Genomic DNA, 288,358 nt, shown 5'->3' with positions numbered 1-288,358 from the left:
CTGTGATGAGAAGCTCTTTGGAGATTGTACAGCAGGATTCCCATGTGCATAGGATTAAGTACTCAGGAGATTGTACAGCTGGATCCCCATGTGTGTTGTGAAATGTGCTTGTGATATATGACAGCTGGATGCCCATGTGCATGGTGAAATGCATAGCCTGCGACACACAGGACAGTTTGTTGTTCTTTGGATCCCCTTGCATGATCGATGGAACATAAGGGAACAGGGCAGCACAGATAATTTATTCCCATTATCATACTCCATTATGCATATGTCACTGGAGTCTGGTGTTTCACCCTCTGTATACCGGTGACACGGCAGTCTGCCTATTTGATTTGTCTCCAGGTGGGCCGTTACATGCCGCCTATTTGCAGCTGGTTGCTGAGTGAGATGTTGACTTGGACTTCTGATGGAATTTGGTCTCGGTAACACAATATTGTCAGACCTCTGTACAGGATGTATAGGACTCCTGGATGGAATTCTCTCTTCTCTTTCACACTGTGTCCTCCAAGTCCTAGGTCTCCTTCCTTCTATATACGCTCTTCTGTCATCATCTGAGAGATTTGTCTGAAAAGATACATGTTATATTGTAGCTAGAGTAATTGGCCATAGACAAGATACACAAATCATTCTTGTCGATCAATCACATAAGTTGCAACAATAATATTTAGATTTGGTATTTATTAATAGTGTTAAGAGTGCATTCAATTAAGTGTGATGTGCAGCCGGAAGATACTACAATGTCTGGCTGCACACATTACCGTCTATTACAGTGGATATAGAGCTGAGCGAATGAGAACTATAGCTACTGTCCATATGCCACACAGCATGACATGCCTGAGATGGTTTTATGGCCCCAAGTGTTAGATTGGGTGAGAAGAAACACACAGAACCCGCTTTCAGGTAATAGGCACTGCTGTATCTGAGTACACACATCAGCACTGTAGTCATTGCCTGAGGAAACAGATCAATCTGCGAAACAAGGCCCTCATTCCGAGTTATTCGCTCGCTAGCTGCTTTTAGCAGCCGTGCAAACACTAAGCCGCCGCCCTCTGGGAGTGTATCTTAGCTTAGCAGAAGTGCGAACGAAAGGATCGCACAGCGGCTACAAAATAATTTTATGCAGTTTCAGAGTAGCTCCAGACCTACTCCTACCTTGCGATCAGACTATGTAGTTCCTGTTTTGACATCACGAACACGCCCTGCGTTTTCCCAGCCACTCCTGCGTTTTTATCTGACACGCCTGCGTTTTTACACACACTCCCCAAAAACGGTCAGTTACCACCCAGAAACACCCACTTCCTGTCAATCACTCTGCGGCCAGCAGTGCGACTGAAAAGCGTCGCTAGAGCTTGTATAAAACTGCATCGGCCTTTGTGAAAGTACGTCGCGCGTGCGCATTTGAGCCGCATATGCATGCACAGAAGTGCCGATTTTTAGCCTGATCGCTGCGCTGCGAACAACGGCAGCTAGCGATCAACTCGGAATGAGGGCCCATGTTTCAACCACAAAATTAGTAAAACTTTTTACATTTTATTTTACGCTTTATGTTTATTGCCTGTTCCCAATGCTTTTATATACGCATCTATATTAATTTTTATGATTGTATTTTAGCCATTACTTTGTTATTTTTCATATATATTTTTCCTATAAATTGTGAAGCAAATTGAATTTATTGTGTGTCCATTATAGGAGTTAATATACTTCCAGGACACTATGGTATTTTAGGTTACCCATATGGAATGGACATTCTCTTATTTATAAATAGCTCATTATTGAGTTAGGAGGATTGCCCAACAAGAACACTATAATATTATATGAGTGGTTTAAAAACATCCTCGTTAGCACTGAAGAAATAATCTATTACTACAGAAATTTGGTGGGTTTTTGGGAATGGTTGGATAGGAAATCACTACATTCACTATCCCAGCGGTCAGGATGCCAACGGTGGCATCCCAACAAAAATTCAGATGGATCCTGGTAACTATTTTAACCCTACCCCTAACCATCCCCTCCCACAGCCTAACCTTAAAACCACCCCCTACTACCGCAGCCTTACCCTAACCTCCCCGAAGCCTAACGCTTACCCTCCCACTAGTGCCCAAGCCTGAGCCCTGTGCTCACTATTGGGATTCTGACCGTTGGGATCCGTTGTTGGTATTCTGCCCACATTTTTCTCTTTGGCTGTAAACTAAGGTAAATGCTTCAAGTACATTAGACGCAGTCACTAACCTTGTGTTCATTAAAATGTAATATCCTTGTCTACCTTTTAAGAGTACTAATTGGCTTAGAGTAGAGCATTTTATGGTATTGTCAGTTCACAAAAGTAATTCATTAGTTTTACCTCCTGTATTACAGACCTGCAATGTGATCCGGCATTTCCTATCTATCTTCATCATTGATAATCTCTTGAGTCTCATTTAAGCTTCTGCTGGGAAACACAGGTACTGTAGCTGGTTATGCTTTAAACAAGTTTCAGTCTCTGAGTTGCTAAGAGCTACAGTACATGCTACAAACTGTGCCAATTAAATTCTCTAATAACATGATTTATACATGAAGAACCAGCAGTACTTTTCAGTAAAGTTATAGCTAAGTTAAAGTAAGTGATATAACAAAGGATAAAATAAAGCTGGGTAAACAATGTAGCGATGTCGGTCTGATTTGCAGTTTTTGCAACGACAAATTGCCTACATCGCTCATTCAGGGCTGGTTCTTGACCAAGCGGAGCCCAGGGCAAAAATATCCTTTGGCACCACCCCGCCCCAAAAACCAAAACAAACCCACAGCAACATATCTTAGTTGAGCAGCACAATGGCCCTCATTCCGAGTTGTTCGCTCGTTATTTTCCTTCGCATCGGTGCGATTTTCCGCTAACTGCGCACGCGCAATGTTCGCACTGCGGCTGCGTCAAGTAAATTTGCTAAGAAGTTTGGTATTTTACTCACGGCATTACGAGGTCTTTTCTTCGTTCTGGTGATCGGAGTGTGATTGACAGGAAGTGGGTGTTTCTGGGCGGAAACTGGCCGTTTTATGGGTGTGTGTGAAAAAACGCTACCGTTTCTGGGGAAAACGCGGGAGTGGCTGGAGAAACGGGGGAGTGTCTGGGCGAACGCTGGGTGTGTTTGTGACGTCAAACCAGGAACGAAACTGACTGAACTGATCGCAGTGGCTGAGTAAGTCTCGAGCTACTCAGAAACTGCTAAGAAATGTCTATTCGCAATTTTGCGAATCTTTCGTTCACAATTCTGCTAAGCTAAGATACACTACCAGAGGGCGGCGGCTTAGCGTGTGCACTGCTGCAAAAAGCGGCTAGCTAGCGAACAACTCGGAATGAGGGCCAATATGTGGTGCAAGTTAGGGTGCAGGTCATAATGAATATCTGACCTATTAGCTTTTTTTTTTTTTGTTAGCCACATTGCAAACTTTTTCTTGCATTTTGCATCTAAATTCAATAATGGATACTAAGTACTTGGCATTAGTATTTTAAATGACCCCTCTATAGCCCTACACTACATCTGTGTAATGGTTAGCATTACTGCCTTACAGCACTGAAGTCATGGGTTTGATTACCACCATGGCCCTAACTGTATGAAATTTGCATATTCTCCCTGGCCTGTCTGTCGTGGAGAGTGCCGCGGTCCGGTCCCTTGCTGCGATTGGAAGCTGTGTCCTGACAAGTTCCGGCTGTGGGAGACGCAGCAAGCCAGCAGCACGGTGTGTTGTCCTGACACTGATGCAGTGGAGGTGATCCTGTGTGCTGTGGAGCGATACTGTTTTATATCTTGTGGTAACCAGTCCAAAAGCGGGGAACATATCGGTACAAGTCACTCCTAATACCAGGATTTTATACAAACATGTTTTTATGTTAAACTGATCTGCACTATATTACATAGTAACATAGTAACTAAGGTTGAAAAAAGAGACAACTGTCCGAGTTCAACCTATTTGTGGTCTCCTATGCAGTCTTATTATAGGACTAGTTATTTTTATGTTAGGACTAGTTTTACAATGCGTGCCTGCGCACCATAACCCTGAATATCTTTATCCAATAGGAATTTATCTAACCCATTCTTAAAGGTGTTGACTGAGTCCGCTGTTACTACTCTCTCAGGCAGGGAATTCCAAACACATATTGTCCTTACTGTGAAAAAACCTTTTCGCCTCAATGGGCCTAATTCCAAGTTGATCACAGCAGGAATTTTGTTAGCAGTTGGGCAAAACCATGGCCCTCATTCCGAGTTGTTCGCTCGCTAGCAGATTTTAGCAGCATTGCACACGCTAGGCCGCCGCCCTCTGGGAGTGTATCTTAGCTTAGCAGAATAGCGAATGAAAGATTAGCAGAATTGCGAATAGAAAATTCTTAGCAGTTTTTGAGTAGCTCGAGACTTACTCCTACACTGCGATCAGCTCAGCCCGTTTCGTTCCTGGTTTGACGTCACAAACACGCCCTGCGTTCGGCCAGCCACTCCACCGTTTCTCCAGACACTCCTGCGTCTTATCCTGGCACGCCTGCGTTTTTCCGCACACTCCCAGAAAATGGCCAGTTTCCGCCCAGAAACACCCACTTCCTGTCAATCACACTCCGATCACTTCAACGATGGAAATTCTTTGGTCGGACGTGAGTAAATCTACTAAGTTTTGAGCTAAAATACTTAGCGCATGCGCACTGCATACCATGCGCATGCGACTTTTCGCCTTAATCGCTCCGTTGCGAAAATCGGCAACGAGCGAACAACTCGGAATGACCACCCATGTGCACTGCAGGGGAGGCAGATTTAACATGTGCAGAGAGAGTTAGATTTGGGTGTGGTGTGTTCAATCTGCAATCTAATTTGCAGTGTAAAAATAAAGCAGCCAGTATTTACCCTGCACAGAAACAAAATAACCCACCCAAATCTAACTCTTTCTGCACATGTTATATCTGCCTCCCCTGCAGTGCACATGGTTTTGCCCAACTGCTAACAAAATTCCTGCTGCGATCAACTTGGAATTAGGCCCAATGTGCGGCAACTCCTATCCTCTAACCTAAGCGAGTGACCACGTGTCCTCTGTGCTTATCTTATAGAAAACAGGTCCCTCCCGAGCTCTGTGTATGTGACCCCTTATATATTTGTAGATGTTGATCATGTCCCTTTTAGTCTCCTCTTTTCCAATGTAAACATGCCTAGCCTTGCAAGCCTTTCCTCATATTCCAGCGTCTCCATGCCCTTGATTAGTTTGGTCGGCCGCCTCTGAACCTTTTCTTGCTCCAGGATATCCTTTTTGTAATATGGGGGGTAATTCCAAGTTGATCGCAGCAGGATTTTTTTTTAGCAATTGGGCAAAACCATGTGCACTGCAATATAACATGTGCAGAAAGAGTTAGATTTGGGTGGGTTATTTTGTTTCTGTGCAGGGTAAATACTTGCTGCTTTATTTTTACACTGCAAATTAGATTGCAGATTGAACACACCCCACCCAAATCTAACTCTCTCTGCACATGTTATATCTGCCTCCCCTGCAGTGCACATGGTTTTGCCCAATTGCTAACAAAAATCCTGCTGCGATCAACTTGGAATTACCACCATGGTGCCCAAAATTGCACACAGTATTCAAGATGTGGCCTCACTAGTGATTTATATAATGTGAGTATAATACTCTCGTCCCTTGCATCAATTCCCCGTTTTCTGCATGCTAATATCTTATTAGCCTTCTTTGCTGCACTCCTACTTTGGGTACTGCTGCTTAATTTATTATCTATGTGAACCCCTAAGTCTTTTCCCAGTACAGAATCCCCTAATATTACCCCATTTAGTATGTAGGTGTAATTTTTGGTCTTGCCCCCACAGTGCATTACCTTACACTTGTCTGTGTTGATTCTCATTCTCCATTTTGCTGCCCATGCTTCCAGTTTAGTTAAGTCGTTCTGAAGAGACTCAGCATCCCCCTCCATATTTATAACCTTACACAATTTGGTATCGTCTGCGAAAATTGACACCATGCTCTCTAGACCTACTGTTAGGTCGTTGATGAAAATGTTGAACAAAAGTGGGCCAAGTACAGACCCTTGTGGCACACCACTTAGTACTTTAGTCCAATTTGAAAATGATCCATTGACCACAATGCGCTGCTCCCTGTTATCTAGCCAATTACTGACCCAAGTGCATATTGTGCTCCCTAGCCCTATTTCTTGTAGCTTATTGTTAGGCGCGGCGGTCTTCGGCCGTGCCCTGACTGAGCAGCGGTCACGGCCGCCGCGCCTCTCTCCTTCCCTGTCCCCCGCACGGCGCCTAGCAACGCCAGGACGCCGTGCGCACGATAGCCGCCGGGTCCCTGGCAACGCAGAACGCCGTGTGTGCAGGGCCGCCGGGTGCATAGCAACGGGGACGCCACAGGTGGACCGCGTTCCCCGTTGCTAAGAATAGTTAATTAGGTTGCTCGTGCAGCAGGGCAGCTGCACGGCAACTAGTAATTAGGGTCTGGGGGCTGGTCCTGCTGGCCCTCCTGTTATTGGCCAGCAGGGCCTTTTTATGTGAGCCAGCACACTGCAGCCCCGCCGGTGATAGCTTCTTGTATGCTGTTCCTGCCTTGCAGAACTCTGTTCCTGTCAGCCGTGTTTGGTGGATCTTGCTCCCTGCCCTTTGGTACTTTGGAGGTCCGAAGCCGGTCCTGGGAATCCTTCTAGTCCTTGCGAACCTGTTTGTCATCTGGGGTTCTCGCCCGGTTTCGTGAGTAGCGGCTTCTGCCGCGTGTTGCGGCCTATGCCGCTTAGTGTTTACTTTACTGTGAATTGGTGCATTTGCGGAGGTTTCCGCTTTCACTGTCCTCCCCGGAACTCGGCGGTGCCGTGTAGGGGAGTGGACAGTGGTTTCTTTGTAGTTCTTTTCCTTTGGCGGCGTGCCGCACATACGTTTAGTTTTTAGGTAGTTTATAGCCCCTAGCGTGGTTGTTTCAGTTAGAGGTCCCCTTGTTATTACCCTGTCTCAGTTCACGCCTTGTCTCTCTTTAAGACCTGAGGGGGCATCTGAGTTGGGCAGACCTAATCCGCCCTTCAAACGCGGCTGCCATGGGCCCAAGAAACCATAGTCGTTCAGGAGTGAATTGATAACACGGGTAAGACAACGGAGGTAGGGTGCTAGGGGCTATTTCCTTCCCATTTCCCAATCCCAGCATTCCGTCTTGGTGCTCAGGACTCACTACATAAGATCTCCCCTGTCCTGAGCATCAGGATCGTAACATTATCACCGGCCAACAAAAAAAAAAAAAGGGGGGTTTAATTTTTTCCGTTGTATTGGTGGGCCTAGAAATTCGGCCTCATGAATCCGGCAGGTTTAGGGCCAAACCCCAGTCAGCTTTTGGTTAACCAAATACAGGAATTAACTCAGATGGTTCAGGACCTTACTCTTCGGGTGAGATCGCAGGAAGATCTTTTGCGAGCATTCCCGAGTATGGTTCCAGAACCAAAGATGCATTTACCTGACCGTTTTTCGGGTAACCGAAAATATTTTTTTAATTTTAAGGAAGCTTGTAAGCTTTATTTTCGTTTAAGGCCCCGTTCCTCTGGTACTGAGTCTCAGCGGGTCGGGATTGTGATGTCTCTACTTCAGGGTGATCCACAGACCTGGGCGTTTGGGCTAAGAGCGGATGATGCTGCTTTGTTATCAGTAGACGCCTTTTTTAAATCCTTAGGCCTCTTATATGACGACCCAGATAGAGAAGCATCAGCTGAGAGTCACCTACGTGCCCTTAAGCAAGGCAAAAATCCAGCAGAGATGTATTGTACCGAATTTCGCCGTTGGTCGAACGACTGTGGCTGGAATGACCCGGCCCTGCGCAATCAGTTTCGCCTCGGTCTGTCGGAAGTGATTAAAGACAGTCTCCTTCAGTACCCCGCTCCTGAGACTCTAGACAAACTCAGGGAGCTCGCTATTAAAATTGATCGTCGTCTCCGAGAGCGGAGGGCTGAAAGACGAACAACTTTTAGGCCTAATCCATGTGTATATACTTTTCCTGAGGACGTCGAGGAGCCCATGCAAATGGGTCTCTCCCGGCTGTCCCCAGAGGAAAGAACCAGAAGGTTAAGTTCTGGTCTTTGTTTGTATTGTGGTGGTAAGGGACATATCGCACGTAACTGCCCGAACAAGCCGGGAAACGCTCTGACCAAGTGAATTGTGAGGGGGTTCACTTGGGTCTGCAGTTAATCTCCTCTAATAATTCTCTATTAGTTCCGGTAAAGATTTCCTTTGGTAGCCTCAGTTCGTTGGTGTCGGCCTTCGTCGACAGTGGAGCTGCAGGAAATTTTATGGATTTTGCTTGGGCTAAGGCTTTAGGCGTTCCACTGATACCCTTAGATAGACGTATCACCATTCACGGCTTGGATGAGGGTCCGCTTTCCAATGGGGTTATTACTCACCGCACACCTCCATTGCTGACAGTGGGGGCCCTACATTCAGAAGAAATAGAATTTTACCTTACACATTGTCCGGCAGTTCCAGTAGTTTTGGGTCACCCCTGGCTTGCCTTTCATAATCCCATCATAGATTGGCGGTCTGGGGAGATTTCCCAATGGGGTCCTTTTTGTGTTAAGGAGTGTATTTCCCATCCTGTCCGGGTTGCGGCAGTTACCCCAGAACTTACTCCTCTGGAATATCAGGATTTTGCTGATGTGTTCTCCAAGGGAAATGCGGACATTCTGCCTCCCCATCGGTCCTATGACTGCGCTATAGATTTAGTTCCCGGGGCCACTTTACCTAAAGGGAGATTATATGCCCTCTCCGGGCCAGAAACAACGGCTATGAATAATTATATCCAGGAAAGCCTGAAAAAAGGCTTCATTAGGCCTTCGAAATCTCCTTTGAGTGCAGGATTCTTTTTTGTTGAGAAAAAAGATGGGTTGCTCAGACCATGTATTGATTTTCGGGCTCTGAATAAAATTTCTGTTAAAAACACCTACCCTTTGCCTTTGATGTCAGTACTTTTTGATCAGTTACGCTCTGCCGTTATCTTCTCAAAAATCGATCTTAGAGGAGCTTACAATCTCATCCGAATAAGATCTGGGGATGAGTGGAAGACGGCTTTCAGCACACAGTCGGGTCATTATGAATACCTGGTGATGCCCTTTGGGCTGTCAAATGCTCCTGCGGTATTTCAAGACCTCATCAATGATGTTCTTCGTGACTTTCTTGGAAAGTTCGTTGTCGTTTATTTAGACGACATTTTGATTTATTCTGAGTCTATGGAACAACATATTACCCATGTGCGTCTGGTTCTTCAAAAACTACGGGAGAATCATTTATACGCAAAACTAGAGAAATGTGATTTTCACATCACGGAAGTGTCCTTCTTGGGGTATATTATTTCTCCCCAGGGATTTTTCATGGAACCGAAAAATCTCCAGGCCATCCTTAATTGGGCGCAACCCACAAATTTAAAAGCAATTCAGCGCTTTTTAGGGTTTGCAAACTATTATACGCGGTTCATTCATACCTTTTCTGATTTGGTCGCTCCTATAGTAGCATTGACTAAAAAAGGAGCGGACCCTTCCAATTGGTCGCCTGCAGCCGAGTCTGCCCTATCGGGCCTTAAAGCAGGCCTTTGTCATGGCTCCTGTTCTCAGGCACCCTAACCCGGAGCTCCCCTTTATAGTCGAGGTAGATGCCTCAGAGGTTGGATTGGGGGCTATCCTATCTCAGGAAGATCCGGAGTCTCAGGAATTACACACTTGTGCCTTCATGTCCAGGAAATTCTCCTCCGCAGAATCCAACTATGACGTTGGTAATCGAGAATTGCTGGCAGTTAAATGGGCTTTCGAGGAGTGGAGGCATTGGCTGGAGGGAGCTAGGCATACTATTACAGTGTTTACTGACCATAAGAACCTGCAATATATTGAGTCAGCTAAACGGCTTAATGCTCGGCAGGCACGTTGGGCATTGTTTTTTACTCGTTTCAGGTTAATTATCACTTTCAGGCCCGGTTCCAAAAATACTAAAGCTGATGCCCTGTCACGTTGTTTTCTTCCGGTTCACAATAACCATCCTGCTACTACCCCCATAGTTCCATCATCTGTCATCCGGGCAAGCCTCACACAGGATTTATTTACTCAGTTAGTCCAGCTTCAACAGCAGGCTCCTAAACCGAGTCCTGCTGATCGTCTCTTTGTCCCTGAATTTCTGAGAGGCACTGTTTTAGCTGAGTTTCATGACAACAAAGTCTCTGGTCATCCAGGTATCACTAAGACCTTGGAGTTAGTGTCTCGCTCGGTGTGGTGGCCTAGTCTTTCTAAAGATGTAAGGGAATTTGTCCATTCCTGTCAGGTTTGTGCACGGCATAAGGTTCTTCGTTCATTGCCGATCGGGCAACTCGTACCTTTAGCCGTTCCTCTCAGGCCATGGTCACATATATCCATGGATTTCGTGGTGGACTTCCTCTTTCAGCCGGATTTCGAGTCATTTGGGTGGTAGTAGATCGTTTTAGTAAGATGGCTCATTTCATTGCTCTTCCCCGATTACACTCTGCTCAAGGGTTGGCAGTCTTGTTTCTCCGTCATGTGTTCAGGCTCCATGGGTTGCCCAGGGATATTGTCTCTGATCGGGGTCCGCAATTCATTGCTCGTTTCTGGAAACGTTTTTGTGCCTCATTAAATAAGAAACTCTCTTTAACATCTGGGTACCATCCACAATCTAACGGACAAACCGAACGAGTTAACCAGTCATTAAAACAGTATTTATGGTTGTATTTGGCCAAACTCCAGAATGATTGGTCAGAATTTCTTCCGTTAGCCGAATTTGCTTATAATAACTCTTGTCATTCTTCCAACAAGGAGTCCCCATTCTTTTCAGTCTTTGGCTTTCATCCTAGAGCCAACTCTTTTTTCCCTCATTCTCCAGTCTCCTCGTTGACCTTAACCTCCCATCTCAGAACAATTTGGAGAAAGGTGCACCTTGCCTTGAGAAAAGCTGCCTTCCGAGAAAATAAATTTTCTGATAGGCTCCGACGTCCTTGCACTTTTAAGGTGGGAGATAAGGTATGGTTGTCAACTCGCAACATCAAGCTCCGACAACCTTCGGCTAGATTGGGACCCAAATTTATTGGACCATTCCTTATCATTAAGAAGGTCAACCCAGTTGCTTTTCGGCTACGCTTGCCGAGATCTCTAAAAATTGGCAATACTTTTCACTGTTCTCTTTTGAAACAGTATTTTTCTTCCAGGAGATTTCCTCAGAGGACTTCCCAGGGTAGATCTCCGGTGGATGTTCAGGGGCAACAAGAGTTCTTGGTGGAGAAGGTTTTAGATTCTAAGCTTTCTCAGGGTCGGTTCTATTTTTTGGTCCACTGGAAAGGTTATGGCCCTGAAGAAAGATCTTGGGTGTTGGATAAAGATTTACATGCTCCCAAGCTGAAGAGGATTTTCTTTCAGGAGTTTCCTCAGAAACCTGGCTCTAGGGGTTCTTTAACCCCTCCTCAAGGGGGGGGGGTACTGTTAGGCGCGGCGGTCTTCGGCCGTGCCCTGACTGAGCAGCGGTCACGGCCGCCGCGCCTCTCTCCTTCCCTATCCCCCGCACGGCGCCTAGCAACGCCAGGACGCCGTGCGCACGATAGCCGCCGGGTCCCTGGCAACGCAGGACACCGTGCGTGCAGGGTCGCCGGGTGCATAGCAATGGGGACGCCACAGGTGGACCGCATTCCCCGTTGCTAAGAATAGTTAATTAGGTTGCTCGTGCAGCAGGGCAGCTGCACGGCAACTAGTAATTAGGGTCTGGGGGCTGGTCCTGCTGGCCCTCCTGTTATTGGCCAGCAGGGCCTTTTTATGTGAGCCAGCACACTGCAGCCCCGCCGGTGATAGCTTCTTGTATGCTGTTCCTGCCTTGCAGAACTCTGTTCCTGTCAGCCGTGTTTGGTGGATCTTGCTCCCTGCCCTTTGGTACTTTGGAGGTCCGAAGCCGGTCCTGGGAATCCTTCTAGTCCTTGCGAACCTGTTTGTCATCTGGGATTCTCGCCCGGTTTCGTGAGTAGCGGCTTCTACCGCGTGTTGCGGCCTATGCCGCTTAGTGTTTACTTTACTGTGAATTGGTGCATTTGCTGAGGTTTCCGCTTTCACTGTCCTCCCCGGAACTCGGCGGTGCCGTGTAGGGGAGTGGACAGTGGTTTCTTTGTAGTTCTTTTCCTTTGGCGGCGTGCCGCACATACGTTTAGTTTTTAGGTAGTTTATAGCCCCTAGCGTGGTTGTTTCAGTTAGAGGTCCCCTTGTTATTACCCTGTCTCAGTTCACGCCTTGTCTCTCTTTAAGACCTGAGGGGGCATCTGAGTTGGGCAGACCTAATCCGCCCTTCAAACGCGGCTGCCATGGGCCCAAGAAACCATAGTCGTTCAGGCGTGAATTGATAACACGGGTAAGACAACGGAGGTAGGGTGCTAGGGGCTATTTCCTTCCCATTTCCCAATCCCAGCATTCCGTCTTGGTGCTTAGGACTCACTACATAAGATCTCCCCTGTCCTGAGCATCAGGATCGTAACACTTATAGATAAGACGCATGTGTGGTACAGTGTCAAAAGCTTTGGCAAAGTCTAAAAAGATTAGATACACCTCCTTACCCTGATCAAGGTTCGCACTTACTGTTTCATAAAAGCCAAGTAAGTTGGTTTGACATGATCTGTCCTTCACAAATCCATGTTGGTTCCTTTTAATGACCTTATTTGCTTCAAGGATCTTTTGAATACTGTCCCTTAGAATACCTTCCAATACTTTCCCCACTATAGATGTAAGACTAACTGGTCTATAATTACCTGGTTCAGTCTTGCTCTCCTTTTTGAATATCGGCACTACCTCCGCTATACGCCAGTCTTTGGGAACCATACCCGATTTAACCGAATCCATGAAGATCAAAAATAGAGGTCTTGCTAGTTCAGCGTGCAACTCCATAAGTACTCTAGGGTAAATTCCATCTGGACCAGGTGACTTATTAATCTTTAACTTTTTTAATTGGTCACAGACTACCTCCTCACATAAATAAGCATTTAGCAGTGGGACATTACCTTTGTTGAGATTTTGTGTTAGACCCAGCATTTGGTCCTCTCTGGTAAATACCGTTGAAAAAAACATGTTTAGTTTGTTTGCTATGTCATTATCATTTTTTATTAAGACTCCCCTCTTGTCCTTTAAAGGGCCTATACTCTCCTTCTTTAGTCTCTTGCTGTTGATGTACTTAAAAAACATTTTTTGGGATTTGCTTTGCTTTCCTTTGCTACTAGTTTTTCAGTTTCTACTTTAGCCGCTCTTATTCCTTTTTTGCATATTTTGTTACAGTCCTTATAGTGCTGGAATGACTACACATCCCCCTCAGATTTGTATTTTTTAAATGCTCAACTTTTTTTGTCCATTAATTCCTTTATATTTTTGTTAAACCACATTGGTTTGGGATTTTTATCCATTTTTTTGCTGCTGGTGGGAATAAATTTACGAGTATTATTAATTAGCAGTGATTTTAATACATCCCATTTCTCTGTAGTATTTTTTCCTTGAAACAGAATTTCCCATTCAATGTCCCTTAACGCTTCCTTCATCATGTTAAAGTTGGCTTTGCTAAAGTTTAGAGTCCTAGTTGAGCCAGTTTAGAGTCCTAGTTGAGCCCTCTTGTTCCACTTATTGTTTGCAAATTATTTATATAAAGGAGTCCTGACATTTTTATAAAGAGGAGCAGCAGCCAAGCAAATTTAAAGGAACTTAGTGCAATTATTATGGTTGTATACATGTACACAATATAGACTATATGGGGGGAGGGGTTTGGACTGCACACTCTAATTCTAAACATGAGAGGTGCTACCATGCTGAGACTTTGTCAGGAATGATACAAAAAAGGAGATTTATGGTAAGACTTACCATTGTTAAATCTCTTTCTGCGAGGTACACTGGATTCCACAGGGAATAACATCGTGGTGTAGGGTTGGATCTTGATCCGAGGCACCAACAGGCTAAAGCTTTGACTGTTCCTAGGATGCACTGCACCGCCTCCTCTATATCCCCGCCTCCAGGAACTGGAGCTCAGTTTTGTTAACCAGTCCAATGCAGTAGCAGGTAAAAGAGACGACAGTAGTTAGTAGCCACAGACAACCACATTCTTACGACAGGAGAAGGTACCAGCCGCTAATGCCATACAAACTCAAAGAAGCTAAGTGCGTCAGGGTGGGCGCCCTGTGGAATCCAGTATACCTCGCAGAAAGAGATTTAACAATGGTAAGTCTTACCATAAATCTCCTTTTCTGCAGCAGGATACACTGGTATTCCACAGGGAATAACATCGGGGATGTCCTAAAGCAGTTCCTCATGGGAGGGGATGCACTGTAGCGGGCACAAGAACCCGGCGTCCAAAGGCAACATCCTGGGAGGCGGAAGTATCAAAGGCATAGAACCTGATGAACTTGTTCACTGAGGACCACGTAGTCGCCTTGCAAAATTGTTCTAGGGACGCGCCACTGCGGGCCGCCCAAGAAGGTCCAACAGACCAAGTAGAATGGGCCTTGACAGTAGCAGGAGCTGGAAGTCCAGCCTGCACATAAGCTTGTGCAATCACCATTCTAATCCATCTGGCCAAGATCTGCTTATTCGCAGGCCAGCCACGTTTGTGAAAACCAAAAAGGACAAAGAGAGAATCAGATCTCCTAAGAGAGGCTGTTCTCTTCACATATATACGGAGAGCCGGTGCCACATCCAAAGACCATTCTTTGGAAGACAAACCAGGAGAGATAAAGGCCAGAACCACAATCTCTTGGTTAAGGTGGAAAGACGACACCACCTTAGGCAGATAACCAGGGCGAGTTCTAAGAACCGCACGGTCACAGTGAAAAATCAAGGCATCCAAATCGGAAACCCTTCTAGCAGAGGCAATAGCCAGCAAAAACAAGACCTTAAGTGTAAGCCACTTAAGTTCCACAGACTCAAGAAGTTCAAACGGAAAATCTTGTAGGGCATCCAGAACAACTGACAAATCCCAAGGAGTCACAGGAGGGACATAGGGAGGTTGAATCCGTAAAACACCCAGAGTGAAAGTATGAACGTCAGACAGAGATGCAATTTTTCTCTGAAACCATACCGACAAGGCTGAAATATGAACCTTGAGGGAGGCCAGACGAAGGCCTAAGTTCAGACCCTGTTGTAGAAAAAGCATAAGTTTGGCAGCAGTGAACTTGTATGCATCATAATTCTTAACTGCACACCAGGTGAAGTAAGAATTCCAGACCCTACAATAAATCCGAGCCGAAGCCGGTTTACGGGCTTTCAACATAGATTGAATGACCGCCTCAGAAAATCCTTTGGCTTTCAAAACTGAAGCTTCAAGAGCCACGCCGTCAAAGCCAGTCGGGCCAGATCCTGTTAGACACAAGGGCCCTGAACGAGGAGGTCTGGGCGTTGCTGAAGTAGAAGAGGATGCTCTATCGAGAGACCCTGCAGGTCTGAGAACCAATGCCATCTGGGCCACGCCGGAGCGAGTAGAAGTAGTACTACTCCTTGCTTGAACTTCATTATTACCCCGGTCAGGAGTGACACCGGAGGTAACACATACGGCAGCCGAAAGTTCCATGGAATTGCCAGCGCGTCCAGGAACGCTGCTTGAGGATCCCTTGTCCTTGATCTGAAGACCGGAACCTTGTGATTGTGTCGAGACGCCATCAGGTCTACATCTGGTAGGCCTCACTTGTCCACTAGGAGTTGAAAGACTTCCGGATGAAGAATCCACTCTCCGACGTGTACATCCTGATGACTGAGGAAGTCCGCTTCCCAGTTGAGGACCCCTGGAATAAACACTGCCGATATGGCTGGCAGATGGCTTTCCGCCCACAGAAGAATCTTTGACACTTCCATCATTGCCATGTGGCTTTGAGTACCGCCTTGTTGATTTATGTACGCCACCGTGGTGGCGTTGTCCGACTGTACTTGAACAAGCCTGTTCTGTACCAGAGGCAGTGCCAGTATCAGAGCATTGAACACTGCCCGCAGCTCCAGAATGTTTATCAGAAGGAGAGATTCCTCCTCGGTCCACAGACCCTGAAGAGAGTGTTGCTCCAACACCACGCCCCAACCCCTCAGACTGGCATCCGTCATTAGGAGGACCCAGTTGGAGATCCAGAAGGGACGACCCCTGCTCAGAGACAGACGAACTTCCGGAGTCAAGGTAAGCATGTGAGACCTGATCCGGTGAGGCAGGCCGTCCCACTTGGAAAGGATTAACTGCTGCAGAAGGCAAGAATTAAATTGAGCGTGCTCTACCATGTTGAAAGCTGACACCATGAGGCCTAGTACTTGCATCGCCGAGTGTATCGACACATGTGGGCGAGAGAGGAAGCATCTTATCCTGTCCTAAAGTTTCAGGACCTTCTCTGAAGACAAAAACAACCGTTGGTTGTGTGTGTCCAGTAACGCCCCCAGGTGCACCATGCTCTGAGAAGGGACCAGTGAGGATTTCTTCCAGTTGATGAGCCACCCGTGGGCTTGCAGGATTTGGACCATCAGTTTCAGATGACGAAGGAGAACCTCTGGGGAGTTCACCAGGATCAACAAGTCGTCCATATACGGCAGGATCCTGATACCCTGATGGTGGGGAAGGGCCGTCATGACCGCCATGACCTTGGTGAAGATTTGCGGAGCCGTGGTCAGTCCAAAAGGGAAGGCCTGGAATTGATAATGTAGGTTGCCAATAGCAAACCGCAGATATTGCTGATGCGACATGGCAATAGGTATATGTAGGTGAGCATCCTGTATGTCCAGGGATACCATATAGTCCTTGGGCTCCAAGGCCAGAACAATAGAGCGAAGAGTTTCCATACGGAATTTGGATACCTTCACAAATTTGTTCAAAGACTTGAGATTGAGAATGGGCCGGGAGGATCCATTCGGTTTCATGCAGCAGGCTTGTCTGGTTTGGTGCAGGCTGATGGGCAGCCCAGGAACGTTTAGGTTTGGGCTTAGAGGTTTTGGAAGTGCGACCGTTTCGGGCACGCCTGACCCTTTGCTTTACTTGGAGGTCGAAAGGAACGAAAGGTGGTACTCTTAGCCTTCGGTGCCGAAGGATTAGTACTCGGCAGAAATGCAGTTTTAGCAGACGCTAAGTCAGCAACAATCTTGTTCAAATCTTCCTTAATAAGGATGTTTCCCTTAAAAGGGATCACCTCCAAGGTCTTTTTAAAGTCCAGATCCACACACCAGGACCACAACCAGAATCCGGCGAGCCAGAATGGACATAGTAGACGCTTTGGCTGCCAGCACACCGGCATCAGAGGCCGCCTCCTGAATGTAATGAGAGGCTGTAGTAATATATGAAAGACACTGTCTGGCATTAACAGAAAAATTCGGAGGTAGCTCCGCTTCAACTTCTTGAACCCAGGCTTCAATAGCTTTTGCAACCCAAGAAGCCGCTATAGTAGGTCTATGCACATCACCCGCAAGAGTGTAAATAGACTTCAAGCAACCCTCCACACGCTTATCCATCGGTTCCTTCAGAGAGGTGACGGTAGTGACAGGCAGAGTAGAAGACACCACCAGACGTGCAACATGTGAGTCCACCGGTGGCAGTGTTTCCCAATTTTTACTTAACTCTGCAGCGAGAGGATAACGAGCTAGCATCTTTTTAGACAGGGAGAATTTCTTTCCTGGAGACTCCCAGGATTCCTGACGTATATCAATTAAATGGTCAGAATGTGGTAAAACTAATTTAGTAACCTTCTGACATTTGAACTTATCAGGTTTCTTAGACCTATCTTCAAGTTCAGGTTCATCATCAATCTGACCAAGAGGTCAGGAACATCCACCTCTCTTGTTGATTCCCCATCAGAAGCATCTGCATTAGTGTCTGATGGGTCAGTATAAACGCCATCTTCATCGGATGAAGTATCCGAAACATGTGTGGACTGTGAGGAAGAAATGGCCCGCTTAGATGACCCTTCGGTCCTAGGAGGGCGGGGGTCAGGCTTTTGTTTAACCAAAATCTGATTTAACTGCTGTAACTGAGTAGTGGTGGATTTACAACAGGGACAATATGTGATTGTACAGGCACAGGAGTTCCCACAGGGGGCGCAAGTCTCGTTACTAGCGTAGTCAGTAAATTAGAAAAAGCAGCCCAAGATGGGTCTTGGGTGTGCCACCGGTGCTGCAGGCTGACCGATGGGTACAGAACCCCCACTACCTGGACCTTCAGCTGCAATATTTTCCTCAGATAAATCCATGGCATCAGCACTGCATGACGCAGGATCAGCAATGAATCTCCCCAGTGCTGTAACTAGGCATTTTAGCGCTGTGTGCAAGAAACGGCATTGGCGCCCCCCCCATGCAAGATAGGGGAAGTGCACGGCGTAGGCGCGTGAAAATATATAGGGGCGTGGCTTCACGGGGAAGGGGCGTGGTCACAAAATAATGCCAATTCATACTACGGTGCACAGTAGTCTCCATTATTCAAATTACGCTGCACAGTAGCGCCACTACACCAGGTAGAGCCCCTTTTACACATTACAGCAGACAGTCCCCCTTTTTACACATTACAGCAGACAGCGTCTCCCTTTTTACACATTACGGCAGACAGCGTCCCCCTTTTTACACATTACGGCAGACAGCGTCCCCCTTTTTACACATTACGGCAGACAGAGTCCCCTTTTTACACATTACGGCAGACAGCGTCCCCCTTTTTACACATTATGGCAGACAGCGTCCCCCTTTTTACACATTACGGCAGACAGAGTCCCCTTTTTACACATTACGGCAGACAGCGTCCCCCTTTTTACACATTATGGCAGACAGCGTCCCCTTTTTACACATTACGGCAGACAGTGTCCCCTTTTGACACATTACGGCAGACAGCATCCCTTTTTTACACATTACGGTAGACAGCGTCCCTTTTTTTTTACACATTAGTATTAGTAGTATAATGACATTGCTTAATTCATATGTGCAATTCATATGTGCAACGCAGCATATGACCAGGATTAGGGGGGTCATTCCGAGTTGATCATAGCTGTGTTAAATTTAGCACAGCTACGGTCATCTTCCCTGACATGCGCGGGGGGGGGGACGCCTAGCACAGGGCTAGTCCGCCCCGCTTGTCATTGCCGCCCTACCCCCCGCAGAAGTGCAAAGGCATCGCACAGCGGCAATGACTTTGCACTTCAAGAGTAGGTCCCGACCAGCGCAGCTTTAGCGTGCTGGCCGGGAGCTACTCATCACTTCCCGGCCCGCAGCGGCTGCGTGTGACGTCACGCAGCCGCTGCGGGCCGTCCCCGTTCGGTCTGGCCACGCCTGCATTGGCCGTACCGCACCCATGAAACGGCTGCAAATGCCGCCATTCCGCCCCCTCCCCCCCCAGCGATCGCCTCTGCCTGATTGGCCATCTGGTATGCGCCGGCGCACTATGGCGCAAGCGCAGTAGGGACCCGTTTGCTCGGCTGCATAAAATAACAGCGAGCGAACGGGTCAGAATGACCCCCTAGGTGACTGGAGGACAGGGGTAACTGAAAGAGGGATTTTTTTGCAGGCACAGTCTCTAAATCGACTGCTGGGGTAGATACTAGAGGGGAAGGGGACAACAACTTTGGAACAAGGGGGGAAGCGACAACTAGGGAGCAAACGGGGAGGGCTAGGAAATAGTAGAGGGAGGGGGCGATTAGGGAACAGGAAAGGGGTAGACTAGGGAACAGAAGAGGAGGGAGGACTAGAGAACAGAAGCGGGGGACTAGGCACAAGAGAACTTTCCCAAAACTACATAAGACACTGCAGACTGTGCAAGTTGTGTGCGACCCTCCAGACCCCAACCCAGTGATCCTAATCCTCCCTTCTGCCCAAGACAGAGCAGTCTGCCCACAACTTCTGCAGCTGTGTTACCCTGAGCCACGGTGATCCCTGGCCTTACCACCAATGTGCTAAAGTGGAGAACGAGCACAGCGACTTCCCTGGCTTCCACCGCTACAGAGCGATGCTCCTGGTCCGTGCTTTCTCCCCTCCCCTTCCTATCCCCTTTTCTCTGGGGAGGCAGTGGCGGTGCCCTACATATGTGGCGCACTATGTAGTCAGCGTACGGGTGGGCCGGCTCTGCTCACACCACATCCTCTACCTTCCTGGAACCATCGGCTGCCGCACACCCCAAACTTACCCCTGTATTTCTGCCGACCATCTAATGCCACTCGCACTCCACCTGCTCCCCTCCTGGGCACATCTGAATCCCACGAGCAGAACACAACCTTCTCCTGAAGGGGAAATATTCTGGTGATATGATAGTCGCGTATGGTCCGGAGGGAGGAGGGGATGCTTGCTAGTGGCAGCCAATGATTGTGGAAGGTGGAAGGCAGCGCCTGCTTAAATTACTTTGCCGTAAATCCGCTACTGGTGTTGCTCTGTGTGTGTGCCAACGGATGCACCCACAGTGCAGATGCACTGTTTGCAACGCACCGCTAGCACACAACTAGTTACCGCCCTGGATCTCCTACCCTGTGACGCAGACATTATTGGAGAATGTAGCCCTAGGGCGTAACAGTACAACATAGCCAGACACAGTACCTGACAAAAACCCCCTGTGGAATATGACTGCAAATGCAGATCACAAACAGAGGATTTAAGTGGTATAAAGTGACTGAAATACACAGAAAAAAATACCAACCAGTATATCCTGTGAAACACTATATATATATATATATATATACATATATATAAGACGCTGATGCACTTAGCCCCCATCAGGGTACAGAATATAGGGATAGCAATATGTGTGAGATACATGGAATAGGAACCACACGGCAGCTATAGGCACACACAGTCACATGTACAATGCAGAAATTATTACAAACAACAATAAAATTGCACTGGACTAGCAATACTATGTAAAGCTATCTATGTATACAGATATAACAATGCACAGTAAATACTGGATGTATATCACAGAATACTTGTACTAAATATTCCTGTAGTTATGCACTTGTTCTTAACTAACACTGTCTAAACGACATGTAGAATACTTAAGTCTCCTGTAAATGCACAGCACTGATGAGGCAGGCATGTTTACAGAGCAGACAATGCCCAGCAGTCACAGAATCAGTGCAGCTCTGTGTAATGGCGCCCAAACGCTGACATGGAGTGAGGGAGAGATGCAGCTCCAGGGCAGGAACATCTGCTGTAGATGACGCCTGGGGCTGGGGGAGGGGCTACAGGTTAGAGCCTTATTCCCTCTGCTGGACTTCACCACCGGGTACTATGGAGCCTGTACTAAATGGATCTTAGTAAATCTGACCTGTGCTCCTTGCCCTGGTGGATATAGTGGATCTTTGCATGGCCACAGTGTCCACACCAGTGGCGCAGTCCATCTCCGGAGACCGTGACCGGATCGCAATTTCGGCGGGTCCCGCCTGGGGGACCATCTTGCCTCTGTCAAAGTCTAAAAATATTGCAGTACACACATCACGTACAAACAACACACAGATGGCCTCCGCGCGTGTACTTGTTCTGCTGTGCGTGCACATATTTGCAATTTGCGTATGGTCGCTCCCGCGGTCGTGCGCATCAGCGCGTGGTATGGGTATTTACGGTAGGGTTTGTGAACGCATGGAGAGCTATCAAAACACATTACATATTTAATCCAAATAGTGCACAATGTACACATAGTCTCCTTGCACCACATCAGAAAGTTATAGCTGTTTAAATGGTTGCAGAACAAAGGGATTCACCTTTACAGGATAAGAGGGGACAGACTAAGGTTATAAGGTGGTATTTGGTATCCAGCTGTAGGGTATTTCAAGGGTAACATTCCGGTGTTGGTCTGCGGAAGATCGCATAGTTATGTGCAGAAGCAGAATATAGATATAAACTGTATTTACTGTATATTATGTATGCGGCGGGAATCCAGAGGAGACCACCCACCAGAGCAGTTGAGAAAGACATCGCCTACCTTTTCAATTCAACCTATGACCTCTCCTGTACTGTAAAAGTGCATTCCTGTGTCCAATGGACAACGGGATAACAGTATCCATTGTATTGCTTTTGGAAGACTTGTATAAATAAAGCCTGCTGCAGCCCGGCCTGACACAAGACTCACAACGTTATCTATTTGATGACGGAGGACCGGACCGGGAAGCGCACGCGAATATACTCACGTATGTACATTGACCTGTAGCCATTATTCTGTTATATATTGTCTTGTATTGTAGTGTATAATTTGTATTGTAAACCCCCTTTCAGAAATAATCCACTGTGGTGTCGGAACCCAGCGGTAAAATCACAATTGGTGTCGTGTGCTCATTACCCTGCTAAGGTTTAAAGTATAATAGCATCACACTGCATTGCTGCATAAGGTTTAAAGTGTAATATCATTGCATTGCATTACTGTGAAGGTTTAAAGTGTATCTCTGGGTGTGTGCGCGCTGTGTGTACTTTGTACCCCCAGCGCGGCGTTTGTACGCTAAGTCCGTACAGTGATCCGCGACTCCGTACGCAAACAGTGTATAAAGTACGTAGCGTGTGTACTAGGTTTAGCGGCCGCAGCGGCTCCATGGTAAAGTGTATTCTAAGTGTGTATAAGGTATAGCTTTTATTCCTGTAAAGATAATCAGCATTATCAATTGGGGGCATCGTCCGATTTTCCACATTTTTACTGCTTAACAGGTCACAAGCAGACATAATCTATCAGCATAAGGGTGGACAGGGATACTACGTATCCTTTTCTTGGTCGGTGGATACACTGAAAACCCTACTTAATTGCTGATTAGATGGTGTCTTCTCTATATGGTTTGTAGGGATGCTGGTAAGACCTCGTAAGGTAAGCAGGAAAAAAGCTATTTAAAATCTGTGAATTTATTTTTGGCGCCAAATGCGTACACAACAAAAGCGTACACCCATACCCTGTGCATACTCTTCCACATTGTTGCCATAACACTCGGATTACTAGATTCATAATATAAATATTAAGGAAGGAAGTGTAAAACACAAACGCAGTCTGGCCTAGTTATAAAGGTTTATACAGAAAAGAAACTGTGTGGCGTGTTAAGTGAGCGATCATAGTTAATATTGCTCACATTTATAGAAATTGTGTGAGTTGTTTTATTGCGTCCGCACATTGGTACACGTGGTACGGAACGTGAGGACAGCGTACACAAAACGTGCACGTAGCGCAAGGCCGCACACGTGGCATTAAGGTACGCACGGTTGCGTAATTACGCAAGCTTGCGTAGCGTTGTGTGCGCATAATAAAACCACACGATAGTTCGTATAGTTTAAAGGTGGGATAGTAGCCACGCTACAATAACACAAGATTGCCCAGCTTCCAAAGTTTAGTATAAAACCCTTATTTACTGTATTGCCTCTGGGAGTAAAGCTGCTTGTCTGAATGATAATTTTCTGTACAGAAAAATAAAGTGTATCTGAGTGAGCGAGTGCAGGAGTGAGTGGATACTAAACCCAAGAACTAGGTGGACTAGGTGGACTGCTAGGTGGTCTAGGTGCACACACTGGGTTAGTAGAGACCCGGTGGCGTAGGGTTTGCAACCCTGCGTTATTTAAAAAAAAAAAAGTGGACTAGGTGGTCTTGGTGGACTGAGTGGTATCCCATACAACTCTAGGTGGTCTACTAGGTGGTCTACTAGGTGGTCTACAACAATCGTAGAGCATATAGATAACTAGTATCTATAGGCTGTGCTATTGCATCACATGTCCGTTTGTTCTGCATAGCGCAACGTGATATTATTGTGTCACATTTGCTGTGGAAGAGCATACGCAGACGTGATTGTATAGACAAAGGGGTTTTTCTTTGATAACTTCGGGAAATCTCCCTGGCGGGCTTCACTGGAAAGGGTGAAGGAAAGTTATCTAATTTCTCTGTTTTTCACCCTACAAACAATTCCAGTTGAAAGATACCGAAAAGGAAATTTTCACTGCCTCTCTCAGGAAAATATTCCAAACAGAACTTCTACCGAAAGAAATTACGGTGTAAGGTCTGATAGGAGCCCTGAATTAGGTACATTGCGATCCGCTATCAACAGTGTATCGTTGTATTGGCCAGCGTGGGTGCGAGCGAGTGGAAGGCGCTCAGGTATACTTCCACCGTCTACTTATATTGAGTATTTTGGTGTTTGTGGGAATTTTTTAAAAGGTCTTAGAAGAGACCCACAAATATGGGAGCCAGTTGCTCAAGTAAGAGACGTTTAGACAGGGTTCAGGCAGAATTGTGGCCAAAAGGCTCAGCAAGGTTTATCATGTGTGAAAAATATGGTTCACACACAGAAGGTTTATGCAATGAGTGGATATGTATGACCAACAATGATAGGGTACCATTCCCTAGAGTGGGCAGCTTTGAACCAGAGGTATTACAGAACTTAAGGTTAAGGATATGTCTGATAAAATCCAAGAAACAAAGGATTAAACATACAGACTGTTTAAATTTATGGCAACAGGAGGGGGATATGCAAAAGGAATTAGCTCGCGCAGCAGGTTCCAAACCTAGCGGGAAAACAATGGCGACGGCACCACCACCATATATTGTTGGGAAGAAAATGGCTACAGGCAATGATACATTGGTACAGAATAAGAGTGTAATTGCAAAATGTACTAACCCTAACCCTTGCCAGTTGTACCCTGTTTTAAATTTTCCCCAGGATTGCGAACAAGAAGATGAGCCCAGCACGATATCGGCACTCTCTCTAGCAGCCACCATACAAGACACTCAGGTGGGCACGGCCCAACCAACAAGAGCAGTAGTCAGGCCCCCTAGTGGAGGGATAAGTGAGGTCGTGTCCACAGGTAAGTACGGTACCGTACATTATGCAGAAACCATAGCACCCCACATTGTAGAATCAAACCAGAAGGATGTAATTGAATTAAATCCTGTCAGGGTGATTGCAGTCCCCGATGGGAAGACTGACGCACAGGGAGTCACTCCCATCAGGAACATTGCCATGCATTGTCCCTGGTCCCGGACAGAATTGAGGTTAATTATGTCAGAATTTCCCGATCCCAGAAAGGATCTAGTCGCATGCCAGAGGTTCATTAAAGAGTTAGGTAACACCACCGAACCCACAAACAAAGATTGGCGAACAGTGCTACGGGTATGTTTACCCTCCAATATTGACCCCGCGAAGTTCATAACTGATTGCAATTTAGACGAAGAAGTTCCTATCACTGATGAGTACACTCAGGAGAAGGTACGACAAATCAATCTGCAATTAGGAATATATTTCCCTACTGTTGTCAAATGGAATAAAATCTTTTCCATAAGACAAAAGGAAGGTGAACCAGCATCCGAATATTTCCATCGAGCACTGCAGGAAATGACTAGATACACTGGGATCGAGGACATTAGAGACAATGCACATCATAGGGAGGTAGCTGTTTCAGTATTAATGGACGGGTTGAAGGAGGCACTCAGAACAAGGGTACAGACCTCTCTACCAAACTGGAGAGGTATCTCAGTGGCTGCATTGAGAGAGTCCGCTGTCGAGCATGATAGGAACATCATTAAACACAGGAAGTCACAGGGGGAAAAACTGATGACGGTAAGTATACAGGCCCTTACGGCAAAACCCCATCAGCTGAAAACCTGGACCCCTGTTGTTTGGGACAGACCTAGAACATGCTACATTTGTAGGAAGGAAGGGCATTTTGCCAAAGACTGTAGGAGTAGTAGAGCGCATAGCCAAGATAGAACCCTAGACAGAGAATACGAACCACACTACTACTCACATAATTGGGATCAGGGACCACATAGGAGAAGTTACGAGCCACATGTAGAGGAAACAAGGAGGTACCCCCCAAGGAGAGATGGGCAGAACTCCGGAAATTCTCAGCTACCTCCCCCACATATCGTAGCTGCCAATGCGCTGCGGGAGGGTCTCACCACACAATAGGGGTTGTGCCACATCTGTAGTCTGCAGCCAGTGAAGTTGATTGCTAGCCTTTGTAGTGAACCTGAGGTCATGGTTGATGTAGCTGGTGTACCATTACCTTTTCTTGTAGACACAGGGGCAGCCAGGTCAGTGTTAAATTCAACTGTAGGTATGAAAACCACGGGTAAAACAATTTCGGCAATGGGAGTAACAGGAATAGTGCAACACTACACTTTGAGTAGACCTGCAGAGATTACGATAGGGCCCTTGCAAACCAAGCATTCCTTTTTGCTGGCTGCAGCGGCTCCGACTAACCTGCTTGGAAGAGATTTATTGTGTAAAATGCGGTGTGTCATATACTGTACTCCTGAGGGTGTCTTCTTGGATATACCTGAGAATCACTTTCAGGAAGTGCAAGATATATTAGACACCCCTCAAAGGCTAATGTCGCATTCTGCTGTTATAGACAAGTGTCCATCAAAGGTAGAGGAAATGATCTCACAAATACCGGGTTCCCTTTGGACCAAAGATGGACAAGACACTGGATTGATGGCGAATGTAGCTCCGGTAGTAGTGCAAGTAAAAGATGGTAGGATAGCTCCAAAAATCCCTCAGTATCCTCTGAACCCAGAGGGAGAATTAGGAGTGTACCCCGTCATAGAGCACTTGCTACAACAGGGCATACTAGTCAGGACGTTCAGCATTGCCAATAGTCCCATCTTCCCTGTGAAAAAGAGTGAGGGGAGGGGTTACAGGCTAGTGCAGGATCTAAGGGGGATAAACAAGATAGTTGAGAGCCAATTCCCCGTAGTGCCCAATCCAGCTGTCATCCTCATGCAAATTCCCCCTACTGCAAAATTTTTCACTGTCATTGACCTCTGTTCTGCCTTCTATTCTGTCCCTCTGCACCCTGACAGCCAATACCTCTTTGCATTTACATACAGGGGAGTACAGTACACCTGGACTCGTCTCCCCCAAGGTTTCATTTACAGCTCAAGTATTTTCTCCCAGGCTTTGCATGACTGTTTACAATCCTTTCAACCTGAGAGCGGGTCAGTATTAATACAGTATGTCGATGACTTATTGCTGTGTTCTGATTCACTCGAATCGTCCTTGAAAGACACGAAAAACAGCTTCTGTTTCACCTTTCTAATACGGGACACAAGGTTTCAAAGGATAAGTTGCAGCTGTGCCAGACCAGGGTAAAATATTTGGGACATTGCTTGACTCAAGGACTTAGACATCTCACCGCTGATAGAATACAGGCGATTCGCGACATGACCCTGCCACAAACCCAGCAACAGATCCGCACTTTCCTTGGAATGTGTGGGTACTGCCGAAACTGTATCCCAGGATTCTCCATTCTGGCTTTACCTTTGCAAGAAATGATCTCCTCGAACAAACCAGATCGGATCTCGCACACAGAGGAGTCCGAATTGGCCTTTGAGAGACTCAAACAGTGCCTATCACAGGCACCTGCATTAGGCTTCCCAGATTATGGGAAGCCTTTTGAATTATACGATACAGAAAGTGCAGGGTGCGCAGCAGGAGTTTTAACCCAGAGACATGATGATGCCAACAGGCCGGTAGCTTACTACAGTGCACAGTTAGTCACTGTAGCGCGGTCTCTCCCCACATGCTTGCGAAGTGTTGCAGCGATAGCTTTGCTAGTAAGTAAAAGTGAAGACGTAGTGTTCGGACACAACCTGACCATCCATACACCTCATGCAGTATCAGCCTTACTAAATTCTGCCCAAACCAGACATGTCTTATCGGCACGGTTTACAAAATGGGAATTAGCACTAATGGCCCCTGTAAACATCACCACAAAGAGATGCAGCGCACTAAATCCTGCAACTTATCTGCCAAGTGTGCCTGGACAGGCACAAAGGGTGGAGGATGAGAATGATGGTGAAGGAGGATTTAGTACAGATACTGATACGCATGATTGTATGGAATACCTGAATCAGACTTTCACTGCGAGACCTGACATCAGTGACAACCCACTGGAAAGCGTAGACTTTACTTTTTACACTGACGGTAGTTGCCACAGACAGACGGACTCGGGAGACTTTTGTACTGGATACGCAGTCGTAGATGACAGAGGTATCATAGAAGCTGAACCTCTGGGCTCACCGCACTCAGCACAAGTTGCTGAGCTGGTCGCCCTAACCAGAGCGTGTGAATTGGCCAAGGGTAAGTCAGCCAATATATATACATATTCTAGGTAAGCTTTTGGAGTAGTGCATGATTTCGGGGCCCTATGGCGCCTCAGAAATTTCATGACGGCAGCTGGCACACCTGTAGTGCATGCATCCCACATAAAAAGGCTTCTAACAGCGATACAAGAACCAGACAGAGTGGCTGTTATCAAGTGCAAAGCACACACTTACAACCAAGACCCAATCTCACTTGGTAACAGCCGGGCAGACGAAGCTGCTAAATCAGCAGCCAGCACCCCCATACAAGCAAACATCACATCACTGATGACATTCAACACAATCAACACACAAAAATTAATTGAAATGCAAAATTTGTGTTCTCTCCAGGAAAAGGTGGTCTGGAGGTTAAAGGGGTATGACCAGGAGTCCTCAGGACTCTGGACAGGTGGACACAGTAAGCCAGTGGCCCCCAGAGCATATCTTCCAAGCTTAGCTGAGGCGGCACACGGTCTGACTCATCTGGGTAAAGAGGGTATGTGTAAGCTGGTGAGAGCCTACTGGTGTGCGCCAGGATTCTCTTCTCATGTAGGTAAGAGAGCAATGACATGTCTTACTTGCTTGAGGAAGAATATTGGAAAGTCAATACCAACAGAACCATCCCATATCCCTCCGACAGACGGCCCTTTTCAGGTAATACAAATTGATTTCATACAGTTACCACCCTGTAGGAATTTAAAATATGTGTTAGTCTGTATTGATGTATTTTCCAATTGGGTAGAAGCGTTCCCTGCTGCCACAAATACTGCTACGTTCACTGCAAAGAAAATTGTGCAGGAATTTGTGTGTAGATATGGTATCCCTCGAATAATTGAGAGCGATAGGGGTACCCATTTTACAGGTGAAGTTTTTCAGGTTATGTGCAAACTGATGGGAATTAATAGCAAGCTGCATTCTCCGTACTGACCACAGGCGAGTGCGAAGGTGGAGAGAATGAACAGCACTATTAAGAACAAGCTGAGCAAAGTGATGGCTGAAACTGGATTGTTGTGGCCAGAAGCTTTGCCACTAGTATTGTACAGCATCAGAACCACTCCCAGGTCCCCCCTTAACCTATCACGCTTTGAGATTCTTTTTGGCCGACAACCTCATGTAATGATAGACCCCCAGGATGATTTGAAATGCAATAACGAAGTGACTGTAAAATATTTGGTTAGGATGAGCCAGCAGCTGAGGAATCAAAATAGAAATCTAAAGCTGGTGATTCCTGACCTACCGAACAGTAATTGTCATGACATTGAACCTGGGGATTATGTAATGATTCTAAATTTTCTACGCTCAGGTTGCCTCATTGACAGGTGGGAAGGACCGTACCAAGTCTTGCTAACCAGCACGACAGCATTAAAGGTTGCCGAAAGAGAGACTTGGGTCCACTCGTCCCACTGTAAGAAGGTCGCTGACCCGGAGAGAACCCGTGACAAAGAGCAGAGTGCAGAGTACATCGTATCACTGGAGTGTCTGTTCCGGGAAGGTTGAGAGGCAGTACTGTTGATACGGCACCTGAGCGCGGAGAACAACAAGACCAGAGGCGGTTGTCGCACCAGTTTTTTATTTCCTCCATCCTCCACTACCCTCCTTCTCTCCTTCTCTTTCTCCCCCTTCTTGTTTCCCTTCTCTTCCCTTAAAAAGATGGACCTACCCCAAGAGATTGCGTTCCGGGTTTTCCTGTTAATCCTGTTGTTGACTAGGACAGTCTGTTTCGGTGAGGGTCCCAGAGAGGTCGAGAAAGGATCTGGAATGGGTTCTGATGGTGAGGATGGATTTGTAGAATCTCAAGAGCAACACATCACTCGAGCAAAGGCGAGTATCAGAAAGCGATCTGGTAGTCAGGGAGCTCGGAAGCACTGTGAAGGGTTATTGTCTGATGAAAATTGCATTTGAAGGAATTGTGAGAACATAGTCGAGGATGGGTGCATCCAGAGATGTCAGTCCAGCCTTAATATCAACATGGTCCGTCATCTATTGAGTGATTACCACTCACTAGTGGGTAAGGTCTTAAACCAGACAGAATGCTGGGTGTGCTCACAAGTACCTCAAGGTCAGAGCAAGTCAGGATTAGTACCGTACCCTTTAGCAATAGATGAGGTACTCGAATTACGGGGTGGGAGACCGGTGGACAAGAAATTCAATATTTCTAGGCCCCCTAGTTTGAAGCTCCACCAGTATCATGTAGATAGATCCTTATTATGTTTCAATATTTCCAATTACCGAAAACCGGGAAATTGGGAAGTGACGTGGAATAACCAGACAATGGCCTTTTCGCACAGAGCTGATAGGATACCCATAGACTCTGAACTTGTACGCCAAATAGCCAACAGTGGAAGGTATTTTCGGTATAGGTATACTCGAGGAAGCAAGACCATGTGGGTTGGAGGAGTATCACCAGGGTACTATGCTCATATCATCCAGCCTGATACTTGTACTGAGCAGATGGGAGAACTAGGGATTGGGTTTTTCACTTGGAAAGTTTGTACAGGTTGAGTATCCCATATCCAAATATTCCGAAATACGGAATATTCCGAAATACGGAATCTTTTGAGTGAGAGTGAGATAGTGAAAACTTTGTTTTCTGATGGCTCAATGTACACAAACTTTGTTTAATACACAGTTATTAAAAATATTGTATTAAATGACCTTCAGGCTGTGTGTATAAGGTATATATGAAACATAACTGAATTTTGTGAATATACACACACTTTGTTTAACGCACAAAGTTCTAAAAAATATTGGCTAAAATGACCTTCAGGCTGTGTGTATTAGGTGTATATGAAACATAAAGGCATTCTGTGCTAAGACTTAGGTCCCATCACCATGATATATCATTATGGTATGCAATTATTCCAAAATACAGAAAAATCCGATATCCAAAATACTTCTGGTCCCAAGCATTTTGGATAAGGGAGACTCAACCTGTAATATGGTAATGTCCTATTCTGTCCCCTATGTTCTCCCTGATGATGCCTATTTCATATGTGGGAGGAAGGAGTATAAGTGGCTTGCCCCGAACTCAGAGGGATTGTGTTATGTTGGAAGAGTGTTGCCAGAGGTCATGACCATAACCCATGATAAGATGAAAGATGTTCACCGCAGTGCTCAGGCTCCTTATACTCATACTCACTATGAACACATCGTCAAGAGACACCTCATAGAGAGGACAGAGCACGTAGCCTCTGATTTGATCCACGAGTCCATCTGGATTCAATTCCTTCTCGCATTAGACATCACCTGTACTGCCAGAGGAATTATAAATTATAGGTATATCCATGCTCTAGCGAACTTGATAGATAATATCACTGAGATGTATGACGACACCTTCAGGTATACGGGAAGGGAGTTACAAGCTCACAAGATGGATCTGATCCAGCACAGGATGGTCCTTAATTATATCACAGCCGTGACGGGTGGGTACTGTGTCACTTTGGCAACTCAGTATGGTGTGAAGTGCTGTACGTATATTACAAACAGCACTGACGACCCCACAGAGATTATCGATCAAAAGATGGATGATATATTGCAGTTGAAGTGGGAGTTCCGGAGGAGATACAACCTTACCCTGACCGCTGTGGGTAATGAGCTGACCAGCTGGGTCTCATGGTTGAACCCACGAAATTGGTTCTCAGGATTAGGAGAGTGGGATCAAAATTTTATTATGAGTGTAGGGAAGTTTCTCCTTTGTATCCTGGGAGTCGTCATAATTATTGGCTTGATATTTAGGTGTGTTCGAATTCTGACGCGGCGCAAGCACGGCACAAATTTGATGAGTTTAAGGAGCGAGGGCATTGTTATAGCAGCAGATTTAATTTACGACCCATCCATAGAGACAGTGTTATGATAAGGATTGCAAATGAATTCCATGGCCTGTTTCTTTCACCCGTTTTTCCTTTGTCTCCCCCTCTGCCCAGATACACCCATCCGGAAAAGACATCAGCCCTACCCAAGAATGTTTATGTAAATGTTATGTGAATGTATTTTAGATATGTGTCTTATCTTCATCTCTACAACCTTCAGTTAATGACACACATAGTCGACAGGTGATATCCACATATACTAGCAATCACATATGTTCCCCCTCCATGTATCATCAACTAAATGTGCACCCCATTTGTTGGAACAAGAAGCCGAAGAGAGCTCGGTAGTGTTTGTCAGCCCACTTACAGACCCCTAATACGGGATAAGAAGGATTTTGTCACAACTGAGGGCCTGAGCTGACGGGAGGCAGCCTTAGTTGTAGGGGCTGAGATGTACCGGAACCTGGGAGGTTGTATCAGACCCCTGGACATGTAAGTAACATAAATAATAACTGCCCGAAGGCGTGACCACGACAACTTGGATAAAAGTCAATGATGTTTATTATGACATCTCCGCAACACAGCAGCAGTAAAAGAAAACGTAAAAGTCAGCAAATAATAAATACAGTTCCTGGGTACTACAGGATGGCAGGAGCCACAGGGCACTGGTAGTGTGAGATAGTTCTTATGATCTTCTAGATGGAAAGTCCTTACCAGGCCCGACTGTAGCAATGGAGATAACCCAGGATTGCGCCAGCTGGTGTTCCAGGAAAAGCTGGGTTGCTGAAGGTAAAACAGCTGCTGTGGATACTGGCTGGAACCAGACTGTTGTTAGCACGGAGTGGATACTGGCTGGAACCAGTTAAATAATAGATGAACTTGGGAGCGATGAAATATGAACTGAAATGTAGAATTTGAGAGCGGAGAAATAATAATACCGGTGGAGAGTGGTAAAGTGTAGAAAGGACACCGGCCCTTTAAGGGAAGCTGTACTCTGCTGGAAGCTGAGCTGGAAGCAGGTAATGTTGTAGCTGGAAACAGATGAATCCACAATGGATTGGAGAGTCAGGCTACACCGCAGGTGGAATGCTGGTGCGGGTCTCTATGGTGGAAGTCTTGAAACAGGAGCTGGAACCTGGAAGACAATCACAGGAGAGAGACAAACAGGAACTAGGTTTGACAACCAAAGCACTGATGCCTTCCTTGCTCAGGCACAGCGTATTTATACCTGCAGCAAGGAAGGGATTGGCTAGGCAATTATGCAGATTATCAATACTGAGAACAGATTGGTGGAAATGATCAGCTGACAGAATCCAAGATGGCTGCGCCCATGCAGACACTTGGAGGGAAGTTTGGTTTGTAATCCATGTGGTAATGAAAACAGTAATGGCGGCGCCGGCCACCGGAGACAGGAGGCGCCAGGCTGACAGATGCACATCCAACCATGCGGACACAGCGGAGGCCGCGGCTGACGTAATCGCCACTCAGACACTCTGCATGCAGAAGTTCAGGGACGGCGGCGGAGGCCGCGGGAGACGCCATGCCAGGTGTAATATGGCGTTTACTGTGACAGCGTCCCAGAGTGACAGGAGAGGATACAGGAATGTACACATCAGGATAACAGATGGGATCCGGTCCTGGAGCGCTGAGCCAGCCTTAGGAGGCATCTGATGGGTAAGAAATGGCGTCCAGATACCCGGATCGTGACAGCACCCCCCCCTTTAGGAGTGGCCCCAGGACACTTCTTTGGCTTTTGAGGAAACTTGGAATGGAATCTCCGGACCAAGGCAGGAGCATGGACATCAGAAGCATTGGTCCATGAACGTTCCTCAGGACCATAACCCTTCCAGTCAATAAGATATTGTAGTTGACCGTAACGGTGACGTGAGTCCAGGATCTTGGCCACTTCATACTCAACGCCTCGTTGAGTTTGGACTTTCGGAGTTGGAGGAAGTGAGGAATGAAACCGATTCAAGATCAGCGGTTTCAACAGGGAAACATGGAATGTCCTGGGTATTTTTAAGAAGGGAGGCAACTGGAGTCTGTAAGCAACAGGATTGATGACTTGTTCAATCTTGAAAGGACCGATATAACGAGGTGCAAACTTCATACTGGGAACTCTTAACCTCAAATTCTTCGTGGATAACCATACCCGATCACCCACCTTGAGAGCAGGAACTGCTCGACGCTTCTTATCCGCAAACTTCTTGTACCTGAACGATGCCTTGAGCAGAGCTGATCGTACGCTCTTCCAGATATTGGCAAACTGATGCAAGGTGATATCCACTGCGGGAACAGAAGTTGCTGGAAGCGGTTGGAACTCAGGGACTTTAGGGTGGAATCCAAAGTTAGTGAAGAATGGTGTTGAAGCAGATGAAGAATGATACTGGTTGTTATGACAGAACTCGGCCCAGGGAAGTAATTGAACCCAGTCATCTTGAGAGGAGGACACATAGATGCGGAGGAAGGCCTCCAAGTCCTGATTCACCCTCTCGGTTTGACCATTGGTCTGAGGATGGTAAGCCGTGGAAAACTTTAGCTTGACTTGGAGGACTTGACATAAACTTCGCCAGAATTTGGCTGTGAATTGAACTCCTCGATCTGAGATAATTTCTTCAGGAAGACCGTGGAGTCGGAAGATCTCTTGTATGAATACTTGAGCCAACTTGGAAGCTGACGGAAGACCGGTGAGAGGAATGAAGTGTGCCATCTTGGTGAACCGGTCAACTACCACCCAGATGGTATTGAACTTGTTGCACATGGGTAAGTCTGTAATGAAATCCATCGACAAGTGGGTCCATGGTCGACGGGGAACGGATAGTGGAACCAGTTGCCCCGCAGGCGACTGGCGGGATACTTTATGTTGGGCACACTTTGGGCAAGATGCAATAAACTCCAAGACGTCCTTTTTCAGAGTTGGCCACCAATAGGACCTAGAGATAAACTCCAGGGTTTTTTGGATACCTGTATGTCCGGCAAAACGGGAAGCATGGGCCCAATGCATGAGCTTCTTCCTTAGCATCGGCTTCACAAAACTTTTCCCTGATGGGGGCGTAGAGTCCATCCCTACCGTGGAGAATGCCAACGGATTTATAATAGGATGCTTGTCTGAAGACTCTGACTCATTTTCTTGCTCCCATGAGCGGGAAAGGGCATCGGCCTTGCGATTCTGAGAGCCCGGACAGAACTGGAGTTTAAAGTCGAACCTGGAAAAGAAAAGTGCCCATCTGGCCTGACGAGGGTTGAGACATTGTGCGCCCTTCAGGTATAAAAGGTTCTTGTGGTCTGTAAGTATGGTGATTGAATGAGAAGCTCCCTCCAACAGATACCTCCACTCTTCTAGAGCGAGCTTGATGGCTAGCAACTCCTGGTCGCCAATGGCATAGTTGCGCTCAGCTGGGGAGAACTTCCGGGAGAAGAAACTGCAAGGGTGTAAATGGCCATCTTTAGCCCTCTGAGATAACACCGCTCCTACTCCAACGGAGGAGGCATCCACCTCTAAGATGAAAGGAGAGTCGATGTCAGGCTGTTTCAGAACAGGCGCAGAGATGAACCTTTGTTTTAAAAGATGAAATGCTTGCATGGCTTCTTCAGACCACTTGGACGGGTTAGCACCCTTCTTAGTGAAAGCAGTAATAGGCGCCACAATGGTGGAAAAGTCTCGTATAAACTTTCGGTAATAGTTGGCGAACCCTAAGAACCTCTGGACCCCTTTGAGGGTTAAGGGTACCGGCCAATTTTGGATTGCTTGTAGTTTCTCGGGATCCATCTCTAGTCCGGAACCGGACACAATGTACCCTAGAAACGGAATGGACTTGACTTCAAAGACGCATTTTTCTAATTTGCAATAGAGATGATTGACACGGAGACGGGACAGAACCTCTTTAACCCAAAAACGATGTTCCTCTAAATCGTTGGCAAAAATGAGGATATCGTCTAGATAGACCACGACATGACGGTATAGAATGTCTCTGAAGATCTCATTGACAAAATGCTGGAAGACAGCTGGAGCATTGCTCAATCCGAAGGGCATGACGAGGTACTCATAATGTCCGTCACGGGTATTAAAGGCGGTCTTCCACTCGTCACCCTCACGGATCCGGATGAGATTGTATGCACCTCGCAAGTCCAGCTTGGTAAAGATGGTAGCTCCGCTAACTCTGTCAAAGAGCTCAGTAATCAGGGGTAAAGGATAACGGTTCTTGATGGTAATGTCGTTCAAACCTCTGTAGTCGATGCACGGCCGCAGACCACCATCTTTCTTTTTTACAAAAAAGAAGCCTGCGCCGGCTGGAGAAGAAGAAGGTCGAATGAACCCCTTTGCTAGGTTCTCTTTAATATATTCCTCCATAGAATGCGTCTCAGGCAGAGACAACGGATAAGTTCGGCCTCGAGGTGGAACCTTCCCTGGAACGAGATCAATCGGACAGTCCCATTCTCTATGAGGAGGAAGGATATCAGCAGAAGCTTTACTGAACACATCCGTGAAATCTTGATATGGAGGAGGTGGAACATCAGACGACCTGGGGGAGGAAGAACAGACAGGCAATACTTTAAACAAACATGTCTCAGCACAGGAGGAACCCCATGCCAGGATTTGCGTAGTCGTCCAATCAATTGTAGGATTGTGAAGACGGAGCCAAGGAAGGCCCAGGACCACAGGATGTGTGGCTCTTGGAATCACTAAAAAAGAAATAAGTTCGGAATGAAGAACTCCCACTCTCAGACGAACTGGCAGAGTCCTTAAAGAAATAACTGCATCAAAAATTTTGCTGCCATCCACGGCAGTTAAAGAAATGGACGAAGGAAGTCTCTCGGTGGGTAGGGACCACCGTTTAACATAGGCTTCGGTAATAAAGTTCCCAGCTGCTCCGGAATCAAGGAGGGCAATAACGTTCCGATAACGTTGAGCAATTTGGAGCGACACTGGGAGATTACAATCATGAGGAGATGGAGAGGAGATCATTACTCCTAGCCGGCCCTCTCCTGGGCGAGCTAGGGTTTGGAGTTTTCCCGGACATTCGGGACAGGCATTGATGGTGTGAGACGGAGCTGCACAGTAAAGACAAAGAGACTTGGAGAGACGTCTTCGGCGCTCAGCAGGAGTTAAACGGGAACGACCAAGTTGCATGGGCTCATCTTTAGATGGTGATAGTTGACGAGGAGGAGGAGCAGAAGATTTTGGAGCAGATGATCTTCCACGCTCAGTTGCTCTCTCTCTGAAACGTAAATCAACTTTCGTGCAGAGTGAGATTAGCTCATCTAACTTAGAAGGTAAGTCTCTGGTAGCTAACTCATCTTTAACACGCTCAGATAAGCCATGCCAGAATGCAGCATACAGGGCCTCGTCGTTCCATGCCAGTTCGGATGCCAGGATCTGGAACTGTATCAGATATTGTCCTACAGTACGTGACCCCTGGCGTAAACGGAGAATCTCGGATGAAGCTGAGGTTACCCGGCCTGGCTCGTCGAAGATGCGCCTGAATGTTGACACGAAGGCAGTGTAGGAAGATAGCAGGGTGTCGGACCTCTCCCATAACGGTGATGCCCAATCAAGGGCTGAGCCACTGAGAAGAGAAATAATGTAGGCAATTTTTGTACGGTCACTGGGAAAATTGCCAGGTTGTAGCTCAAACTGAATCTCACACTGGTTGAGAAATCCCCTGCAGAATCTTGGAGATCCGTCAAATTTTGCTGGCGTTGGAAGATGAAGACGTGGAGCAGAAATGGGTAAGGTGGGTGGGGTTATAGCTGGAGTCACTGTGGTTGACGCACCAGATGCGCCTGATCCACGGAGAGTTGTCTGAATCCCATCCAGCCGAGTAGAGAGATCCTGGAGACAGCGGATGATGTGGCCCTGTGCAGCCTCCTGATGTTCTAGTCGGGCTGCCAGTTCTTGCATCGGCCTGGCCGCTTGATCCTGGTCTCCGGCTGGATTCATTAGGTCAGTGCTTACTGTCACAACTGAGGGCCTGAGCTGACGGGAGGCAGCCTCAGTTGTAGGGGCTGAGATGTACCGGAACCTGGGAGGTTGTATCAGACCCCTGGACATGTAAGTAACATAAATAATAACTGCCCGAAGGCGTGACCACGACAACTTGGATAAAAGTCAATGATGTTTATTATGACATCTCCGCAACACAGCAGCAGTAAAAGAAAACGTAAAAGTCAGCAAATAATAAATACAGTTCCTGGGTACTACAGGATGGCAGGAGCCACAGGGCACTGGTAGTGTGAGATAGTTCTTATGATCTTCTAGATGGAAAGTCCTTACCAGGCCCGACTGTAGCAATGGAGATAACCCAGGATTGCGCCAGCTGGTGTTCCAGGAAAAGCTGGGTTGCTGAAGGTAAAACAGCTGCTGTGGATACTGGCTGGAACCAGACTGTTGTTAGCACGGAGTGGATACTGGCTGGAACCAGTTAAATAATAGATGAACTTGGGAGCGATGAAATATGAACTGAAATGTAGAATTTGAGAGCGGAGAAATAATAATACCGGTGGAGAGTGGTAAAGTGTAGAAAGGACACCGGCCCTTTAAGGGAAGCTGTACTCTGCTGGAAGCTGAGCTGGAAGCAGGTAATGTTGTAGCTGGAAACAGATGAATCCACAATGGATTGGAGAGTCAGGCTATACCGCAGGTGGAATGCTGGTGCGGGTCTCTATGGTGGAAGTCTTGAAACAGGAGCTGGAACCTGGAAGACAATCACAGGAGAGAGACAAACAGGAACTAGGTTTGACAACCAAAGCACTGACGCCTTCCTTGCTCAGGCACAGTGTATTTATACCTGCAGCAAGGAAGGGATTGGCTAGGCAATTATGCAGATTATCAATACTGAGAACAGATTGGTGGAAATGATCAGCTGACAGAATCCAAGATGGCTGCGCCCATGCAGACACTTGGAGGGAAGTTTGGTTTGTAATCCATGTGGTAATGAAAACAGTAATGGCGGCGCCGGCCACCGGAGACAGGAGGCGCCAGGCTGACAGATGCACATCCAACCATGCGGACACAGCGGAGGCCGCGGCTGACGTAATCGCCACTCAGACACTCTGCATGCAGAAGTTCAGGGACGGCGGCGGAGGCCGCGGGAGACGCCATGCCAGGTGTAATATGGCGTTTACTGTGACAGCGTCCCAGAGTGACAGGAGAGGATACAGGAATGTACACATCAGGATAACAGATGGGATCCGGTCCTGGAGCGCTGAGCCAGCCTTAGGAGGCATCTGATGGGTAAGAAATGGCGTCCAGATACCCGGATCGTGACAGATTTAATGTATACTTCGCAATACCTCAAAGCTTATCTAAAACATATACGGTACGATGATACATGCCCCTCAGACATGGATTCATACATACATGCTTTTTACTATCCCACTAGGTCATACATTTCCTACCTACCACTCTCCCTCCGACCATCCAATCGTCTGTAGATATTGTATTGATATTTTTCTGTTTAGTGATTAGATAGTGGCAGTTATTGGTGACTGCCAAAGGGTGGACTGTCAAAGTCGAAAAATATTGCAGTACACACATCACGTACAAACAACACACAGATGGCCTCCGCGCGTGTACTTGTTCTGCTGTGCGTGCACATATTCGCAATTTGCGTATGGTCGCTCCCGCGGTCGTGCGCATCAGCGCGTGGTATGGGTATTTACGGTAGGGTTTGTGAACGCATGGAGAGCTATCAAAACACATTACATATTTAATCCAAATAGTGCACAATGTACACATAGTCTCCTTGCACCACATCAGAAAGTTATAGCTGTTTAAATGGTTGCAGAACAAAGGGATTCACCTTTACAGGATAAGAGGGGACAGACTAAGGTTATAAGGTGGTATTTGGTATCCAGCTGTAGGGTATTTCAAGGGTAACATTCCGGTGTTGGTCTGCGGAAGATCGCATGTTCCTGCGGATAGTTATGTGCAGAAGCAGAATATAGATATAAACTTTATTTACTGTATATTATGTATGCAGCGGGAATCCAGAGGAGACCACTCACCAGAGCAGTTGAGAAAGACATCGCCTACCTTTTTAAATCAACCTATGACCTCTCCTGTACTGTAAAAGTGCATTCCTGTGTCCAATGGACAACGGGATTACAGTATCCATTGAATTGCTTTTAGAAGACTTGTATAAATAAAGCCTGCTGCAGCCCGGCCTGACACAAGACTTACAATGTTATCTATTTGATGACGGAGGACCGGACCGGGAAGCGCACGCGAATATACTCACGTATGTACATTGACCTGTAGCCATTATTCTGTTATATATTGTCTTGTATTGTAGTGTATAATTTGTATTGTAAACCCCCTTTCAGAAATAATCCACTGTGGTGTCGGAACCCAGCGGTAAAATCACAATTGGTGTCGTGTGCTCATTGCCCTGCTAAGGTTTAAAGTGTAATAGCATCACACTGCATTGCTGCATAAGGTTTAAAGTGTAATATCATTGCATTGCATTACTGTGAAGGTTTAAAGTGTATCTCTGGGTGTGTGCGCGCTGTGTGTACTTTGTACCCCCAGCGCGGCGTTTGTACGCTAAGTCCGTACAGTGATACGGGACTCCATACGCAAACAGTGTATAAAGTATGTAGCATGTGTACTAGGTTTAGCGGCCGCAGCGGCTCCATGGTAAAGTGTATTCTAAGTGTGTATAAGGTATAGCTTTTATTCCTCTAAAGATAATCAGCATTATCACCTCCTCCCTATCGTGTGGCCACTGGCCACGCGATCCAGGAGAGCAGCAGCGGTATGTGTGCCTAATGAGACCGGAGTGCCTCCGCTGTAAGTACCCGGCAACCAGGGTGTGGGAATATACAGCGCCGCTGGGGGAGGTGAGGGAGCCGCAGCACGATATGTCAACATGACATATAGCACAAAGTGCCTATGCTGCGGCCCTTGAATGTCAGAAAAGCTCTTTTCAGGGCTGCCTAGCGCAGCCCTCCCTGTTAGCTGCCTGCACTGCAGGCATCAACTTACAAACTGAGCTCCAGTGCCTGGAGGCGGGGATATAGAGGAGGTGGTGCAGTGCATCCTGGGAACAGTCAAAGCTTTAGCCTGTTGGTGCCTTGGATCAAGATCCAACCCTACACCCCGATGTTATTCCCTGTGGAATCCAGTGTACCTCGCAGAAAGAGATTTAACAATGGTAAGTCTTACCATAAATCTCCTTTTTTGTATCACTCCTGGCAAAGGTAGTCATTCCGAGTTGATCGCAGCCAGCAACTTTTTGCTGCTGGTGCGATCAACTAATCCACGCCCATGGGGGAGTGTATTTTAGCTTAGCAGGGCAACGCTTGTGCAGCCCTGCTTAGCTAAAAAAGTTTTGTGTAAAAGAAGACCAGCCCTGGCCATACTTACCCTGTGCGACGATTTCAGCGATGCAGGTCCCGGCTTTGACGTCAGACATCCGCCCTCTGTACTTCTGGACACGCCTGAGTTTTCCTTACCACTCCCCGAAAACGGGCTGCAACGGACAGGTGACGCCCCAGAATGCCTTCCTTCTGTCAATCTTCTTGTGGTCGCCGCTGCGACCGCTTTATTCGTTCCTAGCGTCGTTGCCTGTCGGCAACGTCGCGCATGTGCATTCCGGACCCATTAGCACCGCACCGAAGAACCGCTGCGTACGAACTAGAGATGAGCGCCGGAAATTTTTCGGGTTTTGTGTTTTGGTTTTGGGTTCGGTTCCGCGGCCGTGTTTTGGGTTCGACCGCGTTTTGGCAAAACCTCACCGAATTTTTTTTGTCGGATTCGGGTGTGTTTTGGATTCGGGTATTTTTTTCCAAAAAACCTAAAAACAGCTTAAATCATAGAATTTGGGGGTCATTTTGATCCCAAAGTATTATTAACCTCAAAAACCATAATTTCCACTCATTTTCAGTCTATTCTGAATACCTCACACCTCACAATATTATTTTTAGTCCTAAAATTTGCACCGAGGTCGCTGTGTGAGTAAGATAAGCGACCCTAGTGGCCGACACAAACACCGGGCCCATCTAGGAGTGGCACTGCAGTGTCACGCAGGATGGCCCTTCCAAAAAACCCTCCCCAAACAGCACATGACGCAAAGAAAAAAAGAGGCGCAATGAGGTAGCTGTGTGAGTAAGATTAGCGACCCTAGTGGCCGACACAAACACCGGGCCCATCTAGGAGTGGCACTGCAGTGTCACGCAGGATGTCCCTTCCAAAAAACCCTCCCCAAACAGCACATGACGCAAAGAAAAAAAGAGGCGCAATGAGGTAGCTGTGTGAGTAAGATAAGCGACCCTAGTGGCCGACACAAACACCGGGCCCATCTAGGAGTGTCACTGCAGTGTCACGCAGGATGTCCCTTCCAAAAAACCCTCCCCAAACAGCACATGACGCAAAGAAAAAAAGAGGCGCAATGAGGTAGCTGTGTGAGTAAGATAAGCGACCCTAGTGGCCGACACAAACACCGGGCCCATCTAGGAGTGGCACTGCAGTGTCACGCAGGATGTCCCTTCCAAAAAACCCTCCCCAAACAGCACATGACGCAAAGAAAAAGAAAAGAAAAAAGAGGTGCAAGATGGAATTGTCCTTGGGCCCTCCCACCCACCCTTATGTTGTATAAACAGGACATGCACACTTTAACCAACCCATCATTTCAGTGACAGGGTCTGCCACACGACTGTGACTGATATGACGGGTTGGTTTGGACCCCCACCAAAAAAGAAGCAATTAATCTCTCCTTGCACAAACTGGCTCTACAGAGGCAAGATGTCCACCTCATCATCATCCTCCGATATATCACCGTGTACATCCCCCTCCTCACAGATTATCAATTCGTCCCCACTGGAATCCACCATCTCAGCTCCCTGTGTACTTTGTGGAGGCAATTGCTGCTGGTCAATGTCTCCACGGAGGAATTGATTATAATTCATTTTAATGAACATCATCTTCTCCACATTTTCTGGATGTAACCTCGTACGCCGATTGCTGACAAGGTGAGCGGCAGCACTAAACACTCTTTCGGAGTACACACTTGTGGGAGGGCAACTTAGGTAGAATAAAGCCAGTTTGTGCAAGGGCCTCCAAATTGCCTCTTTTTCCTGCCAGTATAAGTACGGACTGTGTGACGTGCCTACTTGGATGCGGTCACTCATATAATCCTCCACCATTCTTTCAATGGGGAGAGAATCATATGCAGTGACAGTAGACGACATGTCCGTAATCGTAACCACGGTTAGGTGGTATATACAATTATGGACGGGCTGCCGAGTGCCGACACAGAGGTAGCCACAGCCGTGAACTACCGCACTGTACTGTGTCTGCTGCTAATATAGACTGGTTGATAAAGAGATAGTATACTCGTAACTAGTATGTATGTATAAAGAAAGAAAAAAAAACCACGGTTAGGTGGTATATACAATTATGGACGGGCTGCCGAGTGCCGACACAGAGGTAGCCACAGCCGTGAACTACCGCACTGTACTGTGTCTGCTGCTAATATATAGACTGGTTGATAAAGAGATAGTATACTCGTAACTAGTATGTATGTATAAAGAAAGAAAAAAAAACCACGGTTAGGTGGTATATACAATTATGGACGGGCTGCCGAGTGCCGACACAGAGGTAGCCACAGCCGTGAACTACCGCACTGTACTGTGTCTGCTGCTAATATATAGACTGGTTGATAAAGAGATAGTATACTCGTAACTAGTATGTATGTATAAAGAAAGAAAAAAAAACCACGGTTAGGTGGTATATACAATTATGGACGGGCTGCCGAGTGCCGACACAGAGGTAGCCACAGCCGTGAACTACCGCACTGTACTGTGTCTGCTGCTAATATAGACTGGTTGATAAAGAGATAGTATACTCGTAACTAGTATGTATGTATAAAGAAAGAAAAAAAAACACGGTTAGGTGGTATATACAATTATGGACGGGCTGCCGAGTGCCGACACAGAGGTAGCCACAGCCGTGAACTACCGCACTGTACTGTGTCTGCTGCTAATATAGACTGGTTGATAAAGAGATAGTATACTCGTAACTAGTATGACTATAAAGAAAGAAAAAAAAACCACGGTTAGGTGGTATATACAATTATGGACGGGCTGCCGAGTGCCGACACAGAGGTAGCCACAGCCGTGAACTACCGCACTGTACTGTGTCTGCTGCTAATATAGACTGGTTGATAAAGAGATAGTATACTACTAATATTATATATACTGGTGGTCAGGTCACTGGTCACTAGTCACACTGGCAGTGGCACTCCTGCAGCAAAAGTGTGCACTGTTTAATTTTAATATAATATTATGTACTCCTGGCTCCTGCTATAACCTATAACTGGCACTGCAGTGCTCCCCAGTCTCCCCCACAATTATAAGCTGTGTGAGCTGAGCACAGTCAGATATATATATACATTGATGCAGCACACTGGGCTGAGCAGTGCACACAGATATGGTATGTGACTGAGTCACTGTGTGTATCGTTTTTTTCAGGCAGAGAACGGATATATTAAATAAAACAAACAACTGCACTGTCTGGTGGTCACTGTGGTCGTCAGTCACTAAACTCTGCACTCTCTTCTACAGTATCACAGCCTCAGGTCAATCTCTCTCTCTCTCTCTCTCTCAACCCTAATCTAAATGGAGAGGACGCCAGCCACGTCCTCTCCCTATCAATCTCAATGCACGTGTGAAAATGGCGGCGACGCGCGGCTCCTTATATAGAATCCGAGTCTCGCGAGAATCCGACAGCGTCATGATGACGTTCGGGCGCGCTCGGGTTAACCGAGCAAGGCGGGAGGATCCGAGTCTGCTTGGACCCGTGAAAAAAACATGAAGTTCGTGCGGGTTCGGATTCAGAGAAACCGAACCCGCTCATCTCTAGTACGAACGGGTTGGAATGACGTTCAAAGTCTCAGCATGGTAGCACCTCTCATGCTTAGAATTAGAGTGTGCAGTCCCCCCCCCCCCCCATATAGTCTATATTGTGTACAACTTTACACCCCAATGTTACTCCCTGTGGAATCCAGTGTACCCAGCTGCAGAAATATATGTTTCACTATTATCAATCTCATGTATTCAAGTGTTTTTTTTAGCACCAAATACAACGAACAGAGGGGCAGATTTATTAACCTGGAGAAGGCATAAGGAAGTGATAAACTAGTGACATGTGCAAGGTGATAAACGCACCAGCCAATTAGATCCTAACTGTTAATGTACATATTGGAGCTGATTGGCTGGTGCCTTTATCACCTTGCACATATCACTGGTTTATCACTTCCTTATGCCTTCTCCAGGTTAATACATCTGCCCCAGAATGCGTAAACATTCCGAAGATAGTAGTAGTTACCCATTACATGTCAGGTTGTATACTGACTATATATAATCCAGTTTATTTCATGTTTTTAACTTTATTTATTATATGAGTGCTGTATTTTATATCTTTAGAAAGGTGGTTGGTGTTTGTTCTGAATATAATATGGTGTGTTTAATAGGACAAGAAGGGGGAACTATACATATATATTTAATACAAGGGAAATATATATATATATATATATATATATATATATTGGAGAGAAAAGTGTACAGGTGCGCTGGTGATGATTAGGTGAAGGTGTTCAGTTCACAGTAAATGAATTTCTGTGCTGTTGCAATGGTGTGCTTAACACCGCTGCAGATCTCCAAAGCCGCTCAGGACTCCTTGAGCAAGTGTAACTGGAAAGAAAAATCAGGAGAACGCGCCCATAGTGCAGATAAATTTATTTCAAACAACGGGTAACAATGGACATTTCATGAATAATGAGAGACCCGTACCCTATGAGACCCACTCTTTGGGCCAGTTTTAACACATGTCAGAATGAACCAGGCAACACACCAGACCTGCTGTCTTCAGAGACCGGACCAAGCACCGTGCCGGAGACGACCAACCCGCCAGGTCACTCGCAGGGATGCAGCCGAATTGTGTGAGCCGGGAGTAGGAGAACGCGCGTCTGGCAGGCCCCGCCTCTACGCGTTTTGTGGTTACTTTGTCAGGAGGTTTTTTCTTTCCATATATATATATATATATATATATATATACCAGTCATCGACGGCGGCACTTAATGCATAAAAAAATACAGTAGCCAGGGATGTAGCCAACGTCTCAATGTTGATGTCACATTTTCGTCAGGGCGCATCCTGAAATTAATAGGTCCGTTTAAAGCTGATGTATGGACAGGCCTGTCCAACCTGCGGCCCTCCAGCTGTTGAGAAACTACACATCCCAGCATGCCCTGACACAGCTTTAGCATTCTTTGACAGCAAAACTGTGTCAGGGCATGCTGGGATATGTAGTTTCACAACAGCTGGAGGGCCGTAGGTTGGACATGCCTGATTGAACTGTTTCCATGGTTATTCACTGTGTGTATCATTGGTTCATAGAATAACGCGATTGGCCCTCCGTGACGCCGCGTCTCCGATGACGTAATTACATTCAGCGATGCACAGCCAGAGCTCTGGCGCCATGGACAGACTGGTGGGGTATATAGACGTGTAAGTGTTTGTATTATGTATGCGCCCTGACGAAAATGTGACATCAACATTGAAACTTTGGCTACATCCCTGGCTATTGTATTTTGTTTATGCTTATAATGGAGTGCTGCCTTCAATATCGGACTAATATATATGTATATATATAATCTATATCACAAACTGATGTGTTTCTGGGGCTAATTCAGACCTGATCGTAACCCTGACATGCAGGGGGACACCAAGCACAGGGCTAGTCTGCCCCACATGCCTGGCCCTTCCCCCACCGCATGGGTGCGATGGCATCGCACAGCGGCAAAGCTATTGCACCCGGTGAGTAAGTCCCTACCTGCACAGCATTGCTGCGCTGGTAGGTGACTCTTCCGTCGCGTCCCGGGTCGCAGCGGCTGCGTGTGATGTCACACAGCCGTCGCGGCCCGCCCCGGCACAGTACAAGCACACCTGCATTGCCCAGACTGTGCCCCCAAAACGGCGACCACCTCCTCCCGCCCAGTGAACATCTCTACCTGTCAATCAGGCAGAGGCAATCGCTAGGCTGAGATGCCAATCGCATATCTGGCATGCACTTGCGTACTGCGGCACATGTGCATGCGCAGTACAGACCTGATCAACCGCTTTGCGAAAATGCACAGCAACGATCAGATCTGAGTTAGCCCCTCTGTGCGTGTCAGTATTTCTGACAGAGGTATATTTTACAAGTAAAGCCAATGTCCATTGGCCCTCATTCCGAGTTGTTCGCTCGCTAGACGCTTTTCGCAGCAGTGCACACGCTAATCCGCCGCCCTCTGGGAGTGAATCTTAGCTTAGCAGAATTGCGAACGAAAGATTCGCAAAATTGCGAATAGAAATTTCTTAGCAGTTTCTGAGTAGCTCGAGACTTACTCTTCCAGTGCGATCAGTTCAGTGCTTGTCGTTCCTGGTTTGACGTCACAAACACACCCAGCGTTCGCCCAGACACTCCTCCGTTTCTCCAGCCACTCCCGTGTTTTTCCCAGAAACGGCAGCGTTTTTTCACACACACCCATAACTCGTCCAGTTTCCGCCCAGAAACACCCACTTCCTGTCAATCACACTCCGATCACCAGAACGAAGAAAAAACCTTGTAATGCCGTGAGTAAAATAACTAACTGCATAGCAAATTTACTTGACGCAGCTGCAGTGCGAACATTGCGCATGCGCAGTTAGCGGAAAATCGCACCGATGCGAAGGAAAATAACGAGCGAACAACTCGGAATGAGGGCCATTGTCTGGTTATATGAGACCAAACAAGACAAGTGTATTGAGTTGGACATATGTTAACATAAGAATCCTTGCTCTCTAATCCTGGAACAATTGTTCATCTTGAGTCTTAAATCCATATGATTCATGTTAAACATTGTATATATGTTATTTCTAACACTCAAAATTGAGGCAACAGTGCCCCCTGTTTCTTAGCATTTATGTACATTTCCTAATTTGACCCTTGTACCCATGAAATTGCTTATTCAGGAGTTTTGCAGCCTATGGTGGTCATTCCGAGTTGATCGCTAGCTGTTTTCGGTCGCTGTACAGCGATGTGGCAAAAAAACGGCACTTATGCGCATGCGGCGCAATGCGCACGCGTGACTATTACAACGAATGATGTCGTTTCACACAAGGTCTAGCGAAGCTTTTCAGTCGCACTGCTGGCCGCAGTGTGATTGACATGAAGTGGGCGTTTCTGGGTGTCAACTGATCATTTTCAGGGAGTGTTCGAAAAAAACGCAGGCGTGCCAGGAAAAATGCAGGCGTGATAGGAAAAACGCAGGGCGTGTTTGCGACGTCAAAACAGGAACTGAATAGTCTGAAGTGATTGCAAGAGCTGAGTAGGTTTTGAGCTACTCAGAAATTGCACAAAAAAAACTTTGCCGCCACTCTGCGATCCTTTCGTTCGCACTTCTGCCAAGCTAAAATAAACTCCCAGTGGGAGGCGGCATAGCGTTTGCATGGCTGCTAAAAACTGCTAGCGAGCGATCAACTCGGAATGACCACCTATATAAGATAGAAATTGTCAATGTTAACTCAGCCCGAATCTGCCTTGATGAACATTGACTGCAGAAGATGCCAAGATGATCTGAATATAACTCAGCCTCTAGCCACAGAAGGTGGGGCTCCTGAGTTAGCAGATGTGATTGCTGATCTGCTAAACTGATCAATAAGCTTAGCTAAGTATACAATAAATTCATATTTATATATTCAAGTTATTTATTGAAGTACTTTTCTGGGAATCCACCCATCTGGGCCTCCTCGAAGTTAACCCACATGTAATATTTGGCGAGCTAGCCAGGAGACCCCATTTGGACCCCCAGAAAGTGCTATGTTTTGTGTAAGAAAACGAGTTTTATGGTAAGAACTTACCTTTGTTAAAACTCTTTCTGCGAGGTACACTGGGCTCCACAAGTCTGGACAATGGGGTGTAGAGTAGGATCTTGATCCGAGGCACCAACAGACTCAAAGCTTTGACTGTTCCCAGAATGCACAGCGCCGCCTCCTATATCACCCTGCCTCCCAGCACAGGAGCTCAGTTTTAGTTAACCAGCCCAATGCAGTAGCAGGAAAAGAGACAACAACAGTTAGTAGCCACATACACCACACTCTCACGACAAGAGAAGTGTCAGCGGCTAATGCCATATCAACCCAAAGAAGCTAAGTGCGTCAGGGTGGGCGCCTTGTGTACCTCGCAGAAAGAGTTTTAACACATAGATACGGAGAGCCCGTACCCCATCCAAAGGCCGCTCTTTGGGAGACAAATCAGGAGAGACAAAGGCTGGAACCACAATCTCCTGATTAAGGTGGAACGAAGAAACCACCTTAGGTAAATATCCGGGACGAGTCTTAAGAAATGCCCGGTCACGTTGAAAAAGCAGATATGGGGAACTACAAGACAATGCACCCAGATCCGACACTCTTCTAGCAGAGGCAATAGCCAGCAAGAACACCACCTTAAGGGAAAGCCACTTAAGGTCAGCTGAACCAAGAGGTTCGAATGGAGGCTCCTGCAACGCCTCCAAAACAACCGACAAGTCCCAAGGAGCCACAGGCGGGACATAGGGAGGTTGGATACGCAACTCACCCTGAGTAAAGGTATGCACATCAGGTAAGGTCGCAATGTTTCTCTGAAACCACACCGACAAGGCAGAAATATGAACCTTGAGGGAGGCCAGACGCAGGCCTAAATCTAGGCCCTGCTGCAGAAATGCCAAAAGTTTGGCTGTACTAAACTTGGAAGCGTCATAATTGTTAGATGCGCACCAAAGTATGAATGCCAGACCCTATGGTAAATCCGAGCAGAAGCCGGTTTCCGGGCCCGCAACATAGTTTTAATGACCTCTTCAGAAAAACCCTTAGCCCTCAAGACGGAAGCTTCAAGAGCCACGCCGTCAAAGATAGCCGGGCTAGGTCCTGGTAGACACAAGGGCCCTGAACGAGGAGGTCTGGGCGTGGTGGAGGTAGAAGTGGACGCTCTGACAACAGGCCTTGCAGGTCTGAGAACCAGTGCCGTCTGGGCCACGCCGGAGCTATGAGAAGCAGATTTCCTTTTTCTTGCTTGAACTTCCGAACTACCCTGGGCAGGAGTGACACCGGAGGGAACACGTACGGCAGCCGAAACCCCCACGGCACCGCCAGCGCATCCACAAATGCTGCTTGAGGATCCCTTGTCCTTGCTCCGAAGACCGGAACCTTGTGATTGTGTCGAGACGCCATCAGATCCACATCTGGAAGACCTCACCTTTCCACGAGGAGTTAAAACACTTCTGGATGGAGGCCCCACTTGCCGGCATGCACGTCCTGACGACTGAGAAAGTCCGCTTCCCAAGTCAGGACTCCCGGAATGAATATTGTCGATATTGCCGGTAGATGGCGTTCTGCCCACTGTAGAATCCGTGAGGCTTCCTTCATTGCCAAACGGCCTCGAGTGCCGCCTTGATGATTTACGTAAGCCACTGTGGTGGCGTTGCCCGACTGTACTTGAACAGGACGGTTCTGAATTAAATGCTGGGCCAGGTTCAACGCATTGGAAACCGTCCGCAACTCCAGAATGTTGATCGAGAGGAGAGATTCCTCCTTGGTCCACCGACCCTGTAAGGAGTGCTGCTCCATCACCGCGCCCCAACCTCTTAAACTGGCATCTGTCATCAACAGGACCCAGTTGGATATCCAGAAGGGACGGCCCCTGCACTATTGTTGGTCCTGAAGCCACCAGAGCAGCGACAGACGGACCTCCGGAGTCAATGAGATCATTTGAGACCTGATCCGGTGAGGCAGGCCATCCCACTTGACTAGAATCAACTTCTGGAGGGGGCGAAAATGGAATTGAGCATACTCCATTATGATGAATGCTGACACCATGAGGCCCAGCACCTGCATTGCCGAATGTATCGACACTTGCGGACGAGAAAGGAAGCAACGAATCCTGTCCTGAAGCTTCAGGACTTTCTCCTGATACAAGAACAACCTCTGGTTGTGAGTGTCCAACAGCGCTCCCAGGTGCACCATACTCTGAGTAGGGACCAGGGAGGATTTCTTCCAGTTGATGAGCCACCCTTGGGCTTGTAGAAACTGGACCGTCATATCCAGATGACACAAATCTTTTTCTCGTAGTCCGTAGAGGATGCTGGGACTCCGTAAGGACCATGGGGATAGACGGGCGCCGCAGGAGACATGGGCACTTTAAGAAAGACTTTGACTCTGGGTGTGCACTGGCTCCTCCCTCTATGTCCCTCCTCCAGACCTCAGTTAGAGAAACTGTGCCCAGAGGAGACGGACAGTACAAGGAAAGGATTTTTGTAATCCAAGGGCAAGATTCATACCAGCCACACCAATCACACCGTATAACTTGTGATATACTACCCAGTTAACAGTATGAAAAACAACATAGCATCAGTCCAAGACCGATGAAACTATAACATAACCCTTATGTAAGCAATAACTATATACAAGTCTTGCAGAAGTAGTCCGCACTTGGGACGGGCGCCCAGCATCCTCTACGGACTACGAGAAAAAGATTTACCGGTAGGTTTAAAATCTTATCTTCCCTAACGTCCTAGAGGATGCTGGGACTCCGTAAGGACCATGGGGATTATACCAAAGCTCCCAAACGGGCGGGAGAGTGCGGATGACTCTGCAGCACCGATTGAGCAAACAGGAGGTCCTCCTCAGCCAGGGTATCAAACTTATAGAACTTTGCAAAGGTGTTTGACCCCGACCAAGTAGCAGCTCGGCACAGCTGTAGTGCCGAGACCCCTCGGGCAGCCGCCCAAGAAGAGCCCACCTTCCTAGTGGAATGGGCCTTAACCGATTTTGGTAACGGCAATCCTGCCGTAGAATGCACCTGCTGAATCGTGTTACAGATCCAGCGAGCAATAGTCTGCTTTGAAGCAGGGCCGCCAACTTTGTTGGCTGCATACAGGACAAACAGTGCTTCTGTTTTTCTGATCCTAGCCGTTCTGGCCACGTAAATTTTCAAAGCCCTGACCACATCAAGGGACTCGGAATCCTCCAAGTCACGTGTAGCCACGGGCACGACAATAGGTTGGTTCATATAAGAGGATGAGACCACCTTAGGCAGGAATTGAGGACGGGTCCGCAATTCCGCTCTATCCATATGGAAAACCAGATAGGGGCTTTTATGTGATAAAGCCGCCAATTCCGAAACTCACCTAGCCGAAGCCAAGGCTAACAAGATGACCACCTTCCAGGTGAGTTATTTCCACTCCACTGTCTTAAGTGGTTCAAACCAATGTGACTTAAGGAAACTTAACACCACGTTAAGGTCCCAAGGCGCCACCGGAGGTACAAAAGGAGGCTGAATATGCGGTACTCCCTTCACAAAAGTCTGTACTTCAGGTAATGAGGCCAATTTTGGAAGAAAATGGATAAGGCCGAAATCTGAACTTTCAATGGAGCCTAATTTTAGGCCCAAATTCTCTCCAGTTTGTAGGAAGTGAAGAAAACGGCCCAGGTGGAATTCTTCCGTAGGAGCATTCCTAGCCTCACACCAAGAAACATATTTTCTCCATATTCGGTGATAATGTTTAGATGTCACGTCCTTCCTAGCCTTTATTCGCGTAGGAATGACCACATCCGGAATACCTTTTTCCGCTAGGATCCGGCATTCAACCGCCATGCCGTCAAACGCAGCCGCGGTAAGTCTTGGAACAGACAGGGACTTTGTTGTAACAAGTCCTGCCTTAGAGGAAGAGGTCACGGATCTTCTATGAGCATTTCTTGCAGATCCGGATACCAGGTCCTTCGTGGCCAATCTGGAACAATGAGAATTGTTCTCACTCCTCTTTTTCTTATTATCCTCAACACCTTGGGTATGAGAGGAAGAGGAGGAAACACATATACCGACTGGAACACCCACGGTGTCACTAGGGCGTCCACAGCTACCGCCTGAGGGTCTCTAGACCTGGCGCAATACCTTTGTAGCTTTTTGTTGAGACGGGATGCCATCATGTCTATTTGGGGTAGTCCCCACCGACTTGCAATCTGCGCGAAGACTTCATGACGAAGTCCCCACTCTCCCGGATGCAGATCGTGTCTGCTGAGGAAGTCTGCTTCCCAGTTGTCCACTCCCAGAATGAACACTGCTGACAGAGCGCTTACATGATTCTCCGCCCAGCGAAGAACTCTGGTGGCTTCCGCCATTGCCACTCTGCTCCTTGTGCCGCCTTGGCGGTTTACATGAGCTACTGCGGTGATGTTGTCTGACTGGATCAGAACTGGTCGATTGCGAAGTAAGATCTCTGCTTGACGTAGGGTGTTGTATATGGCCCTTAGTTCCAGGATGTTGATGTGAAGACAAGTCTCTTGACTTGACCAAAGTCCTTGGAAATTTCTTCCCTGTGTGACCGCTCCCCAACCTCAGAGGCTCGCGTCCGTGGTCACCAGGATCCAGTCCTGAATGCCGAACCTGCGGCCCTCTAGTAGGTGAGCACTGTTTAGCCACCACAGGAGAGATACTCTGGCCCTGGGGGACAGGGTGATCCGCTGATGCAATTGCAGATACGACCCGGACCATTTAGCCAATAGGTCCCATTGGAAGGCACTTGCATGGAATCTGCCGTATGGAATGGCTTCGTATGTTGCCACCATCTTTCCCAGAACTTGAGTGCAATGATGTACTGACACTTGTTTTGTTTTCAACAAGTTCATGACTAGAGTCATGAGTTCCTGCGCTTTTTCCTTCGGAAGAAAAACCCTTTTCTGGTCTGTGTCCAGAATCATGCCCAAAAGGGGCAGACGAGTTGTAGGATTCAGCTGCGACTTTGGAATATCGAGAATCCAGCCGTGTCGCTGTAACACATTCAGTGAAAGTGATACGCTGCTCAGCAACTTCACCCGTGATCTCGCTTTTATGAGGAGATCGTCCAAGTACGGGATAATTGTGACACCCTGCTTGCGCAGGAGCACCATCATTTCCGTCATTACCTTGGTGAAAATTCTCGGGGCCGTGGAAAGCCCAAACGGCAACGTCTGAAATTGGTAATGACAATCCTGTACCGCCAATCTCAGGTACGCCTGATGAGGAGGATATATGGGGACATGCAGGTATGCATCCTTTATGTCCAGAGATACCAAAAAATCTCCCCCTTCTAGGCTGGCGATGACCGCCCTGAGTGATTCCATCTTGAACTTGAACCGTTTTAAGTAACGGTTCAGGGATTTTAAATTTAAAATGGGTCTGACCGAACCGTCCGGTTTCGGAACCACAAACAGAGTGGAGTAGTACCCCTGCCCTCTTTGAAGCAGGGGAACCTCTACCACCACTTGTTGCATACACAATTTGTGAATCGCATGTAACACTATCTCCCTTTCCAGGGGTTGTTTCGGTAGGGCCGATTTGAAAAACCGGTGAGGAGGCACTTCTTCAAATTCCAGCTTGTAACCCTGGGAAACAATTTCTATTGCCCATGGATCCACCTGTGAGTGGACCCAGACGTGGCTGAACAGTCGAAGACGTGCCCCCACAGGAGCTGACTCCCTCAGGGGAGCCCCAGCGTCATGCGGTGGATTTAGCAGAGGCCGGGGAGGACTTCTGTTTCTGGGAACTAGCTGTGTTGTGCAGCTTTTTCCCTCTGCCCTTACCTCTGGCAAGAAAGGACGATCCACGTGCTCTCTTGCTTTTATTGGAACGAAAGGACTGCATTCGATAATGAGGCGCTTTCTTAGATTGTGAGGGAATATATGGCAAAAATGTTGATTTACCTGCCGTAGCCGTGGAGACGAGATCTGAGAGGCCCTCTCCGAACAATTCCTCACCCTTGTAAGGCAACAACTCCATATGCCTCTTTTAGTCGGCATCACCTGTCCATTGCATGTTCCACAGGACACGTCTAGCAGAAATCGACATAGCGTTGACGCTAGAACCCAGTAGACTAACGTCTCTTTGGGCATGTCTTATATATATATATATATATAAAAGACAACATCTTTTACATATAAATATATATATAAATATATATATATATATATATATACTAGGGACAATAACATGGTATCCTTATCTAGGGTTTCAATCTCCACTGATAAGGTATCTGCTACACTGCTACAGCGCTATAAACCCATGCCGACACAATCGCCGGTCTGAGTAGTGTACCAGAATGTGTGTAAATGGACTTCAAAGTACTTTTACTGCATGCTATCTGCAGGATCCCTGAGGATAGCTGTAAAGTCAGCGCTACCTTTTTTGGGTAAACGTGTCAATGCCTTGTACACCCTAGGGGAAGATTCCCATCGTATCCTGGCCCCATTAGGGAAAGGATACTCCCTGAGAATTCTTTTTGGGAAGCTGCAGCTTCTTGTCTGGAGATTCCCGCTCTTTTTCTTCATGAGAGGAGGGAAATTTACCTCAGCTTTCTTCCCCTTAAACATGTGTACCCTCGTGTCAGGGACAGATGAGTCATCAGTGATATGCAAAACATCTTTTATTACAATAATCATATATTGAATACTTTTCTGCCAGTTTTGGCTGTACTTTTCATTATCGTAGTCGACACTGGAGTCAGACTCCGTGTCGATATCAGTGTCTATTATTTTGGATAGTGAGCGTTGTGAGACCCTGAAGGTCTCTGTGACATAGGGACAGACATGGGTAGATTCCCTGTCTGTTCTCTAATCTTTTGTGTAATAAATTCATCTTAGCACTTAATTTCACATATCCAATCAGGCGTCGGCGTTGTCAACGGAGACACCACACACACACACATTTGCTCCATCTCCTCCTTAGGAGAGCCTTTTACCTCAGACATGTCGACACACACGTACCGACACACCACACACTCAGGGAATGCTCTTCTGAAGACAGTTCCCCCACAAGGCCCTTTGGAGAGACAGAGAGAGAGTATGCCAGCACACACCCCAGCGCAATATGACCCAGGAAAAACACAGCAATTTAATGTTTACCCCGTAGCGCTGTTATTATTATCTGCGCCGAATTATGTGCCCCCCCTCTTCTTTAAAACCCTCTCTTCTACCGTGGTATAAGCAGGGGAGAGTCCGGGGAGCTTCCTCTCAGCGGTGCTGTGGAGAAAAACATGGCGCTGGTGAGTGCTGAGGGAGAAGCCCACCCCCTCGGCGGCGGCTTCAGTCCCGCTAAAAGTGTAAAATTGGCGGGGGCTCATGCATATATACAATGTCCAGCTGTATATATGCTCTCTTTTGCCAAATAAAAGGTTTATATTGCTGCCCAGGGCGCCCCCCCCTGCGCCCTGCACCCTTACAGTGACTGCCGTTTGTGAGGTGTATGGGAGCAATGGCGCACAGCTGCAGTGCTGTGCGTTACCTCAGTGAAGATCAATGAAGTCTTCTGCCGCCTCTGAAGATCTTTTCCTCTCATACTCACCCGGCTTCTATCTTCCGGCTCTGTGAGGAGGACGGCGGCGCGGCTCCGGGACGAACTCCAGGGTGAGACCTGTGTTCTGACTCCCTCTGGAGCTAATGGTGTCCAGTAGCCTAAGAAACAGAGCCCTGAAACTTAGAGAAGTGGGTCTGTTTCTCTCTCCTCAGTTCCTCGATGCAGGGAGTCTGTTGCCAGCAGGCTCCCTGAAAATAAAAAAACCTAACAAAAATGCTTTCTTACAGGAAACTCTGGAGAGCTCCTGAAATGCACCCAGCTCCTCTGGGCACAGTATCCAACTGAGGTCTGGAGGAGGGGCATAGAGGGAGGAGCCAGTGCATACCCAGAGTCAAAGTCTTTCTTAAAGTGCCCATGTCTCCTGCGGAGCCCGTCTATCCCCATGGTCCTTACGGAGTCCCAGCATCCTCTAGGACGTTAGAGAAAAATACGTAATACAGTATATCTTTGTGAAAATCCTTTATTAGATAACACCTGATGCACCAAGCCCCCTCAGGTTATAGAATATAGGGATAGCAAGTTGAGTGAAAGACAAGAGATGGACAACACTCTGCTATCAAATGCACACACAGAAGGTCACAGTTTGTACAATGCAGAGGTTATTTTACTGACAATAATACTGCACTGAACTAGCTTACACAGCTATATAACAGTAGATATAACAGTACACAGTAAGAACTGGATGTATATCACACGGTAATTGTACTATAAAACCCTGACTAAATGCACTCTTTCTTAACTATCACTGACTAAAAACGCAGGTAGAATACTTAAGTGTCATGCAAAGGCCCAGCGCTGACAACCAGGCGGCTTTACATAGGAGGATTTGCCCAAGCAGTCCCAGAAACAGTGAACTGAGGAATAATGGCGCCGCAGACACTGACTGGGAGTGAGGAAAAGACAGATATGCAGCTCCATAGCGGGAACATTTGCGGGAAATGGCGCCCTGGGGCTGGGGGAGGGGCTTCAGGTCTAAGCCTTATCCCCCTTGCTGGCTAAACCACCGGGTACTGTGGGCGATATAAGAAGTGGTTTAGAGAGAAAACCCAACCTGCGCCCAAGCCCTGGTGATCTAGTGGGATCGCCTGTATCCACAATGTCCACCGCCACCGCCAGCGCGCGCGGCCCGCCTCCCACTGACCGCGCCGGATCGCGATAAAGACCGGGTCCCGCGAGCGGGACCCACTTACCACCTCCCGAAGCGCGGCCACTCGATCCTGGAGAGCCCCAGCCGTGTGTGCCCAACTTGTCTGTTCAACTAAAACAGTGCCCCACACATCTAACCAACTTTTTACCAGTGCTCCACACATCTAACCAACTTTTCATCAGACCAACCAACCTGCCAACTTCTGTCCAACTTGTGATGTCACCGAAGTAGGCGGACAATGCCTGCCTACATTACTTCAGTTTTTGTCATTCAAAACATGCAGAAGTGTCTTTATTTCAGTGAAACTGGGCTTTTCTTTCACCACCATACATTTATTACATTTACTTATTTTTATAGTGAACTATAGATACCAGCATGGTTGGGCTACTAAGGCAAATTGGAACTTGGAGAACCACAAGTACAAGCTTGCCCTGGTACATGTACTACAGTATATTTTTATTTTTGATCATTTTAATTTGTAAAAACATACCTTTTGAACTACTCCTGGGCAGCAGTACAAGAATTGAAGTAATCATTTGCTATCTGTAAATTTTTTTACAATTTTTTTTGTTGAACTACAATTGTCATAGCATGACCTGGTGTCACGGCAAGCTGCCAGTTGTGGTTCTGCAAGTTTCAGTTTGCATATACATACACAACTGCAATCCTATTTTCAATGCAACACCCATGTTAATTAACACTGCTGTGGGTCAATGTTGAGAATTGTAGTTTGTAAAATAAAATAAATAAATGTAGCTTCTATTGTATTATTACCCATTGCATTGCATATGTATCCACTACAGTTTGGGTAGTGGGGAGGGGTTCTCGGACAATTGTTAATCCTTTGTTATTTACTTAAGTAGGTTCTATTCATGGAAATATGAATATTTTCTGACTACACGTTTCACACCAATAAAGTGTGTGTGTAATTATATTTTATATATATATATATATACACACATACACACACACACACACACACACACACACACACACACACACACACACACACACACACACACACACACACACACAAACACTCACTCATATACATATACACACCTGTGATTCTGGCTTCAGTGCAACACCCACGTTAATTAAATTATCACTGCTGTGGTTCTGTAAGTGTCAGCAGACCCTGCCAGCCACTTTTCACACCAATAAAGTTTGCATGGAAACATAGAATTTGACGGCAGATAACCACTTTGTCCATCTCGTCTTCAATATTCAATCTGTCCTTTTGGCAACATCAACCCTATTTGAAGCATCTATATACAACTGTGATCCTATCTTCAATGCAACACTCATGTTAATTAAATTACTACTGCTGAAAATACTGGTTGAACACACCTCACCATGTACCAGCCGGCACCATGAATATTAAGAGAATTAATTTCAAGACCTGCATTCAAGAAATGGTCCATCAATGTGAAGGCTGCACTCTAAAGGATGTCACTGCAAGAATACAGACGTTTCAAATCCTATCCCGCCTTTTTCACAGGTAAAACCATCTTAACCTTTTGTCTGTGGGTTTCATTATTTTATCAGACTACACTTCACACCCCAAGCACATTTGTCTGTCTTCAACTATTGTTTTTTGTTTTTTTTCTCTCTCATAATGAAACCCCTTTTCTAATGGTTATTAGGAGAAATGTGTCTGAAGGTCAGATGCTATAAATTGGGTGTATTTGTCATTGTAGAATCATTGAGGATTTGTTTCCTTGTAAAGTGCTGGACATTTGTTCATTGCTGCATTTTTTCTAATTTCCATTGGGGATTCATCAGTCTGGTAAATATATCATAGCTTTGAACAGAAAATGCTGTAAACACTTTTGTTACTATTTTATTGTTTACCTTTTGTTTCCCTTCCTTGTAATGCTTCTTTTACTTTGTATAATATTTCCCTCCTGTACCTTGTTAAAAATCTTGATATTTTTTGAAAGTGTATATCTGTGTTTTTCCTTCTCTTAAACTTTCTCCTCCATGGGTCCTCAACCTGCAGACCTCCAGCTGTTGTGAACTGTCACATCCCAGCATGCCCTGTCTCAGTTTTAGTATGCCTTAATAGCAAAACTGTGGCAGGGCATGCTGGGATGTGTAGTTCCGCAGCAGCTGGAGGGCAGCAGGTTGAAGACTCATGAACGGGTAGAATTTACTCCATTAATCAACCCCAAATACTTGTTTTTCTGCCACCCAGATATTTAATGTATTCCTACCCCCATACATCACATAATGCTAGAAAAGTGTTCACTGGGGTTACCCGTTATATGCATATTTTCACTATATTTTTTTGTACATAACTATGTTGTAATTGTTATGCGATGTAAAGAAAATCTGACTTTTTAAAAGTTAGCATATCTTCATATTTTTTATATCAATGTTCATTTTGTTTAAATGTTTTTTTAGAAAGATGCCTGCAGATAAACACTCAGAGCTCCTGATAGAGTTCATTAACTTATACCGTTCCCATCCCTGTCTGTGGAAGGTCAAATCGTCCGATTATAGTAATAGACAAAAAAGATATGATGCCATACAGTCTCTAATTGAACTGAGCAGACCTCTTTACCCACATGCTGATGTTGCGTGGGTTAAGAATAAAATTCTGAACTTTAGAACTGTATTCAAAAGAGAGACAAACAAAATTGATACATCCAAGAAATCAGGTTGCGGTACTGATGACGTGTATGTGCCTTGTCTCTGGTACTATGATCTGTTAATGTTCACAAGAGACCAAGAGGCGATACGACCTTCCATAGACAATTATTCAATAAATGAACATAGCAAAGGAACATCTACGGAAACCCTGGATATAATGGAAGAACCATTAACCGGCTTGGTAAGTACTGTAAAATTGTTAATTTTATAAAGTACAAAATGTTGTAACATGTCATTAACTATAAGTGGGGACTCCTAGAAGTGTCTTTGGAATATCTTTATTGCAAGCTAAGTGTATACATTGCATTGATAAATGATATCCACTAGCATTAAAAACAGAGCAACAACTGAACTTGTAAAAATTAACTTTTATTTAAATGTAAACATAGATTGGCATAGTAACAATAATAATCACAAGATATAGTGAATGCAATATTCAACTGCAATCAGCAATTTACTTAGAGCATAAAATAGGAAACAAATCAGAATGAGGATGACAAATTATTATAAGGCAATGTTATCTTGCCATTCTACTGCTCCAGGACCATTGAAATAGGTCAGGTAGTTTTCGCGGTTTAACTTTGCGATCTCTTTAGAATTGCGTGCATCTGACCTCTCCATAGGTGTCCAAGTGAAATTGTCACTTTCCATATTGAGACTTTCCTCTGACAACTGCAAACTACTTAAGGTTTTTCTTCTTAAATAGTTGTGGAGCAGACAACAGGCCAAAACAACTGCATCTATTTTATCTGGGTGCAGCATTATAGATGTATGAAAAATTCTGAATCTATTACTGAGAATGCCAAATGCATTTTCCACTACTCTCCTTGCCCGTGACAATCTATAGTTAAAAATCTTCCTTTCTGGTGTAAGGTGGCGTTGAGAAAAAGGTTTCAATATGTGCAAATGTAATGCAAAGGCATCATCTGCTACAAAAACAAAAGGTAGACCATATTTTGTTTCTGAATCAGAAGGTAAATTCAGAGAGCCACTGTGCAGATTTTCACAGAATTTTGTTTGTTCAAAAGAGCCACCATCAGCCACTCTCCCATTTCTACCTACATTTACATACAGAAATTCATAATTGGCATTTACTACTGCCATTAGGACAATGCTAAAAAAACCCTTGTAGTTATAATAGTATGAACCTCTGTTTGCTGGAGGCGTTATCCTTATATGTTTTCCATCTATAGCTCCTCCACAGTTTGGAAAGTTCCATTTATCTTCAAAATCTTCTGCAATAGCTTGCCATTCTTCTGATGTGGAAGGAACCTATATAGAGGGAAAAGCAAGGTTTGATAAAACCAGTTCAAAGTCACATTGTCCCTTATTTCTCTAGGCATCAGCTGCTGCATCTACAAGTACTGAGACACCAAATGATCCCCAACATCGGAAGAAAAGTACTACACAAAAGAAGTTCCATAAAAGAGATGATTTGGAGAAAAAGGCAGAGTCACTTCTTGATAAAGCCACAAATCTACTAAATCATTCTATGGACGAATATGATGCCACAGTACTCACATGGGGAGCAAAGTTGCGACGTATACCACAGCAACATCAACACTATACAGAAAGACTTGTAAATGAGATACTGCATATGGCCTCCATTGGAGAAATTAATGCATATACCTTTATATCAAATTTGCCTTCTCATAGGCCACCGCATGAGGACCATCAAAGGCCACAGGATGGAAGCTTTAACAGTGTGTTCCCTAATAGCTCTCAGCAACCACAGCCAGAAACATACTATAGTAAACCACCTGATGTGCCCCAGCTCTCCACCGTGCATGACAGTTATGCCTGTTCCCCTCTGCATCCTTCTCTTGTACAAAGAGCATCTACCCCTATACATAGTAGCACTGATGCCATGGATGATTTGTCTTTTGACCCTAGAGATGTTCACAATATTTCTCAACCACAGCCTTATAATTATGTAAATCTATAAAAATAAACAAAACTTTAGGACCATCTAAACATTTGTTGCCAATATTTTCCTACTTTTGTAAAGAAAAATACATATTCACATTGTTTTTGCATTTTTTTTTCAAAGTTACTGCTTTACTTTTGTATTAATAAAACTTTTTTAGAAACAAATTTCTTGTTCAAATTACTTACTTTTAGGTATTCTGGTTCCAATACTTTCATAATGGCTCTACAAGTTTCCGGTATAATCTTAGCAGGAGCTTGTGCAGAAATTTTCATAGAAAATTTCAAGTCTTCAAATGACCGGCCAGTGGCCAAAAAGCGCAAAGTGGCCACTAGTCTTTGCTCAGGTGATATAGACTTTCTGAATTTTGTGTCTTGTTTGGTAATTAATGGAGCTACGAGTTTAAGTAACTCTTGAAAGGTGTTGTCGGGCATTCTTAAATAATTTTTATAGTCATCCGGGTTATTTTCTCTTATTTCTTTTAACAGCTCCATATGAGACAAAGTGTCTCTTCTTTTCAACCATGCTTTGGTCCAGCAGCTTCTTTTGCGATTCTTTCTGGTCTTTCTCCTAGTATGTAGAAATAGGTTTACAGCAGCTATAGCAATTGCTGCTCTTGCACTTCTTGGATCGACATTCATTTTTCCGAGATTTGTCTGGAAAGGTGTTGTTCCAATCAAATGGATGATTTGGGATCACTGAGTGTTCTATAATAGAAATTATAATATTGAGTGTTAAAGCAGATATATTGAAATAAACAGTGTTAATGAAAAGACAGCATAATTTTCGCTGCCTATGAAGGCCGCAGATCCATGCTCCAGCGGACACAAAGCTCGAGTAGTAATGAAAGTGACAAGTGGTCGCAGCAGTCATTTATTTATTTCCAGTTATTTATATAGTGCACACATTCCGCAGCCAGTACCTGCCCCAGTGGAGCTTACAATCTATATTCCCTACCACATGTACACACATTCACACTAGGGTTGATTTTGTTGGAAGCCAATTAACCTATCAGTATGTTTTTGGATTGTGGGAGGAAACCCACGCAAGTACGGGGAGAATATACAAACTCCACACAGGGCCATGGTAGGAATCGAACTCATGACCTCAGTGCTGTGAGGCAGTAATGCTAACCATTACACCGTCTGTACAGTCATCTTCCCAGGGACTGATAATGTGTTACAATTGTTGTCATACATCTTTACTGCAGTCATGCCAAACAGTCATGTGAGAATCTTCTAGCATCAGGTGTCTTTTTTGCCGAAATAAACAGATAATTCTGCATTGGATGCGTTTAGCATCTCGGCTGTCAGCAGTCGTGACAGATGGCAGAATCCTGACACCACTCAGGAGACCGACGCAGGATCACCACGGACGCAGGATTCCCAGGTCGCATGAGTGAAAGGGTAGAGGGAAATACAATTAAGTGCGAACAGCTCGCACCCACAAATACTGTAAGTGCGGCTGTATGTGGCACTCACAGTACCACCAGACTCAGATTTTGTTCTAACCCCCCCTACCCTCCCCATCTTTGTGACCCCAGTCCAGGCGTGGATTGGCTCACCAGGACACCATGACAGATTCCGATGGGCCGGTCCCATATTCCCCTCAGCCAGGCCGATTCACACTGCTTCCAGTACTTGCGGTTCATTGGAATACAATCTGGAAGTTCGGCTAGCGAGCACTTCCAGGTGCTGCCAGCCGTGAAAAGTGGTGAAGCTGTTCTACCAATGGGGGACCTGGAGAAAATTAACCAGCCCAGCAGCATCCTCTCTCCAGCCCCGGAAGTCTCTTCAACGAGCCCGTCTGGGAGCAGCAGCAAAGCGATGGTCGCAGCTGGGTTCACGACACCCGCCACCAGTGGCGCACGCAGGGGGGGTTTCCGAGTACCTGGAAACCCCCCTGATGACCCCAAAAAATGTTTTGAGACGGAGACACAGCGGTCTCCGTCTCAACAAAAGTCAAACTGTATTTAAAAAAAAAATTTAATGGGTGCAAAAAACGTTTCTGCGCTGCAGAGCGCAGCCTTTTCATCTGGTTATACAATATAGGTGAGGTCAAAAACAATAAACAAAATACCTCTGTTTTTTTTCACCTCACCTATAATGCATAACCTGATGGAAAGGCTGTAGAGCCTTGAAACGTTGTTTTTTTCACCATGAATTTTTTTTTTTAATACAGTTTGACCTTATTTAAGTCCCTGTGGTGTCGCCTATTTTTCTTCAATAGAGGTCCTATCACAGGACCCAAGGAAGATTACCAGTTATATTAATTTCAGGTGGGCACCCTGACATCTTTGCTTTTTATCATCCAGAGTGCCAGACGACCAAACATGTAAATATATATACCGTATATATATATATATATATATATATATTTTGCTGGGGGTCCGGCACTCCAATAACAAATGCAAAGTTCCCTGGTGCCTTCACTTTCCAGAAGGTAAATGTAGTACAAATGATGTGCGGCACTCAGGCAGATGAATAAAGAATCACCACTGTCCATTTACATCAACGTTTCAATTTTACTGTGAAAATTGTCATCAGGATAAATTACAATGAAAAACTGTGCTTACCTTATATATCCCTCACCAGAGTGATGTGTGCAGCGCCCGTTCGGCGGGGACCCGCTCAGCTGCTGCGGCGCTTTGTGATGACGTCATCGCGTATTGCGCGATGCACGTCAGTGAGACCTGTCACAATGTCAACCCGGACTGACACTCCTGGATGTAAATAAACAAAGCAATTTGTATGGAGAGGCCATAAACTGAAGCAGCTGATCCATTGACACACTTGTCTGTCTCCTCACTAACCCTGTATTATATGTACTATGAGTTTTGTACACCATTGTGGCCTCTCCATACAAATTGCTTTGTTTATTTACATCCAGGAGTGTCAGTCCGGGTTGACATGGTGACGGGTCTCACTGACGTGCATCGTGCAATACACAATGACGTCATCACAAAGCGCCGCAGCAGCTGAGCGGGTCCCCGCCGAACGGGCGCTGCACACATCACTCTGGTGAGGGGTATAAGGTAAGCACAGGTTTTCATTGTAATTTATCCTGATGACAATTTTCACATTAAAATTGAAAGGTTGATGTAAACGGACAGTGGTGATTCTTTATTCATCTGCCTGAGTGCCGCACATCGTTTGTAGTTTGTAATATATATATATATATATATATATATATACACATACATACATACATGCATATATTTTTATGGCACTTACAGTCCCAAAGTCATCCACCTGGGTGCCTTCCTCAAAATTGTATAGAGATGGTGGGTTCCTGAAGGCAAGCTACCTTGTCCCCTAGCTGCTAAAAAGAACCAGGCGGCAGTCCAAGGATTTCTCAACAATTTAAACTCTGAATTGAGCAAAAGTGCAACACTTCAAACAGACATAGTGCATTCACCAACGTTTCAACGCCCATTCGGCGTTTTTCTCAAGGTGCTATATCCCAAGGTGCATATATCCCAATTATTATAGTGGCTTATATGGACTTATATGGACTTCAGCGGTTAAATAGCTCTGCTAAATATTAGATAATCATTTATATTCCTTCAGCCGCTTATCTGGACTGCATCTGAATGAGGAAAAAGGATACATGCAGACTGAGTTGCAACATATGTAGCAGAATCAGCTACTATATATTTTATCGCTACTTTTCATATTGTTACATGTATCTACAATTGGTCTTATTTGCTCTCCAGTAATGAGTACTTTTAGGGCGGTATTCAAATGATATATCACGCCTAATTTCCTTTCTAAATTGATCCCCATTATCGCACATATTGCGCCCATAGTAATCAGGTTTAGCTGCATAATGGATTGGGTGCCCTCGTTACCGTGTACGTGTGTGTGTGTCACAGTGTACGTGTGTGTGTGTCACAGTGTGTGTATGTGTCACAGTTTACGTGTGTGTGTGTATGTGTCACAGTGTACGTGTGTGTGTACGTGTCACAGTGTACGTGTGTGTGTATATGTCACAGTGTACGTGTGTGTGTATATGTCACAGTGTAGGTGTGTGTGTACACGTGTACGTACGTACACACATACGTACGTGTGTGCATGCGTACGTGTACTACGTACGCCCGCACGCGTGTGTGCACGTACGTACGTACGTACGTACGTACGTACGTACGTACGTACGTAAGTACGTACGCATGCGTGTGTGCACGTACGTACACGTGTATGTGTGTGTCACAGTGTGTGTGTACACATGTCACAGTGTACATGTGTGTGTATGTGTCTCAGTGTACGTGTGTGTACGTACGTACGTACGTACGTACGTACGTACGTACGTACGTACGCGTCACAGTGTATGTGTGTGTGTGTACGTACCTGTGTGTCACAGTGTATGTACGTACCAACGTACGTACGTACGTACGTACGTACGTACGTACGTACGTACGTACGTGTGTCACAGTGTACGTACGTACGTACGTACGTACGTACGTACGTACGTACGTACGTACGTACGTACGTGTGTCACAGTGTACGTACATGCGAGTGTCACAGTGTACATGTGTGTATATCAGTGTACGTATGTGTGTGTCACACTGTATATACAGTAGGTGTATATATGTGTGTCTATCACAGTGTACATATGTGTGTGTCAGTGTGTATATATATATATATATATGTGTGTGTCAGTACATGTGTGTATATCAGTGTATAAGTGCTTGTCAGTGTATATATGTGTGTGACAGTATGTGTGTGTATCAGTGTATATATGTGTGTGTGTGTGTGTCAGTATGTGTGTATAACAGTGTTTATATATGTGTGTCATAGTATACGTGCGTGTCACAGTGTACATGTGTGTGTCACAGTGTGTGTACACATGTCACAGTGTACGTGTGTGTACATGTCACAGTGTACGTGTGTGTACATGTCACAGTGTACGTGTGTGTACATGTTACAGTGTACGTGTGTGTACGTACGTGTGTGTGTGTGTGCGTACGTAAGTACGTGTGTGTGTGCACGTACGTACGTACGTACGTACGTACGTACGTACGTGTGTGTCACAGTGTGCGTACGTGCGAGTGTCACAGTGTACGTACGTGCGAGTGTCACAGTGTACATGTGTGTATATCAGTGTATGTATGTGTGTGTCTATCACAGTGTACATATGTGTGTGTCAGAGTGTGTATATATATATATATATATATATATGTGTGTGTGTGTCAGTATATGTGTGTATATCAGTGTATAAGTGCTTGTCAGTGTATATATGTGTGTGTGTGACAGTATGTGTGTGTATCAGTGTATATATGTGTGTGTGTCAGTATGTGTGTATAACAGTGTTTATATATGTGTGTCACAGTATACGTGCGTGTCACAGTGTACGTGTGTGTGTCACAGTGTGTGTGTACACATGTCACAGTGTACGTGTGTGTACATGTCACAGTGTACGGGTGTGTGTGTACGTACGTGTGTGTGTGTGTGTGTGTGCGTACGTAAGTACGTGTGTGTGTGTGTGCGTACATACGTGTGTACGTACGTACGTACGTACGTGTGTGTCACAGTGTACGTGTGTGTGTCACAGTGTGTGTGTACACATGTCACAGTGTACGTGTGTGTACATGTCACAGTGTACGTGTGTGTACATGTCACAGTGTACGTGTGTGTACGTGTGTGTACATGTCACAGTGTACGTGTGTGTACGTACGTGTGTGTGTGTGCGTACGTAAGTACGCGTGTGTGTGTGCGTACATACGTGTGTGTGTGTACGTACGTACGTACGTACGTGTCACAGTGTACGTACATACATGCGAGTGTCACAGTGTACGTACGTGCGAGTGTCACAGTGTACATGTGTGTATATCAGTGTATGTATGTGTGTGTCACAGTGTATAAACAGTAGGTGTATATATGTGTGTCTATCACAGTGTACATATGTGTGTCAGAGTGTATATATATATATATATATATATATATATGTGTGTGTGTGTGTGTCAGTATATGTGTGTATATCAGTGTATAAGTGCTTGTCAGTGTATATATGTGTGTGTGACAGTATGTATGTGTATCAGTGTATATATGTGTGTGTGTGTGTGTGTCAGTATGTGTGTATAACAGTGTTTATATATGTGTGTCACAGTATACGTGCGTGTCACAGTGTACGTGTGTGTACATGTCACAGTGTACGTGTGTGTACGTACGTGTGTGCGTGCGTACGTAAGTATGTGTGTGTGCGTACATACGTGTGTGTGTACGTACGTGTGTGTCACAGTGTACGTGTGTGTGTCACAGTGTGTGTGTACACATGTCACAGTGTACGTGTGTGTACATGTCACAGTGTACGTGTGTGTACATGTCACAGTGTACGTGTGTGTACATGGCACAGTGTACGTGTGTGTACATGGCACAGTGTACGTGTGTGTACGTGTGTGTACATGTCACAGTGTACGTGTGTGTACGTATCACAGTGTACATGTGTGTCAGAGTGTATATATATATATATATATATGTGTGTGTGTCAGTATATGTGTGTATATCAGTGTATAAGTGCTTGTCAGTGTGTGTGTGTGTGTGTGTGTGTGTGTGTGACAGTATGTGTGTGTATCAGTGTATATATGTGTGTGTGTCAGTATATGTGTATAACAGTGTTTATATATGTGTCACAGTATACGTGCGTGCCACAGTGGCCACAGTGTATATATACATGTGTGTTTGTGTGTGTTAGTATGTGTGTGTATTACAGTGTACATGTATATATATATATATATATATATATATATATGTGTGTGTGTGTGTGTGTGTATATATCACGGTGTATATATATGTGTGTGTGTGTGTGTGTGTGTGTGTGTGCGAAAGTTGGGTAGCAATACTCCGACCAGGGACTGCTCCAGGCCCTGGTCAGAGTAATGGATGCATGTGATGCAGGTGACTAACCGTAAGCCGTACAGAAGTGGAAGTGGAGTGTGGTCCCTTCTGCTCTCCCCACCTATTGGCGGTCCCGGGCCCTCATTCCGAGTTGTTCGCTCGCAAGGCGATTTTAGCAGAGTTACACACGCTAAGCCGCCGCCTACTGGGAGTGAATCTTAGCTTCTTAAAATTGCGAACGATGTATTCGCAATATTGCGATTACAAACTACTTAGCAGTTTCTGAGTAGCTTCAACCTTACTCGGCATCTGCGATCAGTTCAGTGCTTGTCGTTCCTGGTTTGACGTCACAAACACACCCAGCGTTCGGCCAGACACTCCTCCGTTTCTCCAGCCACTCCCGCGTTTTTTCCGGAAACGGTAGCGTTTTTATCCACACGCCCATAAAACGCCGTGTTTCCGCCCAGTAACACCAATTTCCTGTCAATCACACTACGATCGCCGGAGCGAAGAAAAAGCCGTGAGTAAAAATACTATCTTCATAGCAAAATTACTTGGCGCAGTCGCAGTGCGAACATTGCGCATGCGTACTAAGCAGAAAAACGCTGCGATGCGAAGAAAAATACCGAGCGAACGACTCGGAATGAGGGCCCCGATTCTCCTCTGTGGGATGGTATTGTCACTGCCAGCAGCTTCTTGCTTCTGCAGGTGTATGGGGCAGCATAGCCTGTAAGGAGCAGAGAGTGCTATAAATAATAAGATTTTACTTACCGATAAATCTATTTCTCATAGTCCGTAGTGGATGCTGGGGACTCCGTCAGGACCATGGGGAATAGCGGCTCCGCAGGAGACAGGGCACAAAAGCAAGCTTTTAGGATCACATGGTGTGTACTGGCTCCTCCCCCTATGACCCTCCTCCAAGCCTCAGTTAGGTACTGTGCCCGGACGAGCGTACACAATAAGGAAGGATCTTGAATCCCGGGTAAGACTCATACCAGCCACACCAATCACACCGTACAACTTGTGATTTGAACCCAGTTAACAGTATGATAACAATGAAGTAGCCTCTAAAAAAGATGGCTCACAACAATAATAACCCGATTTTTTTGTAACAATAACTATGTACAAGTAATGCAGACAATCCGCACTTGGGATGGGCGCCCAGCATCCACTACGGACTATGAGAAATAGATTTATCGGTAAGTAAAATCTTATTTTCTCTAACGTCCTAGTGGATGCTGGGGACTCCGTCAGGACCATGGGGATTATACCAAAGCTCCCAAACGGGCGGGAGAGTGCGGATGACTCTGCAGCACCGAATGAGAGAACTCCAGGTCCTCCTCAGCCAGGGTATCAAATTTGTAGAATTTAGCAAACGTGTTTGCCCCTGACCAAGTAGCTGCTCGGCAAAGTTGTAAAGCCGAGACCCCTCGGGCAGCCGCCCAAGATGAGCCCACCTTCCTTGTGGAATGGGCATTTACAGATTTTGGCTGTGGCAGGCCTGCCACAGAATGTGCAAGCTGAATTGTACTACAAATCCAACGAGCAATAGTCTGCTTAGAAGCAGGAGCACCCAGCTTTTTGGGTGCCTACAATATAAACAGCAAGTCAGACTTTCTGACTCCAGCCGTCCTGGAATTATATATATATATATATTTTCAGGGCCCTGACAACGTCTAGCAACTTGGAGTCCTCCAAGTCCCTAGTAGCCGCAGGCACCACAATAGGTTGTTTCAGGTGAAACGCTGACACCACCTTAGGAAGAAACTGGGGACGAGTCCGCAGTTCTGCCCTGTCCGAATGGAAAATCAAATATGGGCTTTTGTAAGACAAAGCCGCCAATTTTGACAATCGCCTGGCCGAGGCCAGGGCCAACAGCATGGTCACTTTCCATGTGAGATATTTCAAATCCACAGATTTGAGTGGTTCAAACCAATATGATTTGAGGAATCCCAACACTACGTTGAGATCCCACGGTGCCACTGGAGGCACACAAGGGCTGTATATGCAATACTCCCTTGACAAACGTCTGGACTTCAGGAACTGAAGCCAATTCTTTCTGGAAGAAAATCTATAGGGCCGAAACTTGAACCTTAATGGACCCCAATTTGAGGCTCATAGACACTCCTGTTTGCAGGAAGTGCAGAAATCGACCTAGTTGAAATTTTTTTCGTGGGGCCCTCCTGGCCTCACCCACGCAACATATTTTTACCACATGTGGTGATAACGTTGTGCGGTCACCTCCTTCCTGGCTTTGACCAGGGTAGGTATGACCTCTTCCGGAATGCCTTTTCCCTTAGGATCCGGCGTTCAAACCGCCATGCCGTCAAACGCAGTCGCGGTAAGTCTTGGAACAGACAAGGTCCCTGCTGGAGCAGGTCCTTTCTTAAAGGCCGATGCCACGGTTCCTCTTGGAACAGACATGGTACTTGCTGAAAGCAAATCCCTTCTTAGCTCCCGAGGCCATTAGTCCTCTGTGAGCATCTCTTGAAGTTCCGGTTACCAAGTCCCTCTTGGCCAATCCGGAGCCACGAGTATAGTTCTTACTCCTCTATGTCTTATAATTCTCAATACCTTGGTTATGAGAAGCAGAGAAGGGAACACATACACCGACTGTTACACCCACGGTGTTACCAGGACGTCCACAGCTATCGCCTGAAGGTCTCGTGACCTGGCGCAATACCTGTCCCATTTTTTTGTTCGGGCGGGACGCCATCATGTCCACCTTTGGTCTTTCCCAACGGTTCACAATCATGCGGAAAACTTCCCGATGAAGTTCCCACTCTCCCGGGTGGAGGTCGTGCCTGCTGAGGAAGTCTGCTTCCCAGTCGTCCACTCCCGGAATGAACACTGCTGACAGTGCTATCACATGATTTTCCGCCTAGCGAAAAATCCTTGCAGTTTTGCCACTGCCCTCCTGCTTCTTGTGCCGCCCTTTCTGTTTACGTGGGCGACTGCCGTGATGTTATCCCACTGGATCAATACCGGCTGACCTTGAAGCAGAGGTCTTGCTAAGCTTAGAGCATTATAAATTTGCTCTTAGCTCCAGTATATTTATGTGGAGAGAATTCTCCAGACTTGATCACACTCCTTGTGTGACTGCTCCCCAGCCTCTCAGGCTGGCCTCCGTGGTCACGAGCATCCAATCCTGAATGCCGAATCTGCGGCCCTCTAGAAGATGAGCACTCTGTAATCACCACAGGAGAGACACCCTTGTCCTTGGATATAGGGTTATCCGCTGATGCATCTGAAGATGCGATCCGGACCATTTGTCCAGCAGATCCCACTGAAGAGTTCTTGCGTGAAATCTGCCGAATGGAAGCGCTTCGTAATAAGCCACCATTTTTACCAGGACTCTTGTGCAATGATGCACTGACACTTTTCCTGGTTTTAGGAGGATCCCGATTAGCTCGGATAACTCCCTGGCTTTCTCCTCTGGGAGAAACACCTTTTCCTGGACTGTGTCCAGAATCATCCCTAGGACCAGCAGACGTGTCGTCGGAACAACTGCGGTTTTGGAATATTTAGAATCCACCTGTGCTGTCGTAGAACTACTTGAGATAGTGCTACTCCGACCTCCAACTGTTCTCTGGACCTTGTTCTTATCAGGAGGTCGTCCATTTTCTTTGAAGACGAATCCTCCTTTCGGTCATTACCTTGGTAAGGACCCGGGGTGCCTTGGACAATCCAACGGCATCGTCTTGAAACTGATAGTGACAGTTCTGTACCACGAACCTGAGGTACCCTTGGTGAGAAAAGGCAAATTTTGGGACATGGAGGTAAGCATCCCTGATGTCCCGGGACACCATATAGTCCCCTTGTTCTTTGCTATCACTGCTCTGAGTGACTCCATCTGGATTTGAACCCTTGTAAGTGTTCACATTTTTCAGATTTAGAATAGGTCTCACCTAGCCTTCAGTACCACCATATAGTGTGGAGTAATACCCCTTTCCTTGTTGTCGGAGGGGTAAATTTATTATCACCTGCTGGGAATACAGCTTGTGAATTGTTTTCAATACTGCCTCCCTGTCGGAGGGAGACATTGGTACAGCAGACTACAGGAACCTGCGAGGGGGGAAACCTCTCGACATTCCAATCTGTACCCCTTGGATACTACTTGTAGGATCCAGGGGTCCTGTACGGTCCCAGCGTCATGCTGAGAACTTGGTAGAAGCGGTGGAGGGCTTCTGTTCCTGGGAATGGGCTGCCTGCTGCAGTCTTCTTCCCTTTCCTCTATCCCTGGGCAGATATGACTCTTATAGGGACGAAAGGACTGAGGCTGAAAAGACGGTGTCTTTTTCTGCAGAGATGTGACTTAGGGTAAAAAACAGTGGATTTTCCAGCAGTTGCCCTGGCCACCAGGTCCCATGGACCGACCCCAAATAACTCCTCCCCTTTATACGGCAATACATCTTTGTGCCGTTTGGAATCTGCATCACCTGACCACTGTCGTGTCCATAAACATCTTCTTGCAGATATGGACATCGCATTTACTCTTGATGCCAGAGTGCAAATATCCCTCTGCGCATCTCGCATATATAGAAATGCATCCTTTAAATGCTCTATAATCAATAAAATACTGTCCCTGTCAAAGGTATCAATATTTTTAGTCAGGGAATCCGACCAAGCCACCTCAGCTCTGCACATCCAGGCTGAGGCGATCGCTGGTCGCAGTATAACACCAGCATGTGTGTGTATACTTTTTAGGATATTTTTCAGCCTCCTATCAGCTGGCTCCTTAAGTACGGCCCTATCCGTAGATGGTACCGCCACTTGTTCTGATAAGCATGTGAGCGCCTTATCCACCCTGAGGGGTGTTTCCCACCGCGCCTTAACTTCTGGCGGGAAAGGGTATACCGCCAATAATTTTCTATCGGGGGAAACCCACGCATCATCACACACTTCATTTAATTTATCTGATTCAGGAAAAACTACAGGTAGTTTTTTCACCTCACACATAATACCCTTTTTTGTGGTACTTGGAGTATCAGAAATATGTAACACCTCCTTCATTGCCCTTAACGTGTGGCCCTAAAAGAAAATACGTTTGTTTCTTCACCGTCGACACTGAAATCAGTGTCCGTGTCTGGGTCTGTGTCGACCGACTGAGGTAAATGGGCATTTTACAGCCCCTGACGGTGTTTGAGACGCCTGGACAGATACTAATTTGTTCGCCGGCCCTCTCATGTCGTCAACCGGCTTGCAGCGTGTTGACATTGTCACGTAATTTCCATAAATAAGCCCTCCATTCCGGTGTCGACTCCCTAGAGAGTGACATCACCATTACAGGCAATTTGCTCCGCCTCCTCACCAATATTTTCCTCATACATGTCGACACACACGTACCGACATACAGCACACACATAGGGAATGCTCTGATAGAGGACAGGACCCACTAGCCCTTTGGGGAGACAGAGGGAGAGTTTGCCAGCACACACCAAAACGCTATAATTATCCAGGGACAACCTTTATATAAGTGTTCCTCCCTTATAGCATTTTAATATATATACATATCGCCAAATCAGTGCCCCCCCTCTCTGTTTTAACCCTGTTTCTGTAGTGCAGTGCAGGGGAGAGCATGGGAGCCTTCCCACCAGCCTTTCTGTGAGGGAAAATGGCGCTGTGTGCTGAGGAGAATAGGCCCCGCCCCCTTTTCGGCAGGCTTCTTCTCCGGAGTTTTAGATATCTGGCAGGGGTTAAATACATCCATATAGCCTCAAGGGCTATATGTGATGTATTTTTCGCCATACAGGTATTATACATTGCTGCCCAGGGCGCCCCCCCCCAGCGCCCTGCACCCTCCGTGACCGCTGTGTGAAGTGTGCTGACAACAATGGCGCACAGCTGCAGTGCTGTGCGCTACCTGATGAAGACTGAGAGTCTTCTGCCGCCTGGTTCCGGACCTCTTCATCTTCAGCGTCTGCAAGGGGGGTCGGCGGCGCGGCTCCGGGACGAACCCCAGGGCGAGCCCTGTGTTCCGACTCCCTCTGGAGCTATGTCCAGTAGCCTAAGAATCCAATCCATCCTGCACGCAGGTGAGTTGAAAATCTCTCCCCTAAGTCCCTCGATGCAGTGAGCCTGTTGCCAGCAGGACTCACTGAAAATAAAGAACCTAAAAACTTTTTCTAAGTAACTCTTTAAGAGAGCCACCTAGATTGCACCCTTCTCGGCCGGGCACAAAAACCTAACTGAGGCTTGGAGGAGGGTCATAGGGGGAGGAGCCAGTACACACCATGTGATCCTAAAAGCTTGCTTTTGTGCCCTGTCTCCTGCGGAGCCGCTATTCCCCATGGTCCTGACGGAGTCCCCAGCATCCACTAGGACGTTAGAGAAAAATAAATAAATAAATAAATAAAATTGTACATAAACTCATTGGTATGCTACATACCCCTATGACCCTGTCCCATCCCCTGTACACATACCCCTATGAACCTGCCTTATCACCTATACAATACAGAGGGCAAATGGGGTTGTGGTGGGGCTCACAAGTGCCGGGAGGGGATAGCGCTGTGGTATTGGGGTGCCGGAGTGCGCATATTAAGTGTGTTAGGAGGAATAACTGACCACATAACAATTGTATATGTGTGTGTGGGTGGAAGGGCTTGCAGGTGGCGAGAGGGGGTGTCTTGGTGGAATCTTGGTGCGGGATGCAATAGTATTTGAGGGGGGCTTATAACCCACATGCTACCAGGTGCAGGGGTGGGTAAGGGTCAATAGCTGACCACTTAACAAGTCTGTGGGGGATGGAGGGGTGCTGCAGGTGGGGGGAATAAGGATGCAGGAATATATTTGCACCTACCTGTCTCCGTGGATGCCTTGCAACTGGAGTTTGCTGCGCTGTGAGGTGGTCCCTTGCTTCTGGAGCTGTAAGGTGGCAGGTCCCTGCGATGATGAAGGCAGCGGTCCCTGCAGCCAATGGAGGTGTGGTGGCAGTCCCTGCAGCCTGTGCCCTCTGTGTGGCCGGCCCTTGCAGCAGGTGCGCGATGGAGGTTAGCGGGCGGTGGATAGTGGTTCCGGCCGATGGAGGATGTGCCCTCTCTGCGGCCGGTGGAGGCTGGTGGCAGAGAGGAAGGGGTGACTGGTCCCTGATGGAGCCTGTCGGCGCTGAGATGCCTGTAGCTGGAGCTGGTCCCTGCAAATGAAGGCACCAGCGGGATGGACGAGGCGGCGGTGAGGAGATCCCGGCGCAGGCAGAGGCTAGTGGCCAGAGGGGGATTGGTTAACTGTGCGGGAGGCTGGCGGCCGGTGCGCGGAGGGAGGCTGGCGGCTGTGAGGGAAAGATGCTGGGGTGAGACAGCCGGAGGGATGGAGCCTGGCAGCGCTGGAGGCAGCGGCGCGATGGACGAGGCGGGGGTGAAGCGTCCTGCGCTGGACAAAGGTTGGCGGCCGGAGGGGTGCAGACAGAGACGGACGCACGGTGGGGCTGGCGGCTGGGCAGTGGCGGGTCACTGTGGCTGGGGCAGGAAAGGTGGGGGTGGTGAGGTGGCCGGAGGGGTATGGACCAGAGACAAAAGTAGGCGGACACTAGCAGGCAGTGTCCGCCTAGTAATCGTTCAGTTGGGGGGAAAGTTTCCCCTACACCTGAACGATTAGTTGGGAAAATCAAACAGGTTTGATTTTCCCAACTAGTTGGACAGACCGTTTCTGGCCGTTTCTTAGCGTGTGAGAGCAAACGGCTGATAATCGTTTGCTCCCACACACTGCCAGATTATATTTCCAACCAGCCAAAAAGTTGGCTGGTTGGAAAGATATCGTCCTGGTGTATGGCTAGCATAATAAGATGTAACAGGGCAGCTGCACCCTGTCAGACACACTACTTGCACTTCCACACAAAAGAATAGACAAATTGATGATGGGGTGCCTAATCAGTTTGTTTGCACTAACTGTATACAAACTAGAGATGAGCGCCTGAAATTTTTCGGGTTTTGTGTTTTGGTTTTGGGTTCGGTTCCGCGGCCGTGTTTTGGGTTCGAACGCGTTTTGGCAAAACCTCACCGAATTTTTTTTGTCGGATTCGGGTGTGTTTTGGATTCGGGTGTTTTTTTCAAAAAACACTAAAAAACAGCTTAAATCATAGAATTTGGGGGTCATTTTGATCCCAAAGTATTATTAACCTCAAAAACCATAATTTACACTCATTTTCAGTCTATTCTGAATACCTCACACCTCACAATATTATTTTTAGTCCTAAAATTTGCACCGAGGTCGCTGTGTGAGTAAGATAAGCGACCCTAGTGGCCGACACAAACACCGGGCCCATCTAGGAGTGGCACTGCAGTGTCACGCAGGATGTCCCTTCCAAAAAACCCTCCCCAAACAGCACATGACGCAAAGAAAAAAAGAGGCGCAATGAGGTAGCTGTGTGAGTAAGATTAGCGACCCTAGTGGCCGACACAAACACCGGGCCCATCTAGGAGTGGCACTGCAGTGTCACGCAGGATGGCCCTTCCAAAAAACCCTCCCCAAACAGCACATGACGCAAAGAAAAAAAGAGGCGCAATGAGGTAGCTGTGTGAGTAAGATTAGCGACCCTAGTGGCCGACACAAACACCGGGCCCATCTAGGAGTGGCACTGCAGTGTCACGCAGGATGTCCCTTCCAAAAAACCCTCCCCAAACAGCACATGACGCAAAGAAAAAAAGAGGCGCAATGAGGTAGCTGTGTGAGTAAGATTAGCGACCCTAGTGGCCGACACAAACACCGGGCCCATCTAGGAGTGGCACTGCAGTGTCATGCAGGATGTCCCTTCCAAAAAACCCTCCCCAAACAGCACATGACGCAAAGAAAAAAAGAGGCGCAATGAGGTAGCTGACTGTGTGAGTAAGATTAGCGACCCTAGTGGCCGACACAAACACCGGGCCCATTTAGGAGTGGCACTGCAGTGTCACGCAGGATGTCCCTTCCAAAAAACCCTCCCCAATCAGCACATGATGCAAAGAAAAAGAAAAGAAAAAAGAGGTGCAAGATGGAATTGTCCTTGGGCCCTCCCACCCACCCTTATGTTGTATAAACAAAACAGGACATGCACACTTTAACCAACCCATCATTTCAGTGACAGGGTCTGCCACACGACTGTGACTGATATGACGGGTTGGTTTGGACCCCCCCAAAAAAGAAGCAATTAATCTCTCCTTGCACAAACTGGCTCTACAGAGGCAAGATGTCCACCTCATCATCACCCTCCGATATATCACCGTGTACATCCCCCTCCTCACAGATTATCAATTCGTCCCCACTGGAATCCACCATCTCAGCTCCCTGTGTACTTTGTGGAGGCAATTGCTGCTGGTCAATGTCTCCGCGGAGGAATTGATTATAATTCATTTTAATGAACATCATCTTCTCCACATTTTCTGGATGTAACCTCGTACGCCGATTGCTGACAAGGTGAGCGGCGGCACTAAACACTCTTTCGGAGTACACACTTGTGGGAGGGCAACTTAGGTAGAATAAAGCCAGTTTGTGCAAGGGCCTCCAAATTGCCTCTTTTTCCTGCCAGTATAAGTACGGACTGTGTGACGTGCCTACTTGGATGCGGTCACTCATATAATCCTCCACCATTCTATCAATGTTGAGAGAATCATATGCAGTGACAGTAGACGACATGTCCGTAATCGTTGTCAGGTCCTTCAGTCCGGACCAGATGTCAGCATCAGCAGTCGCTCCAGACTGCCCTGCATCACCGCCAGCGGGTGGGCTCGGAATTCTGAGCCTTTTCCTCGCACCCCCAGTTGCGGGAGAATGTGAAGGAGGAGATGTTGACAGGTCGCGTTCCGCTTGACTTGACAATTTTGTCACCAGCAGGTCTTTCAACCCCAGCAGACTTGTGTCTGCCGGAAAGAGAGATCCAAGGTAGGCTTTAAATCTAGGATCGAGCACGGTGGCCAAAATGTAGTGCTCTGATTTCAACAGATTGACCACCCGTGAATCCTTGTTAAGCGAATTAAGGGCTCCATCCACAAGTCCCACATGCCTAGCGGAATCGCTCCGTGTTAGCTCCTCCTTCAATGTCTCCAGCTTCTTCTGCAAAAGCCTGATGAGGGGAATGACCTGACTCAGGCTGGCAGTGTCTGAACTGACTTCACGTGTGGCAAGTTCAAAGGGCATCAGAACCTTGCACAACGTTGAAATCATTCTCCACTGCGCTTGAGACAGGTGCATTCCACCTACTATATCGTGCTCAATTGTATAGGCTTGAATGGCCTTTTGCTGCTCCTCCAACCTCTGAAGCATATAGAGGGTTGAATTCCACCTCGTTACCACTTCTTGCTTCAGATGATGGCAGGGCAGGTTCAGTAGTTTTTGGTGGTGCTCCAGTCTTCTGTACGTGGTGCCTGTACGCCGAAAGTGTCCCGCAATTCTTCTGGCCACCGACAGCATCTCTTGCACGCCCCTGTCGTTTTTTAAAAAATTCTGCACCACCAAATTCAAGGTATGTGCAAAACATGGGACGTGCTGGAATTTGCCCATATTTAATGCACACACAATATTGCTGGCGTTGTCCGATGCCACAAATCCACAGGAGAGTCCAATTGGGGTAAGCCATTCCGCGATGATCTTCCTCAGTTGCCGTAAGAGGTTTTCAGCTGTGTGCGTATTCTGGAAAGCGGTGATACAAAGCGTAGCCTGCCTAGGAAAGAGTTGGCGTTTGCGAGATGCTGCTACTGGTGCCGCCGCTGCTGTTCTTGCGGCGGGAGTCCATACATCTACCCAGTGGGCTGTCACAGTCATATAGTCCTGACCCTGCCCTGCTCCACTTGTCCACATGTCCGTGGTTAAGTGGACATTGGGTACAACTGCATTTTTTAGGACACTGGTGAGTCTTTTTCTGACGTCCGTGTACATTCTCGGTATCGCCTGCCTAGAGAAGTGGAACCTAGATGGTATTTGGTAACGGGGGCACACTGCCTCAATAAATTGTCTAGTTCCCTGTGAACTAACGGCGGATACCGGACGCACGTCTAACACCAACATAGTTGTCAAGGCCTCAGTTATCCGCTTTGCAGTAGGATGACTGCTGTGATATTTCATCTTCCTCGCAAAGGACTGTTGAACAGTCAATTGCTTACTGGAAGTAGTACAAGTGGGCTTACGACTTCCCCTCTGGGATGACCATCGACTCCCAGCGGCAACAACAGCAGCGCCAGCAGCAGTAGGCGTTACACGCAAGGATGCATCGGAGGAATCCCAGGCAGGAGAGGACTCGTCAGAATTGCCAGTGACATGGCCTGCAGGACTATTGGCATTCCTGGGGAAGGAGGAAATTGACACTGAGGGAGTTGGTGGGGTGGTTTGCGTGAGCTTGGTTACAAGAGGAAGGGATTTACTGGTCAGTGGACTGCTTCCGCTGTCACCCAAAGTTTTTGAACTTGTCACTGACTTATTATGAATGCGCTGCAGGTGACGTATAAGGGAGGATGTTCCGAGGTGGTTAACGTCCTTACCCCTACTTATTACAGCTTGACAAAGGGAACACACGGCTTGACACCTGTTGTCCGCATTTCTGGTGAAATACCTCCACACCGAAGAGCTGATTTTTTTGGTATTTTCACCTGGCATGTCAACGGCCATATTCCTCCCACGGACAACAGGTGTCTCCCCGGGTGCCTGACTTAAACAAACCACCTCACCATCAGAATCCTCCTGGTCAATTTCCTCCCCAGCACCAGCAACACCCATATCCTCCTCATCCTGGTGTACTTCAACACTGACATCTTCAATCTGACTATCAGGAACTGGACTGCGGGTGCTCCTTCCAGCACTTGCAGGGGGCGTGCAAATGGTGGAAGGCGCATGCTCTTCACGTCCAGTGTTGGGAAGGTCAGGCATCGCAACCGACACAATTGGACTCTCCTTGTGGATTTGGGATTTCGAAGAATGCACAGTTCTTTGCTGTGCTGCTTTTGCCAGCTTGAGTCTTTTCATTTTTCTAGCGAGAGGCTGAGTGCTTCCATCCTCATGTGAAGCTGAACCACTAGCCATGAACATAGGCCAGGGCCTCAGCCGTTCCTTGCCACTCCGTGTGGTAAATGGCATATTGGCAAGTTTACGCTTCTCCTCCGACAATTTTATTTTAGGTTTTGGAGTCCTTTTTTTTCTGATATTTGGTGTTTTGGATTTGACATGCTCTGTACTATGACATTGGGCATCGGCCTTGGCAGACGACGTTGCTGGCATTTCATCGTCTCGGCCATGACTAGTGGCAGCAGCTTCAGCACGAGGTGGAAGTGGATCTTGATCTTTCCCTAATTTTGGAACCTCAACATTTTTGTTCTCCATATTTTAATAGGCACAACTAAAAGGCACCTCAGGTAAACAATGGAGATGGATACTAGTATACAATTATGGACTGCCTGCCGACTGCAGACACAGAGGTAGCCACAGCCGTGAACTACCGTACTGTACTGTGTCTGCAGCTAATATAGACTGGTTGATAAAGAGAAGATGTCTATGTAACTATGTATGTATAAAGAAGACTGAAAAAAATCCACGGTTAGGTGGTATACAATTATGGACGGACTGCCTGCCGAGTGCAGACACAGAGGTAGCCACAGCCGTGAACTACCGTACTGTACTGTGTCTGCAGCTAATATAGACTGGTTGATAAAGAGAAGATGTCTATGTAACTATGTATGTATAAAGAAGAATGAAAAAAATCCACGGTTAGGTGGTATACAATTATGGACGGACTGCCTGCCGAGTGCAGACACAGAGGTAGCCACAGCCGTGAACTACCGTACTGTACTGTGTCTGCAGCTAATATAGACTGGTTGATAAAGAGAAGATGTCTATGTAACTATGTATGTATAAAGAAGAATGAAAAAAATCCACGGTTAGGTGGTATACAATTATGGACGGACTGCCTGCCGAGTGCAGACACAGAGGTAGCCACAGCCGTGAACTACCGTACTGTACTGTGTCTGCAGCTAATATAGACTGGTTGATAAAGAGAAGATGTCTATGTAACTATGTATGTATAAAGAAGAATGAAAAAAAACCACGGTTAGGTGGTATACAATTATGGACGGACTGCCTGCCGAGTGCAGACACAGAGGTAGCCACAGCCGTGAACTACCGTACTGTACTGTGTCTGCAGCTAATATAGACTGGTTGATAAAGAGAAGATGTCTATGTAACTATGTATGTATAAAGAAGAATGAAAAAAATCCACGGTTAGGTGGTATTACAATTATGGACGGACTGCCTGCCGAGTGCAGAGACACAGAGGTAGCCACAGCCGTGAACTACCGTACTGTGTCTGCTGCGACTGGATGATAAATGATATAAAAAATATATATATATATCACTACTGCAGCCGGACAGGTATATATTATATATTATATAATGACGGACCTGCTGGACACTGTCTGTCAGCAGAATGAGTTTTATTTTTATAGAATAAAAAAAAAAAAAAACACACAAGTGAAGTCACACGACGAGTGTTTAACTTTTTCAGGCAATCACAATATAAGTATACTACTAACTATACTGGTGGTCAGTGTGGTCAGGTCACTGGTCAGTCACACTGGCAGTGGCACTCCTGCAGCAAAAGTGTGCACTGTTTAATTTTAATATAATATGTACTCCTGGCTCCTGCTATAACCTATAACTGGCACTGCAGTAGTGCTCCCCAGTCTCCCCCACAATTATAAGCTGTGTGAGCTGAGCAGTCAGACAGATATATAATATATATAGATGATGCAGCACACTGGCCTGAGCCTGAGCAGTGCACACAGATATGGTATGTGACTGACTGAGTCACTGTGTGTATCGCTTTTTTCAGGCAGAGAACGGATATATTAAATAAACTGCACTGTGTGTCTGGTGGTCACTCACTATATAATATATTATGTACTCCTGGCTCCTGCTATAACCTATAACTGGCACTGCAGTAGTGCTCCCCAGTCTCCCCCACAATTATAAGCTGTGTGAGCTGAGCAGTCAGACAGATATATATATAATATTATATATAGATAATAGATGATGCAGCACACTGGCCTGAGCCTGAGCAGTGCACACAGATATGGTATGTGACTGAGTCACTGTGTGCTGTGTATCGCTTTTTTCAGGCAGAGAACGGATTATAAAGTAAACTGCACTGTCCTCACTAGTAAACTCTCTCCACTCAGTCTCTACACTTCTACAGTAACAGTACTCCTCCTAGTCAGCTCCAGTAAATCTCTCTCAGTCTCTTATAATCTAAATGGAGAGGACGCCAGCCACGTCCTCTCCCTATCAATCTCAATGCACGTGTGAAAATGGCGGCGACGCGCGGCTCCTTATATAGAATCCGAGTCTCGCGAGAATCCGACAGCGTCATGATGACGTTCGGGCGCGCTCGGGTTAACCGAGCAAGGCGGGAAGATCCGAGTCTGCTCGGACCCGTGAAAAAAAACATGAAGTTCTGGCGGGTTCGGATTCAGAGAAACCGAACCCGCTCATCTCTAATACAAACCACAGCAGATGATAAGAATGTAGTTAAAACTACATATGTAACAAAGGATGTTGAAATTTACAGACAGCAGGGTGAAGTTTTAGCACTGATGTTGATACCCACAAGATTTCACAAACTGCATGTGTAACAGGGGGGTTTGATGTACACAACACAGTGGGAGACATAATTGCTTCTCCATGTAGAATATCACAGACACAGCCCAAACTGTGACATAAAGTTGTCAGACAGAAAAGACCATGCACGTTTATACTACAGATAAGGACAACAATGAATAGGAGCATGAAGTGTAAATGTGGGGTGGTAGAAGATTCTTTTAAGAAAATTATATGTGAATATACTGAACAATTTTAAGTTTCTTCCTTAAAAAAGTGAACAAGATGTGTTTTATGGGCAAACATGCAAAGTAAACTGGTTACCTGAAAACTGTATACCAGCTGATGATGACACACAGGCTGGGAGATACACATTCAATTAGGGGGTTGATAACTCACTGATAAAGATTTTACGATGTGCAACCCATTACAGAAAAACTGTCTGACAACAGAGAATTAGAAACAAACTGATTTGGGAAATTAGTTCAGATTTTGTGTTTGGTACTGAAATTCGAACCCCAATGTATTCAGTGGTACAGAAACTGTTAAAAGATGCTCAGTTACCAATGGTAACTGCAAATTTACTTGCTGGACTTGTCAAATTTAAACCAGTGTTGTCAGAGATAAAGAACTATCTAAACCAGGCCTGTCCAACCTGCGGCCCTCTAGCTGTTGTAAAACTACAATTCCCAGCATGCCCTGCCATAGTTTTGCTGTCAGGAAATGCTAAAACTATGGCAGGGCATGCTGGGATGTGTAGTTTCACAACAGCTGGAGGGCCGCAGGTTGGACAGGCCTGGTCTAAACTGTAGTTCTCCATGAGCACAGCTCCACTGTGGGAGGAACCATTGGAAGATGGGGTGAAATACTGCTTTATGCATAATTTTGCCACATTTACAGATAAAGACCAAGGGCCATATTCAATTAGCAGTGATAACTGACTTTTCACGTGAAAAGTCCGGTTTTCGGGTGAAAAACCGGACTTTTCACGTGAAATGCAATTACAGCCTATTCAATTATCCTGGAAAATTTATCGGTGATCATGTTTTCACTAATTTCACTTCACCTTCTCTGAAGCAGGTGAAAAGTTGTGAAAAGTCACTATTTTAAGGTAAAAATGTTTGGATATGGTACAGAACTCCTGGGACACCCCCCTTTATGACTAATTAGGCACGTTGAAGTTTTTAATTATTTTTAATTGGCCAATAATGACATGTCATTTTTGGGGTGAAAAAGTAAAAAGTGATGGAAATTGGGGTTCAAGGTATGGGACAGGTATATTGGGGTGCTTTATGAGTGGGACAGGTGTTTTTTAGGCTTGCAGATGGGAGTAATCGGTCTGTTTCCACTTTTTTTTTTAAAGTACCCTAAAATGACCCAAATATATACTTATACCCATTTTCATGTACCCCAAATTTAATGAGATCATTTATTTTGCTCAAAAAAACTTGCTTTCTATCATTTTTTTGCATTTAAAAAAAAATGCATATAACCGCCATTTCACACAATTTAAGTCCCCAAAAACTCTCTAATGTGATCTCTAACACACTTCTCTTCTGTTTTCCTATGTTAGTTTAGCATTTTTTGGGGTACAGGCTGATTTCCCCATTTTCACCTGCACTTTTCACTGCAAGAATTTTCACGTGAAACCCGGTCGGAATTGAATAGGTCGAAAAATGGAGCGTTTTCGCGGCAATTTTCGGCCGATTGCCGCGAAAATTTTCGGGCGAAAAATTGCCGCGAATTTGCGGATAATTGAATACCCTAGCAAGTGTGGACTGCTGCTGCGGTGTTGCAGCAACCTTTACAGACTGTCAAGTGACTTCAGACAGGAGCCGTTGCAAAGACAATAAACCCAATACATCTTTGCTTTGAAAACTGGACAATTGTCAAGCCTATGTGGATGGTTGCTGACATGGAATCTATATGGACAGTTGCTGACATGGAACATGCTGACACACATGCCTATATCTTGAATGGCGTGCAGACACAAGAACTGAGTGCATAGCGTGGTGTGCAAGTTGCCACAGAGACAGCCTTGATGGTGCTAGGATGCTGGGTTCAAGTACTGATGCTGGTGTCAAGCCCTGAAAGAATGGAAGCTTCATTCCAGCAAGCTGAAATCAGAGGGATTGCCTGTATTCAGACCATGGTTGATATTACAGAGAACTGTCAAGTTTGCCAGCAGTTGAAAAAAGTGGAACACCTTACCTGACATGAAAAAGGGCACATGAACTTAAAGAGGAATGCTATATTTAATAGCTACAAAACATCATCATCGTCATTCAGGAGAGAAGTGGTCTCAAGCAGAGTGATACAAGATAAGAGACTATACTGATGTTGACAAAGACTTAAAGACTTTTTATTGTTCTTATGGGATGTCTAAGAATATTCAAACAGACACCCATTTTACAGACACCTGGAAGGGTTTTTTATTGGAGTCAGCTGGGCGCTTCACTTAACAAGGTGGCAGCCTCGTAACTTCACTGGTGGACTTATCCCTGTAAAGTCCAATAAATTGCCTAAGAGAGTGTTGGGTTTGTGAAGAAGATGGCGCTACCGTGCTTATAAGAAGGAAATGGGTGAAAATAATTTTGTATGGAGTACTTATCCTAGATGTTTAGGATCCTTCTACTAAATAAAATCCCTCTTCTGAGAAAAGTCTTGAACTCAGAGGTACATGGAAAACATAAGTGGAGAAGGATCATGTGTAGAAAATCTCTAACCTGTGAATTTACAGGTAGATGAAAATACTGAAAAGATATATATGTTTTGCCTCACATATGTTTAGTGAGGACATGGACAAATAATATTTTTATCCTTAGATAACAAGCAGCACACATCACGGTTTCTTTATCTGAAGGTGCAAGACCAAAGAGCGTACCATTACTCACGGTATAGATAGCATGTGTCCCTCCTATGATGGTTTCTTTTATCTCAGGCAGACGTCAGTGATGATAAAAAACCATAAATTTATTCGTATATGACACACAAAAAATGAATGAAATTAAAAATCACCAGCATTGAACATGGGGGGTGTCTGGTCCTGACAGGGAAGGAAGAGCAGAGGTCCGGTATCCAATGCCCAAGATGGAATAAATAAGAAATAAAAGTTCTTACCTGACTGGGACCAAACACCAAATCCAATATCAATGCCTCCTTAAGGCCAACGCGTTTCGAGTCTCTGGGACTCTTTTTCAAGGCATAAGGGCATACTGTACATGATGCTCTATTTATACTAACAGCAATTAGAAATGGCGATGTCACTTCCGGTTCCGGTTGCCGATGACGGGGGTGCTGAGTACATAAAAACATTATAAAACAGCATAAGGTAAAACAAAATACAGTTAGGTATGAATAAAATAAAGAGATGATCATTTAGAAGTGAACAATAGTCACATGCACCACATGGATGCACGCTGCGGGACAAGCGGACGCGACCGGATGTTGTCAAAAAGCCGCTCGGCATGTCGGGAGTTGTAGTTTTTCACCGCAACGGAAATGAAAGTCGAGTCCGTCTTAGAAGATCTTCTGTTTACGGAGTAATTAGTTCCTCTTAAATCATTGGTCAGAGAGGGGTTTTCTTGAAGGAGCCCAATGAAGATTTTGTTTGGTGTAAAAAGTCCGGGAATGTTTCTTAGCCGGAAGTAGTTTTATTATACGCCGGAAGTTGTAGTCTGATCAAGGAGAGCATGCTGGAAGATGTAGTTTTCGAGGGTCCATTTTGATAAAAGGGTTTAAGGAGTTCATTGTGCATATGTATTAACATGGATACTCATCCCAATCGGCCCTATAAATAAAACATTAATTACCAATGAGTCAATTAATCAAGGTTAATTAAAAATGATTAAAAAAAGTGAATGAAAGTAGGTGAAAGGGTAAATGAAAAGAAGGTGAGATCTATTGTAGAAACCATTTGAGTTCGAAATCTTGGTTGAGTCCAGAAGGATTTAGAGTTTTTAATGAAAATATGATCTTCATTTCTGTTTTTGCCAGATTAGTTTCAATGTTTTTATCTCGCCAGGTTGATTTTACATGTTTGAGTCCCACAAATTTTTTGATATCTTGAAGTGAACAGTTATGTTGAGATTTAAAGTGTTTGGATAGGTGATGCGTTTCTAGTCCTTTTTTAATATTTCTTAAATGTTCTGCGATCATTACTTTTAAGGGTCTGGACGTTCTGCCTACATAGCATAGGCCACAATTACATTCAATCAAGTATATAACATTGGAGGTATGGCACGTAATGAAGTCTTTAATCTTGAAATTTGTCCCGTTTACTGTCAAAGTTGTGTGTTTACTTGTGGTATCTTTAATACTTTTACAGCCTACGCAGATTCCACATCTGTGGAAACCTTTTGTTCGTACAAGGTTTTTGGTGGGCATGGATAGAACGCTTCTGACCAGATGGTTTTTGAGATTCTTTGATCTCCGGTAGATGAAACTTGGTTGGTCAGGAATGATCCCACGAAGTATGGGGTCTCATTAGTAGGTGCCAATTTTTCTTAAAAATCCTTTCCACTTGTCAGTATTGTGTACCGTATTGTGTGATAAAGGCCCATTTCAATTTGTCATTTTTCCTTTGTTTCTCCTACGTCCTAGAGGATGCTGGGGACTCCAAAAGGACCATGGGGTATAGACGGATCCGCAGGAGCTTGGGCACACTATAAAGACTTAAACTGGGTGTGAACTGGCTCCTCCCTCTATGCCCCTCCTCCAGACCTCAGTTAGACTTTGTGCCCAGGAGTGATGGGTCACACACTAGGGGAGCTCTCCTGAGTTTCTCTAAAAGACTTTATGTTAGGTTTATTATTTTCAGGAAGACCTGCTGGCTACAGGCTCCCTGCAGCGTGGGAGTGAGGGGAGATGAGCAGACCTACTTCTGTGAGTTTCAAGGCTCTGCTTCTCGGCCACTGGACACCATTAGCTTGACAATGCTAAATTCCTTTGTCGTATAAACAACCCTTTATGAAGCTAAGAACACTGTACGCTGTTTACTTAAGAAGTACCGTAATGGTACGCTAGTTGCGTAACGATCGCTCAGCCGTAGGCGAGACGCTCAAGCGTCACGTTCGCTCACGGCCCAGCGATCACAGGACACGTTATTGGCTATGACTAGAGTAATGATTCGCTATGGCGTAGCTTACGCTCGAGACCACGAGGAGGTCACCAGCGGTGCAGACGCTCACAATGCTATACCTTTATGTCTAAACCTTATACCAAAGAAATACACAGAATACCTTAATGTGAGTACAGGGTGTAAGTGCAACCTTGTGTAACCTGACTAACTACAAAGCTGCTTGAGCGTCACCGACGCTCAAGTGAACACTTAACACTATAGAAAATACACAGATACTGGTTTAGGTTCCAAAGCCTATTAACTGTATTATATCTAATATACTTGTAAAAAGGGGATAACAGTACAAATGATACACTACAATATAACAAAGACTTCCTAACCACAGAACTAAACAATAAATACAAAAAGACAATACTACACTGACCTAAATGCAATACAATACAATACTATCTAATACAATACAATACTAGCCTAGTCTAGGGGAGATATGAGAGAACAGAACAGAGAGAGAGAGAGAGAGAGAGAGAGAGAGAGAGAGAGAGAGAGAGAGAGAAATTGGCTCACAGAAAGACAATGATAACGGAGAGAAACTTACGCACAAAGGGTATGATCGCCTGCGCCTCGATATCCAGCTCCCGGCTATCAGCAGATAACCGTTGATGAGAGAGTGAGAGCTGGATGTGGTCGGCCTGCCTATTTATGCCCCACACACAATGCAATCTCCTGGTCCTACAATCCCATTGTCCATTGGCCGAAGGAATTCGGCCCTGCATCATAACAAAAGGTCATAGGGTGATTCATACAGGTGGGCTGTGACGATTTCCAACAGCTCAGGTGGGTGGGAAACTGGGTTTCCCGCCGCATACCTGAGTATGTGTAAATAATAGAAATGGACATAAACTTCTTATGTCCATAACTATTCGCACGAGCGATTAATACGCTCCAAACCAACACCGGAATATTGCTAATTAAATACTCTTCCGATGGGTACCAAACACTGCTGTATGATTCCTGTTAGACCCTTCGTACGATATAAAGAGGGATTCCTCAGCTCTGGGACATTGTATTTTAACCAAACTTTCAGAATCTATCAAAGGGACCATGATCTATAAACTACATTAATTGTGAACATTTGTAACGAATGAGTCGCACGCTACGACTACATAAACTCTACCGTAAATACGCATACCGCGCCTGCGAGTGCACGCTATTGCGGGTATGCGCCTCCACGGGAGAGCGTACGCACGCGCAGCGCGGACCAGTGTGCGGTGCAAATATGGCAACGTGCATTGGGACATTTTTCTGACTTTGACAGTCCACCCTTTGGCAGTCAATAATAACTGCCACAAAACATTTAAGGAGAAAAATGTAAGTCAGGGGTTAATTGATTTCCATGGTTGGGTAGGGGAGGAGAGAGGAGAAGGTGTGAAGAGGGTATGACCTAGTGAGATAGCAGAAGCATGTGTGTATGAATCCATGTTTGGGGGGTCATGTATCATCGTGCCGTACGTGTTGCAAATCAAGCTTCGAGGTATTGCGAAGTATACATTTGAATTCCTTCTTATCCTGTGGTACAGGTCTGTGGATGGGCTGTCAAACTTTACCGAGCTCTTTTCGGATTTTGAACAAAATGGGGAGCACATTTTAGTTGATGATACATGAATGGGGGAGGTATGTGGTTGCTGATATCTGTGCCTGTATTCCCTATCGTCTATGTGTGTCGTTACCTGAGGGTTGTAGAGATGAAGATAAAGAACACTTACGAAAAATGCAATGATATTCTATGTCAGGGAAATGTACATCTGTTGTTGAAGTTGTGTTCGGTATCTGTTGAGAGTCGTCTTCTTTGCGCTGTTTTGCTCCTTAGGCATGAGCAACAAGCTTTGTCAGTGCCATCAGATTTACAAAAAATGTTGGGCTAGCGTGAGTTTAAAAATACTAGGGAAACTGGGGATCCATGGCAAAGTTCATCAAGTGTCCATATTTAAAGTTGTCAAATCTTCTTCTTTGGTGCTTGTCTGTTGTCTGTATAGCGTCTCGTCAACTTCCTCGTCCAAGGGGGTCTTTGTATCTTGGAGAAAAGCAGAAAAACAGGTGAAAGAAACGGACCGTATAATCGCATTTTCATCACATCCTGGTTTCTATCATTGGGTCATAAATCAAATCCAGGTTAATTACGGTTTCCTCGCTCCTCAAGCTCATCACTCTTGTACTTTGTTTGCACCTCATTAAAGCCTGCCCGCATCTAAATATCAATCCAATCGATATAACGACACCCAAGATACATAGTAGAAACTTTCCAACATCCATTATGACTCCTTGAGCCCAGTCTCCTAAACCGGAGAACCAATTTCGCGGGTTCAACCATGACACCCAACCAGTCAGCTCATTACCTACAGCAGCAAGGGTGAGATTGTGTTTTCGACGAAATTCCCACTTCAATTGGAGAATATCGTCCATCTTTTGGTCTATGACCTCTACCGGGTCCTCGGTGCTATTTGTGATATACGTGCAACACTTTATGCCGTACTGTGTTGCCAATGTAACACAATATCCGCCTGTCACTGCTGTGAGATAATTAAGAACCATTCTATGCTGTACCAGTTCTGTTTTGTAAGCTTGAAGTTCTCTTCCAGTGTATCTAAACGTGTCATCATACATTTCAGTGATATTATCTAACAAATTGGCGAGTGCGGAAATGTATCTATAATTCATCACTCCTCGAGCGGTACGAGTGAAATCTAACGCTACCAGAACCTGAATCCCGGTGGATTCATGGATAAGATCAGAGGCCGGATGCTCTAACCTTTCTGACGGTTGTCTTTTAACTCGGTGCTCGTAATGAGTGTGAGTATAAGGAGCTTGGGCACCACGGTGTATGTCCTTCATTTTGTCATGTGTAACAGTCATCACTTCAGGCAATACTTTTCCAATATAACACAATCCTTCCGAGTTTGGGGCAAGCCACTTGTACGCCTTTCTCCCGCATATGAAATATGCGTCATCGGGGAGAACATATGGGACGGAGAAGGACATGACCATGTTACAAACCTTCCAGGTGAAATCTCCTGACCCTAATTCTTCCATCTGCTTAATGCACGTATCGGTTTGTACGATATGTGCACAGTATCCTGGTGATACCTCTCCAACTCTAGTAATCCTATTTCCTAAGGTATATCGATACCGAAAAGATTTTCCTCTACTGGCTATATGGCGTACGAGCTCTGTATCTGTAGGCATTCTATCTGCTCTGTGTGAAAAGGTCATGGTAAGGTTGCTCCATGACACTTCCCAATTTCCCGGTTTTCTGGGATTGGAGATGTTAAAACATAAGAGGGACCTATCCACATGGTATTGGTGGAGCTTCAAACTAGGAGGGCTGGAGATGTTAAACCTCCGGTCCACCGGTCTCCCACCACTTAGCTCAAGTACCTCCCCTAACGTTAAAGGAAATGGTACTAGCCCTGATTTGCTGTGACCCTGAGGTACTTGAGAGCATACCCAACAATCTGTTTGGTTTAACACGTTACCCACTAAGGAGTGATAGTCACTCAATGGATGCCGGTCTATATGGATATTAAAACTAGATTGGCATTTCTTTATGCATCCATCTTCAACCAGATTATCACAGAGCCTACAGATACAATTTTCTTCAGCCAACAATCCATCACAATTTCTTCTATCGGATCGTTTTCTGATACTCGCCTTTGCTTGTTGGTTTGGTTGATCTTGGAAAACTACGCCTCCATCATCATAATCGGAACCCATTCCAGAACCTCTCTCGACCTCTATGGTACTCTCGCCGGAACAGACTGCTCTGGTCAACATCATGGTTAACATCAAAATCCGGATCACAGTCTCTTGGGGCAAGTCCATCTTTGAGGAGGAAATAGAGAAGAATGAGAAGGGGGAAAAAGAAATTTTAAGGGAGAGGGGCTGGGAAGTGGAGAAAAACAATAAAAGGGAGAAGGGAGTCGACAACTGCTTTCGGTCTTCAAGGCTCAGGTGCCGCCTCAGTCCTCCTGGAACAGACACTCCAGTGATACAACCTCTACCGTCTGTTCCTTATCACGGGACTTCTCTGGATCGGCCACCTTTTTGCAGTGGGATGAATGGACCCAAGTCTCTCTCTCAGCAACCTTCAATGCTGTGGTGCTAGTCAATAAGACCTGGTATGGTCCTTCCCATCTATCAATAAGACAACCTGAGCGTAGAAAATTTCGTATCATTACATAATCCCCAGGTTCAATGTCATGACAATTACTACCTGGTAAATCAGGAATCACCAACTTCAGATTATCATTTTGACTCCTCAACTGCTTACTCATGTTAATCAAGTACTTTACAGTTACTTCATTGTTACATTTCAAATCATCCTGAGGGTTAATCATGACATGCGGTTGTCGACCAAACAAGATTTCAAAAGGAGACAGATTAAGAGGGGACCTGGGAGTGGTTCTGATGCTATACAAAACAATGGGTAAAGCTTCTGGCCACGTCAATCCTGTCTCTGCCATTACTTTACTCAATTTATTTTTAATAGTGCTGTTCACTCTTTCGACCTTCGCACTCGCCTGTGGACGGTACGGAGTGTGCAGCTTACTATCAATTCCCATCAACTTACACATTCCTTGAAAGACATCACCTGTAAAATGGGTACCCCTATCACTTTCAATGATTCTAGGGATACCATATCTACATACAAATTCCTGCACAATTTTCTTAGCTGTAAACATAGCGGTATTTGTAGCTGCTGGAAAAGCTTCGACCCAATTCGAGAAAACATCTATACAAACAAGTACATATTTCAAATTTCGACATGGGGGTAATTGAATGAAGTCAATTTGTATTACCTGGAAAGGGCCGCCGGCAGGTGGGATATGGGATGGTTCTGTAGGTATTGCTTTTCCAATATTCTTTCACAGACAGGTAAGGCATGACATTGCTCTTTTACCCGCATGAGAGGAGAATCCTGGGGCGCACCAGTATGCTCTTACCAATTTGCACATCCCCTCCTTGCCTAGATGAGTCAGCCCGTGAGCTGCTTCAGCCAGACATGGAAGGTATGCCCTGGGGGCCACTGGTTTACCATGTCCATCCGTCCAGAGCCCTGAGGACTCCTGGCCATATCCCTTTGCCTTCCAGACTGCTCTCTCCTGTGTGAACACAAATTCTGCATCTCACACAACTTTTGTGTGTTGATGGTATTAAATACCATCAGTTGTGTGGTGTCTGTCTGTATGGGGGTAGCAGCTGCAAGCTTTGCGGCTTCGTCTGCTCGGCTGTTACCAAGGGATACTGGGTCTTGGCTATATGTATGTGCTTTACATTTGATAACAGCCACTCTGTCGGGTTCCTGTATCGCTGTTAGAAGCCTTTTTATATAAGCTGCATGCGCTATCGGTGTACCAGCCGCCGTCATGAAATTTCTGAGCCGCCATAGCGCTCCGAAATCATGGACTACCCCGAACGCGTATCTGGAATCGGTGTAGATATTGGCTGACTTACCCTTAGCCAATTCACATGCTCTGGTTAGGGCGACCAGTTCAGCAACCTGGGCTGAGTGAGGTGGGCCTAGCGGTTCCGCTTCTATGGTGTCTTGGTCATCTACGACTGCGTATCCAGTACACAAGTCTCCCGAGTCTGACTGTCTGTGACAACTACCGTCCGTGTAGAACGTGAGTTCTGCATCTTCCAGTGGATTGTCACTGATGTCAGGCCTTGCGGTAAAATTTTGGGTCAAATATTCCATACAATCATGTGTATCTTCCTTTGCATCAAATCCTCCTTCCCCATCACTCTCACCTTCCACCCTTTGTGTCTGACCAGGCACACCTGGGAGAAATGTTGCAGGATTTAATGCGCTGCATCTCCTTATGGTGATGTTTACTGGGGCCATTAATGCCAATTCCCATCTTGTAAACCTTGCAGATGAGACGTGTCTGGTTTGGGCAGAATTCAATAAGGCAGATACCGCATGCGGTGTATGGATTGTGAGGTTGTGGCCTAGCACGACATCTTCGCTTTTCGTCACTAGCAATGCTATCGCCGCAACGCTACGCAAGCATGTGGGGAGGGATCGCGCTACCGTGTCTAGCTGGGCGCTGTAGTATGCGACTGGCCTGCTGGCGTCACCGTGTTTTTGTGTTAGTACACCTGCTGCGCACCCAGCACTTTCTGTTCCGTATAGTTCAAAGGGTTTCCCATAGTCTGGCATACCTAGTGCTGGTGCCTGCGTTAGGCACTGTTTGAGTCTCTCAAATGCTGTTTCAGATTCGTCTGTATGCGAAATCCGATCAGGTTTGTTTGAAGAGACCATTTCCTGCAAAGGTAGCGCCAATATGGAAAACCCTGGGATCCAATTACGGCAATACCCACACATTCCTAGAAACGTCCTGATCTGTTGTTGGGTTTGTGGCAGTGTCATGTCTCTAATGGCTTGGATTCTATCAGCGGTCAGGTGTCTCAGTCCTTGTGTTAGACAGTGTCCCAAATATTTTACCTTAGTTTGGCATAATTGCAACTTGTCTTTGGAAACCTTGTGACCTGTGTCTGAAAGATGAAACAGGAGCTGTTTCGTATCCTTCAGGGATGCCTCCAGTGAATCTGAACACAGTAATAAATCGTCCACATACTGTATCAATACTGATCCACTGTCTGGTTGGAAAGACTGTAAACAATCATGCAAAGCCTGAGAAAATATACTTGGACTATCTATGAAACCTTGGGGTAACCGAGTCCACGTGTATTGGACTCCTCTGTATGTGAATGCAAACAAATATTGGCTGTCAGGGTGCAGAGGTACCGAAAAGAAAGCGGAGCAGAGGTCAATAACAGTGAAAAATTTGGCAGTGGGAGGAATTTGCATTAGGATGACAGCTGGATTAGGCACTACGGGGAACTGACTCTCAACTATTTTGTTAATCCCCCTTAGATCCTGCACTAGCCTGTAACCCCTCCCCCCACTCTTTTTAACAGGGAAGATGGGACTATTTGCTGTGCTGGACGTTCTTACTAGAATGCTCTGTTGTAGCAAGCGCTCTATTACTGGGAAAACTCCTAACTCCACCTCTGGCTTCAGAGGATACTGTGGGATTTTTGGAGCTATCCTACCATCTTTTACTTGTACAACTACTGGAGCTACGTTTGCCATTAATCCAGTGTCCTGTCCATCTTTTGTCCAAAGTGACTCTGGTATCTGAGATATCATCTCTTCTACTTGGGATGGATTCCTATTTGTCATAATGGAATGTGACATTAATTTTGATGGGGAGTCTAGCATGTCTCGTACTTCCTGAGCGTGATTCTCAGGAATGTCCAAGAATACACCTTCAGGAGTACAATAAATGACGCAACCCATTTTACATAGTAAGTCTCTCCCCAGGAGATTAGTTGGTGCCGATGCAGCCAGCAAAAAGGAATGCTTGGTATGCAAAGGCCCTATTGTAATCTCGGCTGGTTTGCTAACAGGGTAGTGCTGGACTACTCCTGTTACTCCCATGGCTGGAACTGTCCTACCAGTGGTTCTCATGCCCACTGTCGAATTTATCACTGACTTGGCCGCCCCTGTGTCTACAAGAAAGTTTAAAGTTTTACCAGCTACATTGATTGCAATTTCTGGTTCGCTTCCAAGACTAGCAATCAACTTAACTGGGTGCAGATTACAGGTATGGCCACACCCCTATTGGGTATGCTGACCTCCCTGAATCCCGCTGGCAGCAACTACTTGTGAGGGAGTTAGCTGGGAACTACCAGAGGCATGCCAATCTCTGTTCGGGGGATATCTTTTTGTTTCCCCTGTATGTGGCTCAAAACTCCGCCTCTGTGGACCCTGCTCCCAATGTCGTGTGTTGTGTTGTTGTCTAGGGGGTTGAAAAGATCTTTGTACATTCTTTGTTCTACATTCTCGTGCAAAGTGTCCCGGTCTGTTACAAGAAAAACATGTTATTACACTTGCCTTACCCACAGGATTCGGTGGTACATACGCAGGCTGCCTTGTGGTCAGCGCCTGTATACTTACGGACATCAACTTATCACTTTGCGATTCCCTGTGCCTAGTGATGTTTCTGTCGTGATCAATAGCAGCCTCTCTCAATGTGGACACTGACAGACCTCGCCAACATGGCTGCGTGGTCTGTACCCTAGCTTTTAATGTTTCTTTCAAACCATCCATCAGTACAGATACTGCTACTTCTCGATGGTTTGGGTTGGTCTTAATGTCTTCTATACCAGTGTACTTTGCCATTTCTAATAGTGCCCGGTGAAAATATTCTGTTGCCGTTTCGGACTCCTTTTGCTTAATGGAAAATATTTTATTCCATTTAACAACGGCTGGGAAATACTCCTTTAGCTGTAAATTTATCCTTTTTACATTATCCTTGTTGTACACGTCTGTAAGCGGTACATCTTTATCCAATGCACAGTCAGCTAAAAATTGAGTTGCGTCAACATTGGAAGGTAAACAAGCTCTTAGCAGTATCTGCCAATCCTTGTTGTTGGGTTCTACAGTGTTACCTAGATCCCTGATGTATTTTTGGCTAGCAACTAAGTCCTTTCTGGGGTCAGGAAATTCGGACACTATTGTTCTTAATTCCATTCTGGAAAATGGAGTGTACATGGCAATGTTCCTTATGGGAGTGGCTCCAGACACATCTGTTTTTCCATTGGGAACTGCTATTACCCTTACAGGAGCAATTCTAACAGCCTCTTCCTGTGTAGATTCTACAGCTTGTTGTGGTACAATTGTTTCAGTGTAGTGCATGGTGCCGTACTTACCCGTTGACACGACCTCACCTATCCCTCCGCTAGGGGCTTTCACTAATCTCGTGGGTGTCGCTGTGCCTACTGTGGTCTCTGCTATGGTGGCTGCAAGAGAGAGAGCTGAAATTGTTGCTGAATCGTCTTCTTGATCACACTCCTGAGGAAGGTTCAAAACAGGGTACATCTTGCACGGGTTAATACTTGCATGAGTTATTTGGTTAACATCATTAACATTTACAGGGTTACTAAGAGTTTGTGTTTTACAACCCAGTGCGTTTCTCTCCGCAATCAACTTCTCTCCTGCAATGTATGGTGGAGGAGGAGCTGTGGCAATCAACTTCCTGACTGCCCCAGATCCTGCCGCCAGAGCCAAACCTCTCTGTATCTCACCTTCCTGGTGCCATAACTGTAAATAATCATGATGCTGAATTCGTCTCTTTGCTGATTTTACGAGACATATCCTCCTCCTTAAATTTTGTAACACGTCTGGACTGAAGCTACCTATTCTTGGGAATTTGTCCCTGTCTTGTACAGTCATTCTCTCCCATTCATCACATAAAGATTCGGTGTGAATTCCATATTTTTCACACATTACATATCGTGCCGACCCAACTGGTCGGTTCACAGAATCAACCTGAACCAGGGTTGATCGCCCCCTACCTGAGCAACTGGCCCCCATAGTCTGCAGGTGTTGCTTAGTCCTCCTTGGATCTCTGTATCAAGGTTTTCAGCAAGCCTTTACAGACAACCAAATTACTCCACAGTAGGCCGGCGGTGGCGGTTTACCGAGTACCCCACTCACTCGCCCACCTCGACCAATACGACCTGATCACACCGATATGGTGCTGGCGTACTCGATACAGGGCCCCTATGGAACCTTCAGTTTACTGGAACATATGAGGGTTACCCGCAGGACACTTACTCTTTCCAGTAAAGTTGGGGTTGTTAGATAGTTCCTGAGTGACCAGCGAACTTCCCTTCCAAAAATAAAAAATTACACAAATCACGTCAGAATGTACAGATAGCGTTTGTGACCACTTTACTCTAATGGTATTAGGTCAGATTACTAACTACTGCACACAATTACGTGTGGTCCAATCGTTCAGTACACAAGCACTACTTGTCATGTACTGAAAGATCAATGGAATCGATGTTTCCGGCCGCGATTCCTTCAGCAAGAGCTTGTATGGCCTATATGGGTTCTACACCAACACCCCAGGCGTTGTGCCACTGGACTTTTATAGCGGACCTCTTTGTCTATTTTACCTGTTACCTTATGACCTCCTGGTCTTGTTACCTTATGACCTCCTGGTCTTGTTACCTTATGACCTCCTGGTCTTGTTACCTTATGGTCCGCTATACTCTAATGCTCAAATATTATTTAACCAGGGATGCCTCCCTAGCCACCGTATATGTCACTTACACGTGTGTCCCTTGACGAGTACCCGACTTTCCTTTTGGTTCCACCTTAAAGTTATATAAACTTTTGTATACAAAACACACTCACTCAACACATGTACACTTTTGTTTCTATATCTATTTCTGCGCAGAAATTGTCTTCAGTCCAACAGTGTTACCAATTAGGAGCAGGATCTGTTAAACTAAATTTCAGATTTTTTTTCAAAAATAGATTTGCGTTATTTACCGCTTCGCGTTATCTACCGCTGTGCGTTACTTATCGCCTTTGCGCTAATTATCGCTTTGCGCTAATTCAACTTTTCGTGACTTGAGCTACGTGAGCGTAACCAGACGCTACGTTGCGTAATGTACGCTGCGTGCGTCTGCCGTTTGGATTGCGTACGCAAGTCTTTTGTTAGGGACACGTGTACGCAAAACAAAGATCCACCGTAACACAATTTCTACCTTTATCAATGTAAATGATCCCTGATCATCTACCGCAATCCACACTGACTGCCTTGTCTCCTAGACAAATCGTGTGTTGTTCTATACTTTAACTATTACCTTTATTATGAAATAACAGCAAATCTCTTTTTAGCACTTTCTATCAACTATAAAAATTGGCAAACAGGAATAGTGATATACGAAATTGAAAAAGAAATGCAGATAAATGTATGCGTGCGTGTATACGCAAGACAGAAGAGAAATAAAACAGTTTTTTTAAAAGACACAAGCGTTTTGTTCTTACTTCCGGTTCCCGGATTCCTTCAGCACTCTTTATCTAAGCGAAGCAGACGCTTATCCCGTCAGCACTGTGAGACAACCTCCCACCCTTTGCTGGAGGGATAATGTCTGCTGATCTACCTAGTGCAGATATGAGAAGGATAGGACGAGTCCCCAATTGACAATGCTAAATTCCTTTGTCGTATAAACAACCCTTTATGAAGCTAAGAACACTGTACGCTGTTTACTTAAGAAGTACCGTAATGGTACGCTAGTTGCGTAACGATCGCTCAGCCGTAGGCGAGACGCTCAAGCGTCACGTTCGCTCACGGCCCAGCGATCACAGGACACGTTATTGGCTATGACTAGAGTAATGATTCGCTATGGCGTAGCTTACGCTCGAGACCACGAGGAGGTCACCAGCGGTGCAGACGCTCACAATGCTATACCTTTATGTCTAAACCTTATACCAAAGAAATACACAGAATACCTTAATGTGAGTACAGGGTGTAAGTGCAACCTTGTGTAACCTGACTAACTACAAAGCTGCTTGAGCGTCACCGACGCTCAAGTGAACACTTAACACTATAGAAAATACACAGATACTGGTTTAGGTTCCAAAGCCTATTAACTGTATTATATCTAATATACTTGTAAAAAGGGGATAACAGTACAAATGATACACTACAATATAACAAAGACTTCCTAACCACAGAACTAAACAATAAATACAAAAAGACAATACTACACTGACCTAAATGCAATACAATACAATACTATCTAATACAATACAATACTAGCCTAGTCTAGGGGAGATATGAGAGAACAGAACAGAGAGAGAGAGAGAGAGAGAGAGAGAGAGAGAGAGAGAGAGAGAGAGAGAGAGAATTGGCTCACAGAAAGACAATGATAACGGAGAGAAACTTACGCACAAAGGGTATGATCGCCTGCGCCTCGATATCCAGCTCCCGGCTATCAGCAGATAACCGTTGATGAGAGAGTGAGAGCTGGATGTGGTCGGCCTGCCTATTTATGCCGCACACACAATGCAATCTCCTGGTCCTACAATCCCATTGTCCATTGGCCGAAGGAATTCGGCCCTGCATCATAACAAAAGGTCATAGGGTGATTCATACAGGTGGGCTGTGACGATTTCCAACAGCTCAGGTGGGTGGGAAACTGGGTTTCCCGCCGCATACCTGAGTATGTGTAAATAATAGAAATGGACATAAACTTCTTATGTCCATAACTATTCGCACGAGCGATTAATACGCTCCAAACCAACACCGGAATATTGCTAATTAAATACTCTTCCGATGGGTACCAAACACTGCTGTATGATTCCTGTTAGACCCTTCGTACGATATAAAGAGGGATTCCTCAGCTCTGGGACATTGTATTTTAACCAAACTTTCAGAATCTATCAAAGGGACCATGATCTATAAACTACATTAATTGTGAACATTTGTAACGAATGAGTCGCACGCTACGACTACATAAACTCTACCGTAAATACGCATACCGCGCCTGCGAGTGCACGCTATTGCGGGTATGCGCCTCCACGGGAGAGCGTACGCACGCGCAGCGCGGACCAGTGTGCGGTGCAAATATGGCAACGTGCATTGGGACATTTTTCTGACTTTGACAAGCTCCAGAGGGTTCGATCACTTGGTGCGCCTAGCTGCTTGTTCCCGGAGCCACGCCGTCACCCCCTCACAGAAGCCAGAAGAAAGAAGCCGGGTGAGTATTAGAAGAACCGAAGACTTCAGTGATGGCAGAAGACTTCAGTAACGGAGTTACAGCGGTTGCGCTGCACTCCATGCTCCCACACACCAACGGCACTCACAGGGTGCAGGGCGCTGGGGGGGGGGGGGGAGCGCCCTGGGCAGCAGGTTGCTGATTTCTTCTTAAGGCTGGCGTAAAAGCATTCCGGTACCTAGCTATCGTATATCATACCCCCGCCAGCATATAACTGCACTGCGTGCCATTATTTTCCCGCCGCCGGCTTCCACGGGTGCAGGGGGGGGGTAGGAGGCACCCTGAGCGGACATTTTAATGTTATAGTTGTGGCTCTCTGGCGGTGCCGGGGCTCCGTGTCCCGGAAGCCCGCCAGCATGTGGTAGCGCACTACACGCCATTTCTCCCCCGCCGCCGGCTCTCACGGGTGCAGGGCGCTGGGGGGAGAGCGCCCTGGGCAGCATATTATTGATCGTAATTACTTATGCTGGCAGTGCCGGGGCTCCGTGTCCCGGACCCCCGCCAGCATGTGCTAGCGCACTGCGCGCCATTTTCCCACCGCCGCCGGCTCCATGGGTGCAGGGCGCTGGGGGGGAGCGCCCTGGGCAGCATTTGTTAAAAAATCCCGGGCGGGGGAACATACCCGGACACCGGGTGTTTTCACCCCGCCAGAACACCGCAGCGTGCACGCTGCGCTCCGTCGCTCCCACACACCAACGATTTCCGTGGGTGCGGGGGCGCCCTGGGCTGCGTTTTTGTGCATATAGGGGTATATACAGGGGGTTAATCCCTGTATATAAGCCCCAGTTCAATTTAAAGTTATATATGTATATATGTTGAGAGGGGAAGCGTGCCGGGAAGGGGCGGAGCTTAGCCCTCATAGAGTCAGCGCCATTTTCCTCAGATCCCCGCCAGGACGGGGGGGCACAGTGTTTTAATGCTATGTGGTTGTCGTATAGCATTATGTTTTATAATGGATGCGTAATCACTCTTATATTACATAAATTCACTGTTTCCCTGTTTGTACCCACTATTGGTTAGTCGACATATGTCGGCAGGTGTGAGGGCTTTGTCATAAGCTGCTGTGGGGATAACTGTCGGCTTCGCCGGCGTATGGCGGTACTTGATTTGGAAAATTAAGTATTAGCAAATGGGTGTTTGTGTATGTAAACACGATAGGGGAGATACAATTGTTTATGGATGCCCAGTCGGCATCAACGGTATTTCCTGGGTAAAGAATTATCAGGCTGTTCTGGCCTTGTACCTGTATATATATATATATATATATATATATATGTATATGGGGGGGGAGTGTTATCAAAATTGTATTTGTATTACTTCCCTCAGACCCCTCGGGGTTCCGTGATTATTATTATTATTTTTTGCCCACTTACTATTCCTTGCTGTCGACACTTATTAAGTTTCTGTCGACCATAACATTCCTGGTAGATCCACATCGGGGGCATGTCAGTACATGGTCATACACATTCGCAACACATTACTGTCACTAGGGACCTGACAGGTCTGAACAATCCACTTGCGTATGGGTTATATCTATATGTGTATATATGTAGATATAGGTTATATATGCATGGTGAGGATATATGTGTTTTATTGTGTGTTACATGATATATATTCATGAATGCTGAAATAATGGTATTCTTATCATGTGCTGGTCGCTCTGTTGATTAAGCTCTAGATTGGCCGTGACGAGTTGGTTTCGATCCTCTCAAGGAGTCCGAATATTATTCTCTTCACAACGCGGAGAGAAAATTATGACAGTCAACTCCTGGTCGACGCAGAGCCCGGTCGCAAAGGATCATACACAGGCAGCTAAGTGAAATTTTATTTCTATACTTTGACCTTATTTGCACTGTATGCACTTGAGGGAGTGTTGTAATCGGGTAGGCATCCATTAGAATTATCCTACCCAGAGTGGGTAGGCTTGCCTATGTTTATTTTTCCTTATAACATTACAGCAGGCTGCCATGTGACAGCAGGAGGTGTGACCGGAAAAATGCGGAGGAGGTCCGGAAGAAGCTGGTGGGAGGTATACAGCTGTTTGGTGTGGCCTCTGTTCAGTCAATCTCGGCGGTTTCCGCTGGTAAGTCTGAATTTGTGAATTAGCCTCCTTCACAACGGTTGGTAACACATTCTTTTGTGGGATGCAGTCGTTTTAACCGTTTCGATACCGTTCTTTTTTCCTATTCTGTGTAGACAGTGGAGGGTGAAAAGGTAAGTGTTCTGCAGCCTTGTTAGGTTCGCAGAAGTGGACGTAGTTTTCTGTTTCCACTACATACACCACTTGTCGCTGAGTCTATCTGTGTGGTCCCCACTCCGGTGACCACTTGTCTACTAATTTTCAGTTAGTCCAGGAATAGACTAGGACCTGTGAGTTATTTATAGAAGCAAAAGGGGGACATTCTGAGTTACGGTAGTTTCCCCTTACTGTTTTTTCTATTAGTTCTTGCCTTTCCCCTATGGAAGGGGACGTAGTACGCGACGCCATACAGAGGTGCGTCACGTTCAGGACATAGTCTGGTTGTCCCTGTATAAAGGTGCATATCGTTGTCTCTCTCTGACTGTTCTTCGGCGCAGGGATTGGCTGTTGTTCCCAACGACGCAGTTGTCAGAAGTGGGTTTCAGAGTAGATACTGACCGGTTAAGGTTCAGTGTTTTTCCTGTGGAAAGAGGTATGAGGATCCAGAGTTGGATCGGATTTGATGTGACACCTCATCAATATGTTCCGTTATTAAGACAGATCGGTGCGGCCTAAGAGGTTTTTTTTCGGTGAGCAGGTCTGATACCAGAGTGGTTTTCAGGGGACCAGTTGGAAATGTGGTCCGGGTCTCACCTGCGCATGCACCGGAATATAATCAAAACGGCCAGGCCATCGCTCCTGCGGTGTCTGCTCGGTTCTTTCCTTCTAGAGCAATGAAGGTTGGGGATCCAGGTTTAGATCCGGGTGTCAGTGCATACAGATTTTCGAAGCTGGGGAGCAGTCCTTTGCAAGGGACGTATTTCCAGAGGATGAGGTCAAGTTGGGAAATTTGTCTGCTGTAAGCTGTCTTGAATTAAGAGCTATTTTAGACGAACGTATTTTTCGTGTTCTGCCAGTGTTAATTCTGCCAGATGACTTGTCAGCAATGGCGTAAGTAAGCCGCTATGGCGGAACAAGGAGCAAAGCGGCAATGGCAGAAGAGGCACAGTTTGCAGTTGAGTGGGAAGTCTGGTAAACGCTATTTTAGCAGTCTTCGTTCCGGAAGTAAACGACGGAGAAATAGATTGCCTCTGCTGAAACGATATCCTGCCGGGAAAAATTCAGTCATCATCGAGAAGCTTTCCCAGACGTGACAAGTCTTTGAGGAGTGTCGCAATTGGACATGTTGGCATCTCGCCTCAATGAGAGGCCTCAAGGAGATTGTTCCAGGTCAAGGGAAACTCAAGATATAGCAGTGGAAATCTTCGTGACACCGTGGATGTTTTAGTCGGTTTATGTGGCCTCTCCGCTTTCACTTTTCTACAGTGGTAAGCGTAAGATGATCAAAGGTTCCGGTGATCCTCTTAAATCCGGTCTAGCCAGAGAGGGTTGGGTATCCAGTTTTTCATGGTTTACTCATAGAAAATTACTGCCCTCTTCCTTTACGTGAGGTAAGGTTACAACAAGATCAGGGCGTGTATCAGGACTTACCGCGGCTGCATCTGATGGCGGGGCGGTTGAATGCCATATCCTACGCCGATCGGGAGTTCCCAGCGAAGTCGTTTCCTCAATTCTTCAGGCTAGGAAAGAACTAACGGCACAGCGTTACCACCGTTGTTGGAGTAATTATGTGTCTCGGTGTGTATCCAGGAAGGCTCCTATGGAGGACTTTCAGCTAGGTTGTGCTTATCCATGCTTTACAAGCCGGTGTGGAGGCAAGCCTATAAGTTTCTTTACAGAATTTCTCTCTTGAAAAGTGGTCAGGCTATTGGCTTTGACGTCCGCAAGGCAGGTGTCGGAAGTGGTGGTTTTGTCTCACAAGAGCCTTGTTTGATCTTTCAGGTGGATAGAGAGGAATTGAGTACTCGGTTGGTAGTTCTACAAAGAGTGGTTTCTGGGTTTCGCAGAAATCGGTCTATTTTGATGCCGGTGGTTACTTGGGCATTAGCTGATTCAAATTCCCTTGATCTAGCCAGTGATTTGAGTATGTAGGTCGCCCATTTGGCTCAGTTTGGAGAAACAGAGACTCTGTTTGTCTGGTATGTTCCCAGCTTGGTTTGGGAGACTGCGTAATGCAGTATGTTACGTGCTGAATCTGTGATGCGGTTTGGCATGGTTGTTCTACGGCTGATTTGCAGTCACCAAAGTCGGTGGAAGTTCATTCTTTTGGGAAGATGGGCTTTTCTTGGGCGGATGCCCGAGGAGTCTCGGCGGTTCAGCTTTGCCGAGCGGATTCTTGGTCGGGATCAAACGCTTCTGCTATGCTCTACAAGTTTGATACCCTGATTTTTGGGGACCTTATGTTTGCTCATTCGGTGCTGCAGAGTCGTCCGCACTCTCCCACACGTTTTGGAGCTTTGGTATAAACCCCATGGTCCTTTTGGAGTCCCCAGCATCCTCTAGGACGTAGGAGAAAATAGGATTTTAGTACCTACCGGTAAATCCTTTTCTCTTAGTCTGTGTAATCCTTTTCTCTGTGCGTACTGTGTCTGCAGTTATGGCTTTTGGTTACACCCTGGTGGGGTGTCTTTTCTGTCTGGCGGTTGCTACCGTTGTTCATGACATAGCATGCGGGGTCTTCATTTTTGTTTATGTGGACACACAGGTTGTGTTACATATTCTTTCAGCATGTGGCTGTGTTTTGTTCATGCCGTTGGCTGGTATTCTACTGAATGCCTCGTTCTACGGTGTGTTTGAGGTGTGAGCTGGTATGACACTCACCGTGTAATAACAATAAATTCTTTCCTCGAAATTGTCCGTCTCTCCTGGGCACAAAGTCTAACTGAGGTCTGGAGGAGGGGCATAGAGGGAGGAGCCAGTTCACACCCAGTTTAAGTCTTTATAGTGTGCCCAAGCTCCTGCGGATCCGTCTATACCCCATGGTCCTTTTGGAGTCCCCAGCATCCTCTACGGACTAAGAGAAAAGGATTTACCGGTAGGTACTAAAATCCTATTTTCTCACTTGGTTTCGGTTTTAAAAGATGTTTTCTTTCTATTTCTTCTGTTTTGATTATAATATCATTGAGATCATCTTCTTTATATCCTTTCTCCATAAAATTGTTCTTCATTTGGTCCATCATTTTTTTGGCGACTAAATTGCTGCTACAATTTCTTTTTATTCTGAGAAATTGACTTTTAGGTACTCCTTGTAACCATAGGGAGGGATGCTGGCTGTCTACCGGAATGTACGTGTTTACATCTGTTGGTTTCTGATAAATTTTAGTGTTTAGCCTTTGATTTTCTGCGTAGATGGTTAGGTCAAGGAAATTAATTTCTTTTTGACTACTTGATAAAGTGAGTTTGATATTCTTATCATTATTGTTAAGTTGTGCAAAAAAGGTAGATAGTTCTTCTTCTGTGGATGACCAAAAAAGGAGAATGTCATCGATATACTTATACCAATTCTTAAGTTGGCTCCCCAAACAGGGTGATGGTATATCTCATTCTCCTCCCAATAGCTCATGAAAAGGTTGGCATAACTGGGGGCAAATTTTGTGCCCATTGCTGTGCCAGTTTTTTGTAAATAAAAGTCCCCATTAAAGAAAAAGAAATTATTTTCTAAAATAAACCGGATGGCGTCTAAAATGAAATTTTTCCTTTCTGTTTCATATGGAGTTTTATCCAAAAACCACGTGACTGCTTGAAGGCCTTGCTCATGTCGGATACAAGTGTATAAAGACGTCACGTCGGCTGAAGCCATACACATCCTTCTTTCCAGTTAATGGTTTCCAATTTGAGAATTGTATCTCCTGTATCTTTTAGGTATGCTTTGTTGGATGTTACTAATGGCTGGAGAATAGAGTCAATCAAAGATGATAGATTGGATGATAAACTATCGGTTCCTGCTATGATTGGTCTCCCTGGAGGGTTGGTGACACTCTTGTGGACTTTTGGGAGAATGTAAATGGTTGGAGTAATAGGATGTTCTATTTTGACATAGTCATATTCTTCTTTTTTCAGTCCTCCAGTTGTTAAATGTTTATTGATGAGGTTTTGAAAGCTGTCTTTTATTTTTTTCTAATGGGTCGTTCTTCAATTTCTGATATGTGGTGGCATCAGCAAGTTGTTGGTTTATTTCTTTTATGTAATTATCTCTGTCCAAAATAGCTATTCCTCCTCCCTTATCACAAGGTTTGATGACAATATCATGATCGTTACTAAGATCTTGTATGACCTTCCGTTCTTTTTTAGTCGGATTGAATTTGATTTTTGTTTTTTTTAGGAGGCTGATTTCTTCTGTTACCACTTTCGTGAATGAATCAATGAAATTTCCTTTTATGTGCATCGGATAGAAAGTGGATTTTTTCTTTCTTCAGACGGTTGTTCTATGGCTTGAGTGTCTTCAGATTATTCTATTTTTCTTTTTCTTTGGTGGCAAAGAATTTCCTCAACGTGATTTTCCTGACGAATTTCTGGACATCTACAAACTTGTCAAATTCATCCATATGGGAGGTGGGTGCATATTTAAGGTCTTTGTTAAGTACCTTCAATTCTTGATCAGTAAGTTGACGTTTGCTGAGGTTATAAATATAGTTGACCTCTTTGGTTGGAATGGGAACTGGTATTTCCCTCCTTTTGTTTTTGGTGATTTTCCTTTTCTTTCCACCTCTACACCCTCTTTTGTGGAGAAATTTTTCTTCTTGTGATAAAAATATAATGGTTGTATTGATATCCTCGTGTTTAAGTGAGGTCTTTTTCTGACCTCACAAACTAGAGTATATTGGTTCTTTATGATTCATATCATTCACAAAACTGACATCAGTATAACTGAAGGAATGGATGTGTTTATGAACCAGGAATGTTTATGCATATACAAATTGGGTTTTTAGAGCAGGCTGTATTTATATATGCTTTATTAACCGGAGGGTGGTAAAAGCTTGAAGTTTTTGGGAATATTTTCTGGTACACAAACACATACATTTATAATAAGATTGTGTTGAAGAAATGTTTAGACACAGAAACAGGTAGAAGAGATATTAGCAGTAGGATAAAGAAATGTTTATTTTGTTATAATGTAATGGTTTATCTCACACTGACTATTGTTCTTAAGCCAACAGGCTGATCACGTCTACACTGGTTGAAAGGAGATGAGAGGACTTGACTCGAGATGTGCCTTTGATGAGAATGGCCAGAGAGAAGTTTCTTGTACAGGAAAGAGCCCATGAAGATAACATATTTGCACAAGATGGATGACATAGCATTTCCATCCACATTATTAAGGGAAATTGAACCATATATTGCTTGGATACTAGACTTTACAGACATTCGTGACCTTATAATGGCCCATATCAAGCAAGTACCGAAGTTAAAGGAGGAGTAAAGGAAATCTCACAATGATCAGAATATGATATCCTGGATTAATACAACAAATTGATTCTCTGGATTAAAGGGGTTGCTCATAGGAATCCTACACCTAAAAGGATGCTTTTCTTATGTTTTTAAGAATATATTTGATGATTAAATGTGGTATATGGTTAATAGGTACATTTTGTTCTAGTTTAGAAGATATGAAGATGATAACTGATACAGGATATAACTTGCAAGATATATGGTGCAAAAGCACCTGAGAGCAGAGGGTGGAGTGTCAGGAGTGATATAAAAATATAGGTTTCACTATTATCAATCTCATGCTTTCATGTGTTTTTTTTAGCACCAAATACAAAGAACAGAATGAGTAAAGATTCTGAAGATAGTACTAGTTACCCATTACATGTCAGGTTGTATACTGCAAAATTGATACCGTGCTGACCAAGTACTGACCCTTGCAGTATTCCACTGAATACAGTGGCCCAGTTGGAGAACATCCCACTAACCACAACTCGCTGTTCCCTGTTATCTAGCCAATTACTTACCCAAGTACAAATGGTATTGCCGAGCTCACTTAGTTTGAAAATCAGCCTCTTGTAAGGCACTGTGTCGAAGGCTTTTGCAAAATATAAATAGACCAGATCTACAGCGTTACCCTGGTCAAGATTTTTGCTCACTTTCTAGTAGAAGCTAATTAAATTTGTTTGGCAAGACCTGTCCCTCATGAAACCATGCTGGTTCCTATTAATAACATTGGAGGTATCCAAGTACTCCTGTATGCTATCTTTTAATATTCCTTCTAATATTTTTCCCACAATTGATGTCAAACTAACTGGTCTATAATTACCTGGATGAGTTTTGCTACCCTTTTTAAATATTGGGATTACCTCTGCTATATGCAAGTCCTTTGGTATCATGCCTGTTTTAATTGAGTCATAGAAAATCAAATATAAAGGCCTTGCTAGTTCTGAGTTAAGCTCCATAAGAACCCTTGGGTGGAGTCCAGCTGGATCAGGAGATTTATTAATCTTAAATTTTGTTAAGTCGCTCACTGACTACCTCCTCACTCAAATAGGTGCTAAGCAACGGTATATTATTAATACGTGTGCTATTCACTACTTCCAACATCTGGTCCTCTCTAGTAAACACTGATAAAAAAAAATGTGTATAATATTTTTGCTTTTCATTTATCAATACTCCCAACTCTCTTTTTAATGGTCCTATATTCTCTCTTCTTTTTTTTTTAACCTTTTACAGTTTATAACTTTTTTTTGGATTTGTTTTAATCTCTTTAGCAATTTGCTTTTTGTTTTCTATTTTAGTGGCTCTGATTACTTTTTGCAAATCAAATTAAATTCCTTGGAATAGTGGAATGACCCTGCCTTCCCATCTGATTTAAATGATTTGAAAGCACGCCTCTTTTTATCCATTACTTCCTTAACCTCCTTAATAAGCCACATCAGTTTGTATTTTGAATCCCTTTGTTTGCTGCTCATGGGAATGAATTTCTGAATATATTTATCGATCAAACTTTTAAAAGCATCCCACATTTCCTCAGTGTCCTTACCATGGAACAAAGTTTCCTAGTCAATATCCTTTAGTGCTTGTTTCAGTCCGTCGAAATTCGTTTTCGAAAGTTAAGTCTTGGTAGAGCCCTTATAGTGTTGTTTTTAAAAACCAAGGGGGTAATTCAGACCTGATCGCTGGGCAGCGATTTTTGCAGCCCTGCGATCGGATAGTCACCGCCTACAGGGTAAGTGTATTGTAGCTGTGTAAGTGTGCGATCGCATGTGTGGCAGAGCTGCTCAAACTGATTTTGTGCAGTCTCTGCGCAGCCCAGGACTTACTCAGCTTCTGCGATCACATCAGCCTGTCCCATGACCGGATTTGACGTCAGACAACCTCCCTTTCAACGCTTGGACACGCCTGCGTTTTTCCAGACAATCCTTGAAAATGGTCAGTTGCCACCCACAAACGCCCTCTTCCTGTCAATCTCTTTGCGATCGGTGGTGTGCTTGCAAGTTTCGCACCATCCCATCGCTGATCGGCGATCCCCGTTGCTGAGGTCTGTCGTGCCTGCGCATTGCGGTGCATATGCATCCGCAGTGCAGATCTGATCACAGGCTTTGAGAAAACGCAGCCTAGCGATCAGGTCAGAATCGCCCCTTAATTTCGAATGTGACCATATTATGATCGCTGTTTCCCAAGGTCTCCCCCTACTTTAGTATTTGTTATTCTCTCTATATTAGTTAGTTAGTATTAGGTCCAGCAAAGTCCTCGATTACTTGAGACAAGTAGTGATCTTTTAGTATATTTAAAAACCTATTTCCCCTAGCTGTAACACAAGATGTTGTTCCAATTTATGTTAGGATAATTAAAATCCCCAATGATTAGGACATCTCCCAGTCATGCTGCTTTGTTTGATTTGCTGGAATAGTTGTACCTCCTCAGTCAAACTTATGTTAGGTGGTTTGTAACATGTCCCTATTAATAGTTTTTTTGTTCCTGTTCCCCCACTTGAAATTTCATCCCACAGTGCCTCCACATTATCTCCAGTCCCCTCGTAAGTAACTTACTTCAGATACGGTTTTAAGAATGGTTTAATATATAAAGACATACACCTCCTCCACTTATGTTAGCCCTGACTCTCCTGAACAGAGTATATCCCTCCAAATTTGCTATCCAGTTATGAGAATCATCCCACCATGTCTCCATAAAACCTATAATATCATATTGGTCTTTTAATGCAATAATTTCTAATTCTCCCATTTTACCGGATAGGCTTCTAGCACAGGCATTCCTAACAACGGTCCTCAAGGCACACCAACAGTGCAGGTTTTAGTGATATCCAGGCTGCAGCACAGATAGTTAAACCAAAATAACTGAGCTACTAATTAAGTCACCTGTGCTGAAACCTGGATATCACTAAAACCTGCACTGTTGGTGTGCCTTGAGGACCGTGGTTGGGAAAGCCTGTTCTAACATTTGCAAGCATACACTTTAGTTTAGTTATTCCCTTTTCTTTAAGTTTTTTTTGCTGATACCACTTCCTTGCATGCTTATATGACTATTCCTTGTTTTACCCTAATTACCTGATTTTCCCCTCCCCCCCATTATACTTAATATATCCCTCATTTCTGCTCTTGCTGATTGTCCCACTAATTCTTTCTAATCCCTCCCATCCAGTCACCTAGTTTAAAATCTCATCCAACCCTCTAACCATCCTTCCCCCTGTCACTGCTGCTCACTCCTCATTCAGGTGCAATCTACTGCAACAAAAAAGATGGCGCATGATCGAGAAGTCTGCCCAATTTTCCAAGGAAATAAATCCCTCCTTCCTACACCAATCTTTCAGCCACACATTTCCCTCCCTAATCTCCCTCTGTCTCCCTGGGCTAGCACGTGGCACAGGTAATATTTAAGAGATTACCACCTTAGATGTCCCTGCCTTAAGTTTGCGACCTAGATCCCTGTAATCTTTTTAAAGGACATCCCATCTACCACTTACTTTGTCATTGGTGCCATCGTGCAGCAAGACCGCTGGGTCTTTCCCAGCCCCTCCCAATAAACTGTCTACCTGATCTGCAATGTGTCGTACCTGAGCATGGGGATTCCATAGCTACCATTTCAAGGCCTGTGTAGCAAACATCCTCAGCTCAACCCCAAAAGTGTGTTTAATTTTTGATGCGTAAAATTTCTCCAAACACTTCCTCATTTGAGATGTGTCGTCCTTCACCATTGAGGAGGGGCATGGCTTATTGACTAAATAACATTGTCCTTGATAACATACTGGATCCTGAGAGTAGACATGAAGGGTAGTGGGAAAGGGACATGGGGAGCCCTCTTTTGGATTACTGAGACAAAAGGTGGTCTGTAGCTTGATATCTACTATGATTAGAGAAAGTCTAAAATTATTATTATAGATGGTATCGCACTCCCGACAAACTTGATAAAATATATCTATCTGCCTGCTGGCAGTGTTGCGAACAAACGGGGACATTTATACACATCTGGTCATCTGGCTTAAAGATATCCTCAGCCTTGGACAAAGTTAGGGCTCACTCTAAATCTGTCCTGTCCAGCAAGATACATTTTCCTTCCTTATCTACTACCTTCTTCAAGATGCTGGCAACTCATCAAAACTGACTTCTCATATCTTTGCAAAATTCATGATGCCTATTTGGCAAATGGTGAAAGTAGGGAGGGCCTCCCCAAGTCTTCACTAAAATCCTACATGATAAAGAACACAAATTCTACCAGATCTACACTTCCTGGCTCTAAATGTTGTTTAGCTTTCATCTCCCCCTAGACCGACCCTTGAATAACACCCCCAAGCTCCACTTCATCCAGCCACTAACGGGGTTACACCCATCTCCTGCCACCATCCCTGAAATATTCAATTAGCTGTTTCTTTTATTTGATGACCTCACTTTCCACTTCTAAAATGTGTATCATCACTAACAACTGTTCTACTAACTATGGTTTCCATTGGGAATAAATACTACCTTTTTGTTTTTAAATTTCTCTTTCATTTAATTTCTGTAATCCAAGAATCCTAAATAAAAAAAACATTTTTAAAAAATACTACATTTTGGACAACAAGTTTCACATAATTTTATTTCCAAATCCACAGAAAAGAACAAAAGTTTATACAAATCAGCACTGTAAAAATGACATAGAGGCTATGCTGGCAAAATATACAGGGACATCTCTATTGTTTTGCCTTCCTCTTAATTATTTACCCTCTCAAAAATGTACAATAGGTTCTAAAAAAAACCAACATCTGTTTCAAAACTTTTATTTAATTGTAATTTTCCAAAATGGTGTCCAATTAAATATCTAGTGCATATCAATATATTAACATATCTATATATTTAGAGAGCAATATATATCAATATAAGTGCTCACCCTTCAACATGCACAGAAAGCATCAAAATTAAATAGAAATATTTTTTGCAATAAAAGTGCCTTAAAATTGAAAAGTTGGACCTAGCATGCTTTCTCACATCTGACAAATTAACTCTCATTCTACGTAAGAAAAAGTGATAAATAATTGAAAATTTCGAAAGCAATCTGCAGCACGTCCACGTGTCTACTTATCAAACAAATACTATGAGGAACAAAGAAAATAAAAATCTAACACTGACATTCTAAGCATGATAAATATAAATACACCGACTTGTTTTTGTAAAACAGTGGCATCTGGGTGGCCAGTGAAATGACAATCAGACTGAACATACATGTCTCATGAGTTATGACAGCAATTAAAACTACTGCAGTTTAAACCATATTTTCCTCGGCTTTAATAACGTAAAAAAAAATGAAGAATTTTCTAGAACTGTACCGTGTTTAATTCCATTCAGTTAACAATTTGAACATTAGCCTTATTCTTCATTTGTCTTTCAGTTATCTTATTTATTCCAGGTGATAACTCTGATCTAATATATTTCTTATTAAAATATACAGAATCATATACAAGATGTTTAAATAGATTTAACACTTCTGGCTTTGATGTACGGCCTTTGATGTAAGCAGAGCCGTAACAGGGTCCTGTGTCGCCCCACATGACATCATAAAGTCGAACAGAGGGGGCGGGGTTGCCAGCACCTGCAAGTGCAGCACTGACTGCAGTGTGCCTGTCTGTCCAAAGGACGCTGCTGGTTGCACTGCTGCAGGGTGCCATTCCAGGCTGCATGCTAGCCAGAAACAAGGGCTGTGGATCGATTCTGTTGCCAGCAACAGAGCCTAACACTTTGTGTGGCGGCATTGTTCGCCTTAGTTATGGCCCTGCCTGTAAGCAAAGTTCTTACCTACACCGCTAATAGCCCTTTTGGAATCTGAACCAATATGCCTGAGAATGCGTATTAGTTCATTAGGAACTCACTGAAGCATATGCAGTTATGTCAAAAGCCACTAGAACTTGTGGTGACCCTGGTACAGTATCCAGTTATCCAATCTATTGCATTCTTATAAATGTATATTTTAGCCCTCACCTTTTGCTGCTTGCAAAAGGTGTATTTAATATGACTGATATGCGGGACATATATTCTCATTTACTTTACTAAACAACAACTATTCATTTCAGATTTCGCGACAAATATATATATTATATATATATATTCGGTTTCACAACACAGGTTTATTTTCATGGACAGAACACCACATCTTAATATGCAAAATATAAAAACTAGCAATAAACACTACAAAAGAACCACTGTGCATGGATACAAACATTTAGCTAAACTAATGTCTCAAACAGGTCAGCTATTTCTTAAAATAATCTATATTAAGTGCTCAAAAGGAAAATAAAATAGCAATTGTAACTAAACATGAATGTTCTGCGGAACACATGTGTATGTACAATTACCTACACCTCCAGCTAATATGTAGCTAAAATAATTACTTGGTTATACAATGCTCCATAATAAATACAATACAGGAACGCTCACTAACTGGGATTTGCTTTCAACCTAATAAAAATAAATAGCGCATGTGATGAACTTCAGCCAAAACCAGCTTCTATGCCGTATATGGTAAACGGTACTTACATTTGCGGAACATTGCAGTAATTAAAATAATATGCATGTGTACATATACACAATGTATATACATATATGCATTTACACACACACACACATATACACACACTCACTCTGTGTCAGAAGTGGTATCAGCTCTTGTTCCGAGAAATCAGACCTATCTGCTGAATACGTTTATGTATGGGGCAAAAGATAAATTGACTGACTTATGCTTTGCAATAATAGATATCCTCACCTATAGAAGTCTTAACAGCACTTGGAAACTTATTGGAAAAAAACAACAAAACACAAAAAACAAAAACAAAAAAACACTTGCTATAATTTCCTGCTAAAATGTAAATACAAAAGGGCAACGGTTGGGGAGAGAAATTATCATATTTACATGTTTGTTGTGCTTCTAAAAATTTGAAATATTTTGGCTGGGAAAAGAAGTGTTGCAACGTCTATTCTCTTCAATTCAACGTATGTGTTGAAAGCATACAATTACTGTAAGTACATTCTTCCAATCAAAATGAAGCCTTAAATCATCCCCTTTTTGCTTCACATACATTCTAAACGTGGCAGATAAAAAACAAAAGCCCCCAATATATATATATACATATAGAATGGAATGTGGAAATAATTGGCTGCAGCAGTTTGTACAAGTTAGTTCCGGATGATTAATGCATATCTACAAAATGTTACATCTATAAGAAATAATGAGGCATATAGCAGATTCAATGTCTCAGGTGGCAAGAAACTATATGCAACTTGCATAAGGTTAACATTTAATCTATATAAATAAGATTTTCCAAGTTTTACATGTCTTCATACAAAAAGGACTTCTTTGTAAAGTTAATTGTAGACTCATTTCGCTACTGTAAATACAAACTTGATTGTATGGCCTTTTATATATATTAGTAGACCTGAGTCTATCACTTTTTATAATTATATGATTACATATTTCTTTAAAGGGAAGGAGAAGAATGAGAAAACATTAAAATTTAGAGGCTTTTACAAAATGTAGAATACATGATACAGGTAAAATATTTTCAGGGTTATGTTCATACTACCTAATATTAGAAAAATGGATAATGTTCACAGCTTCATCCCTTTTTATCGGAATAGTTAATAAAAACAAACAAACAAGAAAAACAAACATTATTTCCTCAGAAAGGCATTTTACAGACCAGGTCACGATTCTGTTAATTACATATATTTAAGTGCAGCTAAATTGGTTCCTGTGAGGACACCTTTCAGAATTCATCTATGTTTGTGGAAACGTTTGGGGTAGCTGGGTTTGAATCTTGTGAAATGGCTGCAACTGCAACAATTCTTGGTGAACCAAGGACCCCAGTGACTGAAGCGTCAAGGTCTCCCGATGTTACAATTGCCAGGGCTGTTCCGCCGCCCTTCTTATTTTGGTGAGTTTTCACGTGCTTTGAGAGATGGTCACTCCTCATAAACCTCTTTGAACATTCCGGACACTCAAATCTTTTCTCACCTAAAGGAAATAAAAAGAAGAGAGAAAAAAGAAAAAAAAGAAAAAAGAAAACACAATTGAAGTAGGCTGCAATAAAAAAATAAGAATTTACTTACCGATAATTCTATTTCTCGTAGTCCGTAGTGGATGCTGGGAACTCCGTAAGGACCATGGGGAATAGCGGCTCCGCAGGAGACTGGGCACATCTAAAGAAAGCTTTAGGATCACCTGGTGTGCACTGGCTCCTCCCCCTATGACCCTCCTCCAAGCCTCAGTTAGGATACTGTGCCCGGACGAGCGTACACAATAAGGAAGGATTTTGAATCCCGGGTAAGACTCATACCAGCCACACCAATCACACTGTACAACTTGTGATCTGAACCCAGTTAACAGCATGATAATAGAGGAGCCTCTAGAAAAGATGGCTCACTACAACAATAACCCGAATTTTTTGGTAACAATAATTAAGTACCAGTATTGCAGACAATCCGCACTTGGGATGGGCGCCCAGCATCCACTACGGACTACGAGAAATAGAATTATCGGTAAGTAAATTCTTATTTTCTCTGACGTCCTAGTGGATGCTGGGAACTCCGTAAGGACCATGGGGATTATACCAAAGCTCCCAAACGGGCGGGAGAGTGCGGATGACTCTGCAGCACCGAATGAGAGAACTCCAGGTCCTCCTCAGTCAAGATATCAAATTTGTAGAATTTTACAAACGTATTTGCTCCTGACCAAGTAACTGCTCGGCAAAGTTGTAAAGCCGAGACCCCTCGGGCAGCTGCCCAAGATGAGCCCACCTTCCTTGTGGAGTGGGCATTTTAAGATTTTTAGTGAATTGTACTACAAATCCAACGAGCAATCGTCTGCTTAGAAGCAGAAGCACCCAGTTTGTTGGGTGCATACAGGATAAACAGCGAGTCAGATTTTCTGACTCCAGCCGTCCTGGAAACATGTATTTTCAGGGTCCTGACCACGTCAAGCAACTTGGAATCCTCCAAGTCCTTAGTAGCCGCAGGTACCACAATAGGTTGGTTCATGTGAAATGCAGAAACCACCTTAGGTAGAAAATTTGAGGACGAGTCCTCAATTCTGTCCTTTCAGAATGAACTATTAAGTAAGGGCTTTTATATGATAAAGCCGCCAATTCTGACACCCGCCTGGCTGAAACCAGGGCTAACTCGTCACTTCCATGTGAGATATTTTAAGTCCACAGTGGTGAGTGGTTCAAACCAATGTGACTTTAGGAAAACTCAACACAACATTGAGATCCCCAAGGTGCCACTGGAGGCACAAAAAGGAGACTGTATATGCAGTACCCCTTTTACAAATGTCTGAACTTCAGGCACTGAAGTCAGTTCTTTTTGGAAGAAAATCGACAGGGCCGAAATTTGAACCTTAATGGACCCTAATTTTAGGCCCATAGACAGTCCTGTTTGCAGGAAATGGAGGAAACGACCCAGTTGAAATTCCTCTGTAGGGGCCTTCTTGGCCTCACCCCACGCAACATATTTTCGCCAAATGCGGTGATAATGTTTTGCGGTTACGTCTTTCCTGGCCTTGACCAGGGTAGGGATCTTCAGGATCCGGCGTTCAACCGCCATGCCGTCAAACGCAGCCGCGGTAAGTCTTGGAACAGACAAGGCCCTTGCTGGAGCAGGTCCTTTCTTAGAGGTAGAGGCCACGGTTCGTCCGTGAGCATCTCTTGAAGTTCCGGATACCAAGTCCTTCCTGGCCAATCCGGAACCACGAGTATAGTTCTTACTCCTCTCCTTCTTATGATTCTCAGTACTTTTGGTATGAGGGGCAGAGGAGGGAACCCATACACTGACTGGTACACCCACGGTGTTACCAGAGCGTCCACCGCTATTGCCTGAGGGTCCCTTGACCTGGCGCAATATCTGTCTAGTTTTTTGTTTAGACGGGACGCCATTATGTCCACCTTTTGTTTTTCCCAACGGTTTACAATCAGGTGGAAGACTTCTGGGTGAAGTCCCCACTCTCCCGGGTGAAGGTCGTGTCTGCTGAGGAAGTCTGCTTCCCAGTTGTCCACTCCCGGAATAAACACTGCTGACAGTGCTATCACATGATTTTCCGCCCAGCGAAAATCCTTGCAGCTTCTGCCATTGCCCTCCTGCTTCTCGTGCCGCCCTGTCTGTTTACGTGGGCGACTGACGTGATGTTGTCCGATTGGATCAATACCGCCTGACCCTGAAGCAGGGGTTTCGCTTGACTTAGGGCATTGTAAATGGCCCTTAGTTCCAGAATGTTTTTATGAAGAGATGTCTCCAGGCTTGACCATAAGCCCTGGAAATTCCTTCCCTGTGTGACTGCTCCCCAGCCTCGCAGGCTGGCATCCGTGGCCACCAGGACCCAGTCCCGAATGCCGAATCTGCGGCCCTCTAGAAGATGAGCACTCTGCAACCACCACAGGAGGGATACCCTTGTCCCTGGTGACAGGGTTATCCGCTGAAGCATCTGAAGATGCGACCCGGACCATTTGTCCAGAAGGTTCCACTGTGCGTGGAATCTGCCGAATGGGATTGCTTCGTAGGAAGCCACCATTTTTACCCAGAACCCTTGTGCATTGATGCACTGAGACTTGGTTCGGTTTTAGGAGGTTCCTGACTAGCTCGGATAACTCCCTGGCTTTTTCCTCCGGGAGAAGCACCTTCTTTCTGGACTATGTCCAGAATCATCCCTAGGAACAGAAGACAAGTCGTCGGAACCAGCTGCGATTTTTGGAATATTGAAAATCCAATCGTGCTGCCGCAACACTACCTGATATAGTGCTACACGATCTCCAACTGTTCCCTGGATCTTACCCTTATCAGGGAATCGTCCAAGTAAAGGATAACTAAAATTCCCTTCCTTCGAAGGAATATCATCATTTCGGTCATTACTTCAGTAAAGACCCGGGGTGCCGTGGACCATCCCTACGGCAGCGTCCGAACTGATACAGTTCTGTACCATAACCTGAAATACCCTTGGTGAGAAGGGTAAATTTTGACATGAAGGTAAGCCTCCTTGATGTCCCGAGACATCATGTAGTCCCCTTCTTCCAGGTTTGCAATCACTGCTCTGAGTGACTCAATTTTGAATTTGAACCTCTGTATGCAAGTGTTCAAAGATTTTAGATTTTAAAATCGGTCTCACCGAGCCGTCTGGCTTCGGTACCACAATAGTGTGGAATAATACCCCGTTCCCTGTTGCAGGAGGGGTACCTTGATTATCACCTGCTGGGAATACAGCTTGTGAATGGCTTCCAAAACTGCCTCCCTGTCAGCGGGAGACGTCGGTAAAACAGACTTTTGGAAACGGCGAGGGGAATACGTCTCGAATTCCAATTTGTACCCCTGAAATATTATCTGAAGGATCCAGGGGTCTACTTGCGAGTGAGCCCACTGCGCACTGAAATTCATTGAGAACGGGACCCCACCGTGCCTGAATTTGTAAAGCCCTAGCGTCATACTGAGGGCTTGGCAGCGGCGGAAAAGGGTTTCTGTTCCTTGGAACTGGCTGATCTCTGCAGCCATTTTCCTCTCCCTCTGTCACGAGCAGAAAAGAGGAACCCTTTTGTCCGCTTGCCAACCAGGACTGCGCCTGATAATACGGCGTCTTATTTTGAGAGGCGACCTGGGGTACATCCCCTTTTTAAGGCAATACTTCCAAATGCCGTTTGGAATCCGCATCACCTGACCACTTTACTGGAATAATTGGACAACGCACTTATACTTGATGCCAGTCGGCAAATATTCCGCTGTGCATCCTGCATATATAGAAATGCATCTTTTAATTGCTCTATAGGCAATAATATACTGTCCTTATCTAGGATATCATATTTCCAGTCAGGGAATCCGACCACGCCAACCCAGCACTGCACATCCAGGCTGAGGCGATTGCTGGTCGCGGTATAACACCAGTATGTGTGTAAATACATTTTAGGATACGCTCCTGCTTTCTATCAGCAGGATCCTTAAGGGCGGCCATCTCAGGAGAGGGTAGAGCCCTTGTTTTTACAAGCGTGTGAGCGCTTTATCCACCCTAGGGGGTGTTTCCCAACGCACCCTAACCTCTGGCGGGAAAAGGTATACTGCCAATAACTTTTTTGAAAATATCAATTGTTATCGGGGGGAAACCCACGCATCATCACACACCTCATTTTATTTCTCAGATTCAGGAAAACTACAGGAAGTTTTTCCTCACCAAACATAATACCCCTTTTTTTGGTGGTATTCATATTATCAGAAAAGTGTAAACTTTTTCCATTGCCTCAATCATGCAATGTGTGGCTCTATTGGAAATCACGGTTGTCTCTTCACCGTCGACACAGGAGTCAGTACCCCTGTCGGCATCTGTATCTGAGGTAACGGGCGCTTTAGGGCCCCTGTATGAGACGTCTGGACATGCACAAGCTGAGTAGCCGGCTGTCTCATGTCAACCACTGTCTTTTATACAAAGCTGACACTGTCACGCAATTTCAACAGTACATCCACTCAGGTGTCGACCCCCTAGGGGGTGACAACACACTTTCAGACACTCTACTCCGTCTCCTTATCATTTTTCTCCTCATACATGTCGACACCAACGTACCGACACACAGCACACACACAGGGAATGCTCTGATAGAGGACAGGACCCCACTAGCCCTTTGGGGAGACAGAGGGAGAGTTTGCCAGCACACACCAGAGCGCTATATATATACAGGGATAACCTTATATAAGTGTTTTTCCCTTTATAGCTGCTGTATTGTTATATACTGCGCCTAATTTGTGCCCCCCTCTCTTTTTTAACCCCTTTCTGTAGTGTAGTGACTGCAGGGGAGAGCCAGGGAGCTTCCCTCCAACTGAGCTGTGAGGGAAAATGGCGCCAGTGTGCTGAGGAGATAGGCTCCGCCCCGTTCTCGGCGTCCTTATCATCCTTTTTCTGTATGTTTTGGCAGGGGTTAAATGCATCCATATAGCCCAGGAGTTATATGTGATGCATTTATTTTAGCCATATAAGGTTTTTTTTTATCGATTTATTGCGTCTCAGGGCGCTGCCCCCCCCAGCGCCCTGCACCCTCAGTGACCGGAGTGTGAAGTGTGCTGAGAGCAATGGCGCACAGCTGCGGTGCTGTGCGCTACCTTATCTGAAGACAGGATCGTCTTCTGCCGCCGATTTTTCCGGACCTCTTCGCTCTTCTGGCTCTGTAAGGGGGACGGCGGCGCGGCTCCGGTGACCCATCCAGGCTGAACCTGTGATCGTCCCTCTGGAGCTAATGTCCAGTAGCCTAAGAAGCCCAATCCACTCTGCACGCAGGTGAGTTCGCTTCTTCTCCCCTTAGTCCCTCGATGCAGTGAGCCTGTTGCCAGCAGGTCTCACTGAAAATAATAAACCTAAACTAAAACTTTCACAAAGAGCTCAGGAGAGCCCCTAGTGTGCACCCTTCTCGTCGGGCACAGAAATCTAACTGAGGCTTGGAGGAGGGTCATAGGGGGAGGAGCCAGTGCACACCAGGTGATCCTAAAGCTTTCTTTAGATGTGCCCAGTCTCCTGCGGAGCCGCTATTCCCCATGGTCCTTACGGAGTTCCCAGCATCCACTAGGACGTCAGAGAAATAAAGTATAAAGGATAATTGATAATACACTACTTTTTCTAACACATTCTCTACTTCTCCACAAGCAGCAAAATCGTTGATGTCCTTCAATAAGAATTCAAATCCAAAACAGTGCTACGGACTGGTTATTCAGAAACCCCCCCTGACTGCGCCACTGCTTCAGATTCTACAATAAAAGTACTAATTGGTCTCTGTTTTACTTCCCAGGATGACCGCTATCTTAAAAACTAACAGAGGTCTTTCTTGCTTTCTAAATGTTGTCATTAGGGAACAGCAGCGGCGACAACAATGTCAGTGAAAACAAATAATAGCTATGCCTGCAGGAAGCTGATGTTAGCAGTTTCTGCTGCGGCACACAACTACGTTCTCCAGGTTTGGGCCCAGGTCCTGCCCCCTCGTTTCTAGTTATTTACATAGAAGCTTTTTGCATGGACTGGAATGAATATCAATGCAAAAAGAATTGCAGGTCCAGTCCTCCTTTGAACATAAGATTTGCTTTACAATTCACTAAAGCAACGGATTTGTAGTTTTCGGACACATACACAAACAATAGTATGTATTACAGAACCTTCTCATGACCTCACCCTCATTTTTTTTTATTTTGCATGTTCACAGCCCGGTGAATGACAGGAGGTCTGTAATACTAACGTGTGTTTGTGTGTGTATATATATATATATACACACACATACATACATACACACACACATATACATACATATATATTACAGCGCGTCATGTCAGAAAAAAATATTTATTAAAATCTTTCCTACAGTGGTTGTGAATGACCCATTTGACTTTCCTACATTACCTAAAACAGTATCTTCCAATTGGCCCATACTCAAACTATAGAAGGTTTAAAAGATGCAATGGAACACTTGTGCACACCCTAATACATAAGCCTTCTGCTATTACAACTTTATGAGAAATGGTATACAGCAATCAAACCTGTGTGAGTTCTTCTGTGCCTCTGTAGCTCATCACTCCTGGTAAACCTCTTGCCACAAAATATCCAGTTGCACACAAAAGGCCTCTCTCCAGTGTGCCAGCGAAGGTGAGCTCGGAGATGGGAAGTCTTCCCGTAGACTTTTCCACACCCTTCAATATGACAGATATGCTGCTTCTTTTTCCCAGGTTCACTGCTACCTCTAATAAAACAAAATTCAGAGGACGTCATTAGAGACCAGTATGTTCAAAGATAATGCTTGTAGGGCAATTTTTCCCCAAGAGCTGTATTCTTTTTACAATAAAAACAGCAATTAATTAGCCATTCATTGCGGTAGAGGCGTACATTATTAGATACACAGGGGTATATTTACTAAGGTCCCGATTTTGACCGAGATGCCGTTTTTTCTTCAAAGTGTCATCTCGGTAATTTACTGAGCAAAAATCACGGCAGTGATGAGGGCATTCGTAATATTTTGGAAGTCCTAGGAAAAAATCACGAATCAATACACCATCAGTCAAATACGCCTGCAATTTGGTAGAAATCGGTCATTTACTAAAAAGTGCAAAACACAAACACTGCCGACAATAGCCAAACACTGCCGTGCGAAAATACAATTCGTGAAAAAGTGCTAAAAAAAACCAGACCTGCTTTTTTATCCCGTGTTTGTATAGGCATGCACGGATCCATGAGATCCGTGCATGTTTATCAGTGGGAAGGGGTGGGAAATGTTATAATTTAAAAAAAAAAAAAAATTGCGTGGGGTCCCCCCTCCTAAACCAAACCAGCCTCGGGCTCTTTGAGCCGGCCCTGGTTGCAAAAATATGGGAAAAAAATTGACAGGGGTTCCCCCATATTTAAGCAACCAGCACCGGGCTCTGCGCCTGGTCCTGGTTCCAAAAATACGGGGGACAAAAAGCGTAGGGGTCCCCCGTATTTTTTAAACCAGCACCGGGCTCCACTAGCTGGACAGATAATGCCACAGCCGGAGGTCACTTTTATACAGTGCCTTGCGGCCGTGGCATCAAATATCCAACTAGTCACCCCTGGCCGGGGTACCCTGGGGGAGTGGGGACCCCTTCAATCAAGGGGTCCCCCCCCCCCAGCCACCCAAGGGCCAGGGGTGAAGCCCGAGGCTGTCCCCCCCATCCAATGGGCTGCGGATGGGGGGCTGATAGCCTTTGTGAAAAGTGTTTGATATTGTTTTCAGTAGCAGTACTACAAGGCCCAGCAAGCCTCCCCCGCAAGCTGGTACTTGGAGAACCACAAGTACCAGCATGCGGCGGAAAAACTGGCCCACTGGTACCTGTAGTACTACTACTAAAAAAATACCCCAATAAAGACATCACACACACACCTTGAAAGTATAACTTTAATACATACATGTACACCAACATACATACATACTTACCTATGTTCCCACGCAGGTCGGTCCTCTTCTCCAGTAGAATCCATGGTGTACCTGTAGAAAAAATTATACTCACATAATCCATGGTTGAAGGCTCCTCTACTTGTAATCCTTTTGTAATCCACGTACTTGAAAAAATAAAAAAACGGATACCCGACCACGAACTGAAAGGGGACCCATGTTTTCACATGGGACCCCTTTCCCCGAATGCCAGAAACCCCCTCTGACTGATGTCTAAGTGGGTTTCTTCAGCCAATCAGGGAGCGCCACGTTGAGGCACCCTCCTGATCGGCTGTGTGCTCCTGTACTGTCTGACAGGCGGCACACGGCAGTGTTACAATGTAGCGCCTATGCGCTCCATTGTAACCAATGGTGGGAACTTTCAGGTCAGCGGTGAGGTCACTTTCGGTCAACCGCAGACCTGAAAGTTCCCACCATTGGTTACAATGGAGCGCATAGGCGCTACATTGTAACACTGCCGTGTGCCGCCTGTCAGACAGTACAGGAGCACACAGCCGATCAGGAGGGTGCCACAACGTGGCGCTCCCTGATTGGCTGAAGAAACCCACTTAGACATCAGTCAGAGGGTTTTTTTGGCATTCGGGGAAAGGGGTCCCATGTGAAAACATGGGTCCCCTTTCAGTTCGTGGTCGGGTATCCGTTTTTTTATTTTTTCAAGTACGTGGATTACAAAAGGATTACAAGCAGAGGAGCCTTCAACCATGGATTATGTGAGTATAATATTTTCTACAGGTACACCATGGATTCTACTGGAGAAGAGGACCGACCTGCGTGGGAACATAGGTAAGTATGTATGTATGTTGGTGTGCATGTATGTATTAAAGTTATACTTTCAAGGTGTGTGTGTGATGTCTTTATTGGGGTATTTTTTTAGTAGTAGTACTACAGGTACCAGCGGGCCCGTTTTTCTGCCGCATGCTGGTACTTGTGGTTCTCCAAGTACCAGCTTGCGGGGTAGGCTTGCTGGGCCTTGTAGTACTGCTACTAAATACAATATCAAACACTTTTCACAAAGGCTATCAGCCCCCCATCCGCAGCCCATTGGATGGGGGGGGGACAGCCTCTGGCTTCACCCCTGGCCCTTGGGTGGCTGGGGGGGGGGGAGACCCCTTGATCGAAGGGGTCCCCACTCCCCCAGGGTACCCCGGCCAGGGGTGACTAGTTGGATATTTGATGCCACGGCCGCAAGGCACTGTATAAAAGTGACCCCCGGCTGTGGCATTATCTGTCCAGCTAGTGGAGCCCGGTGCTGGTTTCAAAAATACGGGGGACCCCTACGCTTTTTGTCCCCCGTATTTTTGGAACCAGGACCAGGCGCAGAGCCCGGTGCTGGTTGCTTAAATATGGGGGAACCCCTGTCAATTTTTCCCCCATATTTTTGCAACCAAGGCCGGCTCAAAGAGCCCGAGGCTGGTTTGGCTTAGGAGGGGGGACCCCACGCAATTTTTTTTTAAAGTTTTGCACAATGAAGCCCTGCATGGATCTCTCAGATCCGGCCGAGATTCATTGTATTAAAGTCGGCAGTGTTTTACAAGTCACTCACGTTAAACACTGCCTAAAAAAACGAATGACATCGACATCGGAAAAACCGAAAATGCAGAATACGGCAGCTTAGTAAATTAGTCGTAATCAATTCAAAAAGTTGCATATTTACACTTTCAATGTCATTCGTGATTGAACTTTGACCTCAAACAGGAAAATACGAATCTTAGTACATTTACCCCATAGTTATAACTCCACTCACTTCATTCCTGGTCCCTAGGGCAACAATACTTACCAAGCAGTCAGCGGATCTATGAAATGGTAAAATAATTGGACCACAAACTTTAATAGTCTATCTTAAGACCCATACACACGGGTGAGATTCGGGCTATGCCTGATTCTCACTATGCGACAGGGGCTAGGTCGGCATCGCAAGCACATAATGAGTGTGCTTGCGATACTGACTATGTGCGATTTTGGCTAAGTGTCAATTTTGACTAACTCTTCTATAGATAGTCAAAATTGACTTGCCTGCACAGTCTATCTAGTCTTGTGATGCCGACCGCGCATCGGCATCGAATCGTGAAAGTCACCTTGCCATCTGCACTAACTTTTCTTACGATTTTGACTATATAGAAAATATCTCACACTGTGTACACACCATTACTGCATATCCTAGTATAAGGACTCGCTCACACAGTGTATTAGTATCGTATTCATTTTCAGTGACCTAACATATGAATCTGAATGATCAAGGATCTAAAAATAATGTAAATACGTTATTGGTTCTGATTTTAAAACAGTGCGCCACATTTATGGGCAAAAAATGCCCTCTTTCTGCCCAACTCCACCCATTGGCTATCATAAAAGGATACATGTTTGCACCAGCTCTGAGCTGGGTTTTGTTCTACACTTTTCGCTTGATGGATAAGAGCATGCCCATCTCCAATGTATACATTTAAAAACAACAAATCCACATGTACAAGGCAGTATTGATTTGCCTAGTTTGGCAGTACTGAATTAGAACCTAATTCACAAATGGTTACAGTGTAGGAACTTTTTGTGATATTTTTAGAAAAGACAACAGATTTGCGGTATGGATACTATCTGTATTCCGTTAGCAGTTGATTTACTGACAGATCCAATACAGACGGTCATAATCCCGACAGCCATTGACAGGCAAAATACTGACATTCATTATACCAACATGTTTAAAATGCTGACATAGTATGTCAGCATTTAAAATGTTGGTATTTTGAACATGCCGGCATAATGAATGTCGGTAAATCATACTGAACCCCTGTATTCAATGCGCAGACATTTGTCATATTCAAAAATAAAAGACTTCCTGGTTGATAACATTCTCTGAAGGTAGACTACCCCTTTAAAAAACATGGGGAATTTGAGAGAGAAGAACCAACAGTAAGGTAAAAGTTGGATGTACTAGCTTTAAACCGTAAGTACACTTTATCCCTCTGTACTATTCCTCTTACCCTTGTACTGTGTGTACAAGAAGTTTTTGGCGTATGCCAGCCAGCTCATATTAATTGTAAACAACCCTAAATCACAAAGGTTACACATGAACACGTGAAAATAGGTTTCATGTATATAAACAAAGCCTTTATCATACTGCCCTACTGAATCTCCTCTTGGATTACATCAAGGTCCACTGACTGTTGACAAATACCAGTGATCAGGATAGCAAGTTCTTCAGCCTAGAGCTTAAGTTCTACTTAAAAGTATCCAGCCAGCAAGATCAGAGTCAGGCCAGGTATATCAACAGCCAGATGTATAAAGCGTCAATGTGATGACCAGGAGAAAGATCCAATCACAAGCCAATGTAATACTATGTATAGTATAGGCAAGATCAAGAATCATGGGGGGTCAAAATACTAGAACCATAAATAATAGTAAGTACTTAAATATTGTAGTACATATTAAAGGTGAAATACACTGCAGTGATTGCAACTTAATAGACCCCCCCTTCCAACTACACTTCACCAATGCATCAATCACTGTGTTAATGAAGCTGCACAGTACGAGGCTGCACTTGAAAATCAGGCAGATTGTCCTTTATACCCTATCAGAGTGGCCGAGTAGGATCCTCTGCCACTCTGATGCAGGTAGCTCGCCCTGCCAGTGGAGGGGTGATCGAGACTAGCCAGTGTTACACAGCATGTGCCCTGGACTTGTAAAGGTTATTTACACATCTCTTGATCACAATAGTGTCCAAGATGGTGGTACAGGAAGCACTGGTGTCTATTCATATGCTAATCACCTTTGTCAGACCACATAGATATACTACCTTCTGAGCTTGGAACATGGAGACCGCATCTGCAGTGATGCGACCTTACAGTATACCGCCTTTTAAGCGGTACCAAACTTATCTACTAAATTGAATAGTATATTTAACAAATTGATGTCCTGTCAATTTTGGATTTTAGTTCATGGTCTGCTTGTCAGAGATAAGTGTGACTTTGGATGAACATGGAACTGTTATGTCACACGTTAATGAGTGATGAAATGGTGAGATACAAGAGGGAGGAACTAAAGGGCAAAATAACACTAGGTTCTGCCCAATTCAGATAGGTCTCATTTATAAGAATAGGGATAGGAGAATCGTAGTGTTCTTATTATGTGCTATGAAAAGGCGTCCGCTTTTCAATACTTCGTACCAGGTCATTAAGAGGTAAATTTTTTTTTATAAATTAGGCAGTAGAATAGACTTGTAACACAGCTGGGGCATACTTCCCTACTCTCCCGGAGTGGCTGGGAGGCTCCCGAAAATCGGGTGACCCTCCCGGCCCCCGGAAGAGCAGGAAAGTCTCCCGATTTCTGTGATCCCCCTCTGCCTGGCTGCTCACTTAATGAGTAAAGTAGGCAGTCCGGGCAGCCGAAGGCGCGATTTTTGTTGAATCGCATCGTCTTAGCCACGCCCTCTGTGGTATAATGCCGGTAATAGCGTCATTACACAGCGGGGGCGTGGCTTAAATTACACAATACATCAGCCCCGCCCCCACCGCCCTCTGCTCATCACTATCCTGCCCTGCCCCCTGCTGAGCCGACCTGGCTGCTCTCTCCCGGAGAGAGCAGCCATAAAGTCGGTAAGTATGAGCTGGGACATTATACAAAGCATGGGGCATCACCAGTATGCATAATGACTGTATAATGACTGTTGGAAGCAAGGAACACCACATATAAAACTCCCCTATATGCAAAGCAAAAAAATGTCCATACAACACACATCCTCTTCATCCCATTGTACTATTTTAACGATATTGTTCTTTAAAATGACATCTCCACATTAGCGGAAAATAGGATTTTGATTACCTACCGGTAAATCCTTCTCTCGTAGTCCATAAGGGATACTGGGGTCACTTAGGGGGTCATTCCGATTTGATTGCACGTAGCAACTTTTTGCTGCTTGTGCGATCAACTAGACGCCAATGGGGGAGTGTATTTTAGCATAGCAGCGATTGCTTGTGCAGCCCTGCTATGCTAAAAAAGTTTAGTGTAAAACAAGACTAGCCCTGCAGTTACTTACCATGTGCGATGGATCCAGCGATGAAGGTCCCGGAATTGACGTCAGACATCTGCCCTCCAAACGCCTGGACACGCCTCCGTTCGGATCTCCACTCCCGGAAAAAGGTGAGTTGACGCCCCGGATCGCCTTCCGCCTGTCATTCTTGCGGTCGCCGCCGTGACCGCTTTCTCCGTACGCGTTGTCACTGCCCGGCGACGGCAACAACGCGCCTGCGCAATGCGGCCCCCGCACATGCGCAGTTCCAACCCGTTCGCACCACTGTGATGAACCGCGGCGTGCCAACGGGTCGGAATGACCCCCTTAGTACGATGGGTATAGATGGGGTCCAAAGGAGCCGGTGCACTTTACATTTCTTCAACTGGGTGTGCTAGCTCCTCCCCTCTATGCCCCCCCTACAGCCAGTCTAGGTAAAACTGTGCCCGAAGGAGAATGGACATACTTGAGAGAACGAACATAACAACAAGTGGTGAGATTCACACACCAGCCCACCACAACATAAAGGGACCAGCAACGGTTGGTAACAAAACATCAACATCTGAACAGGTAAACTTTTACAGAAGATTAACCTGCAGAAAAGTCAACGCGGGCGCCCAGTATCCCTTATGGACTACGAGAAATTTTCTGGTAGGTAACCAAAATCCTATTTTCTCTAGCATCCATAAGGGTACGATGGGGACGACCCAAAGCTTCCAGACTGGGCGGGAATGTGCGGAGACATCTGCACCACCGCCTGCCCTAACTGGGTATCCTCTTTGGCCAGTGTATCAAACCTGTAGAACTTCCAACAGGTGTTCTTCCCCGACCAGGTAGCAGTTTGGTATAGTTGCAAGGTGAGACCCATGGGCAGCCGCCCAGGAAGACCCCACCGATCTGGTAGAGTGGGCCTTCAGAGACTGCGGAACAGGTAAGGCTGCCGACACATAGGCCTGTTGGATAGTAAGCCTAAGCCAACGAGCAATGGACTGCTTTTTCTGCATATCATAGAGCACAATTCGTCTTTCTGAACCAAGCCGTCCTCTTGACATAGATCTTCAAGGCTCGCACAGCATCCAATGCCTCCAGAGGAGCAGAAGAGCCAGAATTAGACGGGACCACAATAGGTCAGTTCAAGTGGAATGCAGAGACAACTTTCGTCAGGAACTGCTGCCTAGTCCGGAGCTCTGCTCTGTCTTCGTAAAAGACGGAGTATGGACTTTTACACGATAAGGCCCCCAATTCTGAGACACTCCTAGCAGAAGCTAGGGCCTGCAACATTACCGTCTTCCACGTAAGGTACTTGTCTTCTACCGCCATCAAAGGTTCAAACCAGGAGGACTGTAGAAACTCCAAGACCACATTCAAATCCCAGGGTGCCGTTGGCGGCACAAAGGGAGGTTGCATGTGAAGTACCACTTGCAAGAGGGTCCTGGTTCTTGAACAATACCGGCGAAGTTTCTTGTTGAGCCATGAAGCCATCAGGTCGATCTGCGGGCAGCCCCACAGGTCGGTGATCTGCCGAAACACCCGTGGGAGGAGGTCCCACTCTCTCGGGTGGAGGTCGTGATGACTCAGGAAGTCCGCTTCCCAGTTGTCCACCCCTGGAATAAAGATGCCCGACATTGCTCTTGCATTTCTTTCAGCCCAGAAGAGCATCCTTGACACTTCTCACATGCAGGCTCTGCTCTTTGTTCCTCCGTCGATTGATGTATGCCACTGCCGCGGCGTTGTCTGACTGAACTTGAATGGCCCGATCCCAAAGCAGAGAAGACGCCTGAAGCAGAGCGTTGTAGATCGTCCGAAGTTCCAGAATGTTGATCGGAAGTAGGGCTTCGTGGGAGGACCACCTGCCCTGGAACTGAGCCCCTTGGGTGACAGCTCCCCATCCCCGCAGACTTGCGTCCGTTGTGAGGAGGATCCAATCCTGAATCCCGAAACTTCGACCTTCCAGCAGGTTTGAGGACTGTAGCCACCACAGGAGGGAAACTCTGGCCTGAGGTGAGAGGCGTATGATCCGATGCATCTAAAGATGTGATCCGGACCACTTTCTCAGGAGATTCAATTGAAATGTTCTGGCATGGAACCTTCCGTGCTGAATCACCTCGTAAGATGCTACCATCTTTCCCAACAACCGTATGCAAAGATGGATGGATATACGATTTGGCCTTAGAACCGCTCGGACCATCTCCTGGAGTGTCCTTTCCTTGTCCTCTGGGGGGAAGAATACCTTCTGAGCCACTGTATCCAGAAACATTCCCAGGAACAGGACCCGCTGAGTTGGCTCCAGGTGAGACTTCTGTAAATTTAGAATCCACCCATGATGTGACAGAAGCTGAATAGTGCAGTTGATATTGAGCAATAGAAGCTCCCTGGATCTCGCCTTTATCAAGAGATCGTCCAGGTAAGGGACGATGTTGACCCCCTAGACTCGGAGCTGCAACATAATTTCCGCCATCACCTTCGTGAAGACCCTCAGAGCCGCGGACAGCCCGAAGGGCAGAGCCTGGAACTGGTAGTGGTTGTTCAACAGGACAACCTGCAGGTAAGCCTGGTGGGGCGGCCAAATCTGGATAAGGAGATAAGCATCCTTTATATCCAGTGAAACCATGATCTCATGTTCTTCCAGACCCACAATCTCTGCTCACAGGGATTCCATCTTGAACTTGAAGAACTTTAGGTAAGGGCTCAAGGATTTTAGATTCAAAATGGGCCTTACCGAACAGTTCGGAGTCGGTACCACAACAGGTTGGATTAGTATCCCCAGTTTTCTATATGAGGCGGAACTGGAACTATAGCTTGGATTTGACCCAGTCTTAGTACAGCCTCTTGTAATATCTCCTGCGATTCTTCGGAATGTGAAGTGGAGTGAATTTAAACACACTCTTTATGCCAGGAGCTTTTTCTAAATATGCGGAAATATTTTAGATGGGCCCCTACCCTGGAATCCCTTAGGATTGGAGGACCATCTTCATTCCGAAGTGTTTATGGAATAGACTTGGTGCTCTGTTTTTGTGATCCTGTAAAACATGTCTGTTTCTCCACTGGTGCCTCTGTTGCATTGAGGCACCAGTGGCACTGCCCCCAATACTTGCAACCCTAAGATCATGATCTCAGGGTAAACACATCTGGTGGGCGTAGCCGCGACGGTAGGTACGTGGACCCACCGGTAGTGATCTGTGAGATTTTGAACCCAGCATTCACTAACCACTGATGTAATCATAAGCTCTGAGAGCAGAGCATGTCATAGTAGTACGGCAGTACCCGGTTAATGCGCGGAGTGGACAGAGCAAGCTCTTTACTCATCTCCCTGTTTTAAATTTTCATATAATATATGGCTCCCAGATAGGGGGCGTATCAGATATTAAAATAATAAGAACAGATACTAGCCTTGATCTTGGCCAGAAGGCAGAGAGGCAATGCACAGGCATTTATAATGCCTATTTTCTTTTTTTTTTTAACCCCCTCGCATAGGAAGCTTTTAAACTCCTGCATATTTCGCATAAGCATCATAAAGCCAGCTGGCAATGCTTTCCCGTTTTTTTGGGGACTGTCCCGCTGTCCCACCCGCGGGCCACAGTGCAGAGCAGAGGTGAACAGACCCTGTGCGCATGCGCCCAGCGTCTATTCAGTGGAGACAGAAGGAGAGGGGGCATGCCAGCAGCTCAGAGCGCTGGGCATGCCCTCTCAGTGACAAAAATGGGGGCATGGCTCGGGATCGCAGGCCATCGCATGAAGCCACACACCCTTTTTGTCCGCGCTGCGTGCAGATGTCCCTTCTTGCTGGAGACAGAAGTTGGGAGGTATGGCATAGGGAGAACATACAAACTCCACACAGCCAGGGCCGTGATGGGCACAGAACCCCCCGACCCCAGTGATGTGAGGCAGCAATGACAATCTCCAATAGACAAACCCCTTTGAACAGGTATTCCTGTTTATTTTTCGATATGGAGTTATCTACTTTAGGGGGTTTTCCAGACGTTTCTATCCTCTGGAGGGAAGGTAAGGCTGTATATGAATTTCTTAGTCACATGACTCCATGGTCCCCTGAATGAGTTACCAGTTAACTCCTTAATGGAGACTTTTCTGTGTACATAAATATATGGTACATTTACACAGATCTTATAGCATAATGATTGCTCTACTCCTAAGGTAGATAATTTCTATAACCTCTTAAGAAGCACTATCTTAAGTTTTGGCAGCAGCTAGCAAGTTTACCATTCAGACATAGGGAGTAATTCAGACCTGATCGCTCGCTAGCTGTTTTTTGAAGTCCTGCATTCACATAGTCGCCGCCCACCGGGGAGTGTATTTAAGCTGTAAAAGTGTGCGATCACATGTGCAGCCAAACAGTACATCAAAATTTTGTGCAGTTTCTGAGTAGCCCAGGACTTACTCAGCCGCTGCGATCACTTCAGCCTGTCCGGGACCAAAATGGACGTCATACACCCACCCTAGGCAAACGCTTGTGAACGCCTGCATTTTTCCAACCACTCCCAGAAAACAGTCAGTTGACACCCACAAACGCCTTCTTCCTGTCAATTACCTTGCGATCGCCCATGCGAATGTATTCTTCGCACAAACCCATCGCAGAGCAACGAACCGCTTTGTACCTGTGCGATGCATCTGCGCATTATGGTGCATACACAGTTCTGACACGATCGCAGCGCTGCAAAAAACGCTAGCGAGCGATCAGGTCTGAATTACCCCCATAGTACAAAGACACAGTCACACTGTGGTCTATGTAATCATTCCTCTCCTCTGCCTGTAGGCAACGTTGTATCCACATTAGGGTCTGGATGATGGCTGCGGAGAACCACACCACACCTAGAGTAAAACCAGTCTGAACTAGTTTTTACTCAGATTAGTATATGTAGGGGGACATACAGTACATGGGAAACAAGCATGCTTTTCACAGTTTATACCATAGGTGTGCAAACTCGGTCCTCATTACCCCACACAGGTCATATTTTGCAGGTCTCCTCACAGAATCACAAGTGAAATAATTAACTCCACCTGTGGACCTTTTAAAATGTGCCTGTGAGTAATTAATACCCCTGTGCACCTGCTGGGTTACCTGCAAAACATGCACTGTGTGGGGTAATGAGGACCGAGTTTGCAGACCTATGGTTTATACTGAGAGAAAGAACCAGCATACCAGCCTCCAGCTACATATAAAATTATATATATATAAAAAAATAAGATTTTACTTACCGGTAAATCTATTTCTCGTAGTCCGTAGTGGATGCTGGGGACTCCGTAAGGACCATGGGGAATAGACGGGCTCCGCAGGAGACATGGGCACTTTAAGAAAGAATTTAGATTCTGGTGTGCTCTGGCTCCTCCCTCTATGTCCCTCCTCCAGACCCCAGTTAGAGAAACTGTGCCCGGAAGAGCTGACAGTACAAGGAAAGGATTTTGGAAATCCAGGGCAAGACTCATACCAGCCACACCAATCACACCGTATAACTTGTGATAAACTTACCCAGTTAACAGTATGAACAACAACAGAGCATCAGATCAACCCTGATGCAACTGTAACATAACCCTTATTTAAGCAATAACTATATACAAGCATTGCAGAAGAAGTCCGCACTTGCGACGGGCGCCCAGCATCCACTACGGACTACGAGAAATAGATTTACCGGTAAGTAAAATATTATTTTCTCTAACGTACTAGTGGATGCTGGGGACTCCGTAAGGACCATGGGGATTATACCAAAGCTCCCAAACGGGCGGGAGAGTGCGGATGACTCTGCAGCACCGATTGAGCAAACACAAGGTCCTCCTCAGCCAGGGTATCAAACTTGTAGAACTTTGCAAAGGTGTTTGAACCTGACCAAGTAGCCGCTCGGCAAAGCTGTAATGCCGAGACTCCTCGGGCAGCCGCCCAAGAAGAGCCCACCTTCCTTGTGGAATGGGCCTTAACTGATTTAGGCAGCGGCAATCCAGCCGCAGAATGAGCCTGCTGAATCGTGTTACAGATCCAGCGAGCAATAGTTTGCTTTGAAGCAGGCGCCCCAAGCTTGTTGGAAGCATACAGGATAAACAAAGATTCTGTTTTCCTGACCCTAGCCGTTCTGGCTACATAAACCTTCAAAGCCCTGACTACATCAAGTAACTCGGAATCCTCCAAGTCAGTAGTAGCCACAGGCACCACAATAGGTTGGTTTATATGAAAGGATGAAACCACTTTCGGCAGAAATTGTGGGCGGGTTCGCAATTCTGCTCTATCCGCATGGAAAACCAGATAAGGGCTTTTATGTGACAAAGCCGCCAACTCTGACACACGCCTAGCCGAAGCCAAGGCTAGTAGCATGACCACCTTCCACGTGAGATATTTCAATTCCACCGTTTTGAGTGGTTCAAACCAGTGTGATTTCAGGAAACTCAACACCACGTTAAGATCCCAAGGTGCCACTGGAGGCACAAAAGGGGGCTGAATATGCAGCACTCCCTTTACAAACGTCTGAACTTCAGGCAGAGAAGCCAGTTCTTTTTTAAAGAAAATGGATAGGGCCAAAATCTGGACCTTAATGGAAACCAATTTTAGGCCCAAAGTCACCCCCGACTGTAGGAAGTGAAGGAAACGGCCCAGCTGTAATTCCTCCGTAGGGGCATTCCTGGCCTCACACCAAGCAACATATTTTCGCCATATACGGTGATAATGATGAGCCGTCACGTCCTTCCTAGCCTTTATCAGCGTAGGAATGACCTCATCCGGAATGCCTTTTCTGCTAGGATCCGGCGTTCAACCGCCATGCCGTCAAACGCAGCCGCAGTAAGTCTTGGAACAGACAGGGCCCCTGTTGCAACAAGTCCTGTCTTAGAGGCAGAGGCCACGGGTCCTCTGTGAGCATTTCTTGCAGATCTGGATACCAAGTCCTTCTTGGCCAGTCCGGAACAATGAGTATTGTTCTCACTCCTCTTTTTTTTATGATTCTCAGCACCTTGGGTATGAGAGGAAGAGGAGGAAATACATAGACCAACTGGAACACCCACGGCGTCACCAGTGCGTTCACAGCTATCGCCTGAGGGTCTCTTGACCTGGCGCAATACCTCTGTAGCTTTTTGTTGAGGCGGGATGCCATCATATCCACCTGTGGCAGTTCCCACCGACTTGCAACCTGCGTGAAGATTTCTTGATGAAGTCCCCACTCTCCCGGGTGGAGGTCGTGCCTGCTGAGGAAGTCTGCTTCCCAGTTGTCCACACCCGGTATGAACACTGCTGACAGTGCACTTACGTGATTCTCCGCCCAGCGAAGAATTCTGGTGGCTTCTACCATCGCCACCCTGCTCCTTATGCCGCCTTGGCGGTTTACATGAGCCACTGCTGTGATGTTGTCTGACTGAATCAGAACCGGTTGGTCGCGAAGTAGGGACTCCGCTTGACGTAGGGCGTTGTATATGGCCCTTAGTTCCAGGATGTTGATGTGAAGGCAAGTCTCCTGACTTGACCACAGACCTTGGAAATTTCTTCCCTGTGTGACTGCCCCCCACCCTCGGAGGCTTGCATCCGTGGTCACTAGGACCCAGTCCTGAATGCCGAATCTGCGACTCTCGAGAAGGTGAGCACTCTGCAGCCACCACAGGAGAGACACCCTGGCCCTGGGGAATAGGGTGATTAGCCGATGCATCTGAAGATGTGATCCGGACCATTTGTCCAGTAGATCCCATTGAAAGGTCCTCGCATGGAACCTGCCGAAGGGAATGGCCTCGTATGATGCCACCATCTTTCCCAGGACTCGCGTGCAGTGATGCACCGACACCTGTTTTGGTTTTAATAGGTTTCTGACCAGTGTCATGAGTTCCTGAGCCTTCTCCATCGGGAGATAAACCCTCTTCTGGTCTGTGTCCAGAATCATGCCCAGGAAAGGCAGACGAGTCGTAGGAATCAACTGCGACTTTGGAATATTTAGAATCCAGCCGTGTTGTTGTAACACTTCCAGAGAGCGTGCTACGCTGATCAGCAACTGCTCTCTTGACCTCGCTTTTATGAGGAGATCGTCCAAGTATGGGATAATTGTGACCCCTTGCTTCCGCAGGAGTACCATCATCTCCGCCATTACCTTGGTAAATATTTTCGGTGCCGTGGAGAGACCAAACGGCAACGTCTGAAATTGGTAATGACAATCCTGTACCACAAAGCTGAGGTACGCCTGATGAGGTGGATAAATGGGGACATGAAGGTATGCATTCTTTATGTCCAGAGACACCATAAAATCCTCCCCTTCCAGGCTTGCGATGACCGCTCTGAGCGATTCCATCTTGAACTTGAGCCTTTTCAGGTATATGTTCAGGGATTTTAAATTCAATATGGGTCTGACCGAACCGTCCGGTTTCGGTACCACAAACATGGTCGAATAATAACCCTTTCCTTGTTGAAGGAGGGGAATCTTGACCACCACCTGTTGAAGATACAATCTGTGAATTGCAGTTAACACTATTTCCCTCTCTAAAGGGGAAGCTGGCAGGGCCGATTTGAGGTATCGGTGAGGGGGCATCTCTTCGAATTCCAGCTTGTATCCCTGAGACACAATCTCTATTGCCCAGGGATCCAACTGGGAGTGAACCCACTTGTGGCTGAAATTTCGGAGACGCGTCCCCACCGGGCCTAGCTCCGCCTGTGGAGCCCCAGCGTCATGCGGTGGATTTAGTGGAAGCCGGGGAGGACTTCTGTTCCTGGGAACTAGCTGCGTTGTGCAGCTTCCTTCCTCTGCCCCTGCCTCTGGCAAGAAAAAACGCACCTCGAACTTTCTTGCCTTTTTGTGATCAAAAGGACTGCATTTGGTAATACGGTGCTTTCTTAGGTTGTGAGGAAACATATGGCAAAAAATTTGACTTTCCAGCAGTAGCTGTGGAGACCAGGTCCGAGAGACCCTCCCCAAACAATTCCTCACCCTTGTAAGGTAAAACCTCCATGTGCCTTTTTGAGTCGGCATCACCTGTCCATTGCCGAGTCCACAGGACCCTTCTGGCAGAAATCGACATAGCATTTATTCTAGAGCCCAGTAGACTAATGTCTCTTTGAGCATCTCTCATATATACAGTAGGACAGCGTCTTTTATATGCCCCAGGGTCATTAATATAGTATCCTTGTCTAAGGTATCAAGTTCCTCAGATAAGGTATCCGTCCATGCTGCTACAGCACTACACACCCAGGCCGACGCAATTGCCGGCCTTAGTAAGGTACCTGAATGTGTATAAATGGACTTCAGGGTACCCTCTTGCTTTCTATCAGCAGCATCTTTTAGGGTGGCCATATCCTGTGACGGCAGGGCTACCCTCTTGGATAAGCGTGTTAAAGCTTTGTCCACCATAGGGGAGTATTCCCAGCGTAACCTGTCCGTTGGCGGGAAAGGATACGCCATAAGCATCTGTTTGGAAATCTGCAGTTTTTTATCTGGAGATTCCCAAGCCTTTTCACATAACTCATTTAGCTCGTGTGAAGGGGGGAAGGTCACCACCTGCCTTTTTTCCCCATACATATGAACCCTCTTGTCAGGGACTGGGGTTTCCTCTGTGATGTGCAACACATCCTTAATTGCTATAATCATATAACGGATGGATTTAGCCAATTTAGGCTGTAACTTTGCATCATCGTAATCGACACTGGAGTCAGAATCCATGTCGGTATCTGTGTCAACAATTTGGGATAGTGGGTGCTTCTGAGACCCTGACGGCCTCTGCGACATAGGATCAGGCACGGGCTGAGACCCTGACTGTCCTAAGGCTTCAGCTTTATCCAATCTTTTATGCAAGGAATTAACATTATCATTTAAAACCTTCCACATATCCATCCAATCAGGTGTCGGCGCCGTCGGCGGAGACACCACATTCATTTGCTCCCGCTCTGTTTCCACATAGCCTTCCTCGTCAAACATGTCGACACAAGCGTACCGACACCACACACACAGGGAATGCTCTTTTTGAAGACCGTTCCCCCACAAGGCCCTTTGGAGAGACAGAGAGAGAGTATGCCAGCACACACCCCAGCGCTATATAACCCAGGAATAACACAGTAACTTAATGTTAACCCAGTAGCCGCTGTTATAATGATTTTTGCGCCTAATTATGTGCCCCCCCTCTCTTTTTATCCTTTTCTACCGTGTATCTGCAGGGGAGAGCCTGGGGAGCTTCCTCTCAGCGGAGCTGTGGAGAAACAATGGCGCTGGTGAGTGCTGAGGAAGAAGCCCCGCCCCCTCAGCGGCGGGCTTCTGTCCCGCTTTAATGTACAATGGCCCTCATTCCGAGTTGTTCGCTCGGTATTTTTCATCGCATCGCAGTGAAAATCCGCTTAGTACGCATGCGCAAAGTTCGCACTGCGACTGCGCCAAGTAACTTTACTATGAAGAAAGTATTTTTACTCACGGCTTTTTCTTCGCTCCGGCGAACGTAATGTGATTGACAGGAAATGGGTGTTACTGGGCGGAAACACGGCGTTTCAGGGGCGTGTGGCTGAAAACGCTACCGTTTCCGGAAAAAACGCAGGAGTGGCCGGAGAAACGGTGGGAGTGCCTGGGCGAACGCTGGGTGTGTTTGTGACGTCAACCAGGAACGACAAGCACTGAAATGATCGCACAGGCAGAGTAAGTCTGGAGCTACTCTGAAACTGCTAAGTAGTTAGTAATCGCAATATTGCGAATACATCGGTCGCAATTTTAAGAAGCTAAGATTCACTCCCAGTAGGCGGCGGCTTAGCGTGTGTAACTCTGCTAAATTCGCCTTGCGACCGATCAACTCGGAATGAGGGCCAATATTTTGGCGGGGGCTCATACATATATAAAGTGCCAAACTGTATATATGCAAAACTTTTGCCAAGAGGTCCTAATTGCTGCCCAGGGCGCCCCCCCCTGCGCCCTTACAGTGACCGGAGTATGTGGGTGTGTGTGGGAGCAATGGCGCACAGCTGCAGTGCTGTGCGCTACCTCAGTGAAGACTGGAGTCTTCTGCCGCCGATTTCGAAGTCTTCTTGCTTCTTATGCTCACCCGGCTTCTGTCTTCCGGCTCTGCGAGGGGGACGGCGGCGCGGCTCTGGGATCGGACGACGAGGGTGAGATCCTGTGTACGATCCCTCTGGAGCTAATGGTGTCCAGTAGCCTAAGAAGCAGGACCTATCTGCAGAGAGTAGGGCTGCTTCTCTCCCCTCAGTCCCACGATGCAGGGAGTCTGTTGCCAGCAGAGCTCCCTGAAAATAAAAAACCTAACAAAATACTTTCTTACAGCAAGCTCAGGAGAGCTCACTGAACAGCACCCAGCTCGTCCGAGCACAGATTCAAACTGGAGGTGGGTCATAGAGGGAGGAGCCAGGGCACACCAGAATCTAAATTCTTTCTTAAAGTGCCCATGTCTCCTGCGGAGCCCGTCTATTCCCCATGGTCCTTACGGAGTCCCCAGCATCCACTAGGACGTTAGAGAAATATATAATATAATATATCTGTACTAGGACCTTTTGTGCTCCTGTAGTATCACTCCACCCTACAATAAACCCCATTGCCATTTGTGGCGTTGGAGTGTCCCTGGAGGAGTTGATTTGTCCCCTGCAACGTCTGTGTAATCAGTGTGCAGTGAAATGGCGCCAGAAAACTGCTGGTCCCACTCTGGCTCCGGAGCTATGTACTTATTTATACTGGCAATGTCTCCTGTATGGTGCCAAACAGAGTATAAATACTTGTTTCCACCAAACTGCTGGGCAGCTCACGCAGGGGGGCTATGGGAAACCCCCAGGGGAAGGGGTCCGGATGCCGCCCCTGCGATCGCGCTGCACCAAGAACCGAGGGACCCCCCTTAGTGAGGCCCCCGGTGTGTACTAACCACTCTTCTAACCTTCAGGCATATGTTAGGGGTGTGCGGCAAGCTGCAATTGTGCTCGCTAAGGCGCCGTGACCGCGGTAACACAACCTCTCAGGACAGTGGTCCTGCAGCGGGGAAGCGGCTCTGACGCCTTACAGAGGTCGGTTACCACCCCCTCCCTTAACTCCTACGGTACAGGTATGCTGTTACCCAAACAGCATACCGAAAAAAACAAAGTTTTAAAATAAACTGAAGAAAACTCTCTGGAGCTCCAGCGTGTGCACTCTCTCGAGGGCACTTTTTTCTAAGCTAGACTGGCTGTAGGAGGGGGCATAGAGGGGAGTAGCCAGCACACCCAGTTGACGAAATTTAAAGCGCACCGGCTCCTTTGGACCCCATCTATACCCATTGTACTAAGTGACCCCAGTATCCCTTATGGATGCTAGAGAAATCTAGTTATATCAGGTCAAACTAAAGCCAGAGAAGGAAAGAGGATTTTGAGCCATTACTTGGTAGTTCAACATTTGCCCACAGAAAATCATCAATTTCAAGCCAAGTATAGGAACTGAGGTATGAAAACTTATCTAGCATAGCAGAACATCTATCCATTACTCACAATAGTAAGGGGTCACACCGCCATGAGCGTGCCTGTCACATGCAGAGAGCCACACCCGTCACCAAGCACAGATCCTGGTAAGTGATTGGCAGTGCCTGCAGTGGCCTGATTTCAAAATCATACTTTAGTATACTGCAATCCTTTCTCTTTTTGTATACCTCCCACTATAATATCCTCACACTAATCCTGCGCTAAATGGTCCCTCTTTCTAACCTATTTCATGTAATCTTCTATGCCACAGGACAAAAGAATATCCACATCATTTCCAGTACGAAACACCTTTATGCACCTGCCATTGTCATTACTCAGCCAGTAAATTTCATGCCTGGTTAGTCTTTCTATATTCAGCAATTAAATATATTTTATGTTTCTGACTGTAGCTGTCTAACGGTAATGGAGAAAGTTGATCCTAACAAGCTTAAATGTATTAATGGAGTAATTGATTCATGTGCTATTGAATCCCTCTATACTATACAAATATATTGCAACATTTTTGTGTTTGGTGCCAGTGACCAGCTGGATACGGGAGTACTACAGGACCATTAGTTGCAGTGGAAGATTTTAGTACAGGGGTTCTCAAACTCAGTCCTCCGGTCCCTAAAGAGGTCACGATTTCCAGGTCACTTTGCAGGTGCATAGGTGTATTCATTAATCACTGACACATTTTAAAACATCCACAGGTAGAGCTAAGTATTGATTCTATGAGGAAACTGGAAAATATGAACTGTTTGGGGTCCTGAGGACAGATGTATTAACCTGGAGAAGGCATAAGGAAGTGATAAACCAGCGATAAATGCAAGGTGATAAACGCACCAGCCAATCAGATCCAATACGTAAATTAACAGTTAGGAGCCGCTTAGCTGGTGTGTTTATCACCTTGCACTTATCACTGGTTTATCACTTCCTTATGCCGTCTCCAGGCTTAATACATCTGCCCCAGAGTTTGAAAACCATGTTTTAGTACCAAGTTCTGGTCACAATGAGCTACAGCAGTGTAGCAGTGTCTCAAGCTTGGTCCTCAAAGCACCCTAATAGTCCAGGTGGCGGAATGTATGCTAGCATCACGGATCGCGCCGCTATAACACTTCCTGCTTCACCTTATTACCGAGACGAAGTAGGAAGCCACTCCAACAAGATTAACTAACATCTTCTCTGCCGAAACGGGGGGCGTGTAAACTCACTGCTGATGCACTGTGTCTCCCAGCTCGGCTGGCTGCACTGCGCATGTACAAGATCTTGAAAATCACGTGAGATCTCCTGCGCAGCCCGGATGCCTCCACAGCCAGGGACCGCTCTGTCCCTGCTGTGGAGAGAACACAACACCGATATCTGCAGGTGTCCGGTCAGCATACATTTCCCTGGATATCGGCGTGCTATCTCTAGAGAAAAGAAAAGCACAGATATGGACAGGGGTACAAGGAAGACATAAAAAATTGTGTCTGGCACAAGTCAGAGAAAGTTGGAGATGAAAAGGAGTTTTTTTTTTAACAGTACTCCTAGGCCAAGTTTATTGGGAAATTCTGGACAAAATGTTATTTATGTAAATTGTGCATGTATGTAATCCTTAGGTTCTGTTATGTTGTGATGGACAAGGTTAGGATTCTGTTCACATATTTTATGATTAGCAGCCACCAGCTCTGGTTTTGTTTACCACATGGCCCTTAAATAATTTGATTTGGTCCTGGACCTCCAACCCAGTTTGGAAACCACTGCATTAGAGTACAAGGCGGTGCCACTGCCTATTCATCCTCTGGCTTGTTTCAAGTCAGTCATGTTTTAAACTTTTACACGATGCTTATATATGTGTAACAAATTATTTTTAAATTGACCAAATAGATAGTTAATAAATATTGATTGATCCTTTCCACCTGTCTGCATACATCTGTTTTATTTTTTATTTTTAGATGAATTCCTGTATTGAATAAGCGCTGTCTCTGGTACCTAGAGTACAATTGCATATTAGATTTTAGGAACTGTAACACCACATTAAGGTCCCATGGTGCCACTGGGGGCACAAAAGAAGGCTGGATGTGTAGCACTCCCTTTACAAAAGTCTGGACTTCTGGGAGAGAAGCCAATTCCTTCTGAAAGAATATAGATAGGGCCGAAATCTGTACCTTAATGGAGCCTAACTTCAGGCCCATATCCACTCCTGTCTGTAGAAAGTGGAGAAATCGGCCCAGGTGGAAATCTTCCATAGGAGCATTCTTGGCTTCACACCAAGATACATACTTACTCCAGATACGGTGATGTTTCGCCGTCACCTCCTTCATAGCCTTTTTTCAGAGTAGGGATGACTTCCTCCGGAATACCTTTCCCAGCTAGGATTCGGTGTTCAACCGCCATGCCGTCAAACGTAACCGCGGTAAGTCTTGGAACACGCAGGGCCCCTGCTGCAACAGGTCCTCCCTGAGAGGAAGAGGCCATGGATCTTCTGTGAGAATCTCCTGAAGATCTGAATACCAGGCCCTTCGAGGCCAATCTGGAACAATGAGTATTGTCTGCACTCTTTTTCGTCTTATGATTCTCAATATTTTTGAGATAAGAGGAAGAGGAGGGAACACATAGACCAACTGAAACACCCATGGTGTCACCACGGAGTCTACCGCTACTGCCTGAGGGTCCCTTGACCTAGCATAATACCTCTGAAGCTTCTTGTTAAGGCGTGACGCCATCATGTCAATTTGAGGAAGTCCCCAAAGACTTGTTATCTCTGCAAAAACTTATTGATGAAGTCCCCACTCTCCTGGATGGAGATTGTGTCTGCTTCCCAGTTGTCCACTCCCGGAATGAAGACTGCTGACAGAGAGCTTACGTGATTCTCCTCCCAGCGAAGAATCCTGGTGGCTTCCGCCATGGCAACTCTGCTCCTTGTCCCGCCTTGGCAGTTTACATGAGCCACGGCTGGGACGTTGTCTGATTGAAACAGAACCAGTAGGTCGCGAAGAAGATTCTCCGCTTGTCGTAGGCTGTTGTATATGGCCCTTAATTCCAGTATGTTGATGTGTAGACAAGCATCCTGGCTTGACCATAGTCCCTGAAAATTTCTTCCTTGTGTGACTGCTCCCCATCCTCGGAGGCTCGCGTCCGTGGTCACCAGAACCCAGTCTTGAATGCCGAACCTGCGACCCTCTAGAAGGTGAGCACTCCGCAGCCACCACAGGAGAGACACCCTGGCCCTGGGGGACAGGCTTATTTTCTGATGAATTTGAAGATGAGACCCGGACCACTTGTCCAGAAGGTCCCACTGAAATGTCCTCGCATGAAACCTGTCGAAGGGGATGGCCTCGTAGGTCGCCACCATTTTTCCCAGTACTCGAGTGCATTGATGAACTGACACTCTGTTCGGTTTTAACAGGTCTCTGACCATGTTCTGGAGTTCCTGGGCTTTTTCCATTGGGAGAAGAACCCTCTTTTGTTCCGTGTCCAGAATCATGCCTAAGAACGATAGCCGAGTCGTTGGAACCAACTGTGACTTTGGTAGATTTAGAATCCAGCCATGCTGCTGCAGCACTCTCAGGGAGAGCGACACGCTTATCAGCAACTGATCTCTCGATCTCGCTTTAATCAGGAGATCGTCCAAGTACGGGATAATTGTGACTCCCTGCCTGCGCAGGAGCACCATCATTTCCGCCATTACCTTGGTGAAAATCCTCGGGGCCATGGAAAGCCCAAACGGCAACGTCTGAAACTGGTAATGACAGTCCTGTACAGCGAATCTCAGATACGCCTGATGAGGAGGATATATAGGGACATGAAGGTATGCATCCTTTATGTCCAGTGACACCATAAAATCCCCCCCTTCCAGGTTGGAGATAACTGCCCGGAGCGATTCCATCTTGAATTTGAACTTTTTCAAGTACAGGTTTAGGGATTTTAGATTTAGAATGGGTCAGGCCGAGCTATCCGGTTTCGGAACCACAAATAGGGTTGAATAGTACCCCCTTCCCCTGTTGAACTAGGGGAACCTCGACAATCACTTGCTGTTGACACAGCTTTTGAATTGCAGCTAAAACTATCTCCCTCTCTGGGAGAGAAGCTGGTAAAGCCGATTTGAAAAATCGGCGCGGAGGCACCTCTTCGAATTCCAGCTTGTAGCCTTGGGATACAATTTCCATCGCCCAAGGATCCACGTCTGACTGAACCCAGACGTGGCTAAAGAGTCGAAGACGTGCCCCCACCGGTGCGGACTCCCTCCGTGGAGCCCCAGCGTCATGCGGTTGATTTAGTAGAAGCCGGGGAAGACTTCTGCTCCTGGGAACTAGCCGTAGCAGGTATTCTTTTCCCTCTACCCTTACCTCTGGCGAGGAAGGAAGAGACCCGACCTCTTCTGGACTTTTGCAACCGAAAGGACTGCATCTGATATTGTGGTGTTTTCTTTTGCTGTGGGGGAACATAAGGCAAAAAAGTAGATTTACCCGCGGTAGCTGTGGAAACCAGGTCCGGCGAGACCTTCCCCAAATAAAACCTCACCCTTGTAAGGCAAAACTTCCATATGCCTCTTTGATTCGGCATCACCCGTCCATTGGCGGGTCCACAGGGCTCGCCTAGCAGAAATCGCCATGGCGTTGGCTGTCGAACCTAGCAGCCTAACGTCTCTCTGAGCGTCTCTCATATATGAGACTGCATCTTTTATGTGACCTAAGGTCAATAAAATGGTATCCCTATCTAGGGTATCAATGTCAGCTGACAAGGTATCTGTCCAAGCTGCTACCGCGCTACAAACCCAAGCCGATGCTATTGCCGGTCTGAGCAAAGCACCCGTATGTGTATAAATTGATTTTAAGGTCGTTTCCTGTCTGCGATCAGCAGGATCCTTGAGGGCTGCCGTGTCTGGAGACGGTAGCGCCACCTTTTTGGACAAGCGCGTTAAAGCCTTGTCCACCCTGGGTGAGGATTCCCACCGTACCCTGTCCTGTGCAGGGAAAGGGTACGCCATAAGAATCCTCTTGGGAATCTGCAGTTTTTTGTCTGGAGTTTCCCAAGCTTTTTCAAATAACGCGTTCAGCTCATGAGATGGGGGAAAGGTTACCTCAGGTTTCTTTTCCTTAAACATGCATACCCTCGTGTCAGGGACAGAGGGGTCATCTGTGATATGCAAAACATCTTTTATTGCAATAATCATATAATAAATACTTTTGGTCACCCTTGGGTGTCACCTCGCATCATCGTAGTCGACACTGGAGTCAGAATCTGTGTCGGTATCAGTGTCTGCTACTTGGGACAGGGGACGTTTTTGAGACCCTGAAGGGCCCTGTGGCACAGTCAAAGCCATTGATTGACTCCCTGTTTTATCCCTGGACTCTGCTTTGTCCAATCTCTTATGTAATAAAGCCACATTTGCATTTAAAACATTCCACATATCCAACCAATCAGGTGTCGGCGTTGCCAACGGAGACACCACAATCATCTGCTCCACCTCCTCCTTAGATGAACCTCCCGCTTCAGACATGCCCCCACACACTCAGGGATATATCTATATGGAGACAGTCCCCCAATAAGGCCCTTTGGAGAGACAGAGAGAGAGTATGCCAGCACACACCCAGCGCTACCGGACACTGGAATAAAATCCCAGTTAGTACAGCGCTTTTATAAAAAATAAATAAATATATATATATATATATATATATATATATTACAGAAAAGATGCGGCACTCCAGGCTTAAATGATTCACAGCAAACTAGTACTTTGCAGCAACGTTTCAGTAGACACACCTACTGTCGTCATGCTTTAATAAAGAGTAAAAACAATGTACATACCTTTATAGTCGCCCCATGTGCATTCCCGCCAGCTCGTCCCGGGACCGCTCACCCGCCGAGCCGCATAAAACGTGACGTCATCGTCAAGCGACGGCGCCGTGCAATAGACACCCATCACCATAACAACCAAGATTGCATGCAGTAAACATTGTTGCTGGCTGAAACAGTGTAATAATAGATAGTTAACAGCTACATAATTATAATCCACACCTTTTGCATAATACTCCATAGCATCAAGACAATGTCTGCTACAATAGTTAACTATATCGTGGCCAATGCTTATATGTGCTGTTTTGCGATTGTCACCAGCAAGTCTCACCAACTATTTCATTTAAAAAAACATGAATAATAGACTGTTTCATTAAGACCAACCGTACTATCCACTTTGTTTCTAACTGTAATAGTTTCGCCCCTCTGTTACCTCCTCTCATATCACCTGGGACACAGTCTATCATTCTATATCTGATGCTATGTACTGGATGTTTCAACTGAACAAAATGCCGGGCCACGGGTTGTTCACTATCTCCCGTGTCCAAAGCATTATGGATGGCTGATCTATGAGCTGACATCCTTTCTTTGAATTTTCGCTCAGTTTTGCTGATGTAGCTCAAGCCACATGGGCAAATAATTTGATAAACGACAAAATTCGAGTTGCATGTTAACTGATGTTTAATGGGGATTTTTTGTCCCGTATGAGGATGATTAAAGGAATCGCCTACCAGGAGATACTGGCACGTAACACAAGAGCATTTGATATTGCCCAATTTTGTTAATGAAGGCAAAAAAGATCTTTTGCCTATAGGATCTCTCTTAAGTTTTGCCACATCAGTTTTCACCAACAAATCACGAAGGTTCTGACCTCGTGAATAACAAGGCATTAATTTTGTTTCTCCCAGATGCAAGTTGTTATCTGAACTTATAATTGGCCAATATTTTTTAGATATAGAATTAGTATGTTTTGATCCCACATTAAATTTATTTACCCATGGTAAAACAGGTTTATCCACCTTAGTTGTCTTATTAGTGGTAAGTAATGCTTCTCTATCGAGGGCCATCACTTTATTTTTGGAGGATTTTAATGTTTTTAAAGAGTACCCTCTATCTAACAATTTATCAATTAAGGAATCAATCTGTTGTTCTGCCGTCTCGCTGTTACTATTGATGCGTCTAATTCTAATCATCTGTGAGTATGGAAGTCCTCTCGTCATTGATTTAGGATGACAGCTTCTGGCATGAAGGAGTTGCTGTTTATCTGTTGGCTTGATAAACACAGTAGTGGTAAGGACAGAATTCTTAATCTGAATATTAACATCTAAGAAGTTAATAGCCTCTTGATTCATGCAAAAGGTGAACTTGATGGGTCCCTCTGTGGCATTATACGCTACAATTATATTTTCCAATATTGTATGATCACCTTTCCATAAGACAATTAAATCATCTATGTATCTGTTGAATAACAACATATGAGAAGAAAATAGAGGATTGTTATAAAACAAGTCCTCTTCTACCTCAAACATCACCATATTTGCGTATACTGGAGCCACAGAGGAACCCATCGCACACACCCTTATTTGCATGTAAAATTGCTTGTCATAAAGAAAAAAATTCATTGTCAAGATTAGTTCCAACAACTGTAATATTACATCAATTTTAGCCGGACTAAATGCCTTCTTCTTCAATAAAAACTTTTTAACAGCGGCTAATCCAAATTGATGCGGTATTGAGGTGTATAAACTTATTACATCTACCGTTACCAACCATGTATCCTCTGGAATTGATGTTAAACCCTTCAAATTGTTAAGTAGACTAGTTGTATCTAGTAAAAAACTTGGTTCATTGCGAATTAACGGCTGCAACAAAGAATCTAACAAACATGCTGTCGGTTGCAGTAATGACCCTCTGGCCGACACAATTGGGCGGCCAGGTGGAGGATCTATACCCTTATGTATCTTAGGGATTAGATAAAATATAGGTACCAACGGGTAATCAGGAATCAGAATGTTAAATACATCCTCAGAAATAAGATCTACAGCTAAAGCTTGTTGCAGAATTCCTTGTAGTCTCTTTTTACAAAGACTTGTAGGATTAGACTGCAACTTCATATACACATGGGGATCTGACAATTGTTTTAGAGCCTCTTTGTTGTAATCGGTGAAATCTTGGAGGACAACGGGACTGATGGAATAAATGACAGGCCCTTATTCAACAAACTCTTTTCTATGGAAGTCAGTTCATAAGAAGACAGATTTACGATTAGATCTTTTTGGATGTTGGAGGACGACCTGCTCTTCCTCTGCCTTTTGTTTTGGCCGCTTCTCCTCGTGCGCCATCTTTGTCTGGGTATCTTACTCCTCTTGTTTTCACCTCTAAAGGGGCAGCCGCTTGATTAGATCAATTGGTCATGAAAAATAAGATCAGTGCATTTGAATTGATACATACTCCGGCATTATTAACTGACAAAGAGGAATGTTGGATGAAAAAATTCAACAAGTGTCTCAATACAAAAGAGAATTGATTGCCTTTAAAAAAGAAAAATTACAAAAGGTAGAGCAAGACTATGAGAAACATTCCGTATACAGATGGCTCTCAGATAACAGACCAGAGGGGAAAAGACGACCCTTTTTTCGTAGAAACCGGAGACCTTTTGCTAGATTCGATACAGAATCATCACAAGAGACCAACAGTGATACAGAAAGATCTAATCAAGCGGCTGCCCCTTTAGGGGTGAAAACAAGAGGAGTAAGATACCCAGACAAAGATGGCGCACGAGGAGAAGCGGCCAAAACAAAAGGCAGAGGAAGAGCAGGTCGTCCTCCAACATCCAAAAAGATCTAATCGTAAATCTGTCTTCTTATGAACGGACTTCCATAGAAAAGAGTTTGTTGAATAAGGGCCTGTCATTTATTCCATCAGTCCCGTTTGACCCACTACAATGGAACATTGAGAAACATTCCTTGCAAAGAAAAATCAAGCTCAAAGAACACTTTAAAGATAATATAGGACATTCTTCAAAAGAACAACATCCTATTCCTAAACAACTAAGATCATTTATTCCTAAGTCGACTTTTGAGCCGGTATCATATAACCCTAGTATAAAAACATTTATGAGGTTGTTGGAGCAGGATGCAGAGGCAGTCACTAATAGTGGTGTCTCTAGTCATGCGAATCTGACACTACAAGAGAGGGAGGCATTAAAAACACTGTCTAATAACCATAATTTGATAATACGTTCAGCGGATAAAGGAGGAGCAATTGTCCTCCAAGATTTCACCGATTACAACAAAGAGGCTCTAAAACAATTGTCAGATCCCCATGTGTATATGAAGTTGCAGTCTAATCCTACAAGTCTTTGTAAAAAGAGACTACAAGGAATTCTGCAACAAGCTTTAGCTGTAGATCTTATTTCTGAGGATGTATTTAACATTCTGATTCCTGATTACCCATTGGTACCTATATTTTATCTAATCCCTAAGATACATAAGGGTATAGATCCTCCACCTGGCCGCCCAATTGTGTCGGCCAGAGGGTCATTACTGCAACCGACAGCATGTTTGTTAGATTCTTTGTTGCAGCCATTAATTCGCAATGAACCAAGTTTTTTACTAGATACAACTAGTCTACTTAACAATTTGAAGGGTTTAACATCAATTCCAGAGGATACATGGTTGGTATCGGTAGATGTAATAAGTTTATACACCTCAATACCGCATCAATTTGGATTAGCCGCTGTTAAAATGTTTTTATTGAAGAAGAAGGCATTTAGTCCGGCTAAAATTGATGTAATATTACAGTTGTTGGAACTAATCTTGACAATTAATTTTTTTCTTTATGACAAGCAATTTTACATGCAAATAAGGGGGTGTGCGATGGGTTCCTCTGTGGCTCCAGTATACGCAAATATGGTGATGTTTGAGGTAGAAGAGGACTTGTTTTATAACAATCCTCTATTTTCTTCTCATATGTTGTTACTCAACAGATACATAGATGATTTAATTGTCTTATGGAAAGGTGATCATACAATATTGGAAAATATAATTGTAGCGTATAATGCCACAGAGGGACCCATCAAGTTCACCTTTTGCATGAATCAATAGGCTATTAACTTCTTAGATGTTAATATTCAGATTAAGAATTCTGTCCTTACCACTACTGTGTTTATCAAGCCAACAGATAAACAGCAACTCCTTCATGCCAGAAGCTGTCATCCTAAATCAATGACGAGAGGACTTCCATACTCACAGATGATTAGAATTAGACGCATCAATAGTAATGGCGAGACGGCAGAACAACAGATTGATTCCTTAATTGATAAATTGTTAGATAGAGGATACTCTTTAAAAACATTAAAATCCTCCAAAAATAAAGTGATGGCCCTCGATAGAGAAACATTACTTACCACTAATAAGACAACTAAGGTGGATAAACCTGTTTTACCATGGGTAAATAAATTTAATGTGGGATCAAAACATACTAATTCTATATCTAAAAAATATTGGCCAATTATAAGTTCAGATAACAACTTGCATCTGGGAGAAACAAAATTAATGCCTTGTTATTCACGAGGTCAAAACCTTCGTGATTTGTTGGTGAAAACTGATGTGGCAAAACTTAAGAGATCCTATAGGCAAAAGATCTTTTTTGCCTTCATTAACAAAATTGGGCAATATAAAATGCTCTTGTGTTACGTGCCAGTATCTCCTGGTAGGCGATTCCTTTAATCATCCTCATACGGGACAAAAAAATCCCCATTAAACATCAGTTAACATGCAACTCGAATTTTGTCGTTTATCAAATTATTTGCCCATGTGGCTTGAGCTACATCGGCAAAACTGAGCGAAAATTCAAAGAAAGGATGTCAGCTCATAGATCAGCCATCCGTAATGCTTTGGACACAGGAGATAGTGAACAACCCGTGGCCCGGCATTTTGTTCAGTTGAAACATCCAGTACATAGCATCAGATATAGAATGATAGACTGTGTCCCAGGTGATATGAGAGGAGGTAACAGAGGGGCGAAACTATTACAATTAGAAACAAAGTGGATAGTACGGTTGGTCTTAATGAAACAGTCTATTATTCATGTTTTTTTAAATGAAATAGTTGGTGAGACTTGCTGGTGACAATCGCAAAACAGCACATATAAGCATTGGCCACGATATAGTTAACTATTGTAGCAGACATTGTCTTGATGCTATGGAGTATTATGCAAAAGGTGTGGATTATAATTATGTAGCTGTTAACTATCTATTATTACACTGTTTCAGCCAGCAACAATGTTTACTGCATGCAATCTTGGTTGTTATGGTGATGGGTGTCTATTGCACGGCGCCGTCGCTTGACGATGACGTCACGTTTTATGCGGCTCGGCGGGTGAGCGGTCCCGGGACGAGCTGGCGGGAATGCACATGGGGCGACTATAAAGGTATGTACATTGTTTTTACTCTTTATTAAAGCCTGACGACAGTAGGTGTGTCTACTGAAACGTTGCTGCAAAGTACTAGTTTGCTGTGAATCATTTAAGCCTGGAGTGCCGCATCTTTTCTGTGTATATTTATCCCTTTATGAGGGCACCGGCTGCAGTTGAGTATATGTTTTGGGAGTGCCAGACCCTGCATTGAATATATATATACATATATATATATATATATATATATATATATACACACACACATAAACACATATATATATATATATATATATATATATATTGTGACAAGAACACTGGGATAGTGTTTGAGGGCAGGTATATTTGTCCCAGGTTCTTGTCTTACATGTTTTAGAAAATGTTAACTTCTAGGAAAAATGCTTTTTGTTTTGTCTGAACCTTTTCAGTTTGCTGTAAAAGCTGGGTAAAGGCTCTGAGAGAGAGATAAGGCGAGTTCTAGACATTGGGCCCAGTTCGGGTCTTTGGCCTCACAGAGGGCTAATCAGGGTTTCAGCTGTGTAAGAGTGATATAGTGCTTCTAACCTGATTAGTATGGGCAGACTGCCTGGGAAGGCTGCAGGATCTGTGTGTGAGAGACACGCTTTCTGATGCAAGTAAGCTATACAGTATGTACTGAAGAACTCTGTGTTTTGTTTAGTGACAGTTAGGAATATCTTATGTTTAGTTAGTGCCGGACAGGCAAGGTATTTTTATTTTGGGGTTTGTTTTATTTTCTGTTTCAATAAAACTGGCCGGGGTCAGTTGTACCAGAAACTGGACTTGTGTTGTTCCTCAGCTGCTGCGTGCTGCCATATTCCCCAGGAAAAGGCACCTTGCACCCCTACAGTGTTACAACTTGGTGGAGAATGCGAGCAGGCCGTTCTGCGCATAAGTGAAAGCAGCAGCTTTGTGAGGCCTGCAGAAAACGGTGGTTTATGCAGATACAGCCCAGTGTGAAGTTACTGAGACTCACCCCTGAGGGTTTGATATATGTCCTGGGTGAAAGCAGCTGCAAAGCCGCCTGAAAAATCTGTTGACATGGAGGATCTGCTTAAAGCCTTGCTGCAAGCTACAGCGGCTCAGCAGGAGGCCAACCGACAGCAGCAGGTGGCAATGGAGGAAAATTGGAGACTACAGCAGGAGGCCAACAGACAGCAGCAGGTGGCAATGGAGGAAAATAAGAGACAACAGCAGGCAGTTGTTGATGAACTTTACAGGCAACAGCGTCAGGATAGAGAGGCCTTAGCAGAAGTGGTGCAGAGACTTGCAGCTCGGGTTGGAGATGTGGCCGTCAGTGCTCCAACCAGCTCTAGTTCTATACGAGCCAGTCACTTCCTGCAGAAAATGACAGAGGCTGATGATGTGGAGGCCTATCTGACCACGTTTGAAAGGACTGCCGAGCGTGAGAACTGGCCGAAAGCACAGTGGGCCAGTCTGCTGGCACCTTTCCTGTCAGGTGAGCCCCAAAAAGCTTACTTTGATTTAAGCCCTGCTGAGGCTCGGGACTATGATAAACTAAAGACTGAGATCCTGACCCGCCTGGGAGTCACGCTGTCAGTACGAGCACAACGGGTGCACCGTTGGCTGTACGCCATGGAGAAGCCTCCGCGCTCCCAGATGCACGACCTTATTCAGCTAACAAAAAAATGGCTGCAGCCAGAGACATTAACTGGTCCCCAGATGGTGGAAAGAGTCGTCATGGACCGCTACTTGAGATCTTTGCCCATGGTCCTGCGCAAGTGGGTGAGCCATGGAAACCCGGGTACTGCTGACCAATTAGTGGACATGGTAGAGAGGTATTTGGCAGCAGAGGAACTACTGATGACCACCCAGCAACCCATAGATCCTCGACAGCGCCCTTCAGTAAAGACTGGTAAGACTGTTCCGTGGGAAAACGTTGCTGGGCGGTTAAGAGAACGCAAGGCTGGAGAGACTGTAAACACTGGCCCTGGAAACAGGCCAATGGGGCTAGAACGGTCTATGCTGCCCAAATGGGTTGATAATCGTGTGGTTAAATGTTTTAGGTGTGGTATGCCAGGTCATGTTATTGCCAATTGCCCAGTCACGCAAGAACCCATGCAATGTGATGCTGCCTTTGAATGTCGCAGAATGTCTTTCTTTGCTAGGTTAGCCTGTACTGTGGTACCTTCACCTGAGCTGGAAAAACAAATGTGTGATGTGTTCTTAGAAGGTAACCGGGTAGAGGCCTTGCTAGATTCAGGAAGTTTAGTTACCCTCGTGAAAGCTGGGTTAGTGAACCCCTTAAAGGTCCAGCAAATACCTATTGGGGTAACTTGCATACATGGGGATACCCAACATTATGCCACTGCTGAGGTGAATATAGAAACTTGTTGTGGGTCAGCAATGGTTAAAGTGGGACTGGTCCCTACCTTGGTGCATGAGGCCATAATAGGGAGGGATTTTCCTCATTTTTGGAAACTGTGGGAATCACGGTTATCAACAGATGTGAGAAGTAAAAAGCCAGTTGATAATACCGGTGATTTTATGGATGTACGTGGGTCTTCGGAACTTTCTGGCCCTTTGCCTTTTGCTAGTTTGGCTGGGGAAGTGACAGATGGGGAGTCCAGTGAGGACCCTCTTGCCGGGAACAGAGACATAGAACTGAAAGCGTGCCTGACCTGGAGGTAAAGAAGGATCTGTTTGCGTCTGAACAGTTAAAGGATCCTACCTTAATAAAGGCTAGAGAGAATGTTAAGATTGTTAATGGGGAACCTGTGGTACCAGGTGACAGGGTTACGTATCCCCACATGGCCATCTGTAATGAGCTCTTGTACCACATTGTCAAAAGGGGTGAGGATGTGGTGGAACAGCTGGTAGTTCCCCAGCCTTATCGGAGAACGGTACTAGATTTAGCTCATAGTCACGTTACCGCAGGACATTTAGGGGCAGAAAAAACCACTGAAAGAGTTTTACAAAGGTTCTTTTGGCCAGGGGTTTATAAAGAAGTGTCTGAATATTGTTCTTCCTGTCCTGAATGCCAGTATCATGCCCCTAGACCCCATTTCAGGAGCCCACTAGTTCCCATGCCTATTATAGAGGTCCCGTTTGACAGAATAGCCATGGATCTCGTGGGGCCCTTGTTAAAGTCTGCTCGGGGCCATCAGTATATCCTGGTAATTATGGACTATGCCACTCGATATCCTGAGGCTGTCCCTTTACGCACTATCACAACCAAGGCGATAGCTAGGGAGCTGGTGCAGGTATTTAGTAGATTGGGAATACCAAAAGAAATTTTGACTGACCAAGGTACTCCATTTATGTCAAGGATCATGAAAGAATTGTGCAAGTTATTTAAGGTCACTCACCTCAGGACGTCCATCTACCATCCCCAAACTGACGGGTTGGTGGAAAGTTGGTGGAAATGGAAAATAAAACATTAAAAAGTATGTTAAAAAAGGTTGTTGAGAGAGATGGGAAAAACTGGGGTTGTTTGTTGCCCTACTTGTTAATGGCCATCAGAGAAGTTCCTCAGTCCTCTACGGGGTTTTCTCCATTTGATTTGTTGTATGGTAGACACCCCAGAGGGCTGTTGGATGTTGCCAAAGAGACGTGGGAAGGACAGCCCACTCCTTATAGAAGCGTTATTGAGCATGTAACACAAATGCAGGATAGGATTGCAGCCGTGGTACCTGTTGTCAGAGAGCACATGGAACAGGCCCAAAGTGCTCAACAGAGGGTCTATAACCGGAGTGCCAAGATACGGGAATTTGCTCCTGGAGATAGAGTTCTTGTTTTGGTACCCACTGTGGAAAGCAAATTCCTAGCTAAATGGCAGGGTCCATTTGAGATTAGGGAAAAAGTGAATGAGGTTAATTACAAAGTATACCAGCCGGGAAAGAGAAAACCCGAACAGATCTACCATGTTAACTTAATCAAACCCTGGAAAGATAGGTTGTCTCTGTCAGCGGAGCCTTGCCCTTCGGTGTCTTCACCCCGGTTGCTTCCCGCAGTGAAGGTGTCAGAGACATTATCAGCTGATCAGAACAATCAGGTAAAAGAATTTCTCATCCAAAATAGGGAGGTATTTTCAGAGCTGCCTGGCCGAACGACCATAATAAAACATGACATTGTCACAGAACCAGGGGTCAGGGTTCATTTAAAGCCATATAGGATTCCTGAAGCTCAGCGAGAAGCTATTTCTAAGGAAGTTAAAACCATGTTAGAACTTGGAGTCATAGAGGAGTCTAACAGTGAGTGGTCCAGTCCCATAGTGCTCATCCCGAAGCCCGACGGTAGCATACGCTTCTGTAATGACTTTCGTAAGTTAAATGAGGTGTCCAAGTTTGACGCATACCCCATGCCCCGTGTGGATGAGCTTGTAGAAAGGCTGGGAACAGCCAGGTTTCTCACCACATTGGACCTGACCAAAGGTTACTGGCAAATACCTTTATCTGATAGCGCCAAAGAAAAAACAGCCTTTTCGGTTCCGGAGGGGCTGTACCAGTATAAGATGTTACCCTTTGGGTTGCATGGGGCTCCAGCAACCTTTCAACGGGCGATGGATAAAATTTTGAGGCCCCATAGAAAATATGCAGCTGCCTATTTGGATGATGTGGTAATTCACAGTACAGACTGGGGGTCACATTTGGTTAAAGTACAAGCAGTACTGGACTCAATCAGAGAGGCAGGGTTAACTGCTAACCCAAAGAAGTGCTGCCTCGCAATGGAGGAGGTCAAATACTTGGGCTTCACCATAGGCAGAGGTCTGATTAGGCCCCAATTGAATAAAGTTGATGCTATTCAAAACTGGCCTCGTCCAGTGAATAAAAAACAGGTAAGGGCTTTTTTGGGAATTACTGGGTACTATAGACGGTTTATTCCTAATTTTGCGACCACAGCGGTGCCGTTGTCAGACCTTACCAAAGGGAAGCAGTCAAATGTGGTGAAATGGAACCCTGATGCAGAAAAGGCGTTCCAAGCGTTAAAAGTGGCTTTGTGTTCACAACCGGTGTTGATAACACCAGATTTTTCAAAAGAATTTGTGGTACAGACAGATGCCTCAGAGGTAGGGATAGGTGCTGTGCTGTCCCAAACCAGAGATGGGGACGAACACCCTATCATTTATTTGAGTAGGAAACTCAATGAGCATGAAAAAAGGTATGCCATTGTGGAAAAGGAGGCTTTGGCCATTAAGTGGGCACTAGATACCTTGAGATATTACCTCTTGGGTAGACAATTCAGACTAGTGACAGACCATGCCCCTTTAAAATGGATGTATGTAAATAGAGGCAAGAATGCTCGTGTAACTAGATGGTTTCTAGCGTTGCAGGACTTTAAGTTTACTGTCGAACATAGACCGGGAACACAATTGGCCAACGCAGATGCATTGTCTCGCATCTTCTGTTTGGGGGCTACAAGTGTTCCGGCCCCTAGGTCGAAACAGGGGAGGGGGATATGTGACAAGAACACTGGGATAGTGTTTGAGGGCAGGTATATTTGTCCCAGGTTCTTGTCTTACATGTTTTAGAAAATGTTAACTTCTAGGAAAAATGCTTTTTGTTTTGTCTGAACCTTTTCAGTTTGCTGTAAAAGCTGGGTAAAGGCTCTGAGAGAGAGATAAGGCGAGTTCTAGACATTGGGCCCAGTTCGGGTCTTTGGCCTCACAGAGGGCTAATCAGGGTTTCAGCTGTGTAAGAGTGATATAGTGCTTCTAACCTGATTAGTATGGGCAGACTGCCTGGGAAGGCTGCAGGATCTGTGTGTGAGAGACACGCTTTCTGATGCAAGTAAGCTATACAGTATGTACTGAAGAACTCTGTGTTTTGTTTAGTGACAGTTAGGAATATCTTATGTTTAGTTAGTGCCGGACAGGCAAGGTATTTTTATTTTGGGGTTTGTTTTATTTTCTGTTTCAATAAAACTGGCCGGGGTCAGTTGTACCAGAAACTGGACTTGTGTTGTTCCTCAGCTGCTGCGTGCTGCCATATTCCCCAGGAAAAGGCACCTTGCACCCCTACAGTGATACAATATACACACACACACACACACACACACATACACACAAACTAACTGCGCCAATGAAATGTGCCCCCCCCTCTTTTTTGCCCTCTGTAACCGTGTTCAGCAGGGGAGAGTCCGGGGAGCCAGCTTCTCTGCAGTGTGCTGTGGAGAAAATGGCGCTGGTTAGTGCTGGAGAATCAAGCTCCGCCCCCTCACCGGCGGGCTTCGGTCCCGCTCAAATTATTTATACTGGCGGGGGTTCGTTAATATACCGCCTCTGCAGTATCTAATTCATCTACCAGTGTCCCTATGAGGTTAATATTGCTGCCCAGGGCGCCCCCCCCTGCGCCCTGCACCCTTACAGTGCCCGCTGTGTGTGTACTTGTGGGAGCAATGGCGCGCAGCGTTACCTCAGTGAAGATCTGAAGTCTTCTGCCGCCTTTGAAGTCTTCTTTCTTCTTATACTCACTCGGCTTCTATCTTCCAGCTCTGTGAGGAGGACGGCGGCGCGGCTCTGGGACGAACGGCGAGGGTGAGACCTGCGTTCCGACCCTCTGGAGATAATGGTGTCCAGTAGCCTAAGAAGCAGAGCCTATCATTTAAGTAGGTCTGCTTCTCTGCCCTCAGTCCCTCGAAGCAGGGAGCCTGTTGCCAGCAGTGCTCCCTGAAAATAAAAAACCTAACAAAAAAGTATTTTTCAGAGAAACTCAGGAGAGCTCCCCTGCAATGCACCCAGTCTCCTCTGGGCACAGGATCTAACTGAAGTCTGGAGGAGGGGCATAGAGGGAGGAGCCAGTGCACACCGATTCTAAAGTCTTTAGAGTGCCTATGTCTCCTGCGGAGCCTGTCTATACCCCATGGTCCTTACGGAGTCCCCAGCATCCTCTAGGACGTAAGAGAAATGGTCCTAACTACGATAAATGTTACACCCTTATCTGTGACAATATTTGACACACTCTGCACTTAGATAGGCTTAGTGTGATGTCGCTAAGTAGAAGTCATTAATGGTCTGCACTGCAGTTGTCTGGTGGCCATATATTGGTTATGGACCATTCTCAGTCTATTAGACTGTATGGGGTATTGGTGAGAGCAGCATAGTGGATCATGATACATACATTCCATTTTTTTACTGCTACTCCGACGACTAATGAATACAACATTTGCAAACCAATAAACCTTGACCGAGGCAACCATACCCATCTTTATTTGTCACTGCCATAAATTCTTGGCTATCATGCAACAGCATAACACTGATGCCAGGATGGATGCTGCTGGAAATTATGAGGCCATTATAATTGTATTTCTAATATTTCTAACAGACCCTGGTCCATTCTTAGCTGTTCCGCTTATTAGTAACACCTTCAGGATGTTGGCAAATTAATGGGCAGTACGGATGGTGTAATGGTTAGCATTACTGCCTCACAGCACTAAGGTCATGGGTTCGATTCCCACCATGGCTCTGTGTACGATTCCCTCCCTGTACTTGCGTGGGTTTCCTCCGGGTACTCCGGTTTCCTCTCACAATCCAAAGATATACTGGTAGATTAATTGGTTCCCAACAAAGTTAACCCTATCCTGAATATGTGTGTGTGTGTGTGTGTGTGTGTACATGTGGTAGGGAATATAGATTGTATCTCCACTGGGGCAGGGACTGATGTGAATGGCCAAGTATTCTCTGTAAAGCGCTGCGGAATATTTGTGCGCTATATAAATAACTGGTAATAAATAAATAAATAAATAAATAATGCATGAGAGTGCACACCTCAGCTTAAGGCAACAGATGTAGCCCTACCTTCCTTACAGTTGCTGCCAAGATGTTTATACCAATGTATATTATGTGTTATGATTAGAGATGAGCGGGTTCGGTTCTCAGAGAAGCAAACCCTCCCGGACTTCACGTCACGGGCCCGGATCAGAGTTATGCTCGGGTTTTCCCGCCTGACTCGGAAACCAGAACGAGGCAAAACGTCATCATCATGCTGTCGGATTCTCTCAGGGTTTGGATTCCACATAAGGAGCCGCGCGTCAACGCCATTTTCACTCCGGCATTGGAGAGTGTACAGAGAGGACGTGTCTCCGTCTTCAGTGGTGGTGTCTTGTGCTGCATCAGTCCAGTCACAGTGGTGGTTTCCTCTACTGACATATGTCCAGTGCTGCTGTATAAGTCCAGTCCAGTGGTGCTGTGTTGTGCTGCATCAGTACAGTGGTGGTGTGATGTGCTGCATCAGTACAGTCACAGTGGTGGTGTACTCTGCTGCCATATGTCCAGTGCTGCTGTATAAGTCCAGTCCATTGCAGTGGTGCTGTATTGTCCTGCATCAGTCCAGTGGTGGTGTCCCTGTGCTGCTGTATATGTACAGTGGTACTGCCCTATAAGTCCAGTGATACTGCCATACAATTCCAGTGGTACTGCCGTATAAGTCCAGTCCAGCCGTACTGCCATATAAATCCAGTGATCCTGCCGTATAATTCCATTAATCCTGCCTTATATGTCCAGTGATCCTGGCGTATATGTCCAGTGACACTACCGTATATGTCCAACGATACTGCAGTATGCGTCCACTGATACTGCCGTATAAATCCAGTGATCCTGCCGTATAATTCCAGTGGTACTGGCTTATAAATCCAGTCCAGTGATACTGCCGTATATGTCCATTGATACTGCCGTTTATGTCCAGTGGTACTGCTGTTTATGTCCAGCGGTACTGGTGAATATGTCCAGCGGTACTGGTGTATAAATCCAGTGTACCTCGCAGAAAGAGATTTAACAATGGTAAGTCTACCATAAATCTCGTTTTCTGCAGCGGGTTACACTGGAATTCCACAGGGAATAACATCGGGGATGTCCTAAAGCAGTTCCTCATGGGAGGGGACGCATTGTAGCGGGCACAAGAACCTGGCGCCCAAAGGAAGCTTTCTTGGAGGCGGAAGTATCAAAGGCATAGAACCCGATGAACGTGTTCACAGAGGACCACGTAGCCGCCTTGCACAATTGTTCAGTGGACGTGCCTCGGCTGGCTGCCCAAGAAGGTTCAACAGATCGGGTAGAATGGGCTTTGATAGCAGCAGGAGCTGGAAGACCAGCCTGTGCATAAGCTTGTGCAATCACCATTCTAATCCATCTGGCCAAGGTTAGCTTATTCGCAGGCCAGCCACGTTTGTGAAACCAAAAAGTACAAAAAGGGTATCTGACTGACCTCCTGAGGGAGGCAGTACTCTTTACATAAATACGGAGAGCTCGTAACACATCCAAACACCGCTCTTTGGAGGACAAACCAGAAGAGATAAAGGCCGGAACCACCATCTCTTGGTTAAGATGAAAAGATGATACCACCTTAGGTAGATAACCAGGGCGAGTTCGAAGAACTGCCCGGTCACAGTGAAAATTCAGAAAGGGTGGACGACAGGACAAGGCACCCAAGTCCGACACCCTCCTAAGTAGAGGAAATAGCCAGTAAAATAACGACCTTAAGTGTAAGACATTTAAGATCCACAGACTCAAGAGGTTCAAATGGAGACTCTTGTAGGGTATTTAAGACAACAGAGAGATCCCATGGAGCCACAGGAGGGACATAAGGAGGCTGAATCCGTAAAACACCCTGAGAAAAAGTATGAACGTCAGGAATAGACGTAATTTTCCTCTGAAACCACACCGACAAGGCAGATATATGAACCTTAAGGGAGGCCAGACGAAGGCCTAAATCTAGGCCTTGTTGCAAAAAAGCCAAAAGCCTAGAAGTACTGAACGAACAGGCATCATAATTCTCAGCAGCACACCGGGTGAAGTAAGTGTTCCAGACCCTGTAATAAATCCGTGCAGAAGCCGGTTTGCGGTCCTTCAACATAGTTTGAATAACCGCCTCAGAGAATCTCATGGCCCTCACGAGTGAAGCTTCAAGAGCCACGCCGTCAAAGCCAGTCTGGGCAGATCCGGATAGACACAAGGGCCCTGAACGAGGAGGTCTGGGCATCGAGGAAGTAGAAGAGGATGCTCTATCAATAGACCCTGCAGGTCTGAGAACCAATACCGTCTGGGCCACGTTGGAGCGACTAGAAGTAGAATTCCTCTTTCTTGCTTGAACTTCCGTAGAACCCTGGGCAGGAGTGACACTGGAGGGAACACGTATGGCAGCCGAAAGTTGCATGGAATTGCCAGTGAGTCCACGAACGGTGCTTGAGGATCCCTTGTCCTTGATCCGAAGACCGGAACCTTTTGACTGTGTCGAGATGCCATAAGGTCTACATCTGGTAGGCCCCACTTGTCCACTAAGAGTTGAAAGACTTCCGGATGAAGACTCCACTCTCTGGCGTGTACGTCCTGACGACTGAGAAAATCCGCTTCCCAGTTGAGGACTGCGGGGATGAACACTGCCTATATTGCTGGCAGATGGCGTTCCGCCCAATGGAGGATTTTTGATACTTCCAGCATTGCCATGCGGCTTCGAGTGCCGCCTTGATGATTTATGTACACCACCGTGGTAGCGTTGTCTGATTGTACTTGAATAGGCCTGTTCTGTACTAGAGGCAGGGCCAGTGTCAACACACTGAACACTGCTCAACCCAGCAGACTGGCATCCGTAGTCAGGAGGACCAGTTGGAGATCCAGAAGGGACTGCTCAACTGTTGGTCCTATAGCCACCAGCTTAATGACAGACGCACCTCCGGAGTCAAGGAGATCATTTGAGACCTGATCCGATGAGGCAGGCCGTCCCACTTGGAAAGGATTAACCTCTGCAGAGGACGGGAGTGAAATTGAGCGTACTCTACCATGTCGAAAGCAGACACCATGAGGCCTAGTACTTGCATCGCCGAGTGTATCGACACCCTTGGGCAAGAGCGGAAATATCTGAACCCGTCCTGAAGTTTCAGGACTTTCCCTGGAGACACAATCAATCGTTGGCTGTGTGTGTCCAGTAGTGCCCCCAGGTGCACCATGCTCCGAGCAGGGACCAGCGAGGACTTTTTCCAGTTTATGAGCCACCCGTGGGCTAGTAGGAATTGGACTGTCAGTTCCAGATGACTGAGGAGAACCATTTGGGAGTTCGCCAGGATCAGAAAGTCGTCCAGGTACGGCAGGATCCGGATTCCTTGACGGCGGAGAAGAGCAGTCATCACAGCCATGACCTTAGTGAAAATCTGAGGGGCCGAGGCCAATCCAAAAGGCAGTGCCTGGAATTGATAATGTAGGTTGCCAATAGCAAACTGCAGTTATTGCTGTTGCGACATGGCAATAGGCATGTGCAGGTAAGTATCCTGCATGTTCAAGGAAACCATATAGTCTTCGGGTTCCATGGCCAGCACTATAGAGCGCAGAGTTTCCATACGGAATTTGGATACTCTAACAAACTTGTTCAATGAGTTGAGGTTAAGTATAGGCCGGAAGGACCCAATTGGCTTTGGAACTAGAAACAGGGTCGAATAGTATCCCATGCCTCTCGGAGACAGAAGTACCGGCATTACCACTCCTGTATCCAGGAGGGATTGTTCAACCAAGGGTAGAGCTTGCACTTTTAACAGATCCGCAGGTATAAACGTACAAAACTGACGAGGGGGACATCTCTTGAAAGAGATTGCGTAGCCGTGAGAGACAACTTCCCGCACCCAGGCGTCCGAAGTGGCCTTTAACCAGGCTTGGGCGAACTGCAGAAGTCAGCCTCCCATCCTGGGGTCCCCCAGGGGGAGGCCCGCCACGTCATGCAGCACGTTGGCAGCCCAGGATTGTTTAGATTTAGGCTTAGTGGTTTTGGAAGCACGAGCCTGTCACTGATACGCTTGAACCTTTGCTTTCCCTGGAGGTCGAAAGGAACGAAAGGTGGTACTCTTTGCCTTCGGAGTAGAAGGATTAGTATTTGGGAGACACGCAGTCTTGGCAGTAGCCAAGTCAGTAACAATCTTGTTCAGATCCTCCCAAAATAGGATGTCTCCTTTAAAAAGGGAGCACATCCAAGGTCTTTTTGGAGTCCAGGTCCACCTTCCAGGACCTCAACCACATAATTCGACGAGCCAGGATAGACGTAGTAGATGCCTTGGCCGCCATTACACCTGCATCAGAGGCCACCTCCTGAATATAGTGTGAGGCTGAGGTAATATAAGACAGATATTGTCTGGCAGTGTCAGAAAAATCCTGAGGCAGCTCCTCCACAATTGCCTGAACCCATGCTTCAATTCCTTTCGCAGCCAAGGAGGCTGCCATAGTGGGTCTATGTACAGCAGCAGTAAGAGAGTAAACAGACTTCAGGCATCCCTCCACGCGCCTATCCGTCGGTTCCTTCAGTGAGGTGACAGGCAGAATAGATGACACCACAATACGGGCGACATGAGAGTCCACCGGCGGTGGAGTTTCCCCACTTACTCAACTCCGCAGGGATAGGATAATGAGCTAGCATCTTTTTAGACAGGGAAAAATGCTTTCCTGGAGACAACCAGGATTCCTGACGCATGTCAATTAATAGGTCAGAATGTGGTAAGACTACTTTAGCAACCTTGACGTTTGAACTTATCAGGTTTCTTAGACGCAGTAGTTGGCTCAATGTCATCATCTATTTGAAGAATTAGCTTAATAGCCTCCACTAAGTCAGGAACATCAACCTGGGTTGTACAGTACCAGTCAAAAGTTTGGACACACTTTCTCATTCAATTGAATGAGAAACTGTGTCCAAACTTTTGACTGGTACTGTAGATTTCTCATTAGACGCAACCGTATCAGGATCTGTATATTCCCCATCCTCATCGGAATAATTATCCAAAATATTAGTGGATTGTGAGGAAGAAATGGCCCGTTTAGATGACCCCTTGGCCCCAGAGGGGCGTGGGGGTAGACTTTTGTCTAACCAAAGATTGATTTAATTGTTGTAATTGGGTAGACAGAGTATCCGTCCAGGGCGGACCAACTACAGGGACAATATGTGGCTGCAATGGCACAGGAGGTCCCACAAGGGGCGTAAGACGTTTCACAAGTGTAGTCAGCACTACTCCTGGTCCTGGTTGGTCACAGGTGCTGCAGGTTGACTGGGTGTATGGCACTCAGCGCCTGAACCAACAGCTAAAATTTCTCCGTGGTGCCAGCACTGCAGGATGCAGAAGCGTCCGCGTATTTCCAGCTCTGTGTGGCAGACATTATAAGGAATGTAGCCTTAGGGCGTAACAGTACAATATGGCCAGACAAACACAATACCTGCAAATAACCCCCTATGTAATGTGACAGTAAATACAGGACACAGAACAGAGGATTTAAGCGGCATGGGGTGACTGAGAAACACAGGAAAAATGCTAAATCGTATATTCTGTGTAACACTTTTATATATATATATATATATATATATATCTCTCTCTCTATATATATATATATATATATATATATATATATATATATGTATGTATGTGTGTGTGTGTGTGTGTGTGTGTGTGTATCTGTCTATCTATCTATATCTCCTATCCGTTTGATAGACAGTGTCTAGTTAGACAGTCAATAGATAGACACCATGTGTTAGATGGACATTAGGTCGACAGGGTCAAAAGGTCGACATGGAAAAGGTCGACGTGGAAAAGGTCGACAGGTCAAAAGGTCGACATGGTCAAATGGTCGACATAAAAAAGATAGACAAATGTTTTTTTAAAATGTAACATGTTTTTGGATTATTTCATACTTTCTCTATCCATGTCGGCATCGAGTTGGTTATAAACCTTGTGGCGAGCGCAGCGAGCCACCGTGCCCGAAGCGTGTCGAGCGAAGCGAGCCCCGCGAGGGTATGCCTTTCTACAATTGGGGGTCCCAGATGACAAAACTATCCACACAAACCACAAAAATGCAAAAAACATGGTGTCTACCTTTTTCATGTCGACCTTTTGACCCTGTCGACCTTTTTACCAGTCGACCTTTTCCATGTCGACCTTTTGACCCTGTCGACCTAAATGTCCATCTAACATATGGTGTCTATCTATTGACTGTCTAACTATTGACTGTCTTTCATACCGGAACCCTATATCTATCTACACTGCTCAAAAAAATAAAGGGAACACTAAAATAACACATCCTAGATCTGAATGAATGAAATATTCTTATTAAATACTTTGTTCTTTACGGGTTCACTACGATATGCCGACCGCCGGCTTACCGAAAGTGCGGCGAGCGCAAATGAGCCCCTTGCGGGCTCGCTGCGCTACGCGCGCCACACTATTTTATTCTCCCTCCAGGGGGGTCATGGACGCCCACGAGGGAGAATAAGTGTCGGTATGCCGGCTGTCGGGATCCCGGCGCCGGTATGCCGACAGCCGGCATACTGAAGACCACCCGTTCTTTACATAGTTGAATGTGCTGACAACAAAATCACACAAAAATCAATGGAAATCAAATTTATTAACCCATGGAGGTCTGGATTTGGAGTCACCCTCAAAATTAAAGTGGAAAAACACACTACAGGCTGATCCAACTGGGATGTAATGTCCTTAAAACAAGTCCAAATGAGGCTCAGTAGTGTGTATGGCCTCCACGTGCCTGTATGACCTCCCTACAACGTCTGGGCATTCTCCTGATGAGGTGGCGGATGGTCTCCTGAGGGATCTCCTCCCAGACCTGGACTAAAGCATCCGCCAACTCCTGGACAGTCTGTGGTGCAACTGTGGTTGGTGGATGGAGCGAGACATGATGTCCCAGATGTGCTCAATTGGATTCAGGTCTGGGGAACGGGCGGGCCAGTCCATAGCATCAATTCCTTCATCTTGCAGGAACTGCTGACACACTCCAGCCACATGAGGTCTAGCATTGTCTTGCATTAGGAGGAACCCAGGGCCAACCGCACCAGCATATGGTCTCACAAGGGATCTGAGGATCTCATCTCAGTACCTAATGGCAGTCAGGCTACCTCTGGCGAGCACATGGAGGGCTGTGCGGCCCCCTAAAGAAATGCCACCTCACACCATTACTGACCCACTGCCAAACCAGTCATGCTGGAGGATGTTGCAGGCAGCAGAACGTTCTCCTTGGCGTCTCCAGACTCTGTCACGTCTGTCACATGTGCTCAGTGAGAACCTGCTTTCATCTGTGAAGAGCACAGGGTGCCAGTGGCGAATTTGCCAATCTTGGTGTTCTCTGGCAAATGCCAAACGTCCTGCACGGTGTTGGGCTGTAAGTAGAACCCCCACCTGTGGACGTCGGGCCCTCATACCACCCTCATGGAGTCTGTTTCTGATCGTTTGAGTAGACACATGCACATTTGTGGCTTGCTGGAGGTCATTTTGCAGGGTTCTGGCAGTGCTCCTCCTGTTCCTCCTTGCACAAAGGCAGAGATAGCGGTCCTGCTGCTGGGTTGTTGCCCTCCTACGGCCTCCTCCACATCTCCTGATGTACTGGCCTGTCTCCTGGTAGCGCCTCCATGCTCTGGACACTACGCTGACAGACACAGCAAACCTTCTTGCCACAGCTCGCATTGGTGTGCCATCCTGGATGAGCTGCACTACCTGAGCCACTTGTGTGGGTTGTAGGGAGGTCATACAGGCACTTGGAGGCCACCCACACTACTGAGCCTCATTTGGACTTGTTTTAATTACATTACATCAAAGTTGGATCAGCCTGTAGTGTGTTTTTCCACTTTAATTTTGAGGGTGACTCCAAATCCAGACCTCCATGGGTTAATAAATTTGATTTCCATTGATAATTTTTGTGTGATTTTGTTGTCAGCACATTCAACTATGTAAAGAACAAAGTATTTAATAATAATATTTCATTCATTCAGATCTAGGATGTGTTATTTTAGTGTTCCCTTTATTTTTTTGAGCAGTGTATATCTATCTATCTCTCTATATGACCCTGACGCACCTAGCCCCTCAGGGTACAGAATATAGTGATAGCAGTATGTGATACAGGAGAATGGAATCCCACACAACAGCTACAGGCACACTCAGTCACATGTACAATGCAGAAGTTATTACATATAAACAATAAAACTGCACTGGACTAGTAAAACTACATATAAATATGTATGAGCATAGATATAACTGGATGTATATCCCTGAATACTTGTACTAAATATTCAGATAGCAGTACACTTGTTCTTAACTAACATTGTCTAAAATGACATGTAGAATACTTAAGTGCCTGTAAATGCACAGCGCTGGTGAGGCAGGCGGCTTTACAGAGGAGACAGAGCCCTGCAGTCCTGAAGATCAGCCCAGCTAGTAGTGAAGATAACGCCAAAATCTCTGTCAGGGAGTGAGGGAGAGTGAAATGCAGCTCCAGAGTGGGAACACCAGCAGTAGATGGCGCCCGGAGCTGGGGGAGGGGCTACAGGTTAGCAGCTTATCCCCTATGCTGGTCCTCCCCACCGGGTACTGTGGAGTCTATATCAAACGGATTTTAGTAAATCCGTCCTGTGCTCCCTTGCCCTGGTGGATATAGTGGGGTTCCTGTGCAGTACAGTGTACACGCCAGCGGCGCAGTCCGTCTCTTGGGACCGCAATTAACCCACCTGGGGGACCCTCTTACCTCCTCCCAGATGTGCAGCCACGCGATCCTGGGGAGCGTCAGAGGTGGTGTGCCTGATGACCGGTGCGCCTCCGCTGCAAGTACCCGGGAACCCGGCCGCGGGAGTATGCAGCGCTGCTGGGGAGGTGTTGGAGCTGCAGCACAGAATGTCAGACTGACAGAAATAGTACTGCGGCCCTTGAAGTCTTCTGAAAAAGCTCTTTTCAGGGCTGCCTACCGCAGCCCCACCTGTTAGTGACCTGCACTGCAGGCACCAATGTACAAACTGAGCTCCAGTGCCTGGAGGCGGGGTTATAGAGGAGGCGGTGCAATGCATCCTGGGAACAGTCAAAGCTTTAGCCTATTGGTGCCTCGGATCAAGACCCAACTCTGCACCCCAATGTTATTCCCTGTGGAATACCAGTGTACCCCACTGCAGAAAATACCTTCCGGTAATTCCTTTTCTCCTAGCCCGTAGTGGATACTGGGGTCTTGTACTTTAGTACCATGGGGTATAGATTGGGTCCACTGGAGCCTGGTACTTTAAAACCTTTAGTGTGTGTATGTGTGTGCTGGCTCCTCCCCTCCATGCCCCTCCTACCAGACTCAGTCTAGGAAAACTGTGCCCGAGGAGATGAACATAAATATGAGAGAAGAACAATACAACAGCGGTGAGGCAACAACCCAACACAACCATAAACGAAAGGAGGGCGCTAACCAGAACAGAGGATAGCAACACCAACCTTACCCGGATAGCACAGCTATTCCAACAACATAATGGGACCGCAACCTCGGTCCAACCAAATACTTACACAGGTAAGCAGGAACGAAGCACTGAGGTGGGCACCCAGTATCCACTACGGACTAGGAGAAAAGGAATTACTGGTAGATTTTAAATTCCTATTTTCTCTTACGTCCTAGTGGATACTGGGGTCTTGTACTTTAGTACTATGGGGAAGTCACAAAGCTCCCAAACGGGTGGGAGAGTGCCGAGACCCCTGTAAAACCGCCTGACCAAACTGAAGGTCATCCATGGCCAAGGTATCGAACCTATAAAATTTATCAAACGTGTTCGAACCAGACCAAGTTGCAGCACGGCACAACTGTAGGGCCGATACACCCCGGGCAGCCGCCCAGGAAGACCCCACGGACCTCGTCTAGTGGGCCTGAACAGACTTCGGTAAGGGCAGAGCTGCCAAAGTATAGGCCTGTTGAATGGTTATCCTGAGCCAACGAGCAATAGATTGCTTGGAAGCAGGCCGACCAATCTTAGAGGCATCATAAAGGACAAACAGCGAGTTAGATTTCAGATGGCGGGCTGTACTTTTGACATAAATCTTCAGAGCCCTGACCACATCCAAGGACTCAGGACCAACAGAAGCGTCAGACAACAATGGAACCACAATAGGTTGCGTCACATGAAAGGATGATACCACTTTTGGCAAAAACTGAGGACGGGTCCTAAGTTACACCCTGTCTTCATGAAAAATCAAATAAGGGCTCTTACAGGATAAGGCCCCCAATTCAGACACACGTCTGGCAGACGGCAATGTCAATAACATCGCCGACTTCCAGGTGAAAAATTTTAACTCCACCCTATGTAAGGGTTCAAACCAGTCCGATTGGAGAAAGGACAGAACCACATTGGAGGTCCCACGGAGCCGTGGGAGGTACAAAGGGTGGTTGCAAATTAAGAACTCCCTTCAGGAAAGTTTGTACTTAAGGCAACACGGCAAGTTGTTTCTGGAAGAAAATAGAGAGCGCAGAAATCTGAACTTTGATGGAGCCTAACCGTAGACCCATGTCCACTCCCGCTTGCAGGAAAAGTAGAAAACGACCAATTCTAAATTCCACGGGAGAAACCTTTCTACCCACACACCAGGAAACACACTTTTTCCAGATACGATGGTAATGTTTCGACGTAACCATCTTCCTGGCCAGGATCATGATGGAAATGACCCTGGAGGGAAGACCTTTCCTAGCTAGAATTTCCCTCTCAACTTCCAAGCCATCAAACGTAGCCGCTGTAAGTCTGGATAGACGAACGGACGATGTTGAAGATGATCTTCTCGGAGAAGCAGAGGCCAGGGATCCTCCAGAGCCATGGTTATGAGGTCAGAGTAGCACGCCCGTCGAGGCCAATCCGGGGCAATTAGAATTGCCTGAATGCTTTCCCTTCTTAGTCTTTCGATAACCCTTGGGATTAGCGGTAGAGGAGGGAACAGGTATACAAACTGGTACATCCACGGGGTCGTCAGCGCGTCCACTGCAACAGCCTGCGGATCCCTCATTCTGGAATAGTAACGGCATAGCTTCTTGTTGAGTCAAGAAGCCATCAGATCTATCTGCGGACAGCCCCACCGGTGAATTAACTGTTGAAACACCTGGGGATGTAGGCCCCATTCCCCCGGATGGAGGTCGTGCCTGCTGAGAAAGTCTGCTTCCCAGTTGTCCACGCCTGGAATTAATATGGCTGAGATGGCCCTTGCATTGGCCTCCGCCCAGAGGAGGATTTCTTACACCTCTCGGATCGTCGCTCTGCTTCTTGTTCCCCGTTGTCGGTTTATGTACGTCACCACCGTGGCATTGTCCGACTGAACCTGGATCGCCTGATCCTTCAGATGAGAAGCCTGCAGAAGAGCATTGTAAATTGCCCTGAGTTCCAGAATGTTTATCGGCATAACAGATTCCTGTCTCGACCATATCCCCTGGAGCTGGGCTCCTTGGGTCACAGCCCCCCAACCCTGGAGGCTGGCATCCGTTGTCAGAAGAATCCACGAGTGGATATTGAAACTCCTGCCCTCTACCAGGTAAGGAACCTGTAGCCACCAGAATAGAGAAATCCGGACTTCCGGATTTCGGAGATAAGGTCACTTCCTGATGCATGTGAAGGTGAGACCCCAACCATTTGTCCAGCAAATCCAGCTAAAATGGCCGGGCATGAAATCTGCCATATTGGATTGCCTCGTAAGCAGACACCATCTTGCCCAGTAATTGGATGCAAAGATGTATGGATACCTTGCGAGGATGGAGCACCGAGCGGACCATCGCCTGGATAGTCAAGGCCTTGTTCACCGGGAGAAACATCTTTTGAGATACAGTATCCAGTATCATTCCGTTGGGTCCGTTCCAGGTGATATTTCTGAAAAGTTAAGATCCACCCATGATCCGTAAGTAGGCGAGTATTCAGGTTGATGCTGTGCAGCAGATGCTCTCTGGACACAGCCTTTATTAGGAGATCATCCAAGTAGGGGACTATGTTCACTCCCATCATGCGCAGTTGCAGCATCATCTCCGTCATGACCTTGGTGAAAACTCTCAGAGCTGTGGACAATCCAAAGGGTAAGGCCAGAAACTGGAAATGGTCGTCCAATATGGCAAACCTGAGGTAAGCCTGATGAGGGGGCCACATGGGGATCTGTAGGTAAGCATCCTTGACATCCAGAGATGCCAGGAACTCCCCCTCCTCCAGAGCGGACACCACCGTCCGCAGGGATTCCATCTTGAATTTGAACACCTGCAGATACGGGTTTAGAGACTTCAGGTTCAAGATGGGGCGCACCGAACCGTCCGGTTTGGGAACGACAAAGAGACTGGAGTAAAAACCCCTGTTGCGTAACAGAGGAGGTACAGGAACCACCACCCTGTCTGCAAAAGTTTTTGAATAGCCTCTTGCAAGGTAACATTTGCTGCGGGTAAAGTTGGTAAGCCCGACTTGAAAAACAGGTGAGGAGGGAGTGTTTGAAATTCCAGCCGGTATCCTTGGGATATGAGGTTCCTCACCCAAGGATCCTGGCAGGACTCCGCCCACACGTGGGCGAAGTGCTGAAGGCAAGCACATACCTGAAAATTGCCTTGCCGCTGGGGCCAACAGTCACACGTCTTAGCGGCAGGAGATTCGGTGGTCTGGTCCAGGGAGACAGCAAGTGCAGGTTTACGGGACTTACCACGAGAACCTCTGGAAGTGGTGGAGACCCCTCGGCCCCTGCCTCTGAACCTTGCCACACGAAAGAACTGCAAGGAGGGTCCAGTGTAAGAATGTCTAGCAGGTGGCGCAGCTGACGGCAAATAGGTAGACTTACCCGCCGTTGCTTGGGAGATCCATTTATTTAATTCATCTCCAAACAAGGCATCACTTGTAAAGGGAAGATTTTCTACACCCTTTTTGGAATCAGCGTCAGCCGACCACTGACATAACCACAGAGCTCTGCGCGCCGAAACAGCCATAGCAGTAGTGCGGCCATTTATCTTACACAATTATTTAATAACCTCGCTCATAAAATGCAGCAGCCCGTATATGTTGCAGCAGAGTAATGACCTCATCCCGGGGCAGAGAGTCTAAATCGTCAGTAACAGTATCAGACCACTTGACTACCGCCCTGGAAATCAACCCATAAACTATTGTAGGACGTTGTGCAGCGCCTGCTGCGGTATAAATTGCCTTGAGCGTGGCCTCAATTTTACGGTCAGCCGGCTCTTTCAGGGATATAGCCACTGGCAGTACCAATTTCTTAGATAGTCTTGATACAGACGTATCGACTGACGGGGGGTATTCCCATACCTTCCTGTCCTCAGCTGGGAGGGGAAAGGTAGTTAAAAACCTCTGAGGAATTTTACATTTCTTATCAGGGTTCAATCAAGCCTCCCTGGCCAGGGAGTTTAATTCCTTAGACTCCGGAAAAGTTGCTGAGCACTTGGGTCTAACATTAAAGTATAACTCCTCATCTGGTTCTGCCTCCTGATCCGGAATGTGGAGGACCGCTCTTACAGTAAAAATGAGAGCCTCCACCCCCAGGGGACAGCAAGCTGTCCTCATCATGCACATCAGGCTGATCAGAGTCAGAATCAGACTGGAGCACTTGTGGCAGTGAGCTTTTATGTGAAACCCCTAGAGGGGGCTGAGAATACTTCTTGGCATCTGCTGCTTTAGCCACACAATCAATAGAATGCTTTAACACCTGTCTCTCTCTTTTAGCTGCAGTTAAGTCTGAACTGACATTCTGAATCATGCTCTGAAAGCTATCAAGCCAGTCAGGTGCCTGTGAGCTGGGTCCCTGTGGTGATAAGGAACATTGCTCACACATGAGTGACCCCGCTGAAGACAGAGCTGAATTACAAACAGTACACATTACCATGTCCACAGACATCCTACACAACTGTAAAATAGCACAGCCCACTAACCAAACCCCTCCACACAGACCCAAGAAAGCCCTTGGAGTGACACTGAGGAGCGGACACCAGCACGCAGAACACAGCAGTATAATATGTGTAACTAAATGTATGACCTAACAGTAGTGCAGCGGCGCTGCCACTGATGTGCTCCCCCCTTTACTATGACCCCCTGGTACCAATACAGAGTCCTGTAGCAGCGTGGGTCTCCGGAGGAGCAGCGTGCATGCAGCCTGCTCCGCAGCAGCAGGAAATGGCGCCTTCCCGCCACAGGTCCGCTCTGGGAATCCCCGCCCCCTGTAATGGTGCGCGGGTCCCTGATCCAAATTTTTATACTGGCTATGTTACAAACAACATCATATATGCAGACAGTACACACAAAGCCTTTGCTGAGACAGTGAGCACTGAGAGCTTAGCCAGTTTGTCCGCGGCGGGCACCGCAGCTCTGGGCCCGTGACCGCCACGTGACTTGCCGCCAAATTGCACCAGGGAGCCGCTAACCGGGACCCTGGTGTAACACTCACCGCAACAGCTGCTGGTGTGGGCACACATACTAACGATGTGTGGTCAGCACCTCAGGAGCTCAGTGTGCTGTCAGCTGGGATTACGACCCATTAACCCTCAGGAGGTTGGTTCGGTCCCCCCTCTAAGTCCCACAAAGCAGGTAGCCTGGTTGCCAACCAGGGCTACCTGAAAATAATAAACTAAAATAAAAAACAAAGGAAACTCTCTGGAGCTCCTGAGAAATGCACCCGGCTCCTGGGCACATTTTCCTAAACTGAGTCTGGTAGGAGGGGCATAGAGGGGAGGAGCCAGCACACACACAAGGTTTTAAAGTGCCATGCTCCAGTGGACCCAATATATACCCCATGGTACTAAAGTACAAGACCCCAGTATCCACTAGGACGTAAGAGAAAAAAAAACAAACCTTGTCAGGTGTGCAAGGAAAACCTACATACTGACAGTGTTACTTATTCAAATCATCTGCATGGAAGAAACTTTCCCTGCTGCTTCATCACCAAAGTATAGGTCTGTGGGCATGGCTAACATTTTGCATATTGCAAACAGATACATATGGAGAAAAACAGGTGAAGCATTTATAAAAAAAACGAGTTTTATGGTAAGAACTTACCTTTGTTAAAACTCTTTCTGCGAGGTACACTGGGCTCCACAAGGATAGACATAGGGGTGTAGAGTAGGATCTTGATCCGAGGCACCAACAGGCTGATAAGCTTTGGCTGTTCCCAGAATGCATAGCGCCGCCTCCTCTATAACCTCCTCTATAACCCTCCCTGCACAGGAGCTCAGTTTTTAGTTAACCAGCCCAATGCAGTAGCAGGAAAAGAGACGACAAGGGTTAGTAGCGACATACACCACACTCTCAACCCAAAGAAGCTAAGTGCGTCGGGGTGGGCGCCTTGTAGAGCCCAGTGCACCTCGCAGAGTTTTAACAAAGGTAAGTTCTTACCTTAAAACTCATTTTCTGCTGCGGGGTACACTGGGCTCCACAAGGATAGACATAGGGGATGTCCTAAAGCAGTTCCTTATGGGAGGGGACGCACTGTAGCGGGCACAAGAACCTGGCGTCCAAAGGAAGCATCCTGGGAAGCGGCAGTATCGAAGGCATAGAACCTTATGAACGTGTTCACAGAGGACCACGTAGCCGCCTTGCACAATTGTTCAAGGGTTGCACCACGGCGGGCCGCCCAAGAAGGTCCAACAGACCGAGTAGAATGGGCCGTAATGTGAGCAGGAGCTGATAGACCAGCCCTCACATAAGCATGTGCAATCACCATTCTAATCCATCTGGCCAAAGTCTGCTTGTGAGCAGGATAGCCCTGTTTGTGAAATCCAAACAGCACAAAGAGAGAATCAGATTTTCTAATCGAAGCAGTTCTCTTCACATAGATACGGAGAGCCCGTACCACATCCAAAGACCGCTCTTTGGGAGACAGATCAGGAGAAACAAGTGCCGGAACCACAATCTCCTGATTAAGGTGGAACGAAGAAACCACCTTAGGTAAATATCCAGGACGAGTCCTAAGAACCGCCCGGTCACGGTGAAATATCAGATATGGGGAACTACAGGACAAGGCACCCAAATCCGGCACTCTTCTAGCTGAAGCAATAGCCAGCAGGAACACCACCTTAAGGGAAAGCCACTTAAGATCAGCTGAACCAAGAGGTTCAAACGGAGACTCTTGTAACGCCTCCAAAACCACCTACAAGTCCCAAGGAGCCACAGGCGGGACATAGGGAGGTTGGATACGCAACACACCCTGAGTAAAAGGTATGCACATCAGGTAAGGTCGCAATTTTTCTCTGAAACCACACCGACAAGGCAGATATTTGAACCTTGAGGGAGGCCAGATGCAGGCCTAAGTCCAGGCCCTGCTGAAGAAAAGCCAACAACTTGGCTATACTAAACTTGGAAGCGTCATAATCGTTAGATGCGCACCAAACAAAGTAAGAATGCCAGACCCCATAGTAAATCCGAGCCGAAGCCGGTTTCCGGGCCCGCAACATAGTTTGAATGACCGCCTCAGAAAACCCTTTAGCCCTTAAGATGGAAGCTTCAAGAGCCACACCGTCAAAGGCAGCCAGGCTAGGTCCTGGTAGACACAGGAGCCCTGAACGAGGAGGTCTGGGCGTTGTGGAAGTAGAATTGGACGCTCTGACGATAGGCCTTGCAGGTCTGAGAACCAGTGCCGTCTGGGCCACGCTGAAGCTATGAGAAGCAGATTTCCTTTTTCTTGCTTGAACTTCCGAATTACCCTGGGCAGGAGTGACACCGGAGGGAACATGTACGGCAGCCGAAACCTCCACGGCACCGCCAGCGCATCCAAGAATGCTGCTTGAGGATCCCTTGTCCTTGCTCCAAAGACCGGAACCTTGTGATTGTTTCGAGACGCCATCAGATCTACGTCTGGAAGGCCCCACTTTTCCACTAGGAGTTGAAACACTTCTGGATGGAGGCCCCACTCGCCTGCATGTATGTCCTGACGACTGAGAAAGTCTGCTTCCCAATTCAGAACCCCCGGAATGAATATTGCCGATATGGGCATAGGGGGTCCCATAGGGGGTGTTAGTTTATTAACTAGCGTATGCAGAAGCGTGGAAAAAGCAGCCCACGGTGGGTCATTATGTGCCTCCGTTGCCACAGTCCCACTGGGGTGCAAGGAGCCCCCAGAACCAGAGCCCACAGCTGCTATATTCTCCTCATTTGGATCTGTGGCTTCAGCAAAACCTGCAGTGTGTTCCGCCCCAGAACAGTTACCTTCAGAAGCAGACATGATATAACTTGCAGTATCAGGTAACACAGTACAATTGGCAGCAGCACAATACCTCTTACCCAAACCCCTGCGCAGTGTAGTCAGCACAAGCAGAGATACAGGAGAGATATGGTGACTAAAATCACAGAGAAAATACATATTAAAGTATATCTTGTGAAAATCCTATATAAAACCTGACGCACCAAGCTCCCTCAGGTTACAGAATATAGGGATAGCAAGTTGAGTGAGAGACACGAAATGGAAACCACTCAGCAAGCTAATGCACACACATATAGTCACAGTTGTACAATGCAGAGGTTATAACTAACAATAGTACTGCACTGGACCATATAGCTATGTAGTCAATAGATATAACACTGCACGGTAAGAACTGGATGTATATCACAGGGTAATTGTACTAGAAAACCCTGGCTAAATGCACTCTTTCTTAAATAACACTGTCTAATAGGCAGGTAGAATACTTAAGTGTCATGTAAAGTCACAGCGCTGACAACCAAGCGGCATTACACAGGAGGATTTGCCCAGGCAGTCCCAGGAACAGTGTAGCTGAGAGAAATGGCGGCCAGACGCTGACAGGGAGTGAGGGAGAGACAGATATGCAGCTCCAGGGCGGGAACATTTGCGGGAAATTGCGCCCTGGGGCTGGGGGAGGGGCTCCAGGTCTAAGCCTTATCCCCCTGCTGGCAAAACCACCGGGTACTGTGGGCTACTATTAAAATGGTTTTAAGGGAAAACCTGACCTGCACCCGTGCCCTGGTGATCTAGTGGGACCGCCTGTACTGCCACAGTGTCCACCGCCAGCGTGCGCGGCCCGCCTCCCACTGACCGCGCCGGATCGCGATAAAGTACGGGTCCCGCAAGCGGGACCCACTCACCACCTCCCGAAGCGCGGCCACGCGATCCCGGAGAGCCCCCGTCGTGTGTGCCTGACCATGGAAGAAAACCGGAGCCTCCTGCTGTAGTTACCCGGCAACCAGGGCTCGGGAGTGTACAGCACCGCTGGGGAGAGCTGAAGCTGCAGCAGTGAATGTCTCCTGACATTTACACACCGCTGCTGCCCTAGTAGTCTTCACGTTTTCTTCAAGAAAGATCTTCTTAGGGCTGCCTGGAGCAGCCACTCTGTTATGTGCCTGCTATCTGCGGCACCAACTACAAAACTGAGCTCCTGTGCAGGGAGGCGGGGTTGTAGAGGAGGCGGCACTATGCATTCTGGGAACAGTCAAAGCCTTTCAGCCTGTTGGTGCCTCGGATCAAGATCCTACTCTACACCCCTATGTCTATCCTTGTGGAGCCCAGTGTACCCCGCAGCAGAAATAACTCATTGCCAGTCATTAAGCATGTTGGCGGAAAGATTCAACTTAAGGCCCCATACACCGTTCAAGAATTGAATGAAGTGAAAGATGAACAATGTGGAAGATGAGCGATTTACCTTGAACTCCCTGCCTAAGGATATTGAGTGTACACACTGAGCGATTTTACAAACAATCTGAACGACGATCGATATGTTCTGCTGGGATTGAGGGGATTGAGCTGCATGTATGGATCACCGACGACCAGCTTCAACCTGCATGGACCACGGACGACCTGTGGGTACACGCAACGTTCATAGGGGGGTCATTCAGAGTTGATCACTCGCTAGCCATTTTTTGCAGCGCTGCGAACAGATAGTCGCCGCCTATAAGGGAGTGTATGTTTGCTTTGCAAGTGTGCGAACGCATGTGCAGATGAGCGGAACAAAAAAGTTTTGTGGCGTTTGAGTAGCTCAGAACTTACTCAACCGCTGCGATCACTTCAGCCTGTTGTTGTCCGGAATTGACGTCAGACACCCGCCCTGCAAACGCTTCGACACGCCTGCGTTTTTCCAATCACTCCCAGAAAACGGTCAGTTGCCACCCACAAACGCCCTCTTCTTGTCAATCTCCTTGCGATCGGCTGTGCGAATGGATTCTTCAGTAAATCCATCGCTCAGCAATGATCCGCTTTGTACCCGTACGACGCGCCTGCGCATTGCGGAGCATACGCATGCGCAGTAGTGACCTGATCGCAGCGCAACGAAAAATCCTAGCATGTAATCAGGTCAAAATTACCCTCATAGTTCGCTGTGTAAACAAATACCGACACATCATTCACAATATCCTCTAGGTCGCCGACGATGCGCACTCCCGAACGACGTCAGCGACATCGCCCGGCAGCCGCGCATGTATGTCTGATGGGCGATATTGCCAGAGGGCCATGCAGCATGGCCCCCACTCACCCCGCCCACCGTCGCTCGGGGCATTGACAACTGTGTATACACTTGCCGATGCCTGCCCTGACGGCATCACTGGGTACACACATTGTCTAGTGTGTGCCCAGCTTTACTACAGATACAGGCAGGGTAGACTTAAGAGCTTAATAAATCTATTAGTGAAATTAGTCCAGTGAATGTCGAGAATGCACAAAAATATTAAATCTTCTGGAAATTAAGGTAGTCTCGAGGGGATTTAATCATTCCAGTCACTCAACTCAAGCAAATTCAGATGATGCCAGTCTTAAATTAATGTACAGGGAGTTCAGAAAGTCCCTCCGCAGTTAGTGCGGTCTCTGGCTGCAGCTGTGGGAGGGGGTTGGGTAGAGGATTCCGGCATACATGCCCAGTGGGGAGACTTGCTTAGCACACTGTCACTGCGGAGGGACTTTTTAAACTCCCTGTGTAACATTTCAACAACTGAAGGAATTTTTATTCTTCGCCAAGTTCATCAGTTTTCCTCACCAACTGTAAAAGAGAGCTCTGCATATTGAAGGTTGGACCTGCTGTGCTTATTGACACAAACAGCTTGTGAATAATCCACAGGCAGTGTTGTATCGCAGACAAGAGTAGGATCTATTTTTAACTTTAGCACTTAGTTAATTTCTGAAAACCAAATACAGAACCAAGATCAGAAAAAAGAAGAAGAACAATAAAATGGGACTGAGCCCATTTTAAAGGGGGGGGGGGGGGTACACAGAGAGATGTATGCTCAATTTCTAAGCAATCTGACTAGACTGCTTAGAAATTAAGCACGGATCTCTCAGTGTCTATGCCCATTAGCGATAGCGATGCGTGGCACCGCGCGTCGCTATAGCCGGTTCTAGATTGGCGCTGTGAGCTGAGCAGGGGAGAGATGTGTGCTGAGCGTTCTCTGCTAGATTGCTCAGCCCACATCTCTGTACACATCGGTACGTGTGTACGCCCTTTAACTTAGATATGGAAAGTCTGCTTTAGGGCTTCATCTAAACAAAACAAAAAAAAAAAACTATGGGTTTTCTTTGGCTGAAGAGGATTTTTGACATGTTATTGACATGTTATTGTTGCTGCTATTTGGAATTGCAAAAGGAATACAAGATTTCTCCCAAGAACATCAGCGTTCCAACTGGATCCTCAGAAATATTAGCAGGCCTTGGCCCAGTCCTGTATCAGGACCAACTGTCCCTTGATCTGGAAAGAATTTTGCCTCCTGGTAACCCTCATAAGTAGGGATTGCCAGCCTCCAACTAGACAGGAAGAGAGATTTGGGAGGTGGAGATCAGTGCCGTAACTAGACATTTTGGTGCCCTGTGCCAGAAAGAGACTTGGTGCCCCACATCCATATATAAAATAGGGACAGTGCGCCCAAAAATATAGGGGTGTGGCTTTATGGGAAGGGGCGTGGCCACATAATAGTGTACATTATTCACGTTACACCGCACAGTAATGTCCCTTATACACATTACATCACAGAATAGAGCCCCTTATACACGTTACGCAAGGTACAGCCCCTTACACACACAATGCCCACTGTAATTGTGCCACTTGCACACATAAGGACCACTGTAGTTGTGCCGCTTGCACACATTAATGCCCACCGTATATGTGCCCCTTAGCCCTGCAGTTGGAGCTGGCGGCGGAAACCTGCTACTGCATACAAAAAAGCAATTACTATAGCTGCTGTGCAGTATTGCGCATGTAACTTGTAATACCTGCAGAGTACTTGGTAATAAAGGTGGTACTACACTGTGTGATAATACACTTTCGCCCAAAAAAAGTTTAACAATTACCTTCACAATGCTCATGTACACTGGATACTTCAGGGATTATCACAGGTGTAGCAGACAACACAACACTACCACTTTCTCATAACTTGACCAACTAAGCACTACAAAGCACCAGCAGACGCTACTGTATTGCGCGAGTGACTAGCGCCTGCCCGGGACACGCAGCAGCGGCTCCTCTGCGTCTGGTGGTGGCGGTGTAGCAGCAGGCTGCATTGGGGCAGCAACTAGCAGCATGGCGTGCCTAGTCTCCTGCATCCATCTGCCAACCACTGGGAGAGGGAGAGTCTCATCTCTTCCTAGAGGAGGGTGCAGTGCAGTAAACACAACGTATATCACCATCACTTCCTGCACAGCAGCACACACGCTGGCCGGGGGCTCTCCTGTCAGAGCGGTCATGCTGCAGATAACGGCGGCAGTGGTGAGTGGCCCAGCGGGAGGTGCTGGCTGATGGTGCGCCCTCAGAGCATATACGATGTGGACAAGGCACCTCAGGCACACACCTAGTTACGGCCCTGGTACTCGTACTGTGCAAACTTGGCTGTGGCATAGCATCATCCTGCTATACGAGCTGCCATCCTCTGTTCTAGCAAAAAAATAGGATTTTGGTACTTACCAAGTAAATCCTTTTCTTTGAATCCATAGGGGGCACTGGAGTACTCTTGGGATATGGACGGCCTCCATAGGAATAGGGCACTGAATATTTAAATTTAGAACACTCCACCCCTCCATATCCCAAGTACCTCAGTGTTTTTTACTGAGCCGAACAGGAGCTATAGAGAGGTTGACAATGGAGTATTACATATAACATAACGGACAACAATGAAGTTGACACATAACGTTACTGACAACTAAACAGTTGACACCATAACCAGCACTTGATAATTTGAACCAGTCGGTGAGAGTGCGTTACCATAAGATCCCCTGAACATACCACAAACCAGGTAAAACTGCTCTGGGTGGGCGTCCAGTGCCCCCTATGGATTCAAAGAAAAGGATTTACCTGGTAAGTACCAAAATCCTATTTTCTTTATCATCCATAAGGGGTCACTGGACTACTCTTGGGACGTACCAAAGCTTCCCCCGTGGGCGGGAGAGCTGTTTGGCACCTGTAACACTAGGCGGCCATGGCTAGATGCTGACGCCGCAAACGTATCAAACTTGTAAAAGCGCACAAACGTGTGCACTAAAGACCATGTAGCCGCACGGCAAAGCTGCGTCGTAGAAGCTCCACGACCAGCTGCCCATGAAGTTCCCACAGAACGTGTGGAATGAGCTGTTACTGATGTAGGCGGCTGTAACCTAGCATGAAGGTAAGCCTGACGTATGGTCAGTTGTATCCATCTGGATAAGGTCTGCTTAGACGCTGGCCAAACCATCTTGGCAGCATCATAGAGAACAAACAACGTATCCGTCTTACGAACTGTAGACGTTCGGGATACATAAACGCGTAAAGCGCGTACCACATCCAGAGTTCCAGAATGTGCTGTTAACACAGGAACTACTATTGGTTGATTGATGTGAAAAGATGACACTACCTTTGGTAAGAAAGCGGGATTCGTCCGAAGTTCCGCTCTGTCATCATGAAACACCAAATACGGTGGCTTGCATGACAAGGCACCCAAATCTGAAACACGCCTTGCCGAAGCTAAGGCTAGAAGAAAAATTGTTTTCCAAGTGAGAAACTTTATATCCACTTGCTGTAAGGGTTCAAAATATGAAGACTGTAAGAAATCTAAAACCAGATTCAAGTCCCATGGCGCTGTAGGTGGAATGAATGGAGGCTGTACTCTGAGGACACCTTGCAGAAAAGTGTGTACCGACGGCAATAGAGCCAATCGTCTTTGAAAATAAATTGACAACGCAGATACCTGCACCTTTAGTGTAGATAAACGCAGTCCTCCATCTAACCCCGTCTGTAGAAATAACAAAAGATGGGATAACTTGAAAGATGATGTCGGAAACTTCCGAGCTTCACACCAACCTATATAGGCACACCAAATTCCGTAATAATGAGCTGCTGTAACTGGCTTCCTAGCGCGCAACATGGTTGGTATAACCGATTCTGGAATGCCCTCCCTTCTTAAAAGTGCGGTCTCAATAGCCACCCCGTCAAACGCAGCCGCGCTAAATCGGGGTAAAGGAACGGACCCTGTTGTAACAAGTCCGGACGTAGTGGGAGCGGCCAAGGATCGTCTGCGAGTAGTCCGTGGAGATCCGAGAACCAAGCTCTCCGAGGCCAATGAGGTGCCACTAGTATGACTGTGACAGACTCTCTTTTGATCCGTTTTAGCACCAGAGGGAGCAGCGGAAACGGTGGAAACAGATACACTAGGCTGTATGGCCAAGCGATTGTGAGAGCATCCACCGCCACTGCCTTTGGATCTCTCGTTCTGGACACATACTGGAGCGTTTGGTGATTGTGGCGAGACGCCATGAGGTCCACTTGAGGGTAACCCCACCGCTGAACCAACATGTGAAACACTTCTGGATTTAATGCCCATTCTCCTGGATGAAAATCCCGACGGTTGAGATAATCCGCCTCCCAGTTGTCCACTCCCGGAATGAACACTGCCGACAATATCACCTGGTGGTATTCTGCCCAATTGAGGATTCGAGCTACTTCCCGCATTGCCATGCGGCTTCTCGTTCCTCCTTGTTTGTTGATGTATGCGACTGCCGTTGCGTTGTCTGACTGCACTTGGACAGTCTGAGAGCGAAGCATGTGTACTGCTTGTCGTAGTGCATTGTAAATTGCGCGGAGTTCCAGGACATTTATAGACAGCAATCTTTCGTGATCCGCCCAGAGACCCTGGAGCTGACAATTTTGAACTACAGCTCCCCAACCTCTGAGACTCGCGTCCGTCGTTAGAATTATCCAATTCCAGCCGCCGAACAGTTTCCCTGCGGTTAAATTGTGTACCTTGAGCCACCAGAGTAGAGACACCCTTGCCCTTGGCGACAACCTCACCCTGTGGTGAATCTGCAGATGCGAGCCCGACCACTGTGCGAGCACATCCAGTTGAAATGGACGTGAGTGAAATCTTCCGAACTGAAGCGATTCGAAAGCCGCCACCATTGTTCCTAAGAGGCGAATGCACAAATGTACCGAGACTGTGCGTGGCTTGAGCACTAATTGTACCAGATGGCGAATAATCTGTACTTTCTGTTGTGGTAGGTAAATTCTTTGATTTACCGTATCGAGAATCATACCTAGGAATTGAAGGCGTTGAGACGGAATGAGATGTGATTTCTTGAAGTTGACAATCCAACCCTGGTGAACCAGTACATTGTACGTTAGCAGCGCATGTTGGAGAAGCATCTGTTGAGACGGGGCTTTGATGAGCAGATCGTCTAAATACGGAACTATTGTCACTCCCAGGGATCTGAGATGAGCTATCATCACAGACATCACTTTGGTGAATACCCGAGGCGCTGACGAAAGGCCAAACGGTAGAGCCTGAAACTGGTAATGGTTCTGGCGTATTGCAAACCGCAAGAACCTCTGATGAGGCTGCCAAATTGGAATGTGTAAGTACGCATCCTTAAGATCTAGCGCAATCATGAATTCCTTTGGCTCTAAACCTGCAATCACTGAGCGCAGAGATTCCATCTTGAATCTGTAGTAAGTTACGTACCGATTGAGACCCTTTAAGTTCAATATTGGCCTGACTGAGCCATCCGGCTTCGGTACCACAAACAGACTGGAATAATAACCCTGACCCTGTTGGTGTACAGGGACCGGAATCAAAACTGCTGAATCCAGTAGGGACTGAATGGCAATTTGCAGAACCGCCCTCTTGTCATCCGAGAGAGGTAGGCCTGTCTTGAAAAACCACAGTGGCGGAAGACAGTTGAACTCTATTTTGTAACCTCTTAACACTAAATTGCGGATCCACCCATCCGCGGATGTCTGGAACCACGCCAAATGGAACGTCTGAAGGCGTGCTCCCACAATCGGAGAACCGAGATGGGCTGGTAGCCCTTCATGCCACTGGCTTGTCGGTGACCTTAGCGTCTTGACGACTTGTGTTGGTTTGTTGGAAACCATGTCCACGACCCCGTCTACCAGGCGTGGCTGTTCCTCTGCCACGTCCGCGAAAGGACTGAGGTCTAAAGGATTTGAAAGCAGGTCCAGAGTATCTCCGTCTTGGTACCGGTGGAGGCAATGGTAAGAAAACAGACTATCCTCCCGTGGCCTCAGAAATCCATTTGTCCAATTCAGGACCAAACAACTTCTCGCCACCGTAATGTAACGCCTCTATACCTCTTTTGACCTCTGCCTCCGCTTGCCAAGAACGCAGCCAGAGAGCTCGTCGTACTGTAACCAGTGACGATGAAATGCGAGAAGTGAGCTGACAGACGTCAGTAGAAGCTGTACATAGATACTCCGCAGCCTCACACATTCTTTAGCATAGTTTCTATTTTGCGATCTGAAGGGTCTTTAAGCGTAGTAGCAGCTGGCACTGGTATGGTTAATTTCTTTGTAAGTTTCGACACTGACGAATCAACTATTGGTGGATTCTCCCATGTACGTGTCACAGAGTCTGGAAACGGGTAACTAGACTTAAATCTGCGAGGTATAGAAAACCGTTTATCTTGAGTCTGTCGTGTTTCTACTAACATCTTATTAAGAGACTCCGAAACAGGAAAACACATTGGAGTTCTCTGTCGTTTAGTAAATACGACTTGATCATTTGTCAGAGGCTCCTCAGTTTCTGTAAACTTCAGAGACTGACGCACCGCTCTGATGAGATTATCAATGCCTGAGCTGTTAAAATCCTCACTTTCTGACTCCACTTCGCCCTCCTCACCCTCATCTTGCGCCGTGAGGTCTGGCATGGAATCGTCAGAATGCAACATAGCAGAAACTGGTAAATCATAAGACATATGAAATATATTCCGTCTACCCAAAATGGATTTGGACCTTTCGCAAGGCTGAGACGCCTCCGGTAGTTCTGGCGGTCTCACCCTAGACTCAGATTTTGACGCTTCCCGCTCTTGTCGAGCGGCGGTCAATTCTGATTGCAACCCAGCCAGTACATTGGCTAGCATTTCCCATGGAGGGTCCGGGGAGGAAACTGGCTTTAAAACCGGAGCAGAAATTGTATTCGGAACTGAATCCACAAAACATACTGTACATGTGGTAGATCCATCCGGTAACACACTGCTACAGACTTTGCAGTGATGCTTTTTAATTATTGCTGGTGCCTTACTCATTATGGAGACAGACAATACAATGCACAAAAAACAGACACTTGCACGACTCAGTAAAATAGTACTAAGGTGTCTCTATATATATATATCTGGCCAAGTGCAGTACACGTGGCCAGTACTATGAAATGTGATCCCAAATTCCCACTAACACCCCTGCGCCTCCAGTGGAGTAGAGATGTAGTACTGGAACGTTCTGGAATCACAACAGGAAGACACAGGAAGCATGGTTAAAATGGCCCCCATGCTTACACTTATAGTCACAGTACAGGTTACAAGCTTTTAAACTGATATATAACCGTGTATGAAAATCCTGTATAAATCATCCCTGCAGCCTAGCATACTGCTGCTGCTGTTTGTCCCCCCTCGTGCCGCTGATTGTTCCCCCTCGTCTGCTTGCAGGCTGTAATGCCCCCCCTCCCTGTATGCTCCGTTGCGGAGGCAGTATGCGGGGCGGGCAGCGTTAGTGAGGGGCGGCCAGCGGGAGCCGGGTAGCGGGACGCGCTGGAAACAGACAGCGGGGAGCGCGTCCTGAAGCGCTCGGAGCAGCGGCGGCGGCCGGAGCAGCGGCGGCGGGCGGGCTGTATAGGGAACCAAGCGGCCAGTACTATGGTGCGCCAGCGGTATCTATTAAAGAAAACATTGTCCCCACACAGCGGGGCGGCAGCGTGAGCCGACAGCCCCGACCAACATACCTGGACTCCTGTGGTGAGGCTCCGACGGGGCTTCTCTGTAAGCGCCGGCCAGCCTTTCTGCAGGATGTCTGTCTGGCTGTGAGGGTGCTCATTTAGTGAGGACCGACACGCCACAGCTGCTTGTAGCAGCTTGCACTATCCCTGACCCTGGCCTTTTGGAAGGGGGAAAGGGATGTGTATGAAAAAAGAAAAAATATTAACAAAAAAAAATAAAAATATTCAAAAGAATTGTGGACCAAGCCACATAAGCCTGTTGCTACGTCGAGCACAGAAAAAACACTGAGGTACTCTGGGATATGGAGGGGTGGAGTGTTCTAAATTTAAATATTCAGTGCCCTGTTCCTATGGAGGCCGTCCATATCCCAAGAGTACTCCAGTGACCCCTAGTGGATGAAAAATAAATAACCTATCTGCTATTCGTTACAGGATTACTGATCACGTGCCACCGCTTATTAGAAGTGTTAGCCGTGATAGGTTATTTCTACAGCGTGAATCTATATGGATTTTTTTGTTAGACACAGTCTCACCTTAAAGCTCGACTGTAAATCTGGGTCTGCATTTTTACTTATAATATGTCTTTACTATAAACATTGCTATCATCAAGTTCTTCTGTATATATTAATTGTAATTTTCTTTTGGGTAGTGTATATATTTATATAAAAGCTTTCTCATGCCATACGGCCTTTTGTAATTTGTGCTCAATTACCTCCTCATCTCAGGTGTGAGTGCCTGAGTGGGCATGCTATATAAATACATGGTGTGTTGATGTGTCATTTCCTGACGAAAGGGACAGAGACCCCTGAAATATAGAAATAAAGAAGTGCTCTTAACAAGTCTCCGAGTGCAGCCTGTCTCCTCTATGAGGAGAGCAATGGAGCATTTATACCTGGATTATGTTGGGACTGCTGGCGATATATATATATATATATATATATATATATATATATATATATATAGAGAGAGAGAGAGAGAGAGAGAGAGAGAGAGAGAGAGAGAGAGAGAGAGAGAGAGAGAGAATTTATTTTATAGTCCACAGGTCGAAACGTGTTGGTCCCTCTGACTTTACCTCTCTCTGAAAGTAAATATCCACCACTTCATCTTTTATGGGGTTTTTTGTTTTTATGTGTTATTTTTTATCATATTAGTCTTTTTAATATATTTTACATAAGTACCTTTGTGCTTCTACTCTTTTAGAAATACAGTAAATTGACATTTATGTTACTCTGAAATCTAGTCTCTGTATATATTCTGACACTAGTGGTTGGTCTTAATATCCTACACTGGTTACTATATTTGTTTTATCCAGCATCTCACCCCTGCTTCATACACTTAGGATTGAGCAGACGCCCTATATTTATTATATTTTGGGAGTGTTATACGAGGACCTATTTTTATGACATACATTTTTATGTTGTGACAATTGACATACTGCACGTTGGTAGTGATAGGGTTTGTGTCTCACCACAATTGCCCACATTCTGGTGGGATCAGCTCCCACCAAGGGAGAAGAAAACAAGACCTGCACATTCTGCACCTGCAGTGGAGATTTAGAATTCTGGGCTTTCTGAACTGCACAGCTGCAACTGGAGAAACAGAGGTCTGGGTTTTTCCAGCATACCCAGAGACAACAGGAAGTCAGGTGCAGGAGAGGGGTTTAAACTCCACACCAACAGTGCATTGCGCTGATGCCTATTAGGGGCAGGGATCAGTTTGCAGCGCCAGGGACTATGGACCAGGGACCATGCCGGAGAGCATGGCCTGTGTGTGGCTGCAAGCCACTACAGAGGACTTATGATGGAGCACAAGAAGTGCTAGAACTTTTTATGTTTGTGTTGTTATTTTTCTGTTTGTATCTGTATGACCAGGCCCAAGCCTGAATATACTGTGCACATTGTCTGCTACCAGTTAAGAGACTGTGTTGTCCCCGTAATAGCTGCCTGTGAGTCCTTTTTTCAAGTACCTGTGTTACATTAATATATACATCTCATGTAGTGTAAGGAAAGCACTCACCAGTCTTGTTTTGTAGAAAATGAATTTATCAAAAGCTCACCTCGGCAGTATAAGAACGGTCAACGTTTATGTCCCAGCATGGACCTTTTTCAAGATCAGTAGTATAGCAGTCAGGGTCCCCAACCAGAAAGACTGTCCCAGTGGAGCTACAAATATTTGTAGCTCCACTAGGACAGTCTGTCTGGTTGGAGACCCTGACTGCTATACAACTGGTCTTGAATACCCGTCATTATCCAACTTTAAATACTGGCGGGGTTTCAGGTGAGAAAAGCCATCCCTTGGACTGGCCTGTAGTGGTTCGTCAACCTTATATACTTATTTAGGAGAGCATGAAGATGGATATCTGCAGCACAGACCCTAAGTAGGCATGATGGTGCCATAACCAGAAAAGACATGTTGGATGGAGTGAGGTAAGGTCTTAGACTGGGATCAGTATGTAATACAGACGGTCGGGATGCCGGCTTTCAGTATCCCCGACAACGGGATTCAGATCGTCAGTATGCCGGCAGCGGGGCGAGCACAAAGAGTCCCATTGTGGGCTCGCTGCACTTGCCACAGGTTCTATTCCCAGTCTACGGGTGTCGCTGACACCCACGAGTAGGAATAGCCCCTGTGAGCCGGGATTGGCTTTGGTTAACGAGTGATACAATGTCAAGGTAATTTGTGGAAACAATCAACAGTCCTGTGTGGAATAGCTATTTCTTCTGTGTGGTGTATGCACTTCTGAATTTACAACAAATTCTATCCTGTATACTACTTCACTATTACTCCTGTGTGGAATTAGTGGAAGTTTTGAGTAGATCCCTATGGAATTGTTTGGACTAATCTACTATCACTGATGTGTGGAATGAGTGATATTCTTGTTTTGGAATACGGTTTATTTTCACAAATAAAATAATTTTATAAAGATAAATTAGTTTTATATCAATAAGATCTTTATTACAAAATATGTAGTTATGGTAGACTTATAGTCAATAACTCTATTTCTCCTACTTTGGGATATGAGGTAGCGTCAGTGGAATGAAACCAACGATCAAAGCTTTTGACCTCCCAGAATGCAACAGGCCAGTATCCTATATCCCCACCTCCTGGCTCAGGAAATTCAGTTATTTTCCAAAGCTCAAGGCAAGAGTATCATAGTGAGCCCTAATCAGGCAAGAACATACATACATACATACATACATACATACATACATACATACATACATACATACACACTTCCATACAAGAAGGAAGAGGTAAGCAAGTGTAAGGGTCTTCAAATCAGGTGCGTCAGGATGGGATCCCTGTGGACTTAGGAGAAATCGAGTAATCGACGGTAAGTCCACCATAACTACATATTTCTCCTGCAGGGTCCACAGTAGTATCCACAAGATATACAATGGGATGTCCCAAAGCAAATTTAGTGGAGGGGACGCTCCTAATTGGACAGGAGAATCCTTTGCCCAAATGCAGCATCCTGAGAGGCAAAGGTATCAAAGGCATGTCTAATGAACGTGTTAATGGAAGACCATGTGGCTGCCTTACATATCTGTTCCGCAGAGGCACCATGGCGTGCTGCCCAAGATGGACCTACCTTATGAGTAGCATGAGCAGAGACATTAGCCGGAACAAGTAGATCAGCTTGAGAATAAGCTTCCGAAATAGTCATCCGAAGTCACCTCACCAGTGCTTGTTTGTTAGCAGACCATCCTCTCTTATAGAACCCACAGAGAACAAAAAGTGTGTCTGTCTTTCAGATGGCACTGGTACGATCCAAGTAGATCCTTAAAGCACGGGCTACGTCCAATGATGCATTTCCCCGCAGAAAGGTCTGGCCCTCGGAAAGCCGGAACAACAATTTCTTCATTAAAAAGGTAAAACTTGGAGGAGACCACCTTAGGAAGATATCCAGATTTGGTTCTAAAAACTGCTCTATCTGGATGAAAAATCAGAAAAGGAGGGCAAAATGACAATGCCCCTAAAGCTGAAACTCTTCTAGCTGAAGCAATAGCCAGTAGAAAGAGAACTTTAGCTGTCAACCATTTAAGATCCACTTGTTCAGGTGGTTCAAATAGAGCAACTTGAAGCGCCTTTAGGACTAGGGGGGTGCGTCATTCTGAGTTGATCGCTAGCTGCCGTTGTTCGCTGCGTAGCGATCAGTGAAAAAAAATGGCTAATCTGCGCATGCTCTGTAATGCGCACGCGCATCGTACGGGTACAAAGTCCACTGTGGTTTTGCACTGGTTCTAGCGACGATTCCAATCGCACAGCCAGCCGCAAGGAGATTGACAGAAAAAGGGCGTTTCTGGATGTCAACTGACCGTTTTCAGGGAGTGCTTAGAGAGGCATGGCAGAAAAAACGCAGGCGTGGCTGGGCGGGTGTGTGACGTCAAAAAGCTGTCCCTCCGTCGTTAGAATCAACGCACACGAAGAGTAACTACAGGGCTACTCTTGTTTTGCACAAAAAGATTTTGCAAGCGCTCTGCTGCACAAGCGTTCGCACTTCTGAAAAGCGAAAATACACTCCCCAGTGGGCGGTGACAATGCGTTTGCACGGCTGCTAAAAACTGCTAGCGAGCAACTCAGAATGACCCCCTAAATGTAGGTACCAAGGAGCTGTAGGAGGAACAAAAGGAGGTTGGACGTGAAGTATTTCTTGGAAAAAAGTGCGAACATCCTGTAGGTTAGCAATTTTCTTTTGAAACCATACAGTCAATGCTGACACCTGAACTCTCAAGGAAGCCACACGGAGACCTTTGTCCATTTCTGCCTGAAGGAATGCTAGGACTCTAGAAACGCTAAAGAGCTAGGGTTAAGCTTCCTGGCACTGCACCACTGAATATAAGAATGCCATATCCGGTAATAAATGCGAGCCGAGGATGGTTTCCTTGCTCTAAGCATTGTTTGAATTACCTGTTGTGAAAATCCTTTTGCTTTCAGGATGGATGTCTCAAGAGCTACGCCGTCAAAGACAGCCGATCCAGGTGTTTGTAATAACAAGGACCCTGAGACCGTAGATCTGGACGTTGAGGCAGTAGAAACGGAGTATCCACCGACAGTCACTGCAGAACTGTGTACCAATGTCTTCTGGGCTATGCTGGAGCTATTAGTGTCACGCCGCCCTTTACCTGTTTTACTTTTCAAATCACCCTGGGTAACAGGGCGATTGGTGGAAACATAGGCCAGATGTAAGTCCCATCTCACTGACCGAGCATCCACGAAGGTCGTCTTGGGATCCTTTGTCCTTGAACCGTATGTGGGAACTTTGTTGTTCTGACGAGAGGCCATGAGGTCTAACTCTGGCAGCCCTCACTTGTTAACCAGAATCTGGAAGACCTCTGGGTATAAAGCCCATTCGTTTGCATGAATGGCATGTCGACTGAGAAAATCCACTTCCCATTTTAGGACTCCCAGAACGAATACTGCGGACAAGGTCGGATGATGAAGTTCTGCCCACCTTAACGTGCGGCCTACCTCCTTCATTGCCTTTTGGCTGAGAGTTCCTCCCTGATGATTGAGGCACGCTACTACTGTTGCATCGTACTTGTGAATCTGAACCGGTTTTCCTTGAAGTATGTCCTTTGCTTGAGTGAGTGCTATATATATAGCCCGAAGTTCCAATATATTTATCGGCAGGCAACTATCTTCCTTGGTCCACTGCCCCTGGAAGCAGCATTTTTCTGACACGGATCCCCAGCCCTAAAGACTGGCGACCGTTGTCAGAATCTCCCACTCAGAGATCCAAAAGGGTCGCCCTTTGTCCAGATGGGATGTCTGCAGCCACCAGGCTAACAACTTCTGTACTTCCTGAGGAAGGACCATAGTCTGAGTTTTTAATCGCCTGATGCAGTCCATTCCATCTGCAAAGAATCAGACGTTGAAGGGACCTTGAGTGGAATTGAGCATATTCCACCATTTCGAATGTTGACACCATAGATCCCATCACTTGCATTGTTGCATGAATGGATACTCTTCGACTGTGTAGTAGCTCCTGAATCCTTGTCTGTACTGTGGATATTTTGTTCAGAGGTAGAAAAACTCTCTGAAGTCTGGAATCCAATACAGCCCCCAGGTGCGTCATGCATTATGACGGAACCAGGGATGACTTTGCCCAATTTATGAGCCAGCCGTGGCTTTGTAAACAGTCTATTGTCAATTGTAGATGGCCCTGGAGAGTTTCCTGGGAATGAGCCAGGATTAATAGGTCCAGGTATGGGACAATTCTTATCCCCTGAAGACGGAAATAAGCCGCCATCACCACCACCACCATTTTGGTGAACGCTCTGGGATCTGTTGCCAGTCCAAATGGTAGGGCCTGAAACTGAAAAGGCTGCCGGAGGATAGCAAACCTGAGATAGCACTGATGGGATGGTGCTATACGTACATGCAGGTAAGCATACTTGCTATCTAGGGATACCATAAAATCCCCCAACTCCATGGCCAAGATAATGGAACATAAAGTATCCATATGAAACCGAGGCACCCAAATGCATTTGTTCAGAGCGTTGAGAATGGGCCGGTATGACCCATTCGGTTTCTGTACTAGAAACAGGTTGGAATAGAAACCTTGTCTCTGCTGTGCAGGAGGGACCGGTACTACCACCCCTGATTGTAGCAACTTCTGAACTGCCTCCTGTAAAGCCCTGGCCTTCATTTCCACAGAAGATGGGCTGGTACAAAAAAATCTTTAGGGAGGATGTTAGATACCACTACTTGCACTAAGGCATCTGTGGTGGACTGCTGCCAGGTCTGTGCAAATAGAAAAAGTCGGCCTCCCACCCTGGGGTCCCCCAGGTGGAGGCCCATGCCATCAGACTGATGGCTTATCTTCTGGTCTGGAAGCAGGGCTTCTGGTAGCCCAATGCTTTTTAGTCTTTCCAGACTTATCCGATTAGGACTGTTTGCTGTAACCCTTTCCTTTCGCTTTTCCTTGGGTCCCAAAGGGCAGAAAAACTGGAAAACTAGGTTTAGACTTGTAGGTAGAAGGAAACTTCACTTTCTTAGAGACTGCTTCCGACTCCAGAATATTTTTTTATTTTTTACCAAAAAGAATATCTCCAGCAAAAGGCAAGGACTCTAGTACCTTTTTGGACTCTGAGTCAGCCTTTTATGTACGTAGCCAGACAGCTCTGCATGCCGCTATGGCGGAGGTTGATGCTTGAGAAGCTATAGTACCCATATCCAAGGCTGCTTCTTCCATAAAAACAGCTGCCTGTTTAATACGTGCAATATGGGACTTCTGTGCTCTAGACGCCAATGACAAATCGTCTTCTAATGCATCAGCCCAGGCTCCCACTGCTTTCACCATCCAGGCTGAAGACATGGCCGGTCTAACAACTGCCCCCGACAAGGAAAAAACTGTTTTAAGAAAACCATACATTTTTCTATCCATTACATCATTTAATGATGTTGAAGGCAGAGGTAATGTAGATTTACGCACCAACTGAATGACATGTGTATCTACTTTGGGAGCAACCTCCCTTTTCAAACAATCCCCAGACGGAAGAGGATAATTAGAATTTCATTTTTCAGGAATTCTGAACTTCTTACTGGGTGTGACCCAAGCCTCTTGCATGATTTCCGTCAGCTGTTCTGACTCTGGAAATTCAGTTTTGACCGTCTAGGGACGTTTAAACACTGGTGTCTTGGATTTTAACAAAGGCTCTGCTGCCTCCTCCAAGGATAGAATGTCTTTGATTGCATTAAATAGCTCAGGTAGAGCTACTGAAGTGTAAGTCCCATCTCATCTCTGTATGCAGACCCAGAATGCAAGGAAGCATCCTCATCCTCTGAAGTATCCCCTTCTGAAACATGTGAAGACTGCGAAGATGTTGTTTCATGTCTATATGATTTACCTTCCATAGGCCTTTCAGCCTGCTTTTGTTGAAAGGCTGCAGATTCCTGGACTGGATGTGATAACCCTTACATACAACATTCCCGTTGGGTCTTAACTGGGTAACCTATCCCTGGTATGGGAGCTGGCATTATCCGCTCAGCTATACTGGATGTTTGTGCAAACGATGCCTATGGAGGTTCTGACTGAACCTGTGCCTGCCTTGGAATATTTAGGAGGCTTTGGTGAAAGCTATAATAATTTGCACATAATTCATTTTGTACCAGATCTCGAGAGGTTAACCCTGCTTTGCATGACAAACATGAAATCAATGTTGGTGCTGTTGTGGAGAGTGTATCCTCCTCACCCTTGCCTCTCTCAGACATGATAAACAAATCACATACACATGTATGGTGCAAACTACACAATTTGTAACCATATTCACTTTAAGCTTGCTAAAGTGATATACAATCCAATCCCTCCCTTGCACCAGAATTGAGGATCGGATATACAAAGACAGCAAAACTGACAGAAAAAATAAAATTTTACTCACCGGTAAATCTATTTCTCGTAGTCCGTAGTGGATGCTGGGAACTCCGAAAGGACCATGGGGAATAGCGGCTCCGCAGGAGACTGGGCACAACTAAAGAAAGCTTTTAGGTCACCTGGTGTGCACTGGCTACTCCCACTATGACCCTCCTCCAAGCCTCAGTTAGGACACTGTGCCCGGACGAGCTGACATAATAAGGAAGGATTTTGAATCCCGGGTAAGACTCCTACCAGCCACACCAATCACACCGTATAACTCGTGATACTATACCCAGTTTAACAGTATGAAAACAACTGAGCCTCTCAACAGATGGCTCAACAATAACCCTTTAGTTAACAATAACTATGTACAAGTATTGCAGACAATCCACACTTGGGATGGGCGCCCAGCATCCACTACGGACTACGAGAAATAGATTTACCGGTGAGTAAAATCTTATTTTCTCTGATGTCCTAGTGGATGCTGGGAACTCCGAAAGGACCATGGGGATTATACCAAAGCTCCCAAACGTGCGGGAGAGTGCGGATGACTCTGCAGCACCGAATGAGAGAACTCAAGGTCCTCCTCAGCCAGGGTATCAAATTTGTAGAATTTTGCAAACGTGTTTGCCCCTGACCAAGTAGCAGCTCGGCAAAGTTGTAAAGCCGAGACCCCTCGGGCAGCCGCCCAAGATGAGCCCACCTTCCTTGTGGAATGGGCTTTTACTGATTTAGGATGCGGCAGTCCAGCCGCAGAATGCGCCAGCTGAATTGTGCTACAAATCCAGCGAGCAATAGTCTGCTTAGAAGCAGGAGCACCCAGTATGTTGGGTGCATACAGGATAAATAGCGAGTCAGTTTTCCTGACTCTAGCCGTCCTGGAAACAAAGTTTCAAGGCCCTGACTACGTCCAGTAACTTGGAATCCTCCAAGTCCCTAGTAGCCGCAGGCACCACAATAGGTTGGTACAAGTGAAAAGCTGATACCACCTTAGGGAGAAACTGGGGACGAGTCCTCAATTCCGCCCTATCCATATGGAAAATCAGATAAGGGCTTTTACATGACAAAGCTGCCAATTCTGACACACGCCTGGCTGAAGCCAAGGCCAATAACATGACCACTTTCCACGTGAGATATTTTAGATCCACGGTTTTAAGTGGCTCAAACCAATGTGATTTTAAGAAACTCAACACCACGTTGAGGTCCCAAGGTGCCATTGGAGGCACAAACGGGGGCTGAATATGCAGCACTCCTTTCACAAACGTCTGAACTTCAGGTAGTGAAGCTAGTTCTTTCTGGAAGAAAATCAACAGAGCCGAGATCTGTACCTTAATGGAGCCTAATTTCAGGCCCATAGTCACTCCTGCTTGTAGGAAATGCAGAAATCGACCTAGTTGAAATTCCTCTGTTGGGGCCTTTTTGGCCTCACACCAAGCAACATATTTCCGCCATATGCGGTGATAATGCTTTGCAGTTACATCTTTCCTGGCTTTAATCAGCGTAGGAATGACTTCCTCCGGAATGCCCTTTTCCTTCAGGATCCGGCGTTCAACCGCCATGCCGTCAAACGCAGCCGCGGTAAGTCTTGGAACAGACAGGGCCCCTGCTGCAGCAGGTCCTGTCTGAGCGGCAGAGGCCATGGGTCCTCTGAGATCATCTATTGAAGTTCCGGGTACCACGTCTTGGCCAATCCGGAACCACGAGTATTGTTCTTACTCCTCGTTTTCTTATTATTCTCAGTACCATTGGTATGAGAGGCAGAGGAGGGAACACAAACTGACTGGTACACCCTCGGTGTCACTAGAGCGTCCACAGCTATCGCCTGAGGGTCCCTTGACCTGGCGCAATATCTCTCTAGTTTTTTGTTTTGGCGGGACGCCATCATGTCCACCTGTGGCCGTTCCCATTGATTTACAATCAGCGTGTTCTGGATGAAGTCCCCACTCTCCCGGGTGGAGGTCGTGCCTGCTGAGAAAGGCTGCTTCCCAGTTGTCCACTCCCGGAATGAACACTGCTGACAGTGCTAGTACGTGATTTTCCGCCCATCGGAGAATCCTTGTGGCTTCTGCCATTGCCATCCTGCTTCTTGTGCCGCCCTGTCGATTTACATGGGCGACTGCCGTGATGTTGTCTGACTGGATCAGTACCGGCTGGTGTAGAAGCAGGGATTTTGCCTGACTTAGGGCATTGTAAATGGCCCTTAGTTCCAGAATATTTATGTGTAGGGAAGTCTCCTGACTCGACCATAGTCCTTGGAAGTTTCTTCCCTGTGTGACTGCCCCCCAGCCTCGAAGGCTGGCATCCGTGGTCACCAAGACCCTGTCCTGTATGCCGAATCTGCGGCCCTCTAGAAGATGAGCACTCTGCAGCCACCACAGCAGAGACACCCTGGTTCTTGGAGACAGGGTTATTAGGCGATGCATCTGAAGATGCGACCCGGACCATTGGTCCAACAGGTCCCACTGAAAGATTCTGGCATGGAACCTGCCGAAAGGAATTGCTTCGTAAGAAGCCACCATCTTTCCCAGGACCCGCGTGCAGTGATGCACCGATACCTGTTTTGGTTTCAGGAGGTCTCTGACTAGAGTTGACAGCTCCTTGGCTTTCTCCTCCGGGAGAAACACTTTTTTCTGGACTGTATCCAGAATCATACCCAGGAACAGTAGACGTGTCGTCGGAACCAGCTGTGATTTTGGAATATTCAGAATCCAACCGTGCTGGTGTAGCACCTCCTGAGATAGTGCTACTCCCACCAACAACTGCTCCTTGGACCTCGCCTTTATTAGGAGATCGTCCAAGTACAGGATAATTAAAACTCCCTTTCTTCGAAGGAGTATCATCATTTCCGCCATTACTTTGGTAAACACCCTCAGTGCCGTGGAGAGTCCAAACGGCAGCGTCTGGAATTGGTAATGGCAATCCTGTACCACAAATCTGAGGTACTCCTGGTGAGGATAGTAAATGGGGACATGCAGGTAAGCATCCTTGATGTCCAGGGATACCATGTAATCCCCCTCGTCCAGGCTTGCAATAACCGCCCTGAGCGATTCCATCTTAAAAAAATTCAAGTTCATGTATGTGTTCAAGGATTTAAAATTTAAAATGGGTCTCACCGAACCGTCCGGTTTCGGTACCACAAACAGTGTGGAATAGTAACCCCGTCCTTGTTGAAGTAGGGGCACCTTGATTATCACCTGCTGGGAATACAGCTTGTGAATTGCCGCTAGCACAGCCTCCCTGTCTGAAGGAGTAATCGGCAAGGCAGATTTTAGGAACCGGTGGGGTGGAGACGCCTCGAATTCCAGTTTGTACCCTTGAGATACTATTTGCAGGATCCAGGGATCCACCTGTGAGCGAGCCCACTGATCGCTGAAATTTTTGAGGCGGCCCCCCACCATACCTGGCTCCGCCTGTGGAGCCCCACCGTCATGCGGCGGACTTGGAAGAAGCGGGGGAGGACTTTTGCTCCTGGGAACCTGCTGTTTGTTGCAGCCTTTTTCCCCTACCTCTGCCTAGAAAGGACCCGCCTTTTCCACGCCTGTTTTTCTGAGTCCGAAAGGACTGTACCTGATAAAACGGCGCCTTTTTAGGCTGTGAGGGAACATGGGGTAAAAATGCTGACTTCCCAGCAGTTGCTGTGGAAACTAGGTCCGAGAGACCATCCCCAAATAACTCCTCACCCTTATAAGGCAAAACTTCCATGTGCCTTTTTGAATCTGCATCCCCTGTCCACTGGCGAGTCCATAAGCCTCTCCTAGCAGAAATGGACAATGCACTTATTTTAGATGCCAGCCGGCAGATCTCCCTCTGTGCATCTCTCATGTATAAGACGAGTCTTTTATATGCTCTATGGTTAGCAGAATAGTGTCCCTGTCTAGGGTGTCAATATTTTCTGACAGGGAATCTGACCACGCAGCGGCAGCACTGCACATCCATGCTGACGCAATGGCTGGTCTAAGTATAATGCCTGAGTGTGTATATACAGACTTCAGGATCGCCTCCTGCTTTCTATCAGCAGGTTCCTTGAGGGCGGCCGTATCCGGAGACGGTAGTGCCACCTTTTTAGACAAACGTGTGAGCGCTTTATCCACCCTAGGGGGTGTCTCCCAACGTGACCTATCCTCTGGCGGGAAAGGGAACGCCATTAGTAACTTCTTAGAGATTAACTATCTTTTATCAGGGAAAGCCCACGCTTCTTCACACACTTCATTTAATTCTTCTGATGGGGGAAAACTACGGGTAGTTTTTTCTCCCCAAACATAATACCCTTTTTAGTGGTACCTGGGTTTATATCAGAAATTTGTAACCCTCTTTCATTGCTTCAATCATGCAACGAATGGCCTTAGTGGACATTAGACTAGACTCATCGTCGTCGACACTGGTGTCAGTATCCGTGTCGACATCCGCGTCTGCCATCTGAGGTAGCGGGCGTTTTAGAGCCCCCGATGGCCTTTGAGACGCCTGGACAGGCACGAGCTGAGAAGCCGGCTGTCCCACATTTGGCATGTCGTCAAATTTTTTGTGTAAGGAGTCGACACGTGCACGCAATTCCTTCCATAAGTCCATCCACTCAGGTGTCTGCCCCGCAGGGGGTGACATCCCTTCTATAGGCATCTGCTCCGCCTCCACATCATTATCCTCATCAAACATGTCGACACAGCCGTACCGACACACCGCACACACACAGGGAATGCTCTAACAGAGGACAGGACCCACAAAAGCCCTTTGGGGAGACAGAGTGAGAGTATGCCAGCACACACCAGAGCGCTATATAATGCAGGGACTAACTGAATTATGTCCCCTATAGCTGCTGTTATATATACTGCGCCTAAATTTAGTGCCCCCCCTCTCTTTTTTACCCTTTTCTGTAGTGTAGACTGCAGGGGAGAGCCAGGGAGCTTCCTTCCAGGGAGCTGTGAAGGAGAAATGGCGCCAGTGTGCTGAAGGAGATAGCTCCGCCCCTTTTTCGCAGACTTTTCTCCCGCTTTTTTATGGATTCTGGCTGGGGTAATTATCACATATATAGCCTCTGGGGCTATATATTGTGGTATTTTTGCCAGCCAAGGTGTTTTTATTGCTGCTTAGGGCGCCCCCCCCTAGCGCCCTGCACCCTCAGTGACCGGAGTGTGAAGTGTGTATGAGGAGCAATGGCGTACAGCTGCAGTGCTGTGCGCTACCTTGGTGAAGACTGATGTCTTCTGCCGCCGATTTTCCGGACCTCTTCTTGCTTCTGGCTCTGTAAGGGGGACGGCGGCGCGGCTCCGGGACCGAACACCAAGGCCAGTTCCATGCGGTCGATCCCTCTGGAGCTAATGGTGTCCAGTAGCCTAAGAAGCCCAAGCTAGCTGCAAGCAGGTAGGTTCGCTTCTTCTCCCCTTAGTCCCTCGCTGCAGTGAGCCTGTTGCCAGCAGGTCTCACTGTAAAATAAAAAACCTAATTATATACTTTCTTTTTAGAAGCTCAGGAGAGCCCCTAGTGTGCATCCAACCTCGGCCGGGCACAAAATCTAACTGAGGCTTGGAGGAGGGTCATAGTGGGAGGAGCCAGTGCACATCAGGTGACCTAAAAGCTTTCTTTAGTTGTGCCCAGTCTCCTGCGGAGCCGCTATTCCCCATGGTCCTTTCGGAGTTCCCAGCATCCACTAGGACGTCAGAGAAATATAGTATAGTATATATAGTAAGGGCCAGCAGCCACACTAGCAATCAGTCACAAGTTATTCATTAGTATAATAAGCAATATGAGCATATAAATCAACTACAAATACAGATTTGTAGGAGAAACATATTACTGCATTACCTTCTACAGGACTTTTAACGTATTCAGTCACACAGCGAAAAAAACAGCAGTAACAGTTTACTAGACTCCTATGCATCAGGCATTTATCCAACTACTTGTACCACAATGGTAGGTAGAGACTTGGTCATTCCGAGTTGATCGCTCGCTAGCAGTTTTTAGCAGCCGTGGAAACGCTATGCTGCCGCCCACTGGGAGTGTATGTTAGCTTAGCAGAAGTGCGAACAAAAGAATCGCAGTGCGGCTACAAAATAATTTTGTGCTTTTCAGAGTAGCTTGAAACCTACTCAGCGCTTGCGATCACTTCAGCCCATTCAGTTCCGGATTTGACGTCACATGGCGGCCCAGTGTTCGGCCAGCCACGCCTGCGTTTCCCCAGGCACTCCTTCGTTTGTATCTGACACGCCTGCGTTTTTCAGCAGACTCCCTGAAAACGGTCAGTTACCACCCAGAAACGCCCACTTCATATCAATCAATCTGCAGCAGCCAGTGCGACTGAAATGCATCGCTAGACCCTGTGTGAAACTACATCGTTTGTTGTAATAGTACGTCGCGCGTGCGCATTGCACCGCATGCGCAGAAGTGCCTTTTTTAGCCTCATCGCTGCACAGTGACCGAATGCAGCTAGATAACAACTCGGAATGACCACCTTAGTGCTGTATCACCTGCATCAGGAGAGCGGTATACAGGGAGACTTAACCCCACTTCCAGGATCGATCAATACGCTTTCAAAGACTAAGTGGATCCAGACGCAAATAGTGAACACACGTGCCCAAGTGAACACAGACGCACCAGTGACACAGCCGCCTATGCTGCGACTGGGTCAGATATCTAGCGCCTCAGACTGAAGTGGGAAATCAGTTCATGGCGGGAAACTCGGGAGGAAACTGGTCATGAAACGGGGAGGGGGGGGGGGGGAGGCGCGACCAGGGGAGTGCCTTACTTCCCACTGCTGACATCAACCCCAGGGATCCTGGCCTCTTACTAAGTCCTGGAGACCATGATCCCTGAGGCCTAGCGTTGGTGCACTCGAGGTGGCAGCTGCATCAGCGACTGTTCGGTAGTCTCCTCCCGAAAATAAAGTGACTGTGTCTCGCGTCTTAACCGGCTAAGCGGAACTGATGCCTTACCTTCTCCCCGTTCTCCGGCCACAGCCTGGTAACATCAGCTGGACTTGCTAGTACATCCACACTGACGCCCGCAGAAACAGCGCTGTACACGTGGGAAAGCGTTGTCGCGACCTGGCTGATAGTTGATGCAGCGACTCTTTCTAAGGTGCGTACAAGACGCTTTTTAGAAAGACCACCCAAAAAGAATAAGATTAAAAAAAAAAAAATTAAAGAAAAAGCTTATGGCTGCAAAAAATCAGCAGCCCTAGACCGTGGCCCGGCTCCTGCTGCACCAATCAAAAAATGTAATTACCTGAGCCAGGAGGCGGGGATATAGGAGACTTTGATCGCTGGTGCCATTCTGCTGATGCTACCTCATATCCCAATATATATCCTGTGGATACTACTGTGGATCCTGCGGGAGAGAGCTTGTTTTTATTTGTAGTTAAATGTGTATTTTGACCATTTTAATTTGTTAGTAGGTCAGACTGTGATCTTAAATAGTGGTAAGGACTTTAGGGTTGGAGATGGAATCCCGGAGATCAGTATACCGACACCGGGATCTTGTTTGCCAGAATGCCGACAGCGGGGCGAGCGCTAGAAAGCTCTTTGCCGGCTCGCTGCGCTCGCGACAGGTTCTGTTCCTACTCTATGGGTGTTGTGGACACCCACAAGTGGGAATTGCCCTGTCGCAGCTGTCAGCATTCTCGGCGGTCGGGATCCTGGCGTGGTATTCTGACCGCCGGGATATTAAGGTTACGGTAGAAGAGATCTACACTGTCTAGATACAGTCAATAGGTTGATACTGACAAAAGGTCGGTATGTAAATGGACGACCAAAAAATAATCGACACAGGTTTTTGGGGGGTTAGTGTGGATAGTTTTGCCATCTGGAAGCACAATTTGCAGAAAATTGGACTCTTGCGGGCTCGCTTTGGTTGCCACGCTTCGGGCACGGTACTTTGCTTCACTCACACAAGGTTACTAAAGGTTATGATTTGTAACATGGATAGTAAAGGATGGAAAAAGTAAAAAAAAATATAATAAGCCAAAAAAATGTGTCAACCATTAACATGTCAACCTCTTGTTAGTGTCAACCTAATGCATGTCCACCTTTTGTTTGTGTCTACCTATTAACTGTCTGACAGACCGTGTAGATCTATAGTGCTAATATTGATAAGAAGGGGAGCACTGTCCCTGAATACTGGGCGGAGGGTGACAAAGGGGAGGAGCTGGGACCAGAAAGGGGAGGAGTCAATATAAATCACAAAATCGCAACACCTAAAAGAAATGTCTTGATCCGCCCTACTGTACTTGTGCTCTATTGTCCTGAACTGTAAGTCATTGTGTTTTTGTTTTGCTTATTTGTTAACGTACTCTAACCGGGCGCTGTTGATCCCTTGTGGCGCCATATAAATAAAGGATTATAATAATAATGTGAGCCACCAGCCAGGAGAAGACCCCAACAATCAGAACACGTGTAGCGGAACAGCTTTTATTAACCGACACAAGGCAGAGGAATTGGGAAGGGTGCATTTTTGGAGAGACCACTGGAGATAACATTGTATATATGCTTCCAGTGCATACATCTACACTTCAGCAAGTATGAGGATTAACCCTTTAATATCTGCTGCCATGGATGTAATGGAAATAGCAATTGTACAGAAATGTAATTCTTTATAACTTTGGATCGTAACCTACTTTTCACCTAAGGCAGTGGTTCCCAAACCCAATCCCCAAGGCATGCTTGAGCACAGATAGTTACTGGACTGTTAGGGTGCTTTGAGGATGGAGTTTGGGAAACACTAAATGACAGAGTGAACATACAATTTTACAAAGGTACCAAATATATTGCACATAGTTCTATATACACACATTTTTCCTTTTTTTTTATTGTATTGGAAGTGCACCAGGAAGAAAGCCACAGTAACATACCTTCCTTCCCCTTCCCTGCAATTGGGGCAAGAGCATGCAACTCTTCGTAATCTCTTCCCAGTCTGCACCTCTTGATCTGATGAAGGCTGGGACTGCTGGAGCTGCACTTGTGTTATTTGGTCAGGACTGACAGCACCGAGGGTTGCATTAGCAAGGCTTCCCACTGCAACAGTCATAGGTGCTATAGTAGCTTGCTGGACCTTCACTCCATCTGCTCCTTGATGCTGACCTACATAGCAAAACAATTAAAATAGCACATAAGAATTTGAGGAGGTTTAAACAGAAATACAGCAAACGATTGATAATTATCACAATAAAGCCCACTCACTACTAGACAGAACAGTAATACAGCTGAGAAAAGATGTACATGTGATTCCCAGAACATCTTCCCAATGTGCTTGCGACCAACACACAACAAGCTGGAACTGGCAGATACAAAACAATGGTTTGAAATCGGAGGATTACAACTACAACAACAACAACCACCACCACACAAAAAAATAACATCTGCTCACTGACAGCACAAACTCTGCGATGGCGCAAGCTCTACATTTCTCAGCCTTACAGGTCAATAATCTAAATGGTTTGGCTAACAAAACATGATGGTCTCCAAAATGTCACCAATACAGTATTTTTTTAAAATATTAGTTTGAAAATTATATTTGACAATACTATATGCAGACAGCCATCGTGCCGACATGGTAATAATGTCGACGCTTACCATGTTAACATTTATCACGCAGACTGTGATGAAATGTTGACATGGAATTTTGACATACATGTTCTTGTGCCTAGTGGTTACGTCAGGTGGCTGCAGCGGCGCCTTCCGGGTCAGGCGTTCAGGTGATTATCAGCTATACCTTACCATAATCCCTAGAACCTAAAGCTAACCTCCCGCCACAGCCTAACCCTAATGTCGACAATGTTGACATATTGCCTGTCGGAAATATTCACAATGTAACCGTCAACAACCTTTTGACAACCACTTTGATGCTTTTACACTTGACATAAAAAAAAATAAAAAAATAAAAATGGTCTACCATCTCAGCATTAACCCTTCCGCTCCTGAGCGGAGGCCGTTTTTATGCTTGTGTGTCATTTCAACATGACTTTTTATATAACTTTGTATTTTTTGATAATACCATTACGTCACACCTGCAAGTTTGGGTTGGCTTGGGTTGGCGTGAGAGGCTGGATCCGAAGCAGCTGGATTGTGGAGGTAACAAAGGCTTAATCCGAATCCTATTCATGGAGTGATGTGCACAATGAGAAGTGTAGGTTAATGGACTTCAGAAGAATTGTTGGTGCTCTAGCAGTGGCTGGCCCGAAGGCGTGAGAGAAAACAGCTGGAAGCAAGTAGTGGTTACTGGATGGAGAAACAAGCTGAAATACCGAAACTGGACTAGAGCAATGGCTGAATGCCAGTGCCAAATGTAATACTGTACTAGAAGCTGGGCTGGAACTGGATTAGTAACCAGACTGGACTCAGATTAGTGACCTGACTGGACTGCAACCAGGTTAGTAATCGGAATGGAACCGGATAGGTGACTGGATTGGAACCAGGATAGTAACCAGACTGGAATTTGATAGGTGACTGGGCTGGAACAAGGTTAGTGACCAAACTGGACTGGATAGGTGAAATTTCTGGTAACCAGACTGGAGCTGGACTGACAGACTAAAACCATACTGACACCTTAATAATACCCCTTTTCCACTAGCTCTAAAAACACGTTTTTTTTCCTAGTGGAAACGGTCCCCCCTGCGAATTCCCGGATCAAGTGATCCGGGAATCCTACCCCGGTAGCTTGCCTGGTTGAACACGTGTTCAACCCGGTGAGCTGTGTAGTGTAAACGGAAGACGTGTCGAGGCGACACGGCTCCCGTTCACAGTTTATGGAAGGGCGGCGCTGGGAGATCATGTGATTTCCCAGTGCTGCCCCTGCTGCGTCAGCAGCAGCGTCACCAACCTGGCAATATGCCGGGTTGGTGGAGCTAGTGTAGAAGGGGGCTGTAGCACGGGTCGCAGCAGTGTCAGGCTCCCGGCTGCGACCTGTGTTACAAGTGGAAAAAGGGTATAACAGTATTCACAGGAAGAGAGACGTTGTACTGGTGATTTGGGAGTGGCCAGGCTGCTCCCTTCACAGGTATCATTTACTTGCAACTGGCTGCTGTGATCAGCTGACCGAGAACAGCGATTGGAATGACTGAGAGTCACCAGCTGACTTCCTCCAACATGGCTGCGCCTATTTCAGCATTTTGGAGGAAACTTCAGCGTGGAGGAAGCAGGACTAAACTTTCCAGGAATGGAGGGTGAGTAGAGCACTATGGGGAGCGATGCTTGGAGACAGCATGACACTGGAAGCAGCGCTGAACAGCAGCAGTGCTGACAGACCTCAGTGGCCGCTGGGAGTGGCGCTCGTATCCAGATCCCAGCGCTGCTCACAAACAGTGAGAGCAAACCGCAACATCAGCCTGGAGAGACACTGCAAAAGGTAGATAAATTGTTCTAGTACTCCGGATCGTGACACACTAGTCCTTTTGCGCTTAGTAACACTTCAAATATAATGTAACCAGAATATACAATAAAAAATAGGATTTTACTGGCAGATGTATTAACCTGGAGAAAGCATAAGGAAGTGATAAACCAATTATATGTGCAAGGTGATAAAGGCACCAGCCAATCAGCTCCAATATGTAAATTAACAGTTAGGATCTGATTGGCTGGTGCCTTTATCACCTTGCACATATCACTCGTTTATCACTTCCTTATGCCTTCTCCAGGTTAATACATCTGCACCATTATTACCTACCAGTAAATCCTTTTCTCGTAGCCCGTAGAGAATACTGGGGTCCACATTAGTACCATGGGGTATAGATGGGTCCACTAGGAGCCTTGGGCACTTTAAGAAATCAATAGTGTGCACTAGTTCCTCCCTCTACAAGACTCAGTTTAGAAACTGTGCCCGAGGAGACGGACATATCTTGAGAGAAAGATTCAGAAAGTATAGTGGTGAGATTCGAACCAGCACACACAAACAAGAAGAAAACCATGTTAACACAACATGAACAGGAACAGAAACAGCAACAGGTGATCCCACAACAAAACTTAACCAAGTAACCATGCAAGAAACACGAAGCACTGGGCTGGGCGCCCAGTATCCTCTACAGCAGGCTTTTTCAACCAGTTGGCCGTGGCACACTAGTGTGCCGCGACCAGTTGCAAGGTGTGCCACGGAGCCGGAGCAGCTTCCTGCACCTTCAGAGGGAACTGTTGGCCCGGGCTCTTTCTTAGAGCGGCGGTGTGTTATCATAGGTCACGGCAGCTGCAACTCGCCACCCAGCCAGCCAACCCGCCTGCATACACATCTTCCAGTTTCCACCTGCATACACAGCTTTCCTTGCCCACCCACATCCACACCTGCCCGTGCGCCCGGTGCTCAGTATTCGCAGCAATCCACTATCAATCCCCGCCACTGAGGGACAGGGAGGAGGACAGCTGGCCGGTAGGGGCTAATATTAGTTATGCTATTTCTCCTGTGGGGAGCAATAGGATTTATGGATTTATGAAGGGGGGGGGGGGGACAATGTGAATAATTCATGTGGGGAGCAATAGGATTTATGTGGGGAGAAATGTGATTGATTAATGTGTGAGCAACATGATTTAAGTGGGGAGCAATAGGATTTATGGAAGGAGCAACATGATTTATGTGGGGAGCAATGTGATCGTTTTATCTGTGTAGGCCAATGTATGTGTGGATTTTTTATTACTGTGAGGGCCAATGTGTGTTTTTAGGTTTGTTTTTTTCTGTGGGGGAACGGATGGCGTGCCTTGCCAATTTTAAAATATTGTTTGGTGTGCTGCGAGTAAAAAAAAGGTTGAAAATCACTGCTCTACGAGAAAAGGATTTACCGGTAGGTAATTAAAATCCTATTTTCTCTTACATCCTAGAGGATACTGGGGTCCACATTAGTACCATGGGGATGTACCAAAGCTCCAAAACCGGGTGGGAGAGTGCTGAGGTTTTTGCAGAACTGACGGACCAAACTGAAGGTCCTCAGAGGCCAAGGTATCAAACTTGTAGAACTTAGCAAACGTGTTCGAACCAGACCAAGTAGCTGCTCGGCAGAGTTGTAAAGCAGAGACACCCCGTGCAGCCACCCAGGAAGAACCCACGACCGAGCAGAGTGGGCATGAACAGATTTAGGAACCGGCAAGCCTGCTGAAGAGTAAGCATGCTGGATAGTCAGCGTGATCCAGCGAGCAATAGACTGTATAGAAACAGGACAACTAATTTTCTTGGGATCATAAAGCACAAACAGCGAGTCCGATTTTCTGTGAGGAGCCGTCCGTTTGACATAGATTTTCAAAGCCCTCACAACATCCAGGGACTTTGAAGTAGAAGAGGTGTCAGCAAGCACCGCAACCACAATTGGCTGGTTGATATGAAACGCAGACACCACCTTTGGAAGAAATTGCTGACGAGTTCTGAGTTCAGCTCTATCGTCCTGAAAAATCAAATAGGGGCTCTTGTGAGACAAGGCTCCCAATTCCGAAACACGTAGTGCCGAAGCCAAGGCCAATAGTGTGACGGTCTTCCATGTAAGAAACTTTACATCCACCTCCTGTAAAGGCTCAAACCAATCTGACTGCAGAAATGTCAATACCACATTAAGATCTCAAGGTGCCGTGGGAGGCACAAAGGGCGGTTGGATGTGTAGAACACCTTTCAAGAAGGTCTGAACCTCAGGAAACGAAGCCAACTTTTTTTGGAATAAAATGGACAAGGCCGAAATCTGGACCTTTATGGATCCTAAACGTAGGCCCACATCTGCACCAGACTGCAGAAAAAGCAGAAAAAGAATCCAGTTGAAATTCCACCGCAGGAAATGTAATGTTTTCACACCAAGAGACGTATTTTCTCCAAATTCGGTGGTAATGTTTTGACGTTACCCCTTTCCTGGCATGGATCCAGGTAGGAATTCCCCTGTGTGGAATACCTTTCCAGCTAGAATCTGACGCTCTACCTCTATGCCGTCAAACGTAGCCGTGGTAAGTCTTGATAGACTAACGGTCCCTGTTGTAGAAGATCCTCCCGAAGAGGTAGACGCCACGGGTCCTCCAGAAGCATTTCCAGTAGATCTGCGTACCAAGCGCTTCTTGGCCAAACTGGAGCAATGAGAATTGCTTGAACCCTTTCCCTTTTTATTCTTTTGAGAATTCTTTGGATCAATGGAAGTGGTGGAAAGACATACACCATCTGATAGATCCATGGACTCACCAGAGCGTCTACCGCCACCGCCAGTGGGTCTCTTGACCTGGAGCAATACCGCTGGAGCTTCTTGTTGAGACGAGAGGCCATCATGTCGATCTGTGGATTCCCCCACCGACGAGTCAAGCACCCGAACACCTCTGGGTGAAGGCCCCACTTTCCTGGGTGGAGATCGTGTCTGCTGAGGAAGTCTGCTTCCCAGTTGTCCACTCCAGGAATGAAGATCGCGGACAGCGCCACAGCGTGGCTCTCTGCCCAGAGGAGAATCCTTGTCACCTCTGACATTGCTGCTCTGCGTTCTGCCTTGTCTGTTTATGTATGTCACCACCGTCACATTGTCCAACTGAACTTGGATGGTTCGATCTTGAAGATGTGCTGCCTGCAGAAGGGCATTGTATGTGGTCTTTAGTTCCAGAACGTTGAGCGGAAGAATGGTTTCCCGACTTGACCATTTTCCGTGGAAGTGTTCTCCTTGGGTGACTGCTCCTCAACCTCTGAGGCTTGTGTCTGTGGTCAGCAGAATATAATTTTGAATCCCGAACCTTCAGTCCTCGGTCAGGTGAGAAGTCTGTAGCTACCACTGAAGAGAAATCCTGGCTCTTGGCGACAGACGTATCCTCTTGTGCATGTGGAGATGCGATCTGGACCATTTGTCCAGATCCAGCTGGAAGGGCCTTGCGTGAAACCTTCTATACTGCAATGCCTCATAAGAGGCTACCATCTTCTCCAGGAGGTGAATGGACAAATGCACCGATATCTGGGTCGGCCTGAGGACGTCCCGCACCATTTACTAAATTACCAATGCCTTTTCCAAAGGAAGGCATACCTTCTGTACCTCCATGTCCAGTATCATCCCCAGGAACCGAAGCCGCCGTGTTGGTTCCAGGTGAGATTTTGGCAGGTTCAGAATCCACCGGTGATCCTGGAGAAGTCGTGTGGAGGGAGCAATGCTGTGCAACAACCTCTCCCTGGATGGTGCTTTTATCAGCAGATTGTCCAGGTACGGTATTATGTTCACTCCTTGTTTGCAGAGAAGAAACATCATTTCCGCCATCACTTTGGTAAATACCCTTGGGCCGTGGAGAGCCCAAAGGGCAGGGTCTGGAACTGGTAATGACAGTACTGCAACGCAAACATTAGATAAGCCTGATGAGGCGGCCAAATCAGAATATGAAGGTACGCATCCTTGATATCCAGAGACACCAGGAATTCTCCCTCCTCCAGACCTGAGCTCACTGCTCTCAGCGACTCCATCTCGAATTTGAACACCCGTAAATACGGGTTCAGCGACTTGAGGTTTAAAATGGGCCTCACCGAACCGTCCGGTTTCGGTACCACAAATAGGTTGGAATAGAAAATAGGATTTTCATTACCTACCGGTAAATCTTTTTCTTGTAGTACGTAGAGGATGCTGGGGTCCACATTAGTACCATGGGGTATAGACGGGTCACTTGGGAGCCATGGGCACTTTAAGAGTTTAATAGTGTGGGCTGACTCCTCCCTCTATGCCCCTCCTACCAGGAGGAGACGGACATACTTCGAGAGAAGGAAATGTGGCTCCTTGCTGGTTAATCATAGAACCAGATTGTGGTAATGGAGGTGTGGGGTGTGGTGCCTCTGGACTGGCTGAGCTGGATGGCTTTAGTGTCGCATACCTTTACATTCTATTAACACTTTTCACATACTAATTTCTTTAACACTATTACTCCATTTTAATTACATCTCATTTTTGTATCACCCTCTCTATAGCTTCGGCTTCTTAACACTAATTTATTAACACTATAGTTTTTTCACTGGTATGCTGCCGTGGGCTTTCTGGCTTATGCTGGTGTTTTGGGGTGCCACACCCTGCACCTGGATATAGCGCTAGAACCCCAAATATACAGAAACGCCTTGATGCGTTTTTTGGGCATATTCATACATTTGCGCAAATATATGTAACCGAGATCTCTGAATTCTAATATTGTGTGGGATTTAAATCTGGTTACTGTTATAATTCAGGGTGCTGGGGGAAACCAATTGCCTTTTTTTTCTTGCTTAGAAACACCCCCTCCCTTTCAAGCACCTGAATGATATCACTAAGCTAATTGAGCATCTGCCACACTATATATGAGAGAAGGAAATAATAAGATTTTAAACCTAAATCTTTTTCTCCTAGTCCGTAGAGGATGCTGGGGACTCCGTAAGGACCATGGGGAATAGACGGGATGGGCACTAAAAATAACTTTAGATATGGGTGTGCACTGGCTCCTCCCTCTATGCCCCTCCTCCAGACCTCAGTTAGAGAAACTGTGCCTAGAGGAGACGGACAGTACGAGGAAAGGATATTTGTTAATCTAAGGGCAAGATTCATACCAGCCCACACCATCCACACCGTATAACCTGGATATATGAACCAGTCAACAGTATGAAACAAAACAGCATCAGACCGAGACTGATCAAAACTGTAACATAACCCTTATGTAAGCAATAACTATATACAAGTCTTGCAGAATGTAGTCCGCACTGGGACGGGCCCCCAGCATCCTCTACGGACTAGGAGAAAAAGGATTTACTGGTAGGTTTAAAATCTTATTTTCTCTTACGTCCTAGAGGATGCTGGGGACTCCGTAAGGACCATGGGGATTATACCAAAGCTCCAAAACGGGCGGGAGAGTGCTGATGACTCTGCAGCACCGATTGAGCAAACATGAGGTCCTCATCAGCCAGGGTATCAAACTTGTAGAACTTTGCAAAGGTGTTTGAACCCGACCAAGTTGCTGCTCGGCAAAGCTGTAATGCCGAGACACCTCGGGCAGCCGCCCAAGAGCAGCCCACCTTCCTAGTGGAATGGGCCTTTACCGAATTTGGTACCGGTAATCCAGCCATAGAATGAGCCTGCTGAATTGTGTTACAGATCCAGCGAGCAACAGTCTGCTTAGAAGCAGGAGCGCCAACCTTTTTGGCTGCATACAGGACAAACAGAGCCTCTGTTTCCTCACCCTAGCCGTTCTGGCTACATAAATTTTCAATGCCCTGACCACATCAAGGGACTCGGAATCCTCCAAGTCCCGCGTAGCCACAGGCACCACAATAGGTTGGTTCATATGAAAAGATGAAACTACCTTGGGCAAAAATTGAGGACGAGTCTGCAACTCTGCTCTATCCACATGGAAAACCAGATAGGGGCTTTTGTGAGATAAAGCCGCCAATTCCGACACTCGCCTTGCCGATGCCAACAACATGACCACTTTCCAAGTGAGATACTTAAAGTCCACCGTTTTAAGAGGTTCAAACCAGTGAGACTTAAGGAAACGTAACACCACGTTAAGGTCCCAGGGTGCCACTGGAGGCACAAAAGGAGGTTGGATATGCAGCACTCCCTTCACAAAAGTCTGTACTTCCGTTAGAGAAGCCAATTCCTTCTGAAAGAAAATGGATAGGGACGAAATCTGAACCTTAATGGAGCCTAATTTTAGGCCCAAATTCACTCCAGTCTGTAGGAAGTGAAGGAAACGGCCCAGATGGAATTCCTCCGGAGGAGCATTCCTGGACTCACACCAAGAGACATACTTCCTCTAAATACGGTGATAATTTTTCGCTGTCACGTCTTTCCTAGCCTTTATCAGAGTAGGAATGACCTCATCCAGAATGTCCTTCTCCGCTAGGATCCGGCGTTCAACCGCCATGCCGTCAAACGCAGCCGCGGTAAGTCTTGGAACAGGCAGGGCCCCTGTTGTAACAGGTCCTCTCTGAGAGGAAGGGTCCACGGATCTTCTGTGAGCATTTCCTGCAGATCCGGATACCAGGCCCTTCGAGGCCAATCTGGAACAATGAGAATTGTCTGTACTCCTCTTCGTCTTATGATTCTCAATATCTTGGAGATAAGAGGAAGAGGAGGAAACACATAGACCGACTGGAACACCCACGGTGTCACCAGGGCGTCCACTGCTACCGCCTGAGGGTCCCTTGACCTGGCGCAATACCTCGGTAGCTTTTTGTTGAGGCGAGACGCCATCATGTCTATCTGAGGCAGTCCCCACTGACTTGCAATCTCTGTGAAGACTTCCTAATGAAGTCCCCACTCTCCTGGATGTAGATCGTGTCTGCTGAGGAAGTCTGCTTCACAGTTGTCCACTCCCGGAATGAAAACTGCTGTCAGAGCGCTTACATGATTTTCCGCCCAGCGAAGAATCCTGGTGGCTTCTGCCATTGCCACTCTGCTCTTTGTTCCGCCTTGGCGGTTTACATGAGCCACTGCGGTAATGTTGTCTGACTGAATCAGAACCGGTAGGTCACGAAGCAAATTCTCCGCTTGACGAAGGCTGTCGTATATGGCCCTCAACTCCAGTACGGTGATGTGAAGACAAGCCTCCTGACTTGACCAGAGACCCTGGTCAAGCCAGGAGGCTTGTCTTCACATCACCGTACTGGTGTCTTCACAACCACCGTACACCGTCCGTGGTTACCAGAACCCAGTCCTGAATGCCGAACCTGCGACCCTCCAGAAGGTGAGCACTCTGTAGCCACCACAGGAGAGATACCCTGGCCTTGGGGGACAGGGTGATCATCTGATGAATCTGTAGATGAGACCCGGACCACTTGTCCAACCAAAGACACGAGTTCTTGGGCCTTTTCCGTCGGACGATAAACCCTTTTCTGGTCTGTATCCAGAACCATGCATAAGAAAGGCAAACGAGTCGTTGGAACCAACTGTGACTTCGGGATATTGAGAATCCAGCCGTGCTGTTGCAACACCCTCAGGGAGAGTGATACGCTGTTCAGTAACTGTTCTCTCGATCTCGCTTTTATTAGGAAATCGTCCAAGTACGGGATAATTGTGACACCCTGCTTGTGCAGGAGCACCATAATTTCCGCCATTACCTTTGTGAAAATTCTCGGGGCCGTGGAAAGCCCAAACGGCAACGTCTGAAATTGGTAATGACAATCCTGGACAGCAAACCTCAGGAACGCCTGATGAGGCGGATATATGGGGACATGAAAGTATGCATCCGTTATGTCCAGGGACACCATATAATCCCCCCCTTCCAGGCTGGCTATGACCGCTCTGAGCGACTATCTTGAACTTGAACCTTTTTAAGTATAGGTTTAAGGATTTTAAATTCAACATGGGCCTGACCGAACCGTCCGGTTTCGGGACTACAAACAGGGTTGAGTAATACCCCATCTCCTGCTGCAGCAGGGGGACTTTGACCACCACTTGCTGAAGACACAAGTTTTGAATTGCATTTAACAATATCTCCCTCTCTGGGGGAGAAGCCGGTAGGGCCGATTTGAAAAACCGGGGAGGAGGCACCTCTTCGAATTCCATCTTGTAACCCTGGGAAACAATTTCTATTGCCCAGGGATCCAGACGTGGCTGAAAAGTCGAAGACGTGCCCCCACTGGGGCGGACTCCCTCAGCGGAGCCCTAGTGTCATACGGTGGATTTTGTAGAGGCCGGGGAGGACTACTGCTCCTGGGAACTAGCTGTGGTTGGCAGCTTTTTCCCCTTGCCCTTACCTCTGGCCAGAAAGGAAGATCCCCGCACTCTCTTGGATTTATGCGACCAAAAGGACTGCATCTGATAATGTGGTGTTTTCTTAGGCTGTGAGGAAACATAAGGCAAAAAAGTTGATTTACCTGCCATAGCCGTGGAAACAAGGTCTGTGAGACCTTCCCCAAATAATTCCTCACCCTTGTAAGGTAAAACCTCCATATGCCTCTTCGAGTCGGCATCGCCCGTCCATTGTCGGGTCCATAGGGCCCGTCTAGCCGAAATCACCATAGCGCTGGCTCTGGAACCCAGTAGGCCAATGTCTCTCTGAGCATCTCTCATATACAGGACAGCATCTTTGATATGACCCAGGGTCAATAAAATGGTTTCCTTATCCAGCGTATCTATATCAGCAGATAAGGTATCTGTCCATGCTGCTACAGCGCTACAAACCCAAGCAGACGCTATCGCCGGTCTGAGTAAGGTACCAGTATGTGTGTAAATAGACTTCAAGGTAGTCTCCTGCCTGGGATCAGCAGGATCCTTGAGGGTTGCCGTATCTTTAGATGGCAGCACTACCTTTTTGGATAAACGAGTCAACGCTTTATCCACCCTCGGGGAGGATTCCCACCGTATCCTGTCCTTAGGCCCTCATTCCGAGTTGTTCGCTCTGTATTTTTTTCTCGCAACGGAGCGATTAGTCGTAATGCGCATGCGCAATGTCCGCAGTGCGACTGCGCCAAGTAAATTTGCTATGCAGTTAGGTATTTTACTCACGGCATTACGAGGTTTTTTCTTCGTTCTGGTGATCGTAATGTGATTGACAGGAAGTGGGTGTTTCTGGGCGGAAACAGGCCGTTTTATGGGTGTGTGCGAAAAAACTCTACCGTTTCTGGGAAAAACGCGGGAGTGGCTTAAGAAACGGAGGAGTGTCTGGGCGAACGCTGGGTGTGTTTGTGACATCAAACCAGGAACGACAAGCCCTGTACTGATCGCAGATGCCAAGTAAGTGTGGAGCTACTCAGAAACTGCTAAGAAGTGTCTATTCGCAATTCTGCTAATCTTTCGTTTGCAATTTTGATAAGCTAAGATTCACTCCCAGTAGGCGGCGGCTTAGCGTATGCAAAGCTGCTAAAAGCAGCTTGCGAGCGAACAACTCGGAATGAGGGCCTTAGTCGGGAACGGATACACCATAAGAATTCTTTTGGGACTCTGCAGCTTCTTGTCTGGAGATTCCCAAGCCTTTTCAAATAATTTGTTCAGCTCGTGAGATGGGGTAAAGGTTACCTCAGGTTTCTTTTCCTTATACATGCGCACCCTCGTGTCAGGGACAGAGGGGTCATCTGTGATATGCAACACCTCTTTTATAGCAATGAACATATAATGAATACTTTTAGCCAATTTTGGCTGCAACTTTGCACCATCGTAGTCGACACTGGAGTCAGAATCCGTGTCGGAATCAGTGTCTACTATTTGGGATAGTGGGCGCTTTTGAGATCCAGAAGGTCCCTGCGACATAGTGAAAGGCAGGGTTTGACTCCCTGTACACTCCCTGGACTCAGCTTTGTCCAACCTTTTGTGCAATAAATTCACATTTGCATTTAAAACATTCCACATATCCAACCAGTCAGGTGTCGGCGTTGCCGACGGAGACACCACACTCATTTGCTCCACCTCCTCCCTAGAAGAGCCTTCTGCTTCAGACATGCCGACACACGCTCAGGGAATTCTCTAACTGGAGACAGTTCCCCCACAAGGCCCTTTGGAGAGACAAAGAGAGAGTATGCCAGCACACACCCAGCGCCAATGACCCAGAGAAAAAAATTACCCAGATAGCGCTTTTAATATATATATATATATATATAAATAATACACTACGCCAAATTATGTGCCCCCCCCTTCTTTCAAACCCTCTGTCACCGTGTTCAGCAGGGGAGAGTCCGGGGAGCCAGCTTCTCAGCGGTGTGCTGTGGAGAAAATGGCGCTGGTGAGTGCTGATGATCAAGCTCCTCCCCCTCAGCGGCGGGCTTCGGTCCCGCTCGATTTATCTAAAAAAACTGGCGGGGGATCTCTTAAATATAATGTAGAGCCCATATATGCCCTGATTCTGCCAGACCAGAGGTTTAATTGCTGCCCAGGGCGCCCCCCCTGCGCCCTGCACCCTTACAGTGCCTGCCGTGTGTGTGTTGTGCGGGAGCAATGGCGCGCAGCATTACCTCAGTGAAGATCCGAAGTCTTCTGCCGCCTCTGAAGTCTTCTTTCTTCTCATACTCACCCGGCTTCTATGAGGAGGACGGCGGCGCGGCTCCGGGACGAACAGCTAGGAGAGACCTGCGTTCCGACTCCCTCTGGAGCTAATGGTGTCCAGTAGCCTAAGAAGCAGAGCCTAGCAGTTAAGTAGGTTTGCTTCTCTCCCCTCAGTCCCTCGATGCAGGGAGTCTGTTGCCAGCAGGCTCCCTGAAAATAAAAAACCTAACTTAATGCACCCAGTCTCCTCTGGGCACAGTATCAAACTGAGGTCTGGAGGAGGGGCATAGAGGGAGGAGCCAGTGCACACCCATATCTAAAGTTCTTTTTAGTGCCCATGTCTCCTGCGGAGCCTGTCTATTCCCCATGGTCATTACGGAGTCCCCAGCATCCTCTAGGACGTAAGAGAAACACAGATAGTGGCGAGATTCACACCAGCTCAGATCAGCGTGCATTGACGGAAGCGGGGCCAAACCCGACAGGTTTTAGCCCCGTTTCCGACAATCTCAATCGGACTTTAAAAAAAAGTCGGATTGAGATAAGTGAACCGAGAGCAGGAGACGGGGGAGCAGTGGGGAGAGCAGAGAACTAGCGCCAGCGTCCACCCGGCTTCATCAAGCGACGTCCCGCTTGCTGGAGCCGGGTGGACGCTGCCGTGAACCTCTGCTGCTGCTCCCCCCGTCTCCTCCTCCGTCCGCTCTGCTCTCTCCCCCCCCCCCCCACCCTCCCGGCGCCACAGACATCTCCCCCCTGCTCTGCCCCCTGGCGCCACTCACCTCCGGCGCCACTGACCGCTTCCCCCTCAGCACCGGCGCCGCTGACCGCTCCCGCTGCTGCTGCTGTCAGCGCACCTGCAGCGTTGACAGCAGCAGCAGGTCAGGAAACAGGGAACGGCCAAATCAGACAGTCGGATTTGGCCGCTCTTTTGAATAGGGGTTGTCGGGTCCATTCAAACAACTGCATGTCGAAATGTACCCGACTCTTATTGAATATACCCCATAACAGAAATAAAGAGCTAACCAGCTTGAAACAATTCAGCAACGGCTGAACAACAGTACTTAACCAAGTAACAATGCAGTACTTAACTAAGTTACAAATGCAGGAAAACAAAGTGCTACGGACTACGCGAAAAGGATTTACCGGTAGGTAATTAAAATCCTATTTTCTCTTACGTCCTAGAGGATGCTGGGGTCCACATTAGTATTATGGTGATATACCAAAGCTCCCAGTACAGGAGGGAGAGCTCCTGCAGAACCGATTGACCAAACTTAAGGTCCTCAGAGGCCAAAGTATCGAACTTGTAGAACTTAGCAAACATGTTTGATCCTGACCAAGTAGCCGCTCGGCAAAGTTGTAAAGCCAAGACACCCCGGGCAGCTGCCCAGGAAGAACCCACTTAACGAGTAGAGTGGGCCTTAACAAATTTTGGACACGGCAAGCCTGCCGTTGAATAAGCATGCTGGATAGTACACCTAATCCAGCGAGAAATCATCTGTTTAGAAGCAGGCCACCCAACCTTGTTGGGATCATAAAGGACAAACAGAGCGTCCGACTTTCTGTGACGAGAAGTTCTCTTCACATAAATCTTCAAAGCCCTTACAACATCCAAGGATTTTGAAGTAATTGAGGAGTCAGTAGCCACTGGCACCACAATAGGTTGGTTGATATGAAAAGCAGACACAACCTTCGGAAGAAATTGCTGACGCGTCCTGAGCTCAGCTCTATCTTCATGGAAAATCAAGTAGGGGCTCTTGCAGGACAATGTCCCCAATTCCGACACACGTCTAGCAGATGCTAATGCCAATAGTGTGACCGCCTTCCAAGTAAGGAACTTAACATCAACCTCCTGTAAATGTTCTAACCAATCTGACTGCAGGAACTGCAGCACCACATTAAGATCTCAAGGTGCAGTAGGAGGCACAAAGAGGCTGGATGTGCAGAACCCCTTTCAAGAAAGTCTGAACCCCAGGGAGGGCAGCCAATTGTTTCTGGAAGAAAATGGACAAGGCCGAAATCTGGACTTTTATGGAGCCCAACCTAAGGCCCACATCCACACCTGTTTGCAGAAAGAGGAGAAACCGCCCTAGTTGAAACTCCACCATAGGAAACTTCTTGGATTCACACCAAGACACATACTTTTTCCAAATTCAATGGTAAGGTTTAGAAGTTATTCCTTTCCTAGCCTGTATCAGGGTAGGAATAGCCTTGTTTGGAATGCCCTTCCGAGCTAATATCTGGCGTTGAACCTCCATGTCGTCAAACGTAGCCGTGGTAAGTCTTGATAAGCGAACGGCCCCTGTTGCAGAAGGCCTTGGATCTTCCAACAGTAACTCCAGAGGATCCGCGTACCAAGCCCGGCTTGGCCAGTCCGGAGCAATGAGGATCGCCTGAACTGTTGTTCTTTTTATTAGTTTGAGAATCCTTGGGATGAGTGGAAGTGGAAGAAACACATACACTGACTTGAACACCCATGGAGTTACCAGGGCGTCCACCGCCACTGCCTGTGGGTCCCTCGACCTGGAACAGTACCTCCGAAGCTTCTTGTTGAGGCGGGAGCCATCATGTCTATTTGAGGTATGCCCCAAAGACTTGTCACCTCTGCGAACACCTCTGGGTGGAGGCCCCTCTCTCCTGGATGGAGATTGTGTCTGCTGAGTAAGTCCGCCTCCCAGTTGTCCACTCTTGGAATGAAGATTGCTGACAGTGTCACCGTGTGCTTTTCTGCCCAGAGGATGATTCTTGTTACCTCTGACATTGCGGCTCTGCTCTTCGTTCCTCCTTGTCGGTTTAAGAAAGCCACTGTCATTACATTGTCCGACTGAACCTGAATGGCCTGATCTTTTAGAAGATGAGCAGCTTATAGAAGACCGTTGTACACGGCCCTTAGTTCCAGAATGTTTATTGGAAGGATGGATTCCAGACTTGACCACCTTCCTTGGAAGTTTTCCCCTTGGGTGACTGCTCCCCTACCTCTGAGACTTGCATCCATGGTTAGGAGGATCCAATTCTGAATCCCGAACCTGCGGCCCTCTAGTAGGTGAGAAGTTTGCAGCCACCAGAGGAGCGATATTCTGGCTTTCGGTGACAGATGTATCCTATGGTGCATGTGAAGATGAGATCCTGACCATTTGTCCAGGAGATCCAGTTGGAAAGACCGTGCACAAAATCTTCCGTACTGTAGAGCCTCGTAGGAGGCAACCATCTTTCCCAGAATGCACTGATGAACAGATACCCGGGCATGCTTTAGGACATTCCAGACCATTGCTTGTATCTCCCAACGCTTTCTCCTCCAGCAGAAACACCCTCTGTACTTCCGTGTTGAGGATCATCCCCAGGAAGGACAGGCCCCTTGTCGGCTCCAAATGCGACTTTGGAAGATTCAGGATCCACCCATGATCCTGGAGTAGTTGATTTGAGAGCAATGCTCTGTAACAGCTTTTCCCTGGAAGACGCTTTTATCAGCAGATCGTCCAGATAAGGAATTATGTTCACGCCCTGCTTGCGGAGGAGTAGCATCATCTCAGCCATGACCTTGGTGAATACCCTCGGTGCCGTGGAGAGGTCCAAACGGCAGTGCCTGGAAGTGATAGTGACAGTCCAGCAGCGCAAATCTGAGATAATCCTGGTGAGGCGGCCACATCATAATATGAAGGTACGCATCCTTGATATTCAGGGATACTAGAAATTCCCCCTCCTCCAGACCCGAGATCACCGCTCTCAGAGACTCAATCTTGAATTTGAATTCCCTCAAATAAGGGTTCAACGACTTTAGATTCAATATTGGCCTGACCGAACCTTCCGGTTTCGGTACCGCAAACAGGTTTGAGTAATAACCCTTGTTTGTTAAGTGAGGTGGAACTGGAACAATAACATTTGACTTTAGCAATTTTTTAAAGGCTTACTGTAGGATAGCACTTTCTGTCAGCAAAGCTGATAAGCCTGATTTGAAGAATCTGTGAGGTGGGAGTTCTTGAAACTCCAGTCTGTACCCCTGGGTAACAATATCTTGTACCCAGGGGTCTAGGCCTGATGACGCCCAAACATGAATGATATTTCTTAATCTTGCTCCTACCTGCCCGATCTCCAGGCTGGGAGGTCCACCGTCATACCGAGGATTTTGAGGAAGCAGAACCAGGTTTCTGTTCCTGTGAACCTGTTGGTGCAGGTTTTCTGGATTTCCCCAACCTCCTCTAAAGAAAGTGGAAGGGGGTTTCGACTTTTTAACTTTCGCGGTCCGAAAGGACTGCATGGTAGGCGTAGGATAAGATTTCCTAGTAGGTGGCGTAGCTGAGGGAAGGAATGTTGACTTACCCGCAGTTGCCATGGAGATCCACACATCTAATGCTTTCCCAAACAGAGCCTGACCTGTGAAAGGTAGGCTCTCCACACTCTTCTTGGATTCCGCATACGCAGACCATTGGTGCAGCCAGAGTCCCCTGCGTGCCATGGAAGAAGCCCTCACATTGAGATGGCCAAGGTCCTTCATGGCCTCCACCATGAAACCTGCAGAGTCCTGTATGTGACGTAAGAACAATTCTGCGAGAGCGTGCGGTCGCCTCGCGGGCTAGTGAATAGCACCCTCAGGAGCTCAGTGTCCTGTCAGTGGAGACAGAGAACCATTAACCTCTAGGGTTGGTTCCTACGCCCCCCCCTAAGTCCCATTATGCAGGGAGGTTGTTGCCAACAACCTCCCTGTATTTAACGCTCTAAAAACAAAACAAAAAAATAAGAAAACTAGAAAAACTCCTAGGAGCTCCCCTAGCTGTGACCGGCTCTACCGGGCACATTTTCTAAACTGAGACTGGTAGGAGGGGCATAGAGGGAGGAGCCAGCCCACACTATTAAACTCTTAAAGTGCCCATGGCTCCCAAGGGACCCGTCTATACCCCAAGGTACTAATGTGGACCCCAGCATCCTCTAGGACGTAAGAGAAACCCTTGTTTTGTAGTTGAAGAGGAACTGGAACAATGACCTGAGTCTGTACCAGTTTTTGAATTGCTGCTTGCAAGGTCATACTTGCTTCCGGTGAAGCTGGTAAGCCGGATTTGAAGAATCTGTGAGGTGGGAGTTCTTGAAACTCCAGTCTGTAGCCCCGGACGATAAGATCGGTTACCCATGGATCCAGGCACGAGGTGGTCCATACGTGACTGAAATATCGTACCCGGGCACCCAACTGCCTCTTAAACAGGCAGTGTGGTCCACTGTCATGCTGAAGTCTTTGCGGTAGCAGAATCGGAGGTCTGATCCTGCGAGACTGTATTTGCAGGTTTTCTGGGTTTACCTCTATTGCCTTTGAAGGCAGTAGAAGAACCCTTATCCTTACCTTTAAATTTCGCCGTCCGAAAGGACTGCAACTTGGTGCAGGGTAGGATTGCCTAGCCGGGGGTGCTGCAGAAGGAAGGTATGTAGACTTACCCGCCATAGCCTTGGATATCCACGTATCCAGTTCATCTCCAAAAAGGGCTTCACCTGTGAAAGTTAGGCTTTCCACACCTTTCCTGGAATCCGCATCCACAGTCCACTGGCGTAGCCTCAAGCTCCTGCGTGCTGACACTGCCATGGCAGTGGTGCGTGCACTGAGCAATCCAATCTCCTTTATGGCCTCCACCATAAAGTTAGCAGAATCCTGTATATGCTGTAGGAGTAAAATAATCTCCCCCCTGGACAAGGAATCTAACTCGTCAATTAGATTACCTGACCATTTTGCAATGGCCCTAGTGATCCATGCACAAGCTATAGTGGGTCTTTGGGCCACCCAGCCAGCTGTGTACAGAGATTTGAGAGTGGTCTCAATCTTGCGGTCTGCAGCATCCTTCAACGAAGCAGCCCCAGGAACAGGTAAAACTATCTAACGAGACAGCCTGGAAACCGAAGCGTCCACTATCTGTGGGTTTTCCCATTTTTTCCTATCATACTGAGGGAACGGGAAGGATGTGAGTAACCGTTTTGGAATCTGAAACTTCCTGTCAGGATTAACCCAAGTTGCTTCAAAAAGAGAATTTAATTCCTTAGAAGCAGGAAAAGTAGCAGAGGATTTCTTTTTCACATTAAAAAAGGATTCCTCCTCGTCCTCTGACACCTTGTCAGGAATGTGTAATACATCTCTTATAGCTTCAATCAGGGCATGTATTCCCTGTGCTAAAGCTGCATCCCCCCCTACCAAGTCCACCTCCCCTCCTCTGGGTCTGATACATCATCGTTGGTATCAGCCTGCATGATTTGGGCCAGAGTACGTTACTGTGGACAAACAGCAGGGTTCCGAGACCCCGGGATGACCATTGAATCCCTATTCATGAGGTCATCTACAGACTGCCTTAAATATTGCGTCTCCATTTCATTTTGGGACAATTTATTTGAAATCATCCCTTTTAATGAATCTAACCATACAGGTTCAGATCCACTAGCCTGAGAATGTGTTCTATCGTGAGTACACTGTAGTGATCCCCCTGACTGTGCATGATACACACTCCTTTGACATGATAAATGTGAAACACACACACACACACACACACACACACACACACACACACACACACACACACACACACACACACACACACACACACACACACACACACACTCTAAGGAAAAGGTTAAAGCACAGTTAACCCACACAGAGCCCTTCTAGGGAGACACAGAGTACAGTGGAGCCAGACACATAGCCTCCCACCTTCAGTCTGTGCCTCTCAGCCTGCTCCTCCCTTCACTCTGTGCCTCTCAGCCTGCTACCCCTTCAGTATGTGCCCCACCCCGCCACACTGTGCCTCCCACCTTCAGTTTTCTGCTCCCCCCTTCACTCCGTGCCACTCAGCCTGCTCCCCCCTTCACTCTGTGCAACTCAGCCTGCTCCCCCCCTTTACTCTGTGCCTCTCAGAATATTCCCCCTCTATCTCTCCCTTATCTGGTCACTGGTAGCCACCCTGACAGGGAGCCGGCAGACAGTGATGCCAGACAGGTGCCGCTTCTTCGTGGCACTGGCATTAGACAAAGGTGTAGAGCCGGCTTTGTGTTCCCGGCGTCATGCTCCCACCACCCCTGCAAGGTGGGTGGCGGCCGCGGGTCAAACTGTGCGGTGTTAGGAGCGGTGGGATCTGCATCAGTGTGAAAAAAGAGCTGCATGCGGCTCGAGAGCTGCGGGTTTGCCACCGCTGCAATAGTGCCACACACTGCAAATCATGCGATGTTTGATCCCAGACTGCAACCCTGGTCGCAGTGCTGTGAACGCAAATGCAGCAAGTTGGTGTGCATCACTTCCTACTGCATTTACATTGCTAAGGATAGCATTTGCTAAGCTGCTGCAAGCAGCTTTGCAGATGCAGTCCATACTGAATGAGGGCCCATGTTGCCATGAAAGCGAAACAAATACATTTATATCTTTTCTGTGCAGGAAAAAATAAGAATTTACTTACCGATAATTCTATTTCTCGGAGTCCGTAGTGGATGCTGGGGTTCCTGAAAGGACCATGGGGGATAGCGGCTCCGCAGGAGACAGGGCACAAAAGTAAAGCTTTTACAGGTCAGGTGGTGTGTACTGGCTCCTCCCCCTATGACCCTCCTCCAGACTCCAGTTAGGTACTGTGCCCGGACGAGCGTACACAATAAGGGAGGATTTTGAATCCCGGGTAAGACTCATACCAGCCACACCAATCACACCGTACAACTTGTGATCTAAACCCAGTTAACAGTATGATAACAGAGGAGCCTCTGAAAGATGGCTTCCTAAACAATAACCCGAATTAGTTAACAATAACTATGTACAAGTATTGCAGATAATCCGCACTTGGGATGGGCGCCCAGCATCCACTACGGACTCCGAGAAATAGAATTATCGGTAAGTAAATTCTTATTTTCTCTATCGTCCTAAGTGGATGCTGGGGTTCCTGAAAGGACCATGGGGATTATACCAAAGCTCCCAAACGGGCGGGAGAGTGCGGATGACTCTGCAGCACCGAATGAGAGAACTCCAGGTCCTCCTTTGCCAGGGTATCAAATTTGTAAAAATTTACAAACGTGTTCTCCCCTGACCACGTAGCTGCTCGGCAGAGTTGTAATGCCGAGACCCCTCGGGCAGCCGCCCAAGATGAGCCCACCTTCCCTGCGGAATGGGCCTTAACAGATTTAGGCTGTGGCAGGCCTGCCACAGAATGTACAAGTTGAATTTTGTTACAAATCCAACGAGCAATCGACTGCTTAGAAGCAGGTGCACCCAACTTGTTGGGTGCATACAGTATAAACAGCGAGTCAGATTTTCTGACTCCAGCCGTCCTTTAAATGTATATTTTTAAGGCTCTGACAACGTCCAACAACTTGGAGTCCTTCAAGTCGTCTGTAGCCGCAGGCACTACAATAGGCTGGTTCAGGTGAAACGCTGATACCACCTTAGGGAGAAAATGCGGACGCGTCCGCAGCTCTGCCCTATGTCGAATGGAAAATTAAATAAGGGCTTTTATAAAACAAAGCCGCCAGTTCAGATACTCTCCCGGCCGAAGCCAGGGCCAGTAACATAGTCACTTTCCATGTGAGATATTTCAAATCCACATTCTTTAGTGGTTCAAACCAATTGGATTTGAGGAAATCTAAAACTACATTTAGATCCCACGGTGCCACCTTAGGCACCACAGGAGGCTGTATATGCAGTACTCCTTTGATAAAAATCTGGACCTCAGGGACTGAGGCCAATTCTTTTTGGAAGAATATTGATAGGGCCGAAATTTGAACCTTAATAGATCCCAATTTGAGACCCATAGACAATCCTGATTGCAGGAAATGTAGGAAAACGACCCAGTTGAAATTCCTCCATCGGAGCACTCCGCTGCTCGCACCACGCAACATATTTTCGCCAAATACGGCGATAATGCTTCGCGGTGACTTCCTTCCTTGCCTTTATCAAGGTAGGAATGACTTCTTCTGGAATGCCTTTTCCTTTTAGGATCTGGCATTCAAACGCCATGCCGTCAAACGCAGCCGCGGTAAGTCTTGACAAAGACAAGGACCCTGCTGAAGCAGGTCCCTTCTCAGAAGTAGAGGCCACGGATCGTCCGTGACCATCTCTTGAAGTTCCGGGTACCAAGTCCTTCTTGGCCAATCCGGAGCCACTAGTCTTACTCCTCTTTGCCGTATAATCCTCAATACCTTTGGTATGAGAGGCAGAGGAGGAAACACATATACCGACTGGTACACCCAAGGTGTTACCAGCGCGTCCACAGCTATTGCCTGCGGATCTCTTGACCTGGCGCAATACCTGTCCAGTGTTTTGTTGAGGCGAGACGCCATCATGTCCACCATTGGTTTTACCCAACGGTTTAATAGCATGTGGAAAACTTCTGGATGAAGTCCCCACTCTCCCGGGTGAAGGTCGTGTCTGCTGAGGAGGTCTGCTTCCCAGTTGTCCACGCCCGGGATGAATACTGCTGACAGTGCTATCACGTGATTCTCCGCCCAGCGAAGGATCCTGGCAGCTTCTGCCATTGCCCTCCTGCTTCTTGTGCCGCCCTGTCTGTTTACATGGGCGACTGCCGTGATGTTGTCCGACTGGATCAACACCGGTCTTCCTTGAAGCAGAGGTTCCGCCTGGCTTAGAGCATTGTAGATTGCTCTTAGTTCCAGAATGCTTATGTGAAGAGACTTTTTCAGGCTCGACCACACTCCCTGGAAATTTCTTCCCTGTGTGACTGCTCCCCAGCCTCTCAGGCTGGCATCCGTGGTCACCAGGATCCAATCCTGCATGCCGAATCTGCGGCCCTCCAATAGATGAGCCTCCTGCAACCACCACAGAAGGGATACCCTTGTCCTCGGCGACAGGGTTATCCGCAGGTGCATCTGAAGATGCGACCCTGACCATTTGTCCAACAGATCCCTTTGCATGGAATCTGCCGAAAGGGATTGCTTCGTAAGAAGCTACCATTTTTTCCCAGGACTCTTGTGCATTGATGTACAGACACCTTTCCTGGTTTTAGGAGGTTCCTGACCAGGTCAGATAACTCCTTGGCTTTTTCTTCGGGAAGAAAAACCTTTTTCTGAACTGTGTCCAGAATCATCCCCAGGAACAGCAGACGAGTTGTCGGCATTAATTGGGATTTTGGAATATTCAGAATCCAATCCGTGCTGCTTTAGCACCTCTTGAGATAGTGCTAAACCCATCTCTAGCTGTTCTCTGGACCTTGCCCTTATTAGGAGATCGTCCAAGTATGGGATAATTAATACGCCTTTTCTTCGAAGAAGAAATATTATCTCGGCCATTACCTTTGTAAAGACCCGAGGTGCCGTGGACAAACCAAACGGCAGCGTCTGAAACTGATAGTGACAGTTTTGTACAACGAACCTGAGGTACCCCTGGTGTGAGGGGTAATTGGAACGTGGAGATACGCATCCTTGATGTCCAAGGATACCATAAAGTCCCCTTCTTCCAGGTTCGCTATCACTGCTCTGAGTGACTCCATCTTGAACTTGAACTTCTTTATGTACAGGTTCAAGGACTTCAGATTTAGAATAGGCCTTACCGAGCCATCCGGCTTCGGTACCACAAAAAGAGTGGAATAATACCCCTTCCCTTGTTGTAGAAGAGGTACCTTGACTATCACCTGCTGAGAATACAGCTTGTGAATGGCTTCCAAAACCGTCTCCCTTTCTGAGGGGGACGTTGGTAAAGCAGACTTCAGGAAACGGCGAGGTGGCTCTGTCTCTAATTTCAACCTGTACCCCTGAGATATTATCTGCAGGATCCAGGGATTTACCTGCGAGTGAGCCCACTGCGCGCTGTAATTCTTGAGACGACCGCCTACCGCCCCCGAGTCCGCTTGCGAAGCCCCAGCGTCATGCTGAGGCTTTTGTAGAAGCCGGGGAGGGCTTCGGTTCCTGGGAAGGAGCTGCCTGTTGCTGTCTCTTCCCTCGTCCTCTGCCTCGTGGCAGATATGAATAGCCCTTTGCTCTCTTATTTTTAAAGGAACGAAAGGGCTGCGGTTGAAAGGTCGGTGCCTTTTTCTGTTGGGGAGTGACTTGAGGTAGAAAGGTGGATTTCCCGGCCGTAGCCGTGGCCACCAAATCCGATAGACCGACCCCAAATAACTCCTCTACGCATCGCCTGTCCACTGTCGTGTCCATAAAGCTCTTCTGGCCGAAATGGACATAGCACTTACCCGTGATGCCAGTGTGCAGATATCTCTCTGTGCATCACGCATATAAAGAAATGCATCCTTTATTTGTTCTAACGACAGTAAAATATTGTCCCTGTCCAGGGTATCAATATTTTCGATCAGGGACTCTGACCAAACTACCCCAGCACTGCACATCCAGGCAGTCGCAATAGCTGGTCGTAGTATAACACCTGCATGTGTGTATATACCTTTTTGGATATTTTCCATCCTCCTATCTGATGGATCTTTAAGTGCGGCCGTCTCAGGAGAGGGTAACGCCACTTGTTTTGATAAGCGTGTTAGCGCTTTGTCCACCCTAGGAGGTGTTTCCCAGCGCTCCCTAACCTCTGGCGGGAAAGGGTATAAAGCCAATAACTTCTTTGAAATTAGCAGTTTTTTATCGGGGCACCCCACGCTTCATCACACACGTCATTTAATTCTTCTGATTCGGTAAAAACTACTGGTAGTTTTTTCACACCCCACATAATACCCTGTTTAGTGGTACCTGTAGTATCAGCTAAATGTAACATCTCCTTTATTGCCAAAATCATATAACGTGTGGCCCTACTGGAAAATACGGTTGATTCGTCACCTTCACCACCGGAATCAGTGCCTGTGTCTGGGTCTGTGTCGACCGACTGAGGCAAGGGGCGTTTTACAGCCCCTGACGGTGTTTGAGGCGCCTGGACAGGCACTAATTGAGTGTCCGGCCGCCTCATGTCGGCAAACGACTGCTTAAGCGAGTTGACGCTATCCCGTAATTCCACAAATAAAGGCATCCATTCTGGTGTCGACCCCCTAGGAGGTGACATCCTCATATTTGGCAATTGCTCCGCCTCCACACCAATAACGTCCTCATACATGTCGACACACACGTACCGACACACAGCAGACACACAGGGAATGCTCTATACGAAGACAGGACCCACTAGCCCTTTGGGGAGACAGAGGGAGAGTCTGCCAGCACACACCAAAAAGCGCTATATATGACAGGGATAGCCTTATGATTAAGTGCTCCCTTATAGCTGCTTTTATATTAATATATTGCCATTTATTTTGCCCCCCCTCTCTGTTATACCCTGTTTCTGTAGTGCAGTGCAGGGGAGAGACCTGGGAGCCTTCCTGACCAGCGGAGCTGTGACAGAAAATGGCGCCGTGTGCTGAGGAGATAGGCCCCGCCCCTTTTTCGGCGGGCTCGTCTCCCGCTATTTAGTACATTTAGGCAGGGGTAAATATCTCCATATAGCCTCTGGGGCTATATGTGAGGTATTTTTAGCCTTTTTAAAGGTTTTCATTTGCCTCCCAGGGCGCCCCCCCCCCCCCAGCGCCCTGCACCCTCAGTGACTGCCGTGTGAAGTGTGCTGAGAGGAAAATGGCGCACAGCTGCAGTGCTGTGCGCTACCTTAAGAAGACTGCAGGAGTCTTCAGCCGCCGATTCTGGACCTCTTCTTGCTTCAGCATCTGTGAGGGGGCCGGCGGCGTGGCTCCGGTGACCATCCAGGCTGTACCTGTGATCGTCCCTCTGGAGCTTCATGTCCAGTAGCCAAGAAGCCAATCCATCCTGCACGCAGGTGAGTTCACTTCTTCTCCCCTCTGTCCCTCGTTGCAGTGATCCTGTTGCCAGCAGGAATCACTGTAAAATAAAAAACCTAAGCTAAACTCTCTAAGCAGCTCTTTATGAGAGCCACCTAGAATTGCACCCTTCTCGGCCGGGCACAAAAATCTAACTGGAGTCTGGAGGAGGGTCATAGGGGGAGGAGCCAGTACACACCACCTGACCTGTAAAAGCTTTACTTTTGTGCCCTGTCTCCTGCGGAGCCGCTATCCCCCATGGTCCTTTCAGGAACCCCAGCATCCACTTAGGACGATAGAGAAATACTGGCTGCTTCCGTATGTTCAAACTGGAGGGCGGGGGTAGCAAGTCTGCGCTGTATAGGACTGAGACAGCTGGCCGTGTGGAGAGTGCCAGAGCTCCCTAAGGGCTCAGTACAAAAGTGCAAAATGAAAAAGGGGTGTGCTCTCTCTACAATGGCGCTGGTCTCTCTTACGGTCACCTATGTATGTGGATAATACCCAGGTGTGAAAGTGCACACTGGTATGGTAAATAAAATGGAATTTAATACAATACTAACATGCAATGTCCAAAAACAAGCAATACATAAAAAAACAAGTGGACTGGGAACAGGCCATGGGGGGAATGTTTCGGTACAGCCTGGTCTCTTCTTCATGGCAAGACCCATCTTGCCTTGAAGAAGGGACCAGGCTGTCCCGAAATGCGTTGGAGATACCTTGTGGCGCTGCCCACCCCCTGGATGTTTGGCAGACTGTTTTCCCGATTGCCTGGAGGGGAATTCGATCAGAGGAGCCACCATTTCCCGGAGTACCCTGCCTTTATTTGACACCTGCGGCTCCTCCACCTGCATCGGTAGGATCACATTCCCCCCATGGCCTGTTCCCAGTCCACTTGTTTTTTTATGTATTGCTTGTTTTTAGACATTGCATGTTAGTATTGTATTAAATTCCATTTTATTTACCATACCAGTGTGTTTCAACATACACTTTCACACCTGGGTATTATCCACATACATAGGTGACCGTAAGAGAGACCAGCGCCATTGTAGAGAGAGCACAGCCACTTTTTCATTTTGCTTCCGTATGTTGCCCACAAAATGTTAGACAGCTTTATTTTTACACTGCAAATTCAATAAAAATTTGGACACACCCCACCCACATATAAGGAGGGTATCCCAATATCCGCAGTAAATTACCGCGGCTAATGGATCCTCCACCGCTCCCCATCCACGCAGACTGGCGGCCGTTGTTAGTACGACTCAATTGGGGATCCAGAATGGACAGCCCCTGCACAATTGCTGGTCCTGGAGCCACCAGGATAACGACAGACAAACCTCCGGAGTCAACGAGACCATCTGGTATCTGATCAGATGAGGTAGGCCGTCCCACTTTGACAGTATCAACCGTTGCAGAGGACAAGAGTGTATGCCATCATTTCGAAAGACGACACCATCAGGCCAAGGACTTGCATCGCCGAGTGTATCAACACTCTGGGGTGACAAATGAAGTGTCTTATCCTGTCCTGAAGCTTCAGAACTTTGTCTGGAGACAGGAACACAGTCTCTGACTGTGTGTGTCCAAGAGTGCACCAAGGTGCACCATACTCTGAGCTGGGACCAGCGAGGAATGCTTCCAATTTATTAGCCACCCATGGGCTTGCAGGAAATTCACCATCAGTTGCACATGACTGAGGAGGACTTTCTGTCAAATTCTCACAATCAGCAGGTCGTCCAAGTATGGGAGGATTCCGAATAACTGACGATGGAGGTGAGCCGTCATCACGGACATGACCTTGGTGAAGATCCGAGGAGTCGTAGCCAGTCCAAATGGCAGAGCCTGGAATTGGTAGTGAAGGTTGCAAACCTCAAACCGCAGGAACTGCTGATGCGATATGGCAATACGAATATGCAGATATGTGTCCTATATATCCAGGGATACCATATAGTCTCCAAGTTCCATAGCCAGCACAACTGAGCGCAGCGTTTCCATACGGAACTTGGACACTCTCACAAACTTGTTCAGAGATTTGAGGTTGAGTATAGGCCGGAAAGATCCAGAAACAGGGTCGAGTAGTGACCTCTGCCCCCCTGGGACTGAGGTACCGGTACAACCACTCCTGTACTTAGGAGGGAGCCTAAAACCGTTTGCAGAGCTTGCGCTTTCAACAGATCCAAAGGGAGAGCCGTAGTGCAAAACTGGTGAGGGGGACGTCTCGGAGTAGAGACAGCATACCCGTGAGAGACAACTTTCAATACCCATGCATGTGAAAAGGTCGTGAGCCAGACATGGGCGAACTGTAGAAGTCGGCCTCCCACCCTGGGGTCCCCCAGAGGGAGGCCCACCCCGTCATGCAGCAGGTTTGTCATGTTTTGCAGCAGGTTGACGGGCATCCCAAGACTGTTTTGCCATGGGCTTGGTGGTTTTGGGAGCACGAGATTGTCTCGGTTATGACTGACCTTTAGCTTTCCCTTGAGGCCGAAAGGAGCGAAAAGTGGTACACTTTGCCTTCTGTGCAGAAGAATTAGTGGTTAGGAGAAAAGCTGTTTTAGCAGCTGCCAATTCAGACACAATTTTATTTAGGTCTTCCCATAACAAAATATCCCCAGTGAAGGAGAGGCCTTCCAAAGTCTTTTTGGAGTCTAGGTCCACTTTCCACAACCTCAACTAGAGTATGCGGCGCACCAGGACATTGGCTGTCAATACTTCCGCCTCAGAGGATTCCTCTGTAATAAGAGGCAGTGGTAATGTGAGACAGGTATTGTATGGCATTGTCAGAAATATCCTCGGGCAGCTCCTCCTCTAACGCTTGAACCTACACCTCAAATACCTTTTGCGGCCCAAGAGGCAACTATAGTGGGTTTATGAATAGCCCCTGTAAGGGAATATACAGATTTCAGGCACCCGTCAACACGCTTATCTGTCGGCTCCCTCCAGTGAGACGACAGTGGTGACAGGCAGAGTGGATGACACCACTAGGCAGGTGACATGAGAATCCACCGGTGGTGGAGTCTCCAATTTGTTACACAACTCTGCAGGGAGAGGGTAGCCAGCCAAGGCCCATTTAGAAATAGGGAATTTCTTCCCTGGATTAGACCAGGGTTCCTGTCTGATGTCCACTAAATGATCAGGTAAAACAGTTTTAACCACCTTCTTCTGTTTAAACTTATCAGTTTTCTTAGCCACAGTAGCAGAATCCTCCTCATCTGTGATTTGAAAGATATGGTTAAGAGCAACCACCAGGACAGGGACATCAATTTGTAAGGGAGAATCTTCATCAGCAACACAGGATTCAGTGTCTGACAGGACTGTATGCTCCCCCTCCTCTTCAGATGAGACATTAGAGAGGTTTGTAGACTGAGGAGGAAGCAGCCCGCTTAGAGGGACCAGGGGCATGGAAGTGACCCGAGGTAGATTTCTGTCCAACCAGGGACTGGTTTAGTTGTTGCGGTTGGTTATACAATTTTCCGCCCAAGGCGGATTAACCATGGGCACAATTTGTGGGGGTAGTGGCACAGGTGGCCCCATATGGGGTGCAAGGTGCTCCACCAGAGTACCCAGCAGGGTAGTGAATGCTGCCCATGGAGGCTCCTGACTAATGGCAGGGGCTGCGGACTGACTGGGAGGTGCATGACAAGCAGTACACTGACCATCATACAACACCTTCCTCTCTGATAAATCTTTAGAGCATGCTCTGCATGATGCAGGAGCTTCCACAGATTTACTGCCCTTTCTGTTAGACATTATATATGCAACAAATGGGCTAACACAGTACGATTATAAAGCCAGACAAAGCAAAAACCCGTGGAATAAAACAGATTATAACGTGCCTGTAACACAGTGGAAATATACTTATATCGATATATAGATAAACACTGTGTATAACTATATTGTAAGACCCAAAACCCACCTAGCCCAGGGTATAGAATATAGTGACAGTTATATCTGGGAAACACTGAAAGTGAAACCACACAGTAGATACAGACACACAGTCCTATGCAATGCAGTAATTATTATGACAATAAAGCTGCACTGGACATATAATATATCTCACAGCGCGGTCACAGACAGGAGGATATAGCAGAACACTCATACAATATACTCTGCAATGTATGTACACCTTTTCTCAACTAACTCCGTCTCTGTAGGATACTCAAGTGAATGTAAAGGTTCAGCGCTGTACACAGATGGCTTTACATGGGAGACCTTGCCTAGCAATCCTGGAGACCTGCTGCAGCTATGCTGTTAAGATGGCGCCCAGAGTCTCTGTGAGGCAGCTTCGGGGCGGGAAACCTGCAAGGAGATGGCGCCCTGGGCCAGGGGAGGGGCTAAAGGTCAAGCGCCGCCTCCTCTATGCTGGACTTCCACCCCAGGTACCGTGGAGGCTTATTAAACAGATGTTAATACACTTAACCTGTGCTCCGATTGCCCTGGTGGTCTAGTGGGGTCACTGCCCAGTGACAGTGTCCATGCCAGCGCCGCGGTCCGTCTCCCCAGACGAAACGCTATTCAATGACAGGTCCCGCCTAGGAGACCCTCTTACCTCCTCCCTGTAACAGCCACGTGATCCAGGAGAGCAGTATGCACCCGTGGAACCAGGCCAGCCGGAGTGTGTGGCGCCGCTTGGGAGGTGATGGAGCTGCAGCGCTGAATGTCACTCTGACATACAGCGCTGCCAGCCTAGTCAGAAAAGTGGAAAGTTCTTTCGTTTAAAAGGTTTCAGGGCTTCTCTGCGCAGCTCCCCTGTTCAGTGAGCTGCTACTGCAGGCACCAACTCAAAACTAAGAACTCAGTGCCTGGAGACGGGGTTATGGAGGAGGCCCCTATGCCTCCTGGGACAGCTAAAGCTTTACCTGTTGGTGCCAATGGATCAAGATCTACTCTACACCCCGATGTTTTCCTGTGGAAACCAATGTACCCTGCTGCAGAAACATTGGGGTAAATGTATGAACGGGCACTATGGGGAAGAAGTGGCATCAGTGCACGTTATGTGCGCTATACCGCTTTACCCCATGTATGATGGCTGCGGTGCAGCCACAGTGACTATGTGCCACTGTCCTTATTGGTGCTGCCATCTAAAAGCTAGCACGGCGAGAAGCATGGGCAATATATGAACGGTCAGCATCGCTGACCATTCCAACACCTGCAGCTGTCGATTTCGAGACAGAATCACAGGACCAAGCAGGGTTTAACAGCTTGTCCCCGCCATAATGCTTTTGGCGAGACAGTCACGCTTTTCAGGCACTGTCCCACATTGGTCAAAGGTAAGGGGAGCACTTTCTCACCAGTGCTCTGCACAGCAGCAGCGAGAGGATAGATGCCACGTGCAGAGCAAATTGATCCTGGAGGTAGCCAGTAGATCAGGCAGCACATGACAAGCCTCAAGAGTGATGTAACAGGGGCGTGATAAGGGACCACATGCCATGCTGCAGGTCACACCACTTTTTCGGGTTCGGGCAAAAGTGTCCCTACTGCTCACTCACAGATGTTAGAAGGTATTTAACAGTGATTTCATGGATTGGTTTATTTAGTCCTATAAGATCTGCCCTACATACATAGGTTAGCCTAAGCATTTTACAATTCCTATATTGGTAGAGGATGCCCACATTTATCCAGAAGACAGGCATTATTTAGTGGTTGAAATTTGTATTACCAGTGGATAAGGGTTCTCATGAACTGCTTTGAATAAAAGAATCACGTTATACCAACACACATCGAAGTCTGTAAATTATGTGCCAAAACTATATTCCTGAAAGTTTACACATAAAATGGATGTCCACCTAAACTTTAAAAAAAAATAAGAATTTACTCACCGGTAATTCTATTTCTCGTAGTCCGTAGTGGATGCTGGGCACTCCGTAAGGACCATGGGGAATAGCGGGCTCCGAAGGAGGCTGGGCACTCTAGAAAGATCTTAGACTACCTGGTGTGCACTGGCTCCTCCCACTATGACCCTCCTCCAAGCCTCAGTTAGGTACTGTGCCCGGACGAGCGTACACAATAAGGAAGGATTTTGAATCCCGGGTAAGACTCATACCAGCCACACCAATCACACCGTACAACTCGTGATATGAAACACAGTTAACAGTATGAAACAATAGAGCCTCTCAACAGATGGCTCAACAATAACCCGATTTAGTTAACAATAACTATGTACAAGTAATGCAGATAAACCGCACTTGGGATGGGCGCCCAGCATCCACTACGGACTACGAGAAATAGAATTACCAGTGAGTAAATTCTTATTTTCTCTAACGTCCTAGTGGATGCTGGGAACTCCGTAAGGACCATGGGGATTATACCAAAGCTCCCAAACGGGCGGGAGAGTGCGGATGACTCTGCAGCACCGAATGAGAGAACTCCAGGTCCTCCTCAGCCAGGGTATCAAATTTTTAGAATTTTGCAAACGTGTTTGCCCCTGACCAAGTAGCTGCTCGGCAAAGTTGTAAAGCCGAGACCCCTCGGGCAGCCGCCCAAGATGAGCCCACCTTCCTTGTGGAATGGGCATTGACAGATTTTGGCTGTGGCAGGCCTGCCACAGTATGTGCAAGTTGAATTGTACTACAAATCCAACGAGCAATAGTCTGCTTAGAAGCAGGAGCACCCAGCTTGTTGGGTGCATATAGGATAAACAGCGAGTCAGATTTTCTGACTCCAGCCGTCCTGGAAACATATATTTTCAGGGCCCTGACAACGTCTAGCAACTTGGAGTCCTCCAAATCCTTAGTAGCCGCAGGCACCACAATAGGCTGGTTCAGGTGAAACGCTGACACCACCTTAGGGAGAAACTGGGGACGAGTCCTCAATTCTGCCCTATCCATATGGAAAATCAAATAAGGGCTTTTACAAGACAAAGCCGCCAATTCTGATACTCGCCTGGCAGAAGCCAAGGCCAATAACATAACCACCTTCCATGTGAGATATTTCAGATCCACGGTTTTTAGTGGTTCAAACCAAAGTGATTTTAAGAAAACTCAACACCACGTTGAGATCCCAAGGTGCCACAGGAGGCACAAACGGGGGCTGACTATGCAGCACTCCTTTTATAAATGTCTGAACTTCAGGTACTGAAGCTAGTTCTTTTTTGAAAGAAAATCGACAGAGCCGAGATCTGTACCTTAATGGAACCCAATTTAAGGCCCATAGTCACTCCTGCTTGCAGGAAATGCAGAAATCGACCTAGTTGAAATTCCTCTGTTGGGGCCCTTTCGGCCTCACACCATGCAACATATTTTCGCCATATGCGGTGATAATGAGTTGCTGTAACCTCTTTCCTGGCTTTAGTAAGCGTAGGAATTACTTCCTCCGGAATACCCTTTTCCTTCAGGATCCGGCGTTCAACCGCCATGCCGTCAAACGCAGCCGCGGTAAGTCTTGGAACAGACAGGGCCCCTGCTGCCGCAGGTCCTGACTGAGTGTCAGAGGCCATTGGTCCTCTGATATAAATTCTTGAAGTTCTGGGTACCAAGCTCTTCTTGGCCATCCACGAGTATCGTTCTTACTCCTCGCCTTCTTATTATTCTCAGTACCTTTGGTATGAGAGGCAGAGGGGAGAACACCTAAACCAACTGGTACACCCACGGTGTTACCAGAGCGTCCATAGCTATCGCCTGAGGGACCCTTGACCTGGAGCAATATCTTTTATAGCTTTTTGTTAAGGCGGGACGCCATCATGTCCACCTGTGGCCTTTCCCAATGGTGTACAATCCTATTGGAAGACTTCTGGAGGAAGTCCCCATTCTCCCGGGTGGAGGTCGTGTCTGTTGAGAAGATCTGCTTCCCAGTTGTCCACTCCGGGAATGAACACTGCTGACAGTGCTAACACATGATTTTCCGCCTATCGGAGAATCCTTGTGGCTTCTGCCATCGCCATCCTGCTTTTTGTGCCGCCCTGTTGATTACATGGGCGACTGCCGTGATGTTGTCTGATTGGATCAGTACCGGCTGGTTTTGAAGCAGAGGCCTTGCTGGCCTCAGGGCATTGTAAATGGCCCTCAGATCCAGAATATTTATGTGTAGGGAAATAACCTGACTTGACCAAAGTCCCTGGAAGTTTCTTCCCTATGCGACTGCCCCCCAGCCTCAAAGGCTGGAATCCATGGTCACTAGGACCTAGTCCTGTATGCCGAACCTGCGGCCCTCTTGAAGATGGGCACTCTGCAGCCACCACAGTAGAGATACCCTGGTCCTTGGAGACAGGGTTATCAGCCTATGCATCGGAAGATGCGATCCGGACCACTTGTCCAACAGGTCCCTCTGAAAAGTTCTTGTATGGAACCTGCCTAATGGGATTGCTTCGTAAGAAGCTACCATTTTTCCAAGGACTCGCGTGCAATGATGCACCGCTACCTATTTTGGTTTCAGGAGGTCTCTGACTAGAGATGACAACTCCTTGGCTTTCTCCTCCGGGAGAAACACTATTTCTGGTTTATGTCCAGAACCATCCCCAGGAACAGTAGACGTGTCATAGGAACCAGCTGTGACTTTGGACTGTTTAGAATCCACCTATGCTGTTGTAGCACTTTCCAAAATAGTGCTACCCCGACTACCAACTGCTCCTTGGACCTCGCCCTTATAACGAGATTGTCCAATTACGGGATAATTACAACTCCCTTTTTTTTTTTTTTTTGAAGGAGTATCATCATTTCGGCCATTACCTTGATAAAACACCCTCGGTGCCATGTACAGTCCAAACGGCAGTGTCTGGACTTGGTAATGGTAATCCTGTACCACAAATCTGAGGTACTCCTGGCGAGGATGGTAAATGGGGACATGCAGGTAAGCATCCTTGATGTCCCAGGATACCATGTAATCCCCCTCGTCCAGGCTTGCAATAACCGCCCTGAGCGATTCCATCTTGAACTTGAATTTTTTTATGTTCAAGGATTTTAAATATAAAATGGGTCACACCGAACCATGCGGTTTCGGTACCCCAACCCGTGTGGAATAGTAACCCCGTCCTTGTTGAAGTAGGGGCACCTTGAGTATTACCTGCTGGGAATACCGCTTATTAATTGCCTCTAGCACAGCCTCCCTGCTTGAGGGAGTTGTCAGCAAGGCATATTTTAGGAAACGGCTGGGGGGAGACATCTCTAATTCCAGCTTGTACCCCTGAAATACTACTTGGAAGAAACAGGGATCCACCTGTGAGCGAGCCCACTAATTGCTGAAATTTTTGAGGCGGCCCCCCACCGTACCTGGCTACACCTGTGGAGCACCCGCGTCATGGTGTGTACTCACAGGAGGCGGGGGAAGAATCTTGATTCTGGGAACAGGCTGACTGGTGCAGCTTTTTCCCTCTACCCTTGTCTCTGTACAGAAAGGAAGCGCCATTTGACCCGCTTGCTTTTCTGAAGCCGAAAGGACTGTACCTTTTTCTGTGAGGAAACCTGAGGTAAAATTATTTCTTCCCAGCAGTTGCTGTGGATACGAGGTCCCAGAGACCATCCCCAAATAATTCCTCACTCTTATAAGGCTCTCTATGCGCTTTTTAAGTCAGCATCACCTGTCCAGTGACAGGTCTCTAATACCCTCCTGACAGAATGGACATTACATTTATTTTGGATGCCAGCCGGCAAAATATCCCTCTGTGCATCCCCCATATATAAGACAACGTCTTTAATATGTTTTTATGTTTGCCAACTATTATCCCTGTTTGACAGGGTCACCAACCACGCTGCAGCAGCACTATCTGCAGGTCTCAGTCTAGTACCTGAGTGTGTAAATACAGACTTCAGGATAGCCTCCTGTTTTTTTTTTTTTTTTATCAACAGGTACCTATTAAAGTGGCCGTATCCTAAGACGGCAGTGCCACCTTTTTTGACAAACGTGTGAGCGCCTTATCCACCCTAGGGGATATCTCCCAGCGTAACTTATCCTCCTGGCGGGAAAGGGTACGCCATCAGTAACTTTTTATAAATTACCAGTTTCTTAACGGGGGAACCCACGCTTTTCACACACTTCATTTATTCATCTGATGGGGGAACAAAACACTGCCTGTTTTTTCTCCCCAAACCTAAAACCCATTTATAGAGGTTAAAGTCAGAAATGTATAACACATTTTTTATTGCCGGGATCAAGTCACGGATTGGATTGTGTATATGTCTCCACCTTGTCGACACTGGAGTCAGACTCCGTGTCGACATCTGTGTCTGCCATCTGAGAGAGCGGGCGTTTTTGAGCCCCTGATGGCCTTTGAGACGCCTGGGCAGGCGCGGGCTGCGAAGCCGGCTGTCCCACAGCTGTTACGTCATCCACCCTTTTATGTAAGGAGTTGACACTGTCGGTTAATACCTTTTACCTCTCTATCCACTCTGGTGTCGGCCCCACAGGGGGCGACATCACATATATCGGCCTCTGTTCCGTCACCATATAAGCCTCCTCATTCAACATGTCGACACAGCCGTACCGACACACCGCAGACACACAGGGAATGCTCTAAACGAGGACAGGACCCACAAAAGCCCTTTGGGGGGACAGAGTGAGAGTATGCCAGCACACACCAGAGCGCTATATACTGCAGGGACTAACTGAGTTATGTCCCCTATAGCTTTATATCTATATATATAATGTATACTGCGCCTAAATTTAGTGCCCCCTCTCTCTTTTTTTAACCCTTGTAGACTGCAGGGGAGAGCCAGGGAGCTTCCCTCCAACGGAGCTGTGAGGGAAAATGGCGCCAGTGTGCTGAGGAGATAGGCTCCGCCCCTTTTTCGCGGCCTATTCTCCCGTTTTTTATGGACTTCTGGCAGGGGTATTTACCTCATATATAGCCCCTGGGGCTATATATTGAGGTATTTTTGCCAGCCAAGGTGTTTTTATTGCTGCCTCAGGGCGCCCCCCCCCAGCGCCCTGCACCCTCAGTGACCGGAGTATGAAGTGTGTGAGAGGAGCAATGGCGCACAGCTGCAGTGCTGTGCGCTACCTTGGTGAAGACTGAGTCTTCATGCCGCCGATTTTCCGGACCATCTTCTTGCTTCTGGCTCTGTAAGGGGGACGGCGGCGCGGCTCCGGGACCGAACATCAAGGCTGGGCCTGCGGTCGATCCCTCTGGAGCTAATGGTGTCCAGTAGCCTAAGAAGCCCAATCCGGCTGCAAGCAGGCGAGTTCGCTTCTTCTCCCCTTAGTCCCTCGCTGCAGTGAGCCTGTTGCCAGCAGGTCTCACTGAAAAGAACAAATTCTAAGACTATAACTTTCTAAGAGCTCAGGAGAGCCCCTAGTGTGCATCCAACCTCGGCCGGGCACGAAATCTAACTGAGGCTTGGAGGAGGGTCATAGTGGGAGGAGCCAGTGCACACCAGGTAGTCTAAGATCTTTCTAGAGTGCCCAGCCTCCTTCGGAGCCCGCTATTCCCCATGGTCCTTACGGAGTTCCCAGCATCCACTAGGACGTTAGAGAAATTAATAATACAATTAAATAGAATTAAACTGTTGTACTTATGTGGACCAATAAAAACTAATGTAGGAACCATATATTTATTACCATATGCAGACCTGTGGGAATACATACGATTTACCGTCGGACAGAATGCCGGCTGTCAACATCCCAGACAGCAGCACTCTGTTCGCCAGAATGCCGGCATCAGGGCAAGCACTACGAGTCCCCTTCCAGGCTCGCTGCGCTTGCCATGGTTAATGTTTAATTTCTGCCTTACAAGCAGGACTAGCTGCCCAATGAACATCTGGGTGTGTAGTATGGACCATTTCTACCTTATTATCTACTTTGCAGGTATCTAAGTATAGGCTGCAAAACATTATGGAAGTTTTATTTTTGCTGTTTCCAATCAGATTATAGGGCCTAATTCAGACCTGATCGTAGATGTGCTAAATTTAGCTCACCCGACATGCGGGGGGACGCCCAGCACAGTGCTAGTCCGCCCCACATGTCAAGCCCTACCCCGCCGCACAAGTACAAAAGCATCGCACAACGGCGATGCTTTTAAACTTGAAGAGTAGCTCCCTACCAGTACAGCTCCTGCGTGCTTGCCGGGAACTACTCGTTGCTGTCCGGGTCGCAGCGGCTGCGTGTGACATCACGCGCCCACCCCCCCCTCCAACGGTCCGGGCACGCCTGCGTTGCCCGGACCACGCCCCCTAAACGGCGGCCAAATGCAGCCGGCCCGCCCCCTCACGCCCAGCAACCGCCTCTGCCTGATTGATCGCAGGGCTGAGACAGCCGTCGGCTCTCTGGCACGCGGAGTTCAGACCTGATCGGCTGCACCGATCAGGTCTGAATTAGGCTCACAGAGTTATAGAGACATCTCCACTCATTGCGCACATAATTCAAAAGTTGCTGCTACTACAGTGGAAGGAGAATCTAAATGAAAAAAAAAAAAAAAAAAAAGATGAAAAAAAAAAAACCTGACTACAGGAAAACGAAAGACAAAAACACTAGTGTAACTTCCACCTGTGATAGTGGGGTGAGCGATGCAGTGCTATGTGTGCAATTTGTTAGTGAAGAAAGAACAGAGCGATACAGCTCTCTGATCTGTCCTGTCGAAGTAAAAAAAAATATTACATAAAGAGAACATACAAACTACACACATTATGAGTCGCTATACTTACAAATACGCGCAGCGAGCACAGCCATATATGGTAACACACGCATTTACACGGACATGCCACAGAGATGGATTCGACACTAACTTCATACAGTACATAATTATAATAATATCAAGCGCCAGACATCATGATGATTTAAAATTATATATATATTGAAGTAATGTCATGTATGTGTATTATTTGAACGAAACCAGATAGACCGGTCATGTTTACTATTGAAGCAATCAGATTGATGTGTAGATTCATTTGATGCTTGTTGTGAAGTTGTGGGACATTGCAGCGGATAGTTATGATTACATGTATAAAAGCTAAATTCACTTTTATTAGAACAATAGCTATTCCAAACAGGTGGTGGACAGGAAACTCAGGCCAGCCCCTTTGGACGTCCCCAAGGCTGAACCTGTTCAGCATATACAAAGAAACTAGTGACTCATCATGAATGAGAGAGAGTCCCCTTCCCCAAACTAGATAACACATTGTTGATCACACTGGAGCTCAGTGGCTTTTTGCTCTCAGAGGATGATGGACTTGCTGCCAGTTCAGTTCCTGTATTTACTTAAAGAGAGAGAGAGAGAGACATAAGATGCATTGGAGGGAATGGTAATTGTATCGCTGGCCTGTAACTGTATGTAACTGGATGTATGTAAATGTATGTATTAACTGCTTACTGTATGAGTTGTAACTATAGGTATAATGTACTTTGTAATATATATTGAATCCACATCCTTTTAATAACAAATATATACATCAATGAGCTTTGGAACTCAGATAATGTGTGGGTATAATTGTTTTCTCTTATGGGATGCAGTGTTTTGTGATGTATAGAGCACATTCATGGGATATGGTAATAAGAGGTTCAGGCGCTAACAATATATATTAGAGCGGGCATTTTAAATATTTGTGAGAAATCAATTTGGCATTCTTAGATGGGAGCTCATCCGGGATATCACGTTCTTAATGATGCACTGTACATTATAAACGCGACGCTGTGGTCCATCAGCTTGTGATGGACGCATCCTAACAGCTGAGAAAATCACATCGGTGTGTATTGTTGTGTTATTAGTAAGACGCCGATATGAAATTCAAGGGACAATGCGTTTCACATAATATTTAAGTTGCTAAAATTTATTTTTATTGTTGCAAAACAAGGTTCAAATAAGTCATATTGTGTTTGATTCAGATTGGATTGTTTATATGTTTAAGTAGGTTTAAAAGTATATTTAAAAGTTGCTACATAGCCTTGATATAGTTTTTATTTTTAACTCAGGCCTAAAATAACTTCTGGTGCTTGTATGGTGTGCGATTTCTTTGTGACAAAGGAATCCGCATGGTCTGCCCTCCATTTTGGACTAACCACATGGCCTGTCCACCATTTTGTGTAACCCTCATGGATGTGGAAGGGGGAGGAGCAGCGGCCATTTTGGGAAGGTCATTTTCTAAATGGCTGATTTTCACTGCTCAGAATAATCAGCTTTCCTTGGTCACATCAAACACCATTTATGAGTTACCAATGCATTTATTTAACCCATGCCATAGTCAGTCAATTACAAATAGTTTCAGCTGGGCCTAGTGAGAGTTAATAGATGAATACTTGATGTAAGAATTACACACAGATATAAACAAAGTTTTTTTTTCTCTTTTTCCTTCCAAGACTTGTAGAATCTGCTTGCTATAAGATAGCCATTGAAATGAAAATTAACCTGTGTAACTGCTTTTTCTTAGCAGTGAAAAACCACTTTTAAAGGCAGGCAAAAGCACATAGCTTTGATATGCAAATTAGAAGCACTGAATGGGTAAATGAGTCTCATAGGAGACCAGTGAATGGTACATATATATAATATTATTATAATTATGTGTATATTTATATCAGTGTATGTTCTGCAAGATAGCTATCCAATCTGAATCATATAATTTAAATTATTGATTATTGCTAGAGTCATTATAGATCTGTGTGAAACCGGATACATTTGTTGCTATAAAGTTAAAATAAGAATTTACTCACCGGTAATTCTATTTCTCGTAGTCCGCAGTGGATGCTGGGAACTCCGAAAGGACCATGGGGAATAGCGGGCTCCGAAGGAGGCTGGGCACTCTAGAAAGATTTAGGACTACCTGGGGTGCACTGGCTCCTCCCACTATGACCCTCCTCCAAGCCTCAGTTAGGACACTGTGCCCGGACGAGCGTACACAATAAGGAAGGATTTTGAATCCCGGGTAAGACTCATACCAGCCACACCAATCACACCGTACAACTCGTGATATGAATCCCAGTTAACAGTATGAAACAACTGAGCCTCTCAACAGATGGCTCAACAATAACCCAATTTAGTTAACAATAACTATGTACAAGTATTGCAGATAAACCGCACTTGGGATGGGCGCCCAGCATCCACTACGAACTACGAGAAATAGAATTACCGGTGAGTAAATTCTTATTTTCTCTAACGTCCTAGTGGATGCTGGGAACTCCGAAAGGACCATGGGGATTATACCAAAGCTCCCAAACGGGCGGGAGAGTGCGGATGACTCTGCAGCACCGAATGAGAGAACTCCAGGTCCTCCTCAGCCAGGGTATCAAATTTTTAGAATTTTGCAAACGTGTTTGCCCCTGACCAAGTAGCTGCTCGGCAAAGTTGTAAAGCCGAGACCCCTCGGGCAGCCGCCCAAGATGAGCCCACCTTCCTAGTGGAATGGGCATTTACAGATTTTGGCTGTGGCAGGCCTGCCACAGAATGAGCAAGCTGAATTGTACTACAAATCCAGCGAGCAATAGTCTGCTTAGAAGCAGGAGCACCCAGCTTGTTGGGTGCATACAGGATAAACAGCGAGTCAGATTTTCTGACTCCAGCCGTCCTGGAAACATATATTTTCAGGGCCCTGACAACGTCTAGCAACTTGGAGTCCTCCAAGTGCCTAGTAGCCGCAGGCGCCACAATAGGCTGGTTCAGGTGAAATGCTGACACCACCTTTGGGAGAAATTGGGGACGAGTCCTCAATTCTGCCCTATCCATATGGAAAATCAGATAAGGGCTTTTACATGATAAAGCCGCCAATTCTGACACACGCCTGGCTGAAGCCAAAGCCAATAACATGACCACTTTCCACGTGAGATATTTCAGATCCACGGTTTTTAGTGGTTCAAACCAATGTGATTTTAAGAAACTCAACATCACGTTGAGATCCCAAGGTGCCACAGGAGGCACAAATGGGGGCTGAATATGCAGCACTCCTTTCACAAATGTCTGAACTTCAGGTACTGAAGCTAGTTCTTTTTGAAAGAAAATCGACAGAGCCGAGATCTGTACTTTAATGGAGCCTAGTTTTAGGCCCATATTAACTCCTGCTTGCAGGAAATGCAGAAAACGACCTAGTTGAAATTCCTCTGTTGGGGCCTTTTCGGCCTCACACCATGCAACATACTTCCTCCATATGCGGTGATAATGATTTGCTGTAACCTCTTTCCTAGCTTTAATAAGCGTAGGAATGACTTCCTCCGGAATGCCCTTTTCCTTCAGGATCCGGCGTTCAACCGCCATGCCGTCAAACGCAGCCGCGGTAAGTCTTGGAACAGACAGGGCCCCTGCTGTAGCAGGTCTTGTCTGAGCGGCAGAGACCACGGGTCCTCTGAGATCATCTCTTGAAGTTCCGGGTACCACGCTCTTCTTGGCCAATCCGGAACCACGAGAACTGTGTTTACGCCTCGCTTTCTTATTATTCTCAATACCTTTGGTATGAGAGGTAGAGGAGGGAACACATAAACTGACTGGTACACCCACGGTGTCACTAGAGCGTCCACAGCTATCGCCTGAGGGTCTCTTGACCTGGCGCAATACCTCTCTAGTTTTTTGTTTAGGCGGGACGCCATCATGTCCACCTGTGGACGACCCCACTGATTTACAATCATTTGGAAGACTTCTGGATGAAGTCCCCACTCTCCCGGGTGGAGGTCGTGCCTGCTGAGAAAGTCTGCTTCCCAGTTGTCCACTCCCGGGATGAACACTGCTGACAGTGCTAGTACATGATTTTCCGCCCATCGGAGAATCCTTGTGGCTTCTGCCATTGCCATCCTGCTTCTTGTGCCGCCCTGTCGATTCACATGGGCGACTGCCGTGATGTTGTCTGACTGGATCAGCACCGGCTGGTGTAGGAGCAGGGATTTTGCTTGACTTAGGGCATTGTAAATGGCCCTTAGTTCCTAAATGGGGACATGCGGGTAAGCATCCTTGATGTCCAGGGATACCATGTAATCCCCCTCCTCCAGGCTTGCAATAACCGCCCTGAGCGATTCCATCTTGAACTTGAATTTTTTTATGTATGTGTTCAAGGATTTCAAATTTAAAATGGGTCTCACCGAACCGTCCGGTTTCGGCACCACAATTAGTGTGGAATAGTAACCCCGGCCTTGTTGAAGTAGGGGTACCTTGATTATCACCTACTGGGAATACAGCTTGTGAATCGCAGCTAGCACCGCCTCCCTGCCTGAGGGAGTAATCGGCAAGGCAGATTTTAGGAACCGGTGGGGTGGAGCCGCCTCGAATTCCAGCTTGTACCCCTGAGATACTATTTGAAGGATCCAGGGATCCACCTGTGAGCGAGCCCACTGATCGCTGAAATTCATGAGGCGGGCCCCCACCGTACCTGGCTCCGCCTGTGGAGCCCCACCGTCATGCGGCGGACTTGGAAGAGGAAGCGGGGGAGGACTTTTGCTCCTGGGAACCTGCTGTTTGTTGCAGCCTTTTTCCCCTACCTCTGCCTCTAGAGAGAAAAGACCCTCCTTTTCCCCGCTTGTTTTTCTGGGTCCGAAAGGACTGAACCTGATAAAATGGCGCCTTCTTAGGCTGTGAGGGGACATGGGGTAAAAATGCTGACTTCCCAGACGTTGCTGTGGAAACTAGGTCGGAGAGACCATCCCCAAATAATTCCTCCCCCTTATAAGGCAAAACTTCCATGTGCCTTTTGGAATCTGCATCTCCAGTCCACTGGCGAGTCCATAAGCATCTCCTAGCAGAGATGGACAATGCACTTATTTTAGATGCCAGCCGGCAGACTTCCCTCTGTGCATCTCTCATATATAAGACTGAGTCTTTGATATGGTCAATCGTTAGCAGAATCGTGTCTCTGTCTAGTGTGTCAATATTTTCTGACAGTTTATCCGACCACGCAGCGGCAGCACTGCACATCCATGCTGACGCAATAGCTGGTCTAAGTATAATGCCTGAGTGTGTATATACAGACTTCAGGATCGCCTCCTGCTTTCTATCAGCAGGTTCCTTAAGGGCGGCCGTATCCTGAGACGGTAGTGCCACCTTTTTAGACAAACGTGTGAGCGCTTTATCCACCCTAGGAGGTGTTTCCCAACGTAACCTATCCTCTGGCGGGAAAGGGAACGCCATTAGTACCTTCTTAGGAATTACCAATTTCTTATCCGGGGAAGCCCACGCTTCTTCACACACTTCATTTAATTCATCTGACGGGGGAAAAACTACAGGTAGTTTTTTCTCCCCAAACATAATACCCTTTTTTGTGGTACCTGGATGTAAATCAGAGATTTTTAACACCTCTTTCATTGCCTCAATCATGCAGTGAATGGCCTTAATGGGCATTAAATTTGACTCATCGTCGTCGACAGTGGTGTCAGTATCCGTGTCGACATCTACTTGTGCCATCTGAGATAGCGGGCGTTTCAGAGCCCCTGATGACTTTTGAGACACCTGGACAGGCACGAGCTGAGAACTCGGCTGTCACGCAGTCGGCATGTCATCAAATTTCTTATGTAATGAGTCTATACGTGCACTCATTTCTTTCCATAAGCACATCCACTCAGGTGTCTGCCCCCCAGGGGGTGACATCTCTTCTAAAGGCATCTGCTCCGCCTCCACCTCATTATCCTCATCAAACATGTCGACACAGCCGTACCGACACACTCCACACATACAGGGAATGCTCTATATAGAGGACAGGACCCACAAAAGCCCTTTGGGGGGACAGAGTGAGAGTATGCCAGCACACACCAGAGCGCTATATAAAGGCAGGGACTAACTGAGTTATGTCCCTTATAGCTGCTTTTTAATATAACTATATACTGCGCCAAATTAAATGCCCCCCCTCTCTCTTTTTTACCCTTTTCTGTAGAGAAGTCTGCAGGGGAGAGCCAGGGAGCTTCCTTCCAGCGGAACTGTGAGGGAAAATGGCGCCCAGTGTGCTGAGGGAGATAGCTCCGCCCCTTTTCCGCGGCCTATTCTCCCGCTTTTTTATGGAATCTGGCAGGGGTATTTACCTCATATATAGCCCCTGGGGCTATATATTGAGGTATTTTTGCCAGCCAAGGTGTTTTTATTGCTGCCTCAGGGCGCCCCCCCCCCAGCGCCCTGCACCCTCAGTGACCGGAGTGTGAAGTGTGAGAGGAGCAATGGCGCACAGCTGCAGTGCTGTGTGCTACCTTGGTGAAGACTGATGTCTTCATGCCGCCGATTTTCCAGACCATCTTCTTGCTTCTGCCTCTGTAAGGGGGACGGCGGCGCGGCTCCGGGACCGAACATCAAGGCTGGGCCTGCGGTCGATCCCTCTGGAGCTAATGGTGTCCAGTAGCCTAAGAAGCCCAATCCGGCTGCAAGCAGGCGAGTTCGCTTCTTCTCCCCTTAGTCCCTCGCTGCAGTGAGCCTGTTGCCAGCAGGTCTCACTGAAAATAATAAACCTAAGACTATCTTTCTTCTAAGAGCTCAGGAGAGCCCCTAGTGTGCATCCAACCTCGGCCGGGCACAAAATCTAACTGAGGCTTGGAGGAGGGTCATAGTGGGAGGAGCCAGTGCACACCAGGTAGTCCTAAATCTTTCTAGAGTGCCCAGCCTCCTTCGGAGCCCGCTATTCCCCATGGTCCTTTCGGAGTTCCCAGCATCCACTAGGACGTTAGAGAAAACTAAAATAAATGTTTAAGGATGTAAGTGTAAAGCACAAACGCAGTCTGGCCTGGTTGTAAAGGTTTATACAGAAAGAAACTGTGTGTTGTGTTAAGTGAGCAATAGTAGTTTTTATTGCTCACATTTATCGAAGTTGTGTGAGTTGTTTTATTGCGTACGCACATTGGTACACGTGGTAAGGAACGTGAGGGCAGCGTACAAAAACGTGCACGTGGCGCAAGGCCGCACACGTGGCATAGAGGTACGCACGGTTGCGTAATTACGCAAGCTTGCGTAGGGTTGTGTGCGCATAATAAAACCACACGATAGTTTGTTTAGTTTAAAGGTGGGACAGTAGCCACGCTACAATAGCACAAAACTGCCCGGTTTCTAAAGCAGATTAATATTAAAAAAAAAATGTTTTAGTATAAAAACATTTTTTTAATTGCTTCTGGGGTAAAGCTGCCAACCTGAATGAATCCAAATTTTCTGTACAGAAAAACAAAGTGTATTTGAGTGAGTGAATGTAGGAGTGAGTGGATATTTGAACCCAGGGAATTCGGGATCCCGTCGTGTGGTACATCAAGTAAGAGGAGGCTTGGTGGCGTGAAGTGGCTGACTCACGTTAATATAGATTGAAATACGCAAGTCGTGAGGTGATTTGCAGAGGAGCGTGATAGTGCATAGTATTGCGATTGAAGTTAAAAGGTTTTTGTATTACGCTCCGGGCTGAGGGTCACAGTTTGTTCATTGACCCGTGGTTGTACGGCAGATAGGTAACAAGTACCTATATGCTGTGCGATTGGACCGCGCATTTGTGGGTGCGATATATATAGCTCAACTGGATACCCCTTTACGTGCTTTTGCGTAAAATCGCTGTATCATTAGCGCTGTATAGAGCATACGCAAGTGTGATTTGTGTATAGGTCTATAGGGAGTTTTCGCTGGTCTCTCTCAGGAAAATCTCCAGCGGTGTATATTCACTGGAATAGGTTAGTCGCTCCTAAACACTTCCAGTGAATAGAAACCAGATAGGGGCCTCACTGGGTTCGCGGTGGTCACTATTGGAGTGAGTCGTGGTACTCGGCGGAGAAGGAGTGGGTGAAAGCGCTCTAAGAACTTTCACCGTCTATTCGTATTGAGCATTGGGGATTGCGTAAAAAGGAAAAAGTCCGCAATGGGATCCAATTGCACAAGCGGTGGACGTTTTGTAGCCAGGGTTCAGGTTGAGGTGCCGCGGCCCAAGGGGTCAGCGAGGTTTGTTATGTGTGGTAAATATGGATCACACACGGAAGACTTTTTGTCTGAATGGGTACATATGACTGACAAAGATAGGGTACCATTCCCTAGGGTGGGCAGCTGCAAACCAGAGGTATTGCAGAATTTAAGGATAAGATATTCTGATAAAATCCCAAAAACAAAGGGTCAGACATACAAATTGTTTAAACCTATGACAGCAAGAGGGGTTGGTGAGTTTGATCCTAAGGTATTGCAGGTGGTATGTCTAACCAAAGTCATATAAGACAAGAATGGAAATATAAGAACTGTTTGAACTTGTAGCAACAATAAATAAGTAGGAAGAAAAAAAAGAAAAAAAGAGAATGCAAGTACACCGCCTTATGTAGATGTGGAAGCAGTTACGGCCAGCATACAAACTATAGAAAATAATAAAAATAATAAAAATATGACTGTAACCTATATATGTACTAATGAATGTTGAAGTTTTATTTAGGAGGAGAAGGTGACCTGATCGTTTTCAGCCATTTCTCATGCACCCAGAGGAGTATCCAACCGGTAAAAGAAGAGCAGTAGCCTGTGGGGAAGTGGCTGAGACCAGTGGAACAGGTAAGTATGGTATCATTTGTGTACATATATAGTAAAACCCAAAAATAAAACAAAAAAAATCAAGAAAGTAACGTCAGAAATGGAGAGAAAAAAACCTGTCTGCACATTAGTATTTGCCAGTAGGAAAGCGAACAGAGACAAGGTAACCCCAGGGTATTTCTTTCAGTTACCATATAAGAAGTATTCATTCCTAGTAATGCACCTACTAAAGATGAGCTTGGAAATGTTTGTTGGACCATGTACAGACCCTTAATACGGGATGAGAAGGATTGAATGAATACTTCACATGACCTAGAAGCTTGTTAAACTTTTTTTTTTGTTTTTGTCTCTTGCAGTAATAGAAAACTCTCCATCTGGATAAGACCACTGGTAAACACTAATTCGGCAAATGGGAGGTGGCTGTCTCTGTGCAAATGGACGGGCTCAATAAAGGCATTGAGTGTCAGGGTGCAGACTTCTTTGCAAAATTGGAAAGGGGTCACAGTAGCTAATCTTAGATAGCGTGCTATTGAACATCACAAGAATAGTGCTAGGCGCAGAGAACAACAGGTGGAGAAGTTGAGGATGGTAAGTATACTGGCACATACAGGAAAGACCCATCAGTCCAAACCCCAGATCCCTAATGGTCAATAATATGTTACACTTGTAGGCATTTTGCCAGAGATTGTAGGAGTAGTAGGACACATAGTCAATATAGATCCCCTAGACAGAAAACACAAGCCACATTATTAAACACAGACGGGACCAAGGGACATATAGTAAGGAATCACGAGCCATATAGAAAACATAGATTAGGGCAATGGGAGCAACAGGAACGATGCAACAATACCCTTTGAGTAGACCTGCAGAGATTACGATAGGGCCCTTGCAAACCAAACAGTCTTTTCTGCTGGCTGCATCGGCTCCGACTAATCTACTCGGCAGAGACTTAGTGCGCAAAATGCGGTGTGTCATATATTGTACTCCTGAGGGTGTCTTCTTGGATATACCTGAGCACCATGCTCAAGAAGTACAAAATATACTAGACACCCCTCAAAGGCTAAATGTCGCATTCTACTGTTCTAGATGCATGTCCATCACAGGTAGAGGAAATTATCTCACAGATACCGGGATCCCTATGAACTTAGGATGGACAGGACACTGGATTGATGGCTGGGATAGTCCCAGTAGAGATAAGACACACATAAGTTTTTTTTTAGGGGTATAGACCAAGTAGAGAATCACTTCCCCGTAGTGCCCAATCCAGTTGTCAATTTTTTTATAAAATCTTCTTCACCTCTACAAACTCATCTGTCACCAACCTCTATTCTGTTTCTCTACAGTTTCCTCTTCATCTTTTGCGTTCACACAGGGTGGTACAATACATGGACCCAAGTACAGTTCAAACTCCACATGCCTAGGTCCTTCAGAGTTCTGCCCAAACCCAGTATATCTCAACAGCACGATGACACCAGTATTACTGCAGTGTGCCTGGTCATGCACAAAGGGTGGAGAATGGGAATACTGGTGAAGGGAAATTTTGTATAGACACTGATATGCCTGTTGGTGAATGGCAAACCTGACATTTTCTTTTTCATTTTCTTCTTTCTCTCCTCTAGAGAAGTTTCTTTTTTTTTTTTTTTGAGTTATGCTCATGGTACTCTACATTGCAAACACATGATAGTTAAATTAAGATACAAAAAATTTGTGTTCCCTGCAGGAAGAGGCAGTCTGGAGGACAAAGGGGCACTGAGACTTGGATAGAACATACTTCCGGGAGAGACGGGCTGTGCGGCTAGTCACCATGACAACGTGACAGAGGGCGCCGGAAGTGATGTCACGTCGCGTCAGGTTACCATAGAGACAATACTACAAACTCCGGGGGCGGAAGTGACGGAGTGGAGCGTCTAGTCACCAAGGAGACCGGCAACGAGTATACATGACGACAGGTGTATCCTGTTAAGGAACTATCTTGCGATTGGCCCCAGGAACATTTAAAAATCCGGATGTGTGCAGTTACTACACAGCCTTGAAAAATACTCCAGGAATAGGAGTTGAAACGCGTCGGCGTACTCCATCTGTGGCCGGTTTCCACGGTGGTCTGCATCTCCAAGAACCAGAGGACTTTCCCAGCTCCTGCCCGGGTGGACTTTGGAAATTAAAGAACTAGTTTGAGGACTCTGAGTTCTCAGACTCTCTGGTAATTGTTTTGCATATCTCCTGTGGGTGTCACATGTGGACAAAAATATCCTGCACATTCCATTTTACCCTGTATTGTGATTGTCTATGTTTCGTGTATGTGTGTATATTAAATTACTGTACTGCACATATGGTTTCCCTCTCCCCTCTATTTTACATGCTATCAAACTAAGAGGAGGAAGTGTGAGGAACAAGAATTGGACTCTCACGTCGATTTTAAGGGTTGTATATTTACTTTCTGATTGCATACAGTTTATGTCAAGTACTCTGATTTATGCTGCATATAGGGGCCTATTGATACCCGTAGCCAAAATTTTCTTTGTCTAGCTATTCTAAGTGTTCTGGAGAAACACTGGTCCTGGCCACGGGAACTATAGTGCAGCCTTTTTTAAACTGCGCGACACGTGGGACGACCAGACAGATCCTTTGTCTCTTTGGTAAAGCAATACCAACAGAGCCATCCCATATCCCTCCTGCAGACGGATCTTTTCAGGAAATACAAATCGACTTCGTACAATTAACACCCTTTAGGAATTATTGTTATGTATTGGTGTGCACTGATGTTTTCTCAAACTGGGTAGAGGCATTTCCTGCCGCCACGGATGATGCTGTGTTTACCGCAAAGGAAAATTGCGCAGAAATTTGTGTGTAGATAATGGTACCCCTAGAAGTAGGAGCAACGCTTGAAATTGTACTATTGTGATCATAGATACTGCCACTAGTATTATGTAGCTTCGGAACCACTCCCAGATCTTCACTCAACGAATCACCCTCTTCGAAATTTGTTTTTGTTTTGGTATTTGTGGTTTATTTTTGGTTGTTTTTGGAAGACAACCTCATGTCATGATTGATCCGCACAATGATCAGAAATACACCAATGAGGTGACAGTACAGTACCTTGTTGAGATGAGCCAGCATTTGAGAACTTGACAAAGAACTTGAAACTGTTGATTGCTGGTATGCCAAATGCTAACTGTCTTGATTATGAACCAAGAGACTGTGTGATTGTTCTTACGCTCAGGTTGCCTAATAGACAGGTGGGAAGGACCATACCAAGATTTGTTGACAGCACTAAAGGTCGCCGAAAGAGAGACTTGGGTCCACTCATCCCACTGAAAGAAGGTCGCTGACCCGGAGTGAACTCGTGACAAAGTAGTTTATTGCTCATATTCATCGAGTTTGTGAACTGTGTGTTCCAAGTGAACTGTGTGTTCCAAGAGCAAGGCAAAGAAATCGCAAAAGTATCACCAGAGACTCTGGGGGTAATTCCAAGTTGATCGCAGCAGGAATTCTGTTAGCAATTGGGCAAAACCATGTGCACTGCAGGGGAGGCAGATATAACATGTGCAGAGAGAGTTCGATTTGGGTGTGGTGTGTTCAATCTGCAATCTAATTTGCAGTGTAAAAATAAAGCAGCCAGTATTTACCCTGCACAGAAATAAAATAACCCACCCAAATCTAACTCTCTCTGCAAATGTTATATCTGTCACACCTGCAGTGCACATGGTTTTGCCCAACTGCTAAAAAATTTCCTGCTGCGATCAACTTGGAATTACCCCCTCTGTTCCGTGAAGACTGAGAGGCGGTACTGTTGAACACTACCCGAGCGTACTAAAGGACTGCAGAAAGACCAGTCATTGTAATTGATTTGTTATGAACAAGTGTTGTTTTGTTCTATTTCTCTTTTCTCTCTTTCCCGCTGACAAACATTTTCTTTCAGGATATTCTATTTTTGAGAGGTTTTTTTTTTTAGGAGGAGTAGAGTGTGGGACTGGAACTGGTTCTGGAGGAAGGAGTGATTTCCTTATAGGATCCCAGGATTAGCCGATCAGTTTGTTAAAATCAGAGAAAAATCAAAGTTCTAGTAGTTATGGAGTTCAGAGGTAATCAGGAACAATCAGACAATGGCTATTCACACATTGCAGATAAAGAGCTCATTAATATATGTGGAAGAAAGGTTTATGAGTGGCTCTCCCCGAACTCCGAAGGTTTATGTTATTTAGGAAGGACACTACTTATAACCCTTGTTCAATGATTAAACAGACCTAGCATACGTTCCAGAAATGGAAACAATGTTCAGAAAATGATAGGAATATGTAGATCATGAAAATGTTATATGTCACTGTCACGATTTGTTTGTGTCTTTTTCATCTATTCAGCAGAACCTCAATCGAATCCAAACATCAGTGTACAAAGACGTAGGTACATGTATGTGTCGCAAATCAGACATTATAGGCCAAAGCACTGTCCCAGCATACTCTATAGGTTGAATGTTGTCCCACACCCAACTAGTGGTCCCGTGACCGCCGAGTGCATATAGAGGATGTCTCGTCCTCCTCCCTGTCTTCCCCAAATATAGTCAAGTGTCTGATTTGCGAAATGCATACATACTTGTGTCTAGGTCACCGATTATGGTATGAAATATTTTTTCTTATGTTAATAATTGATGGCAGTTATTGTTTACTGCCAAAGGGTGGACTGTCGAAGTAAAAAAAAAATTACATAAAGAGAACATACAAACTACACACATTATGAGTCGCTATACTTACAAATACGCGCAGCGAGCACAGCCATATATGGTAACACACGCATTTACACGGACATGCCACAGAGATGGATTCGACACTTATTTCATACAGTACATAATTATAATAATATCAAGCGCCAGACATCATGATGATTTAAAATTATATATATATATATTGAAGTAATGTCATGTATGTGTATTATTTGAACGAAACCAGATAGAGCGGTCATGTTTACTATTGAAGCAATCAGATTGATGTGTAGATTCATTTGATGCTTGTTGTGAATTTGTGGGACATTGCAGCGGATAGTTATGATTACATGTATAAAAGCTAAATTCACTTTTATTAGAGCAATAGCTATTCCAAACAGGTGGTGGACAGGAAACTCAGGCCAGCCCCTTTGGACGTCCCCAAGGCTGAACCTGTTCAGCATATACAAAGAAACTAGTGACTCATCATGAATGAGAGAGAGTCCCCTCCCCCAAACTAGATAACACATTGTTGATCACACTGGAGCTCAGTGGCTTTTTGGTCTCAGAGGATGATGGACTTGCTGCCAGTTCAGTTCCTGTATTTACTTATAGAGAGAGAGAAACATAAGATGCATTGGAGGGAATGCTAATTGTATCGCTGGCCTGTAACTGGATGTATGTAAATGTATGTATTAACTGCTTACTGTATGAGTTGTAACTATAGGTATAATGTACTTTGTAATATATATTGAATCCATATCCTTTTAATAACAAATATATACATCAATGAGCTTTGGAACTCAGATAATGTGTGGGTATATTGTTTTCTCTTATGGGATGCAGTGTTTTGTGATGTATAGAGCACATTCATTGGATACGGTAATAAAAGGTTCAGGCGCTTACAATATATATTAGAGCGGGCATTTTAAATATTTGTGAGAAATCAATTTGGCATTCTTAGTCCGGTCACTGCAAAGGGGGTGGGTGGGGGTGAGATGCAGGGATGTGGTGAATCCCGTCAGTGACAGCAGAGTACGGATGGTCATCAAATAATTAAACATCGATGGTGTCATCGGTACGTGGTGCACGGCAGGCCAAGGACAGGATGAGGGCCTTAGCAGCATGACTTGGTGGGGCTAAGCTGTGCCTTTTGGGGAGAAAGACAAACATCGCTGGCAGGTTGCAATAGATGGGAAAGAAGCATCAGATTTCCGCCAATAGCTAAAGCATCAACCATCTGTAAGCATCGATAATTAAAACAGCCACCATTAGGACGAGGGAGACATGTCAATCAAGCACCCAGGGAGGAGTTCCCTTAACACCCTAAGTTGTTGGAGAGGGCCAGTCACCCCCAATTATTTTGAGTGGAAAATAACACACAAAGCTGGGCAAAGAGCCCACAAGTGAAGAGTGGACTGTGGCATGAAAATGGGGCATGAGCCCAGATATGAAGAGAATGAGTAAGAGTCCTCACATACAATTCCCCAGCAGTCAGTAAAGGGAGGGGTCACTGTACCTACAACATGGCTGCACTAAATAGGAAATTGGAAGCCCAATAATAGATAACAGCGGGTAAAGCCCTAAGTGAGGGAAGGCTAAGGCACTATAGGAACCCCAAAGTCTGGGGGGAAATACTGCAGAGCTCTGATGAAAAAAGAAAAGGGAGACTTCTATAAAGGCCCATGAGGAGAGCTAGAGACTGAGACACAGCTCAGAGTAACACTTTGTGGAGAGTTGTAATTGCATATGAGCAGAGTATACAACAAGCATCTGTAGATTAGTGGAATATGTTTGTAACGACATAGCAGGCACCAGCAAGGAGATTTAGATATTTTCGTTGTAAAGCGATATTCTACACTATTTCCCTGAGCTCCTTAACAAAAGAAATAGTGCATACACACCATAAGATATAGCATAAGCTTTAGCACAATAGGATTTAGCATAAGATATAGCATAGATATGGTTTCTCACTATTGTGGTGACACAAATTGGATACAATATCATACGTTAACATACACACAATAAAATATACACTAGATAGTACACTATCTAGCCAAAATTGAGCTGTATTTTCATCCAATATAGAACATCAGTTCCAACCCGTGGGAGGATGCACCGCTATGGGCCTAATTCAGACCTGATCGCAGCAGCAATATTTTTCTGTAATGGGCAAAGCCATGTGCACTGCAGGGGGGCAGATATAACATGTGCAGAGAGAGGTAGATTTGGGTGGGGTGTGTTCAAACTGAAATCTAAATTGCAGTGTAAAAATAAAGCAGCCAGTATTTACCCTGCACAGAAACAATATAAATCCACCCAAATCTAGCTCTCTCTGCACATGTTATATCTGCCCAACCTGCAGTGCACATGGTTTTGCCCATTAGAGAAAGATTTTGCTTTTGTGATTAGGTCTGAATCAGGCCCTATATTGCATACAATATAGTGCATACACATGGTAAGATATAGTGCACTATATCGCAATCTAGCCAGATAATGCAAAAAAATCTTACGTGTGTACCCAGCTTAACTGTCAAAACCCAAGAACTGTGCAGAAGGGAAGAAGATGTAGATATTTTTCCTGTGATGTAGTCAGGATCCCGGTGATCAGAATATCGATGCCAGGATCCCGACCGCCACAATGCCGGCAGCGCTACCATAGGTATTTCCACTCCTGGGTGTCCACGACACCCATGGAGTGGGAATAGAACCTGCACCTCGTTGCGCTCGCTCCCCTGCCGCCATTCTGGCGTCGGTATTCTGACCGCCAGGATCCCGTACCCAACCCATTTTTCCTTTATCATTTATTTTGCAACCAAGTAATGTGATAGAGGAGACATTCAACAAATACAATTATTGCATTTTGATATGGAGATGGTCTTGTGCCCAACTTATTGTTTTTGCACTGAGCAACCGCTGTAGCATCACCTGCGACCACAAAAAAAAACCTTAGTCACTAACTGGCCACACCCATAAGGTAGCCTGGGCAGAGAATGCATCAGTGAGGAGATAAGCTGTATACCCTTGCACCTCATACCCGCTACACAGTGACAAGGGGATACACTCGGATGTGGCATCACTGTCTCAGCAAGTAGCTTACAGTCACCTGCTAAAGAAAAAATGCTCTGTGCAGGGGAGTCAAATGCAGAAAAAAGGGGGGAAACCCCCTTACATCTATTACTATTGGGAAGTATGTATGGGGAATAAGTCCAATTCATATTGAAAGCAAGGAACCTCTTTAGATCTCTATGGGCACTGAACACATTCTCTTAGCAACAGGAATTTTGGAGAGATGCATGCATGCGTTTGTGTGGCATTAGGAACACCTTGCTTACAGATCAGAAATAACATCAATTCATGCAGCAAGCAGGTCAGGTTAACAAAACATTTGTCATTATCTGGAAGCTGCCACCACAGTCCCAGTTACAGTGTTTGGTATGTATTTTGTGTATTGTCATTGTCAGTGTCTCCTGTGTAAGTGCATAAAGTACTTTTGGAGTCTCACTGCACATATACAAGAGATGGCACTGTGCATGCGATGCCAATACCAACCCTAACTCCCCACGATTTCTCCGAGGCCCCTACTCTGCTCACATGTAAGGCGGAACAGTACCTGTGCTGAAAAAATACATTTCCAAGACAGATGGGGGCCACCTGACTTATGTGCATTTAGGTGTTCGACTGGCTCCGCATGCAGTTTATATGCATTAAGATGATGTAAAATCTGGTAATGTATGAGCGCAAACGGCAATTATCAATTTGTACCCAAATGTTGGAAAACAGATTAAAATGGCCGTGCAGTCAAGTTGGTAGGGGGGGGGGGATATTCAATTACTGTTGAAACTGCGGTCTTGTCGGAACGACGGCAGCTTTCGAATTTTTCAGGTCGGAAAGGGTTCCGACCTATTCAATCCCCGGCTTTTCCCCCCGACAAGTCAGGTAATTCGACTTGTTGGAAAGCACGTGGATCGGCGGAATAGCCACAAATCCACGCGATTCTGTGGCTGTCGGATTCCGTCCATCTCAATCAAACCAGAACCAGTGTCTCATCCTCCCGTTACGCTGCACTCCCCCGTCTCCTCCTCTCAGCACCCTCATCTCAATCCGACTTTTTAAAAGTCTGATTGAGATGGTCAGGAATGGCCAAATCCATTGAATAGGTCCTGTCGGATCCATTCCGACAAATTCATGTCGGAATGGATCGGACTTTAATTGAATATACCCCTTCTGTTTGATTGAAGCTGCTTTCACATCGCAAACCCTGCTTTTGAAACGGTTCTTTAAACGGTTCTTAAAATGGGTCTGAGCAGTTAAACCCCCTTCACATCGCATGTTGTAACTGGTATATTACCATTTCATTACCGTTTTGGTACCTTTCACACTGAACCCGTTTCTCCCATAGAAAACAGTAGTTGTAATTTTAAATGGACTTTTCTGGCCCACACATTATTAATTAATTATTAATAATTTGGCTAGTCGTACGATGGAACCCAGCAGCTTCAAGCATCTTTACCATGTTTTTGTAGATTACTGCATCCTTCACTGTCCCAGTGATTTGTCTAGCAATTTCTTCATCCCCTCTGATCCTAAGCAGCTCCCTAACCTCCTCATCACTCCAATTTGCCATTTTAAACTGTATTCTGTAAAAAATGCTTCTTCACTGTCATGTGTTTCCTCCAGTTTATTTCCTGCTTCTGCCTGGTGACATCACGCATGGAAACAGCCTATCACCTTCTGTGGTTTGGAAATACCGTTTCAGAGCCTTTCACATTGCACAATGAAATGGGTCTGAACCGTGTAGGACCCTGCTTTTTAACCATTTTAAAATACCAGTAATCTGTAACCAGTAAATTCAAAGTGGCCCTTTCACACCGCAGCTAGAACCGTTTTGGAAGGCTTAAAAAAACGGCAATTTACCGGGTTATAGCTGCGGTGTGAAAGGGGTATTAAACAACTTGTCTTAGAAACAGTTTTTGTCCATTTTCCAGTGTTTGGGAGCAAACGTCTGGGAGCAAAAGTGCACCTTTGGGGCATGCGCAGTGGCAACAAAACAAATATACAAACTGCTCCACTGCATATAACATCAACATTGTGTATATCTTGGGATCAGGCCCAAAAATCACAGCTTTGACACAAAACTATATGCCTCATATGATGAACATACTAAATTCTGTCAACGATTAAATAGAGTGAATTCAATTCAGGCTTTATTCAAATTCATTTTTGTATGACTGATAGGACATTTCAAGTGCACTTAGGGGCTAATTCAGACCTGTCCGCTAGCGAGTGATTTTTGCACTGCTGCGATCAGATAGTCGCCGCCTACAGGGGGAGTGTATTTTAGATGTGCAAGTGTGCGAACGCATGTGTAGCAGAGCTGTACAAACAGATCTTGTGCAGACTGAGTAGCCCAGGACTTACTCAGCCGCTGCGAACACATCAGCCTGTCCGGGACCGGCACGGACGTCAGGAACCCTACCTGCAAACGCATGGACACGCCTGCGTTTTTCCAGACACTCCCTGAAAACGGTCAGTAGCCACCCACAAACGCCTTCTTCCTGTCAATTTCCTTGCGAACGCCCATGCGAATGGATCCTTCGCACAAACCCATCCCTGAGCGGCGATGCGCTTTGGACCCGTGCGACGCGCCTGCGCATTGCGGTGCATACGCAGTTTAGACATGATCGCCTGCTGTACGAAAACGCAGCCTAGCGATCTGGTCTGAATTACCCCCTAAATACACTAAAAGCCACACTGCAACTGGAAATGTATACATACCTATTTGTGTCTATCAGAAAGACTAGGGTTTATTTTCCATTTGTTTACATACTTTGAACCAACACACTAGTAAACTGCGTAGTATTAAAACCAGTGTGTATCTTCTCATGGTTATGGATCAATGGGTCGATCTGAATAAGGTCGACATCAATAGGATGACCACTATTGGATGACATGAACATGGTCAATATGGGAGAAAAGTCGACACAGTGAAAAGATTGACATGAGATTTTTTCTATGTATTTGGTGTCGGTTTTTTGTGTAACGCGACCAGGAACCCCAATTAGTGCACGGCGTCCCCTTGCTTGGTTTGCGGCTGCGGTCAAGAAGCCACTTTGCGCTCGGCACAGGTTACTATCCCCAATAGTAGGCCGCTGGATGGTAAAGTATGAAAAAGTTTTTTTTTAAATAAAAAAATAAAAAAATTCTAAAATAGTAATGTCAACCTTTTTTCCATATCGCCATAACGGCCTATCATCTAGATACCAGTCTCACAAAGCAAGTCTTCTCCATGTCCTCATTCATATGTGATAACTCCCAGAATACAATGGCCTGTGTGTTTCTTTCTGGTAAGAGGTAGGTGAGGTACCACTAGGACTGTGGTAATTCTGGCGGATTAAAGAGAACATTTACCAGCTGGGTTCTCATATTGACCTGCTGTAGACTATTAAATAAAAAGTATACTAATATGCTTAGAATACCACGAGTAGTTTTTTAATAACATGTTTCACTGGCAAGCCACAGAAACTGAGGGACGGACTTTCTATATTATTTTATGCGAGCCACACATACACAGGAAACTAAAGTTGGCAGTGTACAGGACTCTGTCCCTTTGACCAAAGACACCTCTAATGATGAAACTAGAGTAAAAAGTAACTTGATTTATGAGATGGACTCATAAATTCAGTTCCTTTCCGTCTATAGGGGAAAATTCAATTGTTTTCGCACATTTCAGCTCTATGCCTTAGGAGGCTGCGAGCTGAAATGTGTCCCCACAAAACTATTCACACTTGAACGGAGCAACAATTGAATTGCTCAGCCAGACGCCATCTGTGGCAGCCGGGGGATGAATATGATATTACAATATGCCTACTAGATTAAAATATAAAAATACTTGTCAATGTTTTGACCTGCTTATAACATTTTTCTGTCTCACTGTATTTACCCCGGTTCGGGGCTTGTTAGTATCTTGCTTGGCATGTTTCTTCTTCCTGTTACCCCTGTTTGTTACTTATTACTGAGCCGTGCCATTGTGACTGATTTTTGGAATTTGTTTGTTCACCTTTGGTCTGTAAATCAATAAAAAGTATTTGCACTAAAAAATACTTGTCACACAGCAGATTAAGCAGATGTTGTCATGGGTGATGGGGCCACAAGCTCGCTTTGGGAGGGCCACATCCAGACACAAGGCCATGAAGTTGGGCAGCCCTGATCTAGAAAGAAAATAAATTTTCATCACAGCAGGCCTGATTCAGAAAAGTACGCATCTACAGTATGTGGTAGAACCATTATCAGCACGGATTTACACCAGCCCTATCCTGGGTACAAAAGATTAGTCTGAGAATGCTGGACCTTTGCATACGCTTACCTCTGAATAGGTGCAATTCTGTCTACAAGCACATGGCAAAGTTATGCTAAGTATTAGCTCCCCGTTAGATGCGCCATACTTCTGCGCTACTATGAATAGCCCTTCTGATTCGCGGCTATGTGCAAGTACGCCCTGAGAGCATGCGTAGTACAGAGAAACGCAGGTGTAACCGCACTGTGTGCAGCCCGGAATCACGCCCTGTACGTGTGCTGTGTTAAGTTTGGGTATTCATAGAATTACTTGTACAGGGAATTTTTACATGCATGCATTTAACCCTTTCACTCTCAGTACCATTTAATATGTCAAATCGAAAGCAAAGGACCAAAAACCAGGACATACCAATGTTGCACATACCTCCGACACTTGTAATTGTGACTGGAACGCCCTGAACTTGGACTCCGGCTCCAAGGTTTGCAACACTTACAGTCTGCAGGTTAGGCACAGATGTAAAGTGGGCAGCATTGAGAGTAATCGGAGTGCCAGCAACCGTAACTGGCGTAATCTGAGCGATTGTTGTACCACCGCTTGTGGACACTGGCGTTAGGGTTAACTGTTGTGGCAAGCCAGCGTTCTGGACCTGTAAGTTCTGAAGGCTTTGAATATTTTGAACCTGCACAGTTTGCCAGCTGATTTGACCAGAGGGGGTTAATGTTGGAGCCCTTATGAGAACTTGGGTTGGGCTTAATGCTTGAAGCTGAACATTTTGCAGCTGTTGCTGCTGAAGGGTTTGTATGGTCTGTCCTGACTGAAGTTGAAAAGACTGCTGTGGTATGGCTTGTATGATCTGCTGCTGTGGTTGTTGGATCTGGATCTGCTGTAAGACTGGCTGTCCCACAATTTGCACCTGCTGTAAGGAATTTGTCTGGTCGGACACACTCTGAAGTCCATTTGTCTGAAGCTGACTGTTGCTCTGGGATTCAGAATCTGCCACAGAGGATGGCGATTCTTCGGTGGCCCGGTCAGTGCTAGATGTCGTGCTTGTGAACTGGCCTGTTTCTGCTGTGCTTACAAGTGTATCACTGCTGGTCAGAGTAGCAGACACAGTGGTCGTACAGGTGGAAGAAGAGGAGGAGGCGGGAGATTCAGGCATGTTACTGACAGAGGACGTTGTGATGGGAGTGGACACCAGCTGATTTCCATTGGTAACTCCGCCATCTGTGGGATGAACAATCTGTGTTGAACTCCCTCCAGCAGCCATACTGTTTATCACAGGCAGAGCTAGAGTCATTCCTCCTATGTTTATAGGTAAGGTTGTCACTACTTGAGGACCACCAGGGATGGTCTGCAGCTGTAACGGTATAGAGACTCCAGGCCGAATTTGCACTGGAACGGTTTGATTAGCCAAGTTCTGTGCAATAATATTTCCAGATGCTGTTCTGTTGCCAGCAGTAATAATGGCTTGATTATTACCAGCAGGAATAAACTGTATTTGACCTTGCAAATCTTGCAGCGTCGTAGCATTTCCAGGGCTGATCTGAATGTGTTGGCCTTCTACCGTTTGAATCTGAGGGATTATCTGGTACTGTATATTTCCGCCAGGGGTCTGCACCTGGATCACCTGGAACTGCCCAGGTGCCGCAGCTGTAATACTAGCTTTGTTTTTTGTGGGTGACGCACTATCATTGTTACTATTGGAAGAAGCCACCGTACTGGCAGCTATTGAAATCCCTTGCTGACCTATGCCGCTTTCCTTTGAGACAGGGGGCGCAGCAGCAACGATTTGCCAGGCACTGCCAGCCAGTTGAGTGGTCACCAATTCCAGTTGTTGGGGATGGTTCTGAAGTTGAACCAAGCCTTGGCTGGGATCTATGATTATCTGCTGCTGTCCAGCACCTTGATTTTCCCCAGTTGTTCCTATCTTACTGCAAGTGGCAGCCAGCAAAGCCAAGGGAGAGGGCTGCGAGTCCTAGTAAGAGAAAGAAAGTACAGTAGGTGGGTTTAGAAGGACTGGGTGTGTTCCCCATCTGACAGTACTAACATCAGATCTTTCAAAGGAAGTGGTTGCTCTTTCAGTAAACTCGTAAGTCTCTATAACCGTTTCTGCAGACTTAAATGTGCATTTTACAGGAAGCAAGCAACTGCTGCACAATATGTGCCACCGGTATATATGTATGTACTTAGCGCATTTAACTCATTAGCCGTACCAAACAATGCATCACACCCCTGATGTCAGCGTTGCACCATGTACATCAATTACCTGCGAACCTGACGATTTGCCCTTTTTTTTGCTTTCAGGTTCATTGCTTTTTCCTCCTTCGCTGGCCATATCTTCCTCCGTCTGATCTGCAAAGATAATCAGACAGCCAACATATGTCACATTTCAATCCACAAAAGTTTTAAATGACTAAAAAAATAATAATGATCAAATGTAACTATGTGAAGATCATACACACACGTCTATGCCATGCCTGAGTGCATGTACTGTTGTATAACAGCAGGGAAGGAGACCAGGTCTCTGTATGGGGTCCATGACCATGATCAGGTGTGACTATAGGAGGAGAGCCCACCTGCGAAACTGGTGGCAAGATTTGTAACCTGTATTTAGACACATGCTGTACAGTAAAGCCGACCCCACGGGTGGAGGGAGTTACACCCCACACCGGGCAGCAGGGGTGAGGATGATGAGGGGGAGGGGGGATGAGGAGGGCTGGGGGTGTTACGTACCGCTCATGGTGAATTAGTGACAGTACTGGTAATCAGGAGGAAGGGAAGCGGCTAGGGGATGGGACAGGGGTGGATATAAAGGCCGGTCGCTATGGCTGAGGGAGGCTGGAGGCGGGATGGGGGGCCTGGCCCCTTCCCTGTACGAATGGCGGCGGTGGCTGGCTGGAGAAGGGGGCTGTGGCGTAGCAGATCCGTCTCTCCCCGCAGCCCAGGCCCCGGCTGATTCCCCCGCCCTGATTGACAGCCCCGGAGAGGGGCGGCCCGGGGCCGGGGCGGGCACCCCCATCCTTCTCTCCCACCTCCCCCTCCATCTCACTACGGGATACAGCGGCTCCATCCAGCCCCTCAACATCTCCTCTCATGTGAGGCCTCCTCCCCGGGACCCTCCTCCTTCCCTCCTCGCCATGGCTGCTGCTGCTGCTCACCAGACGTCCTCCTCCCCGCTTCTGGCTGGGCAGCGGCGGCGTCTCCCTCCCTCGGTGTGCTCGGAGCCGGCTCCCGCCCCCTGCCTATCACTCGGTGACCGGGCCTCTCTCTCTCGGAGCTTATTCCACCCGGCGCCGGAGATATAATATTTATTTTATTATTATTTTCTCCCAGCTGCTGCCTGAGTCCCCTCCCCCGGTTCCTCCTCCTCCTCCCCCGGACAGAGAGAGCTGCAATCAGGGCCCTCCCTCTCTCCACCGCCGGGCCATAGAGGGGAGGGTGCTGGGGCTGGGGGAGAGACTTAACCGTCTCCTTCCCATCTCCGCCCTCTCCTGTCATACAGCAGCATTTCCCCTCGGCTCATCATTCATCTCTCTGCATAATAAATATGCATATTATCTATATTTGTGCAATGCACTTTAGTGATTACAGTATCCTTGGGCAGCCTGTGGCTCTACTGCTGCTGTAGAACTACAGGTCTCAGCATGCAATGTCAGCATAACGCAGGCAATATGTGACGGGGTACAGTATGTTGCCAATATAAAAAAAAAACCACGTAGTATTTATAGTTCTTTCAGCAGTATATGGAAGTCACAGCATCACCCTTCACGAAGGGTAACTAGATGCTACCTTTATAATAGGTAATATGTACAGTATATTATAGATGGGAATGTTAGTTGGTAACCACTATAGGGGACATATAGGTTAGAGATGGTAACTTCGGATTTGTCTCCAGGGACTTTTTGCACAAAGAAAGCGATAGGCACTGCCAACTATACAACCCTATCTGTCACAGGCTCCAGAATGTTACGCTGCATGGAGTTTTATACATATGGGCATATCGCAGTACCATATCATTCTATGGGGCCTACAGTATGTGCAAAGCCTTGGGATAGAGATAAAGAGGGGAATTCAATTTCTGGCGAAGAGTACTAATTGTAGTTGCCGCAGTGTTTAAACGCCAGCAATGGCAGCCCAACTGCACCCATCGCCCAGCGAATGCCTGATTTAGCGAACACTTTTGTGTGCGATCCCGCTGCTGTAAGGCACGGCCGCTGATTCGGCGGGATTAGACTATTAGCTGGTATAATAAGGAGTATGTATGTTAGAGATGGGACTACTAGCTTGTGTAATGTGAGATGGAACTATTAGCTGGTATAATATGGGATGGGACAATTAGCTGATATAATATATGATGGGACTATTAGCTGATATAATATAGGATGGGACTATTATCTGGTATAATATGGGATGGGACTATTAGCTGGTATAATATGCGATGGGACTATTCGCTGATATAATATACGATGGGACTATTAGCTGATATAATATAGGATGGGACTATTATCTGGTATAATATGGGATGGGACAATTATCTGGTATAATAATAGATGGGACTATTAGCTGGTATAATATGGGATGGGACTATTAGCTGGTATAATAATAGATGGGACTATTAGCTGGTATAATATGGGATGGGACTATTAGCTGGTATAATATGGGATGGGACTATTAGCTGATATAATATGGGATGGGACTATTAGCTGGTATAATGGTCCTCATTCCGAGTTGTTCGCTCGCTAGCTGCTTTTAGCAGCATTGCACACGCTAAGCCGTCGCCCTCTGGGAGTGTATCTTAGTTTAGCAGAATTGCGAACGAAAGATTAGCAGAATTGCGAATAGAAAATTCTTAGCAGTTTCTGAGTAGCTCCAGACTTACTCAGCCATTGCGATCAGTTCAGTCAGTTTCGTTCCTGGTTTGACGTCACAAACACACCCAGCGTTCGCCCAGACCCCCCCCCCCCGTTTCTGCAGACACTCCCGCGTTTTTCCCAGAAACGCCAGCGTTTTTTCGCACACGCCCCGAAAACGGCCAGTTTCCGCCCAGAAACACCCACTTCCTGTCAATCACACTCTGATCACCAGAACGATAAAAAATCCTCGTTATCCCGTGAGTAAAATACCTTACTTTTGTGTAAAATAACTAAGAGCATGCGCTCTGCGAACCTTGCGCATGCGCAGTAAGCGACTAATCGCAATATAGTGAAAATCGGCAACGAGCGAACAACTCGGAATGACCACCAATATGCGATGGGACTATTAGCTGATATAATATGCGATGGGACTATTAGCTGATATAATATAAAATGGGACTATTAGCTGGTATAATGTGGGATGGGACTATTAGCTGGTATAATAATAGATGGGACTATTAGCTGGTATAATATGGGATGGGGGATCTGGTCTCTAGGTCGACAGTAACTAGGTAGACACTATTTAGGTTGACCACCATTCGTCGACAGTAACTAGGTCAACAGGGTTTCTAGGTCGACATGTTCTAGGTCGACAAGTCAAAGGGTCGGCATGAGTTTTTCACAATTTTTTTCTTTTTTTTAACCTTTTCATACTTAACGGTCCACGCGGACTACGATTGGAACGGTAACCAGGGGACACGGTGCACTAATTGGGGTTCCTGGTCACTCTACGAAGAAAACAACACCAAAAAAACATAAAAAGCTCATGTCGACCTAGACCATGTTGACCTAGAGACCCTGTCAACCTATTTACTGTCGACCAATAGTGGTCGACCTAGACACTGTCAACCTACTTACTATCTACCTTCCATACCACACCCATGGGATGGGACCATTAGCTGGTATAATATGGGAAGGGACTATTAGCTGGTATAATAATAGATGTCACTAGTATTAGCTGGTGTAATGAGTATGTATGTTAGAGATGGGACTATTAGCTGGTATAATATGGGATGAGACTATTAGCTGGTATAATAAGGAGTATGTATGTATTAGCTGGTATAGTAAGGGCAATGTATGTTAGAGATGGGACTATTAGCTGCTATATTAAGACAACCTATGTTAGAGATGGGACTATTAGCTAGTATCATAAGGATAATGTATGTTAGTGATGGGACTATTAGCTGGTAGCACAAATTAAGGATATATATGTCAACTATCATTTGATAACATTTGGGTACATTAGAGTTAAGGCATCAGGTGACTAAAAAAATTGTACCCTTCTGAATGGTGACGTCAGTATAATGCTTAGCAGGGATTGGCTGGGAAGACGTTGGCGACGCGATGGAAGCCGGGAGTTGTAGTTCCAGCCTCTGGCGCAGCGCAGGCCTGTTCCTCCTGCTGTCAGAGCACAGGCAGTGTGAGGGGTTTTGGCAGGCGGGACAGAGGTGTGTGGAGGATGTCCTCCCTGGGAGGGGTGGCCGAGGCGTGCCCGCTGTCAGCAGTGGGAGTAGGGCTGCTCCAGGGGGTGGTAGAAGAGGGAGTTGTTCTCCTTACTGTCCTCCCTTTCCTCGTGTAACCTCGGACACAGATAAACATCCCGATGTGTCAGTGAGGCAGAGGCGCAGGGCACCTGTAACAGTGCATGGGAGCAGTGTAGCAAATACGCGATCTCATCTAACCCTTAACATAACAAATAATACATAAGGTTGCACAATTATATTCATTTACTATACAAGTGACCAATTGTATTATGGAACACTGCATTAAGTTACTGAGAAATACGGGGTCTGAAGTTGAATATTTCCTATTGGGCTGTTATTTTAAGCATATGTAAACGTAGCTGTTTTACAGACAATCCAGAATGTGTAGTGAGAGTCTTACGTTTCAGCGTTAAAATGACTCAGTTTTTTTGCCCATGTGCTCAAATTGTTTGTTTTTCCCCCCATATTGTTTTGTTGCCTGCTCCTCTACATGCTTCATTGTTGTGTTAGTGTGGTTATGGCACAGAACAAATTTGTGGACTGATGCAGAGTTGCACACATGTCCAATTAGCAGACGGATATTACGCTTCATACCCCTTTCACACCGCACAAATAAACCGGTATCGACCCGGTATATTACCAGGTCGACACGGGTTGCTGTGCAGTGTAAAAGGGTCACTCCAGAAATCCCGGGTCGCCTGACCCTGTAATTCAATCTGGGTTATAAGAAGGGTTATTACTGCATGAGGCGCAGTGTGAACGGGTTACCGGCTCGATGCGACCTGGTACCCGTTCACTGCACAGGTAGAGGCGGCGTGGAGATGATGTCATCTTCCAGCACCGCACCTGTCACCGATGCCGGCTCCCACACTTCATCGCGCATAGCAGTGCCGTCACCGGGGGGGGGGGGGGGGAGCGGCACCACCAGTAGCGGATCTTGCCATGGCGGCGCCCTCCGGAAGGCGGCGCCCCGGGCAAAAGTACTGTGTGCCCGTAGCAAGATCCGCTACTGCTACAGATATATCGCCACATCTGGCTGTGTACACTTGCTGCAGAGAACGCCGGTGAGTGACATCTTAACTGGACGGGCCATAAATGCCTACCAAGTTGTGACGTCAGGCACAACACATCGGATGGACGATTGGTCAGTGTGTATGCACTCACAAATTACCAGCAAGGTTGGCTAGCTGTGTACCCAGCAATAGGTATGTGCGCAAATGTCCCGACACCGCCCTTCCCAATGTTGGGCGATATGAAATTTGAACTCATCAAAACCCTGTGATGTTAGTGTATAAGAATGCTTAATATTTGTAGACACTCCCTTACTAATCTGTGTAAGCCTGAATCTTCAGTGATGGTCCCTGGGACCAGGGGGATGCTGGGAAGTGGGTGGTCCGGTGTGTCTGGAGTGGGTGATGGAATAAACAGCACAGCAGTGAACTCACATGTCTCTGTGTCCTTATGACTGGATTTACAAACATATGACCAAAATATGGTGTCAGAAGAATTTTAACTTGGACTGCTAGTGCTCTCAGAGTGTGAAAGAATCCTGCAGAAGTCTGTAAGGCTGTGATAGTGTCTGCAAAGCCTGCCGTGTGCTCCTCTCTTCAAACAGTGAGTAACCATGGATAAATTAGCTCCTCCAACCGGCATGCTGATGTCTGGTAACTTGTCTGAAAACTGGAAAAGATTTAAGCAAAGGTTTAATATATATCTTGCAGCATGTGGAGCTGATACAGAGGCTGACAAAACGAAGGCATCAATTTTCCTCCATGTGATAGGAGAGGATGTGCTGCAAATTTATAATAGTTTTCAGTTTGATGAGGGGCAGAATATGGTGCTATCTTCTATAATGCAAAAGTTTGAAGATTACTTTGTGCCAAGGAAAAATGTGACATATGAAAGATGTAAGTTTTTCACATGTGATCAGAAGTCTGGAGATGGATTTGATCAGTATGTTACAGAGCTGCAATCACTCAGTAAAACCTGTGAGTTTGGTGATTTAAAGGATTCACTGATTAGAGATCGTATTGTCTGTGGAATACCTGATAATGGACTCAGAGAGAGATTGCTGAGAGAGCAAGACCTAACACTAGAAAAAGCAGTGACTATGTGTAGATCTGCAGAAATAACTAGATTTCAAGCCAAAAAGATACACAAGGAAGTTGATACTGCTGTCTATGTAGTGCAGAACACAGAGCCAAGCAAACCTCCATTCTCAAGAATGAAGCAGTCTAAGCCACAGTCTAATAAGGAAATGTGTAGTAGATGTGGAAATGCTCACAATCCTAAAATGTGCCCTGCTTATGGTAAAACCTGCATGAAATGTTGTAGACTTAATCATTTTGCCAAATGCTGTAAAATGAAAAGGGAAACAAGCAATGTGCATGCTGTTAAACAGAGGAATTCTTTGTGGATTGTATTGAACTTTGCAGTGCAGATAAGAAAGAATGGATTGTCCCTTTAACTGTGAACGAGATTGTCATTCCCTTTAAGCTTGATACTGGCGCGCAGGTGAATTTTATATCGGTTCAAGACTATAAGACTTATAGAGTAAAACCTAAAATTCATCCAGCCAAAGTGAAAGTTACAGGGTACACTGGGGAGGAAATTCCTGTGAAAGGTACATGCTTAGTGACACTGAAATATAAGGGACAACAGTTTAAAAATCTCTACTGATTGTGGATAAAAATGTGCAACTGATTCTAGGATTAAGTTCCTGTGAGAAACTAAGCTTGCTAAATAAAGTTTTTATGGTGACATCACAAGTAGAAGATGACTGCAAATCGATGTTTACAGAATACAGAAACTTGTTTGAAGGTCTAGGTTGTTTGCCTGGAGAGCATAAAATAAATATAGACACGCAAGTTTCTTCAGTGATACACCCCTGTAGAAAAGTCCCGCTTGCGCTGAGAGAAAAACTGAAACAAGAGTTAAATCGCATGGAAGCCTTGGGTGTGATACAGAAAGTTGATGAGCCTACTGAATGGGTAAGCTCCTTAGTGATTGTTGAAAAGAAAAATGGACAACTCAGAATATGTCTAGACCCCAGAGATTTAAACAAAGCTATTAAACGAGAACATTTCAAACTACAAACCAGAGATGAAATCATGTCGCAATTTGCGGGAGCAAAATGGTTCAGTAAATTGGACGCATCTTCAGGATTCTGGCAAATGAAGCTAGATGAGGCCAGCTCAAAGCTTTGTACATTTAATACACCAGAAGGTCGATACAGATTTCTTTGACTACCATATGGAATATTGTCTGCTCCAGAAGTATATCACAAAAAGATACACATGATTTTTGAACATATTCCAGGTGTTGAAACAATGATGGATGACATTATTGTCTGGGGATCTACAAAGGAAGAACATGATTCTAGATTGAGACAAGTAATGGAACTTGTCAAGAAAGTGAATCTAAAGCTAAACAAGGACAAATGTGAATTTGGCGTGAATACACTTACCTTTATGGGCGACGTGGTCCCGGATCAAGGTGTAAAACCAGACCCAAGGAAAATATCAGCCATAGTGAACATGGAACGTCCTACCAACAAAGACGACGTCAGAAGATTCCTAGGAATGATTACTTACTTAGGAAAGTTTATTTCTCAACTCTCTGAACGAACAGCCTCTCTTAGATGGTTGTTGGACAAAGATAACGAGTGGATGTGGTCACATGAACAAGAAGAAAGTTGGTAAAACTTGAAACAGATCATTACAGAGCAACCAGTGCTAAAATTCTTTGATCCTGCGAAAAGAATAAGAATTTAAGCAGATGCTTCACAATTTGGCCTAGGCTCAGTGCTGTTACAAGAACATGAGGATACATGGCAACCAGTAATCTATGCATCAAGAGCACTGACAAGTGCTGAAACAAGGTATGCTCAGATAGAAAAAGAACTTCTAGCGATCACATATGCATGTGAGCGATTTCATCAGTTTGCGTATGATGAAACATTTACAGTGGAAACTGACCACAAGCCATTGGTAGCTATCATGACTAAATCATTACATGACTGTCCCATGAGAATTCAACGAATGCTTATCAGACAACAGAAATATGATGTTCACCTGCTGTACTGTCCCGGCAAATACATGTACATTGCTGATAAACTTTCTCGTGCTGTGGACAAAAGTGAAGGTTCCAAAATTCTGATGGATGAAGAGATAGAAGCCTATGTTAATTTGATCGTAGCTTCTCTACCAGTGTCTCTTGCAAGACAAGAACAGATTAGGAAAGAAACTGAGACAGATGACACAATGAAATTGTTGAAAGATATCATTCTGAAAGGTTGGCCAGCAGAAAAACATGCATGCCCGCTGTCTATCCATGATTATTGGATGTACCGCAGTGACCTTACAGTTGTCGATGGTATTATTTACAAAGGCAATAGGTTTGTCATACCTGCACGACTAAGAAAAACTATGCTGTGCAAGATACATGAAGGCCACTTAGGAGAAGAAAAATGTAAGCGGAGAGCGCGTGAAGTTATGTATTGGCCAACAATGAACCAAGACATAGCACAGACTACAGCTACATGTGAATTATGTCTTACGTATAGACCGAAACAACAAGTCGAGCCACTGAGTCCTCACGCAGTGCCAGAGAGACCGTACCAGAAAGTTGGCGCAGATTTGTTTGATTGTAATGGGAAAACGTACATTGTTGTGACTGATTATTACTCTAACTACCCTGAGGTGAAGACACTACATACAACTACTAGTATAGCCGTAATCAATTACATGAAGTCAATCTTTGCAAGGCATGGTGTTCCTATGGAAGTGTTCACTGACAATGGTCCTCAGTTTTCCAGTGCTGAATTTAGACAATTTGCTGATGAGTGGGAATTTGTCCATACTACGTCAAGTCCCCACTATCCACGCTCAAATGGGTTGGTGGAAAGTTCAGTAAAAACTGTAAAGAGTCTCATGAAAAAAGCTCAAGAAGGTAAAGAAGATTTCTCTGACGTCCTAGTGGATGCTGGGGACTCCGTAAGGACCATGGGGGATAGCGGCTCCGCAGGAGACTGGGCACAAAAGTAAAGCTTTAGGACTACCTGGTGTGCACTGGCTCCTCCCCCTATGACCCTCCTCCAAGCCTCAGTTAGATTTTTGTGCCCGAACGAGAAGGGTGCACACTAGGTGGCTCTCCTGAGCTGCTTAGTGAAAAGTTTAGTTTAGGTTTTTTATTTTCAGTGAGACCTGCTGGCAACAGGCTCACTGCATCGAGGGACTAAGGGGAGAAGAAGCGAACTCACCTGCGTGCAGAGTGGATTGGGCTTCTTAGGCTACTGGACACCATTAGCTCCAGAGGGATCGAACACAGGCCCAGCCATGGAGTCCGGTCCCAGAGCCGCGCCGCCGGCCCCCTTACAGAGCCAGAAGCAAGAAGAGGTCCGGAAAATCGTCGGCAGAAGACATCCTGTCTTCACCAAGGTAGCGCACAGCACTGCAGCTGTGCGCCATTGCTCCTCAGCACACTTCACACTTCGGTCACTGATGGGTGCAGGGCGCTGGGGGGGGCTCTAAAGCGCCGTTACCTCAGATGGCAGATACAGACGCCGACACGGATACTGACTCCAGTGTCGACGGTGAAGAGACAAATGTGACTTCCAGTAGGGCCACACGTTACATGATTGAGGCAATGAAAAATGTTTTACACATTTCTGATAATACGAGTACCACCAAAAGGGGTATTATGTTCGGTGAGGAAAAACTACCTGTAGTTTTCCTGAATCTGAGAAATTAAATGAGGTGTGTGATGAAGCGTGGGTTTCCCCCGATAAAAACTGATAATTTCTAAACAGTTATTGGCATTATATCCTTTCCCGCCAGAGGTTAGGGTGCGTTGGGAAACACCCCCTAGGGTGGATAAAGCGCTCACACGCTTGTAAAAACAAGGGCTCTACCCTCTCCTGAGATGGCCGCCCTTAAGGATCCTGCTGATAGAAAGCAGGAGGGTATCCTAAAATGTATTTACACACATACTGGTGTTATACTGCGACCAGCAATCGCCTCAGCCTGGATGTGCAGTGCTGGGTTGGCGTGGTCGGATTCCCTGACTGAAAATATTGATACCCTAGATAGGGACAGTATATTATTGCCTATAGAGCATTTAAAAGATGCATTTCTATATATGCGTGATGCACAGCGTAATATTTGCCGACTGGCATCAAGAGTAAGTGCGTTGTCCATTTCTGCCAGAAGAGGGTTATGGACACGACAGTGGTCAGGTGATGCGGATTCCAAACGGCATATGGAAGCATTGCCTTATAAAGGGGAGGAGTTATTTGGGGTCGGTCTTTCAGACCTGGTGGCCACGGCAACATCTGGGAAATCCACGTTTTTACCCCAGGTCGCCTCTCAACATAAGAAGACGCCGTATTATCAGGCGCAGTCCTTTCGTTCCCATAAGGGCAAGCGGGCAAAAGGTTCCTCATTTCTGCCCCGTGACAGAGGGAGAGGAAAAAGGCTGCAGAAATCAGCCAGTTCCCAGGAACAGAAGCCCTCTCCCGCCTCTGCCAAGCCCTCAGCATGACGCTGGGGCTTTACAAGCGGACTCAGGCATGGTGGGGGCCCGTCTCAAGAATTTCAGCGCGCAGTGGGCTCACTCGCAAGTAGACCCCTGGATCCTTCAGGTGGTATCTCAGGGGTACAAATTGGAATTCGAGACGTCTCCCCCTCGCCGTTTCCTAAAGTCGGCTTTACCGACGTCTCCCTCCGACAGGGAGGCAGTTGTCAGACTTGGTTTTGTCTGTGTCCCCGGAGGGGGCGCTAGTGGGTCAGTGGAGGTGGATGGGAGAAAACGAGGAGGCTGGATTATGTTTCTGCGCATGAGCGCAATGATATTTATTAGACAGATGGTTCACAAAACGGCAGCAGAAAATAACAGTAGGAAATGCAAATGTCAATTGTACAGCGTGGCAGCTGAAAGTCTATGGTAACAGAATGGATGGTGACTGATGAAATGATAACCGGTAGTGATGATAACAGATGAGTGATAACTTGGCAGAGAATATTCTGGTATGGGAACCAGAGCAGATTAAAACATGGAACCAGCGGAGATGGTGTTGTATGGCAAACCTGGTAGCAGAGGCAGGAGTCTGACTATGTCCACAGTGCAGGTGATGAGGCACTGGCAGCATGCAAGCTGCATCACAGGTGGAGAGATGGAACACACCTGGAGTCAGTCTCTACTGCTAGGCTGAAGCACACAGAGATGGTGGTGAGTGTGAAGCCTGTAGATGGAAGCAGGTATTGCTGGGGCTTGTAGTTCCACGGAGCTGTGAGAAGTAACCAGGAGTACAGAGTCTTAAGTAGATAGCCAGGAACACGGAACAGCAGGTAGGTATCCAGGTACACGGAGGAAACAGGAACCAGATCCTTACACATGAGTCGCAGGAGTGACACAAAGTTCAGGATGCCTGCAGACTGATCCTGCAGCTTCATATATACCCCTTGTTACACAGTCATTGGTGGAGTGAGGAAAAGTGGGTGCGGCCAAGCACCGGATTGGCCGCCGTATGCTGACTGCTGGAGGCTGTCATGGCGGCGCCCATGCCGCGGCCTAGCGGGAACGCGGCGTGCTACACGCCCGCTATCACAGGAGCGCTCCCAGGCCCAGGATGGCGTCCGATGGCAGAGACGCGGACGACAGATGAACGCAGGGACCCAGGACGGAGTCCGCAGCGGCGGACAGATGTCACCGTGGTGAGTCGATTCCTGACAGCAGTTTTGGAAGCCATTCACAAGCTGTATTCCCAGCAGGTGATAATCAAGGTACCCCTCCTGCAACAGGGAAAGGGGTATTATTCCACACTGTTGTGGTACCGAAGCCGGACGGCTCGGTGAGACCGATTTTAAATCTAAAATCTTTGAACACTTACATACAGAAGTTCAAATTCAAGATGGAGTCACTCAGAGCAGTGATTGCGAACCTGGAAGAAGGGGACTACATGGTGTCTCTGGACATAAAGGATGCTTACCTTCATGTCCCAATTTACCCTTCTCACCAAGGGTACCTCAGGTTTGTGGTACAGAACTGTCACTATCAGTTTCAGACGCTGCCGTTTGGATGGTCCACGGCACCCCGGGTCTTTACCAAGGTAATGGCCGAAATGATGATACTCCTTCGAAGGAAGGGAGTTTTAGTTATCCCTTACTTGGACGATCTCCTGATAAGGGTAAGATCCAGAGAACAGTTGGAGGTCGGTGTAGCACTATCTCAGGTAGTGTTGCGGCAGCACGGTTGGATTCTCAATATTCCAAAATCACAGCTGGTTCCGACGACTCGTCTTCTGTTCCTAGGGATGATCCTGGACACAGTCCAGAAAAAAGGTGTTTCTCCCGGAGGAGAAAGCCAGGGAGTTATCCGAGCTAGTCAGGAACCTCCTAAAACCGAGCCAAGTCTCAGTGCATCAATGCACAAGGGTTCTGGGAAAAATGGTGGCTTCCTACGAAGCAATCCCATTCGGCAGATTCCACGCAAGAACTTTCCAGTGGGACCTGCTGGACAAATGGTCCGGGTCGCATCTTCAGATGCATCAGCGGATAACCCTGTCACCAAGGACAAGGGTGTCCCTCCTGTGGTGGTTGCAGAGTGCTCATCTTCTAGAGGGCCGCAGATTCGGCATTCAGGACTGGGTCCTGGTGACCACGGATAGCAGCCTGCGAGGCTGGGGAGCAGTCACACAGGGAAGGAATTTCCAGGACTTATGGTCAAGCCTGGAGACATCACTTCACATAAATATCCTGAAGCTAAGGGCCATTTACAATGCTCTAAGCTTAGCAAGACCTCTGCTTCAAGGTCAGCCGGTGTTGATCCAGTCGGACAACATCACGGCAGTCACCCACGTAAACAGACAGGGTGGCACAAGAAGCAAGAGGGCAATGGCAGAAGCTGCAAGGATTCTTCGCTGGGCGGAAAATCATGTGATAGCACTGTCAGCAGTATTCATTCCGGGAGTGGACAACTGGGAAGCAGACTTCCTCAGCAGACACGACCTCCACCCGGGAGAGTGGGGACTTCACCCAGAAGTCTTCCACATGATTATAAACCGTTGGGAAAAACTCGACAGGTATTGCGCCAGGTCAAGGGACCCTCAGGCAATAGCTGTAGACGCTCTGGTAACACCGTGGGTGTACCAGTCAGTGTATGTGTTCCCTCCTCTGCCTCTCATACCCAAGGTACTGAGAATTATAAGATGGAGAGGAGTAAGCACTATATTCGTGGCTCCGGATTGGCCAAGAAGGACTTGGTAACCGGAACTTCAAGAGATGCTCACGGAGGATCTGTGGCCTCTACCTCTAAGAAGGGACCTGCTCCAGCAAGGACCCTGTCTGTTCCAAGACTTACCGCGGCTGCGTTTGACGGCATGGCGGTTGAACGCCGGATCCTGAAGGAAAAAGGCATTCCGGATGAAGTCATCCCTATCCTGATCAAAGCCAGGAAGGATGTAACCGCAAAACATTATCACCGCATTTGGCGAAAATATGTTGCGTGGTGCGAGGCCAGTAAGGCCCGACGGAGGAATTTCAACTGGGTCGATTCCTACATTTCCTGCAAACAGGAGTGTCTATGGGCCTGAAATTGGGGTCCATTAAGGTTCAAATTTCGGCCCTGTCAATTTTCTTCCAAAAAGAACTAGCTTCAGTCCCTGAAGTTCAGACGTTTGTAAAAGGGGTACTGTATATACAGCCTCCTTTTGTGCCTCCAGTGGCACCTTGGGATCTCAATGTAGTTTTGGGTTCCAAAAGTCACATTGGTTTGAACCACTTAAATCTGTGGAGTTAAAATATCTCACATGGAAAGTGGTCATGCTGTTGGCCCTGGCCTGGGCCAGGCGCGTGTCAGAATTGGCGGCTTTATCCTGTAAAAGCCCTTATCTGATTTTCCATTCGGACAGGGCGGAATTAAGGACTCGTCCTCAGTTTCTCCCTAAGGTGGTTTCAGCATTTCACCTGAACCAACCTATTGTGGTGCCTGCGGCTACTAGGGACTTGGAGGACTCCAAGTTGCTAGACGTTGTCTGGGCCCTGAAAATATATGTTTCCAGGACGGCTGGAGTCAGAAAATCTGACTCGCTGTTTATCCTGTATGCACCCAACAAGCTGGGTGCTCCTGCTTCTAAGCAGACTATTGCTCGTTGGATTTGTAGTACAATTCAGCTTGCACATTCTGTGGCAGGCCTGCCACAGCCAAAAATCTGTAAATGCCCACTCCACAAGGAAGGTGGGCTCATCTTGGGCGGCTGCCCGAGGGGTCTCGGCTTTACAACTTTGCCGAGCAGCTACTTGGTCAGGAGCAAATACGTTTGTAAAATTCTACAAATTTGATACCCTGGCTGAGGAGGACCTGGAGTTCTCTCATTTGGTGCTGCAGAGTCATCCGCACTCTCCCGCCCATTTGGGAGCTTTGGTATAATCCCCATGGTCCTTACGGAGTCCCCAGCATCCACTAGGACGTCAGAGAAAATAAGAATTTACTTACCGATAATTCTATTTCTCGTAGTCCGTAGTGGATGCTGGGCGCCCATCCCAAGTGCGGATTGTCTGCAATACTGGTACATAGTTATTGTTACCAAAAATTGGGTTATTGCTGTAGTGAGCCATCTTTTCTAGAGGCTCCTCTGTTATCATGCTGTTAACTGGGTTTAGATCTCAAGTTATACGGTGTGATTGGTGTGGCTGGTATGAGTCTTACCCAGGATTCAAAATCCTTCCTTATTGTGTACGCTCGTCCGGGCACAGTATCCTAACTGAGGCTTGGAGGAGGGTCATAGGGGGAGGAGCCAGTGCACACCAGGTAGTCCTAAAGCTTTACTTTTGTGCCCAGTCTCCTGCGGAGCCGCTATCCCCCATGGTCCTTACGGAGTCCCCAGCATCCACTACGGACTACGAGAAATAGAATTATCGGTAAGTAAATTCTTATTTTCTACAAAAGTCTTTTAATCTACCGCAGTACACCTTTACAGAATGGACTTTCTCCTGCACAAATGTTGATGGGAAGGAGGATTAGAGCAAATCTCCTGATACATGATGAACTGCTTAATACACATAACTCAGCGTTGGTCAGACTGAGTAAGGAACGTCAACAGGCGAAACAGAAACTGTTCCATGACAGGCGAGCAAAAAGCTTATCTGATCTAAAATCGGGTGACCAAGTCCGTCTCAGAGATCACGAGAAAGGTATTTGGGGGCAGAAAGGTATTGTGCAAGCACAAGTAGCACCAAGATCTTATACTATACGTACAGAGCGTGGAACGGAAGTAAGAAGAAATCAGGTGGATTTAAGATCTCAACCTAACCATAATGAAGACAACATGACTGAAGAATACCCTTCATCTGACATGTATGATGATCCTTATAATGGTGAACAAACCACGATTCTAGAAAGGTCCAACATGGTAGATGAAGCACAGACTGTGTATGAAAGACCCAAAAGGGAAATACGCAGACCTGAGAGACTCATTGAAATGTGTTAGATGATGTTCTTAATATGATGTTGTTAATTGTTGCATTGAAGCGTACAGGGCTTATCTTTAAAGAAAAGAGGATGTTATGTTAGTGTATTAGAATGCTTAATATTTGTACACACTCCCTTACTAATCTGTGTAAGCCTGAATCTTCAGTGATGGTCCCTGGGACCAGGGGGATGCTGGGAAGTGGGTGGTCCGGTGTGTCTGGAGTGGGTGATGGAATAAACAGCACAGCAGTGATGTCTCTGTGTCCTTATGACTGGATTTACAAACATATGAACAAAACAAACCCCTAACACCAAACCTCCGCTGTATTAGAGTATTGTGGAAGAGGAGGTCAGTAAGCAGGTGAAGTGTCGACGATTGAAATAAAAAGGCAGGATCTTGCCAGTAAACAAATATCACTGTATTTCTATAGACTATTTATCAATTGCAATGTAAGAAAAACAAGGGCTATATAAGAACAAGACAGACTGAAAAAGTGGATATTTTCTGTTCAACTGATAAAAAAAATCCCTAAAAACTACGCTGCAGTCCTAATAGAAAATTGCAAATAATTCATAATTGCCTGATGTATGGGTGGTGTCATGGTTAGCAGTACTGTTAGCAGTACTGCCTCACAGTACTGAGCTCTAGAGTTTGATTCTCCACAAGGCCTTGACTTGGTGGAGTTTGTGTGTTCTCCCCATGCTTGCTTGGGTTTCCTATGAGTACTCCAGTTTTCTCCCATCATCCAAAAACATACTGGCTTCTGTCAAAAATAAACCCTATTGTGTGTGTACATGTACTAGGGAATGTAGATTGTATGCACCACTGGGGCAGGGACTGATGTGAATTAGCAAATATTCTTTGTAAAGCCTCGCAAATTAACACCTCAACCCTGGCACACCAAATGCACCAGATATCTGCAAAAATGCTCACGTACTCCTGAGCGACACTGGAGGAAATCACGCTCTAAGGAAGACTTTCTCCATTTCAAACTTATGCTCTCATCCTTCAGTGCTGCTCTTTCTCTTGCTAAACAGTCATACTTCAAGAACCTCATCTCCTCCCAGTCTTCCAACCCCCCGGCACCTCTTTACCACTCTCAACTCACTCCTCTGCCCACCTCCACCTCGTCTCCCTTCCTCACTCTCTGCTCTTGACTTTGCCACTTACTTCACATCCAAAATTGACTCCATACGTCAGGACATCACATCACACCAGACCATCAGTAACCAGCCTTCTCCCATCCCTTACCAACCCTCCCCTTCCCTGGCACCAACTCTGACATCTTTCTCCCATGCATCTGGAGAGGAAGTCATGGCCCTCATTCGTTCCTGTCCCCTCACCACCTCCCCACTTGACCCTATCCCCTCCCACCTCCTCCACTACCTCTCTCCTTCTGCTTGTTCCCATCTTTCCCACCTTCTCAATCTATCCCTCTCATCAGGCACTGTCCCCTCTGCCTTCAAGCATGCACTCATCTCTCCCATTCTTAAAAAACCTACCCTTGATCCAAACACTCTCTCCAACTACCGACCCATCTCTCTCCTCCCTTTTGCCTCCAAACTCCTTGAGCGTATTGTCTACAACCGCCTTACTTCCTTTCTTTCCTCACACTCACTGCTTGACACATTCCAGTCTGGCTTCCGTCCTCTCCACTCCACTGAAACTGCCCTTACAAAAATATGCTGCTAAATCTAAGGGACACTACTCTCTACTTATTCTACTGGATCTCTCTGCTGCTTTCGACACTGTGGACCATCCTCTCCTATAGCAAATCCTACACTCCATTGGTCTGCGTGACACTGCCCTTTCTTGGCTGTCCTCCTACCGTTCTGACCGTTCATTCTCTGTCTCCTCTCATGACTCTACCTCCCCCTCACTTCCACTAATTGTAGGGGTACCCCAAGGTTCTGTCCTTGGTCCTCTTCTCTTCTCTCTCTATACGTCCTCACTAGGTAAGCTCATTAGTTCTTTTGATTTCCAATATCATCTCTATGCTGATGACACTCAAATCTAGCTATCCTCTCCAGACCTCTCCCCTGCTCTCCTCACTCGTATCTCCAACTGTCTCTCTGCTACCTCTTCCTGGATGTCCCAGCGCTTTCTTAAACTTAATATGTCTAAGACCGAGCTGAGCATCTTCCCTCCCTCCCGCATAACCTCACCTCCTACAATCTCATTATCTATTGATGGCACTACTATCTCCTCTAGCCCCCAAGTGCGCTGTCTTGGAGTAATCCTTGACTCCTCCCTCTCCTTCAAACCACACATTCAGCACCTCTCACAAACCTGCCGTTTTCATCTAAAAAATATTTCCAGGATCAGACCCTTTCTGACCCAGGATGCTACTAAGACTCTCATCCACTCACTGATCATCTCCAGACTGGACTACTGTAATCTCCTCCTGACTGGCATTCCTGACAAATACCTCTCTCCACTCCAATCCTCAATGCTGCTGCCCGGCTCATCTTCCTCACCAAACACACTACGTCCACCTCTCCTCTCTTACTAGACCTTCACTGGCTCCCTTTCCCTTTCAGAATCCATTTCAAGCTTCTCACACTTGCTTACAAAGCACTCACCCACTCCTCTCCCATCTACATCTCTGACCTTATCTCCCTTTACACTCCCACCCGTTCTCTTCGCTCTGCTAATGCACGCCGACTCTCCTGCCTACGGATTACTTCCTCCCACTCCTACCTCCAAGATTTTTCACGTGCTGCACCACTTCTCTGGAATTCCCTACCTCTCCCCCTCAGACTCTCTACCTCTCTACAAAACTTCAAACGGGCTCTCAAGACCCACTTCTTCACCAAACCAAGCCAAATCTCATCCTAAACCTCTGTACCATGCTCTCTATGTACCCCATCTGTCTCACCCCTGTCTGTCTACCCCTCCCCTTTAGAATGTAAGCTCTCACGAGCAGGGCTCTCTTCCCTCATGTGCTTATCCTTTTCTTACTTTAATAATATTCAGCTGCACCAAATCCAGCAGTCTTCTGCCACCTGATACTTATTCCAGTGTCATCTGCTGATGTAGCTATGTTTATTTACCCTGTACTTATCCTATATTGTCGTCAACTGTAAGTCGCTGTTTTCCTGCTTGATTATTTGTTTATGTACTCTGTAATTGGGCGCTATGGATCCCTTGTGGTGCCATATAAATAAAGGATAATAATAATAATAATAATAATAAATAATATGACTGCACTCAATAAACAATAAATCAATAATCAATCAATCAATGATAACTGTTAATACAAATGAAACTTTATGTTAAAACTATTACATATGCGTATATATTCTAAACATAATAAAAGTACTCTCATGTTACACTTCTGTTATACAGAGAATATTCAATGTATTGAGCTTTGACGTTTTAATGGCTGTTAATTTAGCTCCTCTGAAAATAGTGGTAGAATGGTATTAGAATTAGTGGGCTTACTCCACAGCTCTTTCCAAACCTGTGACAGTGGTCATATGAGTCTTTTAAAAAGTCATTTCTTGATGGTGGAGGTGATAGCCACGTTTGTTCGGGTCTGATAGGTCATACCAGCGGTCAGGAGACCGATACTGGAATACCGACAGCCGGAATACCGGTGGCAAGCCACACTATTATATTCCCCCTCAGGTGGTGGCGTGGACTACCACCCGAGTGAGAATTCGGGGCTTTGGTCAGGATTCGGACCGGCTGCATTTAGCCAGCTTTTGGGATTCCGGCGTCAGTCTCCTGACTGCCGGGATCCCAACAGCGGGTAAATTAAATGCATTGGTTTGTTCCACTATGGAATGAATGCAGTGTATAGAATTTGAGGATCTTTGTTACTGAACTATTTGTGACCTTGAACGATGACTATGCCCTCTTTGTCTTTTACCACTCTACCACCTGTCCATTTGACACTATTCATATCTCAGTCGTAACTAAGGTATGTTACCTCTTCCTCCCCACTGGTATCTTTCTATCATTATTCAAGTATGGGCCCTAATGATATCTCAGCATATCTCACATCTCTCATGTCTCTCCAAGCTCATTGAGAGGATTACATTTGCATTGCAACCTTCCTATCTTTAAAAAACCTGTTGGACCCCGTTCAGTCATGCTTTTGTTCTCAGCACTCAGACTCCGTGCTGTAGAGAGGTGTACCGGGCCTGGGTACTATTTGGGGTGTGTCCTAAGCATTCAAGGTGTAGCCATGCCCCTTAGAAAAATATTAAAAAAGTATTTGTAGTACTGTGATGTAGTGCTGTGCAACAAACAGGCACTGTGAACCCAGAGCCGGCCCTAACCAATATGATGCCCTAGGCAAGATTTTGGCTGATGCCCCCTTGCACAGATGCTAGTTCCGCCTATGACCCTGTACCCCTTTCCCAGCACCATCACCCCTCACCCATAGCAGTCCTCATTTTGGTGCTCCTACCCCGTATATTTTAAATAGGAACAGTGTGCACATGCAGTGCGCAGCCCAAAACAGTGCGTGTTCTTGCTGGGAAGTGGCATGGCCACACAATAATACCCCCAGTTGAAATTATGCCACACAGTACTGCAACTTTAGTTACATTATATCATGCAATAGTGTCTCTTATTGACTTTACATCACACAGTAGTACCACGTTACTCCTCACAGTAGTGCCCCTTATTCACATTACACCACACCATATTGCTCTTTATTCACATTAGACCACACAGTAGAGCCCTTTCTATATGTTATGCAACAAAGTTCTGTAGTACACCTTATATACATAATGCCGCACATTAGTAATGCATTTCGTATGCAGATAGAGTCGCAGTCACACACAGAATATAGGCATGCTGCATATAATTTTAATCAGCATTTGCCTAGTTTGCCTATGCCTAGGGTCGGCTCTGTGTGAACCCCTCAGCCATGGGCAAATCCGGGGGGAGGGGGAGAGACTGCTGCTGTAGGTAAAGAACAATTAGGGGAATATTTACTAAAGTGCGGGTTTTCAAATGTGGAGATGTTAACCATAGCAACCAATCAGATTCTACTTATCATTTAGAAGACAATAGCCAGAATCTGATTGGTTGCTATGGGCAACATCTCCACATTTAAAAACCTGCACTTTAGTAAATACAGGTTGAGTATCCCCTATCCAAATATTCAGAAATACGGAATTTTTTGAGTGAGAGTGAGATAGTGAAACCTTTGTTTTCTGATGGCTTAATGTACACAAACTGTGTTTAATACACAAAGTTGTTAAAAAATATTGTATTAAATAGAGATGAGCGGGTTCGGTTCCTCGGAATCCGAACCCGCCCGAACTTCAGTTTTTTTTACACGGGGCCGAGCGACTCGGATCTTCCCGCCTTGCTCGGTTAACCCGAGCGCGCCCGAACGTCATCATCCCGCTGTCGGATTCTCGCGAGGCTCGGATTCTATCGCGAGACTCGGATTCTATATAAGGAGCCGCGCGTCGCTGCCATTTTCACACGTGCATTGAGATTGATAGGGAGAGGACGTGGCTGGCATCCTCTCCGTTTAGAGTGACTAGAGTACTAGAGAGAGACACAAATTTTGGGGAGCATATAGGAGGAGTACTACTTGCTGCTGATAGTGTGACCAGTGACCAGTGCCACCAGTTTAATTAATCCGTTCTCTGCCTGAAAAAAAACGATACACAGTGTGACACAGTCACACATACCATATCTGTGCTCAGCCCAGTGTGCTGCATCATATACTGTATATCATTATCTGACTGCACTTAAGTACAGTGCACACTTTTGCTGCCAGAGTGCCACTGCCAGTGTGACTGACCAGTGACTACTGACCACCAGTATTGTGATTGTCTGCTGACCACCAGTATATTGTGATTGTCTGCCTGAAAAAGTTAAACACTCGTCGTGTGGTGTTTTTATAAACGCATTCTGCAGACAGTGTCCAGCAGGTCCGTCATTACATAATATATACCTGTCCGGCTGCAGTACTAGTGTGATATATATATATATTTTAATTTTATCTCATTATCATCCAGTCTATATTAGCAGCAGACACAGTACGGTAGTCCACGGCTGTAGCTACCTCTGTGTCGGCAGTCGCTCGTCCATCCATAATTGTATACCACCTACCCGTGGTTTTTTTTTTTCTATCTTCTTGATACTAGTAGCTTACTTTAGGAGTCTGCAGTGCTGAGTCTGACAGACAGTGTCCAGCAGGTCCGTCATTACATAATATATACCTGTCCGGCTGCAGTACTAGTGTGATATATATATATATTTTAATTTTATCTCATTATCATCCAGTCTATATTAGCAGCAGACACAGTACGGTAGTCCACGGCTGTAGCTACCTCTGCGTCGGCAGTCGCTCGTCCATCCATAATTGTATACCACCTACCCGTGTTTTTTTTTTTTCTATCTTCTTGATACTAGTAGCTTACTTTAGGAGTCTGCAGT

General features: G+C 46.3%; 1 protein-coding gene and 1 non-coding gene across 6 annotated transcripts; both read right to left on the bottom strand.

The window, feature by feature from the left end:
* Positions 1-113,107: 113,107 nt before the first annotated feature.
* On the bottom strand, positions 113,108-267,326 carry SP4 (Sp4 transcription factor). Of its 5 annotated transcripts, none has more exons than XM_063921775.1 (6): positions 267,242-267,326; positions 266,350-266,435; positions 264,492-266,058; positions 205,117-205,345; positions 123,068-123,267; positions 113,108-116,540 (listed from the first exon to the last, which is right to left on the bottom strand). In XM_063921775.1, the coding sequence occupies exons 2-6, from the start codon at positions 266,416-266,418 to the stop codon at positions 116,293-116,295; spliced, it is 2,313 nt and encodes a 770-aa protein (XP_063777845.1). In that variant the 5' UTR covers positions 266,419-266,435; positions 267,242-267,326; the 3' UTR covers positions 113,108-116,292. The 5 variants fall into 5 exon arrangements, with proteins under 5 accessions (XP_063777845.1, XP_063777843.1, XP_063777844.1 ...); XM_063921773.1 differs by lacking the exon at positions 267,242-267,326 and adding an exon at positions 266,817-267,152; XM_063921774.1 differs by lacking the exon at positions 267,242-267,326 and adding an exon at positions 266,817-267,151 and having other exon boundaries at positions 264,507-266,058.
* On the bottom strand, positions 132,726-132,914 carry LOC134931187 (U2 spliceosomal RNA). Its single transcript, XR_010179025.1, has one exon. It is a non-coding gene; the product is annotated as a U2 spliceosomal RNA (small nuclear RNA).
* Positions 267,327-288,358: the final 21,032 nt, after the last annotated feature.

This window comes from Pseudophryne corroboree, chromosome 5 (assembly GCF_028390025.1).
Source record: "Pseudophryne corroboree isolate aPseCor3 chromosome 5, aPseCor3.hap2, whole genome shotgun sequence".
Taxonomy (NCBI): domain Eukaryota; kingdom Metazoa; phylum Chordata; class Amphibia; order Anura; family Myobatrachidae; genus Pseudophryne; species Pseudophryne corroboree.
This window is presented reverse-complemented; position numbering and strand designations above follow the sequence as displayed.

Coding starts and splice junctions, on each gene's coding strand:
- SP4 (XM_063921773.1), bottom strand. Junction 205,346..264,491: donor CGGAGGTATGTGCAACATTG/GTATGTCCTGGT, acceptor TTTGCTATGTAG/GTCAGCATCAAGGAGCAGAT. Junction 123,268..205,116: donor TGCAGGGAAGGGGAAGGAAG/GTATGTTACTGT, acceptor TTGTTTTATTAG/AGGTAGCAGTGAACCTGGGA.